Source organism: Girardinichthys multiradiatus, chromosome 2 (genome assembly GCF_021462225.1).
Source record: "Girardinichthys multiradiatus isolate DD_20200921_A chromosome 2, DD_fGirMul_XY1, whole genome shotgun sequence".
Lineage (NCBI taxonomy): Eukaryota > Metazoa > Chordata > Actinopteri > Cyprinodontiformes > Goodeidae > Girardinichthys > Girardinichthys multiradiatus.
In genome coordinates this window covers 10,777,051-11,033,851 of record NC_061795.1, presented here as the reverse complement: position 1 = coordinate 11,033,851, position 256,801 = coordinate 10,777,051, and the positions used below count along the sequence as shown (strand labels likewise).

Sequence of the window (256,801 nt, the reverse complement as noted above, 5' to 3'; positions counted from 1 at the left end):
CTCCTGGTTCTGATTGAGTTTGGACCTGGTTCTGATAGTGGATGACTAACTGGTCCTGATACAGAATTCCTCCTGGTTCTGATGGAGGGGTCCTAACTGGTTCTGATGGAGTTTGTGTCCGGTTCTGATGGAGATTTGTTCCTGGTTCTGATAGAAGTTTTGCTCCTGGTTCTGATTGAGTTTGGACTTGGTTCTGATGGAGGGTCCCTAACTGGTTCTGATGGAGTTTGGGTCCAGTTCTTGTGGAGATTTATTCCAGGTTCTGAAGGAGTTTGGACCTGGTTCTGATAGAAGGTTCCTCCTGGTTCTGATTGAGTTTGGACATGGTTGTGATTATGGGTGACTAACTGGTCCTGATACAGAATTCCTCCTGGTTCTGATAGAGTTTGGGTCTGGTTCTGATGGAGGGTTCCTAACTGGTTCTGATGGAGTTTGGATCCGGTTCTGATGGAGATTTGTTCCTGGTTCTGCTGGAGTTTGGGTCTGGTTCTGATGGAGGGTTCCTAACTGGTTCCGATGGAGTTTGGGTCCAGTTCTGGTGGAGATTTATTCCAGGTTCTGATGCTTCTTGGAACTGGTTCTGATAGAGGTTTCTTTCTGGTTCTGAATGAGTTTGGACCTGGTTCTGATATTGGGTGCCTAACTGGTCCTGATGGAGAATTCCTCCTGGTTCTGATGGAGTTTGGGTCTGGTTTTGATGGAGATTTGTTCCTGGTTCTGATGGAGTTTGGGTCTTGTTCTGATGGATGCTTGTACATGGTTCAGGTATAGAATTGTTCAAGGTTCTTATGGAGTTTTTTGCCAGGTTCTGGTGGAGTTGGGACCTGGTTCTGATGGAGGGTCCCTAACTGGTTCTGATGGAGTTTGGGTCCAGTTCTTGTGGAGATTTATTCCAGGTTCTGAAAGGGTTTGGACCTGGTTCTGATAGAAGGTTCCTCCTGGTTCTGATGGAGTTTGGGTCTGGTTCTGATGGAGGGTTCCTAACTGGTTCTGATGGAGTTTGTGTCCGGTTCTGATGGAGGGTTCCTAACTGGTTCTGATGGAGATTGGATCTGGTTCTGATGGAGATTTGTTCCTGGTTCCGCTGGAGTTTGGGTCTGGTTCTGATTGAGTGTGGGTCTGGTTCTGAGGAATGTTGGACCATGGTTCTGATAGAAGGGACCTCCTGATTCTGAAGGAGGTTTGTACATGGTTCTGTTGAAGATTTGTACCTGGTTCTGATAGAGTTTCCATCTGATTCTGATGGATTTTGGACAAGGTTCTGATGGAGTTTGGGTCTGGTTCTGATGGAGATTTGTTCCAGGTTCTGATGCGCCAACAGCCTATATACAAAAGTCTATGAAATTGCCTTTTAAATTTAATCACTGTTGTCTAGCTGTTAGAACAGCAGTACATGCTGTTTAAGTACTCAACACAAAATGGCCGCCAGTAGTTGCCTCCTATGAAGATGATCAAAGGATTAGGGGGTCGGGTCAGGTTTAGGCCATAGAAACGAATGAAAATGAATGGAAGTCAATGAAAAGTTCTCACAAAGATAGTAATCCATGAATGTGTGTGTGGGTGTGTGTGAGCGTGTGTGTGTGTCCGTGTGTGAGACACGGAGAGAATAGAGGCAGAAACATAGACAGAATCATAAACAGACATAGACAGTAGGAGATACACAGAGCTATAAATAGAACAATGAGGAATGAATCAGCCAATCAGCAACTTGACACCTGCAGCATTTCTAATGCAGCACCTCACTATCGTCTCCCCCTGGCCTGGGCTTTTAACATGGAGGCGCATGCTCCCGAACTACCGCCCATAACTCGGAAACCGTAAGGGCTATCGACGTCATTCTTGGACCTTTTTTCTCAGAACGGATAGGGGAACGAAAATATTAACACGTTTTTGCTGAAAATATAATATTAAAGGCACAACACCAGGTGAAAAAAAAGGGAAAAATGGAGAAAAACAGAAAAATGCCTGAACATGCTCTCGAACAACGTCTAATAACTCGGAAACTATAAGGGCTATCGATTTGATTCATGCACCGTATGAATCAGCAGGCCTTGCTGAACAATCATGGAGCTTCTTAAGTTTCTACAAAAATCTGTCTGAGAGTTGTGACCCTGTGAAAAAGTGGATCATTTTGACCATTTGTAACCCGAGTGAAGGTGAATTTTTCACTCTCAAACAAACCTACTTCACGCGAAAACGATAAATGGTATCCAAATAATTTTTGGACCGTAGGTATCAGCAGGGATCGGTGAACAATCCTGGAGATTTTCTTGTGTCTACATAAATCCGTGTAGGAGATATGACAGTGTAGAAATATGGATAATTTTGAAATTTTTCCATTTTAAGCGATTTTGGGAAGGACAGATTTGGTACTCCTAAACAAACCTTTTTTATGACAAAACGATAAAAGTTATCAAACAAATTCCTTCACTGTGAGTGCCAGCAAGGTCTGAAGATAAATCTGCACAAGGCTCATATCTCTACCTCGAACGGTTTACGAGAGGCGGCGATTCGAAAACATGTGACTTTAAGGATTTTTGCTCTGATTTTTTCTGAAATCCCTATAGATTTCCTATAGAGGGTGTGTTGACTTTGTGTTGCTTCGGGGCGTGTTGCCGGAAAACTATGTGTCCCACATCAATGAGGGTGACATTTTCTTAATCGCGAAAGAGATTCCTACGTTTTGATGTATAATTTGTATAGGTAGATTGAAAATTGAGCGAGTAAAGAGAGTTTGTTCGTTCTTTTTCAAGTTATTAAAAAACCTAGAGCATACACTCTAGCGACACGAACATTCCATCATAGGATTACATTATAAAACTGAAAATCTGAAAAAATTGTAATAAAGTTTGAATTAAAATTGTAGAAAAACTGTAAAAGATATCAAAAAGTTGAATTAAACAGTAATAGCAGAAGGTTGTGTACGCATTTTAAAAGTTGAATGGTGTTTCTAGCTGAAAGTATGCAGAAGTAGTTAAATGGCAAAAACAGTGAAGTTTTAGCAGAATTTAGCGGAATTTTTGTCATTTTCCATTCATTTCAATGGGGCCAAAATCGGCAGAAAAAGCGGAATATTTTAAAAAGTATAAAAGGTATAAATACCAAGAGATATAGCTGGAATGTCCTTAATGAGCAGAATATTTTAAAACTTGAATGGTAAAAATAGCACAAAGAATGCAGAAGAAGTAGCGAATCAAAAAAGCGGAGAGCAACTAGAAGAATAACTAGAAAAATTTGCATTTCCTGCGAAAATGCAGTGTGAATGCTGTAAGCTGAATTTTTTAGCTGAAAGCTGGCAGAAACAAGCTGAAATTGACTGCAGAAAATCTGCTGAAATCTGATAAATTAGTAGAAATAGAAACAGCAAAGAAAAACTGTCATCAGATCTGTTTAAGCAGGAAGACTATTAGCTATAAAACAGTTTAACAATTTAAAGTTACCTCAAAACTACTTGTTGAAAGAGTTGTTGAAATGCAAGAACTGACAAAAACTTTAAAAAAGCAGGAAAGAGCTGCCCATAGATGAGCTGAAAAAGCATAGACTGAAGGAAAAATATAGCATAAGAAGTTGAAGTCAGAGCTAAAATACATAAAAGAATAGGAGAAATATCAGAACAAATGAACTAACAACCAATACGCTGAAGAAACACAAAAACAAACAGGAAATTGCCTAAAAAATGCAAAAGTGTTCTTTAGCTAAGAGAGGAGAAAAATTCCTATCTCACAAAATTAGCATATTTCATCCGACCAATAAAAGAAAAGTGTTTTTAATACAAAAAACGTCAACCTTCAAATAATCATGTACAGTTATGCACTCAATACTTGGTCGGGAATCCTTTGGCAGAAATGAGTGCTTCAATGCGGCGTGGCATGGAGGCAATCAGCCTGTGGCACTGCTGAGGTCTTATGGAGGCCCAGGATGCTTCGATAGCGGCCTTTAGCTCATCCAGAGTGTTGGGTCTTGAGTCTCTCAACGTTCTCTTCACAATATCCCACAGATTCTCTATGGGGTTCAGGTCAGGAGAGTTGGCAGGCCAATTGAGCACAGTGATACCATGGTCAGTAAACCATTTACCAGTGGTTTTGGCACTGTGAGCAGGTGCCAGGTCGTGCTGAAAAATGAAATCTTCATCTCCATAAAGCTTTTCAGCAGATGGAAGCATGAAGTGCTCCAAAATCTCCTGATAGCTAGCTGCATTGAACCTGACCTTAATAAAACACAGTGGACCAACACCAGCAGCTGACACGGCACCCCAGACCATCACTGACTGTGGGTACTTGACACTGGACTTCTGGCATTTTGGCATTTCCTTCTCCCCAGTCTTCCTCCAGACTCTGGCACCTTGATTTCCGAATGACATGCAGAATTTGCTTTCATCCGAAAAAAGTACTTTGGACCACTGAGCAACAGTCCAGTGCTGCTTCTCTGTAGCCCAGGTCAGGCGCTTCTGCCGCTGTTTCTGGTTAAAAAGTGGCTTGACCTGGGGAATGCGGCACCTGTAGCCCATTTCCTGCACACACCTGTGCACGGTGGCTCTGGATGTTTCTACTCCAGACTCAGTCCACTGCTTCCGCAGGTCCCCCAAGGTCTGGAATCGGCCCTTCTCCACAATCTTCCTCAGGGTCCGGTCACCTCTTCTCGTTGTGCAGCGTTTTCTGCCACACTTTTTCCTTCCCACAGACTTCCCACTGAGGTGCCTTGATACAGCACTCTGGGAACAGCCTATTCGTTCAGAAATTTCTTTCTGTGTCTTACCCTCTTGCTTGAGGGTGTCAATAGTGGCCTTCTGGACCGCAGTCAGGTCGGCAGTCTTACCCATGATTGGGGTTTTGAGTGATGAACCAGGCTGGGAGTTTTAAAGGCCTCAGGAATCTTTTGCAGGTGTTTAGAGTTAACTCGTTGATTCAGATGATTAGGTTCATAGCTCGTTTAGAGACCCTTTTGATGATATGCTAATTTTGTGAGATAGGAATTTTGGGTTTTCATGAGCTGTATGCCAAAATCATCCGTATTAAGACAATAAAAGACCTGAAATATTTCAGTTAGTGTGCAATGAATCTAAAATATATGAATGTTAAATTTTAATCATGACATTAAGGAAAATAATGAACTTTTTCACAATATGCTAATATTTTGAGAAGGACCTGTATTTTGAGAAGGACCTGTATGTACAGTGTACATTTTAGGACATCCTCAGGCTTTAGAAATAGAGGCATCATTAAAATAGAGGCACAAGTGTTTGAGACTTTTTAGTCTGCTGCTTTTTTTTGAGTCATTTCTTTTTTGGATGACTTTCTTTCTGAGTCTTATTTTCTGATGCCTTTATTTGAGACTTGAGGATGTCCTAAAATGTACACCATACTTGTGGCAACAAAAGTCATGATTATTGTTTGCCAAAATACCAGACACCCTTTAGCTTTCAATGTATATGTTCTCTATTAATTGTTCAACAACTGTGTTCATGATTATTAACACAGAGATACCTTGACAACTCATGATGAGGTAAATTCTAATTTGATATCTGCTCTACAGCATGTGTGATTTCTTTCAAATTCTCCAAACGTCTTCAAGTCTGACTAGGGCTCAGTATGCAGAAAACAGGGTTGTGGTAACTGTAATATGTTCTCAGGACACCAGAGTTGAGACTTTGCTGTGGCTGAGAAATGAAAATGACATCAAGCAGTGTGTTCTTGGCTGTGGTAGCAGAAGTGATCAGCTGTGCATACCCCCTGGACTGAAACAGTTCCAAAATCGGTTTTCTTCCTTGAAGTAGCTGGTTCTCATTAAAATCTCCACACACAATTGTTGGGTGACAGTCCATTATTTCAAGTGAATCTAAAAGATTTACCAGGTTTTGTATGAATGGTCTCAAACTGTAGTCAGGAGGTCTGTACACAACCCCGATCAGCACAGGAAATGGTGCCAGAACCTTTAAAACCAAATATTCAAGATCAGTAACATTATGCAGATACTGTTTTTCCTGAGCCTGAAAATTATTCTTTAAATACACTGCTACTCCACCACCAGTTCTGCTGGCTACCTGAGGAAAATTTGTGTAGGACACATGTCTGTTGCGTTTCAACATTGTGTAGCCATCCAAATGGAGAGTATCTGCAACAAAAGATCCTTGCAGTCGAGTTTCAGTGAAACACAATACATCTGCTAGACACAGTTCATGATGACTCTGATATGAGATGGCAAACCTTCTGTATTGTGATGGATCAGTGTAAGAGTGTCAGCTCTGCAGGCTGTATCTCTGACCTGAAGAAGAGGCATCATTTCTTCAACACTGGCTTGTCTCATGGTTTGGAGTGCTGCAGTAACCTCAGGATTGGCATAAATCTTCTTTTCGTCCAAGTCCAGTAAATACAGTCCACTGAGAGAGGTCACCCTGCTGAGAGCAACATAAGCCATGCCAGGTTCAAAAATGTTCTTCAGGGAAACTACACATGTGTGTGTTGTAAGACCCTGGGTTTTATGAATTGTGCAGGCAAATGCTAACTTTACAGGAAACTGTCTGCGTACAACACCTTTAAATTTCAGATTTTCCTCTGTTCTCTCAACATAAACCAGATCATCAGATGCTGCACTACCACTGCGATTTTTTCTCACAGACTCCTGGTTGTCCATTCTAAGCCCAAGTTTAATTATGTGTCCATCAGTTTCAGATCTTACCACTTTCATCAGGTTACCAAAAGCACCATTAACCAAACCGTTATGTGTGTCCAGGTTTCTGTTTAGCATGACTCTAGTTCCTTCAGCAACTTTCAGGGAATCAGGTAAATCATTTCGCCCACCTGTATATGGTTTGGCCCTTCGTACCATTTTACCTGTTCGAGGATCCTTCTGGAAATCATCTGCATCAATGTTGATAATGTCTAAATGAAGCTTCTCCTGCGTAGCTGTGTTATGGGCTTCCACATTCTTGTTGGTTGCAAATATGTGTAATATCTCGATTGGACACTCTTCTGGTACGGTCACAGCCTGTGCTAATAAATCTCTGCCACCCTGAGAAAGCTCCTCTGACTTTTCTTTTATACGAAGTCTGTTCAACATCTCTGCAAAGGCAACATCATCTTTCTGACGCATGATCTCAGTAAGAGTGATCATCTGAAAATGTTCCTGCCAAAGGTCAATGTGTTCTGGATCATACACACAGAGAGGTTTAGACTGTCTCACTGGAGGCGGCTGGTAAAAATCTCCAACAGCTAAAACAGACATTCCACCAAAAGGTCTCTGAGTGCCTTTGATTTGCTTCAGTCTTGCATCCACATAAGCAAAAAGGGGCTTTGAAACCATGGAAATCTCATCAATAACAATAATTTCTGCATTGATAAACTCAGATCTGACTTCATCCAGTTGATTACCAAGTCCCTGAATCGGTGGTTTCAGACTCCTGGGTAGTTTGAGCAACGAATGCAACGTGTAGCCATTGATAGAAAAAGCTGCTGTTCCAGTAAATGAGGTCAATAAGACAGTTGGATTTGATATGTCAGCCTCCTCTGCATGAGTAGGCAATCTGGTCAGGATCTTTGTTGCTTCAGAGTGAATACATTTGATCAGATGTGACTTTCCAGTTCCTGCACCACCATTGATGTAGAAGAAAAATGGATCTGGGTTCAAACCACAAACACGCTGAATACACCAGTCTCTAACAGCATAGAACCCACAGGCCTGCTTCTGGTTCAGATTCTGATACATTGTGCGTAACACAGATGGATCAATTACAGGTTGTTCTCTGATGGCTCTGACTTCTGTTCTGGCATCAGACTGACGACTGTAGTCAGGGACACTTTCCTGTTCATTTTCCTCATCAGAATGTCTCTCAGGTAGATTCTCATCACACTTTAACCTCACAACTTCAGAGTCAGCAAGATTGCACCATTCATCTATCACATTGTCTCTGTTTTGTTCAAATTCTTCAACTGCATTCTGAATGTCATCTGAGTTTTTTTCATACTTATTTTTGTTAATGTTCACAATGCTCTTCACTAACTGACTGTGACCTGAACATGGAAGTTGTATCCAACCAGCATTGTAGAAGGACTGATAAGTTTGGAACCTTGGTGGTTTCAGTTCCTGCTCTGATCTGTGTGGAAGGTAAAGTCTCAACAATCGTCCACAGTATTGCTCGGGATCCTTTTCCTCAGAACAGTGGTAATATCTGATTATAGCGGGTTTATTGTTCTTTCGCCTTTGTACAAATTCAAGCTGATTTAGGAGAGGAAGAACATCTTTTTTATGACTTGGACCACTCACAAAGCGGCACAAAGCAGCAAAATCAGCCAGGGACATTTCCTCATACTCTGGTGTCTCAGGTCTGCATTTGTATTTATCACTCAGACTTGTCATCCAAATATTCCAGCTGTCATCTGTTGCAGTTTCAAGATCCCTCATAGGTCGACTGATTTTTAAAGGATTTTGATCGGTTGGTACAAATACAACACTGCGGGAACATTGTTTCATTTTTAGACTACAGACTCGAGTTACACATTCCTGGGCACTGATTTCTCTCTTTTTTGAGTAAGCCTGCATCACAGCTCTCATTTCATCACATTTGTTGACTGTGTTCTTGTCAGAGTTATCAATAACTGTCTTCAGGTAGTCAGAAAGGCCACTTTCCTTCTTTGTGATGTATTTCGTGAGATATTGAATACATGAATAGGCATTCAGTATGAAGGACACATCTATGTTAGCATCCCAGGCTTTAAGCAGGTGTGGGTTATAATTATTGATCCAACAGTCTTTTGGGCCACGTTTGAGAATGATGGTAGTTTTTTTGTTTATGGCTTTGAGGCATCGTTCATATTCATACATTGTCAAGTTGCATCGTGACAGGATCTGCTCTATAGTAAGGGAAGCAGTTTCAGGCTCATTTAGCAGGTTCATCAATGGTCTGAGTTTGCTTTTTGCAGCTTCAGTGTCTGAAGTCTCATCATGTCTGACAATCATTGTTTTTGTGGCCGGCGGTTTAGGAAAACCAAATCTACAACCAGAGGTCACACTCTTAAAGCATGTCTTTGTGTGTTTTTTACTGTGTTTTTGGAGTTCAGTGACTTTCTTGTACAGTTCAGGTTGTTTTTCTGGGTCAGGCAGCTGGGCTGTGATGTATCTGTCTACAAAGTTACAGACAGTTTGATCATCGTCGACGTCCCCCTCTATCTTTTTGTCAGTCCAAACCAACATGTGTACAGGTCCTTCTCAAAATATTAGCATATTGTGATAAAGTTAATTATTTTCCATAATGTCATGATGAAAATTTAACATTCATATATTTTAGATTCATTGCACACTAACTGAAATATTTCAGGTCTTTTATTGTCTTAATACGGATGATTTTGGCATACAGCTCATGAAAACTCAAAATTCCTATCTCACAAAATTAGCATATTTCATCCGACCAATAAAAGAAAAGTGTTTTTAATACAAAAAACGTCAACCTTCAAATAATCATGTACAGTTATGCACTCAATACTTGGTCGGGAATCCTTTGGCAGAAATGACTGCTTCAATGCGGCGTGGCATGGAGGCAATCAGCCTGTGGCACTGCTGAGGTCTTATGGAGGCCCAGGATGCTTCGATAGCGGCCTTTAGCTCATCCAGAGTGTTGGGTCTTGAGTCTCTCAACGTTCTCTTCACAATATCCCACAGATTCTCTATGGGGTTCAGGTCAGGAGAGTTGGCAGGCCAATTGAGCACAGTGATACCATGGTCAGTAAACCATTTACCAGTGGTTTTGGCACTGTGAGCAGGTGCCAGTTTGTGCTGAAAAATGAAATCTTTATCTCCATAAAGCTTTTCAGCAGATGGAAACATGAAGTGCTCCAAAATCTCCTGATAGCTAGCTGCATTGACCCTGCCCTTGATAAAACACAGTGGACCATCACCACCAGCTGACACGGCACCCCAGACCATCACTGACTGTGGGTACTTGACACTGGACTTCTGGCATTTTGGCATTTCCTTCTCCCCAGTCTTCCTCCGGACTCTGGCACCTTGATTTCCGAATGACATGCAGAATTTGCTTTCATCCGAAAAAAGTACTTTGGACCACTGAGCAACAGTCCAGTGCTGCTTCTCTGTAGCCCAGGTCAGGCGCTTCTGCCGCTGTTTCTGGTTAAAAAGTGGCTTGACCTGGGGAATGCGGCACCTGTAGCCCATTTCCTGCACACGCCTGTGCATGGTGGCTCTGGATGTTTCTACTCCAGACTCAGTCCACTGCTTCCGCAGGTCCCCCAAGGTCTGGAATCGGCCCTTCTCCACAATCTTCCTCAGGGTCCGGTCACCTCTTCTCGTTGAGCAGCGTTTTCTGCCACACTTTTTCCTTCCCACAGACTTCCCACTGAGGTGCCTTGATACAGCACTCTGGGAACAGCCTATTCGTTCAGAAATGTCTTTCTGTGTCTTACCCTCTTGCTTGAGGGTGTCAATAGTGGCCTTCTGGACAGCAGTCAGGTCGGCAGTCTTACCCATGATTGGGGTTTTGAGTGATGAACCAGGCTGGGAGTTTTAAAGGCCTCAGGAATCTTTTGCAGGTGTTTAGAGTTAACTCGTTGATTCAGATGATTAGGTTCATAGCTTGTTTAGAGACCCTTTTAATGATATGCTAATTTTGTGAGATAGGAATTTTGGGTTTTCATGAGCTGTATGCCAAAATCATCCATATTAAGACAATAAAAGACCTGAAATATTTCAGTTAGTGTGCAATGAATCTAAAATATATGAATGTTAAATTTTCATCATGACATTATGGAAAATAATTAACTTTATCACAATATGCTAATATTTTGAGAAGGACCTGTATAATGTCCTTCTAGCTTGCTATTGATTACAACAAAGCCATTTATTTATTCCTTTTCTTTCTGCAACACAACAAAAACAATAACATAAAGAAAGGCTCACAACCCACAATGTTTTTAACATGGACATGTATCAATACCTTGCAGCTTTTCTGCATTGTTATGCTTATTGCCAATGGACAATTTGAGGAATTGTAAAGACAAAATACCTATCAATTACAGGTCGCATGACTAACTCAAGGATAAGAAAAACTTGGATAGTCAGCTGGTACAAAACAAATGTTAGATTTACACAATAAGTGTATGTAGAGGAAAGGTGGACTGTAATTAATCGGTCTCGTGTGTCAGTAGTACATATACTTGTGAAACAAGTGGTCTACACTAGTTTAACATAATTTTCCAAGTATTCGGTTTCTCCCGTTGTTTCTACTGGTTCTCTCCGGTAGACGTTTTCTCCTCACAATGGTGGCACAGCTCACTAAGATCACCTAGAGATATATCACAATAAATTATATTATTACAAACTACATCAAAGTGTTAGTCCTTGCATTACTTTAAACTAGAAAGCAAAAAATTTTACAAAAATACCGGTCTCCATCATCAGCGTGAGTGCAATCTTTTTTCTGAATTGAGACACAGCTGACCTGTCATTTCTAAACTGCAGGGGTGCCTCTGCAAGTAGTTTTTCTGCACAGCAGCAGGCGTGGTATGGCGCCAGCAGCTGGAGGTGGTATGACGTCAGCACCTGGAGGGGGCACAATATCTGCAGCTGGAGGTGGCATGGCGCCAGCAGCTGGAGATGTTACAGCATCAGCAGCTGGAGGGGACACAACATCTGCAGCTAGAGTTGGAACAGCGTCAGCAGCTGGAAGGGGCATAACATCTGCAGCTAGAGGTGGAACAGCGTCAGCAGCTGGAGGGGGCACAATATCTGCAGCTGGAGGTGGCATGGCGCCAGCAGCTGGAGATGTTACAGCATCAGCAGCTGGAGGGGGCACAACATCTGCAGCTAGAGTTGGAACAGCGTCAGCAGCTGGAAGGGGCATAACATCTGCAGCTAGAGGTGGAACAGCGTCAGCAGCTGGAGGGGGCACAATATCTGCAGCTGGAGGTGGTATGGTGAAGCAGCTGGAGGTGGTAGGGCGCCAGCAGCTGGAGGGGGCACAACATCTGCAGCTAGAGTTGGAACAGCGTCAGCAGCTGGAAGGGGCATAACATCTGCAGCTAGAGGTGGAACAGCGTCAGCAGCTGGAGGGGGCACAATATCTGCAGCTGGAGGTGGTATGGTGAAGCAGCTGGAGGTGGTAGGGCGCCAGCAGCTGGAGATGGTACAGCATCTGCAGCTGGAGGTGGTATGGTGAAGCAGCTGGAGGTGGTATGGTGAAGCAGCTGGAGGTGGTACGGCATCTGCAGCTGGAGATGGTATGGTGAAGCAGCTGGAGATGGTACGGCGCCGGCAGCTGGAGGTGGTACGGCACCAGAAGGCACGGGAAGCTCTTGATAGCTTGTGAGGTATCTGTTCTTTTTCTTGCACATGGAGCTTCAGATGGTACCAGTGTACTTTTTGATCAACGAGATCCACACTTTTGTCCTGTATTTTTACAACTGTAAAAGGACCTAAGTAATAAGGGTCCAGCTTTCCTCCTTTTTGTTGTTCACTCCTGATGTTTCTGCGCCACACCGTGTCTCCAACAGGCGTAATTTGTTCTTTCTTGATAGCCTTTGTTGAAGTTTTTGATGTGATTTCTCAACATTTTCTTGAACAAGATCCATGACAATGACTTTGTGTCAAAACACACTTCTTCCTTTGAGAAGAAATTTTCAAAAGAACTATCTACCTAGCAATAGTCAACAATAACAAAATAAAAATAGGATAATTTTTATGATCCTAAGATTTTTAATGTTCAGAAATACTTAGTCAAAACGTAAAACTGAAGATGAGTCTGTGTTTGTTTAGTCACCCCATAATGCTATGGGATATCACAGGGATAGTTTGCTTCTCTGCCAAACTTAGGATAAGGCTTTCTTTGGGCATCGGACTCTTTGGAATTCCTCATTTTTTCTTTTCCAAACTTTCCTTAAACTTAAGACAGGTATTTAGAAAATCCAAATTATGCACAATTTACCATGAGCTGACTTTTCAAAGAAAGACATTGATTGATCATTTTGATAAAGGTACATCTTTAATCAGCTACAGATAATGGTTCAGGGTGTGCCGCGGAGGGGCTGCAGCGCGTGTGGTAGGGGGTTATGTCCCTTTTTGGATGTTGAATTCCCTGCATTTGGATTTCCCGGGCAGTGTCTTTGAAGCTGTGCTGGTTGGTGGTTCTCCATGGCCTGACGGTGCAATGGCGGTGATGTTCTGTGTTTGTGGGAGCATGGTGAGTTAATCCTGTCTTGGTGTGGGGTTGGGAGTCTGGTGTGGGCTTGTTATATATATATATACAGGTCTTTCTCAAAATATTAGCATATTGTGATAAAGTTCATTATTTTCCATAATGTCATGATGAAAATTTAACATTCATATATTTTAGATTCATTGCACACTAACTGAAATATTTCAGGTCTTTTATTGTCTTAATATGGATGATTTTGGCATACAGCTCATGAAAACCCAAAATTCCTGTCTCACAAAATTAGCATATTTCATCCGACCAATAAAAGAAAAGTGTTTTTAATACAAAAAACGTCAACCTTCAAATAATCATGTACAGTTATGCACTCAATACTTGGTCGGGAATCCTTTGGCAGAAATGACTGCTTCAATGCGGCGTGGCATGGAGGCAATCAGCTTGTGGCACTGCTGAGGTCTTATGGAGGCCCAGGATGCTTCGATAGCGGCCTTTAGCTCATCCAGAGTGTTGGGTCTTGAGTCTCTCAACGTTCTCTTCACAATATCCCACAGATTCTCTATGGGGTTCAGGTCAGGAGAGTTGGCAGGCCAATTGAGCACAGTGATACCATGGTCAGTAAACCATTTACCAGTGGTTTGGCACTGTGAGCAGGTGCAAGGTCGTACTGAAAAATGAAATCTTCATCTCCATAAAGCTTTTCAGCAGATGGAAGCATGAAGTGCTCCAAAATCTCCTGATAGCTAGCTGCATTGACCCTGCCCTTGATAAAACACAGTGGACCTATTTTGATCTTTGTTTATAATTTCATTTAGGTCTGCTTACTGTTCTTCCTTTAGTCCCTTTCCTCATGCTTTGGTTTCATTAGGTTCACCTGCTCCCTCTGCCTCCCTGTCTCACCTGTTCTTAGTTCCTTTGATTACCTGCCTTTGTTCTCCCTCTGTATATTAGTTGGTTTTGTTTCATTGCCCTTTGCTGGTTCCTCTCGTCGCTCACACTTGCTGCCCTCGTTCATGCCATGTTCCTGCAGTGTCGCAGCTTCATACGTTTTTGGATTCTGGTTATGTGTTGTACCTGCAGTGATTTTGTTACGTTTCTGATCCTTCAAATAAAATAAAGATTAATTTAAGATGCTAATTCCAAGCTCTTGTCTGCGCTTCGGTCCACCCCAAAACCCCACTGTGACAACCACATGCTGTTTAGCACTAGAGCGAAAGCATTCTAGGATTGTTGAGGGTGTAAGTTTATATTTGTGATATTGATATTTATTCACAGCATCTGATGTTTTATTCTTTTAAACTATTTATTTTTTCTAAATAAAATGGCATCCTAAACAGAATCAATCAAATCGATCAAGAAGGTGCAAGGACAGAGACAAAAATACTGGGAAAATTAGGAGGAAGAAGGGCAGGGTGACGAGCTGTGAAGTAGAGAAAAGGAGAAGGCAGACCTCAGCTAGGGAGAAGTAGAATATTCTCAAATCTACCCTCCTAAGGCCATATTCATATGTAGACAATTATTCCACATAACACTGAGAATGCCAAGATTGTATCATACTGGGCTAATATTTAAACTTGATAATGAAATCGAGTTCAAAAGTTGTAAGAAACAAAAACCAATATTTCTAAACTGGTAATGTGTTTTTATTGCTTAGAGACTAGTCCCAGTAGGGAGTTCTGCGTTCTTTCTGCTTTTGCTGGTGCTGCTCGCTCGGCCCCTTTAAAGCTGGACTGGATCATCCCTCTGGAGGTACGGACAGCAGCAGAGCAGATAGCGCCTCACGCAGCGCCGCGTTCGGTTCTCAAACGGAACACTGCACGTCTGATCTCAGCAATCCCAGCTGCGTCATATTCCAGCTTTTTCTTGAGGCGACTGCATGAGAAGCTGAAGAATTCCGAGACAAACAACAGAGCGGTGCAGGGAGTCAGGACGGATGAGAGACAGTGCACGGGCTCTGCTGACAGGCGGACTCATTGGTGCTGCAGCATATCTGAGCCTGGGCTGCGCACATTTCCAACACTCACGCACATCCGAACCTTTTTCTGCTGCAGGAGGGGTTGCTTACCTCGATACCTTACCATGGAACCTACGGAGGACTGAGCTGCAAACATCTTCTTTTGTCAAATAAAAGTAGCAGTGGAGGAAAACAACCTAGAGGGCGTTTTAAAGGAAAGAGTGAAAGCAGCAAAATGTCTGTTCCTGTAAGTATATAAGCCCCGAGGCACGCCAAATACATGCGAGCATTCCACCTTCAGTTTTCCACATCAGCATTGCACAGAGGCAGATGTTTAAGGCTGGAGCCAGCTGACAGCTCCATCCCAGTCCAGCATACAATCAGGTTCACTGTATTACAGCGGCCGCTCCGAGCAGTGCTAATATTAAAAGAGAAAACTCCAAAGAAAATGTTTGTTGGCTGTAAAGCAGAGGCACTGTTTGTAGTGCATCCCACTGCCAGGCTAACAAGGCTAACAGTCAGGCTCAGCAGCTAGCTGCTGCACAGCTCTGTTGGTTATTAAAGGCCATTTTCACCGAGTCTGCTGGAAGCTGTGCAGGATATTTCTGGTGTTCCAGTGTGTTCCCTGTCTCTGGAGCCTCCCTCAGATCTGCTGATGTCGCTCGAGCCTGTAGTGTTACTCCTAATCACATTCTGCAAGATCTGCTTCACAATTGGAGTTGGAACAGTTGGCTTTGTGTGTGTCTGTGTGTGCGTGTGTGTGCTTGTCTGTCAGGTTGAATTTCACGCCTTGTTCCATGGAAAAGTGTTTTCTTTTAATGCATGAGGAATGCTCACTCTATGCACTGCTTTGTTCAATTCAAATTCAAAAATACTTTATTAATCTCAAAGGCAAATTAAATGTTGTAGCTCATACAGGATTCTTCAAAGAGCTGTTGTAGATGCTGATGGTCTCTGAGTATAAATTATTTTAAAATGGTTGTGGGACAATATAGGCTTTAAAAAACAATTCTTATTCAGTTTAGATTTTGGCCTCAAACAAACCTGCAGCTTAATTAGACAGTCCAAACCTCTCTGTCAGTTCTGGCTGAAGTTTTTAAGCAGTTTTCTACTGTAGGTAAGATACTGCCTGCTTATAACCTATGAACAGTACCACCGTTTTAAAAAGATGCACGGTTGTTTTAGGTTTGAACTCTTTTAAAAAAAAATGTTTCTAATGTGGCTCTGGGCCACAGCCAAAACAAGTGTTTCGTGTATTTCGAAGGGCATCATGGAACCTCTAGACCAGAAGCAGCCTGTTAGTGTCTTTTTGTAAGCTGTAGTGGAAATCAGACACTCAGAGTCTGAAACTGCTGTTGAGTTTTTAAACAAGAACAAAAAAAGAGTAAAATAGACATCTTTTATACAATTTTAAATCAGAATGTGGTTACAGTATTGCATTACTAGTATATAAAGTAACTTTTTCCTTAAAGAAAACAAAACTGGATATTTTGTGCATATAATCATAAAATCTAAGGTTCCAGCAGTGAAAGGTCATTGGATGTGTGCTTTCCAAACTATGTTCCTACAAGCCCCACCATCCTTTTCTACCCACAAAATAGCACTCATGCATGTGCAGTCATAAATATGTTTTCATATACTGTATGAACACACAGACACATGTAATTTTTAATTTCTTCATCAGAAAAATAATTCTGATACTATATTTTTCTAAAACAATAACCAGAACCTTACCTTCATTTCTCTGTCCAGGGATCAGATGTTAGGAGGTAGCTCCTGTTACGTGTTCTTAGTGTAACAACAACTGAATACTCTGGCGTTCAAGTATTGCACACTGACAGAATAACCTGAAATTGGTCACTCATCAGATATTTTAAATGTATTATTTTGCCTGTGTTGAAACATTTCTGGGATCCAGACCAATTTATGATTTTGTTTCATCTGGTTATTTTGAGTTTTTAATACCCTGTCATCATCAGCAGACATGTTCTATGATTTGTGCAAGTAAGTTGTAAAACGTGCCTGGGCTGAGTGTGTGGTACATTACATTAGAACCTCCTCTTTGTTGACTGTGCAGATATTTTTGTGTCCTTGTGAGATTATGTTGTGAAATTTAAAATTCTGTAAGGAAAGACTTCACCAGTGTTTTGAGAGTGCCAGGGGAGGGCAAAAGTGGCATCAGCCATTAGCCAATGTTTACATAGGTTATATGGAGACCTGGTCTAGTTGGATCAGTTCATGGCAAACACACGCATCTGAACACATGACATTATAACCAGTCTCAGGGAAAAAATTGACATGTGACCTATGGCTTTTGGGATGAAAAGTCCTGATTACTGTTACATTGTTCTGATCTACAGCTTACTGTTCCACGTGCTGACAGGAGTATTTTGCGTCTGACAGCAGAGGGAAACTTTTTCAGTTCCAAATGGAGCAAAACAATCTTCCTCCAACATTTCACTTCTTTGGATAGCCATGTTTGTATGCAGCTGTTGCATTTAAGCAATGAAACTGACAGTAACCACACCCCTATACCTACAACCTCCTGTTCATCACAACTCAGCCTGGTGGCCATTTACAAAAAGCACATACACATTATATACAGTACTTACAAAATTATAAGATCAATTAGGCATGCCTTGACTGGAACCTTAATGTGATACTTGGGGTCAGATCAGGGTCCCGATCAAGGCATTGGTCTTTTCTGACACGCACCTGCCCCCCTTTGTACTGTTTTCAGTTCAGCTGAAAACCACATTCCAATCAGAGATTTAGTTTTTACTTCAGCCAATTAGGGGGCGATAATGAACAGGTTTATCCACGGTCCACTAGAAAAGGAGAAGAAAAAAACCCAAAAAATAAAGGCATTTGATCACTAGAATATCAGTGCAGTTTTGTATCCTTGTGGATCATTTCTCTCTTCTTCAGAGAGAAGTGATCCACACTGAAATAGCAGATTTATCATCCCTATATTTCTTTAAAACAAACTTTATTGTTGGTTTTCTTCTACGTTTCATGATTTCACCCATTGTTTTTGTATTCACTCTGTTTGGCACCATCCTCTGACCTGGACTATTGTCCTTGCCTGTATGTACAGCCAATGCGGTCACAAAAATCGTGGCTGCACACCGAGGTCCACAGAGAGGCCTAGCAGACCCTCATGGGCAAGTACAGATGAAATTTACATTTCACAGGCTAGGAGATAGGAAATTCTTTAGCCTAATTTATAAGCATGTTTTATCCTGCGGTTTACCGTGAAAGAGAGACTTATTGACTCCTGCATCCTCCTGTCTGTCTGTGTCATGCACCCTGATATGTGCTTTGCTCTAAAAGCCAGCTGTGTAGAGGAGAGCTTTGTATAGTGCCGAATTAGCGAGTCAAATCGAAACAGTGAGGAAAACGCTAACACTAGCATACTAGTTTAGCAAAATGCTACAGATTAAAATATCATGAGCCAAAAACATTTTTATTGAGGATTGTAGTTGACTGTGTGTAGTCAGAAAAATCTGCAGTAAGATACAGTTTTGTGCGCCTTTAAGCAATTGTCCGGACTTTTATTAGTAATCTTAACTGACTAAAGCTGACTTAGAAAAGCATACTAAGACTGACCTCCAAAAACTCTGTTTGGGGCAAAATATATCTATGTATATATATGTTTTGATTTACATAAAGCAGGTGTGTTATCAAGGACTGCATTCCACTTTGATGAACTTCTGGGTTTGGACACAATTTACCTAAGAACCAACAAAGACACATGCAGAAGTGGAATGCAGCCCTAATAAACCTGATAAACATCCACAGCAGGGATAAATATCAGGGCTGCTCAGTTATGAAAATGTTATGAATATTTTCCTCACTATTGAAATTATGATTATTTAAATGATTACCCCTTAAGTTTGGAAAAACAGTATTTCTAGCACTTGGAGAACAGTGAATTTTCATTAACATGGAGTTTCCCTTATACTATCGGCCTAAACTTTGTCTTAAAATAACTAACAAAGCATTTATATAAAAGTAAAATGATATACAGTACAGACCAAAGGTTTGGACACACCTCATTCAAAGAGTTGTCTTTATTTTCATGACTATGAATATTGTAGCTTCACACTGAAGGCATCAAAACTATGAATTAACACATGTGGAATTATATACTGAACAAAAAAGTGTGAAACAACTGAAAATATGTCTTGTATTCTAGGTTCTTCAAAGTAGCCACTTTTTTGCTTTGATTACTGCTACGTACACTCCTGGCATTCTGTTGATGAGCTTCAAGAGGTCGTCACCTGAAATGGTTTTCACTTCACAGGTGTGCCCTGTCAGGTTTAATAAGTGGGATTTCAAGCCTTATAAATGGGGTTGGGACCATCAGTTGTGTTGTGCAGGAGGTGGATACAGTACACAGCTGATAGTCCTACTGAATAGACTGTTAGAATTTGTATTATGGCTGGAAAAAAGCAGCTAAGTAAAGAAAAACGAGTGGCCATCATTACTTTAAGAAATGAAGGTCAGTCAGTCCGAACAATTGGGAAAACTTTGAAAGTGTCCCCAAGTGCAGTCGCAAAAACCATCAAGCACTACAAAGAAACTGGCTCACATGAGGACCGCCCCAGGAAAGGAACACCAAGAGTCACCTCTGCTGCGGACGATAAGTTCATCCGAGTCACCAGCCTCAGAAATCGCAGGTTAACAGCAGCTCAGATTAGAGAACAGGTCAATGCCACACAGAGTTCTAGCAGCAGACACGTCTCTAGAACAACTCTTAAGAAGAGACTGTGTGAATCAGGCCTTCATGGTAAAATAGCTGCTAGGAAACCACTACTGAGGACAGGCAACAAGCAGAAGAGACTTGTTTGGGCTAAAGAACACAAGGAATGGACATTAGATCAGTGGAAATCTGTGCTTTGGTCTGATGAGTCCAAGTTTGAGATCTTTGGTTCCAACCACCGTGTCTTTGTGCGGCGCACAAGAGGTGGATGGACTTTACATGCCTGGGTCCCACCGTGAAGCATGGAGGAGGATGTGTGATGGTGTGGGGGTGCTTTGCTGGTGACACTGTTGGGGATTCATTCAAAATTGAAGGCATACTGAACCAGCATGGCTACCACAGCATCTTGCAGCAGCATGGTATTCTATCCGGTTTGTGTTTAGTTGGACCATCATTTATTTTTCAACAGGACAATGACCCAAAACCCACCTCCAGGCTGTGTAAGGGCTATTTGACCAAGAAGGAGGGTGATGGGGTGCTGCGTCAGATGACCTGGCCTCCCCAGTCAAGGAACTCCTTCAAGACTGTTGGAAAACCATTTCAGGTGAATACCTTCTTGAAGCTCATCAACAGAATGCCAAGAGTGTGCGGAGCAGTAATCAGAGCAAAAGGTGGCAACTTTGAAGAACTTAGAATATAAGACATATTTTCAGTTGTTTCACACTTTTTTGTTCAGTATATAATTCCACATGTGTTAATTCATAGTTTTGATGCCTTCAGTGTGAAGCTACAATATTCATAGCCATGAAAATAAAGAAAACTCTTTGAATGAGGTGTGTCCAAACGTTTGGTCTGTACTGCATATTTAAAAACCCTCAGTAAAAAAAGCAATTTAGTGCTCTTTACAATCTCTTGAAATAAATTTCAAAACATGTAAAAATCAAATAAAATGCAAATTACCTAAATAAATGATACATTTTAATGATGATTAATATATTTCACTGAACAAACTTGCTCTCATCACTAAGCTGCTGAAAGATCCTGTGCTCTTTCTTTCTGCTCTCGGTGGAGGAGGACGCTTTTTCTCTGTCTCCCACCCCCTCCCATATCTGCCCTGCTTCAGCTCTGTGTCTTGTCTTTGGAGCCTCTTCTTGCATATCTTCCAAATTCTTAGTTATGGATTTGGTCAGCTGGTCTCTCAATGCAATTGATCAAATTTTCTCAAGGAGAAGACAGGGTGAAGGAGAGCCCAACTTGTCCGGACTGGACGTTTTTCTCTGGATACACAATGGACTCCTGGCAGAAGTGGAGGATTGTGTGTTTGTCGATAATGTCAGTCGAGGATGTGGAAGATGTGTATATAATTGGATGTTTGATATCAGGATTTCTGCTTTTTGGAGTCAGCGGTTACATGGCATATTGAGAAATTCGGAGAGTGTCAGCAGCTGTTCTGGCAATTGTAAGGCTGCCTGGCATGTATGATGGGATCTTCAGGGCGATCAGCACTCAGACTGAGATGTTACGTGAGCTGAATCACAGACTGGATGTGATCCTTACACAGGATCGCAGGCAGGTTGCGGTTCCTGGACTCAGGGGTGAAATGGGATAAATCTTGGAGAAAGCTGTTCGCTCGGATCAGAGTCGCTCTCAGCAACGAGCTGAATCACTCTTAAGCTAGGAGTTGGGAGCTCTCTGAGACGACTCTGAGAATCTTTATGAATACAGGCCCAGATGTTTTTAATAAGCCCCAAGGGGTTTCGTGAAGTTTGTGCTTGAAATAACATGCCCAAATCTAATTGAGTTTTTCTCAGCAATTAAACTCTTGAAATAATCTTGGTATTAAATTAAAGCTAACACTTAGGAGATGCCATCAGAAGTGCAAATATCACAGTAGCTACTATTGTTCCAGAGATAATGAGGATGGAACACAGAAAAAAACGATTTTTTCCCCCACCAAAAGATTTTCTGCATTATACAGTATATGAACCTTTTAGAAATATCATGAATAAGGCTACAAACTTTCGAAAACCCTAAATCCACTTGTGGGCATTACCTGTGCAAAGATTCATGCAGCTGAGGTAAAGTAAAGCAAAGTTACAGAGCTTTTAGTAAAGACATAACTAGGCGTTTTACCCATTGGCACAGTATGGCGCAGCTAGTTGGCAAATGCTGGCACCATTTACAAAAAATTGTGTTTTTACTTGCAAAACTCAATAAACCTTTTTCTATATGTCTAAAATGGTTTAACATTTTCTTTTTTTAAATTACCGTTATTTTGTTTAGATTTTTAGTAAAACACTGAGAAACTGCTCTTTCGTTCCAACAGCATATTCACTGACTAACAGCTTTACGCAGAGCGGTAACTCGAGTTTGGTTGGTCCGAATTGCACAAATCACCCTTCCTTTTAATCCATAGAGCCAACAGAATCAAGTAAATACTAAACACGTTCACGCAGTCCCACCAATCACCAACTGAAGAGAGACGAAGACCTGTGACGCAGACTAAGTGAATCAGTTCCTTGTATCCGAACCTGAAAGCAGAATGTCAACAGGAAATTGCTTGCAAAGTACACTAGGAGATGACACGTAGTTGATGAGTAAATACCACAAAATAACATTATAGACTTGGGGAAGAAAATTATGACAGTAAGAAAGTTTTTCGATAATGTTTTTCAATTGCTAGAGATTATTCCGGTCTTTTTTTTTTGTTGCTGGTTGAGTAAATCCTGGACAGATTGTGACAAAACATATTTTTGAAATCTGTAAGCTCTCTGTTGTCTGCAAACATGCTGTTTGTTTGTGTAGAAGCTGTGGGGGGAGCAGCTCAGACTGAGATTTGTGATGATAACATTTTGTGGAATCTGTTTACTTTCTGATTTAACTGCTTGTAGTTGTAACTGTTTGGTGTTCATAGAAATGGTTTATGTCAGCTTTTAGCTGAGAGTCTGACGTGTTAGAGGATACCATACATGTCTATGTTTAACTAAAGGAACATAGAGCAATGAATGTTGGATAAAAAGGTAAAATCCCTCCCCTGGTATTGGGGGATAGGGCTTAAGAGGTTGGTAGATGGATTGTGAGAAAAGAAACAGTTAAGCCCAGGTGTTTTTGTTGCAGGTCTCTGAGTCTCTTTCCTGAAGACTACAGCTCAATAGGTCCATGTCCAGGGTGTGATCACTTTTGTCAACTTCATTTACTCAACAGCTTACATCAAAGTTCAAAGAAAAAAATCACACCACATATTAGTGCACTTGGCATGAATGGTTTCATGCTCCGACTGTGTTGTACAATAAAAATGGCTTCTCACATTAAAAACAGCAATCTGATCTCCATGGAAGTAAATCAACAGGCAGCTGAGGGGTCATAATCTATTTGCTTGTGTATGATACCAAGCAAATAGTATGTGGGCTTATGTATGAGTTTAAGGGTCTAAGATGTAGTGAAATGTCTTTGGCTATGTTCCCTCTTCAGGTCTTAATGCTCAAATCCAATTTTTTCAGCAATCTGATTTTTTTGTGTGGTCATTCCCATTACTTTGTAAATTTTGCCTATATCTGACTTTAGTATGAAATGTTTGTGGCTCCAAACTGACCCGCATGCGCATAAGAACAAGAAGGGCATCGTCAAGCGCAGCACAACAGTAAACAAGGAGAAATAGGTGTTATGGTTTAAGAGCACAACAGAAGCCATTTATTGTGTCAGCGGGTGCTGTGCGGGAAACACTTGAATAAAAGGAGAGTGAAACTCTTTATTGTTCCGTTTTAGGGAGATCTGACTGCGAGTTCAACACAACAAACTCTTTGGATGCAGAGACACAGCCAGCAATGGTGGGGCAGGGATGTTAACAACTTTACAGAGACTGAGTTTATTCAGAACTTATTCATGTTGAGGACAACTTTTAATCATATATGTCAGCGCCTCTCCTCTCAGCTACACAGGCAGCGGACTAGATTTCAGGGGCAGATCATCACATGCTTGGTAACCTCAGTAGAATTTTAACGTCCTCTGTTTGAACACTTCATACAAATTTTACAATACAAACTACGTCCCACATCCAGACGGTTCCTATGAGCCTTTCAATTAGGCTTGAATAAAGTTTTATTTCATTTTATTAACGGGCTCAAACGTCTCGCTGTCTCTCCACTGTGCAGTACGATTCTAGCCTCCTGTCTGTTTTGCTAACTGCTAACGTTTCCTGTTGGGCTGCACAAAATTGTGAAGAATGCGACGGAAAGTAACGTCAAAGTCACATTTAATCCGCCTTGGTTGTTCCCACTGAAGTCCCATTCCAAAATATCAGATACAAGTTGGATTCAGGACCACATATGAATGTGGCTCAAATGTGACTTGAAAAAATCACATTTGAGCCATTTCTGAGCGTTCCCACTTGCTTTAAACTGCCTGACATGATCACTTGATCCCCAAAAACTTAGATTTGGGCCACATTTGCCTGCAGTGGAAATAGCGGTGTCTGTATGGTGCTGGATATTCTGATAGTACTTGTTTTTACTTCTGGTGTGTGTTATGACCCACTGACAGGTGGACCTAACAAAAATTTGTAATCTAACATTAGGATCAGAGCTGCTCAGTTTGAGGCTAAATAATCTCTGTCTAGGTTAAAGTACTCTGTGGAACTGATGCTGAGCTCCAAGTCACCCTGTTGCCCCCTAAGCCCTACCCCTACCGTTGCAACATTCATTCCTTTTTTGTCATCCAAACTGGAATTTTGCATGTTGGCACAGATGGTAGCACTTTTACCCTGCAGCAATAAGGTTCTGAGTTCAAATCCCTGCCTGATGTTTTTCTGCAGCTTTTCTGCTTGTTCTCCCTTTGCATCCAGTTTGCAAGCATGCATGTAAGGTTAGGGTAATTAGTCTCTCTAAATTTCTCCTAGGAGTGTGTGTGTGTGTGTGTTTTTGTGTGTGTGTGTGTGTGTGTGCATTTTCATGACAATAAAGTGATACAGGGCAGTAAGAGGGACTATGAAGCATATGTGGGGGAAGAACAATATGGAGGAGTTAATGGATGTTGGGAATACAGAGAAACTGAAGGAATAACAGCAGGTGAAAAAGGGTATCTGGAAATAAATGGTAAATGTCCTGTATGTACTTGGCGCTTTATCAAGTCCAAGGACCCCAAAGCACTTTACACTACAATCAGTCATCCCCCATTCATTCACTGATAGTGGTAGTCTACATTATAGCTACAGCTGCCCTGGGGCAGACTGACAGAAGTGAGGCTGCCATACAATCGTCGCCACCGAGTATACTATACTTAGTATCACAGATGCTTTTAAGTTTTTCATTAACCATTCAGCCTGTTTAAAGGGAGCCAACATACCACTGGGTAGTTTGGGATTATTAAATAGATTATTTATTTAAATTATTAAATAAATATAAATAATTGGGAGCTGTCTGAGGACCTCAGAAAGAATATTATAGGTCTCCATGTTAAAGATAAAAGCAACAAGAACATCTCCCAGCTGTGGAAACAAGAGGAAATGGAACTACAGGATGATCAGACAGACAATGAGGATGGTAAAACAGCCAAGGAAACCATCCAAAGCCTTTCAAGCTGAACACCAAAGTCAATGTACACCACTGTCTGATCTTACCATTTGTTGTATTCTGAGCCATGACTGGTTCAATAGAAGGACCCTCTGGAGAGATTTGCAAACAAGAAGCCAGACTGGACTTCACCAAAATGTATGTTGAAACATCCCAAAGTACTGAGAGAAAATCCTGTGACCTGATGAGACAAAACTGAAGGTTCCATACATGTTCAACAGGATAACTTAAAACATTCATAAATGGCCAAGAAAAAACATAATGAAAGGCTATCCATGAGCCCAGTTCTTTATCTTACTAGTCCTCTGTGGTACAACCTTTACACCTTGGACAGTTTTGAGCAATTTGCTATGGAAGAGGGGCCCAAACGGTAAAGTTCAGATATTGCTTGTCTGCAGTGATCAATGCAGGAAATACTGAACTTACCACTTTTGTTTTCCATGTTACTTTTGTTGATAACTAACTTGATGAAATATTGAACTTAGTCAGTAATTAAGGCAAAGTCTGATTTGTGTCAGTTTGAAGTTAATTCAGACATGGTTCTGTTTTTCATTGTGGAAGGGTACCAACACATTTGTCTAAGTAGACATAATGATCTGATGACTATTCCAACATGTATTTAAAAATACAATCTAGTTTTATGCTGTATTTTATGGAGATCTGAAGCAACACTTATTTAACTTTTATTATTCCTCAACAAATGTGCACAAAGAAATGTTTCATATTGTCTAACCTTCATCACTTCTTTTTATTTATTTACACTAATTATCTGTATTTACCTTATGTGAAAGTAAGCAGCACTGTTTAATTTGAGATACACTCTAGTTACATAGTTTCTTCATATTGACCTGACAATTGTTAGTTAAAATCTAGGGTTATGTGATTTTAGGGAAAAAAGCTCTCTTTCTTTTCCATCATCACACTGCCCTTAAAACTCTACAGATCCTTTTGATCTTAGTAGCTAAGGTCACTTAAGCAGGTCTTTGCAATTGTTATTTTGCTCTGAGTGATGATAGCAACTCAATACATTGTGCAGTTCTAATGCAATTTTTTATATTAAACTTGTAATGATTCAAAGCATGTCAATACCCCACTGAAGGGTAATAGTTGTCTAGTAACAGAAAGTTATATTATAATACATGATTTGTTTTTATCATTTAAGATTATTGCTGATGTAAAGAGCAATTACTAAACATACGGGGGTTTTTAACAGGTGTGCTATTTATCCATGTTGCAGATGACAAATAGGAACACTTACAGTACAGACCAAAAGTTTGGACACACCTTCTCATTCAAAGATTTTCATGACTATGAATATTGTAGCCTCACACTGAAGGCATCAAAACTATGAATTAACACGTGGAATTATATACTAAACCAAAAGGTAAAAAACAACAGAAAATATGTCTTATATTCTAGTTTCTTCAAAGTAGCCACCTTTTGCTTTGATTACTGCTCCACACACTCTTGGCATTCTGTTGATGAGCTTCAAGAGGTAGTCACCTGAAATGGTTTTCACTTCACAGGTGTGCCCTGTCAGGTTTAATAAGTGGGATTTCAAGCCTTATAAATGGGGTTGGGACCATCAGTTGTGTTGTGCAGGAGATGGATACAGTACACAGCTGATAGTCCTACTGAATAGACTGTTAGTATTTGTATTATGGCAGGAAAAAAGCAGCTAAGTAAAGAAAAATGAGTGGCCATCATTACTTTAAGAAATGAAGGTCAGTCAGTCCGAACAATTGGGAAAACTTTGAAAGTGTCCCCAAGTGCAGTCGCAAAAACCATCAAGCGCTACAAAGAAACTGGCTCACATGAGGACCGCCCCAGGAAAGAAAGACCAAGAGTCACCTCTGCTGCGGACAGTAAGTTCATCCGAGTCACCAGCCTCAGAAATCGCAGGTTAACAGCAGCTCAGATTAGAGAACAGGTCAATGCCACACAGAGTTTTAGCAGCAGACACATCTCTAGAACAACTCTTAAGCAGAGACTGTGTGAATCAGAATCAGAATCAGAAAAGCTTTATTGCCAAGTACGTTTTTGGACATACAAGGAATTTGTTTTGGCGTAGTCGGTGCAATACAATACAAATTAAACAGTATAAACATATCTACAATATAATATAAATATATGTGAACAGTTTTAAGTGAGTGAGAGTAAGTATAGAGCAGTATAAAATGTAAGAGCAATACAACAGTGCAAGTGATCATTGTGCAAGTATGGCAGTGCAAGTAAAGCAGGAGTCCATGCTGAGCGTTAATGTAACGCATAGAGTTACAGGTTACAGGTTCTAGGTGGTAAAATAGTTGCTAGGAAACCACTGCTGAGGACAGGCAACAAGCAGAAGAGACTTGTTTGGGCTAAAGAACACAAGGAATGGACATTAGACCAGTGGAAATCTGTGCTTTGGTCTGATGAGTCCAAGTTTGAGATCTTTGGTTCCAACCACCGTGTCTGTGCGGCATAGAAGAGGTGAACGGATGGACTCTACTCGCCTGGTTCCCACCGTGAAGCATGGAGGAGGAGGTGTGATGGTGTGGGGGTGCTTTGCTGGTGACACTGTTGGGGATTTATTCAAAATTGAAGGCATACTGAACCAGCATGGCTACCACAGCATCTTGCAGTGGCATGGTATTCCATCCGGTTTGTGTTTAGTTGGACCATCATTTATTTTTCAACAGGACAATGAACCAAAACCCACCTCTAGGCTGTGTAAGGGCTATTTGACCAAGAAGGAGGGTGATGGTGTGCTGCGTCAGATGACCTGGCCTCCCCAGTCAAGGAACTCCTTCAAGACTGTTGGAAAACCATTTCAGGTGACTACCTCTTGAAGCTCATCAACAGAATGCCAAGAGTGTGTGGAGCAGTAATCAAAGCAAAAGGTGGCTACTTTGAAGAACCTAGAATATAAGACATTTAGACTTATAGTGTTCCTGTTTCTCTTTATTAGGCCCGAGTTATCAAAAGCTTTTTGATACATGAAAGCGTGTGGGCGTGGCCACGCCTCAAAATATGACTTCTCACCAAAAAATACTAAATTGACATAGCTCCTAAAAGGAAACTCACAGACACATGAAACCTTCTGAGATTGATCTGCCTCTAGGCCTGAACAATATTCACTGGTCAGATGCTGACATCATCGAAGCCCCGCCCCCTGAGAACAGGAAGTGTCAGGTTTTCCTTTACAGAATCAATGTTTGATGTTCTTCACCTAATCAACGTGAAACTATCCCAAGCAACAGATAACATCATGGTCTTCGACAGTCACCAGTACTGGCTGCTTTAGCTGGAGGGTGTGGCTATGATGGCGTGGCGTATTGTGATGTCATGCCACGGCCATACGTTTCGCTATAAATTACACATGCATGGTCCAATTCACTCCTAAATAAATATGGTTGATGTTTGTCTGTCCCCAAACAGCTCTACTGGATTACATTGAAATTTTGATCAATAGCACCCCCTAGGACACTTCAACGGCTATATGTCCCTCATACATCATCAGATCCATTTCAAATGTAGTATACATGATCATGACTTAATGATGGACATGTTGACACAGTCAATAGATGACATCACTTTAGCCCCGCCCACTAACAAATAAATGAGTGTAGCTTCCATATGGAAGGTCTGATTTACTCCAAATTTTGAATGCTTTTTGCCAGACCGAAACTCTGCATGACCAAAGATCATATGACATGTTGCTCACAGTACCACCTACTGGCGACATGTTGAAGTGAAGCGCTGTCATCGTCTGTAGGAGGCGATGCCAGGCTCCCGCGGTCGCTGCACACGCCGAGTTGCGCTGAGGTGCGAGGGCCTTCAAGGCTGCTTGCAGCTTTAATTATTATTATTCAAGCAATAAATGAATCGCTTTTTTCGCGGATTTAACATATTCAAAAAGTCAGCAAATTTGGCGGAGCCATCAGTCGTGGTGAAAATTTATGTATTTTAAAGGTTTCGCAAAAGTCACAATAAAAATGGCTCAACAGCGCCCCCCTGAAAATTTCAAAAAAGCCTCTGCATTGACCTTACTTTATCGTACAGTTATGAAAATTGGTACACTTGTAGAACTCCACAAGACTTAACTAAAACTCTCTTGCACCCGCATCCTACAACAAAGAGGAAGTCGGCCAACTTGGATTGAAGTTTCGATTTTGACCCCATTTTTGCCGTTTATGGCCTCCGTATTTGATCGAACTCCTCCTAGAGATTTTGATTGATCGCCTCAAAATGTGGTCAGTTTGCTCAGAAGGGATGGGGGATCTAAAGTTATCGAAATTGTGCATTTTTGAGCATGCTGAGGGGGCGGAGCCAGGCCTCAAAGTGTGACGACTTACCAAAAAAATTTAAATTCTTATAGGTCTTACAAGGAAAGTTGCAGACACACAAAACATTCTGGTATTGATCCACATCTGGCCCTGAACAATATTCAATGGTCACATCCTGCCATCATTTAAGCCCCGCCCCCTGAGAACAGGAAGTGTCATGTTTTACTGTGAAAGGTCCACATTTCACCCCCGTCACCTAATCAACACGAAACTGTCCCCAGTGACAGATAACAAGATGGTCTAAGTTGGTTTGGAACACAAAGACTTTAGGTGGGAGCGTGTGTCCGTGGCAGCGTGGCGAGGAGAGACGTCACGCCATGGCCTTACATTTGCCTCTGATTTCCACATTTCTTAGCTGATCGCCACCACACTCAATATGATTGATGCTGGTCCCTAAGGATTTCCAGTGAAAGAAATGGTGGGCGTGGCCTAATTGCTCCACAGCGCCCTCTAGGACCACTAAAACAACCAGCCCCAAGGCATACTATGTCCAAGGTTTATGAAATTCAGTACACCTATGTAACTTCTCAGGACCTGCAACAAAGTCTCTTGGACCCATTGTCCAAACCACACAGAAAGTCGGCCATTTTGGATTAGAGACGCCATTTTCTTTCGTTTACACACGTCGAATCTGAGCGAACACCTCATACAGCTTTGGACTTACAGACTTCGAAATCAATGAGTATAGTCTTAAGGCACTGGGGAACAAAAGTTATCAAAAGCTTGTTGCTACATGAAAGTATGTGGGTGTGGCTAAGCCTCAAAATCTGACTTCTCACCATGAAACACGAAACTCTTATACTTTCTACAAAGAAAGTCACAGACACATGAAACCTTCTGGGATTTATCCATATGATAACTGGAACAATATTCAATGATCAACTGCTGACATCATTGAAGCCACGCCCCCTCAGAAGACAAAGTGTCATGTTTCACTTAGTGTGGCCCATATTTGATCTCCTTCAACTAATCAACATGAGACCTTCTCCAATGACAGATAACACGATGGTCTAACTTGGTCTCCAGTACTGACAGGTTTGGCTGTAGGGTGTGGGCTTGGCGGCGTGGCGAAGTCTGATGTGACGCCATGGCGATACGTTTGCCTCTAATTTACACATGCATTGGCAGATTTACTCCAAACTGAATATGGTTGATATTTGTCAGCCCCTAAACAGCTCTATTACATTACATATGAATTTGCCTCAACGGCGCCCCCTACGACACATCAAGGGCTCTAGATCCCTCATGCCCGATCGGATCCACTTCAAACTTACTGTACATCATCATGGATCAGATCTGGACATGTTGACACAGTGAACACATTACATCACTTTAGCCCCACCCACTAATATGCAAATGAGTGTAGCTTCCATATGGAAGGTCAGATTCACTCCAAACTGAATAAGCTTCATCTTTGTCAGCCCCTAAAAAACTCTATTAGATTACATTGGACTTTGGATCAACAGCGCCCCTAGGACATTTTAAGTAGAGGGAGATAGAGCATCTCCCTCATACATCATCGCATCCACTTTAAATGTAGTATACATCATCATGGATCAATGAAGAACATGTTGCCACAATCAATTGACGATATTACTTTAGCCCCGCCCACTAACTAACAAGTGAGTGCAGTTTTCATCGGGAAGGTTGTATTTCGGCCAAATTTGGAACATTTCTTGCCAGAACAGAACTTAACATGACCAAAGAATGTATGAAAGGTGGCTTGCAGCGTCACCTACTGGGAACGTGCGGAATGGAGTGGCAGGCTCCTCAGTGGCGTGGAGGAAGAGGTGCAAGGCTCCCGCGGTCACCACACAGGCCAAGCGGTGCTTGGCTGCGAGGGCCGCCCAATGCTGCTTGCAGCTTTAATTGGGGCCTGCCATAGCAATGCATAGGAGAGCAGTGCATTGCATTGCAATGCAATGCACTGCCTCCATGCAATGCATGGCAGGCACCTATTACTATGCACCTCTAAACTGGACTCTTTATATCTTTATTTTTCTTCCGTCAAAATTAATGCGGCCCGAACCGCTGCGTGCACCCCCACAATATATACATCAAAACGACCGGCTCGGTCCCGTGAGGTGTGCTATTACTTTTATTGGCGTTTCGAGTTACCATGGCGACGTAATTAACGAAAAACCACCCCCCAAAATCCCCATAGGAATGAATGGAGTCAGGGGCGAAGAAATCCTCAAAATTCACTGTTTTTGAGGCTGCACTGTATAGCCATACTTTCACCTAGAAAAACAGTTTGACTTTCAGTTTGTAGGAAAATCCGCCGGCTCTTCAGAAATGAAAACGGTTTGTTGATAACTGCTACAGTTTCTCTAAAATTAGACTCCAAGCGACACAAAGTTTGCGAGAAAATCACACTCTTAACAGTGGAGATGGCAGTTACTAGAGTGTAAAAAGAGGGGATTTTTTCAGGAAAAATGAGTTTCAACTGGCACTCACGGCCACAAATTTCGCTCTACAGTCACAATTTTCAGTTTTTGGTCAGATTGTAGTGCCGGGCCTCTGCTTTCACACAATAATTTCAAAATTGTTCTAAGTCTCATAGATTTCTGTCAAAACACTCTCGATCGCCAAGAGTCAGTAGATTTCTGTAGGCCTTCTCCCATGTATTTTCAATGAGAGCTTGACCTGTAATCCATGAGTGACACCATTTATTTCCATAATCATATTTTATACTGTGAATGACATAGAGCTATGAAAATCTCCACGATTGGGGACGAGGGATAGCTCGTTCGGGAGCATGCGCCTCCATGTTATAAAGCCTAGACCAGGGGAGACACAGAGTGAGGTGCTGCGTGAGTGAGAAACAGCAGGTGTCAAGTTACACTGACGCTCTTTGCTGATTGGCTGATTCATTCCTCACTGTTCTATTTATAGCTCTGTGTATCTCCTACTGTATATGTCTGGATGTGATTCTGTCTTTCTTTCTGCCTCTCTGTGTCTCACACTGGGACACACACACACACACACACACACACCCACACACAGACACACACACTCACACACACCCACACACAGACACACACCCACACACACATGCATGGATTACTATCTTTCTGAGGACTTTGCATTGACTTTCATTGATTTTCAGACATTTCTATGGCTTAAACCTCACCCGACCCCTAACCCTTTGACCATCTTCATAGGAGGCAACTACATGGCGGCCATGTTGTGTGGGGAACTTAAACAGCATGTACTGCTGTTCCAACATCCAGACAACAGTGATTGACCCTAAAGGTCAATTTCTTTCATCAACCCTCCATGCTTATTAATGATTATTTAAAGCTTATAATAACATACACAATGGTTTTACAATAGCAAGCAGGTTCTATATAACCAATAGAAATAACTCAGACCTGAAAGTACAGCCATGCTTTATTTTCAAAATAAGACAAAACCTGCTCTACAAAATAAAAGCCTTTAAACAATAGATGATTGCAGGAGTGGGCTTCACACTACTGTTGGAGCTCCCCCAGTGATGGGAATGGGACTATGCTGGTCCTTTGAAACAGGCTTACTGAAACTTCCAAAATAAAGGCCCACACCTTCCATACTTAATAATGATTTTTTAAGCTTATAATAGCATTCATAATGATTTTTAAATAGCAAGCAGGATCTATATAACCAATAGAAATAACCCAGACCTGAAGTGACAACCATGCTGGACTTTCAAAATAAGACAAAACATGCTCTACAAAATAAAAGCCTTTAAACAATAGATGATTGCAGGAGTGGGCTTCACACTACTCTTGGAGCTCACCCAGTATTGGAAATAGGACCATGTTGGCCTTTTAAAATAAAGCTTACTGAAACTTTCAAAATAAAAGCCTCAACCCCCCATAGTTAATATGGATTTTGTGAGCTGACAAGAGCATAGAAAATGATTTTTAAATAGCAAGCGGGTTCTATTTAACCAATGCAACTAACCCAGACCTGAAAGTACAGCCATGCTGGACTTTCAAAATAAGACAAAACATGCTCTACAAAATAAAAGCCTTTGCATTTTAAACAATAGATCATTTCAGGACTGAGCTTCACACTAATGTTGGAGCTCACCCAGTGTTGCCCATTTAAAATAAGGCTTACTGAAAATTTCAAAATAAAAGCCTCAGTCTTCCAGAGTTACTAGTAATTTTTTAAGGTGATTACTGCATACATAATGATTTTTAAATAGCTAAACCCAACGGCCAGAAAAACCTTGTGGTCCCAGAAGCACGCACCAAGAGGCAGGCCCCGTCTAAATTTCTTCCGAAATTTTCTAGTTAGTGTGAATTATTCTTTATTATTATTATTATTATTATTATTATTATTATTATTCTGGTTGCTTCCGTACACTTTTTGATTCGCTACTACTTCTGCATACTTTGTGCTATTTCTGCCGTTCAACTTTTACAATATTCTGCTCATTCTGCTCTTTCCGGCTATGTCTTTTGGTATTTATATCTTTTATACTTTTTTAAATATTCAGCTTTTTATGAATTTTTTGCTCCCATAGGAATGAATGGAAAATGGCAAAAATTCTGCTAAAACTTCACTGTTTTTGCCATTTAACTACTTCCGCATACTTTCAGCTAGAAACACCATTCAACTTTTAAAATGCTTTCACAACCTTCTGCTATTACTGTTTAATTCAACTTTGTGATATCTTTTACAGTTTTTCTACAATTTGGTTTCAAACTTTTTAAACATTTTTTCAGATTTTCAGTTTTATAATGTAATCCTATGACGGAATATTCGTGTCGCTAGAGTGTATGCTCTAGGTTTTTTAATAACTTGAAAAAGAACGAACAAACTCTCTTCACTCGCTCAATTTTCAATCTACCTATACAAATTATACATCAAAACGTAGGAATCTCTTTCGCGATTAAGAAAATGTCACCCTCATTGATGTGGGACACATAGTTTTCCGGCAACACGCCCCGAAGCAACACAAAGTCAACACACCCTCTATAGGAAATCTATAGGGATTTCAGAAAAAATCAGAGCAAAAATCCTTAAAGTCACATGTTTTCGAATCGCCGCCTCTCGTAAACCGTTCGAGTTAGAGATATGACCCTTGTGCAGATTTATCTTCAGACCTTGCTGGCACTCACAGTGAAGGAATTTTTTTGATAAGTTTTATCGTTTTGTCATAAAAAAGGTTTGTTTAGGAGTACCAAATCTATCCTTCCCAAAATCGCTTAAAATTGAAAAATTTCAAAATTATCCATATTTCTACACTGTCATATCTCCTACATGGATTCATGTAGACACATGAAAATCTCCAGGATTGTTCACCGATCCCTGCTGATACCTACGGTCCAAAGATTATTTGGATACCTTTTATCGTTTCCTCGTGACGTAATTTTGTTTGAGAGAGAAAAATGCACCTTCACCCAGTTTACAAATGGTCAAAATTATACACTTTTTCACAGGGTCACATCTCCCAGACAGATTTTTGTAGAAACTTGAGAAGCTCCATGATTGTTCAGCAAGGCCTGCTGATTCATACGGTGTATGAATCAAATCGATAGCCCTTATAGTTTCCGAGTTATTAGACGTTGTTTGAGATCATGTTCAGGCATTGTTCTGTTTTTCTCCATTTTCCCCTTTCTTTTCACCTAGTGTTTTGCCTTTAATATTATATTTTCAGCAAAAACGTGTTAATATTCTCGATCTCCTGTCCGTTCTGATAAAAACGGACCAAGAATGACATCGATCGCCCCTACGGTTTCAGAGTTATGGCCAGTTGTTCGGGAGCATGCGCCTCCATGTTATAATGCCTAGACCAGGGGAGACAGAGAGTGAGGTGCTGCGTGAGTGAGAAACAGCAGGTGTCAAGTTACACTGACGCTCTTTGCTGATTGGCGGATTCATTCCTCACTGTTCTATTTATAGCTCTGTGTATCTCCTACTGTCTATGTCTGTATATGATTCTGTCTTTGTTTCTGCCTCCATTCACTCTGTGTCTGATACTCGGACACACACACACACGCTCACACACACCCACACACACATTCATGGATTACCATCTTTGTGAGGACTTTTCATTGACTTCCATTCATTTTCATTCGTTTCTATGGCCTAAACCTGACCCGACCCCCTAACCCTTTGATCATCTTCATAGGAGGCAACTACTGGCGGCCATTTTGTGTTGAGTACTTAAACAGCATGTACTGCTGTTCTAACAGCTGGACAACAGTGATTAAATTTAAAAGGCAATTTCATAGACTTTGGCATATAGGCTGTTAGCGCATCAGAACCTGGAACAAATCTCCATCAGAACCAGACCCAAACTCCATCAGAACCTTATCCAAAATCCATCAGAATCAGATGGAAACTCTATCAGAACAGGGTACAAATCTTCATCAGAACCATGTACAAACCTCCATCTGAAATAGGTCCAAATTCTATAAGAGCCAAGGAGAAACATTCATCAGAACCAGGTCCAAACTCCAGCAGAACCAGGAACAGATCTCCATCAGAACCGGACACAAACTCCATCAGAGCTAGTTAGGAACCCTCCATCAGAACCATACCCAAACTCCATCAGAACCAGGAGGAATTCTGTATCAGGACCAGTTAGTCACCCACTATCAGAACCAAGTCCAAACTCAATCAGAACCAGGAGGAACCTTTTATCAGAACCAGGTCCAAACTCCTTCAGAACCTGGCAAAAAGCTCCATCACTACAAGGAAAGAAAAACTCCATCAGAACCAGTTAGGAACCTTCCATCAGAACCGGAAACAAACTCCATCAGAACCAGGAGGAATTCTGTATCAGGACCAGTTAGTCACCCACTATCAGAACCAGGTCCAAATTCAATCAGAACCAGGAGGAACTTTCTATCAGAACCAGGTCCAAACTCCTTCAGAACCTGGAATAAATCTCCACAAGAACTGGACCCAAACTCCATCAGAAGCAGTTAGGAACCTTCCATCAGAACCGGAAACAAACTCCATCAGAACCAGGAGGAATTCTGTATCAGGACCAGTTAGTCACCCACTATCAGAACCAAGTCCAAACTCAATCAGAACCAGGAGGAACCTTTTATCAGAACCAGGTCCAAACTCCTTCAGAACCTGGCAAAAAGCTCCATCACTACAAGGAAAGAAAAACTCCATCAGAACCAGTTAGGAACCTTCCATCAGAACCGGAAACAAACTCCATCAGAACCAGGAGGAATTCTGTATCAGGACCAGTTAGTCACCCACTATCAGAACCAGGTCCAAATTCAATCAGAACCAGGAGGAACTTTCTATCAGAACCAGGTCCAAACTCCTTCAGAACCTGGAATAAATCTCCACAAGAACTGGACCCAAACTCCATCAGAAGCAGTTAAGAACCCTCCATCAGAACCATACCCAAACTCCATCAGAACCAGGAGGAATTCTGTATCAGGACCAGTTAGTCACCCACTATCAGAACCAAGTCCAAACTCAATCAGAACCAGGAGGAACCTTTTATCAGAACCAGGTCCAAACTCCTTCAGAACCTGGCAAAAAGCTCCATCACTACAAGGAAAGAAAAACTCCATCAGAACCAGTTAGGAACCTTCCATCAGAACCGGAAACAAACTCCATCAGAACCAGGAGGAATTCTGTATCAGGACCAGTTAGTCACCCACTATCAGAACCAGGTCCAAATTCAATCAGAACCAGGAGGAACTTTCTATCAGAACCAGGTCCAAACTCCTTCAGAACCTGGAATAAATCTCCACAAGAACTGGACCCAAACTCCATCAGAAGCAGTTAAGAACCCTCCATCAGAACCAGACCCAAACTCCATCAGAACCAGGACGAATTCTGTATCAGGACCAGTTAGTCATCCAATATCAGAACCAAGTCCAAACTCAATCAGAACCAGGAGGAACCTTCTATCAGAACCAGGTCCAAACTCCTTCAGAACCTGGCAAAAAGCTCCATCATTACAAGGAAAGAAAAACTCCATCAGAACCAGGTACAAACATGTATCAGAACCAGGTACAAACCTGTATCAGAACCGGACACAAACTCCATCAGAACCAGTTAGGAACCCTCCATCAGAACCAGACCCAAACTCCATCAGAACCAGGAGGAATTCTGTATCAGGACCAGTTAGTCACCCAATATCAGAACCAGTTCCAAACCCGTTCAGAACCTGGCAAAAAGCTCCATCAGTACAAGGAACAAAAAACTCCATCAGAACCAGATCCAATGTCCATCAGAACCAGTTAGGAACCCTCCATCAGAACCGGACACAAACTCCATCAGAACCAGTTAGGAACCCTCCATCAGAACCGGACACAAACTCCATCAGAACCAGGAGGAATTCTGTATCAGGACCAGTTAGTCACCCACTATCAGAACCAGGTCCAAACTCAATCAGAACCAGGAGGAACCTTCTATCAGAACCAGGTCCAAACTCCTTCAAAACTCCATCAGAACCAGGAGGAATTCTGTATCAGGACCAGTTAGTCATCCACTATCAGAACCAGGTCCAAACTCAATCAGAACCAGGAGGAACCTTCTATCAGAACCAGGTCCAAACTCCTTCAGAACCTGGCAAAAAGCTCCATCAGTACAAGGAAAGAAAAACTCCATCAGAACCAGATCCAAACTCCATCAAAACCAGGAGCAAATCTCCATCAGGACCAGTTAGTCACCCACTATCAAAACCAGGTCCAAACTCATGCAGAACCAGAAAGAAACCTCTATCAGAACCAGTTCCAAGAAGCATCAGAACCTCGAATAAATCTCCACAAGAACTGGACCCAAACTCCATCAGAACCAGTTAGGGACCCTCCACCAGAACCAAGTCCAAACTCAAATCAGAACTAGGAGGAAACTTCTATCAGAACCAGATCCAAACTCCAGCAGAACCAGGAACAAATCTCCAACAGAACCGGACACAAACTCCATCAGAACCAGTTAAGACCCCTCCATCAGAACCAGGAGGAATTCTGTATCAGGACCAGTTAGTCACCCACTATCAGAACCAGGTCCAAACTCAATCAGAACCAGGAGGAACCTTCTATCAGAACCAGGTCCAAACTCCTTCAGAACCTGGCAAAAAGCTCCATCAGAACCAGACCCAAACTCCAGCAGAACCAGGAACAAATCTCCATCAGAACCGGACACAAAATCCATCAGAACCAGTTAGGAACCCTCCATCAGAACCAGGAGGAATTCTGTATCAGGACCAGTTAGTCACCCACTATCAGAACCAGCTCCAAACTCAATCAGAACCAGGTGGAACCTTCTATCAGAACCAGGTCCAAACTCCTTCAGAACCTGGCAAAAAGCTCCATCAGTACAAGGAAAGAAAAACTCCATCAGAACCAGATCCAAACTCCATCAAAACCAGGAGCAAATCTCCATCAGGACCAGTTAGTCACCCACTATCAAAACCAGGTCCAAACTCATGCAGAACCAGAAAGAAACCTCTATCAGAACCAGTTCCAAGAAGCATCAGAACCTCGAATAAATTTCCTCAAGAACTGGACCCAAACTCCATCAGAACCAGTTAGGGACCCTCCACCAGAACCAAGTGCAAACTCAAATCAGAACTAGGAGGAAACTTCTATCAGAACCAGATCCAAACTCCAGCAGAACCAGGAACAAATCTCCAACAGAACCGGACACAAACTCCATCAGAACCAGTTAAGACCCCTCCATCAGAACCAGGAGGAATTCTGTATCAGGACCAGTTAGTCACCCACTATCAGAACCAGGTCCAAACTCAATCAGAACCAGGAGGAACCTTCTATCAGAACCAGGTCCAAACTCCTTCAGAACCTGGCAAAAAGCTCCATCAGAACCAGACCCAAACTCCAGCAGAACCAGGAACAAATCTCCATCAGAAACGGACACAAACTCCATCAGAACCAGTTAGGAACCCTCCATCAGAACCAGACCCAAACTCCATCAGAACCAGGAGGAATTCTGTATCAGGACCAGTTAGTCACCCACTATCAGAACCAGGTCCAAACTCAATCAGAACCAGGTCCAACATTCCTCAGAACCAGACCCAAACTCAATCAGAACCAGGAGGAATTCTTCATCAGAACCAGTTAGGAACCCTCCATCAGAACCAGACCCAAACTCCAGCAGAACCAGGAACAAATCTCCATCAGAACCAGACCCAAACTCCATCAGAACCAGGAGGAATTCTGTATCAGGACCAGTTAGTCATCCACTATCAGAACCAGGTCCAAACTCAATCAGAACCAGGAGGAACCTTCTATCAGAACCAGGTCCAAACTCCTTCAGTACCTGGCAAAAAGCTCCATCGGTACAAGGAAAGAAAAACTCCATCAGAACCAGATCCAAACTCCATCAAAACCAGGAGCAATTCTCCATCAGGACCAGTTAGTCACCCACTATCAGAACCAGGTCCAAACTCATTCAGAACCAGAAGGAAACTTCTATCAGAACCAGTTCCAAGAAGCATCAGAACCTCGAATAAATCTCCACAAGAACTGGACCCAAACTCCATCAGAACCAGTTAGGGACCCTCCACCAGAACCAAGTCCAAACTCAAATCAGAACCAGGAGAAAACTTCTATCAGAACCAGATCCAAACTCCTTCAGAACCTGGCAAAAAGCTCCATCAGTACAAGGAAAGAAAAACTCCAGCAGAACCAGGAACAAATCTCCATCAAAACCAGACCCAAACTCCATCAGAACCAGGAGAAATTCTCCATCAGGACCAGACCCACACTCCCATCAGAACCAGGAGGAACCTTCTATCAGAACCAGGTCCAAACTCCTTTCGAACCTGGCAAAAAGCTCCATCAGTACAAGGAAAGAAAAACTCCATCAGAACCAGATCCAAACTCCATCAAAACCAGGAGCAATTCTCCATCAGGACCAGTTAGTCACCCACTATCAGAACCAGGTCCAAACTCATTCAGAGCCAGAAGGAAACTTCTATCAGAACCAGTTCCAAGAAGCATCAGAACCTCGAATAAATCTCCACAAGAACTGGACCCAAACTCCATCAGAACCAGTTAGGGACCCTCCACCAGAACCAAGTCCAAACTCAAATCAGAACCAGGAGAAAACTTCTATCAGAACCAGATCCAAACTCCTTCAGAACCTGGCAAAAAGCTCCATCAGTACAAGGAAAGAAAAACTCCAGCAGAACCAGGAACAAATCTCCATCAAAACCAGACCCAAACTCCATCAGAACCAGGAGAAATTCTCCATCAGGACCAGACCCACACTCCCATCAGAACCAGGAGGAACCTTCTATCAGAACCAGGTCCAAACTCCTTCAGAACCTGGCAAAAAGCTCCATCAGTACAAGGAAAGAAAAACTCCATCAGAACCAGATCCAAACTCCATCAAAACCAGGAGCAATTCTCCATCAGGACCAGTTAGTCACCCACTATCAGAAGCAGGTCCAAACTCATTCAGAACCAGAAGGAAACTTCTATCAGAACCAGTTCCAAGAAGCATCAGAACCTCGAATAAATCTCCACAAGAACTGGACCCAAACTCCATCAGAACCAGTTAGGGACCCTCCACCAGAACCAAGTCCAAACTCCATCAGAACCAGGAGAAATTCTCCATCAGGACCAGACCCAAACTCCCATCAGAACCAGGAGGAATTCTGTATCAGGACCTGTTAGTCACCCACTATCAGAACCAGGTCCAAACTCAATCAGAACCAGGAGGAACCTTCTATCAGAACCAGGTCCAAACTCCTTCAGAACCTGGCAAAAAGCTCCATCAGTACAAGGAAAGAAAAACTCCATCAGAACCAGATCCAAACTCCATCAAAACCAGGAGGAATTCTCCATCAGGACCAGTTAGTCACCCACTATCAGAACCAGAAAGAAACCTCTATCAGAACCAGTTCCAAGAATCATCAGAACCTGGAATAAATCTCCACAAGAACTGGACCCAAACTCCATCAGAACCAGTTAGGGACCCTCCACCAGAACCAAGTCCAAACTCAATCAGAACCAGGAGGAAACTTCTATCAGAACCAGATCCAAACTCCAGCAGAACAAATCTCCATCAGAACCGGACACAAACTCCATCAGAACCAGTTAGGAACCCTCCATCAGAACCAGACCCAAACTCCATCAGAACCAGGAGGAATTCTGTATCAGGACCAGTTAGTCACCCACTATCAGAACCAGGACCAAATTCCAGCAGAACCAGGAACAAATCTCCATCAGAACCGGACACAAACTCCATCAGAACCAGGAGGAATCTTCTATCAGAACCAGATCCAAACTCCAGCAGAACCAGGAACAAATCTCCATCAAAACCAGGAGGAATTCTCCATCAGGACCAGATAGTCACCCATTATGAGAACCAGGTCCAAACTCAGTCAGAACCAGAAAGAAACCTCTATCAGAACCAGTTCCAAGAAGCATCAGAACCTGGAATAAATCTCCAACAGAACTGGACACAAACTCCATCAGAACCAGTTAGGAACCCTCCATCAGAACCAGACCCAAACTCCATCAGAACCAGGAGGAATTCTGTATCAGGACCAGTTAGTCACCCACTATCAGAACCAGGTCCAAACTCAATCAGAACCAGGAGGAACCTTCTATCAGAACCAGGTCCAAACTCCTTCAGAACCTGGCAAAAAGCTCCATCAGTACAAGGAAAGAAAAACTCCATCAGAACCAGATCCAAACTCCATCAAAACCAGGAGCAATTCTCCATCAGGACCAGTTAGTCACCCACTATCAGAACCAGGTCCAAACTCAATCAGAACCAGAAAGAAACCTCTATCAGAACCAGTTCCAAGAAGCATCAGAACCTGGAATAAATCTCCACAAGAACTGGACCCAAACTCCATCAGAACCAGTTAGGGACCCTCCACCAGAACCAAGTCCAAACTCAATCAGAACCAGGAGGAAACTTCTATCAGAACCAGATCCAAACTCCTTCAGAACCTGGCAAAAAGCTCCATCAGTACAAGGAAAGAAAAACTCCATCAGAACCAGATCCAAACTCCATCAAAACCAGGAGCAATTCTCCATCAGGACCAGTTAGTCACCCACTATCAGAACCAGGCCCAAACTCATTCAGAACCAGAAGGAAACTTCTATCAGAACCAGTTCCAAGAAGCATCAGAACCTCGAATAAATCTCCACAAGAACTGGACCCAAACTCCATCAGAACCAGTTAGGGACCCTCCACCAGAACCAAGTCCAAACTCAAATCAGAACCAGAAGGAATTCTCCATCAGGACCAGTTAGTCATCCACTATCAGAACCAGGTCCAAACTCAATCGGAACCAGGAGGAACCTTCTATCAGAACCAGGTCCAAACTCCTTCAGAACCTGGCAAAAACCTCCATCAGTACAAGGAAAGAAAAACTCCATCAGAACCAGATCCAAACTCCATCAAAACCAGGAGCAATTCTCCATCAGGACCAGTTAGTCACCCACTATCAGAAGCAGGTCCAAACTCATTCAGAACCAGAAGGAAACTTCTATCAGAACCAGTTCCAAGAAGCATCAGAACCTCGAATAAATCTCCACAAGAACTGGACCCAAACTCCATCAGAACCAGTTAGGGACCCTCCACCAGAACCAAGTCCAAACTCCATCAGAACCAGGAGAAATTCTCCATCAGGACCAGACCCAAACTCCCATCAGAACCAGGAGGAATTCTGTATCAGGACCTGTTAGTCACCCACTATCAGAACCAGGTCCAAACTCAATCAGAACCAGGAGGAACCTTCTATCAGAACCAGGTCCAAACTCCTTCAGAACCTGGCAAAAAGCTCCATCAGTACAAGGAAAGAAAAACTCCATCAGAACCAGATCCAAACTCCATCAAAACCAGGAGGAATTCTCCATCAGGACCAGTTAGTCACCCACTATCAGAACCAGAAAGAAACCTCTATCAGAACCAGTTCCAAGAATCATCAGAACCTGGAATAAATCTCCACAAGAACTGGACCCAACCTCCATCAGAACCAGTTAGGGACCCTCCACCAGAACCAAGTCCAAACTCAATCAGAACCAGGAGGAAACTTCTATCAGAACCAGATCCAAACTCCAGCAGAACAAATCTCCATCAGAACCGGACACAAACTCCATCAGAACCAGTTAGGAACCCTCCATCAGAACCAGACCCAAACTCCATCAGAACCAGGAGGAATTCTGTATCAGGACCAGTTAGTCACCCACTATCAGAACCAGGACCAAATTCCAGCAGAACCAGGAACAAATCTCCATCAGAACCGGACACAAACTCAATCAGAACCAGGAGGAATCTTCTATCAGAACCAGATCCAAACTCCAGCAGAACCAGGAACAAATCTCCATCAAAACCAGGAGGAATTCTCCATCAGGACCAGATAGTCACCCATTATGAGAACCAGGTCCAAACTCAGTCAGAACCAGAAAGAAACCTCTATCAGAACCAGTTCCAAGAAGCATCAGAACCTGGAATAAATCTCCACAAGAACTGGACCCAAACTCCATCAGAACCAGTTAGGAACCCTCCATCAGAACCAGACCCAAACTCCATCAGAACCAGGAGGAATTCTGTATCAGGACCAGTTAGTCACCCACTATCAGAACCAGGTCCAAACTCAATCAGAACCAGGAGGAACCTTCTATCAGAACCAGGTCCAAACTCCTTCAGTACCTGGCAAAAAGCTCCATCAGTACAAGGAAAGGAAAACTCCATCAGAACCAGATCCAAACTCCATCAAAACCAGGAGCAATTCTCCATCAGGACCAGTTAGTCACCCACTATCAGAACCAGGTCCAAACTCAATCAGAACCAGAAAGAAACCTCTATCAGAACCAGTTCCAAGAAGCATCAGAACCTGGAATAAATCTCCACAAGAACTGGACCCAAACTCCATCAGAACCAGTTAGGGACCCTCCACCAGAACCAAGTCCAAACTCAATCAGAACCAGGAGGAAACTTCTATCAGAACCAGGTCCAAACTCCTTCAGAACCTGGCAAAAAGCTCCATCAGTACAAGGAAAGGAAAACTCCATCAGAACCAGATCCAAACTCCATCAAAACCAGGAGCAATTCTCCATCAGGACCAGTTAGTCACCCACTATCAGAACCAGGCCCAAACTCATTCAGAACCAGAAGGAAACTTCTATCAGAACCAGTTCCAAGAAGCATCAGAACCTCGAATAAATCTCCACAAGAACTGGACCCAAACTCCATCAGAACCAGTTAGGGACCCTCCACCAGAACCAAGTCCAAACTCAAATCAGAACCAGAAGGAATTCTCCATCAGGACCAGTTAGTCATCCACTATCAGAACCAGGTCCAAACTCAATCGGAACCAGGAGGAACCTTCTATCAGAACCAGGTCCAACATTCCTCAGAACCAGACCCAAATTCAATCAGAACCAGGAGGAATTCTTCATCAGAACCAGTTAGGAACCCTCCATCAGAACCAGACCCAAACTCCAGCAGAACCAGGAACAAATCTCCATCAGAACCGGACACAAACTCCATCAGAACCAGTTAGGACCCCTCCATCAGAACCAGACCCAAACTCCATCAGAACCAGGAGGAATTCTGTATCAGGACCAGTTAGTCATCCACTATCAGAACCAGGTCCAAACTCAATCAGAACCAGGAGGAACCTTCTATCAGAACCAGTTCCAAGAAGCATCAGAACCTCGAATAAATCTCCACAAGAACTGGACCCAAACTCCATCAGAACCAGTTAGGGACCCTCCACCAGAACCAAGTCCAAACTCAAATCAGAACCAGGAGAAAACTTCTATCAGAACCAGATCCAAACTCCTTCAGAACCTGGCAAAAAGCTCCATCAGTACAAGGAAAGAAAAACTCCAGCAGAACCAGGAACAAATCTCCATCAAAACCAGACCCAAACTCCATCAGAACCAGGAGAAATTCTCCATCAGGACCAGACCCACACTCCCATCAGAACCAGGAGGAACCTTCTATCAGAACCAGGTCCAAACTCCTTCAGAACCTGGCAAAAAGCTCCATCAGTACAAGGAAAGAAAAACTCCATCAGAACCAGATCCAAACTCCATCAAAACCAGGAGCAATTCTCCATCAGGACCAGTTAGTCACCCACTATCAGAAGCAGGTCCAAACTCATTCAGAACCAGAAGGAAACTTCTATCAGAACCAGTTCCAAGAAGCATCAGAACCTCGAATAAATCTCCACAAGAACTGGACCCAAACTCCATCAGAACCAGTTAGGGACCCTCCACCAGAACCAAGTCCAAACTCCATCAGAACCAGGAGAAATTCTCCATCAGGACCAGACCCAAACTCCCATCAGAACCAGGAGGAATTCTGTATCAGGACCTGTTAGTCACCCACTATCAGAACCAGGTCCAAACTCATTCAGAACCAGAAGGAAACTTCTATCAGAACCAGTTCCAAGAAGCATCAGAACCTGGCAAAAAGCTCCATCAGTACAAGGAAAGAAAAACTCCAGCAGAACCAGGAACAAATCTCCATCAAAACCAGACCCAAACTCCATCAGAACCAGGAGAAATTCTCCATCAGGACCAGACCCAAACTCCCATCAGAACCAGGAGGAACCTTCTATCAGAACCAGGTCCAAACTCCTTCAGAACCTGGCAAAAAGCTCCATCAGTACAAGGAAAGAAAAACTCCATCAGAACCAGATCCAAACTCCATCAAAACCAGGAGCAATTCTCCATCAGGACCAGTTAGTCACCCACTATCAGAACCAGGTCCAAACTCATTCAGAACCAGAAGGAAACTTCTATCAGAACCAGTTCCAAGAAGCATCAGAACCTGGAATAAATCTCCACAAGAACTGGACCCAAACTCCATCAGAACCAGTTAGGGACCCTCCACCAGAACCAAGTCCAAACTCAAATCAGAACCAGGAGAAAACTTCTATCAGAACCAGATCCAAACTCCTTCAGAACCTGGCAAAAAGCTCCATCAGTACAAGACCCAAACTCCAGCAGAACCAGGAACAAATCTCCATCAAAACCAGACCCAAACTCCATCAGAACCAGGAGGAATTCTCCATCAGGACCAGACCCAAACTCCCATCAGAACCAGGAGGAACCTTCTATCAGAACCAGGTCCAAACTCCTTCAGAACCTGGCAAAAAGCTCCATCAGTACAAGGAAAGAAAAACTCCATCAGAACCAGATCCAAACTCCATCAAAACCAGGAGCAATTCTCCATCAGGACCAGTTAGTCACCCACTATCAGAACCAGGTCCAAACTCATTCAGAACCAGAAGGAAACTTCTATCAGAACCAGTTCCAAGAAGCATCAGAACCTCGAATAAATCTCCACAAGAACTGGACCCAAACTCCATCAGAACCAGTTAGGGACCCTCCACCAGAACCAAGTCCAAACTCAAATCAGAACCAGGAGAAAACTTCTATCAGAACCAGATCCAAACTCCTTCAGAACCTGGCAAAAAGCTCCATCAGTAGAAGGAAAGAAAAACTCCAGCAGAACCAGGAACAAATCTCCATCAAAACCAGACCCAAACTCCATCAGAACCAGGAGAAATTCTCCATCAGGACCAGACCCAAACTCCCATCAGAACCAGGAGGAACCTTCTATCAGAACCAGGTCCAAACTCCTTCAGAACCTGGCAAAAAGCTCCATCAGTACAAGGAAAGAAAAACTCCATCAGAACCAGATCCAAACTCCATCAAAACCAGGAGCAATTCTCCATCAGGACCAGTTAGTCACCCACTATCAGAACCAGGTTCAAACTCATTCAGAACCAGAAGGAAACTTCTATCAGAACCAGTTCCAAGAAGCATCAGAACCTCGAATAAATCTCCACAAGAACTGGACCCAAACTCCATCAGAACCAGTTAGGGACCCTCCACCAGAACCAAGTCCAAACTCAAATCAGAACCAGGAGAAAACTTCTATCAGAACCAGACCCAAACTCCATCAGAACCAGGAGAAATTCTCCATCAGGACCAGACCCAAACTCCCATCAGAACCAGGAGGAATTCTGTATCAGGACCAGTTAGTCACCCACTATCAGAACCAGGTCCAAACTCAATCAGAACCAGGAGGAACCTTCTATCAGAACCAGGTCCAAACTCCTTCAGAACCTGGCAAAAAGCTCCATCAGTACAAGGAAAGAAAAACTCCATCAGAACCAGATCCAAACTCCATCAAAACCAGGAGGAATTCTCCATCAGGACCAGTTAGTCACCCACTATCAGAACCAGAAAAAAACCTCTATCAGAACCAGTTCCAAGAATCATCAGAACCTGGAATAAATCTCCACAAGAACTGGACCCAAACTCCATCAGAACCAGTTAGGGACCCTCCACCAGAACCAAGTCCAAACTCAATCAGAACCAGGAGGAAACTTCTATCAGAACCAGATCCAAACTCCAGCAGAACAAGGAACAAATCTCCATCAGAACCGGACACAAACTCCATCAGAACCAGGAGGAATTCTCCATCAGGACCAGACCCAAACTCCCATCAGAACCAGGAGGAACCTTCTATCAGAACCAGGTCCAAACTCCTTCAGAACCTGGCAAAAAGCTCCATCAGTACAAGGAAAGAAAAACTCCATCAGAACCAGATCCAAACTCCATCAAAACCAGGAGGAATTCTCCATCAGGACCAGTTAGTCACCCACTATCAGAACCAGGTCCAAACTCATTCAGAACCAGAAGGAAACTTCTATCAGAACCAGTTCCAAGAAGCATCAGAACCTCGAATAAATCTCCACAAGAACTGGACCCAAACTCCATCAGAACCAGTTAGGGACCCTCCACCAGAACCAAGTCCAAACTCAAATCAGAACCAGGAGAAAACTTCTATCAGAACCAGACCCAAACTCCATCAGAACCAGGAGAAATTCTCCATCAGGACCAGACCCAAACTCCCATCAGAACCAGGAGGAATTCTGTATCAGGACCAGTTAGTCACCCACTATCAGAACCAGGTCCAAACTCAATCAGAACCAGGAGGAACCTTCTATCAGAACCAGGTCCAAACTCCTTCAGAACCTGGCAAAAAGCTCCATCAGTACAAGGAAAGAAAAACTCCATCAGAACCAGATCCAAACTCCATCAAAACCAGGAGGAATTCTCCATCAGGACCAGTTAGTCACCCACTATCAGAACCAGAAAAAAACCTCTATCAGAACCAGTTCCAAGAATCATCAGAACCTGGAATAAATCTCCACAAGAACTGGACCCAAACTCCATCAGAACCAGTTAGGGACCCTCCACCAGAACCAAGTCCAAACTCAATCAGAACCAGGAGGAAACTTCTATCAGAACCAGATCCAAACTCCAGCAGAACAAGGAACAAATCTCCATCAGAACCGGACACAAACTCCATCAGAACCAGTTAGGAACCCTCCATCAGAACCAGACCCAAACTCCATCAGAACCAGGAGGAATTCTGTATCAGGACCAGTTAGTCACCCACTATCAGAACCAGGACCAAACTCAATCAGAACCAGGAACAAATCTCCATCAGAACCGGACACAAACTCAATCAGAACCAGGAGGAATCTTCTATCAGAACCAGATCCAAACTCCAGCAGAACCAGGAACAAATCTCCATCAGAATCGGACACAAACTCCATCAGAACCAGTTAGGAACCCTCCATCAGAACCAGACCCAAACTCCATCAGAACCAGGAGGAATTCTGTATCAGGGCCAGTTAGTCACCCACTATCAGAACCAGCTCCAAACTCAATCAGAACCAGGTGGAACCTTCTATCAGAACCAGGTCCAAACTCCTTCAGAACCTGGCAAATAGCTCCATCAGTACAAGGAAAGAAAAACTCCATCAGAACCAGACCCAAACTCCATCAGAACCAGGAGGTATTCTCCATCAGGACCAGTTAGGCACCCAATATCAGAACCGGGTCCAAACTCAATCAGAACCAGAATGAAACCTCTATCAGAACCAGTTCAGAAATCAGGAGGTCCCTTCTATCAAGAACCATGGTCCAACATTCCTCAGAACCAGACCCAAACTCAATCAGAACCAGGAGGAATTCTTCATCAGAACCAGTTAGGAACATTCCAGCAGAACCAGGTCCAAACTCAAATCAGAACCAGGAGGAACCTTCTATCAAAACCAGACCCAAACTCCATCAAAACCAGGAGGAATTCTCCATCAGGACCAGTTAGTCACCCACTATCAGAACCAGGTCCAAACTCAGTCAGAACCAGAAAGAAACCTCTATCAGAACCAGTTCCAAGAAGCATCAGAACCTGGAATAAATCTCCACAAGAACTGGACCCAAACTCCATCAGAACCAGTTAGGGACCCTCCACCAGAACCAAGTCCAAACTCAATCAGAACCAGGAGGAAACTTCTATCAGAACCAGATCCAAACTCCTTCAGAACCTGGCAAAAAGCTCCATCAGTACAAGGAAAGAAAAACTCCATCAGAACCAGGAACAAATCTCCACCAAAACCAGACCCAAACTCCATCAGGACCAGTTAGTCACCCACTATCAGAACCAGGTCCAAACTCAGTCAGAACCAGAAAGAAACCTCTATCAGAACCAGGTCCAAACTCATTCAGAACCTGGCAAAAAGGAGCTTTTTGCCAGGTTCTGAATGAGTTTATTTTTTCAATAATAGGAAAAAACCTCCATCAGAACCAGGTACAAACCTGTATCCGGACCAGGTCCAAACTCTATCAGAGCTACGGAGAAACATCCATCAGAACCCAGATACAGACTTCCACCAGACCCAGATACATATTTCCATCAGAACCAGATCCAAACTCCATCAGAACCAGAAAGAAACCTCTTTAAGAACCAGGTTCAAACTCCATCAGAACCTGGCAAAAAGCTCCATCAGAACCAGAATAAAAAATCTGTTTAAGAAACTTCTAAATATTTTTATCAGAATCAGGTATAAACCTGTATCAGATCTAGGTCCAAACTCTATCAGAACCAGGATGAAACTTTAATCAATACTAGGTCCCAACTCCACTAGAACCTGGCAAAAATCTCCATAAGAACCTTGAACAAATCTAAACCAGAACCATGTATAAGCATCCATTAGAAACAGGTCCTAACTCTATCAGAACCAGGTACAAATCTTCATCAGATCTAGGAAGAACCCCTCTATCGTAATCAGGAACAAAACCCCAATCAGAAACTCTGTGAGAACCAGAATGAAACCACTACTGATAAGACCATCTTCATTGGTCCCAGGGGAGCATAAAAACAGCGATCATTTGATGTCAGCTACTGAAACAGCTTCTACTGCTGTTCCAACACCTGAACAAGAGTGAATAATTTTAAAGGGGAATTTCATAGACTTTTGAATATAGGCTGTAGTAAGCATTAGCATTTTAGCTCATTTCAGCTTATACATTGACCCAAACTCCAGCAGAACCAGGAACAAATCTCTTTCAGAACCGGACACAATCTCCATCAGAACCAGTTAGGACCCCTCCATCAGAACCAGATCCAAACTCCATCAAAACCAGGAGGAATTCTCCATCAGGACCAGTTAGTCATCCACTATCAGAACCAGGTCCAAACTCAATCAGAACCAGGAGGAACCTTCTATCAGAACCAGGTCCAACATTCCTCAGAACCAGACCCAAACTCAATCAGAACCAGGAGGAATTCTTCATCAGAACCAGTTAGGAACCCTCCATCAGAACCAGACCCAAACTCCAGCAGAACCTGGAATAAATCTCCACCAGAACTGGACCCAAACTCCATCAGAACCAGTTAGTCATCCACTATCAGAACCAGGTCCAAACTCAATCAGAACCAGGAGGAACCTTCTATCAGAACCAGGTCCAAACTCCTTCAGAACCTGGCAAAAAGCTCCATCAGTACAAGGAAAGAAAAACTCCATCAGAACCAGATCCAAACTCCATCAAAACCAGGAGCAATTCTCCATCAGGACCAGTTAGTCACCCACTATCAGAACCAGGTCCAAACTCATTCAGTACCAGAAGGAAACTTCTATCAGAACCAGTTCCAAGAAGCATCAGAACCTCGAATAAATCTCCACAAGAACTGGACCCAAACTCCATCAGAACCAGTTAGGGACCCTCCACCAGAACCAAGTCCAAACTCAAATCAGAACCAGGAGAAAACTTCTATCAGAACCAGATCCAAACTCCTTCAGAACCTGGCAAAAAGCTCCATCAGTACAAGGAAAGAAAAACTCCAGCAGAACCGGGAACAAATCTCCATCAAAACCAGACCCAAACTCCATCAGAACCAGGAGAAATTCTCCATCAGGACCAGACCCAAACTCCCATCAGAACCAGGAGGAATTCTGTATCAGGACCTGTTAGTCACCCACTATCAGAACCAGGTCCAAACTCAATCAGAACCAGGAGGAACCTTCTATCAGAACCAGGTCCAAACTCCTTCAGAACCTGGCAAAAAGCTCCATCAGTACATTGAAATGAATGAAAAATCATAAAAATTCTGCGGAATTCAGCTAAAACTTTGTGCTCTTTCACAACTTACTACTTCTGCATACTTTCAGCTAGAAACACCATTCAACTTTTAAAATGTTCACAAGACATTGAGCTATCTTCAAGTGATTCAGCTTTTTGATATCTATTACAGTTCTTCTACAATTGCGATTCAAATTTTAGGCAAGATTTTTGACGTTTTTCATTTTATAATGTAATCCTATGGCGGAATTCGTCAGTTGGTAGAGTGTACGCTCTAGGTTTTTGAATAACCTGAGAAAGAACAAACAAACTCTTCTCACTCGCTCAATTTTCACTCTACTGGCACAAATTAGGTATCAAAATGTTCTTTTGCGATTCAGAAAATGTCACCGTCATTAATGTGGGACTAACAGATTTCATGCAACACGCCCGGGAGCAACGCAAAGTCAACACAACCTGAATGGAAACCAATAGGAATTTCAGAAAAAATCAGAGCAAAAAATCCTTAAACTCACTTGTTTTCGAATCGCTGCCGGTCCTAAAACGTTCAAGTTAGAGACATGAGCTTTGCACCAATTAATCTTCAGACCTTGCTGGAATTATTTTGATACATTTTATCATTTTGTCATAAAAAAGGTTTGTTTAGGAGTACCAAAACTGTCCTTCCCAAAATCGCATGAAATTTCAAAATTATCCACTTACTACACTGTCACATCTCCTACACTGATTTATGTAGACACATGAAAATATCCAGGATTGTTCACCCGTCCCTGGTGATACCTACGGTCTAAAAATTATTTGGATACCTTTTATTGTTTTCTCTCGAAGCAGGTTTGTTTGAGAGAGAAAAATTCACCTTCACTCTGGTTCAAAATGGTCAAAATTATCCACTTTTTCACAGGGTCACACCTCCCAGCCAGATTTTTGTAGAAAATTGAGAAGCTCCATAATTGTTCACCAGCGTCTGCTGATTAATACAGTGCAAGAATCAAATTGATAGCCCTTATTGTTTCCGAGGTATTAGAAGGTGTTCGAGAGCATGTTCAGGCATTTTTGTGTTTTTCTCCATGTTTCCCTTTTTTTCACCTTTATTTTTATATTTTCAACAAAAATGTGTTAATATTCTTGTTCCCCTGTCCGTTCTCAGAAAACCGGTCCAAGAATGACATTGATAGCCCTTACGGTTGATAGCCAGGACATGGAGAATGGTGGCCAAAGCCAGTCTGTCTCTATCTCCCTCTGTCCTTCTGGCTCCTCTACATGTATCCTTCTTTCTCCCCCTTTCCAACTGTCTTTCTTTCTCTCTGTCTGTCTTTCTCTCTTCTTTTTCTTTGTGCCTCTCATCTTTCCCTGTCTCTGTGACCTAAAAAGTGATGTCTGTGTGATGTGTCGCGTTTACCTCTTTCTCCCCCTAAAACATGTGATGCTCTCCTCGTGAAATTGTCAGGTTCACATGCTTTTTGATCAATTTTGCTTTTTTTTTATATAGAGGGTTTAATTAATTAAGTTAATTTCAAAAAGACATCTTGAGCACTGAATGAGATGTTTAAGCAACTCGGAAATTCCATTACTCTTCACAAAAGTAACACATTTTCAGGGTGGGGCTTACTATATTCAGCAAGATCTGTAAAATACGATGCCTCAAAGTGAAACACAGTCATTTTAGGCAGAAATTGCATTTCATTGGGCAGGAAATAGGCCATAATTACTATTTGGCAGAAAAAAAGAAAATGTTTTAGCCATTTTATCAGTGTGGGACAAACTACATTCAGTGACATTTATTAAATGTGCAATACAATGGCAGCCCACTGCTCCCTAACGGGGTGGGTTAAATGCAGAGGACAAATTTTGTTAGAAAGTACCATTGCAATGGCAAAATAAAGATTATTCAAGATTGCTGAAGGTATGTCTTGTTTGATTTTTGAAATCTTTCTGGTTAATAATGAACATGCTCCATTGGATAACCTATTTCTTAGTAATGATAAAATTCTGTGTAAATCTGTAAAAAAAAAAACCTTATGATGGTTACCATTATTCTCTATGTTTTTTTGCTCACAAAATAAATAAAAAATAAATAACAAAACTGTTTGTGGTGTTGTGGCATAAAGAACCAGAAAAACTGAAACTTCATTTAATGTTTATTTAATCATATACCAGGTTGTATCACTACATGTCATCAACATTTAAATTAAAGACAAAAGCTCTTTAGAAATGATTAAAATCAATAATATTTGTATCATTAGCAGTAGTAATACTTAGATATAGAAACACAACATAGAGGATACTACATTACGCTAACATTTTAGTTTTTAAACATTTAAAACATCAATAAGAACTGAGAAGAACAAGGTTTTTATCTTAAAACAGGGATTACATGAACAATAACAATACTTAGACTGACAAGATAATGTGAAAATTAGATAACACAGATTAGTTTTCTGCTGGTGGTTGCACACCTTCAATTTTTACCACTTTACCTCCATTTCTAATCAGCTGAACATGAACCCTCTGTTTAGAAAGAAGATCATCAAAAGGCTCCCACAGGCTCTTTTCGATCTCAACAAGCTCATCTGTTGAAAGAAGAAGCTCCAAAATGCCATCATTTATGGTTTCAGTAACTCCCAGGACCTCAACCATGATATTGTCGCTGGAGTGCACAACCTGCAGACAGAAACAGGGCACTTAGTAGGCATAACATAAGCATTTCACTCCTAAAACTATAAGCCCAAGTCATTTTGTAAGAGTTAAAAATTTAAATTGTTCCGTTTTTGTGTGTAACCCCAGTGGCAAACCCTCACCCAAAATGATTTACCTCTATCTGTGTGTAAGAAGTGGTTTGCAGCTGTTCCCCATACGGTGATCCAGTCAACTTAAGGTGAGTTGCTTGGATTCGTGCTCCAACCTCCAGGTTTTCAACTGCGGCTTCTCGCCACAGACATAGGGTCACCTGTGCCCCGTCCTGCATATTTGGACATATTGTTGCTGTGACTACTTTGACAAAAACTTTACAACAGTAACCATTATTAAAACAAATTAAAAAATAACGACAGTCCGAACAATTTTGTGTTTAATACAGAAATGTGACTTATTTATAATTTTCTAAAAGTCTGCTCACCTGCTGTATTTTGAGGTGCCGCAAGGGGACCTCTTCTCGGCCACTCTTCACATTCTTTACTACAGAGAACTGAAGAGTAACAAGATAGATTGGATACAGTGAGTGTTGGATTTGTTGTAATTATATGTTGTGAATTATTTTCTTTTACAAGTACAATTAACTTACTTGGATAATTTGACCTTCCACGGTCAGGAGGCCAACAGCATCTCTCACCTCTGAAACAGGTGACAATTTGGAGGGTGGATAGAGAAGTTCTGTGGTCTCCTTTATGAAGGCTGCATCCACAGAAACAGGTGAGCTTCTATAAAGAGTGGTCTCCCTGGTTACAATAATAACAAAGGGGGTCGACTCACCCCGGAGGCTGTAACCCTTCATAACATAGCTCTGTCCAGCAGACACTTTTGAAGCAGTTTCCTCAAAAATTGTAATTTTGGCAACACTAAGCCCATCACTAATAGCTACAGTTATATTATTTTTTATGGTTTTTGCCTTTGCTGAGTTGTCGTCGAATTCCCAACTTAACACTTTTGGTCTTTGAGCCACTAAGAGGACCTTAATGTGCAGTGGGGGTGGACGAGCATATGGTACTGAGCCATTCTGTAATAAAAAAACTAAAACTTTTACTGTTCTAATGCATTCATAGTAGATGAATCACCCAAGCAGCAATGGCACAAAAGACAGGCACCTACCTCTTTCAGCTTTTTCCAACCGCCGAATGACAGAATCCGTTGGATGGCCTGTTCTTGTGCATCTAAAGGCCGCGTGCAAGGGATCACTTTAACGGTTAATGCACGCGCCGTAACTGTTGGTATGACTATACAGAGGCTTCAGTCCTCAACGCGGGTTTGCGTCCCGGCCCCGACGACTTCCCCGCATGTCTTTTATAACACCATGTTTATTATCTATACTCATATAACTGGGTTATACACAATAATGTGGGTTGCATTGATGATTAGGTTCCACAATTATCACTGGTTTTATTGCGTGATCCGCGCATGCTTCATGGAGCATCTCATGGCATTGCGGTGAGCGATTCCATAGGACTGGAGCGAATTATGTCTTCTTCTGTCTTCTTATGATCGGGGTACATTTTTCAGCAAATTACAACAATTATTTATGATTAAATGATTATCCATTCCTAAAATACTATATTACTGTCTGCTGCTGTCGGTGTAAACTTGTAAAAATCTCGTGATATGTACAAGTATTCTCCATATTTTTGGCTCACAAAAAATAAAAATCCAGATCAATGTGTTTTCTGCACATTGATAATACATATACCGTATTCAATATAAGAATCAACTACGTTCGCCTTTTGTGAATGTGTCCTCTGTGTGTGGATATGCATGGAAATTATGGTTATTGTTTCATATCTGATGAGCTTTGTAATATTATTTTCAAATAAATAATAATTGTAATCCTCGCTTAATAGTCATTACGGGTATGGATGCACATACACACACAAGCACACAGAAATAAAAATACAGACAGAAATTGTATAGTTTTTTTTTTTTTTCGTGATAAGTGCTGTAATTTCTGAGTTCCCTAAAACATCTCATTCACTGCTTAAGAAGGCCAACGTCCATTCTCCCGCCCCCATTCTCTGCATCCTTTGAGGTGAGTTAGACATATCTCCGTCTGCCTTGTTTTGAAAATTTTGAACTCCTTATCTACTTTATTTTGTTACACATATATTAAGGCTTTGACACGTTTTAATTGGAAAACTATTAGATAATTTCAGAAATATTTTAAACGCTCGTTTGAGCTAGCAGACTATGTTAGGTAGAATGTGCTTATAACTGACATGTAAATTCGAGAGATTCCATTATGCTGAATGTACTGGCATTTTAGCATTGGATGATTTGGTAACATCATTATTAGCGTTGTTAACTGTTAATGTTTCATGATTCTATTGGGAAATTATCTGTAAAAAATAGTTAGTAAAATAATCCAGTCTCCATTCTAGCTTTATCCAACCATTGGAGACTGTTGAGTAAGCTAATAACAGATAGCTAAATGAAAATATTTGATGTTCCTGAAGCTGCATCAATATTTTAGCATTAAATGATACGCTAGGACTATTGTTAGCTTTGTTAACTTTCAAAAAACCTTCATGGTTCAGTTAAAAAAAGGCTATTGGCATAAAATAGCGTGTTAAATAATTCTACATTATTTTAAGAATTTTAAGAATGCTGAGCTGGCTTATAACTGACAGCTAACTTATTAGCTTATTCAATGTTTCAAACTACTCTTGTTTTAACCAACAACTTAAGAGTGCTCAGTTAAAACTGATGGTAGCTACCATCAGTTTTAGTGAAACGTTTTTCAGTGTGGTAGGGCTGATCAACTTGGAAATAACCAAGGCAATTAATTACCTAGCTTTAATATATCTTACCACGAAGGTTTCGCTAAACCTGGGCTGAAGCCCTAGATGTTTTTTGAATAGCCCCGGATCTGATGCAGGAAGACATTTAAAATGCATTTTTTACAAAAGCCCACATTTAGCCCAAACATTATTAAAGTTTCACGTGTTTATTTAAGAAATCAATGAGATTTTCTATCCTTTCTTCTGTACTTCATACAATGAGTCCTCTGCACAAGATGTAACATGTAAGTCTAAAAAAAGTTGATGTGCACACATGTGGCACTGCAACAGCACAATTAAAATCATATGCGGCTATTGATTTGTGTATAGTTTTATAGTCATGTAGTTAATGTTTTCCTCTAGACAGGGTGTGGCTGTTTCTTCTGTTGTTACAATAACAGTAGAGCTGAACTGCTTCCTCCACATAATCAGGTTGGACAGTCTTTATCCAGCCCAATTTATTAAGCTGGTCTAAAAACAGGGGAATTATAATGTGTTAGAACAGATGGAAACCAAAGAGCAAATTAATTAACCACAACAACACAAAAACTGGTGTAGAAATAAAAAAAAAATGGTTAAAATATACTGAACCACTTTCTGATCTCCATCCAGTGAGCCAGACATTGTTGCAATCTTTTAAAGTGAGGCTTTCTTTGGTCTTTTGCTGCTTTTTAAATCATTTTATATCCAGTTCTAGAACTAGCCTATATTTCTGGTCCAATTGGAACCGTCTGTCCAGTAAATTGTCTTGATAGTTGTTTTGAACACCATACAACAAATTGGATAAACTGATTTGCAGCTGTAAACTCAGAATATTGGGGAGTGTGCTCTAAAAATGAACAAAGCAAAAAGTGTAGAACAAAAGAAGAGTCAGATCCAGAAATCTGGGTAAAGGTTGAACAAAAACGTGAAGGAGGATCCATCACGGGATCAAGGATCATTTTACTGGTCTAATCTGCAGATGTACTGTGTACCTAAGGAATTAATAGATCAGAGTTAGGTGACCGAACAAGCAAAAGAAAAGCAAGGGAGCAAATTAATGTTTTAGGAAACATTACATAATGTAGACATCTTAAATATAAATATAAATACAAATTAAATAAGGGGCTAACCAACACCCCTGTGTCAGTGGGAACAAAATTAAGACTGCACTGCAAAAAACTGGTTCACCTGATTCAACTATTTATTTATGTGTTTGCTTAAAATTGACATTGATAAAAAATTAGCTACTTTCTTCCAAATTCCCAAAAAATTTATTTTCATTTAAATATTTATTCACAGAAAATAATGGTTAAAATGACAAAAAAGAAAGCTAAAACACCTTTATATTTATTTAACACAATACTAATGCTTATAACTTAGGAGGAGTTCAGAAATAAATATTTGGTGGAATTGGTGGAATTATATTAATCAGAATATTATTCACAGCTTTCATGTTGCATGGTATGCTTTCCACCAGTATTTTACTATGCTGTTCAATTCAGTTAATAATCAGTACCTCATTAAGTAAAAATAATGTGTGTTAAACACTGAAAGACAGGACCAAGTGGATCATCTGTAGAAGGAGAGCTAAACATAACGCCAGGCCAGCTGTACCTCCAATGAAAATGTAAAAATCTTTACTGAAACGTAATAAAAAATACTATAACATCTGTAAGGAGGACATAGCCTTGCTGTTTTCTATTTAAACCATTAGGTCTTCTATTATTTTGTGTTCAAATAATCTAATATAAGCTATCATTCATTTCTATAAACTAAAAACACTAATTTGATCTAAAAAGGTTAGTTTCTTTTATCCTTAAGTCTGTATTTACAGCTTTGTAATCTATTCTACATAGCCGAGTTAATACAAAACATAGACCAGTTGAAGATTAACAACGTTTTTTAAGTCTGGGTAAATAAATTAATTTAACCATTAGTCAAGTTTTCATATTTGAATTTTAAATACATTTAACATTTTGATTGGTGAATATCTTTTGACTGCCCTCATAATTCATTAGTTTAAAAGACAGTTTCTGAAAATGTTATCTTTTTGAGCCAAGTAGTTATTTACTGTTTGTCTGAGTGGTGTGAATAAATATAACACAAGTAGAGGTACCATTAGAGGTTTTGGAGCACAATAACAATGCCGAAGAAACGTCAGAGATCCCACTCCCATAAACTTAAGTGGCAGAATTACAGAAATCCTGAACAGGTAGTTTCCAAGAGCAGTGAGCAAGTAACTGCATCTGTCGTTGAGATTCCAGACGTCCGGCCCAGAAATTGTCTCACAGACAAGTTATCTTATGCAGATGTGGTAAAGCAGGTACATCCCAATGTGTGTGTAGGAGAGTCTTCAAGTAAACAGCAGGTATATTCTCAGAAGAAACCACAGGTAATCAGTGCTGATCACCTGCAGAGAGGAAATCAAGAAGAAGCTGCTGGACCATCTCAAGGACATAGTAAAACTGCTGAAACACCCCCATCTATTACAAGTGTCTGTGCTTCATATAGTCAGGAATCAGCTAAGTATGGACCATATAGAAATAGTCAATGTGTGGCAAAGAGTTTAGTATTTCTTTCATATCTTCATGAGAATGAATGTGTTACTAGATCAGACCTTAACCTCGTGTTAGATAAAGGTCATGCAATGTACTCAGAGGTCAGGATAAGGTATCCAAACAGCATACATCTGGCTTTGGATGAGTTACCAACAACAAGCAGTGGACGAAAATGTATGTATTACGTGGACATGTCTCAGGCAATGACCTTCCCAGCCTTAAAGACGGACTACACTGTTTGACCTCAGAGGTGCGTTATGCATTGCTGGTTATGGCAGGAACTTGTATTGCAGTTTTTAAATGTAGTACAGGCTATGGATTTTTTTACCCTCACCCAAGAAATGCTTCCGGACTCCCATTGACTCCAGGCATTCGACATGCTGGTACTGCAGTAATGTTGAAATTCAGGCAACTCAGTGACATGATCAGCAGGATAAAACGTTTGTACAGAATGTTTAACATTCACTCATCCTGCCCTTATGAGCTACAGCCTATTGAGTTTTACAGGGAAAACACAGCTAACATGAGAAATGCCACAATAGACACAGGCTGCATAAATATGGTTGTTAATACTGTTAGAGAATTTAAGTACACCCTTTCATCAAACGTTTTGACAGGTGGGTGGGACTTCCGGTGAGGGTGGGATTTCCGGTTGGCGCCATGTGGGCGCCATGTGGGTGCCATGTGGGCAGGAGGTCACGTGGTCAAGCAGGTGGTGTGTCCAAGGGGGCGTAACCGTGGATGCTGATTGCTTGTCGTCATTAGGGGCAATACCTTAAATGAGTCAATTAAAACACAGGGGTGTGTTTAAGGGTGTTACGGGGAAGGCCTTAAATGAGCCAATTAAAACACACAGGGGTGTGTTTTAGGGTGTTATTAATAATCTGTATGTTTTTTCAGGCGTTAATACATCTAAAAACACAAAAAAAAGACAAGCATCCTTTTATATTTTAAAGGTATAATCAACTTAATGTTGACCTATCACATGAAATCCTAATAAAATGAACTGTGTAACCTGACAGAAATTGTACAGGTCCTTCTCAAAATATTAGCATATTGTGATAAAGTTCATTATTTTCCATAATGTCATGATGAAAATTTAACATTCATATATTTTATATTCATTGCACACTAACTGAAATATTTCAGGTCTTTTATTGTCTTAATACGGATGATTTTGGCACACAGCTCATGAAAACCCAAAATTCCTATCTCACAAAATTAGCATATCATTAAAAGGGTCTCTAAACGAACTATGAACCTAATCAACTGAATCAACGAATTAACTCTAAACACCTGCAAAAGATTCCTGAGGCCTTTAAAACTCCCAGCCTGGTTCATCACTCAAAACCCCAATCATGGGTAAGACTGCCGACCTGACTGCTGTCCAGAAGGCCACTATTGACACCCTCAAGCAAGAGGGTAAGACACAGAAAGACATTTCTGAACGAATAGGCTGTTCCCAGAGTGCTGTATCAAGGCACCTCAGTGGGAAGTCTGTGGGAAGGAAAAAGTGTGGCAGAAAACGCTGCACAACGAGAAGAGGTGACCGGACCCTGAGGAAGATTGTGGAGAAGGTCCGATTCCAGACCTTGGGGGACCTGCGGAAGCAGTGGACTGAGTCTGGAGTAGATACATCCAGATCCACCGTGCACAGGCGTGTGCAGGAAATGGGCTACAGGTGCCGCATTCCCCAGGTCAAGCCACTTTTGAACCAGAAACAGCGGCAGAAGCGCCTGACCTGGGCTACAGAGAAGCAGCACTGGACTGTTGCTCAGTGGTCCAAAGTACTTTTTTCGGATGAAAGCAAATTCTGCATGTCATTCGGAAATCAAGGTGCCAGAGTCTGGAGGAAGACTGGGGAGAAGGAAATGCCAAAATGCCAGAAGTCCAGTGTCAAGTACCCACAGTCAGTGATGGTCTGGGGTGCCGTGTCAGCTGCTGGTGTTGGTCCACTGTGTTTTATCAAGGGCAGGGTCAATGCAGCTAGCTATCAGGAGATTTTGGAGCACTTCATGCTTCCATGTGCTGAAAAGCTTTATGGAGATGAAGATTTAATTTTTCAGCACGACCTGGCACCTGCTCACAGTGCCAAAACCACTGGTAAATGGTTTACTGACCATGGTATCACTGTGCTCAATTGGCCTGCCAACTCTCCTGACCTGAACCCCATAGAGAATCTGTGGGATAATGTGAAGAGAACGTTGAGAGACTCAAGACCCAACACTCTGGATGAGCTAAAGGCCGCTATTGAAGCATCCTGGGCCTCCATAAGACCTCAGCAGTGCCACAGGCTGATTGCCTCCATGCCACGCTGCATTGAAGCAGTCATTTCTGCAAAAGGATTCCCGACCAAGTATTGAGTGCATAACTGTACATGATTATTTGAAGGTTGACGTTTTTTGTATTAAAAACACTTTTCTTTTATTGGTCGGATGAAATATGCTAATTTTGTGAGATAGGAATTTTGGGTTTTCATGAGCTGTATGCCAAAATCATCCGTATTAAGACAATAAAAGACCTGAAATATTTCAGTTAGTGTTCAATGAATCTAAAATATATGAATGTTAAATTTTCATCATGACATTATGGAAAATAATGAACTTTATCACAATATGCTAATATTTTGAGAAGGACCTGTATATTCGAAATCTTTACAGGCAAAGTGAGACTTTTAGACAGAAACAAAGGCTTTATATTCAAACTCTTTACAGGCAAAGTGAAACATTTAGACAGAGGCAAAGGATGAACATTAGAAATCGTTACAGACAAAGTGAAACATTTAGACAGAGGCAGAGGACCTACATTGTTCAGCGATATGCAAATGAGGAATCATTCAGGATCAAACAGAGAGACAGGATGAGAGAACGAATGAGACAAAGATATGAAAACAGTACTTTGTTTAGACAGATACATAATATTAGATGTGCAATGAACATAAAAAGAAAATATAGAAATATGACAACACCAGTTCAGAGTATTCAATGTGAGACTGACAACAGTTTAATTAATCAGGCTATATCTGTTTTCAGATCAAACAACGGCTGGACCAACGTGTGTGTGCACTGTTTGTCATAAAGCCTCTTTTCCAAACCAAGTAAAACTGTGCAAAAGATCAGCTTACTCAAAGCATCCAAGTATAACCCAGCAATGTCTAACAGGGAAATATGTTCACATCTGTGATGAAACATGTATTGATCAGTGCCGCTTTCCTGATGAGAGAAAGAGAGAGTACATTTGTCACACATGTCATTCGTATGTTAAAAATGCATCTATGCCAAGGTTTGCTTCTGCCAACAGTTTAGAACTCCAGGACATTCCAGCTGAACTGTGTGATCTGAACAATTTGGAGAGACATCTAATTGCCAAATGCATACCATTTGCTAAGATCATTCTGCTTCCAAAGGGCAGACAAAGACTCATACGTGGTAATGTGGTTTGTGTTCCATCTGAGGTCCAACAAACAGTTGAATGTTTACCCAGACTGAGAAGTGAGTCCCAGGTCATGAGAGTCAAACTGAAAAGACGGTTGTGCTACAAAGGTCGTCAGCTGTTCCAGACTGTCACCTGGTCTAAACTGGTCCAAGCATTGCAAAAACTAAAACAGATACATCCACAGTACACGGATATTAATTACCTATTACCTGATGAGGACAGTGGTGATGATTATGATGACACAGATTTAATGGAAATTGACAAGTGTGAAAAAGATGCCCTATGTGAAACAGGTTCTGAGAGTGAACATATTGATAACTCATACTGTAATGAACAAACAGAGGAAGCAGAAAATCATTTGCAGAATGGAGGTTTTGCATTAGAAAGTTGTCTGCAGCCTGTAGACATTGCAGAAGAGATTCTCTGTTTCAGTGATAACACATATTGTGTAGCTCCTGCAGAAAGGAACAATCCCGTAAGTTTTTTCAGAACTCCTCATTTGGAAGCCATGGCATTTCCTGTACAGTTTCCTACAGGTCAAAACACACTGGATGAAAAGAGACGTTTTAAACTCACACCAAGCGCTTACTTCAATTCGAGGCTTTTCAACATTGATGGAAGATTTGCCAAAGATACAAATTACCTGTTTTTCTCATAGTTTGTTACTGAAATACACTTGGCTAATTCCAGCATGACAATACAGTTAAGGAAAGGTAAAACTATGACCAAAGATGGACGGAAAATAACAGCAGGAATGTTACAAAGTAAGACAGAAGTGGAGAAGCTGGTAAGAAATAAAGATGCAATCCGATTCATGCAGCCACTCAGAGGAACTCCAGCCTACTGGGAGAAAACAACAAGGGACTTGTTTAGTATGCTTCGTCAGATTGGAACACCTCAGTTCTTTGTTACGTTCTCTGCTGCTGAGATGCGATGATCAGAAGTGATTCAAGCTATAAAGAGGCAGCAAGGTGAAGAGGTTGATTTTGAAGCGCTTGACTGGTCAGAGAAGTGTGACATTTTAAGATCAAATCCAGTAACCACCATGCGAATGTTTGATAAAAGAGTTGAAGCATTGCTCAGAGACCTGCTATTTTCTCCTGCAATGCCCCTTGGTGAAATTATTGATTACTTTTACAGAGTTGAGTTCCAGCACAGAGGTAGTCCACACATACACATGTTGGTTTGGAATTGCGAAAAAATAAAAGTGGATGTTCACAATGATCAAACTGTTTGTAACTTTGTAGACAGATACATCACAGCCCAGCTGCCTCACCCAGAAAAACAATCTGAACTGTACAAAAAAGTCACTGAACTCCAAAAACACAGCAAAAACCACTCAAAAACATGCTTTAAAAGTGTGACCTCTGGTTGTAGATTTGGATTTCCTAAACCTCCGGCCACAAAAACAATGATTGTCAGACATGATGAGACTTCAGACACTGAAGCTGCAAAAAATAAACTCAGACCACTAATGAACCTGCTAAATGACCCTGAAGCTGCTTCCCTCACTATAAAGCAGATCCTGACACGATGCAACTTGACAATGTATGAATATGAACGATGTCTTGAAGCCATAAACAAAAAAACTACCATCATTCTCAAACGTGACCCAAAAGACTGTTGGATCAATAATTATAACCCAGAGTTGCTTGAAGCCTGGGATGCCAACATAGATGTTTCCTTCATACTGGATGCCTATTCATGTATTCAATATCTTACAAAATACATCACTAAGAAGGAAAGTGGGCTTTCTGACTACCTGAAGACAGTTATCGATAACTCTGACAAGAATACAGTCAATGAATGTGATGAAATGAGAGCTGTGATGCAGGCTTACTCAAAAAAGAGAGAAGTCAGTGCCCAGGAATGTGTAACTCGAGTCTGTGGTCTAAAAATGAAACAATGTTCCCACAGTGTTGTATTTGTACCAACTGATCAAAATCCATTAAAAATGAGTCGGCCTCTCTGCTATCTCGAAACCACAACAGACGATAGCTGTAATATATGGATGGCAGTCTAAGTGATAAATACAAATGCAGGCCTGAGACACCAGAATATGAGGAAATGTCCCTGGCTGATTTTGCCTCTTTGTGCCGGTTTGTGAGTGGTCCAAGTAAAAAAAAGACGTTCTTCCTCTCCTAAATCAGCTTGGATTTGTACAAAGGCGAAAGACTGATAAAGCAGCTATAATCAGATATTACCACTGTTCTGAGGAAAAGGATCTTGAGCAACACTATGGACGATTGCTAAGACTTTACCTTCCCCATAGATCTGAGCAGGAACTGAAACCAGAAAGGTTCCAAACCTATCAGTCTTTTTACAACTCTGGTTGGATATGTCTTCCATGTTCAAGCCACAATGAGTCAGTGAAGAGCTTTATTAAGCGAATGAAGGAGAAGTATGAAAAAAAATCTGATGAGATTAACAGTGCAGTGGAAGAATTTGAACAAAACAGGGACATGATTGACGAATGGTGCAATCTCACTGAGTCTGAGGTTGTGAGGGTACAGTGTGATGAAAATCTACCTGAGAGACATTCTGATGACGAAAACGAACAGGAAAATGTAGGACTACAGTCGTCAGTCTGATGCCAGAACAGAAGTCAGAGCCATCAGAGAACAACCTGCAATTGATCCATCTGTGTTACGGACAATGTATCAGAATCTGAACCAGAAGCAGGGATGTGCGTTCTATGCTGTTAGAGACTGGTGTATTCAGCGTGCTTATGGTTTGAACCCAGATCCATTCTTCTTCTACATCAATGGTGGTGCAGGAACTGGAAAGTCACATCTGATCAAATGTATTTACTCTGAAGCATCAAAGATCCCGAGCAGACTGTCTACTCGTGCAGAGGAGGCTGACATATCAAATCCAACTGTGTTATTGACATCATTTACTGGAACAGCAGCTTTTTCTATCAATGGCTACACGTTGCATTTGTTGCTCAAACTACCCAGGAGTCTGAAACCACCAATTCAGGGACTTGGTAATCAATTGGATGAAGTCAGATCTGAGCTAATTAATGCAGAAATTATTGTTATTGATGAGATTTCAATGGTTTCAAAGCCCCTTTTTGCTTATGTGGATGCCAGGCTGAAGCAGATCAAAGGCAGCCAGAAACCGTTTGGAGGGATGTCAGTTTTAGCTGTTGGAGATTTTTACCAGCTGCCTCCAGTGTGACAGTCAAAACCTCTCTGTGTGTACAATCCAGAACACATTGATCTATGGCAGGAACATTTTCAGATGATCACTCTTACTGAGATCATGCGTCAGAAAGATGATGTTGCCTTTGCAGAGATGTTGAACAGACTTCGTATAAAAGAAAAGTCAGAGGAGCTTTCTCAGGGTGACAGAGATTTATTAGCACAGGCTGTGACCATACCAGAAGAGTGTCCAATCGAGATATTACACATATTTGCAACCAACAAGAATGTGGAAGCCCATAACACAGCTACGCTGGAGAAACTTAATTCAGACATTATCAGCATTGATGCAGATGATTTCCTGAAGGATCCTCGAACAGGTAAAATGGCACGAAGGGACAAACCATATACAGGTGGCCGAAATGATTTACCTGATTCCCTGAAAGTTGCTGAAGGAGCTCGGGTCATGCTGACCAGAAACCTTGACACACATAATGGTTTGGTCAATGGTGCTTTTGGTAACCTGATGAAAGTGGTAAGATCTGGAACTGATGGACACATAATTAAACTTGTGCTTAGAATGGACAACCAGCAGTCTGTGAGAAAAAATCGCAGTGGTAGTGCAGCCTCTGATGATCTGGTTTATGTTGAGAGAGCAGAGGAAAATCTGAAATTTAAAGGTGTGGTACGCAGACAATTTCCTGTAAAGCTAGCATTTGACTGCACAATTCACAAAACCCAGGGTCTCACAACACAGACATGTGTAGTCTCACTGAAGAACATTTTTGAACCTGGTATGGCTTATGTTGCTCTCAGCAGGGTGACCTCTCTCAGTGGACTGTATTTACTGGACTTGGATGAAAAAAAGATTTATGCCAATCCTGAGGTTACTGCAGCACTCCAGACCATGAGACAAGCCAGTGTTGAAGAAATGATGCTGCTTCTCCAGGTCAGAGATCCAGCCTGCAGAGCTGACACTCTTACACTGATCCATCACAATACAGAAGGTTTGCCATCTCATATCAGTGACATAAAGAGTCATCATGAACTGTGCCTAGCAGATGTATTGTGTCTGACTGAAACTCGCCTGCAAGGATCTTTTGTTGCAGATACTCTCCATTTGGATGGCTACACCATGTTCAAACGCAACAGACATGTGTCCTACACAAACTTTCCTCAGATAGCCAGCAGAACTGGTGGTGGAGTAGCAGTGTATTTAAATATTTTTTTTCAGGCTCAGGAAAAACAGTACTTGCATAATGTTACTGATCTTGAATATTTGGTTTTAAAGGTCCAGGCACCATTTCCTATGCTGATCGGGGTTGTGTACAGACCTCCAGACTACAGTTTGAGATCGTTTATGCAAAACCTGGTAAGTCTTTTAGATTCACTTGAAATAATGGACTGTCATCCAATAATTGTGTATGGAGATTTTAATGAGAACCAGCTACTTGGAGGAAGAAAATCCATTTTGGAGCTGTTTCAGTCCAGGGGGTATGCACAGTTGATCACTTCTGCTACCACAGGCAAGAACACAATGCTTGATCTCATATTTATTTCTAAGCCACAGCAAAGTCTCAACTCTGGTGTCCTGAGAACATATTAAAGTTACCACAACCCTGTTTTCTGCAACCTGGGCCCTAGCCAGACTTGAAGACGTTTGGTGAGTTTGAAAGTAATCACACATGCAATGTCTGTAGAGCAGATATAAAATTAGAATTTACCTCATCATGAGTTGTCATGGTATCTCTGTGTTAATAATCATAAATACATTTGTTGAACAATTAATAGAGAACATTGCTTTACATTGAAAGCTAAATGGTGTCTGGTAGTTTTGTAAAAAATAACATATGCATTACTTTTAATGTCACAGGGCAGCTCCCCAATGAATAAAGTTACATTTTCTTTTGATACACAATCCATAATCAGTGCAGGATTATATCATGACTCATATGTGTATTTAGTTACAATAAGATTTTCTAGATCATGCTAGTTTTTTAGAAGCAAAAGGTGTTTTAGGTATACATTATTCTAGATTACATGTTTTGGAGGTAATATATTTTTCTGGCAATACATTTTTGTAGATTATATCACATATATCCTGATCTGCATGTACATTTAGGGTTTCTATTTCCACATTCTGACTTGGGCTTTATCTGGGTGGGTTTGGGTTCGGGATGGTAAAGGCAAAGTCAGAATCGTTTGAGCAGCTGTGAAAACCTGCTTTGTCGTTGGAAACAAAACACATTAGAAAGTATGGGCTTTAAATGTAACCCATACTTTCTGATGTCAATTTAGACATACCAGCTGACACCCCTTACCAGAATGGCTTGATTGTAAGAAGAGCTTATAATTTTATTTTGTGCAGATATATTTTATCTCGTCAGGCTGTTTGTTTATCCTGTCTTTGTGACCACACACTCAAACTTCACCAATGTCAGCGGAACTAACGATATCTCAGCACCATGTTCATGAACTGTTGATCCAAACTAGACTCATCAGCGGTGAACCACACAGATATCACATGCTACCCAGACTGCTGTTCTATGACCTACAACACCAGTGTGTCTTTAAAGAGACATACATCACATTCCCTCATGGATAATCCAGACACACTCTACTCAGCTGAAATCATCAATGATTATGCAGACACTTCTGCACTGGCTGCCAGGGAGTCCAGGAATTCTCAAAGTGGTAGCAGGTCATTACTTTGTTTAATTAATTAAATGATAATATGTTAATTCTTTTAATGTATTCAGTTTATATTTTATAGTTGAAAATAGGTTTGGTCCCTTTAACCTGCAGGCATTGTTAAAGTTTTAATTTAGCTTTGTTTGTTTTTTACACTGTCTCTGTGCAGGTATTGCTGTCTTGAGTCATTGACCTTTTCACAGGTGAGACCTTCAAAACCTTAACACTTTTTGTAACACTGACCAACTCCTGGGTGTGAGACTGCTTGGAGCCTGGTTTTGTTACCAGAAGCCCTTTTTAAGGTATTTGATTATAATGGAGTAATATTAGCCTTTTTTTGTACTTTTATAAGCTTTATCATTAATTTAAATTAGTTTCCTCTGTATTTTCAGAGAACGTTTCTTCTGTCAAGCTGCATGTCATTTTGTATGACAACACAGAAGTGGCTTTGGTGTTGCCATTTGACCAGACTGGCTGGAACCAATTTGTATCAAGTCTATACAACCAGGCATGTTGCTGTAAGAAAGTGAACTGCATCAGAACCATAATCTTTTTCAGTCAAACTTTACCTTCTCTGTGTGGATTCAGGTTTTCGATGGAAGGCTTAAAGGTAACACTATTTACTGTTGTACACCTCTTTAATACATTAAAAACACATAAATGAGAAATGTTTCTGTCTGTCTCTTTCAGGCTTACCCTTAAATTTTCTCTTTGGCAGCAAAAACTGAACTGGTGCAAGGAGGCATAGGTCATAGGTCAAATGGAAATAGGCTGATGGTTATCTCACCTTATGTCATATGTGGAAACTGTGGTTAAGACTTTTGATATTACAACACTAAGGTCACCATTTATCCTTGTCTTTAAAAATGATGTATTTTGTTTGTCAATAGTGTTGATTTTTTTCTTCTTACCATTGAAGGGTGTTTGTGAACATAGGAAAATATTCAATTACCATAAGAAATGTGGAATTACAGAAGTGGACAGATTTAGATATAAATACTCTCTAATTATAGAAGGCAGGAATCATACAAACAAACTGTAATAAAACTTACATTTTTGTTTAGATAATGTTTTGGATTGTGCCAGAATTGGTAACCCAAATTGGTGACTGTGTTTCTGTTGGCAAAAACTTGTTTTTAACATTCTAGGAAAATATGGATATTTAATAAATAGTTACAATAACATAGACATTGAAAAACACACAAAGAAATGTTTAAGAGCTTTACCAATGAAACCTACAATGTGTTTGTGTGAATTCTGCCTTAGTTTGGGGTGTCAGCTGGTGTACATGTTTAAAAGAGGCTTCTCACAAAGGTGCAAAGACCAGGCTGAAATATAAGAAAATCAATTCTGGCTACTTATTTAAGGCACTATGCAAAAAAAATAACATAAACTTTATAGTTCAAAATATATAATTAAGTCAATCTAATTATATAATGAAATCCAAAGTTAAATATATAAAGTCCAATTCAATCTCAGTTATTACAAAATGCCATCATTGTTCAAATTTGTAAAAAGGTTTTCCAAATAAGGAAACCCAGGTGATTGCATTGAGCCACTGACCTTTGCAGCATCACTAGTAAAAAATATAACCTGACTCTGGCGTTAAAGTGTGAAAACAAACTTAAGTATTTAGTGATTATTAATAAATGATTATTTAAAAGATTATTTACAGAACTAATGAAGAGTTCATACGGGTCACATTTAGTGATATGTTTTCCTTCATTTAACATAATGACACAAATTTGAGTTGTATCTGAATAAAGGCAGAGCCAAATTGATCTATGGTGGTGACTTCATGTTTGATATTTACTTTATGAAGGATTATAGCTGTGAATTTTAGTCTAGGTTAGAGCTTCACGTGAAAAGCCTTTGGACATATGTTGTTTTTTATGCTATATTTTATTATGCTGTTCTCATACATTGGTTGTGTGTGTGGTTTGTTGTTACTCAATGTATTCCTGTTGATCCTGTTGATCACACTATGGCTATCGACTTTTCAACCTTGTCAGTGTCCATTGCTGAAACATGTCATGCCCTTAATCTTCGCCCATTAAGGCGGACTTCTTTCAAACAGTATTTTGAGGCATTTTGGTTTGTCACAAATTTCCAAAACCAGGCTTGTGTAAATAAAACATCTTTAACTCTCCAAAAGTGTTTTATGCTGATTAATTTTTCCTCATGGCAGTTATTTCTCAACTTATTACGAATTTTGTTACATTTATATCCTTGTTTTGAACAAGTAGTTTTGAGGTAACTACAGCTTTTTAAGCTGTTTTTAGATGTTACTCTTCCTATTTAAGCAGATTAACTGAAACTTTTGGTTTTCTAATAGTCCTGCTAATTTCTTGCCTTTCAGCAAATTTTCCGCAGTTTAGCTTCTTTCTCTCAGTCGAACTTAGAAACATGTTTTTCAGCTTGTTTCTGAAAAACTCAGTTTAGTTTCTTTCTCTCAGCTTTCAGCTAAAACAATTCAGCTTACAGCATTCACACTGCCTTTTCACAGGAAATGCTAATTTTTCTAGTTATTATTGTGTGAGTGCTGAAGGCATTCACAGTATAGAGATCCTGTTTCTCTTTATTATTATTATCTATATCTAACACTTTTTTTGGCACCTATCTCCTCCTTCATACTTTGTGCTATTTCAGCCATTCAACTTTTAAAATGTTCAGCTCATTTAGGACATTACGGCTATGACTTTTGGTATTAATACGTTTTATACTTTTTAAAATATTCAGCTTTTTGTGCCGATTTTTGGCCCATTGAAATGAATGAAAAATCATAAAAAGTCCGCAAAATTCAGCTAAAACTTTGTTCTTTTTCACAGCTTACTACTTCTGCATACTTTCAGCTAGAAACACCATTCAACTTTTAAAATGTTCACAAGACATTAAGCTATCTTCAAATGATTCAGCTTTTTGATATCTATTACGGTTCTTCTACAATTGCGATTCAGATTTTAGGCAAGATTTTTGACGTTTTTCATTTTATAATGTAATCCTATGGCGGAATTCATCAGTTGGTAGAGTGTATGATCTAGGTTTTTGAATAACCTGAGAAAGAACAAACAAACTCTCCTCACACGCTCAATTTTCACTCTACTGGCACAAATTAGGTATCAAAATGTAGAATGCTCTTTTGCGATTCAGAAAATGTCACCCTCATTAATGTGGGATTAAGAGATTTCATGCAAGACGCCCGGGAGCAATGCAAAGTCAACACACCCTGAATGGAAACCAATAGGAATTTCAGAAAAAATCAGAGCAAAAAATCCTTAAACTCACATGTATTTGAATCGCCGCCACTCCTAAACCGTTCAAGTTAGAGACATGAGCTTTGCACCAATTAATCTTCAGACCTTGCTGGCACAAGCAGTGAAGGAATTACTTTGATACATTTTATCATTTTGTCATAAAAAAGGTTTGTTTAGGAGTACCAAAACTGTCCTTCCCAAAATCGCATGAAATTTCAAAATTATCCACTTTTCTACACTATCACATCTCCTACACTGATTTATGTAGACACATGAAAATATACCGGATTGTTCACCCCTCCCTGCTGATACCTACGGTCCAAAAATTATTTGGATACATTTTATCGCTTTCTCGTGAAGTAGGTTTGTTTGAGAGAGAAAAATTCACCTTCACTCTGGTTAAAAATGGCCAAAATTATCCCCTTTTTCACAGGGTCACACTTCCCAGACAGATTTTTGTAGAAAATTGAGAAGCTCCATGATTGTTCACCAGCGTCTGCTGATTAATAAGGTGCATGAATCAAATTGATAGCCCTTAAAGCTTCCAAGGTATTAGACGTTGTTCGAGAGCATGTTCAGGCATTTTTGTGTTTTTCTCCATTTTTCCCTTTTTTTTCACCTAGTGTTGTGCCTTTAATATTATATTTTCAGCAAAAACGTGTTCATATTCTCGTTCCCTTGTCCGTTCTGAGAAAGATGGTCCAAGAATGACGTCGATAGCCCTTACGGTTTCCGAGTTATGGGCCGTAGTTCGGGAGCATGCGCCTCCATGTTAAAAGCCCAGGCCAGGGGGAGACAATAGTGAGGTGCTGCATTAGAAATGCTGCAGGTGTCAAGTTACACTGACGCTCTTTGCTGATTGGCTGATTCATTCCTCAATGTTCTATTTATAGCTCTGTGTATCTCCTACTGTCTATGTCTGTATATGATTCTGTCTATGTTTCTGCCTCTATTCTCTCCGTGTCTCACACTCGGACACACACACACGCTCACACACACCCACACACACATTCATGGATTACTATCTTTGTGAGGACTTTTCATTGACTTCCATTCATTTTCATTCGTTTCTATGGCCTAAACCTGACCCGACCTCCCAACCCTTTGACCATCTTCATAGGAGGCAACTACTGGCGGCCATTTTGTGTTTAGTACTTAAACAGCAGGTACTGCTGTTCTAATAGCTAGACAACAGTGATTAAATTTTAAAGGCAATTTCATAGACTTTTGTATATAGGCTGTTAGCGCATCAGGACCTGGAACAAATCTCCATCAGAACCAGACCCAACTCCATCAGAACCTTGTCCAAAATCCATCAGAATCAGATGGAAACTCTATCAGAACCAGGTACAAATCTTCAACAGAACCATGTACAAACCTCCATCTGAAATAGGTCCAAATTCTATAAGAGCCAAGGAGAAACATTCATCACAACCAGGTCCAAACTCCATCTGAACCAGGTCAAAGTCTACCAGAACCAGGTCAAACCTATCAGAACCAGGAAGAAAACTTCACCAGAGCCAGGTCCAAATCTCCTTCAGAATCAGGAGGTGCCTTCTATCAGAACCATGGTCCAACATTCCTCAGAACCAGACCCAAACTCAATCAGAACCAGGAGGAATTCTTCATCAGAACCAGTTAGGAACCCTCCATCAGAACCAGACCCAAACTCCAGCAGAACCAGGAACAAATCTCCATCAGAACCGGACACAAACTCCATCAGAACCAGTTAGGACCCCTCCATCAGAACCAGATCCAAACTCCATCAAAACCAGGAGGAATTCTCCATCAGGACCAGTTAGTCATCCACTATCAGAACCAGGTCCAAACTCAATCAGAACCAGGAGGAACCTTCTATCAGAACCAGGTCCAAACTCCTTCAGAACCTGGCAAAAAGCTCCATCAGTACAAGGAAAGAAAAACTCCATCAGAACCAGATCCAAACTCCATCAAAACCAGGAGGAATTCTCCATCAGGACCAGTTAGTCACCCACTATCAGAACCAGAAAGAAACCTCTATCAGAACCAGTTCCAAGAAGCATCAGAACCTGGAATAAATCTCCACAAGAACTGGACCCAAACTCCATCAGAACCAGTTAGGGACCCTCCACCAGAACCAAGTCCAAACTCAATCAGAACCAGGAGGAAACTTCTATCAGAACCAGATCCAAACTCCAGCAGAACCAGGAACAAATCTCCATCAGAACCGGACACAAACTCCATCAGAACCAGTTAGGAACCCTCCATCAGAACCAGACCCAAACTCCATCAGAACCAGGAGGAATTCCTTATCAGGAACAGTTAGTCACCCACTATCAGAACCAGGTCCAAACTCTATCAGAACCTGGAGGAACCTTCTATCAGAACCAGGTCCAAACTCCCTCAGAACCTGGCAAAACGCTCCATCAGTACAAGGAAAGAAAAACTCCATCAGAACCAGATCCAAACTCCATCAAAACCAGGAGGAATTCTCCATCAGGACCAGTTAGTCACCCACTATCAGAACCAGGTCCAAACTCAGTCAGAACCAGAAAGAAACCTCTATCAGAACCAGTTCCAAGAAGCATCAGAACCTGGAATAAATCTCCACCAGAACTGGACCCAAACTCCATCAGAACCAGTTAGGGAACCTCCACCAGAGCCAAGTCCAAAGTCAATCAGAACCAGGAGGAAACTTCTATCAGAACCATATCCAAACTCCTTCAGAACCTGGCAAAAAGCTCCATCAGTACAAGGAAAGAAAAACTCCATCAGAACCAGGTACAAACATGTATCACAACCAGGTACAAACCTGTATCAGAACCAGGTCCAGACTCTATCAGAGCCAAGGAGAAACATCCATTATAACCCTAACCCTAACCCCCTAAAATTATCCACTTTTCTACACTGTCTACATGAATCAGTGTAGGCACTGATTCATGTAGACACATGAAAATATCCAGGATTGTTCAGCCGTCCCTGCTGATACATACGGTCCAAAAATTATTTGGATACATTTTATCGTTTTCTCGTGAAGTAGGTTTGTTTGAGAGAGAAAAATTCACCTTCACTGTAGTTAAAAATGGTCAAAATTATCCACTTTTTCACAGGGTCACACCTCCCAGACAGATTTTTGTAGAAAATTGAGAAGCTCCATGATTGTTCACCAGGGTCTGCTGATTAATACGGTGCATGAATCAAATTGATAGCTCTTATAGTTTCCGAGGTATTAGACATTGTTCGAGAGCATGTTCAGGAATTTTTGTGTTTTTCTCCATTTTTCCCTTTTTTTCACCAAGTGTTGTGCCTTTATTATTATATTTTTCAACAAAAATGTGTTAATATTCTTGTCCCCCTGTCCGTTCTGAGAAAAACGGTCCAAGAATGATGTTGATAACCCCTACGGTTTCCGAGTTATGGGCAGTAGTTCGGGAGCATGTGCCACCATGTTATAAAGCCAGGCCATGATGAGAAACAAAGTGTGGTGCTGTGTGAGTGAGAAACAGCAGCTGTTGGGCCCTCATTAATTACCATAGCAACAGAACACAGCTGCCAGTGAACTTAAGTAACCTCTGACAGAGAGTGGCTCTGAGGCTAAGCTCAGGCCAGAAGCTTCCATGACTGATCACAATAAGTCAGTCATAGCTGACAACCACAATAGATTTTCAAAATAAGACCTACACATAGTTTACAAAATAAAAGCCTTTTTTTACACTGAACATCAACCTTCCATATTTAAAGGATTTTTTAAAGCTGATAATAGCATACACAATGATTTCAGCCGAGCAAGCAAGTTGTATATGACTAATGGAAATAACCCAGACTTGAAAGTACAACCCTGCTAGATTTTCAAAATGAGACAAAAATGCTCTACAAAATAAAAGACTTTACATTTTAAAATATAGACAATTGCAGCTTTAGGCTTCAGACCAATGTTGGAGCTCATCCAGTGTAGGAAATAGGACCAGATCGGCCCTTTGAAATAAGGATTACTGAAATTTTCAAAATAAAAGCCTCAATCTTTAATAGTTACTAGTGATTATTAAAGCTGATAATAGCATTCATAATGATTTTAGAATAGCAAGCAGGTTCTATGTAACTAATTAAAGTAACCCAGACCTGAAAGGACAACCATGCTGGATTTTCAAAATAAGACAAAACATGCTCTACAAAATAAAAGCCTTTACATTTTAAACTATATATTATTGCACGACTGGGCATTACACTACTGTTGGAGTTCACCCAGTGTTGGAAATGGGACTATGCTAGTCCTTTGAAATAAGTCTTACTGAAACTTTCAAAATGAAAGCCTCAGCATTCCATAGTTTGTATTTTTTAAGCTGATGATAGCATACACAACGATTTTAGAATAGCAAGCAGGTTCTTTATATCTAGTGGAAGTACGCCAGACCTGAAAGGACAACTATGCTGGAGTTTCAAAACAACACCTAGACATACCCTACAAAATAAACGTCTTCATATTTCACACAGCGATAATTGCAGCATTGGTCTTAACACTATTGGTGGGACTCTATGATGGAAATGGATCTACTTTATCCTTTCAAAATAAACTCACTGATATTTCCAAAATAAAAGTCTCAACATTCCTTAGTTGGGGCCCGCCATAGCAATGAAAACGTGATGCACACTGTTCTGTTGCTTTGGTTCTGTACCTCAGCCCCACAACCTTTGGCTCTGGCCCGAGAAGCATGCACCAAGAGGGAGCCCCCGTCTAAATTTCTTCTGAAATTTTCTAATTTATTACTATTATTATTGTGTGAATGCTGAAGAGTGAATAATTTTAAACGGCAATTTCATAGACTTTTGAATATACGCTGTAGTAAGCATTAACATTTTAACTTCCCTTTCTCCTCTCTTCGCTCTTAGCTGAAGAACAGTTTTGCGTTTTTTAGGCAATTTCTTGTTTGTTTTTGTGTTTCTTCAGCGAATTTGTTAGTTAATTTTTTCTGAAATTTCTGCTATTTTTTATGTATTTTAGCACTGACTTAAACTTCTTAGGCTATATTTGCTTCTTCAGTCTATGCTTTTTGAGCTCATCTATGGGCAGCTCTTTGCTGCTTTTTAAAAGTTTTTTTCAGTTCTTGGATTTGAACATCTGTTTCAACAAGTAGTTTTGAGGTAACTTCAGCTTGTTACGCTGTTTTATAGCTAATAGTCTTCCTGCTTAAACAGATCAGATGACAGTTTTTCTGTGTATTTTCTGCTATTTATACTAATTTATCAGATTTCAGCAGATTTTCTGCAGTCAATTTCAGCTTGTTTCTTCCAGCTTTCTGCTGAAAAATTCAGCTTACAGCATTCACACTGCATTGTCGCAGGAAATGCAAATGTTTCTAGTTTCAGTTGTTTCACACTTTTTTATTCAGTATATAATTCCACATGTGTTAATTCATAGTTTTGATGCCTTCAGTGTGAAGCAACAATATTCATAGTCATGAAAATAAAGACAACTCTTTGAATGAGAAGGTGTGTCCAAACATTTGGTCTGTACTGTATATACAGAAAAATATAGTCTTTTAAAGCCAATCATATATTCAAATTCAATACAAATTGTCCTACTGATAAGCCACAACATAATGATCAGTGACTGCGGCAGCAGTTTGGCTGTTTGGCTTGAAAAATCTACAATCCAGGATTCAGATAGATATGCATTTGACACATTTATTCAGCTTGGGTGACATGTTAACTCATTCCCTGTAATAGCAGCCACCCTTCCTGTAAATCTCCCAGCAGGAAAATTTACAGAAATGGCTGCGAAATGGCTGATAGAACGTGACAATAAGGCATTCACTGTGCCCAATTTGAACAGATTAAAATCACAATTTAGTTTGTTACATATTCTGTTTCCATTAACATTTTATATGCTGAATTACTGTGTCCAAACTGCCCTGGAAATCTTGATATTCCATTTAAATTCAGTTCCAAGCTCCGCTATTGTTTCTTTCTTTTTCTTTTCTTTTTTTAACATTTACTTTGTAGTTTCCATAAAATGGTCTGCCCCCATGCTATTTTTGTCACAACTGTTCTATTTTTAACTAAAACTAACTCTCTCACAAGATGTTTTCACAGCTGAAACAAACTTTGATTTGTAAAATTAAAACCCTCTTTCTAAATGCAAAACAGGCTCACATTTCCCCAGGATCCTGTTGTGACTGAAGGGCTCAGGGGTTCTAGTCGAGTTCACTAATGATGCTCAGGTTTATTTAGCTGTCCACAGTTATGTCACATCAAACCTGACAGTAAAAATGCTGGAAGACAATAGAAGAAGAGAATAATGTGAGAAGCACTTAAAATGAATTGAAATATGGATTTGAATTAGTGTAGTTTTTGCAGTAGCTGGTACATATTATCATGGAAAAGATTACTTCCTTATCAAGCTGCTGGAATCAGTTTGGAGACCCCATGGGAAGCAGTCAGTGTGCACTGATTCCAGCAAACACAGGAAACACAGCAATCCTTTGGCCAGACAGAGTTGGACACAGGCTGCACTCTGTGTGTGTGTGTGTGTGTGTGTGTGTGTGTGTGTGTGAGAGAGAGAGTGGGTGTGTCTTTAAAATGCATTCTTGTCATCAATAGAGCAGGGTGGGTGTGAAATCAGGTCAGTCCCCCTCCAGGCCTTGTGTAAGGGAAGAAAAAGCACCTTTTCAAACTTTTTTATCAGTCTAGTTTCTATGTCCTCAGTTGTTTGTTCCAGCATGTTCTTTTTGTCAGAATTCAATTCAATTCAGTTTATGTATAAAGTTCCAATTCACAACACGTCACAGAGGCAACTGTGGCTTAGTGGGAAGAATAGTGGTCTTGCACTACGAAAGTTGTGGGTTACCCCTGGGCAAGGCACCTAACCTCCAGGTGTCTACCGATTTGCGTATCAGCCTATAAATTTGTGTGTGTTAGGGAGTGCATGCGGGTGAATGTGGCTCTAGTGTAAAGTGCTTTGAGTAGACTGGAAAGGCGCTATATAAGTTCAGTCCCTTTACCATGTCATCTCTAAGCACTTTACACAGTCAGTTAAATTGAATCATACAGATTCCAAGTCAACTACATACACTCCAACTGATCCTTATAATTCAACCAATGTAGTCAAGTTCAGCTTATTATTCTAACTGGCTAAAAGGTTTTCTATCTCAAGAAACCCAGCAGATTGCATAGACTCAGTGACTTGCAACATTCACTCCTCCTGGATGAGCATATAGCTACAGTGGACATTTGCTTGTGTTGAAGACTCTAGAGCAATCATTCATACTGAGCATGCATGTAGTGACAGTGGAAAGGAAAACTCCCTTTTTTCTTTTTTTTTAACCGTGTCCTGTCCAACAGAGTAGTGCGCAGAATTGTTGTCTGAGTGCCAAGAAAAAAAACCAACAGATCTACTTTCACAAGTGGAGCATTACATCTAATGCTTTACAGCTCTGCTTGATATTTATAAAATAGACTTTATTAGAAACTGCTTTCGGATTATTTGAATTGTTACAGACATGGAGACAGAAATTAAAAGGAAAAAAATAAGAATTACAAATCGAGAGAGGTGATGCAAAAAGGAAAAAGGGAGAGAAGCAGAAAAGAATGGAGGATAGAAAGAAGGATGAAGAGAATACATGAGAACACCCTGCTTGCTTCTACACCTGCAGAAACAATCATATTAACAGCGTTTTTATCAAAAAGTGCATGGTACTTATGAATGCAAGATGTATTTAGTATTAAATGCAGCTCAATATAGAACAATTGTGTATCTGTGAACTCCTGAATCTATAAACACCTGTGGGTCTGAGTGTGAGCACGCTTGTGTATACAAGATTTCTCCATAAAAATATGCAATAGCAAGTGTGAGGAGCCACAGACCTGCCCCTCGGACCTGGGATAGATAGGGAGGAGATCTGAGCCACAGACATCCAAAGGACCCCCGAGGAGAACCATTGCCCCCCCCAGAGGAGTCCAAGAGGAACCACCCGGGAGCCACAGTGCAGAAGCCCCAGGGAGCTGCAGCGACGAGCCCACAGGCCCCACCTGAGCAGATCCAGCCTTGGACCCAGAGACCCGAGACCCCGGGACATATAACTCCCCAAGCAGAGGCCCGACAGAGTCCAGGGGTCCAGGACCCGGCAAGCGGCCAGCACAATTTGATACAATTTTTTCGACGGGATGACAGGGTAAAGGAGAACCCTCTTGTCCATATGGGACGTTCTTCTCTGGATACACAATGCATTCTCTGCAGCAGTGGAAGATTGTGTGCCTGACTACGATGTCGGTCGAGGACGTTGAAGATGTGTACATATTTGGACTTTTGATAACAGGATTTCTGCTTTTTGGAGTAGGTGGTTACCTAGCTTATCGAGTGATTATCAAAACGTGGGTGGCTGTCCAAAGCGTTCCAAAGCTGCCTGCCTGTTGATGTTAGATGGAGTCTGTAGAGCGATCAACACTCAGACTGAAATGTTAAGAGAGCAGAATCGCAAGGATATAATCCTGGAGAAGTTGTATGCTCGAGATCTGCGGAAAGTACCAGAAATTTGGTTATTTGGATTTGTAATTGAGACATACCAGTAAAACCTTTAAGGCAGTTGGAAATTCACAACTGCCTGAACCACAACATTTATTGTTTTTCTAAATCTGGGCCCCCAATGTCACCTTGGCAAGTTCTGCTAACTGGCAATCGACAAAATATCTCCCGGATGTTATATGAACACGACGCTCTTCCCCAGCACTCCCCTACCAGCTGTTTGCTGATAGGACTATCAGCACAACAATGGAGCTTCTATCAGTGTTGACAGTCTTATTCTTGCAAACACACTCAGACTTACATTCGCACCCTCAAGATTCCGCCATACCCCTGCTAAATCTTTACTTATGTGTGTGTTGCTTACCCCTGCTGAGGTTTTTTTGTACTATTTCAGACTGAAATATAATTTTTTTTCCCTCCTATCTTACTTTACCTAAATGTGTGATTTCATTACTTTTCATAGATTTTCAGATTTCTCAGAAGGATTAAGAGCAAAAGCCAAATATTTTTAGTATTTGAAAATTTGACTAAAGCTGTTTTTACACCAATGACCGGAGATTTTTAGATTTCTTAGAAGGATTCATAGATTTTTAGATTTCTTAGAAGGATTGTATTACAACAATTTCATACCAGTGAAAGCAAAACATTAGTAGTATTTAAAAAGTTTGGACCTACCAGTGACCTAGCTTCTCTACTTAGGCTTCAGTGAGTGCCCATGACTGTTACTATTTGAATGATGGGACCACAGCTGCCTCATACCAGCAACCTCAAGGATTAATATTATAATTTTTCTTCTAGCACAGGATGAATTCTTTACCACAGTGGACTCAATTATCTAATTACCTCTATTAGAAAGATTGGATTAGAACCAGCTGTCACCAGTAAACTCCCAAGGATTATTAATGTCCTTTGATTTGTTTTTCTGTGTTTGATTTTCTGTATCATTGTAATGTTTTTCCTCATGTACAGCGCTTTGAGTGCCTTGTTGCTGAAAAGCGCTATATAAATAAACTTGACTTGAAATGACTTGACAAGTACACCGGCAGGCAGAGACACCAACCACCGGCAGGTAGTGTGGCGGGGAGGAAATAGGGCCCACATTTGATGGGGGGCCTAAACTGATCCAGGAGAGGGAGCAGCCCAAGACCCAACTTGACACAAAAAACAGGCACACACAATCACTCATGCATACACATAAAAACACTAGAGCTGAAACAACTAATTGATTTAATCAATTAAAATCGATTATTAAAATAGTTGTCAACTAATTTAGTCGATTAGTTGCTTGTAATCACGTTTTGCCGTATGCAGTATTTTTTAACACAATCTGTTACATTTGTGGCCAATGTGTGCCAGTAATGAGCCACTGAACGCTGCGATCTACTGTTAGAGCAGTAGAAGAAGAAATCAGCTAATAGTTGGCCTTGTTTTGCATGACATTCCACGTGCATGAATCTATACAAACGCATTTGCACTGAGCAAGATGGCGGAGCACGAAAAGTTATGGAAGAAAAAGGAGACAAACAAGAAAACAGAAGAAAAAACAACACGAACAAAGACATCGAAAGTATGGGAGCACTTCACCCTAGATGCAGTAAAAAGATGAGTGACCTGCAAGATATGCAAAAACGGTCTGGCATGGCACGGAAGCATGACTTCTCTACATGAACATCTGAGACGAAAGCATGTCGGGGTTGAAGCAAGAGAGCCAGCGTGGGGAAAAAAAACCATATACCTAATAAAAAACTAAACACGCTAAATACTGTTAATTAATTTAATTGATGTTAACTTAGTGTTGAAGATGTGGGTGCTGCTTTGTTAATGACAGTAACAGTAAATATAAAAACTGATTAATCGCAAAAATAATCGACAGATTAGTCGATTATTAAAATCATCGTTAGTTGCAGCCCTAAAAAACACTCAGACCCACGCAGCCAACGTAAAGACAAACATCAGTGGAAATCGTACACTCACATACATACTCTATACTCCCAGGTCCAGGTGCCGATACCCCACAAGGGGCATCCTTCCCATCACCCTAGTCTTTAGCTCTCTTCACAGATTCTATATCAGATTTAAATTTGGACTCTGACTGGGCACTCCAAAACGGTAATATTACTTTCAAGATTACATTAAACCTTATAGAGATTTGAATATTTTGGGGCCTAACTATATATGTCACTAGTGGCCAAAAAAGTCAGATATGGACCATTTTTGTGCGCAGTGTTAACTCTGTTTCCATAATGTTTGCACCAATTCATTCGCCAAAAATCGAAATTAGAAAATATTTCCCTTTGTCAACCAGAACAGTGATCCATAATACAAAAATTAGAACCACCATGCAATTTAGAGAAAGACCAGTATCGTGAAATTATGATGATATAATTATGAATATTTGTTAAATAATATGATTACAAATCATAATTTATAATTCCCAACCCAAATCATTCACAACAAATAGATTATGTCGGGGTCTTGGAGTATCTGTTTCTTTTCTGTTTCTTGCCTGCTATTTACCTTGTTCAGTCCATAGGTGGCGTGGGAGCTCATGGGCGCACAGGTGACAGGTGTGGCTCATCCTGATGATTGCTGCTGGGAGCATTTAAGCAAGAGGCCAACTGTGGTAACAGACTCTCGCCAGACTCTAGCTTGGTGCTTAAGTGTTTATGTTTTCTTAGAGCTTTGACTAACCTTCTTCTGTCCTCCTTCTCAGGTTGCTTTCAAGCCCTTGCTCAGTTTCCAGTTTGTTTCCTGACTTCTAAGATTCAAGCCTCCAGTTTCCTTCTCTAGACAAACTTCAAGCTGGCAGCTTCCTGGCTCTGCAATCAGCCGGCCACAATTCAAAGCGAACCTTGTTCACCCTCCAACAAATCCCTGTGCAAGCCCCACCACCCAGTGCACCACGCCACCTTCTTCACACCACGGACTAAGCTCAACTGGACATCCCGGAAACCTTCAAGCATCCATAGACTAACCTACCTCGGTTATTACCCTCTTCAGTTTCCTCTGGTCTCGTGCTCCCAGACTCCACATCTCTCTTTCCCCCTGGCGGTTCAATCAACTCCTCCAGTAAGCGTTTCATATTACTCTTACTATAATAATCAACCCATCACTCAGTACTTACCTGTTCTCCCCTCCTCTGTGCAGTTGATCTACCAGTCCTGGTTCTCTCGCCACTACTCATTCCTCTGAAAATAAATCTCTTAAAAATCTGTAAAACTCTCCTGAGTGTTTTTCTGCATGTGGGTCAGATCCGTTTCTAAAATCATCACATATTAGAGGTACACTGTGGGATTATTATCATTGGGCTACTAGCGCTTAATAATTACAAATGTAATTTTAATTATTAACAATTATTAACCAAAATCACGCTAAATTAACTGTTTTATCAAACTATTAACAAAATAAGGGGATACAAGCTTTAACCTTAATTCAGTTCAATTTATTTATATAGCTCCAATTTACAACACATCGTATCAAGGTACTCTACAAAGTCAGTTAAATAGAATTATACAGATTTCAGGTAACATACATATGTTCCAATTAATCCTAACTATTAAACAGTGCAGTCAGATTCAGTTTATTATTCAAATTGGTTAAGATTTTCAATCTAAGGAAACCCAGCAGAATGCATTGAGTCGTTGACTTGCAGCATTCACTCCTCCTGGATGAGCATGTAAAGACAGAGGACAATCCCTTGCAATGACTTTGCAATCCCTCATACTGAGCATGCATGTAGTGACAGTGAAGAGGAAAATGGTATGAGGGGCCATCTGCCATGACCAACTGGGGATTTGAGAGAACAGAGCAGAAACACAAAAAGAACATAGCAGCACTGCTTCAGGTGTACTTTGTATGGGAAAGAGAAGTGAAAAGAGTTAACGGTTATAGCTCCTTTAGAGGCTTCATCTAGGAGAGAAAGAAAGCTGACCAGATAAACTCTGAGCCAATTTGCAAGTCTAGAGTATGAAAGAAAGCACATACAGTTAGTCACTGTAGAAGCTCAGCCAGTAGTTGTTTCTTGGAGAGACAGGGTTAAACACTTAAAGACAGGGCCAAGTGTATCACCTCAGTTGACACAATATTACTGTTAACTTGCCCTGCAAGTTCACTGGTCCTCTGGGGAAATTGCTCCCGCTACGCCTTCGTTGCGAGGTAACGCGAAAGGCGAAGCTGCTGGGAGGTGTAGTTACAGTCAACAACAGCAGTGTTATGCATCAGAATCAGTCAAAGATATTAACTTCACTATCAAGAATATGACAGAAGAGTAATTCAGGCCAACATACAATTTTTCTTGATGATTCTGCAGAGCAGTTTGGCTGTGTGTTGACTTACTCTGAATTAGAGTTCTGCTGTATACCAAAATGTACCTTTGGCTGGATTATGTGAATGAGATTTTTTCCTTTATTTAAAACTTCCGTTTAGGCAAATATGGAGATTAAGTGTGAAACAGAGAGTCAGCCCAGGTAAAATGAGACACAGCTTGTTAAAAATTATTGTTTTTGTTTCTTTTTTGAAAAAGAATGGCATTCCTTCAGTATGCCGTCGCATTTCACGACATGGGGGACTGTTGTGCTGCACTATATTGGGACTGAATACTAATTAGCCTACTTTTGGTGGCCTATTAAAAAGCTACAAAACCTCTGAAGGTTACTGAGAGAATGATGTGTTCTCGTCTCTCCAGATTGAGTTAGATATACTTATTCACTGATGTTTGCAATACTAGGTAGAAATGCTTGGTAGGCTGGGGCATGTTACAAATAATAAGATAATAGAGAAGTTTAGAATCAGAAGCAAAGCCGACCATTGAAAGACTATTGAAAAGGAAGTTTTACATAGATTAAATTAGGGGGAAGCAGACAATTTCCAGAAACAAATACAAATTTAGTTGCTCAATGAGGCAGAATCTTCCAAAAAATAAAGATATGAGTAAATATCTGATTAGTATCCTCTGACTGTATAAACTATAATACCTGTTCTGAGTGTGGGGGTGTGCAAGGGGACCAGCTGATCACAATTAAACCAACCCCTGTGGGTGAAAATTATTTCAGTCTAAAGTATCTAATAATGATACATCACATACACATACATCTGCCAGTTAAATATGCCAAACATATTTATGTTTTAGTTAGTGTTTTCTTTAGTAAATAACATTTAATAAATCAGGATGTATTATTGAACAGATGGTCGGATCAGTATTGGAAATCATTTGGATGGAAGCTGATTGTATTGGATACGAATTGGACTCATTTGACTTGTAGGCTGCCTTGAGAAGACTTTTGATAACAACTAGCGCTATACTAATAAGACAAACTGAATAGGGCATAAAGGATAAAATCAAAATCATGTGAGGATGTAAGACTATTTTTCAGACTACAAACTTACAAATAAGGCTGTAACAGTGCAGGGAAGTACATAAAGAGAGAGTGCAGTAGAGGGTGTATGGAGATACAGGGTAGGTGCTGGGATGGGAGAAGCTCTCTGAAGAGATAGGTCTTCAACAGTTTCTTAAAGGCAAACAGGAACAACCTGATCTGTTAGTGTTCAGTAGGTCAATCTACCATCATGGAATAACACATTAAAATAGTCTGGGTCATCCTGCTAGCCAACATTCCCTTGACAACAGGCATCACAGCAAAGCATTTATGAAAACATTCAGTAAGTAAATAGGAGCTGTTCCATTATGCAATTTGTAGGCTAACATCAATGACTTGTAGTGATGTAAACTCCAGCTGCTTTTAGAGAACCGGTTGTTTTGGCTCTGCTCACGTAAGAGTTGGCAATTTCAACTCCCAAACAGTTCTTAGGATTTTTGTTACTTGAATTAATTTATAGCCCATAATAATGTAAACATACAGGCATAATGAGTTCCAATTCAAAATGTAGCAAGACCAAAAGGCTAGAAGACAATGAGTCTGATTTTCAGTGTGAATCCAATGTTTCATTATCCATGCAATCACCAGTTAGCAATTATTTTAACACTGAACACCATCTCAATGCAGCAACATTGAATAGACTTCATTAATTGTTCTGCCTGGTGTGCAGGCACTGGCCACACCCATTGCCAAATAGTCAGCCAATGTGTATAATAGCTGACCCTCCACCCCTCTGCTAGTGCAGGCAGAGACGAAGACACACATATTGATCAATCACGTGCAGTTTGAAAAAGAGAAACAGGAAAAAACGCCTCCCAATCAGGAACCTGCTCCTTCTGTCCACTTCAAAGATCCGGCTCTAAGAGCCATTTCGTTCGACAACTGACACATCACTAGTGACTTGAATTTGATGTGGGCAGCTAAGGGTAGCCAGTGGGGCCCAATGAACACAAGGGTGACCTGTGCTCTTTTATGCTGATTGAAAACCAGTTGTGCCACTGCATTCTATCTGCAGAGGTTTCAGGAAATAGACTGGAGACTAGATAGGAGGATTTTGCAGTACTCAATGGGCGAGATGACCATAGACTGCACCAGGAGCTGGGTGGCATGTTTTGTTAGGCGTGGTCAGATATTTCCTATCTTTACAATGTGAAGCGGCACAATCGAGTGATGGAGGTAGTGGGATTTTGCCCATTCCTCAAGCCAAAGCTGCTCCAGCTCCTTCATATTGGATGTTTTTTTGCTTGTGAACATCAATCTTTAAATCTAACTACAGATTCTCAATCGGATTGTGATATGGATCATACTAGATACTAGACCATCCTGGGGATGGTGTGCTTGGGGTGATAGCATATGTTTGGTTTGCACCAGACATATCATTTTCCTTGGTGAAAAGTTCAGTTTTAGTCTGAACCTTCCTCTATAAATTTGGGGAGTTACCGATTTGTCCAACCTTAAAACATGCCTTCTTATTTTTAACTCAAAGTAATGGTTTTTTTCTCGTCCATCTTCCATAAAGCCCAGCTTTATAAAGTGTTCCTATGGACAGATACTCCAGTCTCTGCTATAAAACACTGCAAACAGTGCTACCTTTTGTCTCTGTACTGCCTCTCTAATTAATGCCGTCGTTGCCTTGTCTGTAAGGTTTGGTGGGCGGCCATCTCTTGGCAGATTTTTGTGGTACCATGTATCTCTTGCTTAGTGGTGCTGTAGCCTCTAGGGCCTTTTAGAACAGGGGTGCTTCTACTGACAGATCATGCGACATTTAGATGGCACACAGGTGGACCTTATTTCACTAACTATGTGACTTTTGAAGGTAATTGGTTACACCAGAACTTTTTAGGGGCTTCAGAGCAAAGTGGGTGATGCATGGGCACATACCAGTTTTCTTTTTTATTTGTATATAACTTTCCCTTCACCAACTTTGGCTATTTTGTATAGATCCATCACATAAAATAAGTTTAAAAAACATTTAAATTGCAGATGTGAATGAAACAAAATAGGTAAAAAGCCAAAGGGTGTGAATAATATGGGACTCAAAAGCAAAAACTTTCCTGCCACAATAATTATTTTGTTCATATGCATAAAAATGCAGTCCCCCAATTTGGACAATCTATACATACACAAAAGCAAGCATTCAATATATATTCATTATTTCACAAGGTGACAAAGGTCACTTTACAACTACAAACTCAGATTTACCTTTCACATATTTATGAATGAAACTGAGCCCATAACTAGTCTGACAGCAACACACTGTCAGTGAAGATCTGCCTATGTACCTGGTTAATCACAATCAGCCTTATTTGCCAAGTTTGTGCACTCAAACAAGAAATTTGACTCTTAGTTGAGACATTTTGAATACATATATATAAAAAGGAAAACAACAGTTAACCATCACTTCCTGTTATTTAAGACATAGTAATATTACTAGTAATTATTGTGTGAATGCTGAAGGCACACTATTGAGATCGTGTTTCTCTTTATTCTTTATTATTCCGTCTTCTTCTTCTTATTATTCTGGTTGCTTCCGTACACTTTTTGATTTGCTTCTCCTTCTGCATACTTTGTGCTATTTTAACCATTCAAATTTCACAATATTCAGCCCTTTCAGGACATTCCAACTATGACTTTAGGTATTTATACCTTTTATACTTTTTAAAATATTCAGCTTTTTATGAATTTGTTGCTCCCATTGGAATGAATGGAAAATAGCAAAGATTCTGCTAAAACTTCACTATTTTTGCCATTTAACTACTTCCGCACGCTTTCAGCTAGAAACCCCATTCAACTTTTAAAATGCTTTCACAACCCTCTGCTATTATTTTTTCATTCAACTTTTTGATATCTTTTACAGTTTTTCTACAATGTTGGTTCAAACTTTATTACATTTGTTTCAGATTTTCAGTTTTATGACGGAATATTTGTGTCGCTAGAGTGTGCACCTAGTAAGAGAACTGTACTTGGTGTACAAAAGGGCAAAAAGGCATTACCTTCACAATTTAGAAACTGTACCTCAATGGTTCACAGCCCTGGTCCTCAGGGACCCCTTCCCTGCAAGTTTTAGATGTGTGTCTGCTCCAGCACACCTGATTCAAATTCTGACATGACCTCCTATACAGGCATCAAGAATGGAGGGTCAAACTGGACAAAATTAATACAATAAAATCATCATAAAATAAATAAATGTTGTGAATGTCCCATAAGTGAAGTAAATGTAACATGAAAGAAATGTAACATTAAATGTGCCATTAAATTAAAGGTACCATTTATTTATTTAATACATCATTAGAAACAATAAATGTACCATTATATCATGAAATGGACTATTATGCAATTAAATGTGCCACTGAATAATTAAGTATAATTTTAAAGACGACATGACGTAATTAGTGGTACACTTAATATTTAATGATGTATTAAATAAATTGTACATTTAATGGTACATTCAATTTTTTTCTATTTCACAACATATTTATTTAATATCTTCCCTTAATGAAGCCTTTCTACGGAGTCTGCGAGGGGACATGGGGAATTTGTTTTCTTTTGCGTCCCCACGCAATAGTCTTTGCGTTATCTCGCAATACTTTGTGGGATAGTTTCCAAACCAGATAACTGCAAAAATGAAACAAACACTACACCCGTTTTGAGATTTATTGAGTTTTAATTTGAAATTGGCCTTAAATGAAATGATCTTCAATCAGACTAAAAGACAGTTTTTATCCACAAGCTGTCAAACTACTGAACTCTGGACAATAATACTGCACGAAACCACATCTGTGACACTTTGTTTGCTTATTGCTGCTGCATGATGTGTACTTTTTTTTTGGACGCCATTAGTGTTTTTGTTTTTATCGTGATTTGAATGGTTCTTCTTATCCTAAGCATTTAATCGCATTGTTTACTGCGTGTAAACCTGTATATGACAAATAAACCATATCAATGACATATCAGTGCTGTTTGTTTTGTCATCTGTGCTGCTGTTCCAAAATGCCGAACGCAAAAGTATTGCGTGGGGACGCAAAAAAACAAAAAAAAACAAAATCCCCCATGTCCCCTCTCGGGCTCCGTACCTTTCCCCTCTACTGTGGCAAAGGCTCTTAAATCTTTAGTGCACATGCAGCAGTTTTGTTGGTCAGATGAGACTTGACACATGATGGTACTTTTGGTTTGATGAATGAAGAAATGCAGGGCTGATTTAATCCAGAATTTGCCTAACAAGTGTCCCTTAATCACTGGTGAACTTGATTACGACTAAACACGTTTTACAAGCAGCAGACTGCGTGATAACACCGCTACATTCAACTCTCCTGAAGTTCGGTAATATTTGCGACTTTCTTGTCAGCTCCATGAGTTTAATAGATAAGTCCTTACTTCTGACTTTACGTTGCAAATCCAATTTTACCACGTACAGTTCTCCACCTGCGTTGGCTCCCTCCATCCTGAACGCAGGTGGAAAACATCGAGCAGAAGCACTGTTGGCTTGTAGGTCGTGTAGTTCGTTTGACTCGCATTATAGTATAGGCTTCTTGGAAAAAAACTACACAATGGCGACGTCGATCCAAGTTTTTTTTTCTTAAAGTTTATAACAAAGTCTCAGTTTTACATTTCCAAGGACAATTGATCCTAGTTTATTCTCCCTCCTATTGGTTAGCTCCCGCTCCCGTCTGCTCCCGTTCATTTTTTATCCTGTACCGTCCCAATCACGTGATCTTTACTGATGCTGTCTCCCGTCCCGCGGGATTCCCGTGGGAAGGGTTAGGTTTAGGGTTAGGGGGTTAATTACTATAGCAACAGAACACACCTGCCAGTGAACTTTAGTAACCTCTGACAGAGAGTGGCTCTGAGGCTGAGCTCAGGCCAGAAGCTTCCATGAGTGATCACAAGAAGTCAGTCATAGCTGACAACCACACTAGATTTTCAAAATAAGACCTACACATACTCTACAAAATAAAAGCCTTTTTTTCACACTGAACATCAACCTTCTATATTTACAAATTATTTTTTAAAGCTGATAATAGCATACACAATGATTTCAGACGAGCAAGCGAGTTCTATATGACTAATGGAAATAAGACTTGAAAGGACAACCCTGCTAGATTTTCAAAATAAGACAAAACACGCTCTACAAAATAAAAGCCTTCACATTTTAAACTATAGATAATTGGAGGACTGGGCTTCACACTACTGTTGGAGCTCACCCATTGTTGGAAATAGGACCATGTTGGCCTTTTAAAATAAAGCTTACTGAAACATTCAAAATTAAAGCCTCAGTCTTCCAGAGTTACTAGTCATTTTTTAAGCTGATAATAGCATACATAATGATTTTACAATAGCAACCAGTTTCTTTATATCTAGTGGAAGCACGCCAGACCTGAAAGGACAACTACAGGTCCTTCTCAAAATATTAGCATATTGTGATAAAGTTCATTATTTTCCATAATGTAATAATGAAAATTTAACATTCATATATTTTAGATTCATTGCACACTAACTGAAATATTTCAGGTCTTTTATTGTCTTAATACGGATGATTTTGGCATACAGCTCATGAAAACCCAAAATTCCTATCTCACAAAATTAGCATATCATTAAAAGGGTCTCTAAACGAGCTATGAACCTAATCATCTGAATCAACGAGTTAACTCTAAACACCTGCAAAAGATTCCTGAGACCTTTAAAACTCCTAGCCTGGTTCATCACTCAAAACCCCAATCATGGGTAAGACTGCCGACCTGACTGCTGTCCAGAAGGCCACTATTGACACCCTCAAGCAAGAGGGTAAGACACAGAAAGAAATTTCTGAACGAATAGGCTGTTCCCAGAGTGCTGTATCAAGGCACCTCAGTGGGAAGTCTGTGGGAAGGAAAAAGTGTGGCAGAAAACACTGCACAACGAGAAGAGGTGACCGGACCCTGAGGAAGATTCCAGACCTTGGGGGACCTACGGAAGCAGTGGACTGAGTCTGGAGTAGAAAACATCCAGAGCCACCGTGCACAGGCGTGTGCAGGAAATGGGCTACAGGTGCTGCATTCCCCAGGTCAAGCCCCTTTTGAACCAGAAACAGCGGCAGAAGCGCCTGACCTGGGCTACAGAGAAGCAGCACTGGACTGTTGCTCAGTGGTCCAAAGTACTTTTTTCGGATGAAAGCAAATTCTGCATGTCATTCGGAAATCTAGGTGCCAGAGTCTGGAGGAAGACTGGGGAGAAGGAAATGCCAAAATGCCAGAAGTCCAGTGTCAAGTACCCACAGTCAGTGATGGTCTGGGGTGCCGTGTCAGCTGCTGGTGTTGGTCCACTGTGTTTTATCAAGGGCAGGGTCAATGCAGCTAGCTATCAGGAGATTTTGGAGCACTTCATGCTTCCATCTGCTGAAAAGCTTTATGGAGATGAAGATTTCATTTTTCAGCACGACCTGGCACCTGCTCACAGTGCCAAAACCACTGGTAAATGGTTTACTGACCATGGTATCACTGTGCTCAATTGGCCTGCCAACTCTCCTGACCTGAACCCCATAGAGAATCTGTGGGATATTGTGCAGAGAACGTTGAGAGACTCAAGACCCAACACTCTGGATGAGCTAAAGGCCGCTATCGAAGCATCCTGGGCCTCCATAAGACCTCAGCAGTGCCACAGGCTGATTGCCTCCATGCCACGCCGCATTGAAGCAGTCATTTCTGCCAAAGGATTCCCGACCAAGCATTGAGTGCATAACTGTACATGATTATTTGAAGGTTGACGTTTTTTGTATTAAAAACACTTTTCTTTTTTTGGTCGGATGAAATATGCTAATTTTGTGAGATAGGAATTTTGGGTTTTCATGAGCTGTATGCCAAAATCATCCGTATTAAGACAATAAAAGACCTTAAATATTTCAGTTAGTGTGCTACCAACAGTGGTGCAGTTGGTAGCACTGTTGCCTTGCAGCATGAAGGTCCTGGGTTCGATTCCCAGCCTGGGGTCTTTCTGCATGGAGTTTGCATGTTCTCCTCGTGCATGCGTGGGTTCTCACCGGGTACTCTGGCTTCCTCCCACAGTCCAAAGACATGCCTGTTAGGTTAATTGGTAACTCTAAATTTCCCTTAGGTGTATGAATGAGTGTGTGCGTGGTTGTTTGTGTGTTGCCCTGTGATGGACTGGCAACCTGTCCAGGGTGTACCCTGCCTCTTGCCCATAGACTGCTGGAGATAGGCACCAGCTCCCCCGTGACCCACTATGGAATAAGCAGTAGAAAATGACTGACTGACTGAGTGTGCAATGAATCTAAAATATATGAATGTTAAATTTTCATCATGACATTATGGAAAATAATAAAATTTATCACAATATGCTAATATTTTGAGAAGGACCTGTATACTGGACTTTCAAAACAACACCTAGACATACCCTACAAAATAAACGTCTTCATATTTCACACAGCGATAATTGCAATATTGATCTTAACACTATTGTTGGGACTCTGTGATGGAAATGGATCTACTTTATCCTTTCAAAATAAACTCACTGATATTTACAAAATAAAAGTCTCAACATTCCTTAGTTGGGGCCTGCCATAGCAATGAAGGGAGAACAGTGAGTGGCCTGACTCCCATGCCATTGCCTTGTGGCACCTATTACTACACATCTCTGAACTGGACTCTTTATTTATTGTTGACTGCCAAAGCAATGAAAGGACGCATGATTACTGGTGAAACAAGAACAGGTCTAGATAGACATCTTAACCTTCTACCCTCAATCATGATGCACAGCATTCTGTTGCTTTGGTTCTGTACCTCAGCCCCACAACCTTTTGCTCGGGTCCGAGAAGGACGCACCAAGAGGCAGGCCCCGTCTAAATTTCTTCAGACATTTTCTAGTTTATTATTATTATTATTATTGTGTGAATGCTGAAGAGTGAATAATTTTAAACGGCAATTTCATAGACTTTTGAATATATGCTGTAGTAAGCATTAGCATTTTAGCTAATTTTAGCTTATACATTGCTTTTTGCATGGCAGATGGGTTAAATTAATATCAGCCTTTATGCTAGTTAGCAATATGCTAATGTTAGCATTTTAGCTTCTCTTTCTCCTCTCTTAGCTGAAGAACACTTTTGTGTTTTTTAGGCAATTTCTTGTTTGCTTTTGTGTTTTGTGTTTTTGTGTTTCTTTCTTTGTTTTTAGTTTATTTTTCCTGAAATTTCTGCAATTGTTATGTATGTTAGCATTGACTTCAACTTCTTAGGCTATATTTTTGCTTCAGTCTATGCTTTTTCAGCTCATCTATGGCAGTCCTTTCCTGCTTTTTTAAAGTTTTTGTCAGTTCTTGCATTTCAACAACTCTTTCAACAAGTAGTTTTGAGGTAACTTTACGTTGTTAAGCTGTTTTATAGCTAATAGTCTTCCTGCTCAAACAGATCAGATGACAGTTTTTCTTTGCTGTTTCTGCTATTTCTACTAATTTATCAGATTTCAGCAGATTTTCTGCAGTCAATTTCAGCTTGTTTCTGCCAGCTTTCAGGTACAAAATTCAGCTTACAGCATTCACCCTGCATTTTCGCAGGAAATGCAAATTTTTCTAGTTTGCACTTGGCTTAGATGCAGGATTTCTGAAACTCTGAAAAGACACTGTCTAGTTAATAATGCATGAGGAGCATAGTTTTTAGTTTTTCATATTTGGTAATCATAGAAAAGGACCTTCTCTTCTAAATAGCTAAATATATGGATGGATGGAGTCTTGCTTGTCTTTTAGTTGGCAAACCTTGTACAGTCTACCACCAGCAGTTTGACATGAAATGGTAGACTTAAGTTATGGCATTTGCAAAATACAGTACATGGCAACTGGATGAAACCTTTACCAAAGAACTTCAATGTGCTGATCGCCTGCTGTTTGCTGAAGTTATTCTTATCATATATACAAGGCAGGGGGAGAAAACACACAATGCTTGTCTTCAACAGTTGGCAAATATGGAAAGCATACATTAAAAAGTGGTATTTAAAAATAATTTCACTGTGGGTGACACACAGATTTTCATTTGTTAATTGAAGCACGTACCCTTTAAGTAGAGACGTAATGTAAGATACAGCTGTTTTTTTTACGATAAAATATGCATAAAACGCCACCACATGTTATTCATGCCACCATGCGTTCTGATTCGCTATGCGTTTGCACATAAAAACCGGCGCATCTACGGCAAGCCAAAAGGGTGAAAAATCATCCATATATTAAAGCGTTGTTCTAATCTGTAAATAACGGGACGTTTTTTTACGTGCAAACGCATTGCAAATCAGAATACGTGGTATCTTAAATAACGCACGCTCGCACACAAAAAGCGCAGTAAATAACGTGTGGTGTCGTTTTATGCATATTTTATCATCAATAGGCTGTCTTATTATTGTTCAGCCATTAGATTTTAAGGCATTTTACCCAATCAGTTCATTGCAAGGGCAGACACAACCAAGAGATTCCTGATCTTTGGGGAAAGACAGAAAGTACATCCACCTGTAGTTCTGCTCCTGCCTAAATCACACCCAGTTCAACAATAAAGTCTGATATAACATAAAACTCACTCTACTTGTTCCCTTGGGGCAAAACATAAGAGTAATCTATAACAGGCAATTAGTTATTAATTTAAAAAACAATAAAATGTGATTATACATACAAAACCTACAGAAAACTGGCTCTATTTCGTACACTGCTGTATTTTATTTATCGTTTTATTTCTTTTTGACATGTAAGAAGCTTTGGCCTGTGATTTGGTAGTTTCATGTTTAAAATGACAAGAGGTATAATAAAAAGATACGGTGTTTACCAATTTGTATTTCCTTTAATATGCCAGCAGATGTCAGTAAAAGATCAAAATTCTACATTTAAGACTAGAATTTAAATTTCATTCCACATATTAGACGTCAATTTTTAAACATCTATTCACCACTTATTTTTGGTTAGGATCATCAGTAACCAGTTTTAACATTTCAAGTAAACCCTCACAACGACTATTAAATTGAGGCACGTGACGTCGCGCAGTACATCGGAGCTGGGGTCCCACCCTGGAGCCAGGCCTGGGGTCGGGACTCGTCGGAGAGCGCCTGGTGGCTGGGTTGCTCCTCACGGGACCCAGCTGGGCCAAGCCTGAACAAGAGATGCGAGGACATCCCCCAGTGGGCCCACCACCTGCAGGGGGAACCGTGAGGGACCAGTGCAAAGAGGATTGGCTGGCGGACGGAGGTGGAAATCTTGGCGGCCAGATCCCCGGATGGTTCGGCTGGCTTTAGGGATGTGGAATGTCACCTCGCTGGGGGGAAAAGAGCCTGAGCTTGTGCGAGAGGTCGAGAGATATTGACTAGAAATAGTCGGGCTCGCCTCCACGCACAGCGTGGGCTCTGGAACCCATCTCCTTGAGAGGGGGTGGACCTTCGTCCACTCTGGAGTGGCCCATGGGGAGAGGCGGCGGGCTGGGGTGGGTTTGCTTGCCCGCAGCTCAGCTGTCTCGTGTCGGGGTTTACCCCGGTGGATGAGAAGGTCGCATCCCTGCGCCTTTGGGTTGGGGACCGATCTTTGACTGTCGTTCCAGCCTACGGGCCGAGCAGTAGTGCGGAGTACCCAGCCTTCTTGGCGTCCCTGTCAGGGGTGCTGGATAGTGCCCCTCCCGGGAACTCCGTTATTCTGCTGGGGGAATTCAATGCCCACGTGGGAAACGACAGTGACACCTGGAGAAGCGTGATCGGGAGGAATGGCCTCACTTGGGTGAAGAGAGGGGCTGAGCTGTCCACTGTTCACCACCTGGTGGTGAGTTGGATCTGCTGGAGGAGGAGAAAGCCGTACAGTCTTAACAGGCCCAAGCGCATAGTGAGGGTTTGCTGGGAACGTCTGGCGGAGCCCTTGGCCAGGGATATATTCAACTCCCACCTCCGGGAGAGCTTTGACCAGATTCCGGGGGATGTTGGAGACATAGAGTCCGAGTGGACCTTGTTCTACACATCTATTGTCGATGCTGGTGCCCGTAGCTGCGGCTGTAAGGTCTGCGGTGCCTGTCACGGCAGCAATCCCCGAACGCGGTGGTGGACACTGGCAGTAAGGGACGTTGTCAAGCTGAAGAAGGAGTCCTATCGGCTGTGGTTGGCTTGTGGGACTCCTGAGGCCGCTGACGGGTACCGTGAGGCCAAGCGTGGCTGAGGCAAAAACTGCTGACCTCAACTGGGCACATTGTCGGGTAGTGGAAGGAGTACTTCGAGGATCTCCTATATCCTGCCATCACGCATTCCCTGGTGGAAACAGAGGCTGGGGACTCTGGGTTGGACTCTTTTGTCACCCAGGCTGAAATCACCAAGGTGGTTAAAAAGCTCCGCGGTGGCAGGGCTTCGGGGGTGGATGGGATCCGCCATGAGTACCTCAAATCTCTGAATGTTGTGGGGCTGTCATGGTTGACACGCCTCTTCAACATTGCGTGGCGGTCGGGGACAGTGCCTCTGGGTGACCAGAGGGTGTGTTCCAACTATAGGGGGATCACACTCCTCAGTCTCCCTGGTAAGGCCTATGCCAGGGTATTGGAGAGGAGAGTCCGGCCGATAGTCGTACCTCGGCTTCAGGAGGAGCAGTGTGGTTTTCGTCCCTGCCGTGGAACACTGGACCAGCTCTATACCAGCTCTATACCCTCTTCAGGGTACTCGAGGGTTCATGGGAGTTTGCCCAACCGGTCTACTTGTGTTTTGTGGACCTGGAGAAAGCATTCAACTGTGTCCCTGGTGATGCCCTGTGGGGGCTGCTCCAGGAGTACGGAGTCGGGGGCCCTTTATTAGGGGCCATCCCGTCTCTGTACAAGCGGAGCAGGCGTTTGGCTCGCATTGCCGGCACTAAGTCGGACCTGTTCCCGGTGCGTGTTGGACTCTGACAGGGCTGCCCTTTGTCTCCGGTCCTGTTCATAACTTTTATGGACAGGATTTCTAGGCGCAGCCAAGGGCCAGAGGGGGTCTGGTTTGGGGACCAGAGGATTTTGTCTCTTGTTTTTGCAGATGACGTGGTCCTGCTGGCCCCCTCTAGCCAAGACCTACAGCATGTGCTGAGGCGGTTCGCAGCAGAGTTTGAAGCAGCTGGGATGAGGATCAGCTCCTCCAAGTCCGAGGCCATGGTTCTTGACCGGAAAAGGGTGGCTTGTCCTCTTTAGGTTGGAGGGGAGTTTCTGCCTCAAGTGGAGGACTTTAAGTATCTTGGGGTTCTTGTTCACGAGTGAGGGAAGAATGGAGCGGGAGATCGACAGATGGATCGGTGCGGCTGTCGCAGTAATGGGGCGCTGTGCCGGTCCGTTGTGCTGAAGAGAGAGCTTAGCCAAAAAGCGAAGCTCTCGATTTACCGGTCGGTCTACGTTCCTACTCTCACCTATGGGCATGAACTTTGGTCATGACCGAAAGAACGAGATCCTAGATACAAGCGGCTGAAATGAGCTTCCCCCGTAGAGTGGCCGGGCACTCCCTTAGAGATAGGGTGAGGAGCTCGGCCATCAGGGAGGGGCTCGGAGTAGAGCCGCTGCTCCTCCACATTGAGAGGAGCCAGTTGAGGGGGCTCGGGCATCCATACCCGATGCCTCCTGGACGCCTTTCTCGGGAGGTGTTCCAGGCATGTCCCACTGGGAGGAGGCCCAGGGGACGGCCCAGGACACGCTGGAGGGACTATGTCTTTCGGCTTGCCTGGGAACGCCTTGGGCTCCCCCCGGAGGAACTAGAGGAGGTGTCTAGGGAGAGGGACGTCTGGGTGTCTCTGCTGAGTCCGCTGCCCCCCCGACCCGGTCCCGGATAAGCGGAAGACTACGAGTAAACCCAGGATGAAAGTATGCCATTTCTGATGACTACATATGTGATGCTCTTGTGCTTCCTGCACAGTATCTTATCCTTAATTTTACTTTGCTGTATATTTGTTTTTACTGTCTTTGTGTGAAGCTACATGCCTCAGTGCTACGGTTTTTATTCTAACATCCCACAAATGCTGATGTCTAGACAACAGTTAAAAACTAATCTTATAGTTTATGTTGTATTATAGATGTACATGCTGAGTAAATACATGTTTGGAATAACACTACAGCTAAATTTACACAATTTGGATTGGCTCTGGCCGCAGGTGTTTTGTTAGGCCCCATTCACACTGCAGGCAAATGTGGCCCAAATCTGATTTTTTGGGGGTCAAGTGACCAGGTCAGACTTTTCCTAACAAGTGTGAACTCTCATGTCTGGCCAATATCTGGCCCATATCTGACTTTTCAAGTCACATTTTAGCCACATGCATATGTGGCCCTGAATCCACATCCGAATCTGATCTATTGGAATGTGAGTCCAGAAGGAAAGACCTAGGCGGATTAGGCTACGTTCACACTGCAGGTCTTAATGCTCAATTCCAATTTTTTGGTGAAATCAGATTTTTTTTTGAAGTGGTCGTTCACATTTCCAAATATATGTGACTTGTAGTGATCTCCTGTGTGAACGCATTCGTACAACTCAAAAGTCCGGCATGTGCAGTAGACGACGCAATGACGTCACATGTGTGTTTAGTGTTTGCAGAAGTAAATATGGATGGAAATGTTGGCCTCTATTTAGCGATTTTTAAGTGGTTTTCCAACCAGAGCTAGCATATTAACAACACAGTATTTTTAAGAAAATCAAAAAGAAAGAGAGCCAGGTTTTTGGCCATGGCATTTTGTGAGGCAGTGGCAGCATTGTCGGTACAGAGAAACGTGTGGGTGCGGAGTCGAAGCCAGCAGTGGTGGGAAAGTGATGTGAGAGGCTTTAATGATACGGACTTCTTTCATAATTTTCGAATGCCAATGGCAACCTTTATGTGCATATGTGCATATTTTTCTTCCTGCTTACACGTAGCAAGACACAGAATAGTGACGTTTGTCGAGTATCAATGATGTACAGGTCGGATGAATGCGACTTGGCCATATAGACACAGGTCGCATTTGAAAAGATCAGATACGTTTCGGATTTCGGACCACATATCCACGTGGCCTAGGTCGCATTTGAAAGAATCGGATCTGTGTCGTTCAGACTGTCATGAAAAGTTTGGATATAGATTGCATACGGGCAAAAAATTGGATTTGGGTCACTTCAAGCTGCAGTGTGAATGTAGCCTTAGATGTGATTTTGATGTCACTTTCTGTAGCATTCTTCACAATTTTGTGCCGCCCAGCAGGAAACGGTAGCAGTTAGCAAAAAAGACGGGGGGCTAGAATAGTACTGCACAGTGGAGTGACAACGAGACATTAGAGCTCGTTAATGAATAGAGATAAAACTTTATTCAAGCCTAATTGAAAGGCTAATAGGAACCGTCTGAATGTGGAATGTAGTTTGTATTGTAAAATTCGTATACAACCATTCAAACTGAGCACTTTAAAATGTTATCGAGGTTACGTTTAGCATTAACACTATTGAGATCCTGTTTCTCTTTGTTCTTTATCAGTGAGAATGCATCTGTTTTTCTTGATTATTTTTGTATTTATTAATTATTATTGGATTTCTGTTTTTCTTTATTATTATCACTGAATGCATTCTCACATATTGTTTTTCTATTATCAGTGAGAATGAATTCATGCATTATGTTAATACCTTTTAATGTTTTGTCATAATATAGGTTTGTGCCTTTAATAACATAGATTCAACAAAGAAACATTGATATTATTTTCCCCCTGTCTGTTCTGATAAAAACAGTCCAAGAATGACGTCAATAGCCCTTACGGTTTCCGAGTTATGGGGAGTAGTTCGGGAGCATGCACAACCATGTTAAAAAGCCAGACCTGGATGAGACGATAGTGACGTGCTGCGTTAGACATTCAACAGGTGTCAGGTTACGTTGACAGTCGTTGCTGATTTACTGATTTATTTCTCACTGCTTAATTTATATCTCCCTGTATCTCCCACTCTATATGTCTGTTATTCTCTCCATGTTTCTGCCTCTCTTCTGTCACTGTCTCCTACTCAGACACAGACGCATGCGCGCACACACACGCACACACCATCCATAGATTACATTCATTATTCAGAACCAGGTAGAAGCTCTATCAGACCCTTGTCCAAATGTCCTTTAGAAAGAGGAGGACCCTTCTTTCAGAACCAGGTCCAAACTCCATCAGAACCAAGAAGAAACCTCTATCAGAACCAGGTCCAACATCCATCAGAACCTAGAAAAAATGTCCATCAGAACCGGACTCAAACACCATCAGAACCAGTTAGGGACCCTCTATCAAAACTACGTCCAAATCGCCTTTAGAACCAGGAGGACCCTTATATCAGAACCAGGTCCAAACTCCATGAGAGCCAGGAAGAAACCTCTATCAGAACCAGGTCCAACATCCCTCAGAACCTGGAACAAAGCTCCATCAGAACCAGACACAAACTTCATCTCAATAAAGGGGAAATCTCCTTCAGAACCAGTTAGGAACCCTCCATCAGAACCAGGTCCAAACTCAATCAGAACCAAGAAGAAAACTCTATCAGAACCAATAGGAAATCCCCTTTAAAACCTGGTACAAACATCCATCAAAACCAGTTAGGAATCCTCCATCAGAACCAGACACAAACTCCATCAGAACCAAGAACAAATGTCCATCAGAACCCTGTACAAATCTTCATCATAACCATATACAAACATCCATCAGAACCACGTCCAAACTCTATCAGAACCAGGAATAAATCTCTATCAGAACCTGGTACAAATCTTCATCAGAACCATGTACAAACCTCCATCTGAACCAGGTCCAAAGTCTATCAGATCCAGGTAAAAACTATCAGAACCAGGAAGAAAACTGCACCAGAATTTGGTCCAAACTCCATCAGAACCAGGAAACCTCTAACAGAACCAGGACCAAACATTCATCAGAATCTGGAACAAATCTCGATCAGAACCAGACCCAAACTCCATCAGAACCAAGAGGAAATCCCCATCAGAACCTGGTACAAATCTCCATCAGAACCAGTTAGGAACCCTCCATCAGTGCCAGGTCCAAACTCTATCAGAACCAGAAAGAAAGCACTACTCTGTGACTTATGATGTTAGGACGATCTTCATAGGTCCCGGGGGAGCAACAAAACAGCAGCCACTTGATGTCAGGTGCTTAAACAGCTTCTACTGCTGTTCAAACACCTTAACAAGAAGGAATAATTTTCCAACACCTAGTCAACAGTGATTAATCTTAAAGTGCAATTTCATACACTTTTGCATATAGGCTGTTGTAAGCATCATAGATGGTGTTGGGATTATGATTATTGATTGAATAATCTTGATCAATAATTATAATTACAAATCATAATCTGACAAAATCAATTTAACCAAAAATCCTCATTTACGAATCGAGACCAGAGATGTTTCTGGTGTTGTAATTGTGGCTCAACGTCTCTGACAATTACAACCGTTAAATACTCCGTAATAATTAATAACTATTGCTGGAGATGTCACTGTTTAATCGACCGTTTCTGCCGAAACGGGTGGAACTTGAACCTTATTTTGACTGACACATCACTTTTGCACACAATGAAACACCAAACACTCTCCCTTTATCTATGTGAATATTTATTAATTTTCACCTACTCAACATGCAAAATTCTACACACACAGGGGTAACACATCTAAATAAGCAAAATCAACAAACGGTAGTGGGTATGTATTGAGTCAACCAGCAGTTTATGGCACTACAGACGAAAGGAGAGGATATGAAAGGGGGTGTGGTGGCGACTGGTGAGGGGGGTTGGAGCGCAGCTTAGAGTGTCTTTTATGATCTTCTCATCATAAAACTTCCCCCTAACTCCTGAACACAAAAGATTGATAACTTTTGGCGGCAAGCTAGCACAGTGAGATTGAAGACAAAGGTAAAATGGAGAATTTTACCATGAGGTCGTCTTAACAGTCCAGTCTTGCAACGCACCCGCGTTCAGATAGTAAACACAAACAGCTCGAGGACACGGCGGATCCCGATATTACATAACACATCAAAGTTTCAACAAGCAAGGTTAACTCACGTCTTCGATCGACAAAGTGAAATCTCTGGCCTTCTTAGTCCAAAAACTTCAGTTATGAATGGTTCGTTGTCCAACGAGAGAGAATGAATGAAACTCTGCACAGAGCTCTTCTCTTAAAGTGACGCGCTTCAATCGCCAGACCGGTTTCTAGCAGAAGGCAAGTTTTCAAACATGAGCGCCTCCTATATAGCACCCTGTGACGTCAGACTGGGGACGCCCAGTCATATCAGTCGCAATGCTCGATGGGATATGTAGGAGCGGGCTGTCCTGGGTACAAAATGGCCGATGCCATTGGAGGGGCACAGTGACATCCAACAACGTGCAGATAATCCAATACTCAGCAAACAAGTGGTCCAACAATGGACTATACTAATTTTGGCCAACATAATGATAGCCCATATGCTAATGCTAGCATTTCAGCTAACATTAGCATTTCGGCTATCATTCACTTATAAGGCTAAATTAGCCTACTGAAAGGTGTAAGTTAATTATAGCCAATGTGCTAGTGTTGACCAACTTGCTAATGTTAGCATAACGGTTAGGCTAATTTTCTCTTTTTTGGCTAAATTATTGAATGGAGTGAGTTAATTATAGCTAACATGCTAGTGTTAGCCAAATTGTTTATGTTAGCATTTAAGCTAACATTAGCGTTTAGGCAAATTTTCACTCATTGGCCTAAATGAACATATTGAATATAGGAAGTTAATCATAACCAACACGCTAACATTAGCATTTAGGCTATTTTTCACTTCTAAGGCTAAATTGACATATTGAATGGAATAATTCAGTGTTACCCAACACGCTAGTATTAGCCAACATGTTGATGTTAGCATTTAAACTAACGTTAGCATTTCGGCTAAAATTCACTTATAAGGCTAAATTAACATATTGAGTAGAATAATTAAATGTTAGCCAACATGCCAATGCTTGCATTTAAGCTAACATTAGCATTTTGGCTAAAATTCACCTATAAGCCTAAATTACCACATTGAACGGAGTGAGTTACTTTTAGCCAACATTCTAGTGTTAGCCTGAATACTGCTGTTAGCATTTTAGCCAGCATTGGCTTTTTAGCAAATTTTAGCCTATACGTTGCTGTTATAATACTCTGTCTTAACTAGTTTTGAGGTAACTTTAGCTTGTAAAGCTGTTTTTAGCTCATGGTCTTTCTGCTTGAACAGTTCAGATGACCATTTTTCTTTGCTAATGTTTATGCTATTTATTTTATTATTATTAATTTATCAGATTTCAGTCAATTTTCTGTTGTCAACCTAAACTTCTTTTTGCAACTCTTTTTTTATCTGCTAATTCATGGACATTTAGCCAACATTGTGCTGTCAATGTTAGGTTCTTTCTGCCAGGTTTCAGTAGAGGAGTTAAGCATTTATGTTTTCTGCTAATTTATTACATTTCAAACTTCAGCTTGTTTCTGCAAGCTTTCAGCTAGAGAATTCATCTTTTAGCATTCACACTGCATTTTTGTAGGAAATGCAAGTTGCCCTCGACATGATAAAGTTCTGAATAAACTCTCTGTAAAGTTGTTAACATCCCTGCCCCATCAGATCTCCCTAAAAGGGAGAGTTTCACTCTCCTTTTATTCACATGTTTCGCACACAGCACCCCCTGATAATAAATGGCTTCTGTTGTGTACTTAAACCATAACACTTATTGTTTTCTGTTGTGGTGTGCTTTGCGACACTCGTATTGTTCTTATGCGCATGCGGGTTAGTTTGGAGATGGAACATTTTAAAAGTAATGTGAACGAAAACACAAAAAGATTAGATTACTGAAAAAATATGATTTGAGCATTAAGACCTGCAATATGAATGTGGCCTTAGACTGACTCTTGCAGAGTCCTATATTACCACCAAAGCATAAGGCAAAGCTTGGTATAGATAAATAAAATACAGCAGTGTACTTAATAGAGCCAGTTTTCTGTAGGTTTTGTATGTATAATCACGTTCTATTATCTTTTTAATTAATAATTAATTGCCTGTTATAAATGACTCTTATTTTCGGCCCCAAGGGAACAAGTAGAGTGAGTTTTATGTTATATCAAACTTTATTGTTGAACTGGGTGTGATTTAGACAGGAGCAGAATGACAGGTGCATGTACTTTCTGTCTTTCCCCAAAGACCAGGGATCTCCTGGTGGTGTCTGCCCTTGCAGTGAACTGATGGGGTTAAACGTCTAAAAATCTAGTGGCTGAGCAATAATAGGACAGCCTCTTGATGGTAAAATATGCATAAAACGTCACCACGCATCATTTATGCGCGTCACTTACGCCACCGCGTATTCTGATTTGCATTGCGTTTGCACGTAAAAAATGGTTCATCCCGTTATTTACAGATCAGAACAACATGTGAATATACGGATATTTTTTTACCCTTTTGGCTTGCCATACGTATCCCGTTATTTACATATGGCTTATGGTAAGCCAACAGTGCCACATAACGGCATTTTACTGGTCTGGTTAAAACTTCACGCAAAACAAGGTCTTTCTGGTCATTGAACACTGCTTTTTATTCCCAACAGCGTTCAATGCCCTGACAAATTGCAGTATTTTTCGCCGGTTTGTGACATTTCTTACGCCGTCTAAAGCAACGTTTTCTAAAATTAAGCTGGGCCCTCCCCACTCTCTTTTTATCCAATTAATTTAAACTCCAGCCACTCAGTAAGAGAACTAAAACTGCAGACTCCAGTAGTTCTTATCAGATGAACTGTGCTGAAAAGAGATCTGATGTTTTTTCTGATGGATTTCATGTATTCTGCAGCACTCAGTGTCAATGTTTGCTTCTGTGATCATCTGAATATTAATTTTAATGTCTTTAAAGTCAAAAGCAGAGTTTTAGGTTCTTTCACCAGATGCTAGTCCACAGAAATGCTATCAGTGGACATTTGGTGGTTGCAATGTTATTAAATTCAGGAAAATAAATCTTGTATGCTGTGTTTGCTGTAATTGTTCTATGAACTCCTGTGCTGCTAACTACCTGGTTAGACGCACAACCCTTCAGTCTCAAAAACTGCAGTCTGTTTGTCAGGTAGTCTTTGATCCAGGAGATTGTTAAAGCCTCCATCTGAGTTTGCTGGAGTCTCTGACAAAGCAAATCAGGCTGAATTGTGTTAAATGCACTGGAGAAATCAAAGAACATGATGCTTACAGTGCTGCTGGCTTTGTCCAGATGACAGTGGTTTTGTTGAAGCAGGTCTATAAACATTGTGCATGTATTCAGGTATAAAACAACGTGTGGTATGCATGCGTACTGAAGTGACAGGGTTGTACCAAATATTTTCTGTATAATTTGAGTACTGTTACACCCCTAGGCTCTAGTGTAAAGCACTTTGACTGGTCAACAACTTTACTTTCAACAATCTAACTGTGTTTTGTCGCTCCTATTTCAGAAATCTGCAACATACCTTGGAACAGGTTTACTCTTTAGACTCAACAAGAAAGCTTTAAATCCAGGTTTAGTGTATATTTTTTGCATAGTTTTGCAAACTTTGAGTGAAGAGAAGAAAAGCAGTTAAACCCTACCTAGTGCAAAATATTGATAGCCACTGATCCAGTGCAAGTGTATTCAGTTTCAGCATTTAACATTGTACACTGCTCAAAAAAATAAAGGAAACACTCAAAGAACACATCCTAGATCTGAATGAATGAAATGTTCTCATTGAATACTTTGTTCTGTACAAAGTTGAATGTGCTGAGAACTAAATCGCACAAAAATCATCAATGGAAATCAAATTTATTAACCAATGGATTTGGAGTCACACACAAAATTAAAGTGGAAAAACACACAACTCTGATGTAATGTCTTTAAAACTGATGTAATGTCCTTAAAACAAGTCAAAATGAGGCTCAATATTGTGTGTGGCCTCCACGTGCCTATATGACTTTCCTACAATGCCTGGGCTTGCTCCTGATGAGACAACGGATGGTCTCCTGAGAGATCTCCTCCCAGACCTTGACTAAAGCATCCACCAACTCCTGGACAGTCTGTGGTGCAATGTGACGTTGGTGGATGGAGCGAGACATGATGTCCCAGATGTGCTCAATCGGATTCAGGTCTGGGGAATGGGCGGGCCAGTCCATAGCTTCAATGTCTTCATCTTGCAGGAACTGCTGACACACTCCAGCCACATGAGGTCTAGCATTGTCCTGCACTAGGAGGAACCCAGGGCCAACCGCACCAGCATATGGTCTCACAAGGGGTCTGAGGATCTCATCTCGGTACCTAATAGCAGTCAGGCTACCTCTGGTGAGCACATGGAAATGCCACCCCACACCATTACTAACCCCCTGCCAAACCGGTCATGCTGAAGGATGTTGCAGGCAGCAGATCACTCTCCACGGTGTCTCCAGACTCTGTCACGTCTGTCACATGTGCTCAGTGTGAACCTGCTTTCATCTGTAAAGAGCACAGGGTGCCGATGGCGAATTTGCCAATCCTGGTGTTCTCTGGCAAATGCCAAGCGTCCTGCACAGTGTTGGGCTGTGAGCACAACCCCCATTTGTGGACGTCGGGCCCTCATACCATCCTCATGGAGCCGGTTTCTAACCGTTTGTGCAGAAACATGCACATTTGTGGGCTGCCGGAGGTCATTTTGCAGGGCTCTGGCAGTGCTCCTCCTGTTCCTCCTTGCACAAAGGCGGAGGTAGTGGCCCTGCTGCTGGGTTGTTGCCTTCCTACAGCCTCCTCCACGTCTCCTGGTGTACGGGCCTGTCTCCTGGTAACGCCTCCAGGCTCTGGACACTACGCTGACAGACACAGCAAACCTTGCCACAGCTCGCATTGATGTGCCACCCTGGATGAGCTGCACTACCTGAGCCACTTATGTGGGTTGTAGAATCTGTCTCATGCTACCACAAGTGTGAAAGCACCACCAACATTCAAAAGTGACCAAAACATCAGCCAGAAAGCATAGGTACTGAGAAGTGGTCTGCAGAACCACTCCTTTATTGAGTGTGTCTTGCTAATCGCCAAAGATTTCCCCCTGTGGTCTATTCCATTTGCACAACAGCATGTGAAATTGATTGTCAATCAGTGTTGCTTCCTAAGTGGACAGTTTGATTTCACAGAAGTTTGATGCACTTGGAGTTATATTGTGTTGTTTAAGTGTTCCCTTTATTTTTTTGAGCAGTGTATACTACTTTCATTGTAAAACCTAAACACATAACATCATTATTGTTGAGTGAGTTTGGTAAAGCACAGTTTCAATTTTACGGATATAAAATTGTAATGGACTAAGCTTGGAATTTTTGCTTTCTTTTTAATAATCAAATAAAGGATAATAATCAAATAAATGAAAATATTATAAAACTTTAAAGCATTTTCTGGCCCATACTGACTTTTACCATGTTTTCTGAGCTCATGGATGTATTGTATGTTCTGTGGACCTTCCCTTTTGTCCAGGTGCTCTGCAGAAGGTTTGACTGCCTGGAGGGTCCTAACAGATGAAGGTAGGTCTTAAGGCATGGAGTGACGATTTAACTCCTGTCTAATCTGGGGCTTCAGACTGGGGGTGGATCAAAGAACCTACTGTTGGGAGGGCTCCTCAAAAGCCCGAATTAAAAATATTTTTACATTTCTAATGATGTCATAATGAATTTCACCCTGGCTAAATGAAGTAGTTAAAATGCTACAGGAATAAAGATGGATGCTCTCTGCAATAATTAATGAATAATTAATTACTTTGATAAATTCATCGACATCAAAGTTACTAACACCAATTATTTGACACTTGTGGTTAAACCAGTTCAGTTTTGTATAGATATTTGACAATGAATGATAAGTGAGTCTAAGCATGTAGGTTTAGCCCAGCAAATTTTTTATTGCATAACAAACATATATATTTAACCTTTAAACTACCACTGTAATTTTATAATATATCACAATTAGCAAAGTTTAACATCTTGACAGTTAGAATGAACGTCACACTTTTCTCCCCTCAGAGCCACACAGAAGAGAAGAGAAGAGCTTAAACGGAGTCCTCAGTAATTTTTCAAACATAAAGACCCATTAGAGGACATTTGCTTAAAAATAAGAAACTCGTTTGTTCCAGCATATTTCCAATAATAGCTAATGATCTGCTTTGTCTGCAGATAGAAATAAAGATGAGTGAAGTCTGGTCATTTGATATTTAATATGTTGGCAGTCAGGCATTTTCTCAAAATAGAGGTTTAATAGGATCACATTTATTATCTTTGTCTGTACCATGGAAATGGTATGTGTGGCAGATATTGATCAAGTGAGCATTGGGCTACACTAAATTGGACTATACACGAGGCCCAGATGTAGAGGCCTTCTCCATCTCTGTGGTTTGTTTGGCTGAGGAAAAGGAAGCCCAGCAGGAAAATATATCTCATCATTTATTTTTATAATAATAATCATCTTTACTGGTACATGTACATTACAATGAAATTTGTCCTCTGCATTTAACCCATCCCTTATAGGGATGGGTTGGGCGGCCTTTGTGCAGCACCCGGGGAGCATTCTGGGGCTAAGGGTCTTGCTCAGGGACCCTGAGTGGTAATCTGTGGGATACGAACCTGGCCCCTCTGGAACGCAAACCTCATGTTCTAACCACTAGGCCACCACTCCCCCATGTAAAATAAAATCTAATGCTAAATTGTCAGCTAAAAAAAAGAAGTGGGGAGTTTTGCAATCCAGTATGCTTCTTGTAGTTTTTAGGGTATAAAGATATGTTTTATGGCAACAATATCCTTCAGGGTACACCCTATTCAGGTTACCACTCCATCATAGGGCAACACAGAGACACACAGGACAGACAACAATGCACACACAGATTTATATGTAAGGGCAAGCAAGAGAGACCCATTAACCTTCCAGTCATTGTTTTTGGAATGTGCAAGGAATTCATAGTACTGAGTGAGAACATGTGCATGCACGGTCCTTGCAGAAAGACCTTAGACTGGGTTTGAAATCAAAACTAGAAACCTTGAATAAATATTTATGGTGTTCCCTGTATAAACTATATGTACCACAAAATATATTTTATTACATTTCTTGCATAATAATGGAAAATTGAAAACTGTTTTCTAAAATGGTAAACTCCTATTAGACTGTTGTAACGTCAGTTCACAGCTGTTTGAAGTGGAAAACACAAACAGAAACAGATGTTAGAAGCTGCATATCATATGCTAACTTCTGTTTCTAACAACAACAGAACCAGTCTGGTATTGTTACATGTTGCAAAGGTTAACAATCACTCTCAGACATTCTGCAGATTCATTAAAACATTTTCTAGCCTACGTATGTTAGATTAGCTGATTGTGGCTCATCTGGAGTTAGGTTCAGTTTTCTTCCTCGGAAGATTTTATTTACAGCAGTGGGAGAACCATCAGGATGAGGAACAGCAGGTTGCAGGGTTGTTGTTTATATTTTCTGAATTATTATTATCAATCCAAAGCATGTGGAAGAAAAAAAAAGCTGCCAATCAGAGCTGCATACTGGTGCTATTCTTTATTTCATTCTATATTTTTTATTTATTTATTGTTTAGTTTTTGTTGTTTGAGTTGTCACAGCAGTGCCCCCTTCAGCAGTACGGGTCAGGGTTACGGTTAGGGTGACCCGACCTTGACAATAATATCAATGTAAAATATAATTACTTTGAAGCGACTGACAACAGTTGAGAGTAAAGCCACTTTTAGGGCAAGTTAAAAGGCAAATTCCAGCATGAAAATGTAGCGGTAGTAATGGGTCTATTGCAGAACTAAAACAGCAGAACGCATTTGATTCATATTTTTTGATTAGGAAGAGAGATTGCTGCCGAATCTCAGTGCAATCCGCTGGGCATCTGTAGAATATATGTTATTACAGAATAAAAAGTGTGAGTTTACAGCTTTTAATAAACCAGAAAAAATATCTGATTTGCCAACTCTTTATCACCGATCAGAGTGGATCAAGCACTGACCGACTGATTGGTCTATAACTGAAAAAAATAGTCAAATACTAAAACACTGGATTTCTGTAACCCTGTTTAGGGTTTTGCTGATGGTGTCTTTGCTTTGCAATTCTTTTAGCTGTTCTTTTTAAATGTTTAGTATACTTAATTTGCCACCTACAGTACAGACCAAAAGTTTGGAAACACCTTCTCATTCAAAGAGTTGTCTTTATTTTTATGACTATGAATATTGTAGCTTCACACTGAAGGCATAAAAACTATAAATTAACACATGTGGAATTATATACTGAACAAAAAAGTGTGAAACAACTGAAAATATGTCTTATATTCTAGGTTCTTCAAAGTAGCCACCTTTTGCTTTGATCACTGCTCCGCACACTCTTGGCATTCTGTTGATGAGCTTCAAGAGGTAGTCACCTGAAATGGTTTTCACTTCACAGGTGTGCCCTGTCAGGTTTAATAAGTGGGATTTCAAGCCTTATAAATGGCTTATAAATGGAGGAGGAGGTGTGATGGTGTGGGGGTGCTTTGCTGGTGACACTGTTGGGGATTTATTCAAAATTGAAGGCATACTGAACCAGCATGGCTACTACAGCATCTTGCAGCGGCATGCTATTCCATCCGGTTTGCGTTTAGTTGGACCATCATTTATTTTTTAACAGGACAATGACCCCAAACACACCTCCAGGCTGTGTAAGGGCAATTTGACCAAGAAGGAGAGTGATGGGGTGCTGCGCCAGATGACCGGGCCTTCACAGTCACCGGATATGAACCCAATCGAGATGGTTTGGGGTGAGCTGGACTGCAGAGTGAAGGCAAAAGGGCCAACAAGTGCTAAGCATCTCTGGGAAGTCCTTCAAGAGTGTTGGAAAACAATTTCAGGTGACTACCTCTTGAAGCTCATCAACAGAATGCCAAGAGTGTGCAGAGCAGTAATCAAAGCAAAAGGTGGCTACTTTGAAGAACCTAGAATATAAGATATATTTTCAGTTGTTTCACACTTTTTTGTTCAGTATATAATTCCACTTGTGTTAATTCATAGTTTTGATGCCTTCAGTGTGAAGCTACAATATTCATAATTATGAAAATAAAGAAAACTCTTTGAATGAGAAGGTGTGTCCAAACCTTTGCTCTGTATTGTACAGGTCCTTCTCAAAATATTAGCATATTGTGATAAAGTTCATTATTTTCCATAATGTCATGATGAAAATGTAACATTCATATATTTTAGATTCATTGCACACTAACTGAAATATTTCAGGTCTTTTATTGTCTTAATACGGATGATTTTGGCATACAGCTCATGAAAACCCAAAATTCCTATCTCACAAAATTAGCATATCATTAAAAGGGTCTCTAAACGAGCTATGAACCTAATCATCTGAATCAACGAGTTAACTCTAAACACCTGCAAAAGATTCCTGAGGCCTTTAAAACTCCCAGCCTGGTTCATCACTCAAAACCCCAATCATGGGTAAGACTGCCGACCTGACTGCTGTCCAGAAGGCCACTATTGACACCCTCAAGCAAGAGGGTAAGACACAGAAAGAAATTTCTGAACGAATAGGCTGTTCCCAGAGTGCTGTATCAAGGCACCTCAGTGGGAAGTCTGTGGGAAGGAAAAGGTGTGTCAGAAAAGGCTGCACAACGAGAAGAGGTGACCGGACCCTGAGAAAGATTGTGGAGAAGGGCCGATTCCAGACCTTGGGGGACCTGCGGAAGCAGTGGACTGAGTCTGGAGTAGAAACATCCAGAACCACCGTGCACAGGCGTGTGCAGGAAATGGACTACAGGTGCCGCATTCCCCAGGTCAAGCCACTTTTGAACCAGAAACAGCGGCAGAAGCGCCTGACCTGGGCTACAGAGAAGCAGCACTGGACTGTTGCTCAGTGGTCCAAAGTACTTTTTTCGGATGAAAGCAAATTCTGCATGTCATTCGGAAATCTAGGTGCCAGAGTCTGGAGGAAGACTGGGGAGAAGGAAATGACAAAATGCCAGAAGTCCAGTGTCAAGTACCCACAGTCAGTGATGGTCTGGGTGCCGTGTCAGCTGCTGGTGTTGGTCCACTGTGTTTTATCAAGGGCAGGGTCAATGCAGCTAGCTATCAGGAGATTTTGGAGCACTTCATGCTTCCATCTGCTGAAAAGCTTTATGGAGATGAAGATTTCATTTTTCAGCACGACCTGGCACCTGCTCACAGTGCCAAAACCACTGGTAAATGGTTTACTGACCATGGTATCACTGTGCTCAATTGGCCTGCCAACTCTCCTGACCTGAACCCCATAGAGAATCTGTGGGATATTGTGAAGAGAACATTGAGATACTCAAGACCCAACACTCTGGATGAGCTAAAGGCCGCTATCGAAGCATCCTGGGCCTCCATAAGACCTCAGCAGTGCCACAGGCTGATTGCCTCCATGCCACGCTGCATTGAAGCAGTCATTTCTGCAAAAGGATTCCCGACCAAGTATTGAGTGCATAACTGTACATGATTATTTGAAGGTTGACGTTTTTTGTATTAAAAACACTTTTCTTTTATTGGTCGGATGAAATATGCTAATTTTGTGAGATAGGAATTTTGGGTTTTCATGAGCTGTATGCCAAAATCATCCATATTAAGACAATAAAAGACCTGAAATATTTCAGTTAGTGTGCAACGAATCTAAAATATATGAATGTTAAATTTTCATCATGACATTATGGAAAATAATGAACTTTATCACAATATGCTAATATTTTGAGAAGGACCTGTACATGTTCTGGGTTAGTTACACTTCAATCAGTACAATTTATGACACACAAATGTATTAATCAGTTGAATTATGTTTATTTATTTAGGGCCAATTCACAACAGTGCACTTAAAAAAGCATTACATTCATAAGATTGGTAGACTAACGATGTTGGATTGCCAGGCTTAATCTCCCCACAGATGCTAAACAGTGAAAACATATTTAAATAACAGAAAAAATCCTGTATGCTGTCAGTTTCATAAAGCTGAAAAAAGTTTGAATATTTTGGATACAGTTTATTTGCATTTTTTCAGCAAATCTCTGATTCCTCACAGTGGCGTGATTATAATGGCCCATACAGCTCTGAATAATTGCTACTGTGCGTTGGATCGAATGTATTCTCACCTTGTAAGTTTCAGTATGAAAGAGATTGCAGCTGATAAAGACTGTTGACCTCTCACATGGAAGCTGGACCTTGACCCCAGAAGCCTTCACATAAAGATCCTCTTTCACTATATTCATGATGCAAAAAAATCTATTTAATCAACCTTGTAGGCTGTTCCTATTCAGAAAAAATATATAGATATGAAACAAAATTATGCCAGCTTGTAAGCAGCAAAATGTTTTAGCTTAAAGAAACATACATCAAAAATGTAATAAAGAAATGTTTAACTTTAGTGGAGGTGGAAAAAAAATTACACTCACTAGCCACTGTATTAGGTATGCCTCTTAAATTCCTTGTTAACACAAATAACAAATCAACATGACCGCTACTCAGTGCATTTAGATGGTAAATGTCCTGTACTTGTATAACACATTGTCAAGTCCCCAGATACCCCAAAAGGCTTCACACTACATTCAGTCATCCCATTCATATACTGACAGTGGTGAGCTACATTGTAAGCACAGCTGCCGTGGGGCACACTGACAGAAGTGAAGCTGCCATAAACAGGCACCACCGAGGCCTCTAACCACCATCAGGCAGGTGAAGTGTCTTGCCCAAGGACGCAACGACTGAGACAAACAGTTGAACTGGTTACAAGACAAACCCCTGCCACAATCGCCACGGTCGCCTCATTTAGCATCTAGACATGGTGTAGTGATTTGCTGAAGTTCAAAGTAAGCATCAGAATGTTGAAGAGAGAAACACACTGTGTGGACAATAATTGCATAAACATTTTTTGACTCTCATTTTTATGCAGATTTTCTAACCATAAACTATGTAAATGTGACCGTGTATTGGACTTAAGCATTTCAGGTGAAGTGTTTGTGTAATTAGAGAGAGTGTGGCTTAAGGAAATCAAAACCCTATATCAAGGTGTACATAATTATTAGGTACATTTTATACCTTAAGCAAAATGGGGCAAAAAAGAGAAAAATTGTAAAAAAACAAAAAAAACAAAAACACTCTTGAAACTACTAAGATAGTGCAGCATTATCACAGAACCTTCAAACATTGTGCTGCAACTTAACAGGGTTGCAAGAAACACCTTGACAAGCTGTCTAACACCCCAGACGCAGAAAAAAATTTAAAAGATGAAAGTTAATTGCCCATGATTTGAATGGAATCAAACATGAAGCTACCAGGAACTCATTCTCCTCTAGTGCTGTCATATTCTAGAACTGCAACGTATCTAGAAGCGGTGACCTTGACCATGATGTTCAAAGACATGGTCAAGGTCACAGCATGACACATATTTCAGTGGAAAATTAATATACCTTCATAGTGGAAGAATTCCAATAGGTCATCTTGTTTAGTATCTGTTTACTATGTGTGTCCTAGTTTAGCTTGTTGTTCATGAGATGTCCAGTTCAGACTTGATCTACTCTTGCAGCTCAGCATGCCACATTTAGAGACTCCTGTAATGCAGGGCCTTTCTGATATGAAGGTAGTGTTTAACTAAGAGAAGATACTTCTCTTCTCTCCGAGGCATCACATCATGCTGACCTCTTTTAGAAATCTGATGCACAAGGTCTGTTTTGTCTCCCTGTCTCTGTAATGTGAACTACTTTCTCATTTTGTGAGGGGTTATAAAAAGCTTGTTTTTCGCTGTTTGCGGCAGGACAGCCAGACTGAGACAGCGGTGTGGTTGTATCCTCTGTCCGTTCTCAATTCTTGCAAGATTTTAATAAAAGTGTCACTTTGATTCTCACCCTCTCCTTGTAAAGTGAGTTTTTTAAGGTGCATTTTGTTTTTTTTCCATTAACAAGCTGAATTTTCAGTCCATGTTGGACCTGTGTGTTGACCTAAACAACTTAAATTAGTGAAACATGTTTTTTTCAAAACCATAACATAGAATACCAATGATGTTTTAAAGATATTTTGAGTTCCCATGGTTCCTGAATACAACATCTGGAAAAGTTTTGTCCAGCCCCTATGTTAACCTGTCATGATTCCACACCCCTGTCATCTGAAGCCCCCAGTCAAACTAAGGCCAGAAGTTTGAAACTGAAAATAAATCTGAAAGTGTAAAACAAATCCTAAATCTGAAAAATAGTTTTGAACTTCCACTAATTTTTCCTATTTAAATTGTTTTTAAACAATCTTCATGGCACCAATTTAGCTCCATCGTATTTGCACCCTTGCAGATTTTTTTCTGTTTTTGCTTTTTGGTGATACTCAAATGTTACAGCTCATTAAACAAACCTTAGGATTCAGTTAATACAAAAAACAGCTTTCAGATAATAATCTGGGAACAAAGCAATCCAAACCTATCTGGCCCTACATGAAAATAGATTGGCCTCTTTTGTTAAATCATAATTAAACTACAATTAAACACATTTTTGGTTTAGTTGTACGCCTAGTTATAATTCCTACCAGACCTGTAGAATGAGCAAATCATTTAACTAGTACCTTTTTGATATCACGAAGTAGTCCTAAGCATCTCAAAGAAGCAGCACATCATTTACCAATCAAAAGAAATTCAAGAATAGATGAGGAGTCATAAACTTCTATCAGTCAGGAAAGGGTCAAGGTAATTTCTAAAACCCCATCATATTTCTGTCCAAAAAACATCTTGATGATACCCAATTAAAAATCAAAAGAGACTAGTGAAATGTTTTTGACGGTGTCACATCTGGTGTAAAACTATAGCAACATTTCTGAAAAAGAACATCATACCAACAGTTAAATAGTGGTGGTATAGGGTAATGTTTTGGGGCTACTTTGCTCTACCAAGAAATCCTGAAGCAGAATGTCTAGCTATCAGTTCCGGACCCTGAGCACTTTATGCAGCCAAAAGCACCCCACCAAATCAACATCTGAACAGCCCAAACAAAAATAAAATAAAATGTAAATCAAGGTTTTATGGGGGTATAGTCAATGTCGGGTTTTAGTTCCAGTGGAGATGCCGTGGCACAACCTTACACATGCTGTTCATTCCTAAAGACTGTGTACAGTCTTGATGTATTAAAAAGTTTTGCAAAGAAGAGTGTTTAGGGGCAATTTGACATATTGCACTGGCGTTTCCTGACCCATTTGCAAAACCACACTCAGAGAACACACAAGGTTTAAAATATTTATTTACACAGAGGGACGGAAGCGGGGATCTGGTCCTCTGTGAAGGATAGATGAAGTTAATGGAGTTCTCAGAGAAGTTTGGTCAGAAAGGTAATAAGGGGGTCGTCTAAAATGAAAGAGCAGGGGATCCATGAACGATCCTTAGGGCCGTAACACACCCAGTCCACTAAATACTGATAACCCCTGCCCCGACGGCAGACGTCCAAAATTTTGCTCACCGAGTAGGCAAGGTGGGGGTCAATGTCCCAGGCGGAAGGAGGGGGTTTGGAAGGAGGGCAGCTAGGGCTAGAGAAGACATGTTTCAGCAGAGAAATATGCAACACAGGGTGACTCTTCAGACTGGGAGGGATGTCGAGGCGAACGGAGGTGGGGCTCAGCACAGAGGTAATGGTGGGACCTCGGGGGAGAGCTTCCTGGAGGAGCCCTTCAAGTTAATGTGTTAAGAGTGGACAGCCAAACCTTTTGGCAAGGGGAGTAAGGAGGCGCGGGGATTAATCTCCTATTAGCCAGCTGCTGGTTACGTGCAATGATGCGGTTTAAGGCCGAAACGCTCATCTTCCAAATTCAACTGCACTTGATGTGTTCATGGACAGGTGGAAGAGAGACAAGCTGTTCATCCCCAGGGAAAAGCAATGGCTGGTAGTCCAATGATATTTCAAAGGGGGAGAGACCAGTAGCAGAGGAAACATGGCAGTTATGCGCACATTCCACCCAGGGGAACCAGTAGCCTCAAGCACCTGGTTCATGCGTTCCACCTGGCCATTAGTCTGAGGATGGAACCCAGAGCTAAGGGCAACTTTAGCACCCAGAGCCAAACAAAACCCCTTCCAAACCCTCGAAATGAACTGTGCCCCCTAATCTGATAAGATTTCTTGGGGTATGCCATGCAAGCGGAAGACATGCTTGATTAATAAATGAGCTGTTTCTAGGGAAATGGGGAGCTTTCACAGGGGAACGAGGTGGCAAGCCTTGGAGAAGCGGTCAACAGTGGTGAGGATGACCGTAAAACCCTTTGAGGGTGGTAGACCAGTGACGAAGTCCAAGGATATGTTGGCCTAGGGGCGTTTCTGGACGGGTAAGGGTCGTAACAAGCCTGCAGGGGGTTGGTTCTGGGTCTTATTACGGGCACATACATGACATGCTTGGACATATGTTTTTACATCCTCAAAAAGAGAGGACCACCAAAAGGATCGCCTAATGAGGGCAACAGTGTGACTAACACCAGGATAACAAGAGAATCTAGTTGTATCTACCCAGTGAATGAGGCGAGCTGTACTGGGAACATACATCTTATTAGTGGGACCGGTGCCGGGATCAGGTTCGGTTTCTTGGGCCTTAAGGACTTGTTCTCCAATATCCCAAGAAAGTGCCCCTACGATGCTGGAAGGAGGGATGAGAGTGTCAACAGGTATTTCTTCATCAACAGAAAACTACCTAAAAAGGGCATCGGGTTTGGTATTTTTAGAACCTGATCTATATGAAATGATGAAGTTGAATCGGGCAACAAAACAGAGACCAACGGGACTGTCTCCGATTTAGGCACTTGGCCTAGTGGAGGTAATACAGGTTCTTGTGGTCAGTCCAAATTACAATGGAGTGTGTAGCTCCCTCCAACCAATGATGCCACTCTTCAAATGCCAGTTTACTGGCCAAAAGCTCTCTGTTCCCAATGCTATAATTTCTCTTGGCCGGTGTAAGACGAAGAGAAAAGAAAGCACATGGATGAGGTTTATTATCAGTGTCAGAGTTCTGAGAGAGGACAGCCCCAACCCCTACATCAGAGGCATCAACCTCCAGAACAAACTGTTTAGACAGATGTGGTCAGGAGAGAATGGGAGCATCAGCAAATTTCTGCTTGATTTCTAAGAATGCTCTTTTGGCCTCTGGCGTCCAACTGAACTGTTTCTTGATGGAGGTCAAGCTTGTGAGGGGAGCAATGGTCTGACTGTAGTTCCTGATGAAGCGGCAGTAGAAGTTGGCAAAATCCAGCAAGTGCTGTTACTGCTTTCTGGTGGAGGGAACGGGTCAATCTAGCACAGCCCATACCTTCTCTGGGTCCGACTTCACTTGCCCAGTCTCTAGGATGTATCCCAAGAAGGCGACTGAGGATACATGAAACTCGCACTTTTCGGCTTTTACAAAGAGGCGGTTCTCAATGAATATTTGAAGAACCAGCCTCACATGTTGCTTGTGTTCATCTAGGGATCTTGGGAATATTAGTATGTCGTCCAAGTACAAAAGACTAACTGGGTCAGAGGTCCTGTAGAACATCATTGATAAGGGACTGAAAAACTGCAGGAACATTAGTCAGCCCAAAAGGCATTACCAAGTATTCAAAATGTCCTATTGATGTCTTAAAAGCGGTTTTCCACTCATCATCTTCTCGGATTCTGACTAGGTGATAAGCAATGCAAAGATCAGGCTTCCGGAAGATGGTAGAACCCTGGACTGGTTCAAATGCGGAAGTCAGAAGTAGATGGAAATTGATATTTATTTTAATGGTGATCTTGTTAAGACTCCCGTAGTCAATGCAGGGTCTGAGTTCCATATTTCTTAGCCACAAAAAAGGAGCCTGCATCAAGTGGAAAAGTGGATGGTTTAATAATGCCTGCTGCTAGCGACTCATTGATGTATTTCTCCATGCACACCTTCTCGGGATTTGATATGTTAAAGAGTATGCTAGAGGGAAGTGTATCTCTAGGGAACAGATTTATTGCGCATTCGTATGGTTGGTGTGGAGGTAATCAAAGGGCTTTAGGTTTGCTGAAAACCCCTTTTAGATCATGATAAACAGGGGGAACATTCAAAAGATTGGGGGCTGTTACCTTTTTCATCCATCTCAGGAGACACTGGGGATATATGGGCATCCAGAAGACAGGAGGACAGACAGTGGATGCTCCAGGACTCGATCCGACCTAGGTTCCAGTTAGACTGGGGATTATGGAGGCAAGGCCATGGGTAGCCCAAAACCATGGAAGACTGTGGGGAAGGAAAGACATAAAATATTAGCCTTTCACGGTGATTGCCAGAAACAACCAGATCAGTGGGTTCGGTCTTGTAGGTGATGAGGGAGAGAGATTTACCATCAAGGGCAGAGACACGTATAGGTGTGGGTAGTGTTATGGTGGGAATGCTTAGTTGTTGAACCAAGTTTCCATCTATAGGGTTCTGTTCGCAACCAGTGTCCACCAATGCTTGGGGTTGTAATGATTCTCGATTAGCTATGATGGACACAGGGAGAGACAGACGGGAAATGTTCTTACTTATGTTGCCCGCTAATACTCCCATCATTATTGGCGGGCTCCCTCTTTTGGACGAGATGGACAATTGGCCACATAGCCTCCAGCTAACCACCTTATGGGCAGACACGGTTCTCCATATGATGTTGCCTTTCCTCGGGTGTTAGGCCGGCACGTCTGATCTGCATCAGTTCCTCAGGGGTCGGAACAATGAGAGGTTTAGTAGACATAGGTGCAGCAGATATTACAGATACTGGAGGAATTGGGCTTTGCTGCCTCCTTTCCCTGACTCTTTCATGGAGCCGGCCATTTGTCTTTATTGTCAGAGATCAATTCTTCAAGGTTCTCAGGTTCATCTCTGCAGGCCAACTTGTCCTTTAGTTGTTCGTTTAAAGCTTGGGTAAATGCTCCCTTGGGCCTGATTATTCCAGCTTGAAGAGGCCGCTAAAGTGCGAAAATCGATGGCAAATTCAGCAGCTGATCTGTGTCCCTGTTTTTGACTCCATAATTTTCTGGTGATTTCTGATCCTGACTGTGAGTAGCCAAAGGTTTGTTTGAACTCTGAAACGAAATTGTGAAAAGTCTGATTTAGGAGAGTCTGAGAATTTAACCTGGCTTTCAGCCCACCTGAGCGCCTTTCCCTGGAAGAGTCCCACCGTTGTCTGGAAATAAATGGGGGGATCTGCAAAAGTGAACAGTGTAACAAAAAACCTCCACATCTGCCAATTTCACCTGAATAATGGTTGGGACACACATGAAATACATTCACAAAATTTCTTAAAATACAAGCAGTTGGTAGCACTGTTGCCTTGCAGCAAGAAGGTCCTGGGTTCGATTCCCGGCCTGGGGTCTTTCTGCATGGAGTTTGCATGTTCTCCCCGTGCATGCGTGGGTTCTCACCGGGTACTCCGGCTTCCTCCCACAGTCCAAAGACATGCCTGTTAGGTTAATTGGTCACTCTAAAATTGACCTTAGGTGTGTGAATGAGTGTGTGCATGGTTGTTTGTGTGTTGCCCTGCGATGGACTGGCGACCTGTCCAGGGTGTACCCCGCCTCTCGCCCATAGACTGCTGGAGATAGGCACCAGCTCCCCCGCGACCCACTATGGAATAAGCGGTAGAAAATGACTGACTGACTGACTGAAAATAATTCAACACAATGTCATATTTCAATCAACAAACTCTTCACTATACTAGAACAGTTCAACAAAAACTACCAGGCAAAATGAAAGAATAAGGAAGACCAATTAACTATATACAATATAAACAAGTGAATCAAAGATGGTTTAAAACGATGACCAATAGTGTGATGCAACATTACCATTCAATGTTATTTATGTTTGAGAACCAAGGATTATCTTGAGGAATCTGGAAATGACCTTAATTTAGTCTTAAAACTAACTTAGACAATAACTTCAAGCCACCAATCACACTGCAAGATCAGATAAAACATAATAATATTTCAAAGAAGCCCTACTTGAACTGCCACCCCTCCTTGAACGTTGTGGAGGGGTTTGAGTGCTCGAGTGATCCTAGAGGCTATGTTGTGTGGGGCTTAAATGCCACTGGTAGGGTCTCCAATGGCAAACAGGCTCTTGGTGACGGGTCAGACAAAGATCAGTTCAAGACGCCTTCATGAGGACCATACTATTGAGGCACGTGACATTGCCCGGTACGACGGAGCCAGGGTCCCACCCTGTAGCCAGGCCTGGGGTCAGCACTCATCAGCGAGCGCCTGGTGGACGGGTTGCTCCTTCCCACGCCAAGCCCGAATGAGAGACATGAGGCCATCCGCTAATGAGCCGACCACCTGCAGGGGGAACCGTGAGGGTCCGGTGCAAAGAGGATTGGGCAGCAGACATAGGTGTAGACCTCGACGGCCTGATCCCCGGATGCTTAAGCTGGCTCTAGGAACATGGAATGTCACCTTGCTGGGGGGCAAGGAGCCTAAGCTTGTGCGGGATGTCGAGAGATATAGACTAGAAATAGTTGGGCTCACCTCAACGCATAGCCTAAGCTCTGGAACCCAGCTCCTCGAGAGAGGTTGGAATCTCTTCTACTCTGGAGTGGCCCGCAGGGAGAGGCAGCGAGCTGGGGTGGGTTTGCTAGTTGCCCCCCAGTTCAGCCATCTCGTGTTGGGGTTTACCACAGAGAATGAGAGGGTCGCATCCCTTCGCCTTTGGGTCGGGGACAGGTCTCTGACTGTCGTTTTGGCCTACAAGCCGAGAGCTAGTGTGTAGTACCAGGCCTTCTTGGCGTTCCTGTCGGGGGTGCTGCATAGTGCCCCTCCCGGGGACTCCGTTATTCTGCTGGCGAACTTAAACCCCCACGTGGGAAACGACAGTGACAGTTGGAGAGGCATGATTTGGAGGAATGGCCTGCCCTATCTGAATCCGAGTGGCGTTTCCATTATTGGGCTTCTGTGCTGGTCACGGATTGTCCATAATGAACACCATGTTCAAGCATAATGGTGTTCATCAGTGCACTTGGCACCAGGACACCCTAGGCAGCAGGTCAATGATCGACTTTGCTGTTGTGTCTTAAGACCTTCAGCCGCATGTTATGGACACTCAGGTGAAGAGAGGGGCTGAACTGTCCGCTGATCATCACCTGGTGGTGAGTTGCATCTGCTGGAAGAGGAGAAAGCCGGACAGACTTGGTAGGCCCAAGCGCATAGTGAGGGTCTGCTGTGAACGTCTGATGGAGCCCTCAGCCAGGGATGTATTCAACTCCCACATTCCAGGAGAGCTTTGACCAGATTCTGGGGTAGGGGTAGAGTCTGAGTGGACCATGTTCTCTGCATCCATCGCCGATGCTGCCCGTAGCTGTGGCCGTAAGGTTTGCCGTGCCTGTTGCTACAGCAATCCCCGAACCCTGTGGTGGACAGCCCACCAATAAGGAGTCCTATCGGCTGAGATTGGCCTGTCGGACTCCTGAGGCGACAGACGGGTACCATGAGGCCAAGTGTGCCTCATCCTGGGCAGTAGCAGAGCCAAGACTCAGGCCCGGGAGGAGTTCAGCGAGGACATGGAGAAGGACCACCGGTTGGCCTCGAAGCGATTCTGACAAACCATCCGGCACCTCAGGAGGGGGAAGCAGTGCTTCGCCAACACTGTTCACAGAGGGGGTGTTGAGCTACTGTCGGTCTACGTTCCTACCCTGACCTATGGCCATGAACTTTGGGTCACGAGCGAAAGAATGATACCCGGATAGAAGTGCCTGAAATGAGCTTCCTCTGTAGGGTGGCTGGGCACTCCCTTAGAGATAGGGTGAGAAGCTCGGCCATCCGGGAGGGGCTCGGAGTAGAGCTGGGACCCAGTCCCAGATGAAGCGGAAGACAATGAGTACGACGAGTATGATATTTCGAAGAATGATTTGCTGAACAAAACCAATCTTCTAGATAATCTTTTAATGTTGTTTAATTAGATGTCTTTATTTAGTGAAGTAACAATTGAGGAAAAATTATTTTAAAGAAGAACCAACAACCTCTCTGTATAAATCCTTAACTAGCCCTCTCCCGAGTCACGTTTGTATCTGGCATGCCTAGCCTTAGCTGTTAGCGGTTTCAGCTAACAAATCAAAGCCTATTGTCAGGTTTTGCCATTTTGGGTTCTGGTTTGTGTTTTTGTTCTGTGGGGTTTGTTAGTTTATTTTTCTTATTTATTCCTGAATTCTTGTGTTGTTATGTGTGCTTTATTTCAGCATTCATTAGTTGTTTGGGTTTGTTTACCTTTTCAGTTAGGGTTTTCTTTATGTCTTCAGCTTACTTTGTTAGTTCTTATTTTTCAGATTCTTATATCTTATGTTGTTATAGTTTTCTTAGATCTGTTTTCCTGAGTTTTGTTATTTAGTCCCTTTCCGCCATGGTTTAGTTTTGTAATCAGTTCCACCTGTTCCTCAACCTCCCTGCATACCCGGTCCACACCTGTCTCTAATCCCTGCTGATTGCCTTGCCTGTCATTCCTTTGTTCAACATTGACTTCAGTGTAAAAGCTCAGGGTTTCTCATTACTGGTTGCTGGTTCCTCCCGTTAACTACCCTGCTGTTCCTCTGCCGACTCCCTGCACTACCTTGTTGGATACATGTAAGTTTTTGGAAACTAATCATGCTGCTGCACAGTGTCTATCTGCGTTTTGGTCCAAACCAACCACATACACTTATAGCTTCTTTAAACTCCAACATGTACCTTTAAAATACCATTTATGAAAAGATTAAAATGCATGAGCATTGAAACCGTGGCATGGCAGATCTCTGTTTAAAAACCACCCACTAAATAAAGTTTATCTTAACTTTAAAACACAACACAGAACATATAATTAGCCTCAATGCTGGAATGCCTGTTCACATTAACGGAACAGCCTGCTAGCAGTTGAGTAGCTGAGTTTTCTCAACACGAACAAAAACCAAACCTCATGAAATGAACATTATTCAGATTATTTCATCCTAAACTAATTTCTCTCTGCAAAAACACCACCTTTTATGTGAAATTTTTTAAAGAAAGGGTTCTAAATGCTCGTCGAACCGCCAAAGAGCGGTCAAAGAGCGGTTCAAGACACCTTCATGAGGACTACCAAATCGAGGCACATGACGTCGCCCGGTACAGCGGAGCAGGGGTCCCACCCTGGAGCCAGGTCTGGGGTTGGGACTCGCTGGAGAGCGCCTGGTGGCCGAGTTGCTCCTCGCGGGACCTGGCCGGGCCAAGCCTGAACGAGAGACATGAGGCCATCCCCCAGTGGGCCCACCACCTGCATTGGGAACCGTGAGGGACAGGTGCAAAGGGGATTGGGCGGCGGACGAAGGTGGAGACCTCGGCGGTCCGATCCCCGGATGATTAGGCTGGCTCTAGGGACGTGGAATGTCACCTCGCTGGGGGGAAGGAGCCTGAGCTTGTGCGAGAGGTCGAGAGATATCGACTAGAAATACAGGTCCTTCTCAAAATATTAGCATATTGTGATAAAGTTCATTATTTTCCATAATGTAATGATGAAAATTTAACATTCATATATGTTAGATTCATTGCACACTAACTGAAATATTTCAGGTCTTTTATTGTCTTAATACGGATGATTTTGGCATACAGCTCATGAAAACCCAAAATTCCTATCTCACAAAATTAGCATATTTCATCCGACCAATAAAAGAAAAGTGTTTTTAATACAAAAAACGTCAACCTTCAAATAATCATGTACAGTTATGCACTCAATACTTGGTCGGGAATCCTTTTGCAGAAATGACTGCTTCAATGCAGCGTGGCATGGAGGCAATCAGCCTGTGGCACTGCTGAGGTCTTATGGAGGCCCAGGATGCTTCAATAGCGACCTTTAGCTCATCCAGAGTGTTGGGTCTTGAGTCTCTCAACATTCTCTTCACATTATCCCACAGATTCTCTATGGGGTTCAGGTCAGGAGAGTTGGCAGGCCAATTGAGCACAGTGATACCATGGTCAGTAAACCATTTACCAGTGGTTTTGGCACTGTGAGCAGGTGCCAGGTCGTGCTGAAAAATGAAATCTTCATCTCCATAAAGCTTTTCAGCAGATGGAAGCATGAAGTGCTCCAAAATCTCCTGATAGCTAGCTGCATTGACCCTGCCCTTGATAAAACACAGTGGACCAACACCAGCAGCTGACACGGCACCCCAGACCATCACTGACAGTGGGTACTTGACACTGGACTTCTGGCATTTTGGCATTTCCTTCTCCCCAGTCTTCCTCCAGACTCTGGCACCTTGATTTCCGAATGACATGCAGAATTTGCTTTCATCCGAAAAAAGTACTTTGGACCACTGAGCAACAGTCCAGTGCTGCTTTTCTGTAGCCCAGGTCTGGGGAATGCGGCACCTGTAGCCCATTTCCTGCACACGCCTGTGCACGGTGGCTCTGGATGTTTCTACTCCAGACTCAGTTCACTGCTTCCGCAGGTCCCCCAAGGTCTGGAATCGGCCCTTCTCCACAATCTTCCTCAGGGTCCGGTCACCTCTTCTCGTTGTGCAGCGTTTTCTGCCACACTTTTTCCTTCCCACAGACTTCCCACTGAGGTGCCTTGATACAGCACTCTGGGAACAGCCTATTCGTTCAGAAATGTCTTTCTGTGTCTTACCCTCTTGCTTGAGGGTGTCAATAGTGGCCTTCTGGACAGCAGTCAGGTCGGCAGTCTTACCCATGATTGGGGTTTTGAGTGATGAACCAGGCTGGGAGTTTTAAAGGCCTCAGGAATCTTTTGCAGGTGTTTAGAGTTAATTCGTTGATTCAGATGATTAGGTTCATAGTTCGTTTAGAGACCCTTTTAATGATATGCTAATTTTGTGAGATAGGAATTTTGGGTTTTCATGAGCTGTGTGCCAAAATCATCCGTATTAAGACAATAAAAGACCTGAAATATTTCAGTTAGTGTGCAATGAATATAAAATATATGAATGTTAAATTTTCATCATGACATTATGGAAAATAATGAACTTTATCACAATATGTGAATATTTTGAGAAGGACCTGTAGTCGGGCTCGCCTCCATGCACAGCGTGGGCTCTGGAACCCATCTCCTCGAGAGGGGCTGGACTCTCTTCTACTCTGGAGTAGCCCACAGGGAAAGGCAGGTTGCTGGGGTGGATTTGCTTTTTGCCCCCCAGCTCAGCGGTCTCGTGTTGGGGTTTACCCCAGTGAATGAGAGGGTCGCATCCCTGCACCTTCGGGTTGGGGACAGGTCTCTGACTGTCGTTTTGGCCTATGGGCTGAGCGGTAGTGCAGAGTACCCGGCCTTCTTGGCGTCCCTGTCGGGGGTGCTGGATAGTGCCCCTCCCGGGGACTCCATTATTCTGATAGGGTACTTCAATGCCCACATGGGAAATGACAGTGACACCTGTAGAGGCGTGATCGGGAGGAATGGCCTCCCCGATTTTAATCCGAGTGGTGTTTTGTTACTGGACTTAAGTGCTAGTTACGGATTATCCATAATGAACACCATGTTCAAACATAAAGGTGTCCATCAGTGCACTTGGCACCTGGACACCCTAGCCAGGAGGTCAATGATCAACTTTGTTGTCATATCATCAGACCTTTGGCCGCGTGTTTTGGACACTCGGGTGAAGAGAGGGGCTGAGCCGACCATTGATCACTACCTGGTGGTGAGTTGGATCTGCTGGAAGAGGAGAAAGCCGGACAGACTTGGTAGGCCCAAGCGCGTAGTGAGGGTCTGCTGCGAACGTCTGGCGGAGCCATCGGCCAGGGATGTATTCAACTCCCATCATCCCGGAGAGCTTTGACCAGATTCCGGGGGATGTTGGAGACATAGAGTTCGAGTGGACCATATTCTCTGCATCTATTGTCAATGCTGCTGCCCGTAGCTGTGACCGTAAGGTCTGCAGTGCCTGTCTCGGCGGCAATCCCCGAAGCTGGTGGTGGACACTGGCATTAAGTGATGCTGTCAAGCTGAAGAAGGAGTCCTATCGGCTGTGGTTGGCTTGTGGGACTCCTGAGTCGGCTGACGGGTACCGTGAGGCCAAGCGCACCGTGACAGAGGCAAAAACTCTGGGAGGAGTTCGGTGGGGCCATGAAGAAGTACTACCGGTTGGCCTTGAAGCAATTCTGGCAAATCGTCCGGTGTCTCAAGAGGGGGAAGCAGTGCATCACTGACACTGTTTACAGTGGGGGTGGGAGGCTGCTGACCTCAACTGGGCACATTATGGGGCAGTGGAAGGAGTACTTTGAGGATCTTCTCAATTGTGCTATCACGCATTCCCTGGTGGAAACAGAGGCTGGGGACTCGGGGTTGGACTCTTTCATCACCCAGGCTGAAATCACCAAGGTGGTTAAAAAGCTCAGCGGTGGCAGGGCTTCGGGGTGGATGAGATCCGCCCTGAGTACCTCAAGTCTCTGTATGTTGTGGGGCTGTCGTGGTTGACACGCCTCTTCAACATTGCGTGGCGGTCGGGGACAGTGCCTCTGGACTGGCAGACTGGGGTGGTGGTCGCCCTTCATAAGAAGGGTGACCGGAGGGTGTGTTCCAACTATAGGGGGATCACACTCCTCAGCCACCCTGATAAGGCCTACTCCAGGATATTGGAGTGGAGAGTCCGGCCGATTGTCGAACCTCGGCTTCAGCAGGAGCAGTGTGGTTTTCGTCCCGGCCGTGGAACACTGGACCAGCTCTATACCCTCTACAGGGTACTCGAGGGTTCATGGGAGTTTGCCCACATGTGTTTTGTGGACCTGGAGAAAGCATTTGACTGTGTCCCTCATGATGCCCTGTGGAGGGTGCTCCAGGAAGATGGAATCAGGGGCCATTTATTAGGGGCCATCCGGTCTCTGTACAAGCGGAGCAGGAGTTTGGTCCGCACATCCGGGCACTAAGTCGGACCTGTTCCCGGTGCATGTTGGACTCCAGCAGGGCTGCCCTTTGTCACTGGTCCTGTTCATAACTTTTATGGACAGGATATCTAGGTGCAGCCAAGGGAGTATTTCGTCTCTTCTTTTTTCAGATGACGTGGTCCTGCTGGCCCCCTCTAGCCAAGGCCTACAGCATGAGCTGGGGCGGTTTGCAAACGAGTGTGAAGCGGCTGGGATGAAGATCAGCTCCTCCAAGTCCGAGGCCATGGTTCTCGACCAAAAAAGGGTGGCTTGTCCTCTTCAGGTTGGAGGGGAGTTCCTGTCTTAAGTGGAGGAGTTTAAGTATCTCGGGGTCTTGTTCACGAGTGAGGGAAGAATGGAGCGGGAGATCGACAGACGGATCGGTGCGGCTGCCGCAGTAATGGGGGCACTGTATCGGTCTGTTTTGGTAAAGAGAGAGCTGAGCTGAAAAGCAAAGCTCTCGATTTACCGGTCGGTCTACGCTCTTATCCTCACCTATGGCCATGAACTTTGGGTCATGACCGAAAGAACGAGATCCCAAATACAAGCGGCTGATATGAGCTTCCTCCGTAGGGTGGCCGGGCACACCCTTAGAGATAGGGTGAGGAGCTCGGCCATCCGGGAGGGGCTCGGAGAAGAGCCGCTGCTCCTCCACATCGAGAGGAGCCGGTTGAGGCATCTATACAGGATGCCTAATGGACGCCTTGGAGGTGTTCCAGGCACGTCCCAACGGGAGGAGGCCCAGGGGACGGCCCAGGACATGCTGGAGGGACTATGTCTCTCAGCTGGCCTGGGAACGCCTTGGGCTCCCCCCGGAGGAACTGGGAGGAGGTGTCTGCGGAGAGGGGAGGGACGTCTGGGTGTCTCTGCTGAGGCTGCTGCCCCCGCGACCCGCTCCTGGATAAAACGGAAGACGACGAGTACGGGTACGAATTGAAATTGAATTCAATTGTGTGAGTCCTAATCAACAACAAACACTGGTCTGTTGGATTAAAATGATTTTATTTAGTTAATTTTATTAGCATTGCACCAATTTAAAAATGATGTGATCTTGACGTGTTTCTCTGTACAGAAGAAGTAGGTACAGTATGTTTATTATGCAATATGTCGATTCCATTCATCATTTATACTGCTTATTTCATAGTGGGTCACGGTGCTTATCTCCAGCAGTCTACGGGCGAGAGGCAGGGCACACCCTGGAAAGGTGGCCAATCCATCACAGGGCAACACAGAGATATACAGGACAAACAACCACGCACACACTCATTCACACCCAAGGGTAATTTAGAGAGACCAATTAACCTAACAGTCGTGGTTTTGGACTGTGGGAGGAAGTACTCGGTGAGAACCCATGCATGCACGGGAAGAACATGCAAACTACATGCAGAAAAACCCCCAGCCAAGAGTCAAACCCAGGACCTTCTTGCTGCAAGGTAGCAATGCTACCAACTACGCCACTGTGCAGCCCGTCGAATCCAACATTGTCCTAATTCATTTCAATGAAATTCATTCCAGTATCATCCAATCATTTGGCAAGATCCATGATTCATTTACAAATGTTGTTAATTATGCTAACTGATAAAAGTGAATCTGTCTAACTGACTTTTTGTTGATTACAGAGTGTAATATGGTGTAGTGAGTTTTCTCTGTAGTTTCTAATTCTTTTGATTCTATTTTTTGATCTAGTGGTTCCCACTTTGTTCACAGCATAACACTTTCAGTCTGTATTTGCAATGCTGTTCCAAAATGTTGGATCTTCACACAAATTAAAGCAGAAAATGATTTGTTTGACAAAATATAAAGGCCTTTAATATTTAATCAATCATCATTTAATAATTAATCACATCCTTAGTGTTGAAACTTTACTTGGTATATTCACACAGTCTCACCAGAGACTCATCATTTTGTCACTTTTTCAGATTTTGTTATACTTAAGACTTTCTTTTTCAGTATTTCAGTTTTCAGTTTCAGTTTTCTGTTAAATCATATACACTAAATAGCCCATAATGACAAAGTAAAAATGTATTATAAGGCATTTTTGTAAATTTTAAAAAATGTAAACATTTAAACATCATTGGTACAAAAGTATTCACACTCTTTATTTATATATAGTGGGGAGAACAAGTATTTGATACACTGCTGATTTTGCAAGTTTTCCCTCTTGCAAAGTATATAGAAGTCTTCGAGCGCACAGCTCGCTTTTAGCTAACATTAGCAGGTTAGCTGACCATCTTTAGAAGTTCCACAGAAAATACTGTGACGTAATAGGGAACGAAACGTAACAGAAAATGGAAAAATCTGAATAGACTGACCAAATATGACCCATAAAACATCTAAATATATCGTTGCAGGATCTGGAGTGGCTAAATAAAAATTTTCTAGACTTTCAGAAATTCACAATACACAAAAAATGTGTTTAAGAGATAAAAAAGTGGATTTTGCATATGTCCCCCTTAAGAAGACGTCCTGTTCTCCATTCATTACCTGTAATAACTGCACCTGTTTGAACTCGTTATCTGTATAAAAGACACCTGTCCACACACTTAATCAAACAAATTCCAACCTCTACACAATGGCTAAGACCAGAGAGCTGTGTAAGGTCATCAGGGATAAAATAGTAGACCTGTACAAGGCTGGGATGGGCTACAGGAAAATAGCCAAGCAGCTTGGTGAGAAGGCAACAACTGTTGACGCAAATATAAGAAAATGGAAGACGTTTAAGATGACGGTCAATCTCCCTCGGTATGGGGCTCCATGCAAGATCTCACCTCGTGGGGCATCACTGATCATGAGGAAGGTGAGGGACCATCCCGGAACTACAGGTCAGGACCTAATCAATGACCTTAAGAGAGCTGGAACCCCACTCTGAAAGAAGACCATTAGTAATACACCATGCCGCCATGGATTAAAATTGTGCAGCGCACGCAAGGTCCCCCTGTTGAAGCCAGCGCATATCCAGGCCTGTCTGAAGTTTGCCAATGACAATCTGGATGATCCATAGGAGGAATGGGAGAAGGTCATGTGGTCTGATGAGACAAAAATAGAGCTTTTTGGTCTAAACTCCACTCTGTGTTTGGAGGAAGAAGGATGAGTACAACCCCAAGAACAACATCCCAACCGTGAAGCATGGAGGTGGAAACATCATTCTTTGGGGATGCTTTTCTGCAAAGGGGACAGGATGACTGCACATATTGAGGGGAGGAGATAGGGCCATGTCTCTGGATATCTCAGCCAACAATTTCATTCCCTCAGTAATGGCATTGAAGATGGGTCGTGGCTGGGTCCTCCAGCATGACAATGACCCGAAGCACACAGCCAGGGTAACTAAGGAGTGGCTCAATAAGAAGCATCTCAGGGTCCTGGAGTGGCCTAGCCAGTCTCCAAACCTGAACTTAATCGAAATTCTTTGGAGGGAACTGAAAGTCCGTATTGCCCAGCGACAGCCCCAAAACCTGAAGGATCTGGAGAAGATCTGTTTGGAGTAGTGGTCCAAAACCTTGTCAAGAACCACATGTTTTGTTTTTCTAATTCAATTCAATTCAGTTTATTTATATAGCGCCAATTCACAACACATGTTGTCTCAAGGCACTTCACAAAAGTCAGGGACATACATTCCAATTAATCCTAACCATTGAACAGTGCAGTCAGATTCAGTTTTTTATTCAAACTGGATAAAAGGTTTTTCTATCTAAGGAAACCCAGCAGATTGCATCGAGTCAGAGATTTGTAGCAGTCACTCTTCCAGAATGATCATTTAGCGACAGTGGACAGTCACTGGCGTTGACTTTGCAGCAATCCCTCATACTGAGTATGCATGTTGCGACAGTGGAGAGGAAAAACTCCCTTTTAACAGGAAGAAACCTCGAGCAGAACCAGGCTCAGTGTGAGCGGCCATCTGACACGACCGACTGGGGGTTTGAGAGAACAGAGCAGAGAAACAAAAAGAACACAGAAGCACTGATCTAGGAGTACTTTCTATGGGAAGGAAAAGTAGATGTTAGTGGATGTAGCTCCTTTAGTCGTTTCATCTAGAAAGAAAGAACAGATAAACTCTGAGCCAGTTTTCAAGGTTAGAGTCTGAAAGAGAGCGCATATAATTAGTTACAGTAAAAGCTCAGTCAATTGCTATATCTAGGAGAGAGAAAGGGTTAAACACTGAAAGACAGGGCCATGTGGATCATCTGTAGAAGGTGAGCATTAAGTTGTTGCCCTCAGAAACTTGGACAATGCCCCTCTCCAGAAAGGTGTCATAGGTAGACACAGAGTCAGGCCAGGCAGTGTGGCTTCTAGGAAGAGAAAAGAGAGAGAACATTAAGTTAAAAACTGAAATAACAGCAAATAATAGAAAATTGGAGAGTAGTGTGAGAATGTAGCAAAGAGGGTGAAAGTGGTCATTATGTCCTCAGTAGCCTAAGCCTATAGCAGCATAACAACAGAGATAGTTTCAGTTTGAGTTTATTTATTTATATAGCGCTTATTTACAACAATGTCGTCTCAAGGCACCCGTAACTGAGGCCAGACCAAACCACCAAGTGCAACAGCCCGGCCACCCCAAAACGGGCCATGTGTAGGGGCACTAAGTAAAAAAATAAACTGATAAATTTTGTCCATCTAGAGTACACTGATAGCCATTGTTATACTAAAAACCACAAGGATTGGGATACCTCTCTCTGTGAGACTGATTATACCATTGGAAAAGAGAAGGGGTCATACAGGTAGCAGAAATGGAGGGTGTGTTTGCACCTCAACCATAACTGAGCCGGTTTAGGCTAAACCTGACTCCCCCTTACTCCATCCAACAGGGAGGGAGGAAGGCGGAGATAAAAAATAAGGAAGATAGCTCAGGATAACCCAAGCCACTCTAACTATAAGCTTTATCAAAACGGAAAGTTTTAAGCCTAGCCTTAAAAGTAGACAGGGTGTCTGCCTCACGGACCAAAACCGGGAGCTGGTTCCACAGGAGAGTAGCTCGAAAACTAAAGGATCTGCCTCCCATTCTACTTCTAGAGACTCTAGGAACCATCAGTAAACCTGCAGTCTGAGAACAAAGAATCAAATACTTATGTTATGCAATAGAATGCAAATGAATTACTTAAAAAAATCACACAATGTGATTTTCTGGATTTTTGTTTTAGATTCTATCACTCACAGTTGAAGAATACCTATGATAAAAATGAAAAACTTCTACTTGCTTTGCAAGTGGGAAATCCTGCAAAGTCTATAGTGTTGTCATACTTGTTCTCCCCACTGTATCCACTGATCATTCTTTAGATGTTACTGAAACTTTATGTTTATGGAAACCATCTTTATCAAATTTAGTTGATTACACATAATTTTGAATGTAACACTTGTACAGGGGTTGGACAATGAAACTGAAACACCTGGATTTAGACCACAATAATTTATTAGTATGGTGTAGGGCCTCCTTTTGCGGCCAATACAGCGTCAATTCGTCTTGGGAATGACATATACAAGTCCTGCACAGTGGTCAGAGGGATTTTAAGCCATTCTTCTTGCAGGATAGTGGCCAGGTCACTACGTGATACTGTTGGAGGAAAACGTTTCCTGACTCGCTCCTCCAAAACACCCCAAAGTGGCTCAATAATATTTAGATCTGGTGACTGTGCAGGCCATGGGAGATGTTCAACTTCACTTTCATGTTCATCAAACCAATCTTTCACCAGTCTTGCTGTGTGTATTGGTGCATTGTCATCTTGATACATGGCACCGCCTTCAGGATACAATGTTTGAACCATTGGATGCACATGGTCCTCAAGAATGGTTCGGTAGTCCTTGGCAGTGACGCGCCCATTTAGCACAAGTATTGGGCCAAGGGAATGTCATGATATGGCAGCCCAAACCATCACTGATCCACCCCCATGCTTCACTCTGGGCATGCAACAGTCTGGGTAGTACGCTTCTTTGGGGCTTCTCCACACCGTAACTCGCCCGGATGTGGGGAAAACAGTAAAGGTGGACTCATCAGAGAACAATACATATTTCACATTGTCCACAGCCCAAGATTTGCGCTCCTTTCACCATTGAAACCGACGTTTGGCATTGGCATGAGTGACCAAAGATTTGGCTATAGCAGCCCAGCCGTGTATATTGACCCTGTGGAGCTCCCGACGGACAGTTTTGGTGGAAACAGGAGAGTTAATTCTGCCGTGATTTGGGCAGCCGTGGTTTTATGTTTTTTGGATACAATCCGGGTTAGCACCCGAACATCCCTTTCAGACAGCTTTCTCTTGCGTCCACAGTTAATCCTGTTGGATGTGGTTCGTCCTTCTTGGTGGTATTCTGACTTTACCCTGGATACTGTGCCTCTTGATACATCACAAAGACTTCCTGTCTTGGTCACAGATGCACAGGTGCATTTCAATATTTTGAGCAAAACTGTGCTCTTACCCTGCTAATAGAACCTTCACACTGTGCTTTTACTGGTGCAATGTGCAATCAATGAAGACTGGCTACCAGGCTGGTTCAATTTAGCCATGAAACCTCCCACACTAAAATGACAGGTGTTTCGGTTTCATTATCCAACCCCTGTACATATAAGGTCTCACAGTTGACACTGCCTGTCTGTCTGACAGAACAGAAACTGAACAATGAAGTCAAATGAGCTTTCTGTAGATGCCATTGGCTCACTGGCTGGATTGAGTAAAAGCAAACATCTGGGGAAGGATGAGAAAGGGGTATGGCAGCATTGAACGTCCCAAGCAGCACTTTTGGTCTCCATTTTTTGGAAATGGAGGAGTCAGTAAAGATGGGCCTTAGTTAGAGGTCACTATGAACAGAATGGTCATTGATATAGGGCTCCAGTGTTTCCTTGTAGAGATGGTTGTAGTTGCTATTAAGCAACTACAAACCCCTCCCAGAAAAATCAGACCATTTGTCTTTTGTTTTGTTTTTACAAATGTATGTTTTAGACTGACTAGAATGAACATTTAAGGTTTCACAGCCTACATGTAGAAGCCTTTGACATCAGAAAAATTTCACAATAGAGTCTCAGATGGGCCCAGATATTTATTTCTTTTTTTCAGAGGATCCAGGATCTCAAGAACACTTTCCAGTGCAGTGAAAACTACAAAATAAGCATAAATGGATGTACATTCAGTTTTGATAAACAATGTTCTAAACATAACTGAGTGCATTAACTGTAATGGTAATTTCTAAGATTAATGACCAGTTTACTATGGTGGTGATCGTAGAGTGTTAGGGTTGTTTTATGGCCACATGCTGTCTTGTAAACCTAACTAATAGGCTCAAAGGCCTTTATCTGTAGACTAAACTATATTTGGTGAGAAATTAAATAAAGCTTTATCATTACTTCAGTCCTGTTTTTCAGTCACTTATAATGTGGAGATCCAGTTATAAAAAGGCAACTAAATATAATAAAAATCACCAACTCAAGGTAGAAACTTTGCTTCGTTAGCCATGTCTTCTATTATGAAAAAAGAGCTAAAAGAAAATGTCTACCACAACAAACCTAATTAATAAATTATTCTTATAGAACAGCATTAACAACTCACCAGTCTTATGGACGCACACTGATACTACATAAACTGCTCCCTAACTTGACTTCTAATGATTCTCACTGTTAACTTAAACACCATTTGTTTACATCTGTTCTTAACATTACTCACAAACTGGCCGCTCCTCTAGTGGGGAGATTGAAAACTGCATCACAGTCTTGCCTTCAGAACGTAGCTTTACATTATCATAACATGCAAAACAAAGGCAAATAAACCAGATAATGTTGGTCATGGTTGCATTCCAAGTCATATAGCCAAACACATTTATATAGAATAACATGTAAAGTTCCTCACAAGTAAAATTAAGAACAATAAATCTATAACTTCACATGCCTCGCTTCGCGTGCCAAGGGTGCTAAACTTCTGCAAACATGTAAATAGTGGGTCTCTCACTGGTGGAATGCTGCTAGCTGGAGTCAGCATGAGAGCTAAAATACCACATGGATGCAAGGTGTATATGTATGTAGATATGTCCTGTACAGTGGTCAGAGGGATTTTAAGCCATTCTTCTAGCAGGATAGTGGCCAGGTCACTACGTGATACTGGTGGAGGAAAACGTTTCCTGACTCGCTCCTCCAAAACACCCCAAAGTAATATTTAGGTCTGGTGACTGCAGGCCATGGGAGATGTTCAACTTCACTTTCATGTTCATCAAACCAATCTTTCACCAGTCTTGCTGTGTGTATTGGTGCATTGTCATCCTAATACATGGCACCGCCTTCAGGATACAATGTTTGAACCATTGGATGCACATGGTCCTCAAGAATGGTTCGGTAGTCCTTGGTAGGGACGCACGCGCCCATCTAGCACAAGTATTGGGCCAAGGGGCTTTTTCTTTCTGCTCTCGCTTTTTTTTTCTGCTCTCGGTGGAGGAGGACGCTTTTTCTCTGTCTCCCGCACCCCTCCCGTATCTGCCCTGCTTCAGCTCTGTGTCTTGTCTTCTTTTTTGGAGCCTCTTTTTGCATATATTCCAAATTCTGAGTTATGGATTTGGTCAGCTGGTCTCTCAATGCAATTGATCAAATTTTCTCGGGGAGAAGACAGGGTGAAGGAGAGCCCAACTTGTCCGGATGGGACATTTTTCTCTGGATACACCATGGACTCCTGGCAGAAGTGGAGGATTGTGTGTTTGTCGATAATGTCAGTCGAGGCTGTGGAAAATATGTATATAATTGGATGTTTGATATCAGGATTTCTGCTTTTTGGAGTCAGCGGTTACCTGGCATATCGAGAAATTCGGAGAATGTCAGCAGCTGTTCTGGCAATTGTGAGGCTGCCTGGCATGTGTGATGGGATCTTCAGGGCGATCAGCACTCAGACTGAGATGTTACGTGAGCTGAATCGCAGACTGGATGTGATCCTTACACAGGATTGCAGGCAGGTTGCGGTTCCTGGACTCAGGGGTGAAATGGGATAAATCTTGGAGAAAGTTGTTCGCTCGGATCTGGCAGAAAGACCAGGAATTTGACTGTTTGGATTCGCCTTTGAGAAGCACCAGCGAGACTCTCAAGGCTGATGGAAAATTAAGAGTCAACCTAACCCAAATAATTATTGTTTTTCTGAATCTGGCTCCCCTGCACGGCCTTGATGGCTGGCTATTGTCAACTTCTCCTGGAAGTTATGTAAACATGACGCTCTGCTCCCTCTGCACCCTCTCTTCCTTGAGGACATCTGTGGACCTGCTCAGAACTTTGTGGCCGGTTGATGAACATTCCAACGTACCATCAAGGACAATGACCTCAGTGACAGTGCTTCATGGACTTACTTGCACACACTCACTTGCACACACACACATGCTCAAGATAAACATATGCACTCCCTCACACCACCTTCACCATTCCTGGCATGATGTTGTTTTGTAAACTTGTTGTTTCTTTGTGCTGAGGTTTTTTGCAATCTCAAACTGTATCCTGCTAAGGATAAAGTGTGAAATATGATTTTTTTCCCCTCTACTTACCTAATGTGGTCTCTTTTCTCATCTAGCAAAGGCAGCGCCTGTGAGTGGGCAGCAAAGCCTCGGTGACCCGTCTCCCCCTTGTCTTGTGTCATGATCTATGTTTGGATGGGTTGTACTGGAATTCCAATTTCCCCGGCCGTGTATATTGACCCTGTGGAGCTCCCGACCGACAGTTCTAGTGGAAACAGGAGAGTTGAGGTGCACATTTTAATTCTGCTGTGATTTGGGCAGCCGTGGTTTTATGTTTTTTGGATACAATCCGTGTTAGCACTCGAACCTCCTTTTCAGACAGCTTCGTCTTGCGTCCACAGTTAATCCTGTTGGATGTGGTTCGTCCTTCTTGGTGGTATGTTGACATTACCCTGGATACCGTACCTCTTGATACATCACAAAGACTTGCTGTCTTGGTCACAGATGCGCCAGCAAGACGCGCACCAACAATTTGTCCTCTTTTGAACTCTGGTATGTCACCCATAATGTTGTGTGCATTTCAATATTTTGAGCAAAACTGTGCTCTTACCCTGCTAATTGAACCTTCACACTTTGCTCTTACTGGTGCAATGTGCAATCAATGAAGACTGGCTACCAGGCTGGTCCAATTTAGCCATGAAACCTCCCACACTAAAATGACAGGTGTTTCAGTTTCATTGTCCAACCCCTGTATACAATGCCTGGCCAAAAAAAAAGTCGCCACCAAAAAAAAAAAGGATACACACACTCATATTTCATTGGACTGCTTTTAGCTTTGATTATGGCACATATTCGCCATGGCATTGTTTTGATAAGCTTCTGCAATGTCACAAGATTTATTTCCAGCCAATGTTACATACATTTTTCACCAAGATCTTGCATTGATGATGGTACAGTCTGACTGCTGTGCAAAGCCTTCTCCAGCTAATCCCAAAGATTCTCAATAGGGTTAAGGTCTGGACTCTGTGGTGGCCAATCCATGTGTAAGAATGATGTCTCATGCTTCCTGAACCACTCTTTCACAATTTGAGCCTGATGAATCCTGGCATTGTCATCTTGGAATATACACTCAGGGAAGAAAAAATCCACTGATGGGATAATCTGGTCATTCAGTATATTCAGGTAGTCAGCTGACCTCATTCTATGACCACATACACATACCACATGTTGCTGAACCCAGAACTGACCACCTGCAGCAACCCCAGATCATAGCACTGTCCCCACAGGCTTGTACAGTAGGCACTAGGCATGATAGGCACTTCACCTGCCTCTCTTCTTACCCTGATGTGCCCATCACTCTGGAACAGGGTTAATCTGGACTCATCAGACCATATGACATTCTTCCATTGCTCCAAAGTCCAATCTTCATGCTCCCTAGCAAATTAAAGCCTTTTTTTCCAGTGAGCCTCACTGATTAGTGGTTTTCTTAAGGCTACACAGCTGTACAGTCCCAATCCCTTGAGTTCCCTTCGCAAATGCTCTTACTTTCACTATTAAATATAGCACGGAGTTCTACTGTTGTTTTTCTTCAATTTGATTTCACCAATCACGATCATTCAGGATTTTGTTTCGGCCACATTTCTTCCTCGAAGACAATGGGTCCTCACTATCTTTCCAGTTTTTAATAATGCGTTGGACAGTTCTTAACCCAATTTTGGTATCTTCTGCAATCTCCTTGGATGTTTTCTCTGCTTGATGCATGTCAATGATTTGACCCTTCTGCAACAGACATGGCCAATCTTATTCCAGGGGGAGCCTTGGTCTCAACTTTTAAGCTGTTTTAGGCTGATTTTTTTACATTTAATATAGGTTTGCACAAATACCTGAACACTTGTTTTCATTTGGCATTATAATCTATTTTGTGTTGATCATTGTTTTAAAGAGAACCATTTTTAGATTGATATGAGAATAAGTCCCTAACATAACAAAATGAGAAAAAAAGTCAAGTGGTGCGAATACTTTCGGGTGGAACTGTTTGCAAATGAATAAAAACCATAGAGAAACATCTTGGGGTGCTGCATGTAAAGTATGCAGATCAGACTCTCTCTGTCTAGGTCAGGATCTCAGAGCAGTGCTGCCTTGCACCACTGAAATCTTCCAGAAGATAGTACATTGTTTGGGGTTTTGATGATAGTGACTGGGAATGTTGGTATCTCTTTTAGGTTTTCAGCTGCACTGTTTTCTGTTTGCTGTGCAGTTGTGCTCTTACATCAAGTTCATTTTTATCATACTAATCACAACAGGCGGTTGTGATGCGGGAATGAGGGCAAGATAGAACAGTTTTCCTCAAATGACATGAGTGTGGAAGCAAAACAAAGTCAGATTCTTTAATATGTAGCCTCGGGCTGCAGTAGGAGGCGGTGGTGAAATTATGTTACGTTTGCACGGCAGACCATTACAGTGCACTGACAGCCTCGTACAGCCAGGGGGAGAAAGAGAAGGGGCAGTGGGGATAGTGGGAGGGCAAAACCATTTACATGATAAGAGCTCAGATGACCAGGATGGACAGGGAATACCAGGATCTGAGAGGAAGTGACGTGTCAGGTTACACTCCTCCCTATTTTCCTCTCGAAGAGGGTATGAGCGATCAGAGGAGAAGGAAGGAACAGCAGGGTGCTGGGCCACGCAGCACTCTCATTCTTGTTGTGTGAGATCAGGAAGCAGCAGGATGTATCGGGATCTGCTTGACTGCTGAGAAGAAGTCAGAAGACAGAATAAGACTGAAGGAGAGGCAGAAAGGAAAAAGAAGGAGAAGGAATGCGGGAGGAGGAGTAGAACTTGAGGGATTTTTGGGAAAATTGAGGCTCTGTTTTTCCTTCAGGATCTAAGTGCCTCCAGGGACTGAAAGTCCTGCCTTGGAATTACTCCATCTATATCACTGCTCCAGGGACAAAATGAACTATCTGGTGAGTGTGTGTGTGTGCGCGTGTGTGTGTATGTGTGTGTAAAAATCTCTGCTTCTGCTATTTTTTTTAACTTGGTGTTTGTCTGCTTCTTATTGGTTTAGCCTTGAGGATTTGAGCAGGACCTGTTATACCTCAGCTTAGTCTGGACTGAGGCGGGGGTGGAGAGAGCAGAGGGGGAAAAAAGACAGGGAGGAGGGAGAAACTGGAGTTAACTTTTTTCTTGGTGGATTCCTACCTTTTGTTGGCTCTCAGCAGGTTGTGTTTGCATGTGTGTGTATGTGTGTGTGTGTGTGTGTCAAGGCATAGAAAGTTGATACATACTAAAACACTACTTCTTTCTAAAAGTTAAAGACAGAAGTACTGCAGCCTAATTAATGGTGTTGTTAAACTGAGGTAAAATGGAAACTATGCAAAAGAGAGACCATGAAAAGAAGGAGGTCAGAGGGAAAACTGATTGGGTTTATGATTTTGGAGAATGAGATACCAAAGACAAAATGGGATAGATAAAGGGGGAACATTCATTCTATCTTTCTGCTGACTGCTGTCTCTGCCAAAGGGCATGAGGAGGCCTTTGGTCAAAGAAAGACAGAGAGAACTGGTTGACTGGGAGTAGCAAACATTCCCTGACATTCTCTGCTATTGTTTGCGAGACTTGTGTTGTGTGGTTTCACATCCTGCCACCATGTTTTTGTGTTTAAGGTAATTACACAGTCAGGAATGTAGCAGACAGAGAAATACTGCAGAGCAGATTGCAGTGAGTGGAACAAGTAATTACACGCCTGTAATTAGTGTGTAATTAATATGGGATAGCATACCAGTGAGTTGGCACACAGCTGCTTCTCTGTCAGAGCTTTAACACGGGCTGTGAACAGTGACCATAGGTCATAAAGCAGACTAGATAAACTGTCTAATATCACTGGTGAAAATATTACACTTGTGGTGTTAAAAATGGTCATATCAAATTGATATATGTCTGAGTAACTTGCTGTTGTCACTTTATCAGATCAATATATTTAAGGTTCCCACTTTCACTCTTAGTTGTCGAAGCCACTCAGATGGTATGTCTTTTGAGTATTAACAAAGGGCTTGGCCATAATATACCTATTGGGGTCTATCTTTATGCACTTAAATATAACTCTGAAAAGTAGGAAGAATTTTAAGGAATTATCCATGTGTGAGGACACAAATCCTATTCCTGTCACTGACTGACTGGCTGAGTCATGGAGGCCAGGATTACAGCAGGAATTCCCCTCTCCCACAGGACACACAACTATATATATTAACAATTCCACTGAATACAGTCGATTATTATCTGAGCTGTTGAATTAGTTATTCAGTACAGTTACATCTTAGAAAAATTCTGACTCTCATTTAAGCTCCTGTTTTAATATCCTAATCCTGACTTGAACTAACAGCCCATCCTGGGACCGAGGCTTGCATGTATGACTGCCAGTCAGCAAATAAGAAGTCAGTGTTCCCTTTTACTCAGAAATGTTATAAAACATGAAAAATAGGTATTGATTTATTTCATTTATTATTATTATTATTTAAAATAAAATTTATGTTGCTTATTTTTATGTTGGGGCAAAAAAAAGAGTGCACCAAGAACAGGAGACTCACCTGGAGTGAAAGTTTAGGCTGAAATTGACACTCGATGCTTAAACATGTAGTTGTACTAAATGTCCAATATTTTCAACATTTTGGTCTATCATACATTATATGTTACTAGCTACAATATTTTTATGTACATAACCCTTATGCTGGGAGAGGTTTTTTTGTTAAACAATAGAGGCCATCCTTTTCCTCAGCACTATTGTTTTGGCACAGCTCTCTTAGTAATCTGTCCTTTTCTTACTGATTTCTGCCCAAACGTCATCACCTCAATTTTGGTTTGTGCTCTTCATTGGCTAAGCAATGACACTACCTGTTGATAATACTTTAGTGCTTGTATGAGTTTGAACACTTGTCACACCGTAATCTTCCCCTAGGGTATATAGTTAGTATGTTCTGGCATATTTCTCTTGCTTTTTCAAGTAGCTGTTAGCTAAAAGAAAGCAGGGTGGGAATCATGTGGAATTTCATAATCCAATTCAATAACAATTCAGATGTCTGTCATGTGATTATTAATCAATCATGAGTGCAACATGGTAACCCCCCCCAACCCCAAAAGTCCTTTAACTTTAAGACCCATGCACATTCTTCTTACTTAATCAGTAACTATCTGTCATTCTACTTTTTTTTTATAGCTCTTTCATATTTGCGCCCATGTGACTCTCACTTACTACTCCTTTGCCACACAACACCATAATTGCCACTAGGGTTGGGCATCCAGTCTTACGAATCAATTGGAACTGGGAATAACATTACGATTGTCCTGGTATTGTAAAACATTTGATTTTGATTTCGATCCCAGGTTTGCTGCTTGTAAGAAGAAGCTGCAGAACACCAACAAAGATGAATCCATAGGAGGTGTGTGCACAACCATGGACAGTGTGTGGCTGCAGCTGAATGTGTGGCTTACGTTTAATAAAAGAAATGACCAGTCAGCTCAGTGCAACACTTGCGATAAGATCAGAGCTAGGCTAATTAATAGTCTACCCTGAGGTAATTTGGTTAGCTAGTTCATTTAAACCATGTAAACGTTTTTGACCCTACCTCTAAAAAGAATCGGAATTGAGAATAACTAGAAACCAGAATCGATACAAGGAATCAGAACCGGAATTGTTCAAATTCAAACATTATTGTGACATGAGATTCTGTGTCAATGTCCACACTTCACATTATATTGACATGTTGAGATGAATATGTTCTCATATTTACCACTATTTGGTCAATTTTAAAATTATGAGCTCTTAAATAAAAAAATTAAAATTGTGTTTTTTCACCCATTGAAATTATTACCACAACTAAAAATGGGTGAACGTAGCTATTTGACAATGAAACAAAGGAAGCTGTCTTTGAGTTTTGGTTTTTGCTTTAGATCAGGCTGTGTATAGACGTAACATTGATTCATGTCTGAATGATTGTCAGCAATGAAATCAGGTCTTTTGTTCAGTGGATTGTATTTTGGATGCTGTGTTTGCTTGCTTGCAGGTTCTCTGTTTGAATTCAATTTTTCAATTCAATTCAATTTTATTTATATAGCGCCAATTCACAACACATGTCATCTCAAGGCACGTCACAAAGTCAATTCAATCGAATCATACAGATTTCAAGTCAGGTACACACATTCCAATTAATCCTAACTATCAAACAGTGCAGTCACAATTCAATCGAATCATACAGATTTCAAGTCAGGTACATACATTCCAATTAATCCTAACTATCAAACAGTGCAGTCACTTTCAGTTATTTATTCAAATTGGTTAGAAGTTTTTCTATCTAAGGAAACCCAGCAGATTGTATCGAGTCAGTGACTTGTAGCATTCACTCCTCCTGGATGAGCATGTACAAAGGAATCAATTTTATATAACACCACACTGTCATCTGTAAAGAAGAGCCATACACATCCACAGTGTAAGCAGTGGTGATATGTTGTTAGTGTTACACGGTATTTCTGAAATAGGGGCGTAGTTCCTAAAGCTCCTCTTAAGGGAAGGGTGTATTTGTTTTTATGCTATCCTGCAGTTTCTGAGCTATGGGTTACTCAACCCTTAACCCTTCCTGCCAAAGTCCCAGAGCAGGAGCATGTGCACCTTGAGTATGAACAGTATATGTCTGTGTGATTTTGTGTCTAGATTTACTCTCCAGTTAGCTGACAAACAACATGATATGAATCACTGCATGTTTGTCCTGCTACTCAGTGCTGAATCAGTGCAGTCTAAGCTTCAGCTTTTTTAGAGGATTTACGGGGATGGTTAAAGTGTCACAGTTCACCACTGTATAAACTCATGCTTCTGTAGCTGTTAAAGCATCCTAAAGCAGATGTCTTTCGTTTGTTTTTCTTAATGGCATTTCTGTGAGGATGGACCTTGTTAGTGGTCATATATTAAGGCTCTCCATGAAGATCCAAACCATAGTTGCTTTGAACTTGTGTGGTTTTGAAGATTGTACCCCACTATAAAGATGAGAGCTTATGTCCCAATCACAAAGAACGCAGAGGTAAAGCTGGGCTCTGTCTCACACTCAGAAAGCATGTGTGGACAGACTTTTGCTCTGATGTGTAAAAACAGGTTGAGAAAGCTCTTAAACATATGCTGCTCTGTGACTCCACTGTCAAATGCTGCACATTATAATTTCCAAGTGTGTTGCTATTTTATGAAATTGGCAATTAAGAGATTCTGGGAATTTGATAAGCTGAAGCAAAAATCGGATAGTTCCAGAGTATTAGAATAATAAATTGAATCTGACTGCACTGGCACTATATAAATAAAACTAAAATGAATTGAATTTAATTACTCGTACTCGTTGTCTTCCACTTAATCTGGGGCAAGGTTGCGGGGGTAGCAGACTCAGTTGAGACACCCAGGCCAGCTGAGAGACACAGTCCCTCCAGCGTGTCCTGGTCCGTACCCTGGGCCTCCTCCCAGTGGGACGTGCCTGGAACACCTCTCGAGGAAGGCCTCCAGGAGGCATCCTGTATAGATGCCCGAGCCCCCTCAACTGGCTCCTCTCGATGTGGAGGAGCAGCAGCTCTACTCCAAGCCCCTCCCGGATGGCCAAGCTTCTCACCCTATCACACCGAACGCAAATTCTGCGATAGGAGTGGCCGATTGACATACAGGTCCTTCTCAAAATATTAGCATATTGTGATAAAGTTCATTATTATCCATAATGTCATGATGAAAATTTAACATTCATATATTTTATATTCATTGCACACTAACTGAAATATTTCAGGTCTTTTATTGTCTTAATACGGATGATTTTGACATACAGCTCATGAAAACCCAAAATTCCTATCTCACAAAATTAGCATATCATTAAATGGGTCTCTAAACGAGCTATGAATCTAATCATCTGAATCAACGAGTTAACTCTAAACACCTGCAAAAGATTCCTGAGGCCTTTAAAACTCCCAGCCTGGTTCATCACTCAAAACCCCAATCATGGGTAAGACTGCTGACCTGACTGCTGTCCAGAAGGCCACTATTGACACCCTCAAGCAAGAGGGTAAGATACAGAAAGACATTTCTGAACGAATAGGCTGTTCCCAGAGTGCTGTATCAAGGCACCTCAGCGGGAAGTCTGTGGGAAGGAAAAAGTGTGGCAGAAAACGCTGCACAACGAGAAGAGGTGACCGGACCCTGAGGAAGATTGTGGAGAAGGGCCGATTCCAGACCTTGGGGGACCTGCGAAAGCAGTGGACTGAGTCTGGAGTAGATACATCCAGAGCCACCATGCACAGGCGTGTGCAGAAAATGGGCTACAGGTGCCGCATTCCCCAGGTCAAGCCACTTTTGAACCAGAAACAGCGGCAGAAGCGCCTGACCTGGGCTACAGAGAAGCAGCACTGGACTGTTGCTCAGTGGTCCAAAGTACTTTTTTCGGATGAAAGCAAATTCTGCATGTCATTCGGAAATCAAGGTGCCAGAGTCTGGAGGAAGACCGGGGAGAAGGAAATGCCAAAATGCCAGAAGTCCAGTGTCAAGTACCCACAGTCAGTGATGGTCTGGAGTGCCGTGTCAGCTGCTGGTGTTGGTCCACTGTGTTTTATCAAGGGCAGGGTCAATGCAGCTAGCTATCAGGAGATTTTGGAGCACTTCATGCTTCCATCTGCTGAAAAGCTTTATGGAGATGAAGATTTCGTTTTTCAGCACGACCTGGCACCTGCTCACAGTGCCAAAACCACTGGTAAATGGTTTACTGACCATGGTATCACTGTGCTCAATTGGCCTGCCAACTCTCCTGACCTGAACCCCATAGAGAATCTATGGGATATTGTGAAGAGAACGTTGAGAGACTCAAGACCCAACACTCTGGATGAGCTAAAGGCCGCTATCGAAGCATCCTGGGCCTCCATAAGACCTCAGCAGTGCCACAGGCTGATTGCCTCCATGCCACGCCGCATTGAAGCAGTCATTTCTGCAAAAGGATTCCCGACCAAGTATTGAGTGCATAACTGTACATGATTATTTGAAGGTTGACGTTTTTTGTATTAAAAACATTTTCTTTTATTGGTCGGATGAAATATGCTAATTTTGTGAGATAGGAATTTTGGGTTTTCATGAGCTGTATGCCAAAAGGCGCGCCGAGCGAAGCGGAAGTGGAGCGAGAGCGATGGACGAGTTGAAAAATCTGAACTTTTTCCTAAATTCGCATCACGTCAACCAATCAGGGACTGGATGTGGCTGTGACGTAGGGTGAGAGACCGCAGTGGAGAAGAAGCGGTTGTCAGCGAAGATGGAGGACCAGATCATAGTGGCGGTGTGTGGCAATCCAGAGTTGTATGACTCAACTAATTTATTTTACCGAGACAAGTACAGAAAGGACCTGGCCTGGTTATGTTTAGGCACAAATATCTTATATTTTGGAGATGTGGACATAAAAAATTGGCTGTTTTTTTATTGAACTGAGATTTATTTACTAACTGAAAACAGATGGACAGGCGTTAGGTCCGTGAAATCCATGTCCACCATGTTCAGTTGAAACCAGCAAGCAGCAGATGGAAGCTCCTCATATTTGTTGACGTGGCGAATTCGTGGCGGAGTTCACGCAGAATGTCAAGAAAGCAAAAGCACACAAATGACGCAAAATATTCGCAGAATCCGCGTTCGGTGTGAACGCATTCCACCAGGGAATGCGTGACGGCAGGATTGAGGAGATTCAATTCAATCCAATTCAGTTTTATTTATATAGTGCCAATTCACAACACATGTCGTCACAAGGCACGTCACACAGTCAGTTCAATCGAATCATACAGATTTCAAGTTAGGTACATTCATTCCAATTAATACTAACTATTGAACAGTGCAGTCAGATTCAGTTTTTTATTCAAATTGGATAAAAAGTTTTTCTATCAAAGGAAACCCAGCAGATTGCATCGAGTCAGTGATTGTAGCAGTCACTCCTCCTGTATGAGCATGTAGCGACAGTGAACAGTCACTGGCATTGATTTTGCAGCAATGTCTCATACTGAACATGCGTGTAGCGACAGGGGGGAGAAAAAACTCCCTTTTAACAGGAAGAAACCTCCAGCAGAACCAGGCTCAGTAGTTTCTATGGGAGGGAAAAGTAAATGTTAAAGGATGTAGCTCCTTTAGTGGTTTCATCTAGGAAGAAAAAAACAGATAAACTCTGAGCCAGTTTTCAAGTTTAGATTATGAGAGAGAGCACATACAGTTAGTCATAGTAAAAGCTCAGTCAGTAGGTATGTCTAGGAGAAAAATAGGGTTAAACACTGAAAGACGGGGCCAATTGTATCATCAGTAGAAAGTGAGCATTAAGTTGTTGGCAGCAGAAGCTTGGATGATGCCCCCCTCCAGGAAGCCGTCACAGGTAGATACAGAGTCAGGCCAGGTGTAGCTTCTAGAAGAGAACAGAGAGAGAGCATAAAGTTAAAAGCTGAAATAATAGCAAATGATGCAAAATTGGAGAGTAGTATGAGAGTGTAGCAGAGAGAGTGAAAGTGGTCATTATGTCCTCCAGCAGCCTAAGCCTATAGCAGCATAACTACAGAGATAGCTCAGGATAACCTAAGCCACTCTAACAATGAGTTTTAAGCCTAGCCTTAAAAGTAGACAGGTTGTCTGCCTCACGGACTAAAACTGGGAGCTGGTTCCACTGAAGAGGAGTCTGATAACTAAAGGATATGCCTCCCATTCTACTTCTAGAGACTCTAGGAACCACCAGTAAACCTGCAGTCTGAGAATGAAGTGCTCTGTTTGGAACATATGGAACAATCAGATCTCTGATGTATGATGGAGCTTGATTGTTAAGAGCTTTATATATGGGAAGGAGAATTTTAAATTATATTCTGGATTTAACAAGGAGATAGTGAAGGGAAGCTAACATAGGAGAAATATGATCAGAACTCTTGGAGCAGCATTTTAGATCAGTTGAAGGCTTTTAACTGCATTTTGTGGACATCCTGATAGTAAGGATCCTCGAAGTACTCCTTCCACTGCCCGATAATGTCACCGGTCAACGTCAGCAGCTCCCCACCCCCACTGTAAACAGTGTTGGCGAAACACTGCTTGCCCCTCCTGTTGTGACAGACTGTTTGCCAGAATTGCTTCGAGGCCAACTGGTAGTCCTTCTCCATGGCCTTGCTGAACTCCTCCCAGGCCCGTGTTTTGCCTCTGCCACGGCCCAGGCCGTAGCACGCTTGGCCACACGCTCAGCCCCTCTTCACTTGAGTGTTCAAAACATGCGACCGAAGGTCTTAAGACACAACAGCAAAGTCAACCATTGACATTTGCACCGGTTCCTCATGGTTCCCCCTGCAGGTGGTGGGCCCACTGGGGGATGGACCCGCATCTCTCATTCGGGCTTGGCCCGGCCGGGTCCCGGGAGGAGCAACCCGGCCACCAGGCCACCCCCAAAGAGTTCTGACCCCAGGCCTGGCTCCAGGGTGGGACCCCGGCTCCACTGTGCCAGGCGATGTCACGTGCCTCGATTGTGTGGTCCTCATGAAGGTGTCTTGAACCGCTTTTTGCCTGACCCGTCACCCAGACCCTGTTTGCCATGGGAGACCCTACCAGGGGCATATAAACTCCAGACAACATAGCCTCCAGGATCATTCGAACACTCAAACCCCTCCACCACGTTAAGGTGGCAGTTCAACAAGGGGTGAATTGAATTATTAAAACTAAATATACAAAGCATTGTATCCCACTGATATGAACATTTTCAGGTCGAGTTGCTTTAGTCAGCTGAAATAATTAGTTTACATTTGACCAGCTTCCACAACTCCAAGGGTGTATATACAGTTTCAACAAGCTCATGGTGAATTCCATCTTTCTACAACAGGTAAGGGAACTATTACCAACAGTACAACTTTATAGAAGCTCTCTTCAAAAAATCCAAACTAGACTTTTAATTCAATTCAATTCAGTTTATTTATATAGCGCCAATTCACAACACATGTCGTCTCAAGGCACTTCACAAAAGTCAGGTACATACATTCCAATTAATCGTAACCATTGAACAGATAAACTCTGACTAACTAACTATAAGCTTTATCAAAAAGGAACGTTTTAAGCCTAGCCTTAAAAGTAGACAGTTTGTTCATCTAGAGCCCACTGATGGCCATTGTTATACTAAAAACCACAACGATTGGGATACCTCTCTCTGTCAGACAGGTTGTCTGCCTCATGGCAGACACCCTTTCTGTAATTAATAAAGATAAATGCAGCAATTATTACTGTTGTTAGATAATATTAGACATTTTTAAGTAGTAATTAAAAATTTAAAGATAGTGTCCTCTAAAACCCCGTTGTCAGATGGCTATTTTAGGAAATATCTTAATTTATTACCAACATATATAGTGGTGTAAGAAATAAACAAAAAACAAATGCCGAAATTTAAATTTAATAAACCAAAATAACGGGGAAGTATCTACACACTGTGTAAAAAAGTAAGTATTTTCAGCTGTTTGTAAAATCATTTTGGAAGTTTCTGAATAATTGGCCATGTTGATGTTCTTCAATATCATGCTAGCTGCTGGCTTTAAGAGTTCGCCTAAGAATTATCGTTAAAAAGAGTAATGTGGGGCTCTTCTGGTAAGAAAGTCATGAGTATTTTTTTCTTTTCAATTTCATCATTGGAAGATTTTGACCTTTTGATTTTAATCTTTTGTTAGTTGTGGAAACATTCAAGTTTCTACCATTCTGTGTTTTGTAAAGTAACTGAGAGATTACAAATAGCTGATAATTGTGTTACTTAGCCTGGTTAAGTTCCATGGTAGTAATAAAAACAGTGATGGTAGATGCTCCTCCACTATCTAAACCAGGGTCAACAACCTTTTCAATCAAAAGAGCCATTTTTGTCCTCATTTCCAAAAAAAAAATGTTTAGAGCCACAAAAGCTACTTGACCGTTCAAAATTGCAATCTAAAATTAGTTTTATGTTTAAAGAACCATAATTGTATTTCTATGTTCAGGTGTTAGAACTAAAAGGACACTTCAATGAGAACTGGATAAAATGAATACATTTTATTGAATTAACATTCTATGTTTATGGAAGAAGATGGAAAAAAACATGTAGTTTGTTACCTAATAAGAGAAAAATGTAATGGAGTTGTGATGAAAATTCAAACTGAAAGACTCACCTCCACCACCCGGCGGACTCCACTGTGTGTCTCTCCTCCATCCAGTCAGTGTTAGATCCGCATGTGTCTTCAATCAATCACCCTCAGAGGATTCGCTTTTAAGGACCTCCAGTCATGGATTCCCCCGCTCTTCAGCTGAGATTCGACCCTCCTCCGCCCCACCTCCACCATCTCCCTTCCATACTCCTCCCGGCTCCCTCACCTTCTTAGGCCTTCACTCCACCACCAGTATCGGATCCAAAGAGGGGAAGACTCATCTAATTCTAAGTCTAAGACGTTCATTCAAGCCCATGTCATTCTCAGCATTCATGTCTTCGGGGACCGAGCGCCAAAGATATAAACTTTTATCAATAACTTCTCTAATAACCATCTTTGTGTCTTTTCAGGTTGAATTGCCATTTAGTGGCGGAATCACTGTTTAGATTTGACATGCATCTCATAGAAAATATCTACTATATCTTAATAGATGTAGAAGTGTCATGCTACCGGGTCCTATGATGACTTTTATGGTGCTTGATTTGCCTCAAGTGTCCTGCCAGCAGTTTAATTATCAGTATTGGAGTTATTAAGGAAATATGTAGGGCATATTAGCACAACAGGACCACCTAGCTATGTTGTCTGCCGGCCACTCCCACATGAGCATACACAATCTTTTTTCTGTTGTTAGTCATAGCCTAAGGTGGGAATTTTTCAGATAGAATAATCACTCATCAAAACAAATCTGGATCTGACTGAAGGGGACAAAAATCAGTGTATGTATGTAGAATCAATATCGTAAGGTTTATAAAGTACCTGTTTAAACAGTTTTGTGTTTATTTTGCTCAGACTTTAAATTTAAAGTTTATGACATCATATGTTTATCACAGAAGTATCAGTGTTACTGAAATGAAACCTAACAGTTTCACATGTTCCTACTTTTACATTTGCTGGTGTGTAGTTTTGTTCATGCGTAACACTTTTACTATGTGCGTTTGACTGGAGAGACACTAAGTGCCCAGGTTAAATTCCTTGTGTGTCAGATTTCTTGCTTGGGCAATAAAGCTGAGTAAAGTAACAGAGCTCTTCTAGCAGTGTGTGCCTGTAAAGACAATTTAAAAGTTTGTGTCCTAAAGCAATACCAATCCAGCTTCAGCTAGATGCTACTGTTGAGTAAAACATTCTTTCTGCCAGAGAACAAATCAGCGGTGCACACACAAATATTTCTCAAGAACTGACGTGCCAAGACAGGAAAGAATGATGGGGGGAGGAAAGAATGGAGCATAGCAGAGAGCTACACATCAGACTTGTCCCCTGTCAGAGACTGTCAGCTCGTGCTCCAAAGATTTCTATCTGCAGAGGATAAGTATGCTGCTAATGTAAGCAGAATGTATGTAAGCGGGTTTGGCTGATGTGATTAACTGGCAGTGGTTGGAAGCTGGACAGAGAGATCTGATCCTTTCTCTTTTATGTTCCCTGAAAAATGAGAACATAAAACAAATTGTTAAATAAAAAACCATCATATTGATAATTTCCAGACTGAATGGTTTGGGGACTTTACTATATAATATAACACTCTACTGGTACATACTGGTATGTGTTTCAGAGGAACAAGGTAGACGTGTAGAAAAGAAGGACAACCCTTCTGTCTCTGAGATCAGATAAATAAATGATATTCATGACTGGCTAAAGAAATGATCAAAACCCTTGAGATTTCCCTATTGGCCATTCTAGCACCCCTGGTGAAGACTTATAAAATGTATTGAATAAATGTCCAATTGATGTAGTCCACTCTGACAGAACGTTTTAGAAAACATCCAGGCTTTTATTTTTTAGATAATTTATTCAATTAGGTATAAAAGTTAATACTTCAGTAATAAAATCATTAATAGTTTTTTTTTTTATTATATTGATGGTTCCTCACATGGAGCCCCTTTGTACGGCTTCAGTTTGCCATTAGCACAGCATTTAGTCTTCTTCTAAAAAATTTCACAAGGTTGACTTAAACAAAGAGCAGTATTTCAATTCATTTCAGTTTAGTTTATTTATATAGCGCCAATTCACAACACTTCTTCAGGTTGGAGGGGAGTTCCTGCCTCAAGTGGAGGAGTTTAAGTATCTCAGGGTCTTGTTCCCGAGTGAGGGAAGAATGGAGCGGGAGATCGACAGACGGATCGGTGCGGCTGCCGCAGTAATGGGGGCGCTGTGCCAGTCCGTTGTGGTGAAGAGAGAGCTGAGCCGAAAAGCGAAGCTCTCGATTTACTGGTCGGTCTACGTTCCTACCCTCACCTATGGCCATGAACTTTGGGTCATGACCGAAAGAACGAGATCCCAGATACAAGTGGCTGAAATGAGCTTCCTCCATAGGGTGGCCGGGCACTCCCTTAGAGATAGAGGAGCTCGGCCATCCGGGAGGGGCTCGGAGTAGAGCCGCTGCTCCTCCACATCAAACAGTGCAGTAAATTTGATCATACTTCTTTGAACAATATACACTGTTCAAAACAATAAAGGGAACACTTAAACAACACAGTATAACTCCAAGTGCATCAAATGTCTGTGAAATCAAACTGTCCACTTAGGAAGCAACACTGATTGACAATCAATTTCACAAGCTGTTGTGCAAATGGAATAGACAACAGGGGGAAATCTTTGTCGATTAGCAAGACACACTCAATAAAGGAGTGGTTCTGCAGGTGGGGACCACAGACCACTTCTCAGTACCTATGCTTTCTGGCTGATGTTTTGGTCACTTTTGAATGTTAGTGGTGCTTTCACACTCGTGGTAGCATGAGTGGCTCAGGTAGTGCAGCTCATCCAGGATGGCACATCAATGCAAGCTGTGGCAAGAAGGTTTTCTGTGTCTGTCAGCGTAGTGTCCAGAGCCTGGAGGCGCTACCAGGGGACAGGCCAGTACATCAGGAGACGTGGAGGAGGCCGTAGGAGGGCAACAACCCAGCAGCAGGACCGCTACCTCTGCCTTTGTGCAAGGAGGAACAGGAGGAGCACTGTCAGAGCCCTGCAAAATGACCTCCAGCAGGCCACAAATGTGCACGTTAGAAACCGACTCCATGAGGATGGTATGAGGGCCCGACGTCCACAAATGGGGGTTGTGCTCACACCATGCAGGACGCTTGGCATTTGCCAGAGAACACGAGGATTGGCAAAATCACCACTGGCACCCTGTGCTCTTCACAGATAAAAGCAGGTTCACACTGAGCACATGTGACAGACGTGACAGTCTGGAGACACCGTGGAGAGCGATCTGCTGCCTGCAACATCCTTCGGCATGACCACTCCATGTGCTCGCCAGAGGTAGCCTGACTGCCATTAGGTACCGAGATGAGATCCTCAGACCCCTTGTGAGACCATATGTTGTGCGGTTGGCCCTGGGTTCCTCCTTATGCAGGACAATGCTAGACCTCATGTGGCTGGAGTATGTCAGCAGTTCCTGCAAGATGAAGACATTGAAGCTGTGGACTGGCCTGCCCGTTCCCCAGACCTGAATCCGATTGAGCACATCTGGGACATCATGTTTCACTCCATCCACCAATGTCACGTTGCACCACAGACTGTCCAGGACTTGGCAGATGCTTTAGTCCAAGTCTGGTGGAGATCCCTCAGGAGACCATCCGCAGTCTCATCAGGAGCATGCCTAGGCGTTGTAGGGAGGTCATATAGAAACGTGGAGCCCACACACAATACTGAGTCTCATTTTGACTTGTTTTAAGGACATTACATAAAAGTTGGATCAGCCTGTAGTGTGTTTTTCCACTTTAATTTTGTGTGTGACTCCAAATCCAGGCCTCCATTGGTTAATAAATTTGATTTCCATTGATGATTTTTGTGTGACTTTGTTGTCAGCACATTCAATTTTGTACAGAACAAAGTATTCAATGAAAATATTTCATTCATTCAGATCTAGGATGTGTTATTTGAGTGTTTCCTTTATTTTTTTGAGCAGTGTTAATTCTCTTAAGGACTTCATACAATCCACTTCCTGGTGGATAAATGGCCATGGAGGAAGGTCAATTTTGTGTCTGGTGTATCATTTATGCGTTGATTTGGCAATATGTGTTGGATCATACTGAGAGACCCGATGAGAAACTGTTTCTGATTAACTGGTCGAAGCCACCAGAGACATATTTAAAATCTCTTGGTATTGTAAAGACTGCACTAGAACAAGGTTCTCAGGACCTTTGGAAGACACACAGGCCCACAGCATCACAGATCCTTCAGTGTACTTATCAGTGTATATCAGGAGGTGCTATCCTCCTATGTATTTTTTGTTTTACAACCAGATCCACCTGGATCTGGTTGTAAAACAATGACAAAAAGCCCACTCTCAGGCACTATGCACATGACAAAATTTATTTGGTAAAAACTGAAAGGTTTTGTTGCATTTCTACTGTTCCTTTTATACTACAATGGTGCTCATTTTCTTTGACAATGGCATGATTTTAAAATAAGTTCCAGAGTGGAAGGTTTTAAACGTATCTCGGTCTTCGTTGTGGTGTACACAGGAAAAACTGAATCTTGCTGTATGGGGAAGCCCTGGCTCATGCGCAGTAAGTAGAAAATCAGAAGAAAACAATGCACATGTGCACAGCATAACAGACACCAACTAGAAAAATTGCTGTTTCAGTGAAACAGCACGTAAGAATGCATTCTGCAGAATGAACGAAGCAAAAGATGCTAAACAAAATGTGAAAAAGTAATAAGCGATAATTAGCTGAAGAACACATGAAATAGAAGCAGGCAGAAAGAGGCAGAAAGGTGAACAAGAAGCAGAAAATATAAATGCTGAATGAACAAAGCAGAAGATGCTGAAAAAACATGACATGGTAAAAATGATCAACACACCGTTAAAGAACACAAGAAAGAGAACAAGCCAGAAAGAGAAAAGCAGAAAAGAGAGAAGAGAAAGAAACAGAAAGGATAGCAAGAGAAATAGGAAAAAGGGTGGAAAGAAGCAAAAAGAATAGAAATCTGATGGAGATTTGTACCAGGTTCTGATTGAGAGTTCTTCCTGGTGCTGATGAAGTTCTGGTCTGGTTCTGAAGGAGATGTGTTCCATTTTGTGATTAATTTTGGACCCGGTTCGGATAGAGGTTTCTTCCTCGTTCTGATTGAGTTTGGACCTGGTGCTGAAGGGGACTCCTCCTGAAGGGGAGATTTGTTCCAGGTTTTGATGGATGTTGAACCTGGTTCTGATGGAGGGTCCCAATCTGGTTTTGATGGAGTTTGGATCCAGTTCTGATGGGGATTTGTTCCAGGTTCTGAGGAATATTGGACTTGGCTCTGATAAGAGGTTTCTTCCTGGTTCTGACAGAGTTTGGAGCTGGTTCTGGTGTAAGACTCCTAACTGGTTCTGATGGAGATTTCCTTTTGGTTCTGATGGAGTTCGGTTCTGGTTCTGATAGAGATTTGTTCCAGGTTCTGATGTGCTAACAGCCAATATGCAAAAGTCTATGAAATTGCCTTTTAAATTTAATTGCTGTTGTCAAGGTGTTATAACAGCAATACATGCTGATTAAGTACCCCACACAAAATAGCCGCCATGTAGTTGCCTCCTATGAAGATACTCAAAAGGTTAGTGATCGGATCAGGTTTAGGCCATAGAAATGAATGAAAATGGATGGAAGTCAATGTAAAGTCCTCAAAAAGATAGTTATCCTTGGATGTGTGTGTGTGTGTGTGTCCGAGTGTGAGACACAGAGAGAATAGATGCAGAAACAAAGACAAAATCATATACAGACATATACAGTAGGAGATACACAGAGCTATAAATAGAACAGTGAGGAATGAATCAGCCAATCAGCAAAGAGCGTCAGTGTAACTTGACACCTGCAGCATTTCTAATGCAGCACCTCACTATCGTCTCCCCCTTCCCTGGGCTTTTAATATGGAGGCGCATGCTCCCAAACTACCGCCCATAAGTCGGACACCGTAAGGGCTATCGACGTCATTCTTGGACCGTTTTTCTCAGAACGGACAGGGGAACGAGAATATTAACACTTTTCTGCTGAAAATATAATTTTAAAGGGACAACACTAGGTGAAAAGAAAGGGAAAAATGGAGAAAAACACAAAAATGCCTGAACATGCTCTTGAACAACGTCTAATAACGCGGAAACTATAGGGGCTATCGATTTTATTCATGCATCGAATGAATCAGCAGGCCTTGCTGAACGATCATAGAGCTTCTCAAGTTTCCACAAAAATCTGTCTGGGAGTTGTGACCCTGTGAAAAAGTGGATCATTTTGACGATTTTTAAGCTGAGTGAAGGTGAATTTTTCACTCTCAAACAAACCTACCTCACGAGAAAACGATAAAAGGTATACAAATATTTTTTAAACCGTATGTATCAGCAAGGATCGGTGAACAATCCTGGAGAGTTTCGTGTGTCTACATAAATCTGTGTAGGAAATGTGACTGTGTAGAAAAGTGGATAATTTTGAAATTTTTCAATTTTAAGACATTTTTGGGAAGGACAGATTTGGTACTCCTAAACAAACCTATTTTATGACAAAACAATAAAAGATATCAAACAAATTCCTTCACTGTGAGCGCCAGCAAGGTCTGAAGATGAATTGGTGCAAAGCTCATGTCTCTAACTTGAACGGTTTACAAAAGACGGCTATTCGAAAATTTGTGAGTTTAATGATTTTTTGCTCTGATTTTTTTCTGAAATTCCTATAGGTTTTCCATTGAGGGTGTGTTGACTTTGAGTTGCTCCTGGGCGTGTTGCGTGAAATCCGTTAGTCCCACATCAATGAGGGTGACATTTTCTGAATCGCGAAAGAGCATCCTACGTTTTGATACATAATTTATGCCAGTAGAGTGAAAATTGAGCGACTGAGAAGAGTTTGTTTGTTCTTTCTCAGGTTATTCAAAAACCTAGAGCGTACACTCTACCAACTGACGAATTCCGCCATAGGATTACATTATAAAATCAATGTATCATATTATATAATGTAATCCTATGGCGGATTACATTATAAAATCAAAAACGTCAAAAATCTTACCTAAAATTTGAATCGCGATTGTAGAAGAACTGTAAAAGAAATCAAAAACATGAATCATTTGAAGATAGCGTAATGTCTTGTGAACATTTTAAAAGTTGAATGGTGTTTCTAGCTGAACGTATGCAGAAGTAGTAAGCTGTGAAACAGCGAAAAGTTTTAGCTGAATTTTGCTGAATTTCCATTCATTTCAATGGGACAAAAATTGGCATAAAAAGCTGAATATTTCAAAAATTATAATAGCTGAAGTTACCAAAAGTCATAGCATAATTCTCCAGAACGAGCCGAATGTTTTGATACCAAAATTGTTGAAATCGGTTAAAAAATGTAGGACTAGTTACGCGCAGAAAAACGTATGGAAAATATAATATTAAAAATAAAAATAAAGAAAAACAGAAAAACAACTGACTAGTTTAAAACCCAAAGAACAAGAAGATATCAACAATAACAATGGCAGATTGCAGAGTACTGTTTGTGCTGCTGACTCTTTTGAATGTAACGACGGTTCTCCAACAAAGTGCTAATTTTCTACCCCGTTCTTTATGCAGCAAGAGTTTCAAGGACTATACCACCTACTAGTGGTGTGGCTGGGGAATTATGCCATTTTAAGCATTTCTGCTAGTGTGGTGTACACAGAGATCACAGTTAAAAATTGGTCATGTAGATGTGTTAACAGAAATGGAAAAATAATCCAGTTTTTAAAGGATTGTTGTTGTGTTAACCATGGTTCCAGTTAAAGTTCCAGTAAAGATTAAGTCCACATGTTTACATTTGTAATGGAAAGACATAAAAGTTTGTTTTTTTCTGGTATAATTCCCAAACAACCAGTTGGCAACTAGATAGTGTCTAATGGTTGTTATTGGAGACTTGTTGACCCCAGGATGCTGCGGTGCACTTTAGTTATTTCACAGTAGTCTTTGCAGGTGTGTTTTTCTCCCCTGCAATCCTACCTATTTTGTGTTGGAATATAAATGTGGCTCCTTGTCCAGCTTTATTTGTCACAGTTTCATATGTTTTAGGGTTTTGAATAATTGCTCTGAAGCCATGTTCTTGTAGCAATTTCCTGACATTTGAAAATTCAACTTATATCTGCCTTACTTAAATGAAATGTTCTCCCATCATTTTTGTGTATCTGTAATATGGTATAATATAGGCATTTGAACATTTGCTAAAAACATTTTCTGTCTTGTCCTAACCCCTAACCCATCCCTAAACCTACCTGTGACAACAATAGAACATCTGCCTTTGAGGGCAGCCATTGTAAAGCGCATGTAAGGTAAAACCAGCTGGCAAGATGTGATCCTTTACTGAAAATCAAGTGGGTGGAGTTCCGCTGCAGTTGCAAGTCAGGGGCGGGACTCAGGTAACATTGCTAGCTGCCAGTGTAATTGTAACGTCACAGTTATAAAGCTTTTGAAACTGTGCATTTTCTAGAAAAAAATTAAACATTAATTTATAGCTAAGAAAATGGTTGAAGGGTTGTTTTTTTTTATTGCATTTGGACGGTTTGTAGAAGCATTAGAGACCAAAATGGAAGTATAAAAACAATCAAAAAGTAAATTTTGCATTTTGTTCACTCTAGATCTTTGTCCTGCTAGTTGTGTGGAGCTGTGGCTTGGACTTAATACCAGCCAGCTTGCTGTGAGTGATCAACCTTCCATGCTAATCAAATATCTATGTACAGTTGTAGAGTATCTTTCATTAGGACATATGACAATGTTTGTTGGTCATTCTGATTAATTAACAGCATTACTAAATTCAATATTCTGACACTTTAAAGTAGACAGCATGGGTGTTGGCTTGGGGATTAAGTCAGAGTTTTAATCAAGTAAAAGAAAGTGAATGCTTGCCGGAGCCCTTCCACTTAATGAAGATTCATAACAGAACTATGGACTATGAATAACAAAGGAGAATATTAAGGAGGATCAGTGCTAAACTGTGATTGTTGCAGTAATAAAGAAAGAGAATAAACAGAAAGAACAGGAACTGAACATCTCCCTTGGCAAGTCAATGTTCGTCCCCAGGGGTCAAATAGGAGGCAAGAGACAAAGGATATTAGGCCACACACACACAACCTCCATCCCACACAAACATACACCCACCCGTATACACACGTACACACCTGCTCAGATGAGCAACCTGTCTGCACTGAACTCGCTCCACCAGCTGTCACATTACTCACTGCTCAGTGAACACCTCTTTGTTTTATTCATGTTTTAACAGGAAATGTGAATGGAATCTTAAAAAACATATTTCTGCCCTGGTTGTTAAAATATTACAAAAAATACAAGTCATTGCCCTGTAAAAACACCCTTTCTGAAATAACTGTGTAATCAGTTTCTGTATTCCAAGCAGCTAATCAAGCACACTGTTAATAAGGAAAAAACATGTACCCCGGGTTTTTCTTTTGTTTTTGCTTTATTTTTCCGATCAATAAAACCATAAATGTCGTTCATTGGCAATGAGATCCCGCTGCATTTTAAGCAAGAAAAAATTAGCATTCCCTGTGAATATGCAGTGTGAATGCTGTAAGCTGAATTTTTAAGCCGAAAGCTGGCAGAAACAAGCTGAAATTGACTACAGAAAATCTGCGGAATTGTAATGAATTAGAAAAAAAAGAAATGCTAAACTCCTGTTGAAAGCTAGCAGAAAGTGGCTAAGGCTCACTTCAATTCAGTTTATTTATATAGCGCCAATTCACAACACGTCGTCTCAAAGCACTTCACAAAGTCAGGTACATACATTCCAATTAATCCTAACCATTGAACAGTGCAGTCAGATTCAGTTAGTTATTCAAATTGGATAAAAGATTTTTCTGTCTAAGGAAACCCAGCAGATGGCATCGAGTAAGAGACTTGTAGCAATCACTTCTCCTAAAAGAGCATATAGCGACAGTGGATAGTCAATGGCGTTGACTTTGCAGCAATCCCTCATACTGAGCATGCATGTAGCGACAGTGGAGAGGAAAAACTCTCTTTTAACAGGAAGAAACCTCCAGCAGAACCAGGCTCAGTGTGAGCAGCCATCTGTCACGACCGACTGGGGGTTATAAGGTTGTGATAGGTATTATTTAGTCAACTCAGAGGTAAGGAAACGACACAGTCAGTTATACTTGCGGCAAGGGTAGGTCACACTCTACAGTGCAAAACTACAAAGTGTTGGCACCCCTCTCTCTTTATTTATACATGCTTGGTCACACACAGTTCAACAAACATTCAGGGTGTGTGTGTGTGTGTGTGTGTGTGTGTGTGTGTGTGTGGGGTCAGAAAGGTTAGGGTTCATTTGTCTTGAGGAAGTGGGAAGTGGGCACCTGGTGTATAGCCCCCAGATGCTGCTAGTAAAATAATAAAAGAATAAAAGCATAACTCATTCTTGTGACCATCTCCCTTCCTGTAACATGTAAGGAGGGAAAAGCACTTAGTTGAGTGATAAACAATACAAAAAGTCATAAAAACCCTAACAGGTTGACAGCAGAATATCAGCTGAAATCTGATAAATTAATAGAAATAGCAGAAACATTAGCAAAGAAAAACTGTCATCTGATCTGTTTAAGCAGGACAACTATTAGCTATAAAAGTGTCATTGTTTTAACAGCCGATTTGACCCGACATGCAGCGAACACTCAAGAGACTTAATACAAGTTCTTAAAAGCTTATTTTCCTTCCATTGGAATCAGATGGCAGTCGGCACCCGGGCTGCGTCACACAATGATGGGGAGGGATGGATTGGCCTAGGGTGGAAGCTGTGTGGGGAGTCTGGGAGGATTCCAAAGGGTTGCATGGAGCTTTACCCGAGAGGGTGGGCGTGCCGCTGCTTTGAGCGAGCCGGAGATGCCGATAAAGAGCGAGCTGGAGACGGAACACGTTGGAGGGCGGACCGGTCTCGCTTTTCGTGGTTCGAGGAGGTGTCTGAGTGGAGGCTGCCAGCTGGAGCTTGACCTGAGGATTTTTCTTGAACATGAAACTTGATGTGATCTTGATTCGTTTTTTACCACGATTGGCAAAACACACAAGCGAAGAAATATTGGCAGCCTCCACCTCTTATTTCTCCTCAGCTGATGACAACCTGTCGCACCTGTGTCCTCTCATCTCAAGGCCTCAAGCGGCATCTAGTGGTAGAACACAGTTACTAGTAGGCACCATACAAACAACACAATCTCCCAGAACCCCGACAGAAACAGCTTAACAGTCTAAAGTTACCTCAAAACTATTTGTTGAAACAGTTGTTGAAATGCAAGGACTGACCAAAACTTCTGATGGATGCTTGTACATGGTTCTGGAGTAGATTTGTTAGAGGTTCTTATGGAGATTTTTGCCAGGTTCTGGTGGAGTTGGGACGTGGTTTTGATGAATGTTTCTTCTTGGTTCTGATGAAGATTTGTACAAGGTTCTGATGGATGTTTCTTCCTGGTTCTGATGGAGTTTGGATCTGGTTCTGATTAAAATGTTTAGAAGGTTCTTAAACCGATTTTTGTTCTGGCTCTGATGAAGCTTTTTGCCAGGTTCTGATGGAGTTTGGACCTGGTTTTGATAGAGGTTTCTTCCTGGTTCTAATGGAGTTTGGATCTGGTTCTGATGGAGATCTGTATCTGGTTTTGGTGAAAGTGTGTACCTGGTTCTGATGGACCATTCTTCCTGCTTTTGATGGAGTTTGGACCAGGCTCTGATAGAGTTTCTACTTGGTTCTGAATAATGAATACAATCTATGGATGTGTGTGTGGGTGTCTGTGTGTGTCTGTGTGTGGGCTTTGGTGTGTGTGTGTCTGAGTGGGAGACAGAGTCACATACAGACTTAGACAGTAGGAGATACAAGATATATAAATAGAACAGTGAGGAGGGAATCAATTAGCAAAGAATGTCAGTGTAACTTGACACCTGCAGCATTTATAATGCAGCACCTCACTATCGTCTCCCCGTGGCCTGGCATTTTAACAAGGGGGCGCATGCTCCCGAACTACCGCTCATAACCCGGAAACCGTAAGGGTTCTCGACATCATTCTTGGACCTTTTTTCTCAGAACGTACAGGGGAACGAGAATATGAACACTTTTATTTTGAAAATATAATATTAAAGGCACAACACTAGGTGAAAAAAACCCTGAAGACTCAAAACCAAAAAGGGCTATCGATTTGATTCATGCACCGTATGAATCAGCAGGCCTTGCTGAACAATCATGGAGCTTCTCAAGTTTCTACTAAAATCTGTCTGGGAGGTGTGACCCATGAAAAAGTGGATAATTTTGACCATTTTTAACCTGAGTGAATGTGAATTTGTCACTCTCAAACAAACCTACTTCACGAGGAAACGATAAAAGGTATCCAAAACATTTTTGGACCATAGGTATCATCGGTGAACAATCCTTGAGATTTTTTGTGTGTCTACTAAAATCTGTGTAGGAGATGTGACAGTGTAGAAAAGTCAATGATTTTGAAATTTCAAGCAATTTTGGGAAGGACAGATTTGGTACTCCTAAACAAACCTTTTTTTATGACAAAACGATAAAAGGTATCAAAAGAATTCCTTCACTGTGAGCGTCAGCAAGGTCTGAAGATAAATCTGCACAAGGCTCATGTCTCTACCTCGAACGGTTTACAAGAGGAGGCGATTTGAAAACATGTTAGTTTAAGGATATTTTGCTCCGATTTCTTCTGAAATTTCTATAGGTTTCCCATTCAGGGTGTGTTGACTTTGCGTTGCTTTGGGGTGTGTTGCCGGAAAACTGTTAGTCCCATGTTAATGAGGGTGACATTTTCTTAATTGCCAAAGAGAATCCTTGATTTTTGATGCATAATATGTATAGGTAGAGATAAAATTGAATGAGTGAGGAGAGTTTGTTTGTTCTTTCTCAGGTTTTTCAAAAACTTAGTGTACACTCTAGCAACAGAATAATTCCGTCATTGGATTACATTATAAAACTGAAAATCTGAAAAAACTGTAATAAAGTTTGAATCAAAATTGTAGAAAAACTTTAAAAGATATCAAAAATTATGAATGATGTTTCTAGCTGAAAGTATGCGGACGTAGTTAAATGGCAAAAACAGTGAAGTTTAAGCGAAATGTTTGTGGAATTTTTGACATTTTCCATTCATTTCAATGGGGCAAAAATCAGTAGAAAAAGCGGAATATTTTAAAAAGTATAAAAGGTATAAATACCAAACGTCATAGCCGGAATGTCCTGAAAGGGTAGAACTTCGTGAAATTTGAACGGCTGAAATAGCACAAAGTATGCAGAAGTAGTTAGCAATCAAAAAAACAGAGCAACTAGAAGAAGCCTTCAGCATTCACACAATGACAGAGTACAGAGAGAGATTATGCTTATTACACTTCAAAGAGAACTTAAACTAATTGTTTCTTTTTATTTCTTTTATTATTTTTTTATGACTTTTGCCCCTTTTCCAGTGGCCCGATTTGTCCCAGCCAGATTGACTCCACTTAGCTTGCTTTGCGAGCGTTTCCATTACTGTTTTTTCATTACCGGTACCTACTTTTTTGGTCCCTGCTCCTGAGCAGGTCTGATTGGGGCTGGGTAGGAACTACATGTGATGTGAACACACTGCTGTTCACTGATTGGCCATGGAACCACAATAAATGAAAAGTTAACTCAAGAGCGACTGCAATAATATTAAGAACCACAATGGCCAGAGTGGGTCATACCAAAAAATAATTTTGCTATTGACAAATTCTAAATCATTCCTGGAGGCTAAAAGAAAAGAAAAGAAAAAGAACCCCATGTCAGCTTTTTGAGTCACATGCAGTGGGCGCTGTATTTAATAACTGCTTAAACCAGTTGAACACACATAAAATCAACTGTTCAGACACACAAACATTTTCCCTAAAACACACAAAACAATACCACCATGAAACATCATGTTTGGTTCGGAAATGTATTGTCATTGCTTAAGTGAAACAGTGTATGCAGGAGGAGGAAGCAGAGAGCAGCTGCCCGTAGTCAGGATGCCTGCATCGAATGAAATGGGCGGAAGACCCCGCTGAATCCGTGGAGCACCAATATCCAAGCTAAAACTAACTTCACCTCGGTCAGAAGTCTGCGGTTTTGTGCTTTAGAGTCCTTCTCCTCGTTATTGTCATGGCTGAGACAAAAACGTCCTCATAAAGCCCACAATAGTAACTTCTTCAGGCAAACTTTGGAGCTTCACCATCCAGACAGCAGCGTCTCTCCTCTCCACTACTCCTGGCACACACCCCTCACATCAGAACCCCTGAGCCTTATTTTAGAAGTTCTGGCTGGGCTGTGGTCCAGATAATTATCCCAATGGGTCATTTTATACATGAAAAAAAAGATATATAAGACACTTTTGCATATAGAATAATACGAACATCATTTGTATTTTGTTAATGTTTTTATTTTCTATTTTTTTATCATTTCATGCAGATGACTTTAATGTGGCAATGTCACACTGTAATGTTAAAAGCAGCACAGCGCACTACACTGACGGCCATAGCCGCCATAAGTCCAGCCTGTCAGCAGTTCAGTGGAAACATAACAGGTACCATTCTGAGTAGAGCGAAATCGAGTGTAGCGGAGCCACGCTGTCTAAAACGAGCCAGTGCAAAAAGGGCATATGAGGCAGTAAAATTCAATTGGTATCCTCCGCTTATAGGGGATATTAGCACTAAATGATTATACTGTAAAAGGCCTGTGTAGAAAAGGCCCCAAAGTCACCAGTTATAGTACTCAGTTGTTGCTAAAGTGCTTTTAATTAACTGGTAATCAGAGTAGGTCCTAATCTTTCAGGGTGAGCCCGCTCAGGGGACTGGTTGCATTGTTACTGATGTCACTGTTTAACTTTGTGTAAGGAAATCTAATGTCAGGCTATAGTTGTGGGAGACCCAAATACTAGTTAGAGCAACGTGTGGGTGAATGACAAGAAACCACACACAAACATACAAATATCCCCTCCTCATATGTTTCCCCAAAATAAAGAGAAGAGGAAATATTGGATCAGCCTCCAGCCCCTTTTCTAACCCATACTCTGATTGGCCTAAAGAAGAAGTGCTCTGGCTGGCACCCAGATGTGAACTTGTTGATTAAACCTAAACTAGCACCTTACAGTCCCTCCAGTACAGCCTGTGTGAAATGTTGATTTGCATTAAACACTATGTACACAACAGTATTTTGCAGGTGAATGTGTGTTAATGGAATTAAAATAATACAGAAAAAATTTTATGTGTAATGGTAAATTTATTTGTATCAAAAACTTTTGGAATGTTTAACAGTGACACATGCAGAATGTTTATGTGCAGAACAAAAGTGTTTAATTCTTAGTTTCTGTTGCACAATTCTTTTTAATTTTTTTTAACATGTCCTGCTCAGCAGAGTAGCACTTTGAACTATTGCACAATTTTAAAACAAACAAATCTAAAGTCTGCTATCTGAGAACATTAAAGTTACTCATTCAGCTACAGTGATGATGGAGAAAAAAAGTAAACCATCCCAAAGGTTTATGTCAACATTTCTCCTCAGCTAACATATGTAGCTCAATCTGAACTGAACTTAATTACTCACTTGAAACGACATTTGGCGTGGCTAGAACAGATGAGGACAGATGAGCTCAGCCACATACAGAGGAAATCCCTGTCATATTTTACGTACTTTATATTGAATGCTGTGATCTGTGAGCCTCATCAATTTAGTTCCGGAGACCTATAGCTGCATGTTTTTAAAGCACACAAACCCCACAATGTGAGATGCTTGTGTGATGTCAAAGCACTAAGTGAGATATGGGTTCATGGTTGCACAACTGTGATCTGAAAGGGGCTCTGGACAAGCTGTTGTCCACGTCTTGTTGAAAAACAGCCTCGACACTCAGCCAAATAAGAGCTATATCCGTTGTGTGTTTTGCTTTGTTCTTATGTTACATGGACTCTGTCTTTTTGTAGTTCCAAACCAAACCTATCCCAGTAGTGGTGTTATTAGATGCTCTTGTGTCCAAACAACTTTGCTGTTTGAATGGATGCTGACTTTAGAAGAACAAAGAACAAGAAAAGGAAGTTCTGAATCAAAATTCTAAACATGGATGGAATGTGTAACTCAGCAAGTCCAAATGAGTTCACGTAAACGCATTAGAGGAAAGGGTATAAGAGCACACTTAAGGCCATTCTGAGTCCTCTGAGGTTGGTGCATGATTCATCTCTATTGCCCTTCCTCTTTCTTGGTAAGAGGACTTCATTGTTTTGTATTTGTTTCTTTAGACAGAACTGATTCCTGCCTTTAAATTGATTATGCACTGTTGCGGTGTTTTTAAAACTAGTTTATTTCTAGTTTCTTTCTTTAGGTTTTAAAAGATAATCTTTGCACTTGATGAAGTGAGTGATAATAAACTTAACATTCTAGATTTCCCATTTATGAGCAATATTAATACATGAACTGCAATAAAGTGCTGAAAATGGTTTAGATACAAAAGTAAAGCCAATTTCTAGACCTTTCTCAGAAAGGCAGAACATGAGTGTGCACTTGGCATAGAGCCAGTGCAGCCTGTACCGGTCAGTACCGGTCTGTGATAACTGGGGTGGGACTCTACGCTTAGTAGGAGGGGAGATGGATGAGGTCAGACGCAAATGACAAATATTGATTTAGTTTCAAAGTGCTCCACAAAGGCTGAAGGTGTTTCTGTTTGCATTCTGGCTTTCAAAGTTGTGTGAGCTTCTTATGCACTGATGTGTCAGTCAGCCATTCAACCTTTCTGTGGATTAAACCATACCATGGCCTAATATTATTGATGTATGTAAAAATATGTAACATCAGTGGGACTGTGTTTGCTTTCGCGGGTTAGCATATAGTTTGTGAACACTGTAAATCTCACAAGATGTGATCTCTCTTCTGTAAGCAAGAAATGAAACCTAAGACCTCTTCAGAATATTACATACACTTATCTTTAGGAGCATTTAGCATTAAAGCCAAGTAGTGTTTGATAATGTGTTCAAATGTACATGTTAAGTAGATATTAAAAGCAGTTGCTTTTAATATATGTTGGAAACATTCTAATAGAGACCAACAACTATTTAATACCTTCCGAGCACCTTGCTTAAAAAGTATGAGTTTGTGTCGCTTTTACTTTGCTTAATTCAAGGCTAACCCTGAGTGTCAGCATCATTTGAAAGTTAGATTAGTTTATGAATAAAAAGTCCTGAGGCTTTTTGATACTACCTGTGATATCAGTTAGTGAATGTAGCTCAGTGCACAATAGTTGGTGTTTACACACGAATTCCCACAACTTGCTTACTAATTGTTCAGTTAGGCTCAGAACTTTTCACATTCGCTTTGCATTTTTTTATTATCCTATACTTGCTATGTACTTATGTTTGTATCATGTACATGTGTTGATTTATGTATATATAGTTTTATGTTAATATCCATCCATCCATCCATGTTTCTATCCATTCTATCCATTTGCTTAATCCTGTTTAATGTTACAGGGCTGCTTGAGCCTATGTCATCTGGACAGGTCACCAGTACATCACAGCGCAACACAGAGATACATGAAATAAACAGCCATTTACGCATACACGGACACACCAATGCCTTTGAGCAGTATTGAGCGGACAATTAACATTACGATTCTTTCCCACTACATTTTTTCTCTAAAAATGATTTCTCCCCACTATCTTTCAATTTTTATTAATGCGTTGGACAGTAAATCCAATTTTTGTGGTTTCAGTAATCTTCTAAGATGTTTTCTTTGCTTGATGCCAATGATTTGACTCTTCTGAAACAGATTCATGACTTTTCCACAACCACAAGATGTGTCTTCTGATGTGGATGCTACTCACTGCATCAGTTAGGGTTATCCATACAGCAGTTATCCAGTCGGACGCACATTTTTGATTTGTTCAATCTTGGCAGGGACTTGTTTTTTTTTTGATCAGGCAGTTTACATGTTTTTGTTAGCCTTGTGATGGACTAGGCTGAAGTATGTTGTTGAATTCAAAGTAGTAATGTCTGACCCAAGATCCAATGTATTGCCAATTGATTTGTGTAATCTTTAGAACAAATTCATTAGTTATTATGAATTACTTTATAATCACATTGTTTGTTTCTGATTTTTGGCAGAACGTTTTGGCCAAAGCATTGTATGACAATGTGGCGGAGTCTCCAGATGAACTTTCCTTTCGCAAGGGTGACATCATGACAGTGTTGGAGCGGGACACGCAAGGGTTGGACGGATGGTGGCTCTGCTCTCTTCATGGCCGCCAAGGCATTGTCCCTGGGAATCGTCTCAAGATCCTAGTCGGCATGTATGACAGTAAGCAGCAACAGCAGGTCTCACCTACCACGCCAGATCCAGCTGTTTCCTGTCCAACCTCCCAGGTGCAGCGACCCCTCCCCACTCAAAGCACCTATACCCAACCAACACCTGCCATCTCTACACCATCTGTGCCAGTGTACGCAAATAAGCCCCTTCCCTCAGTTCAGTATACATCAATGCACCCAGCGTACTCAATCCCAAATCCTGCACAGCCAAACACGGACTCTGTTTACATGATGCCCCCTTCCCATGGTCCCAAGATGAGCTCCAAAAGTCTATATCAGGTTCCATCTGGTCCAAGCGGATCCTCTGCACAAGCCCAACCAGGACCCCCTAAAAAGACCTCAGCTCTAGGCCATCGATCATTTGATGGCCCACAAGATATCTATCAGGTGCCCCCATCTGTAGGTCTAGGGCTAAGTCAGGCAACCGTAAACTCCGGGGTTAAAGCAACTGGCCAAGATGTATACCAGGTACCCCCATCCTGGGAGAGCAGCACCAAGCCACTTGGCAAGGTAAGAAAAGAAGAAGCAAATGCATTAAAAATGAAAGAAATTGTGCTTTACAAAAAATCAGTACAATATGCTTTTAAATCTAAATCTTATTACAAAGTCAAACAATGGAACAGAATAAAAATGAAACACACTACAACAGAATTATGAACAATAGTTATTTCTAACAGCCTCCTGCAAATGTTTCCATATAACTACCTTCTGAAACTTTATGAAGTGACATTCAGAAGTTGGATTCAATTCTCTAAAGGACTTCATGTAAAGTGTGGATCCTACTACAACATTTTTCCACCTTTGTTTGAGAATCTCCTCCCAGTTCAGAATTGAGCCACATGTGGCATCTTAGCTGTCCCACATTAGGTCAGTGGGTAATGAGAGATCAGCAGTATGCTAAAGTGAAAGTACACCCTCTGTCCATTAAAAATGTGTAAAATCCTAAAATTTAAAGGGGGTGTACTTTTTTTTTACTATGACTGTAGATGCTCATTAGACATGCTAATCCATATTTGTTGCCTTTAATTTGAAAAAAAGCTACAGTGGTTTTTAAGTTAAGTTAGCTAAGAAATATCAGCACGCCAACACTAAACCAAGATAGGTTGACAGAATCTAAACTTGCAACAATGAAGAATGGTGCTTAGTGCTTTGGAGAAAGCGTTGTTGTTAATACTACTTTATTGTTACTTCAGTTAGCATTATTACACTAAACATGAGTGAGCATGCCCATAAGAAGCTTTGTTAGCCAAACTGTTAAAAGCATCCAGGTCTTTTGCACGTTTCTCTTCCAATTGTTTCGGTGAATGTCCTACAGGTCCTTCTCAAAAAATTAGCATATTGTGATAAAGTTCATTATTTTCCATAATGTCATGATGAAAATTTAACATTCATATATTTTAGATTCATTGCACACTAACTGAAATATTTCAGGTCTTTTATTGTCTTAATACGGATGATTTTGGCATACAGCTCATGAAAACCCAAAATTCCTATCTCGCAAAATTAGCATATCATTAAAAGGGTCTCTAAACGAGCTATGAACCTAATCATCTGAATCAACGAGTTAACTCTAAACACCTGCAAAAGATTCCTGAGGCCTTTAAAACTCCCAGCCTGGTTCATCACTCAAAACCCCAATCATGGGTAAGACTGGCGACCTGACTGCTGTCCAGAAGGCCACTATTGACACCCTCAAGCAAGAGGGTAAGACACAGAAAGAAATTTCTGAACGAATAGGCTGTTCCCAAAGTGCTGTATCAAGGCACCTCAGTGGGAAGTCTGTGGGAAGGAAAAGGTGTGGCAGAAAACGCTGCACAACGAGAAGAGGTGACCGGACCCTGAGGAAGATTTTGGAGAAGGGCCGATTCCAGACCTTGGGGGACCTGCGGAAGCAGTGGACTGAGTCTGGAGTAGAAACATCCAGAGCCACCGTGCACAGGCGTGTGCAGGAAATGGGCTACAGGTGCCGCATTCCCCAGACCTGGGCTACAGAGAAGCAGCACTGGACTGTTGCTCAGTGGTCCAAAGTACTTTTTTCGGATGAAAGCAAATTCTGCATGTCATTCGGAAATCAAGGTGCCAGAGTCTGGAGGAAGACTGGGGAGAAGGAAATGCCAAAATGCCAGAAGTCCAGTGTCAAGTACCCACAGTCAGTGATGGTCTGTGGTGCCGTGTCAGCTGCTGGTGTTGGTCCACTGTGTTTTATTAAGGGCAGGTTCAATGCAGCTAGCTATCAGGAGATTTTGGAGCACTTCATGCTTCCATCTGCTGAAAAGCTTTATGGAGATGAAGATTTCATTTTTCAGCACGACCTGGCACCTGCTCACAGTGCCAAAACCACTGGTAAATGGTTTACTGACCATGGTATCACTGTGCTCAATTGGCCTGCCAACTCTCCTGACCTGAACCCCATAGAGAATCTGTGGGATATTGGGAAGAGAACATTGAGAGACTCAAGACCCAACACTCTGGATGAGCTAAAGGCCGCTATCGAAGCATCCTGGGCCTCCATAAGACCTCTGCAGTGCCACAGGCTGATTGCCTCCATGCCACGCCGCATTGAAGCAGTCATTTCTGCCAAAGGATTCCCGACCAAGTATTGAGTGCATAACTGTGCATAATTATTTGAAGGTTGACGTTTTTTGTATTAAAAACACTTTTCTTTTATTGGTCGGATGAAATATGCTAATTTTGTGAGATAGGAATTTTGGGTTTTCATGAGCTGTATGCCAAAATCATCCGTATTAAGACAATAAAGGACCTGAAATATTTCAGTTAGTGTGCAATTAATCTAAAATATATGAATATTAAATGTTCATCATTACATTATAGAAAATAATTAACTTTATCACAATATGCTAATGTTTTGAGAAGGACCTGTATATCCACCTTAAACAAGTTTCTGTTGACAACTTGAGTGATTCAGATAACATTAGAAGTTTCCCCTTTGAAACATCTACTTATAGCATCAAACAGAAACTAGATAATGAGTCTATTCTAAAATTATTTGGCAGAATTGTGTGCTGCTGGTATTCCTGCCTTCTACAACAGACAACCCTCCTTATGTGGCACTTTGTCTGACCTGTAGTTCACATCATCTGCAAAATTTCCTACACAAACACATTACACAAACATTACTGTTCTCATGCCATGCCAGTAGGAAGAAAGAATATTAATATCACCAACCCATCAAATTAAAAAGGACTGTCCTTTCATTGTTCAGTACAGATTTGAAGTTTAACAGAGTAACAGTCAGGACAGATATAAAAATTATTAAAGTCATTCAATGTTTTAATTTTTAGCTTCAGTAGTCGGCTACAACTCCATTAGTTCTCAGAATCTCTGTTTGCCAAGTGATGCAAAAACAATGTTCACCTGGGAAAACAGTTGTAAAAATATATTTTGTATGTGGAGCATAAACACAAACGCATCAGAAAATATTAATTTTGCAAAATCTGCAAATGAATGTGGAGTAAATGTTTTCTCACTTGACTGAAACTCTCTTCACTGAAAATAGAAGACAAAATAGAACAGGAAAATATCTTGGAACTATAACAAGCACAGTATCAACTAATGGTAAGATTTGTTAATTATTTAACTTCTGTGTTTCAGTTGGATGACTGTGTTTTACTTTGGGAGCAGGTGATTAGCTGTACATGTGTGTACTTTGAGTGTACAAGTAGGTGTGTGTGTGTAGCTGAGGCTGTTGCTGCCTTGCTGCCTCCTAAAATGGAATCTCATTTACGTTCTGCTGTCTGTCTCAAAGTGCTTCATTATTAATTGATGTGCAGACGCCAATAAGAACTTTGTTGTTTTTTCCGGTCTGCCCAAAAAGAACTTAAAAACGAACAGTTTTTGTAGAAGTAAAACATTTTCTACATCATGGTCAGCCATTAACAGTAGATAAACGTGGGATGAATTATCTGAGACACTCACTTCTTGAAAGATTGTCGGCTGTCCTAAATGTTTGCCACTTGGAAATAATCTTTCTCGATGTAGAATAATGAATCACATTGTTTGGATATGGCCATATAACCTTTCCCAGAGTTGTGGGGTACAGCAAGGTCATTGGTGATTCCACTTCGGCATTGTGTTTGCATATTTCTGCAAGCTCCTGACCAGCAACTAAGAGGATCTCACTCTTGATGATCAGTCAATCAATGACATTCGTAGGGCAGCCCCTGCCTGCTGCCTTCTTCCTGAAAAACAATTGATTCTCACTCACTATGATTCTGCTGCTGCTATGAATCAGAAAAAGGCAGACCCAAGATTCAGCCAGACACAGTACTGAAAGTTTAAAAGGTTTATTCAGCCACAGGAAAACGTCACACAGGTAACACTCCTCATAGCTTCCAGGAATCACTGAGGCAGAAAGAGGGATTAGTGACTTGTAGTCTCCAGATTTTGCAGGGATCAGAAAAGCCACTAACCTGCTTTTGTCTTGAGTGGAACTTGAAACCCAGAGGGGAAACCTCAGTGGGCGGCAGGCGGTGATCTCCACAGCACAGGTAAGAAGTGACTCCGGGCTGAATAATCCAAGGGCTAGGCTGGCTCAATAATCCAAGGACAGAAACAGGGTCAATGATCGGAACAAGAGGCATCAGGCAAGGGGCAGGCAGATGCATAAACCAGATGCAGGAAACAAGGTCGACAACCAAAATCCAAACAGTCTGACAGGGAGCAGGCAGAGGCATAAATCCAAAAGGCAAGGCAAGGTCAAGAACAATGATCAGACAGGAAGGAACGCTGGTTATCTACTCACACAATGGCTTTCAAACATCTGGCACTGTCTGCTTGTCAGAGTCAGTATATATCAGGAAAGACACAGGTGCTTGGCATTCCACAGATTGCACTACACTGCAGCAGCCACCAGGTGCATCTAATCTGCTGATTGCAGCCAGGGAGACAGGGTAGAGCAGACATGCCAGAATCATCAAGGGTGGCCTTAGTTCTGCCTCTGATTGCATATCAGACTAAGGTCAAACAAAGTGTGTTCCATTAAAATTAAATAGATACAAACACCTGTTTTAACACTGTCAGTGTTGACAGTGTCAATTGTTCAAATCAACCGTTTCATGAATGTTTCTGTGGTAAAAATGTGTTGATTTTTTTAGCTTTTTCTTGAATTCATTTCTGTTTATTTAAAAAGAACTGCTTTACAACGACAGCTCTATTTTAAAATAAAAGCTAATATCATTAACAAAATATGAATATAATAAAATAACTTGGTTAGTCAATCCTCATCATCTGGGTCTTTTTCTGGGTAGGACTGACTATATTTGGGCAATAGGGTAAAGCTGTGAAGTGAAAAATTTAATATTTTTGGACTAAAATTAGTTTCTATACTATAAGACTTGATATCTGTTTAATTATAGAACTTACCACTGGAACACTCCAATCAGAGGGAGACATAATTGGACAAGATCAAAGGGGAAATATTTACCTATGTAGAATTTTGTGTTAAAGGTTGACAGTTTCTTTTGGAGCCAGAGGTATATTGGACTTAAGCATTAGTCCCTTCTTCTCTTTCTGTCTCTTTGGAACGATCAACACAACTACACACAAATGGGTTGAAATGAAACAGTGATCAAACTAGCTGTGTTTGCTTGAGTAAGGCAACAGCGACTGAGGAGCTGCAGCTGCAGCTCCTAATGATGGCTTTACTATGGCCTTCCATCCAAACATTACTTTACAAGAAGAATGCAGACAAATAAAAGGCACACAACAATTTGATCAGGCTGTTTTCTCCCTATCACCTGCACAGACCAAAACAGATGGTAGTCAACATTATTTCCTTATCTGTGTGAAATTGGTGGCAGGACAAAAGGTGGCAATATACAACATTAAATAGTTCTGCAACATGTGCCCACAGCAACTACTTCTAGAGTGATTAGGCCTTATACAGGTCCTTCTCAAAATATTAGCATATTGTGATAAAGTTCATTATTTTCCATAATGTCATGAGGAAAATTTAACATTCATATATTTTAGATTCATCGCACACTAACTGAAATATTTCAGGTCTTTTATTGTCTTAATACGGATGATTTTGGCATACAGCTCATGAAAACCCAAAATTCCTATCTCACAAAATTAGCATATCATTAAAAGGGTCTCTAAACGAGCTATGAACCTAATCATCTGAATCAACGAGTTAACTCTAAACACCTGCAAAAGATTCCTGAGGCCTTTAAAACTTCCAGCCTGGTTCATCACTCAAAACCCCAATGATGACTGCCGACCTGACTGCTGTCCAGAAGGCCACTATTGACATCCTCAAGCAAGAGGGTAAGACACAGAAAGAAATTTCTGAACGAATAGGCTGTTCCCAGAGTGCTGTATCAAGGCACCTCAATGGGAAGTCTGTGGGAAGGAAAAAGTGTGGCAGAAAACGCTGCACAACGAGAAGAGGTGACCGGACCCTGAGGAAGATTGTGGAGAAGGGCCGATTCCAGACCTTGGGGGACCCGCGAAAGCAGTGGACTGAGTCTGGAGTAGAAACATCCAGAGCCACCATGCACAGGCGTGTGCAGGAAATGGGCTGCAGGTGCCGCATTCCCCAGGTCAAGCCACTTTTGAACCAGAAACAGCGGCAGAAGCGCCTGACCTGGGCTACAGAGAAGCAGCACTGGACTGTTGCTCAGTGGTCCAAAGTACTTTTTTCGGATGAAAGCAAATTCTGCATGTCATTCGGAAATCAAGGTGCCAGAGTCTGGAGGAAGACTGGGGAGAAGGAAATGCCAAAATGCCAGAAGTCCAGTGTCAAGTACCCACAGTCAGTGATGGTCTGGGGTGCCGTGTCAGCTGCTGGTGTTGGTCCACTGTGTTTTATCAAGGGCAGGGTCAATGCAGCTAGCTATCAGGAGATTTTGGAGCACTTCATGCTTCCATCTGCTGAAAAGCTTTATGGAGATGAAGATTTCATTTTTCAGCACGACCTGGCACCTGCTCACAGTGCCAAAACCACTGGTAAATGGTTTACTGACCATGGTATCACTGTGCTCAATTGGCCTGCCAACTCTCCTGACCTGAACCCCATAGAGAATCTGTGGGATAATGTGAAGAGAACGTTGAGAGACTCAAGACCCAACACTCTGGATGAGCTAAAGGCCGCTATTGAAGCATCCTGGACCTCCATAAGACCTCAACAGTGCCACAGGCTGATTGCCTGATTATTTGAAGGTTGACGTTTTTTGTATTAAAAACACTTTTCTTTTATTGGTCGGATGAAATATGCTAATTTTGTGAGATAGGAATTTTGGGTTTTCATGAGCTGTATGCCAAAATCATCCGTATTAAGACAATAAAAGACCTGAAATATTTCAGTTAGTGTGCAATGAATGTAAAATATATGAATGTTACATTTTCATCATGACATTATGGAAAATAATGAACTTTATCACAATATGCTAATATTTTGAGAAGGACCTGTAATGGCAAGATGGTCCTGTTTACAACACACTCTGAGTTTGATCACTGAAATGTTATTGGAACATTTTGCTGTGTAATGTTGTGCAACAATAACTTCAATTAAGCTATTAGCAAATATTAATAATTATAATTAATAATTATTAACAACAATTATTAATATTTACTGTGTAATGTTGTGCAACAATAACTTCAATTAAGCTATTAGCAAATATTAATAATTATAATTAATAATTATTAACAAAGTGATTTAATAAAGTTAGAAATAAAATTTTACATACAATACAACAAATGTCACAGCTTATTGTGAATATTTACAGTGCCTTGCGAAAGTATTCGGCCCCCTTGAACTGTTCAACCTTTTGCCACATTTCAGGCTTCAAACATAAAGATATAAAATTCTAATTTTTTGTGAAGAATCAACAACAAGTGGGACACAATCGTGAAGTGGAATTAAATTTATTGGATGTGTCAAACTTGTATAACAAATAAAAAACTGAAAAGTGGGTCGTGCAATATTATTCGGCCCCTTTACTTTCAGTGGAGCAAACTCACTCCAGAAGTTCAGTGAGGATCTCTGAATGATCCAATGTTGTCCAAAATGACTGATGATGATAAACAGAATCCACCTGTGTGTAATCAAGAAGGTGCTCTGGTCAGATGAAACCAAAATCGAACTGTTTGGCCACAATGCAAAACGATATGTTTGGCGTAAAAGCAACACAGCTCATCACCCTGAACACACCATCCCCACTGTCAAACATGGTGGTGGCAGCATCATGGTTTGGGCCTGCTTTTCATCAGCAGGGACAGGGAAGATGGTCAAAATTGATGGGAAGATGGATGGGGCCAAATACAGTACCATTCTAGAAGAAAATCTGTCGGAGTCTGCAAAAGACCTGAGACTGGGACGGAGATTTATCTTCCAACAAGACAATGATCAAAAACATGAAGCCAAATCTACAATGGAATGGTTCACAGATGAATGTATCCAGGTGTTGGAATGGCCAAGTCAAAGTCCAGACCTGAATCCAATCGAGAATCTGTGGAAAGAGCTGAAGACTGCTGTTCACGAACGCTCTCCATCCAACCTCCCTTAGCTCAAACTGTTTTGCAAGGAAGAATGGGCAAGAATTTCAGTCTCTTGATGTGCAAAACTGATAGAGACATACCCCAAGCGACATGCAGCTGTAATTGCAGCAAAAGCTCGCGCTACAAAGTATTAACCCAAGGGGGCCGAATAATATTGCACACCCCTCTTTTCAGTTTTTTATTTGTTATACAAGTTTGACACATCCAATAAATTTAATTTTACTTCACGAGTGTGTCCCACTTGTTGTTGATTCTTCACAAAAAATTTGAATTTTATATCTTTATGTTTGAAGCCTGAAATGTGGCAAGATGTTGAAAAGTCCAAGGGGGCCGAATATTTTCGCAAGGCACTGTATGTATATATATATTAGAACCAAGGTTTGTCTTGAGGATTTTGGGATGAGGTTTTCCCCTTGCATGTAAAAAAAACAAAAAAGGTAATATTGATATGTGACAAGATAAAAAATATTGTATAATAATAAAAAATGTAATTGTTTGACATGGAAATAATGCCTCAAGCTGAAAATGTGATATTTTAACCATCCCAAAATGTACCCATAGCACCTACAATCACCCTGTCCTTACAGCTCCATTTGGACTCTGCAGTAACATTTAAACCATTTGTTAAAATTTATTTCAATCCTAGCATGTTTGTGTCCATTTGAAAACATGTCCCCACCTTTCAGCCCATACTAATCTGCAGTGACCTCTTCACTGCTGCTGGTTGGTGTGTGGAATTTAGCACAAGCCTCGGATAACTGGCATGGTTACTGGCAAGGAATATTATGATTTTAAATGATTTTGTTTGCCTATAAAGGGTATTCATTTGGAAGCTACTTTACCCTGCAACAACTATCATAGAAACTCATTCATCCAAAAGAAAATGTTTCCTACAGTGGCTTTTGACCCTTTTCCACTAGTCCCTACTCAGCACGACTCGGCACGGCTCTACCGTCCATTTATAACTATTATATATGTTAAAATCTCTCCTCCCTGCGGACTCTGTTTTGAATTTTTTTAAGCAGTCAATAGCAAGGTAGAGATCACAGTGAGAGTGCAATGGATCATGAGTTTAGCATTTCCAATAATTCACAAAACCCACCAACTGTCTATCTTCTGTCTATTTTTACCCCCTCTTGTGATAGGTTAAACGGTACAGGTTAGAAAAAGGTTCATGGAATTTATAGACTCACATTTTACAGTAATTATTTTTGTAATAATTCCATTTGAAATGTTGCTAATGCACCACAGAAGGTATAAAAACTATGTACATGATATACAATTCATTAAGAATTAGAAACCATTGCTAATATGGTACAAGAGTTATTCTTTGTGTACTAATTACAGTTCAGTAAATGTTTGATGATTCTCAGATCAATTGCTTTTGTTAGAACTGGTTGTGCACCTGCGCAAAGAAGTGTGGGAGGTCTTTTGAATAAAGCGTAATGGAGTAAAGATGACGGTGCGTCTCTGTCCTTCATTTTAGCTCAAAAGTTACCACTTACCTCTCCCAACTCATCGGAGCAGAGGCCGCAACACTCTCTTCTTTGAACATGACATTTGTTCTGTAAAAATCATAAATTCTGTTTGAAAGTTAAGCTCTGCTGTCGATGGAAGCAATGGATACATTTTTGTTCCTGTGTAGGGGTATACTGGTTGATTCTTCTTTTAGTTTGTAAACCAGAGCCCACACCCTGGTTTCATGCCATCCATGCTTTTATCTTTTGCACAAGGCAGAGAAAGAAAGCCAGTAAAGATATGAGAGCCTGAACAGATCTGCTAATGGGGGGTATTGCTCAGAGTGAAGGTCATGTGCTGAGCGAAGACTTTCTGCTTGACGTAATCAAGAACATGGAACAAAAGGAAACATCCCAGCTTGTGCCTTGCACAGCTTGTTGTATTGTGCAAGCATATCTTCATGTGGAAGAATTCTCCATCACTGAATCTCTCTGTCTGTGTATGCATTTATTGTTTATAAGTCAGAGTGGCCGCTGCTTTTATGAGAGCACTGATTCATTCAGAGAACACAACACAGGCTTTCTCTTTGCTGGACATTTAGGTCAGCAAATTTGAAAGTATACATCAATCCTCAGGCTAAAGTTCTGGTCTGTGATGTACGAAGTGGAGCCTTACTAAAAATGCTGAGAGAGCTCTGTGTATTCAGTGTGTTAGAGAGTGGAAATTCAAGCTCATTCATTTCAAGGCTGAACCAAAACTCATGAATAAGTGGTGTTAATAATAAGGCTGAAATCCTGTATGCATGTGTACAAAACTAATACAGATGCAACTCAGTAAATTAGAATATTAATGAAAAGTTTAGTCATTTCAGTTATTCAATTAAAAAACTGAAACCAGTTTTAAATTCATTACAGAAACGGTGATGCATTTCAAGCATACATAGTCATATCCAATAAAAGTTATTATTGAAAGGTTTATTTAATTCATTAACTCTATTTACTAAATAAAACATTATATATTATTTACACACAAATTTATGTTTTTAAGCTTTACCAATCTGATCCAAAAACTTTGATTTTGTTTAATGGCCTGGATATGCTAACAAGTGTGTAGAATGGGGAGGAAACTCTGCTAGGAGACAAATACAAGTTTAGAGCTCAGAATAACACATAAAAACCAGTTAACCACCAAGAATTAAGATATAAGACAATCATCTTCCCACTGGCTGCAGACACACACACACACACATACACACACACAGTCCTTGTCACGTCTGTCTACTACAGAGAAAACACTCACATTTGCAAACAAATGCTGAAAGACCAATCAATAGCTACAACTCTTTTGAATATTAATCCTTAGTTTTCCTCATCCAAATTGCAAAGCACTCAAACCACTTCTGTTTGTTGTTTTGTACTGTCCACCAGGCACTTACTCTCAATTTTTAGATCAGTTTTCAGACCTTTTATCTCATTTAGTGTTAAATACAGATAAAGTTATTATAGTGGGGGATTTTAACAATCATGTTGACGCTGAAAGTGATAGTCTAAATATAGCGTTTAATGCTATCTTAGACTCAATTGGCTTTGCTCAAAACATTAACAAACCTACCCACCTTTGTCTTCATTCTCTGGACCTTGTGCTGACATATGGCATTGAGTGTAAAGACATAACAATATTCTCTCATAACCCTGTCCTGTCTGACCATTTCTTAATAACCTTTGAGTTTAATTTAACCGAGTACTCCACACCTGAAAGAAATTTTCATTATAGTAGATCATTATCAGGCGATGCTGTAACAACCTTTAAAGAATGTGTTTCACTTTTAATTTCCTCATTATCACTCAAAAGCACAATGGAGGGAAATAATTCTGTTTCTGCCCCTTCACAAATTGATTCTTTTGTTCATAGTGTTTCTTCATCATTACGTGATGCATTAGACAATGCAGCCCCCTTGAAAAAGAAGGTAATCATTCATAGGAGGCTAGCTCCTTGTTTTAATTCAGAGCTGCGTACTTTAAAGCACAATGTTAGAAAATTGGAGAGAAAATGGCGCTCTACACACCTAGAGGATTCCTACTTAATCTGGAAAAATAGCCTACTGTTGTATAAAAAGACACTTCACCAAGCTAGAACAGCTTATTTCTCATCATTAATAGAAGAGAACAAGAATAATCCTAGGTTTCTCTTTAGTACAGTTGCTAAACTTACACAGAGTCATAGCTCTGTTGAGCCATCCATTCCCTTAGCTCTCAGCAGCCATGACTTTATGGGATTCTTCTTAAATAAAATTGATTCTATTAAAAAGAAAATCTTTGACATACTCCCGAAGATGATTACTTCATCCTCAGCAAGTGAGACAACATTGGAAATAACTGCAGAACCTGATTTGTGTTTGGACTGTTTTGATCCTGTGAAGCTTCCTGAGTTATCAGAAATATTAGCTTCATCTAAACCTTCAACTTGTATGTTAGACCCAATCCCAACCAAATTATTTAAGGAAGTGTTCCCTCTGATTACCAGCCCCATTTTAGATATGATCAATCTATCTTTGGTAAATGGATATGTACCACAGGCTTTTAAGTTAGCTGTAATTAAACCTTTACTTAAGAAACCTTCGCTTGATCGAGATGACATGAAAATGATAGACCTATATCCAATCTTCCATTCTTATCTAAAATTCTTGAGAAAATAGTTGCTAATCAAATGTGTGAGCATTTACACAGTAATGACCTGTTTGAAGAGTTTCAGTCAGGTTTCAGAGCTCATCATAGCACTGAAACAGCTCTGCTGAAAGTCACTAATGATATTCTTATGGTCTCAGATAATGGACTTGTGTCTGTTCTGGTTCTGTTAGATCTCAGTGCTGCATTTGATACAGTCGACCATAATATTCTCTTAAAAAGGCTGCAATATGCTGTAGGGATCAGGGGAACAGCGCTAGGCTGGTTTAAATCTTATCTGTCTGACAGATTCCAGTTTGTTCATGTAAATGATAAATCATCTTTAAACTCCGGGGTTAATTGTGGAGTACCACAGGGTTCAGTACTTGGGCCAATTCTCTTTACTATATATATATGCTTCCAATAGGTCAAATTATCAGGCAGCATGGGATAAGTTTTCACTGTTACGCTGATGATACTCAGCTTTACTTATCCATAAATCCTGATGAGCCCAACCAGTTAGATAGACTACAAGCATGTCTTCAAGATATAAAAACTTTGATGACTTTAAATTTTTTGCTTCTAAATTCAGACAAGACAGAAGTTGTCATCTTTGGACTGGAGTCTTTAAAAATCAAACTGCTTAGTCAATCACTTAACCTGGATGGCATTAAATTGACCTCCGGTAATAAAGTTAAAAACCTTGGAGTTATTTTTGACCAGGACATGTCATTTAAATCATATATTAAACAGGTTTCTAGGATTTCCTTCTTTCACCTCTGTAACATTGCCAAAATTAGAAGTATCCTATCCAGGAGTGATGCTGAAAAACTAGTCCATGCATTTGTTACTTCAAGGCTGGACTATTGTAATTCTTTACTATAAGGATGTCCACAAAATGCAGTTAAAAGCCTTCAGCTGATTCAGAATGCTGCAGCAAGAGTTCTGATGAAAATTAAAAAGAGAGATCATATTTCTCTTATTTTAGCTTCCCTTCATTGGCTCCCCGTTAAATTTAGAATAGAATTTAAAATTCTCCTCCTCACATATAAAGCCCTTAATGATCTAGCTCCATCATACATCAGAGATCTAATGGTTCCATATGTTCCTAACAGGGCACTTCATTCTCAGATTGCAGGTTTACTGGTGGTTCCTAGAGTCTCTAGAAGTAGAATGGGAGGCAGATCCTTTAGTTATCAGGCTCCTCTCCTGTGGAACCAGCTCCCAGCTTTAGTCCGTGAGGCAGATACCCTGTCTACTTTTAAGGCTAGGCTTAAAACTTTCCTTTTTGATAAAGCTTATAGTTAGAGTGGCTTAGTTTATCAGGGAGGGAGCCTTCCTCCCTCCCTGTTGGTTGGAGTAAGGGGGAGTCAGGTTTAGCCTACACCGGCTCAGTTATGGTTTAGGTGCAAACACACTCTCCATTTCTGCTACCCGTATTACCCCTTCTCTTTTCCAATGGTTTTAATCATTCTGACAGAGAGAGGTATCCCAATCCTTGTGGTTTTTAGTATAACAATGACCATCAGTGGGACCCTTTGTGGGGTTCCTTAAGACGACATTGTTGTAAATAAGCGCCGTTTAACTAAATAATCTGAACTGAAACTATCTGTGTAGTTATGCTAGTTAACGACCACTTTCACCTTCTTCGCTACATTCTCACACTACTCTCCAATTTTGCATTATTTGCTGTTATTTCAGCTTTTAACCTTGTTCTCTCTATTCTCTTCCTAGAAGCTACACCTGGCCTGGCTCTGTGTCTACCTGTGACACCTTTCTGGAGAGGGGAATCGTCCAAGCTTCTGCTGGCAACAACTTAATGCTCACCCACTACCGATGATCCACATAGCCCTGTCTTTTAGTGTTTAACCCTTTCTCTCTCGTAGACATGGCGATTGACTGAACATAAGTGTAACAAACTCTATGTGCTCTCTTTCAGACTCTAACCTTGAAAACTGGCTCAGAGTTTATGTGTTCTTTCTTTCTAGGTGAAACGACTAAAGGAGCTACATCCATTAACATTTACTTTTCCTTCCCATAGAAAGTACTCCTGGATCAGTGCTTCTGTGTTCTTTTTGTGTCTCTGCTGTGTTCTCTCAAACCCCCAGTCGGTCGTGGCAGATGGTCGCCCACACTGAGCCTGGTTCTGCTGGAGGTTTCTTCCTGTTAAAAGGGAGTTTTTCCTCTCCGCTGTCGCTACATGCATGCTCAGTATGAGGGATTGCTGCAAAGTCAATGCCAGTGACTGTCCACTGTCTCTACATGCTCATCCGGGAGGAGGGAATGCTGCAAGTCACTGACTGGATGCAATCTGCTGGGTTTCCTTAGATAGAAAAACTTTTTATCCAATTTGAATAAAAAGCTAACTCCGACTGCAATGTTCAATGGTTAGGATTAATTGGAATGTATGTACCTGACTGTTGTGAAGTGCCTTGAGACAACATGTGTTGTGAATTGGCGCTATAGAAATAAAACTGAATTGAATTGTGTGTGTGTGTGTGTGTGTGTGTGGTTGTGTGTGAGAGAGAAAGGGAGAGAGTAAGAGAGACATCTGGGTTGAAGCCAACTACAATCAATTGTGTTGAAAGTCGTTTGACAGTGACAGTATGACTGTTAGTGCGTGGCACATGAAGAATAATAAAACTAAAACACACAGTAAGGAACAAATTCTCTGCTGTTTAAATTAGGATGGGGACTTTAAAGCATTCATTTTCATAAATTTACTACAGAAATATATTCTGTCTTCAAAAAAACATGTACAGTCTGAAGTAGTGATTAAATGAGTAAATAACAAGTGGTGCAAGTGCAAGTGAATACAGCACAGAATGATCTGTGAGCTACATACTACTTCTTCTCCCTTTTGGGTTTGGAGGGCCACTGATGAGAGCAAAGGGCAGCACTTTGCGCAGGACATCAAGGTGGGACAGATTAGCGGGTAGGGTGTTTAATCAGAACACTGTTTAATGACGGTTAATAAAAAATTTGGTCACTGTGTCAGATACTGGTATTTGATAAAAACGTGATTATTCATAATTAATTACAAAGCATCTAAATAATTAGATACATTTTCATAGTCGCATACCACTTCTAGTTTAGATGTTTACTCTTATTAAAACTCAGTTTTTATGTTTCACTTTACAGCTGTTAGGACTGGTAAAAGTAGACTGAGGCAGGGGGAAAGCCCTGGCAGATATGACTTATGGTATACAGGTCCTTCTCAAAAAATTAGCATATTGTGATAAAGTTAATTATTTTCCATATTGTCATGATGAAAATTTAACATTCATATATTTTAGATTCATTGCACACTAACTGAAATATTTCAGGTCTTTTATTGTCTTAATACGGATTATTTTGGCATACAGCTCATGGAAACCCAAAATTCCTATCTCACAAAATTAGCATATCATTAAAAGGGTCTCTAAACGAGCTATGAACCTAATTATCTGAATCAACGAGTTAACTCTAAACACCTGCAAAAGATTCCTGAGGCCTTTAAAACTCCCAGCCTGGTTCATCACTCAAATCCCCAATCATGGTTAAGACTGCCGACCTGACTGCTGTCCAGAAGGCCACTATTGACACCCTCAAGCAAGAGGGTAAGACACAGAAAGACATTTCTGAACGAATAGGCTGTTCCCAGAGTGCTGTATCAAGGCACCTCAGTGGGAAGTCTGTAGGAAGGAAAAAGTGTGGCAGAAAACACTGCACAACGAGAAGAGGTGACCGGACCCTGAGGAAGATTGTGGAGAAGGGCCGATTCCAGACCTTGGGGGACCTGCGGAAGCAGTGGACTGAGTCTGGAGTAGAAACATCCAGAGCCACCGTGCACAGGCATATGCAGGAAATGGGCTACAGGTGCCGCATTCCCCAGACCCGGGCTACAGAGAAGCAGCGCTGGACTGAGTGCATAACTGTACATGATTATTTGAAGGTTGACGTTTTTTGTATTAAAAACACTTTTCTTTTATTGGTCGGATGAAATATGCTAATTTTGTGAGATAGGAATTTTGGGTTTTCATGAGCTGTATGCCAAAATCATCCGTATTAAGACAATAAAAGACCTGAAATATTTCAGTTAGTGTGCAATGAATCTAAAATATATAAATATTAAATTTTCATCATTACATTATAGAAAATAATGAACTTTATCACAATATGCTAATTTTTTGAGAAGGACCTGTACAAGTGTCAGGATCTGCCAGTTTTGGCTTTGCTTTGGTTTTGTGGTGAAGTGGTTTTCCTTATGTTATGATTCTTAGTTTGATTATAGTTTTTAGTCATTTATTCCTTCTGCCTTCTTCTTCGTATTTATTAGTCCTTCCACTCACTCGTTTAGTTATGTCCTTCTGTCTTTCTGTGTTTTACTTTGCTTCACTCGTGCCCTTTAGTTGTTCCTCCCCTTGTCCTTAGATCCCCTTCAGTTATTGTTTCACTCAAGGTTTTGTTTCCCTTTAGATTAGTTGATCTCTGCTGCCTTACTTCTATATAGTTCTTTCTCGCTTAGTTCTTCATGTTTATTTTCTCCCTTCCCAGTTTATTATTTTAGTATAGTCCTCTTTGTTTAGTTTCCCTTCTGTCAGATCATTAGTTGCAGTCAGCCACTTAGTGTATTGTGTTTGTTTACTGGTTAGTCAGTTCCTTCTCTTGTCCCTCTGTTTTATATTATGTTCATTTATGCCTAGGCTCTGGTAGCTTTCCCCATCAGGGCTGTGATATTTAGTTTTGGTTAGTTAGTTCTTTTCCCCAGGTTTGTTACTTTGTATAGTTCTCTTTGCTTTGTCCCCCATGTCGATTTCCCTCTTCTTGTAATTAGTCACATTCCCTCCTCAGTCTCCCAGCTGTCCAATTCCTCACCTGTTACCACTTCCATCTGATTACCTGCCTTCCTCCATCATTGGTTCACACTCCACCTCCCTCTGTTTATTAGCTGGTTTGTTTTCTATACTCCTCGCTGGTTCCTCATGTTATTGTTAGGCTGAGTGCAGCGTAGTACCCCAAAATGCAGACGAGCAGGCAGCATGATGTTAAGTGCAAAAGATTTAATCTTTAGAAAAAAAAAAAAACTCACTCAAAACAGGACGCAGGAACAAAACATTAAACAGGCAGGCGAGACAGCATGGCATGATCTGAACACAGGGAGGCATGATCCGAAAAACAAGACATGAACAGAGATGGTGACATGATCTGAAATGTTTCCGCAATGTGTAACTGAACAGGTGTGTATTTGTGGAGCGTGAACCAGGTGGAGCAAGGAGACAGATTAGCTTGGAGCAGGTGGACCGAATAAAATTAATTAACAGACAGGAGAGAACAAAACGTGACTGGAGCAAAACAGAGACTCTTGAAGACAAACTAACAGAAACTAGAAAAACATGAAACTAAAGCATAACCAGATCCAAACACCAAACTTGACAAAACATGAACTAGAAGACAAAAACTAATGCATGACCAGGAAAATAATAAACTGTGAGAAAAATATAAGAAAAAAACAGAAACCAAACAACCCCAAATCATAGCAGTTATGTTATGTCGCTTCCCTAGTTGTCTTCCCGAGTTCCTCCTTGTAGTTTTGTATGTTTGCCTCCTGAACTTACGCTTGAGATTACCTGCCTGAACTTTGAACCCTGCCTACCTGCCTGTAAGTCAGTTACCTTCATATTAAAAAACTTAATCTACTCACCATACGGTCTCCGCGCCATGTTCTGCATTTTGGTCCACCCATCAAACCCCCAATCCTGACAACAAGTTTGTTAAATTGAATATTTTGTCCACACATTTCTAATATTCAATATCTGAGAATGTCCTAAGATGTTAATGGAAGCTCAGAACAGATCCCGATAGGTGTCAGGCAAATAAAAATAAAGCATCTAGTTATGAAGACAGACAGATTTGCAGTTTCTTTCCTCTTTCTTTTAACCCATTCATACAGATATGAGCAACATTAATGTTCTTGGGCTCACTGATGTTGGATAGGAAAGGATGTTGGTTCCAGATTTAAGTATGCCAAGATACAAACCAGCTAATACATTTGGCTGGTATTTCCTGTTTTTAAAATAGGGTTCATGGGAGTTTGCCTAACCAGTCCAAATGTGTTTTGTGGACCTGTATGGGGGAAATTTACTGCCAAAATTCAAGAGCACATAGTTTCAATTTGAGAGAAATAAAGCTGCTGTGTCAGCCAGCTCACTTCAGCTTACTAATACATAGATGTTTAATATGTAAAGAACCTGTCAGCAGCCTGATCCCTTGTTAAAGACCTAGGCAGATGAAAAAAAAACCCAGCCAAATAAAATTAAAATAACCAACCTGAAAATTTGCTGCTCTGGTCTTTAAATGTCATTATTGGTATGGAGCAGAGAAAAATCCATTTAGATCTGTCTCTACTTCTATGCTAAATAACCTCTAAACAATCAGAGGCCACCACATTAAGGTGGCCTCCTTGAACCGCCACCATAACGTGGTGGAGGGGTTTGAGTGCTCAAATGATCCTAGAGGCTAAGTTGTCTGGGGCTTAAATGCCCCTGGTAGGGTCTCCCATGGTAAACGGGCTCTAGGTGATGGGTCAGACAAAGAGCGGTCCAAGAGTCTTTCATGAGGACTAATATATCGAGGCACGTGACGTCGCCCAGTACGGCAGAGCAGGGGTCCCACCCTGGAGCCAGGCCTGGGGTCGGGACTCGCCGGAGAGCGCCTGGTGGCCGAGTTGCTCCTCGCGGGACCCGGCCGGACCAAGCCTGAACGAGAGACGCGAGGCCATCCCCCAGTGGGCCCACCACCTGCATTGGGAACCGTGAGGGACCAGTGCAAAGAGGATTGGGTGGCGGACGAAGGTGGAGACCTCAGCGGCCTGATCCCCGGATGCTTAGGCTCGCTCTAGGGACGTGGAATGTCACCTCGCTGGGGGGGAAGGAGCCTGAGCTTTTGCGAGAGGTCAAGAGATATCGACTAGAAATAGTCGGGCTCGCGTCCACGCACAGCGTGGGCTCTGGAACCCATCTCCTTCAGAGGAGTTGGACTCTCTTCTACTCTGGAGTGGCCCACGGGGAGAGGCAGCGGGCTGGTGTGGGTTTGCTTGGTGCCCCCCAGCTCAGCCGTCTCGTGTTGGGGTGTACCCCAGTGGATGAGAGGCTCGCATCCCTGCACCTTCGGGTTGGGGATAGGTCTCTATCTGTTGTTTCGGCCTACAGGCCAAGCAGTAGTGCAGAGTGCTCGGCCTTCTTGGTGTCCATGTCGGGGGTGCTGGACAGTGACCTTCGGCCACATGTTTTGGACACTTGGGTGAAGAGAGGGGCTGAGCTGTCCTCTGATCACCACCTGGTGGTGAGTTGGATCCGCTGGAGGAGGAGAAAGCTGGACAGACTTGGCAGGCCCAAGCACATAGTGAGGGTCTGCAGGGAACGCCTGGCGGAGCCCTCGGCCAGGGATATATTCAACTCCCACCTCCGGGAGAGCTTTGACCAGATTCCGGGGGATGTTGGAGACATAGAGTCCGGGTGGACCATGTTCTCCGCATCTATTGTCGATGCTGGTGCCCGTAGCTGTGGCCGTAAGGTCTGCGGTCCCTGTCGCGGCAGCAATCCCAGAACCCGGTGGTGGAGACCGGCAGTAAGGGATGCTGTCAAGCTGAAGAAGGAGTCCTATCGGCTGTGGTTGGCTTGTGGGACTCCTGAGTCGGCTGACGGGTACTGTGAGGCCAAGCGTGCTGCAGCCCGGGATGTGGCAGAGGTAAAAACCCGGGCCCGGGAGGAGTTCGGTGAGGCCATGGAGAGGGACTACCGGTTGGCCTTGAAGCGATTCTGGCAAACCGTCCGGTGACTCAGGAGGGGGAAGCAGTGCTTCGCCAACACCGTTCATAGTTGGGGTGGGAGGCCACTCCTATCGCAGAATTTGCGTTCGGTGTGAACGCACCATTTGAGATAGGGTGAGAAGCTTCGCCATCCGGGAGGGGCTCGGAGTAGAGCCGCTGATCCTCCACATCGAGGAGCCAGTTGAGGTGGCTCGGGCATCTATACTGGATGCCTTCCTTGGGAGGTGTTCCAGACACGTCCCACTGGGAGGAGGCCTAGGGGACGGCCCAGGGTACACTGGAGGGACTCTGTCTCTCGGCTGGCCTGGGAACGCCTTGGGCTCCCCCCGGAGGAGCTGGAGGAGGTGTTTGGGAAGAGGGACGTCTGGGTGTCTCAACTGAGTCTGCTGCCCCCACGACCCGGTCCCAGATAAGCGGAAGACGACGAGTACGAGTACAATCAGACTGATTTAAAACCACTAATGCCAACTTTACACAATAAGAGAAAAATACAGAAAATTACAACTTAATTTTAAACACAGGTTAGAGTCTAAGCTGTAGGAGAACTTAAGTATCCCCAAACCCACACCGGAATGAAAAATCTCCACAGTTATACAATTATGCCTTTATGACTTTAAAAAGAGACATAAATGTCTGACTACAGGACTAGTACACTACAGGACTGGCCCTATGCCACAGTTCTCTTTAAGTGTCCAATTGAATTAGTTTCTTGTTCCTTCCCCAGCTCCTTATTAAAGACGGAGCTCAACACTCACTGTGCATAGACACAAATGCTTTCACAGATCCGTTTATGCACTTTCCTTAGAGTTGACAAAACATTTTTAGGACCTGTAGTTTCATCTGCCATATAATTGAAAACATATTTAAAGGAGGAAATGAAAATCTGCAGGTAACACCTTTCGCACATCTGTCTCAGTTCAGTAATTAATAATAATATGTAATAAGCTATTTTGGATAAATAAAAATTCCATCAGAGGTTATGGTAGACAGATGTTTAATGTCAACAATATATCAATATATCAACAATATGCACTACTTAAAACTGAAGCAGTGACGTCAAATAATGATACTAAATAGTCACTTTAGTCCTTTTACGTATTGATCATCACTCATGCACAATATTTCTACCTGCCAGTGTACAGAGGTTTCTGGATTCTCATCGTCAACTCAAAGTAAAATCATGTAAATATATATTTCTCTTTAAAAATCTGTTGTCCACAGCAAATAAATTTGTGTTTTCTGAATTTAATGAATTTAACTGCCTGCTTTAAAAAGATGAAGATGTTGTGAGTTTCCAACTGGTCCTGCCTTGGGATTTTCCAGGCGGATCGGTTGACTCTCCACTCAAACCATGTAACTCACAGTTGAAACAGGCACACTATAGGTCAGTCTGGTTCCCACGACAACAATGACTGGACCTCTTCGCTGTTGTTATTGGCTGTGTTTTTTTTTCTGTGTCCGCCCTGTGTTGTGATGAGACGTAACAACCTTTAGTCTCTGTTCATTCAGTGTGAAGGCAACAAATTCCCATTCTTAGTCAAAGATGTGCAAGCTTTTTTTCTCTTATGAACGATCACTCTGACGTGGCTGTTAACTGTGACCTTTGCACGTTGCTATAGTGTTAGAAATGCATGCTCCTTAGAGGTCGTGAATAAGTGTTGAGTTTGATCTTCTCAGTCAAATTTTCTCTTCTTCTGTTGCTCAGGCTGTTGCTGGTGTTACAATAAAAAATGATATGGTTAATTATTTTTCTTATTTTGAGTCTAAGTTGTGTGTTCTGTTCCTGTGCTGCTGTGTGCAGGTGGTTGTTCCCACTCGAGTTGGACAGGTTTATGTGTACGACCCAGTGAAAGCCGACAAAGGCGAGTATGACGTCCCACCCAGACATCAGCCTCCGGCCCAGCAAGACATTTATGATGTACCACCCACCCGCCAGCAGTACAGCACCCAGGTCAGTGTTTGTGTGCGATTGCAGGGAAAACAGTTTGCTCCAATGGGCCAACATTAGCTAACAAATGAGCTGACAAATTTTCACTGTTGTAGAAACCCATCAGTACCTTCATCAGAGATCCACCAGTCAAAGTTCTGCAGCCAATTTCAAAACTGCAGTTTTTGTAAAGCCTTAACTTGCCTAAAACAGTTTTGGGTGATTCCAAAAAATAATCATAATTATTGAGATCTATACATAATATAAGGTTATAGAACAACAATCACAATGTTTTTTCTAGACCATGCTGCCATGTGGAATTATTAGTTATTTATTATAGAACCAGAGGCAACATTACACCGTGTGTGTAAAAGGATAAAGGATAAAACAGAGCTTAGCTGTGATGCATTCAGCCTTCCTGTTATCTGCTGAAAGTCTGAATCTTCATTGCAGCCTGAATGAAAAGGAGACATGCCAAAGCAAATATTATTTCCTTACAAATAGCTCCTAACACATGGTTGCTCCTTCTGACCTGTAGTTTCTTATACCATACAATTGAAAACGTATTTACAGGAGGAAAATAAAATCTGCAGGTAACACCTTTCACAACTCTGTCTTTTTAGAAACAGTTCAGTGATGAATAATAATAATTAATAAACTATTTTGGATAAATAAAAATTCCATCAGCTCTGAGTTTATGGTAGACAAAGGTTAAATGTCAACAATATATCTTAGGAATATGCACAACTCAAAACTGAAGCAGTGACATCAAATACACATGGGTGCTCCCTCTGACTTCACTTTTAGACCTTAAAAGTGATTACTGAAAAAAGCTAACAATCAGTTTTCTTCACTAAGAAACTGCACCACATAGTGCTTACAACTGATTCACTGATTGGAAGAAGAACACATTTTTGAGCCAGTGACTCCAGCCAGTGACCAGTTAGGGACAATCATGCTGAAAATCTCCCAATTTCAGTCACCACCTAGTTTCTCAGTACTAGAGGTGCACTGATTGCAGTTTTCTGGCCAATCACAGATTACGATCTCTAAAAAGCTTGACCTGCCGATTCCGATTTTGGCCAATAGCGATTTTTTTTTAAACTGACACTGTCAGTACAGCTCTACTTTTTGTCAGCTATGACATTAGTCACTTACTCAGGTGTCAAACAATAAGTTTTCATTTAACTGGTCACTGCAAAAACACCAATGATACCATTGTGTTGAAACATGGTCAGGTTGACCTTTTTGCTCTGCTGCTGCTTTTCCTCATTTAACTATCTCTTGCCTCTGCCCCCATCCATTTCCCCTTTATCTTCCTTGTTTTTTGTCCTGGGATATCTGGACTCATATTACTGGTTTATAATCTTAGTGACCATCCTCTTTTGACTTATCAGAATGTAGATTTTCTTTTATGGTGTGTGTGTGTGTGTGTGTGTGTGTGTGTGTGTGTGTGTGTGTGTGTGTGTGTGTGTGTTCCTGTCTTGGCATCACAGTGAGAACCATTTTCCCAATTTCACCATCAAATTGAGGACCGTTTGTACCAAAGTGAGGACATTTTGCTGGTCCTCACAACCTATTTTGCTAACGGTTAGGTTTAGGACTAAGGTGTGAATTGACTTTAGGTTAAGGTTAGGGTTAGGCATGCACTGGTAATGGTTAGGTTTAGGGTTATTGTCAGGGTTAGGTCATAGAAAGGGTTGAAAATGACAGAAAATCAATGGAAGTCCATGGGAGTCAACACATGGTCCTCACTACATATAGCAAAACAAGAGTGTGTGTGTGTGTGTGCACACATGCATGTTGTGCTTTCAAATTTTCAAAGAAACAAATATTTCTCAATGAAAAACATTTGGATGGATATGTTTATGAGCTCAAAGTCCAAGCCAGTAGAGAAAGTCTTCCTGACAGTCTGTATTCAGGGCTTAAAATCATAGATTTTATGGGCCTTTCACAAAGAAAGCAGTGGGTGTTCTAACTTGATGCATCCAGTTAGATGGAATTCCTGAGACACATAGAAAAAGAAGAGCTTTTAATTCTACCAGCGGGGATGTTTTCTATGCACTTTCCAGCCAACTCCAATAAATAAACTCTACCAGCAGGAGGTTGCTCAGAGTTATTGTAGCTTAATCAGGGGTCATAATCTGTCATAATTCACAGTTCAACCTTCCCAAATGGGAATCATTTGAGCACAAAATACATTTATTAAATTCCTAAAAAAAAAAACATAAATGTGATTTGTGCCCTTCTACTATGATCCAAGCTCAACACCAGCAGTTTGAGAAGCATATAGGTCTTCAAGAAGAAAGGCATCTGGTTTTATGTATAAGTCGCTGCGACAATTGTATTTACACTAAATAATTTCCATCTGCTGACTTGCCCATCAAACTGTTTAATGAGAGCTCACATGGAGAACAGTCCAAAATGAGCTTAATAGTCATTGAAGTAACGAGAGACAGAAACATGCAGCATCAGCTATAATCGCCATGGTGATATATACGTGAAATTTGTGAATGTGTGGTTTTGTGTAGTTCCAGTTACATGTATGCTGGAACATACAATGAGATACAATACTTACCATATTTTTCCATGTTTGTCTTCTTCTCTGTTTCTAGGTGTATGACACTCCCCCTATGGTGGTAAAAGGGCCATCTAGTGGTCAAGACATATATGACACCCTAGCAATCACAGAGAAGAACCCCCAGCAAACTGTAAGGCTGTGGAATTTGTGTTGTAAAATACAGCTATTACTCACCAAAAGCTGCATGTATTACTACACTTACTTATCATTGGTTAATTGTTTATCTGGAAAAAAAAAAAACAAATACAGAGAATGCAGAGAACCAAAAAATTGGAAAATATTGCATTTCTAATCTTGAATATTTTTATCTAACAATCATTTCAATTTCAACCTTTATGATGAGCAGGTTTGTTTCTTTATATAATGTATGAACACCTGTCTTTCAATGTTCCTTGTCAGGACTTAGATTATTAAATAATTTCATTGTAGACAAAATTACCAGAGCGGTCCACATGCCCTTTGACCTTCTTTTTAAACAAAACATAAGCTTTAGAACAAAAATGTGAATATATGTTTGTTCTTTCAATAATCTTTTCTATTTCAACCTTTCTTCTGTTTTGTCAGGTGTATGACTTCCCTCCATCAGTGAGTAAAGATGTTCCTGATGGTCAGTTAATCAGAGAGGAGACCTATGACGTGCCACCCCACTTGGCCAAACTGAGGCACCAAGTTCCCATTGCTCATGACCAGTACCAGCACAACGTCAGCGATGATGATGAGCTGCCGATTCCAGAAGACGTTTATGATGTTCCACCACCTATCCTGACAGAGAAGCATCATCAGGGTGAGAGAGGTGCAGTCAGGCAGGCCACGCAGGAGATCTATGACATCCCAGCCGCCTTGCGTTGTGGAGGCCTCCCCAGCCAGGATGTGTATGACTTCCCACGGGAACGAGAGGACAGAGGGGGTGAGAGGGGAGACCAGTATGTCTATGATGTCCCACCACAGGTAGTGCTACTTCACAATTTTGTTTGCAATAAACGATAATATTGTGGTTTGGAAAACATTTTCAACTAATATAATGATAATGAAATAATAATGCAAGTAGTTATACCCTCTCAAAGATCAGTAAACTTCAATTTCTAAAGAACATTTAACACTGGAACTGGAAGACATTTTAAATATACAAATAAATAAACAACCAAAATAATTAATAGAATGGATTATGAAGTCTTTGTAAACAAAATTGTCCTTCAAAGAATATTAATCATTAGGCTTAGACAGGGAAAACACAAAAACTGCCAGTGTTAAAAACAAAAAATGCGAACTAACAACAAAAGCATTTATTTGAATAACAGCAGATGCCTCAACAAGCCATGTTTGAATCTGTAGCTACTTTAGTCTGTCAGATTAAACGATTAAACACTCCAGTCATCGTGGACTGCTGGGTAGACGAAGACGACCCGGTTGTAGTTTTTTTTTTTTTTTTCCCAGGTGAGAAAACTGCATTGGATGATTGTGTTTTAGGTGCAGATGCATGTTTGCTGTATTACTGCTTTTAGTTGCTGCTGTTTTACAGCAAATGCGACATACCACGTTAAGTGTGGTTCACCATGGTAAATTGGTTTGAATCCAAAAGTGCTGTAACACTACAGCTGTCGCATCCTCCCTACGCTATGGAAACGAGAAGGGGAGGGGTCACCCAATCTCTTTAAGAGTAGGAGAGGGAGACAGAAGGAAAACAAACAAACATCCAAACAGAAATTATCAAGCTCATTTTAACTTATCATGCGATTAATTAATCCATGCATTTTCTGGTAAAACTAATATTTCATCTTCATGCACACATTGTAAAGAAGTATCTAGATTGATTAAAGAGACGTTGATGAACCTTTGCTCTTGCTGTTAGCTGAGTTTCTGGCATCTTACTTTATCTTAGCTTAGCTCAATGAGAAACTGTAGCTTTTGTGGAGAGGTGATGATTATTTAGTAGCTTACATGCCTTGCCAGGTTACAACCATATACTTCAGTGTATTTTATTGAGGTTTGGTGTCATAGACCAACACAAAATAATGTGTGTGCATTTGTATTCAGACCCCCTTTCTGTGATACATCTAAATAAAATGCTTCATTCCTTAGCAATCTCAGATTGGAAAAGAGGAAAAGATTTTGAACATCCCAGTGAACTAACAGCTAGTCACAAAGGGGACCAGACCATCCTAAAATAGTTCTTATCTCTAAAATGTCATGTCTTTTAAAGTCATATCTGCACTGTACAGCATAGACCCTGTAATTTACAGTTAACATCTGTAACACAGACTTTTTATGTGAAACAGACAAAGCAAAACAAAGCATGTTATGCTTAATCTGGTCAGAATAACTTAAACAGAAATGTGTAATACTCATGCCATAGACGACAGCAGGTCCTTTACAGACAGGAAAACCAAGTATCCTTTCATTTACAGGGAAGGGATAAATAAATGTCCTTCCCCCCATTAAAGTCTGGCTTATAATTTTATTTATTTTAAGTCTACTTTTCTGAATTTTAAATAAAGCCTATTTCTGCAGATTGTGGTTCGTATTTCAGTCTCGGTCAGCTGACTAATACCAAACAGGTTCAAAGCAAAAATAATTAACAGCAACCTCTTGCTGGTGAAAGTTAATACAATTTCAATACTGTAGGTTCTCAAAATGTGACTCAAGAACCACCTTTTTTCTAAAAATCACAATAACACATGCTAGTTATTTGCTAGGTAAATACACATGTTTTCTGTGATCTAAAGTCATATTTAAGACAAGCAAAAAAAAAAATGCCAATGAAGCTCATGTATCTCTGTTTCATCAGAAACTTAAAAGAAAATGTATTGTAGACATTTTAAAGCACTCCCAGTACAGGCAGACATGGATGACACTAAACCAGGAGAAAGTGCTGGTATCTGGATGTCCTAAAGAGGGTTTTATAGTGGTATGTGATGACCATCTCTAAGTTTAATATAGCATTTTGAGTTTGAAGGTTTGTGTTGTTGAGTATTCTCTTGTTTCCCACTCAGAATTCTGAGACAAACAAGTTCTGTTTAATTCTGAGTCCTACTGCTTTACAGCTGACCAATACCAAATAAATGCTTTAAAATATCTTTCAATTTGGCGGTATTTTGAGTATATAGTGACGTGGTATTTGGCGAAACCTCTGCTGTACAGTGTGAGTGAATTGTTGTTGATTATTTTAAAGAAATCAGGCTGTCAACCCTTTGCACATTGCTCCTTTCTTTTGTTGACAAAAGTCTTAGTGCCAAGAGATGAAAACTGCAAAATGTGGCAAAGGAAGAACTAAATTAAAAAACAATATGCTTTTCAGCGTTAATAATGTAAACTTCTAACCATCAATACAGATACAGGGGTTGGACAATGAAACTGAAACACCTGGTTTTAGACCACAATAATTTATCAGTATGGTGTAGGGCCTCCTTATGCGGCCAATACAGCGTCAGTTTGTCTTGGGAATGACATATACAAGTCCTGCACAGTGGTCAGAGGGAGCCATTCGTCTTGCATTATAGTGGCCAGGTCACTACATAATACTGGTGGAGGAAAACGTTTCCTGACTCACTCCTCCAAAACACCCCAAAGTGGCTCAATAATATTTAGATCGCAGGCCATGGGAGATGTTCAACTTCACTTTCATGTTCATCAAACCAATCTTTCACCAGTCTTGCTGTGTGTATTGGTGCATTGTCATCCTGATACACAGCACCACCTTCAGGATACAATGTTTGAACCATTGGATGCACATGGTCCTCAAGAATGGTTCTGTAGTCCTTGGCAGTGACGCGCCCAACTAGCACAAGTATTGGGCCAAGGGAATGCCATGATATGGCAGCCCAAACCATCACTGATCCACCCCCATGCTTCACTCTGGGCATGCAACAGTCTGGGTGATACGCTTCTTTGGGGCTCCTCCACACCGTAACTCTCCCGGATGTGGGGAAAACAGTAAAGGTGGACTCATCAGAGAACAATACATGTTTCACATTGTCCACAGCCCAAGATTTGCGCTCCTTGCACCATTGAAACCGACATTTTGCATTGGCATGAGTGACCAAAGGTTTGGCTATAGCAGCCCGGCCGTGTATGTTGACCCTGTGGAGCTCTCGACAGACAGTTCTGGTGGAAACAGGAGAGTTGAGGTGCACATTTAATTCTGCCGTGATTTGGGCAGCCGTGGTTTTATGTTTTTTGGATACAATCCAGGTTTGCACCCAAACATCCCTTTCAGACAGCTTCCTCTTGCGTCCACAGTTAATCCTGTTGGATGTGGTTCGTCCTTCTTGGTGGTATGCTGACATTACCCTGGATACCGTGGCTCTTGATACATCACAAAAACTTGCCGTCTTGGTCACAGATGCGCCAGCAAGACGTGCACCAACAATTTGTCCTCTTTTGAACTCTGGTATGTCACCCATAATGTTGTGTGCATTTCAATATTTTGAGCAAAACTGTGCTCTTACCCTGCTAATTGAACCTTCACACTCTGCTCTTACTGGTGCAATGTGCAATCAATGAAGACTGGCTACCAGGATGGTCCAATTTAGCCATGAAACCTCCCACACTAAAATGACAGGTGTTTCACTTTCATTGTCATTCCTTGTACTTCCTAAGCCAAAATATTCTTCCTTTTTTTAACCTTAAGCTGTATCAGGTGTCCTCTAATGTAGATAAGACACCAACTATCCAAATAGAACCATACTCTAAAAACTTCAGTCAATCCTTTCCCAGCTCATTTTAGTGTGCTTAACAGCTTAATTAGTTTCTTGGTCAACTGTTCATCAGAATTCTTCAAAGAAATGCAATTCATTTGTTGTTAAAATATGTTAATGAGTTATTATCCTTTTAGATATATAATATGTGATTCTTACATCCCTTGTTCCACAATGCAGAACATTATTTCAGTGCCCTGTTTTCTAGGTTGTTCGTGATGCCCAGTCCAATGCTGAGGAGCTGACCATGTCTTTTAAGCGGCTGTCTGCTTCAAGCACAGGAAGCACACGCAGCAACCACTCTTCTTCTTCGTTAGACATGGTTCCTGTCCGGGACACCTCCTCAGTTCCTTCCTCTAGCTCCATCCAAGGAAAACCGCTCATGTTGGACCTTGATCAGGCCATGGAGCGACTGTCTCGCCTACAGCAGGCTGTTGAGTCCAGTGTTTACCTCATGATGTCGTTCATCACAGGCAACTGGAGGAGCCCTGCTCACCTGGAGGAAAACCTTACAGCCCTTCATCAGGCTGCTGACCGGGTGCGAGCCACTGTCCGAGACTTCCTAGAATTTGCTCGGGGCGCTGTTGCAAATGCTTCCCAGGCAACAGATCGCTCACTGCAGACCAAGCTGGGCCGGCAAGTGGGAAAGATGGAGGACGTCTTCCAGAATTTGATTCGGCACAGTCAAAGCTTAGACAGCCTCTCATGGTCACCCACAGCATTGTCAACTCCACCTCCAGGAGGGGATGACTTAGATCGACTGATAATGACAGCCAGAGGCATCCCTGATGACGCCAAGCAGCTTGCCTCGTTTCTCCATGGTAATGCCTCACTGCTCTTTAAAAGGACAACTCGGCAGCAGCAGCTGCCCCTTCCTCCAATCCCAGGGGAGATGAGCGGTCACATGACAGGATCAAGTAGTGGAACCTACCAGGCAGGGGAGAAAGTGCATATTCAGTCACGGCCCCTCCCTTCTCCACCAAAATTTACAGCTGCAGATGAGGAGGATGGCGTGGACAGGCCATATGAGGTCACAGAAGAAGGCTGGATGGAGGACTATGATTACGTCCATTTACAGGTACATCTACAGACACACATAAGTCTGACCTTATTATCTATTAAGTCTCTTATGCAAGACACTTTCCAGCAGGGCCTGACACAAACTTCTTCGCAGATCAGTGTAATGTGTTAAATGATGTATGTATGGCAAGCCCTTAAAATCAAATTACGGCAGTTGGTTGGCACACAAAATGAGAAAAAAAATGGCGTAAAATTTCACCATCTGGCGTCAAAAATGCCAAGAGTCGTAATTTACACCAGCTTTTTTGATCGATGCCAGGTTGTGTAAAAATACATTACCTAGCATGCATTATATCAAAAGGGATTTTTCTGTTTTTGGGTGGATTTGGGTTTTTAGACGGGAGGTGCAAATGCAGCAGAAAATTTCTGTTTTGCTAAATGTTTGTCAGTGTGGACAGGACCTTACTTTTAAAACATTGATGTTCTCCACATGTTCCTTGTTCTGTAATCGTAGGTAATGTTTTGTCTTATTAGTGTAAATGAAATTTTGTTATATTTTTGGCAGTATTTTGACTTATTCTAAATTAGAAATGTTTATCAGTTGGTTAATCATTGAACCAATGAAGTTCTAGGCCATTTCAGGCTTTAAAATGCTTCTAAGCAACGTCTATTAAATTCAGTTCAGTTTTTTTATTTTAAATATAGCTTTGGGTCAGTATGACATTCACTCAGTACGCAAACCTTAAGTACAGTTTCATAGGATCACGGTTTTAACACTAAAACTTAAAACAGAATTGTACCACATGATCTAATTGCTATTATTTAAAATGGAAAAGCTACAGTTTTTACATTGCAGCTCCTAAAATATTTTTTGATGATTACAGTTAATGTTGACTATGACATTTTTTAAATGGTATTTTGATATATTTACACACATACAGAGACCGAGAGGAAACAATGGGTGTGTTGACAATCACATGAAACCACTCAGTCAGTGGTTTAAAAAAATATATATGTTTTTTGGCTACAGATATTAAGAAAAATAAAAAATTAAATTCCCGTTAATTACATCAAGTAGAGATCCAATTCAAGTCAGTGTTAGCTAAAATAATATTCCTTTATAGATTTATTTTCAGATTTCCACAGTGGTGGAAGACTAGCACAGAATATGGAATATAAAAAAACTGCACGATCTAGTAGTGGTTATTCCGTAAACATGCTTATTGCACTGAATATCGTGTGTTGTTTTAAATGTTATGTCTTACTTTGCTTTGTTGTTCTGCTCTTTATAGAACACAGAGCAGCTGTGCTTCATACAGCCGGGAGAAACTTAATTCCTCCAAAACCTTGTCTGGCTTTTCATATAAAAAAAAAACCATATGAGTGGCATGACAGAAATTTGACAGAAATTTTGAAACCATGACTTTTAAAACTGTGGTGTACCAGTAACTGGCCCATGCCAATTTAGAACGAATGTCACCTTAATAGACAAGACAGGTTCAGTTTAAATAGACGCCTATAATTAAATCAATGCAGTCATTAACAGATTGAAATTCAATTGCACCAGCTAGAGTCAACGCATGGGGGAAACAACATTATCCAAAGATGACCACACTGAAATAAGGCTACGTTAAGTCAACAACTTAAAGTTTAATCTACCATACGTTTCGTACAGCTGGTAGACCCATACATTTAGCTTAGATTAGCAAGATCAGATCTATACACCTCCGAGGGGGAGGTGTATAGATGACCTGATGAAACTTCTCTATAGGCCCTGATCAATATTGCATGTTAGTTGTGGTTCTATAGTATGAGGTGTAATCATCTGTTGTCTTCTTTTATAAATATAAATTCAACTCCATCTCAAATGATCCCAAATGTCCACAAGATAGCTTGTAAGCATAGCCTCACCTCAGTGTATGTCTCACTGATGTAACCTGCTGGAAATATTGACACTGCCAGTTTATACATGTGTGACAACTCTGACTGGAGTTTAGAAGACATGCTTAATATTAGACTTTTTTGTTTCCAAATAAAACTCTCTATCCCTCTTGATGTCCAGAAGGCATCTTACAGTCGGTGCACAGCTTTAAAAGCTCAACTTCTCTATGACTTTTAAGTGAGGCTGTTTTGTTTTCTTTTTGCCAGCCATCTTCTAGGATTTTATATTTACCACTATCCTCACGCAGTTTTGCTCATAAAAATCTGGATTTTAATTCTGCATGATAAAAATAAAACTCAAATCACAGCTAAAAAGAGGGTAAAAAATTACTGTAGACATTCAGAACATGGATAAAATAATTTTTGGTTTGTTTTTCTCAAAGTTGTCTCATAAATAAGATATTCTTGCCAAACTAAATGATGTAAAAAAAACCAAAAAAAACTGTCCTCTGTTTTGTTAGGACGTCTTTCATGAAAATATGATGTGTGGCAAATTTTGTTGTGAATATGAACCCTGCTGTCCTCTGTCAGCCCTTTATGTGGTAGACTTCTGCCATTCTGTCCCAACTTTTAGCTCTAAAAATGTTATTAAGCTCTTCTTGTCTCCTGTAGTGGGAAGCAGATGCAGTAATGTAACTACTTTGTTTTGATCTGCAAGGGAAAGGAAGAGTTTGAGAAGAACCAAAAACAGCTCCTGGAGAAAGGAAACATTATCAGACTCAACAAGACACAACTGGAACAGCAACAGGTATGTGGATGGGTTCTACTGTCTTTGATCCACTGTTTGTTTAACTGATAAATCCCAGAAGGCAGCATAAACAAGTTACTATAAGCCTGGAAAAAAATCAGCTGTTAATCGCACTTCCCACAAAGGCCTTGCAAAGGTCTTCATACCCTTACACTATTTTAACATTTTGACAAATTACAGCCACAAACCTAAACTTATTTCATTGGGATTTTGTGTGATAGACCGACACAAACTGTTGTTCCAAATACGAATCTGAAAAGTGTGGTGTGCATTTATTTTCAGTTCCTCTGAGTCAATACTTTGTGGAACCACCTTTTAGTTTCTACTAGATTATCACATCTAGAGACTCAAATGTTTGTCATTTTTTCTTTCCTAGGTAGCTCAAACTTAGTCATATTGGATAGGGAGTGCCTGTGAACATCAATTTTTAAGTCTTGCCACAGATTTTGAGTTGGATTTAGATCCAGACATGAATAGACTTTGATCTAATACATTTCATTTTAGCTCAGACTGTATGTTTAGGGTCATTGTCCTAAGAGAGGTGAACATTATAGCTGTCCATGTGACAGACCCAACTTAGTTGTGGATCTCTACAGCTCTTCCAGACTACCCATGGGCCTCTTGGCTGTTTCTCTTACAATGCTTCTTGCTTGGTCTGTCAGTGTAGGTGGATGCCCATGTCGTGGTAGGTCTGTAATTGATCCATCCTCTCTCTAATGTTCTCTTACAAACCTCTAATGTCTTCATAGGTTTGTAATGTTCTCTTACAAACCTCTGACGTCTTCATAGAACAGCTGCATTTATACTCCTATACAGCTACACACAGCTGGGCCCCATTTACTGATTGGGGTCTTCTAAAGGCCATTGGCTGCACTATATTTTATTTAGGAGTATCAGAGTAAAGGGAACTGAGTTGAAATGCAGGCCCCAGGAAGAAATAATTGAGTACCATGTATATTTGTCTTTTATCATTATGGACTACTTTATGTTGCTCTATCATATAAAACTTGAATAAATATTGTGATAATGATGATTGTCAAATGGCAAAGGGGTGTGAATACTTTTGCCTATTTTTCCTGTACATTAAATTGACCAATTTCCAGTCAAATTATCTTCTGCTTTTGTTTCTTTTTTACCAATAATGGAAAAACAGAAAAGCATATCGGACCCACAGCCCACTGTTCAGTTTTGTTTTGTTTAATCTTTTAGATTCAGTTTAAGAAAAATGCATTACATCTTAATATCTGAAGAGAAAGAACTTGATAAAGTCTTTGCAAAGCTCAGTGACTGACTTGATTCCAAATTGTTTTTGTGTTGATGGCTGATTGTTTAATCATTTGTAATCCTTAGTAAAACCTAGCCTCAAATTTTGCTCCTCTTCCTTTTTAAGATTAAACAATTTGAACGGCTAGAGCAGGAAGTCAGCCAGCCAATAAACAACGACATGACAGGCTGGATTCCTTCTTCGAACCATCCTCTGGCCAACCAGCTATTGAAGAATGGCCCTGGAAAGCCCTCCTCCTCCAAGCTGTGTCACGGTGACCGCCAGTTCCTCCTTTTTTACCAGGAGCAGTGTGAGCAGAACATCACCACAGTTACCAATGCCATCGATGCCTTCTTCAGTGCCATCAACTCCAACCAGCCGCCAAAGATCTTTGTGGCACACAGCAAATTTGTCATCCTCAGTGCGCACAAGCTAGTTTTCATCGGGGACACGTTGTCACGGCAGGCAAAGTCTCCGGAGGTGAGGGCCCAAGTGGCCCAGAGCAGCAACACCCTGTGTGAAAAACTCAAAGACATTGTAATCAGTACAAAAACAGCAGCGCTGCAGTATCCCTGTCCAGGAGCAGCCAGAGAGATGACGGAGAGGGTGAAGGAGCTGGCCGGGTGCACGCAGCAGTTTAGGATGGTCCTTGGACAGCTACTGGTGATGTAGGAAGTCAAACCCAAAATGCACTGGTTCACTCGCTGGGAGGAGTAAGTCTTCTGAATGACATGCAGTGGAACTGGTGAAAACTCCTGTAATGCGAGGTTAGACACCAAACAGGACATTTTTTGTTTTAACTCCTGAGACGCAGCATTAAGGCCTGCAGGAATTATCTCTCTTCTCCATCCGCTTTGTGTTCACTACGATCATTCCTCGCTTAGACTTCTCAAACTAGACAGCAGTAAAGTAACATTATATGTTAGGTGGGCTGTAAAATAATGAGTGTAAATATTTAACTTCCCTGTTTAGTGAGATGAAGAGAAAGAACAAGGCATCTAAAAATAAAATGTTTCCATTTTAAAGAAGGAAATATGAAATCATATTTGTAGTTTAAGACATTATCAATTATTGTTATTAATTATTGCATTTACTGTTCTAATCATGGCTCTGATTCTTGATCTTTGTGTCATTCTAGGTATTGATGTATAAATTCCAGATGTTATGTATAGCTCTATGTTGTAGTGAGTGCCTCTATCCCTGACAGACATCTTTTAGAATCATCTGGTGATCTGAGGTTGCCCCAGTGGCTCAAACTATGATAGCTGTCCCACCTGCTCCCCAAAACGTCCCCAAAAGTGTAAAGCTGCAGGTGCAGTTAGAATATCATCAGTGCCATCTCCCATGATTTTCTTTTTTTTGTTTGACAAACTGTATCTATGTTGTTTTGTAAAAGGCATGTATTCCACTAATGTGTAAAACGTTAAATACACCAATGCAATCAATCTGCTCGTTGTGTTTCTTCTGGTTGCCATACAATGAAACAATTAATTGTAGCTGAGTCTCCAGAGCTTTCCAGTCCAGTGTTCCGGGTGCCTCCGTAAGAGGCAGAAGAATGAAAATGGATTCTGTACAATCAGCTGTGGGAAAGTTACAAACGTTTGGGAGTCTAACATTTTAATATTGTTTCTGACACAAATATACATACTTCACAGATTGTGGACACACCTGAAGGAGACATTTTTTAACAACAACTGATCAAAAGATGTGTTCAAAATATTAGTCCAACAGCACTACTAATATCATTCACTGTCTTTGGGAGAAATTATATTTCTACATGGAAAATAATTTAGTAGTAGATGTAGTAGAGTAATATAAACCCAACAGGGAGCATGGCATGTGTGTTCAAAATAATAGTGTGGAGTACAGACAGTGTACTCCACACTATTATATGTATTCATAGTGTGAAATAAACAGGGGTTATTTAGGATGAAGCTATAAAATGTTGGATACGCTGATTATACAACACGTTCTCACTCCCAACTCGTCACATTTGGATGATTGGTCAGGCTCCCTCTGCGTCACATATTGACGCATCGGGTAGCCCCTTCTCGTCATTATTTGACGTGCAGGGTGCTCTCATTGACTGTTATAGAGCTCCCTGAACGTCGGTAACTGACGATATGGGAACAAGAACGAGGAGTCCGTTATAATTTTTCGAAAGGCATAAAAAAGTGCTAAAATCCGTGCACATTTTACTTAAGCTGTAAAATATGCTGTCCTCCGGTTTGCCGAATTAAGTCGGGATTTTACCTTCAGCTTTTTTTTCTTTTTTTTTGTTTTGTTTATTTTAACAGAAACATGTACATAATTTTATATGGTATAATTAAACCACAGTCAAAGATGTCATCGTAACATCATGGTTATGGATAAGGCCTTATTTTTATTTTAACATAATACAAAATTAAAACAAAGAATACAGTAGGTTACACACTCATGTACAGTAGGTGGCGCTGTGTGCCGCTGAGGTGGTTTGCAATCCACCAATATTAATAAGAAGTTAATGTTTAAGAAGAAGAAGAAGGATGGATGCCACCCGCCAAAAAATCCAAGAAGAAGAAGAAGCTGACGTCATCGCATGCGTCAGCTGCACCCGGGTGAGTGCAAACCTGAATCTGTCAATTTTCTGGACTACAAAACACAAAAAACTTCTAAAGTGTTACTTTACAAAGTTACTGTTGATAGTTTTACGAGTTAGTGGTGGCAACGCTGTGGAACAGTGAATAGCTGAAGACATTTAGATATGTTTTTAACCTATTTTGGCGCATAAAATGAGCGGTAAGCTAGCTAAAATAGCCGCTAAGAGCTGATCAAATTTAACTGTAGCTGTACTTATTACATTTAATTAGCCATAGTAGAGTCACGGTGAAGTTTCTATTCATGCTTGCTGTTGCCACTTCGATGCTTAAAGTCCACCCAGGTTTCGTTTGTAAGCCCACTCTGGAAACACTGATTATAGCATGCTCGTTCAATTGCATTTAAATCAAAGCTTTGACAGCTTCCCAGCTGAGTGACTGGATGTGCTCCCATCACTGTGATTTTATTGTATAGGTTGTATGTACCGTACAAGGTTTAAAGGCAAATCAAACTTGCATCAGCACAGCCAAAGTCCTCTCCACCTGTCTTGGTTGTCTATTACTGTGGCAAACAGATGAAGAGTTTCTGAAATCTAAACATTTTTTTTCTCAACAGGTTCTTTTGCAGTTATCCGACATTTGCACCAGTCAACCAAGTTCATTGACAATTTTTAAAACAAAGGCACTTTTAAGAGCCACGTCTGTCATTCGTCTTTCCTTTGTGACTCTTGTGTCTCCTGTCCTTCTCTCAGTGTCTTGGCCTATTTTCTTTTGTGGATTGTTCTGTTTCTTTGTTTTGTCTGTCCATCGCCATGAGTGACTCAAATATTAATGATCCTTTAATGATCCTGGATAAGGAGACAAATGAACAGGAAATAAATGACCAACTTCAACACCTCGATGACCTGATTGCTAATTTCAAGCAAGGTAAAGATACCTGAACCCACAATCAGGTGGAGAAAAAGGGACAAAGATGGAAACGAACTCTATGCAAGACCACGATCAACCAGAAATCAATCAACTAAGAGTCAGTACTTTTTTTTTAAAAACGTGATATCTGACAGATACAGATTATTTTTAAATAAATGTATTTATTCATTTTTTGATATTTTGACAAAGTATATTTTTTCCTATTTAATCAATTGATTGTGTTAAGTTTTACATCCACTTTGTGATATTGTTGTTTAACTGTTTTTCGTAACCAACCAGCATTTATTACTTTATAGCTTTCCCAAATGCAAAATGATCTTTAATTGTATTATAAAAGTATTTTGAATAGAAATAACTCTGAAACATGGTACAGGTTTGTAATGTAAGACAAATTAGTAGTTTTACTATTTTTACTGTAGACTGTAGGTGAAACAGAATGGATGCATTTCCATCTGATGATGGACATGTTGTAGAGACATACCTACTAAAAAAAGCTACAATCAAACATGTTGTTACTCCATACATCTAAAAGTCTAAATTACTTGAGTTTATAGTTCCTATTATGAATTTGAATCTTAATATAGGGGAGTGTGATAGGACAATTACAGGTATTGAATGGGAATTGGACATCTATGCTGTAAATGTAGGTTTAAATAATGTTTTAGATATAAACGTTATTTTCATTTATTTTCTATTTACAGCTGGCCACAGTCAGAAGACTAGCTGTCCCTCTAATAACATTCAGTGTGAGGTGGCCTATGTGAGATCTCTGCTGGCTGGTTCTGGCACTTCATTGTTCTCAGCTGCAACTCATCCAGCTAATGAGCTCATGGCTTTTTAAGACAGCTGCTGACACAGTCTGTTGCTGGGGGTCTTGAGAGAGACGGTGGTTGTCGGTGGTGAGACTACGTCGAAAAAGAACGGTTTTGGTGCGGCGCGGGGAAAACAAAAATAGAAATATATCGGATTCGGAAAAGGTGGATTTGGGCATAAACTGGTATGTGAATGGTTCGGTTGGAAATGGAGACAGGAAATGAGGAAGACATGGATTTTGAAGGGTGGACGCCAGCTGGGAGAGGAAGAGGGAAAGGACGTGGAAGAAATTAAATAGATGAAGGAAAGGGAATTGGTGATATCCAAGGTAGCAAGCGAGAATTGGAAGGAAGCAGTTCAGAAGAAGAAAGGATAGTTAGGAGAAAAGTTATGAGGGAGGAATTTAAAATAATATTGAAACATGAAAAATTATGAAAGAGGAAGAACAGGATAACATCAGCCCCATTGTGGTGTCAAGAGAGATAAAAAAGAAAATTGGAGATGTTGAAATGGTAAAGACTTTGAGAGATGGAAACTTATTGGTAGTTTGTAAAAATGAAGAACAAAAGAACAAGGCTTTAAAGGTGGATAATATCTGCAAGAAAACGGTGTTGGAGAAAAAAATCATGGGAGAAAATAAAAAAATTAGAGGAGTGATTTATGGGATCCCTCTAGATGAAGATCTTGATAAAATTAAGAGAAGTATTATTGGTGCAAAAGTGAATAACTTGAAGAGATTGTCAAAAACAATAAATGGAGAAAAAGTAGGAAGTATGTCAATCTTCATTGAATTTGACGAAAAAGAGTTGCCACAAAACATCAAAATAGGTTATCTTAGCTTTCAGGTTAGACCTTATATCCCTCCACCACTTCGTTGTTTCAAATGTCAAAGGTATGGACACATAGCAGCAGTTTGTAAAGGGTAGCAGAGATGTCCAAAATGTGGTGAAGATCACAAGCTTGAAGAATGTAAAGAAGAAGTACAAGAAAAATGTTGTAACTGTGGAGGGCAACATAGAGTTACGTATGGAGGATGTGAAGTAAGGAAGAAGGCAAAAGAAATCACACAGATTAAAATGACTAAAAACATAAGCTATGCAGAAGCAGTTAAAAATGTGAAGGAACAGAAAACAAGAAAGATTGAACAAATAGCAAATCAAATTCCACAGCAAAGCAAAGTACAGTCAGAAGAAAATGTTACAATATCAGTAGAAAAACTAATATTATTCGTAGCATATGTTATCAACTGTACTGACCAAGCCAAGCATAAAACTGAGAAGATTAAAATAATAGTGAGATGAGCTGAAAAGTTTTTGGGGTTTAAGGAGGGATCGTGGGAGAACATAAATAAAAAGTTGGAGATAGATGGGAGACAAGGAACATCTGGTGAAAGTACATGTTAATATTACAATGGAATGCAAGAAGTTTAATTGCTAACGGACAAGAACTTAAAGGTTATATTGATAGTCTTGAAGAACAACCAGAAATTATTTGTGTTCAGGAAACATGGTTAAAAACAACATTGGATTTTATGATAAAAGGATATGATAGTGTAAGAAGAGATCGACAGGAGAGAAGTGGAGGAGGATGTGGAATATTTATTAAGCAAGGGATACAATATCAGGTATTAGGGAAAGGGAAAGAACTTGAATATATAGTAATTGAGATATGGGAACAAGAAGGTAAATTTAAAATAATAAATTTTTATAATCCATGTAAAACATTGTCAATTGAAATAATGGAGGAGTTAAATGAATATTTGGAAGGGAAAGTAATTTGGTGTGGAGATTTTAATGCAAATAGTACATTGTGGGGTAATTGTAATGATAAAAATGGACAAGTTATAGAAGAATTAATGGAAATAAAAAATCTAGTATGTATTAATGATGGGAGGGGAACAAGAATCAATGTAAGAACAGGGATGGAATCAGTTATTGATTAAACAATGGTTTCAAATGGTTTAGCTGGTAGTTGTGAGTGGGGCAATGATAAAAAATCAACAATAGGTAGTGATCATTATCCCATTACAATAAGAGTAGGATTAACTTTAAATAATAGGAATATAAATGTCAATAAAAAACTAAATTTTAATAAGGCAGACTGGACTAAATTTAGATACTTGAGTCAAATAAACTTAGAGAAAGTAGATATGAGAATGGATATAAATGATGTAAATTTAAAAATTTGTAAGGTAATCATGGAAGCAGCAGATAATTCTATAAAGAAAGTAGGGTGTAAAAGTAATAAGAAAATGGTACCATGGTGGACAAATGAATGTAAAGAAGCAATAAAGTTAAGAAATAAAGCATTTAAGGTACTAAAAGGAAATCCAATTTATAAGAATTTTATTGATTATAAAAGAAAGCAAGCAATAGTAAGGAGAACTATTAAGAAGGTAAAAAGAGAATATTGGAGAAATTTCTGTAGCACAATAGGGAAAGAAACAAAAATAGAAACAATTTCGAAAATAATTAAAAGAATGAATGGCATAAAGAGAGAGTTTGAATATCCTATATTAAAAATAAATAATATAAATATAGTAAAAGATGAAGATAAAGTTGAAATATTGGCAAGAATATTTAGTAAAATTAACAGTTCAAATAATATTAGTGAAGAGGGAAGAAAAGGAAGAGAAAATACAAAACTTATATATAAAGGTGTATTACAGAGTGTTGAAGAAACAAATAATCTGTTAAATGTTGAATTTACAAAAGCTGAATTAAATTATGCACTTAGGAAGACAAAAAATACAGCACCAGGTAAAGATCAAATTTGGTACAGAATGATAAGGCAACTTGGTGGAAAATCGAAAGATATAATATTACAATTATATAATAAAATATGGGAGGAGGGAAAATTACCACTGAGCTGGAAGGAATCAATTATAGTACCAATAGCTAAACCAGGAAAAGATAAATCAAATCCAGGAAATTATAGACCAATAGCCTTAACATCAAATCTATGTAAAATAATGGAAAAAATGATTAATAGTAGACTAGTATATTATTTAAATAATAAAGGATATATGTCAAAGTATCAAAGTGGTTTCAGAAAAGGGACGTGTACTAATGATCCAATGCTATGCTTAGAGCATAAAATTAGAAGAGCACAGGTAAATAAAGAAAGTGTAGTGGCAGTATTTTTTGATATAAAAAAAGCATATGATATGATGTGGGTGGAAGGATTATTAATTAAATTACAAATACTGGGCATTAAAGGGAAAATATTTAAATGGATCAAAGACTTTTTAACAAATAGGAAAATACAAGTTAGAATTGGGGAAGTGATTTCAGGAAAATATATAGTAGAAAATGGAACTCCACAGGGGAGTATTATAAGTCCGTTATTGTTTTCAATTATGATAAATGATGTATTTAAAGATATTGAAAAAGTAATGGGATGTTCACTTTTTGCAGATGATGGAGCTGTTTGGAAAAGAGGAAAAAATGTAGATTTCATTGTAAAGAAATTACAAGAGGTTATTATTGAAATAGAGAAATGGGCGTTACAATGGGGATTTAAATTTTCAGTTGAAAAAACCAAAGTAATGATATTTAATCAGAAAAAAATAAACAAGGAAATAAAATTTAAATTATATAACCAAGAATTAGAGCAAGTAAAGTATATAAATTTTTTGGATTATGGTTTGATGAAAAACTAAAATGGAATATACATATTCAAAAAGTTGTTGATAAATGTAAGAAAATTTTAAATATTATGAGATGCTTGGCTGGCAGTGACTGGGGAGCAGATAGGAAATCACTAAAACAGATTTACACAGGAATGATAAGATCTAACATAGACTTTGGTTGTATAGTTTACGGTTCAGCAGCTAAAACACATCTGGTTAAATTAGATATTATCCAACATCAGGCATTAAGATTATGTACTGGAGCATTTAAAACTACACCAACAGCAGCAATAGAAATAGAAATGGGAGAAATGCCATTAGAGTTAAGAAGAATAAAACTAGAAATAAATTATTGGTTAAATTTACAAGGTAATAACTTGGATCATCCAATTTGGGAAATTTTAAATCCATGTTGGGAAAAAGAAAAGAAAGAAATGAAGAGTTTTGGATGGACAATTGAAAATAAAGTAAAATAATTTAAAATGATTGATTTAGAAATTAGTCAAACATCACCAATATCAATTATACCACCATGGATTCTACCAGAAGCAACAGTAGATATGTCAATAATGGAAAAGAAGCAAGATAAATCTTCCATAGTAGATAGTTATTCAGTACAGATACAATTAAATAATTATTATAGATATATTCAAATATATACAGATGCATCAAAAATAAATGGAAAAGTAGGAATAGCTTTTGTAGTACCAGAATTCAATCTAAAAATAGGAAAACGAATTACAGACGGCTTATCAGTATACACAGGAGAAATGTTGGCAATTTATTAGCTTTACAATGGGTAGAAGATATAAAACCATTAAAAACAGTCATTTGCTCAGATTCAAGCTCTGCATTATTAAGTTTAAAATATAATCAATCAGATAGTAGGATGGACATTTTATTAGAAATATTTCATACATTATACAGAATACAAAAAATGGGCTTGATAGTTATATTTGTGTGGGTTCCAGCACATATTGGAGTAGAAGGAAACGAGAGGGCAGATAAAATAGCAAAGAGGATAATTCAAAATCCTGTTAGTTTTATAGTTAAAACAAGTAAATCTGAGGGAAAGAGTATTGTTCAAGGAAAGCTGATGGAAAAATGGCAAAAAAGGTGGGATGAAGGAAAAACAGGAAGATGGTTTTATAAAATTCAGAAGATAGTAGGAGAAAGAAGAAATGGAAGACGAAATAGAAAGGAGGAAAGAGTGATAACAAGGTTGAGATTTGGGCATACAGGACTTAATTATACACTTTTTAAAATTCAAAAGCATGATACTGGTAAATGTGATTACTGTGGAAAATATGAAACAATAGAACATGTTATATCAGAATGTCATAAATATGAAAGAGAAAGAAGATATATGAGAAGAGAGTTTGAAGGTATTAAGGAAAAGGTTAATTTATTAGATATTTTGAGGAAGAATTTAGGGAGTAAACATATACAAATAGTGATTCGTTTTTTAAAGAAAACAAAATTATTTCATAGAATTTGATTATAGTAGATAAAATTGTGAAAGTATGGAGGATATAGAAGGGTAGAATACAATGTAATGTGTAAGTATGTCTATTTGTATATATACATATAGGCAAGATATATTTATTTATTTAATTTGTAGAATTAAATATATATATATAGATAGACCGACACGAACCACACTCCATACCAGTAAGTGGCGGTAATGCTACTAAACGTTTGTTGCCAACCGCCAATAAAACCAACAAGAAGAAGAAGAAGTCTGTTGCTGGAGACCTCGGCTGGAGGAGGGTGCGGTTGGAGGTCGACGCGGTGCACGAGCGGAGCGCGAAACTTCGGTCTGAAAACGCTGGTCTACTTAGAACCCCACAGTGGTAGAAATTATTTACTTTTGGAAGTGGCAGTAAAAGGCATAAACTGGTATGTGAATGGTTCAGAATGGATACACAGGAGGACAATATGGACTTTGATGAATGGACGCCAGTAAGTAGAGGGAGAGGACGCAGAAGAGGTAAAGCAGAAGAAGGAAGGGAAATTGTTAGACAGCCAAAGGAGTAAAAGAGAGCTGGAAGAAAACAGTTCTGAAGAAGAGAGAGTAGTTAGGAGGAAAATCGGAAGGGAAGAATGTAAAATAATATTAAAGATAAAAAATGAAAAAGAGAACCTGAGTCCTATTTCACTATCTAGAGAAATAAAAAAAAGATAGGAGATGTTGAAATGGTGAAGATCTTGAGAGATGGAAATATACTGGTGTTGTGTAAAACCGAAGAACAAAGAAGAAAGGCTTTACAAATTGAAAACGTTTGCAAGAAAACGGTGACAGAGAGGAAGATTATAGGAGAAGATAAAATCATTCGGGGGGTAATTTATGGCATTCCTCTGGAGGAAGATATAGACAAGTTAAAAAAAAAGCATTGTTGGTGCAAAGATAAAAAATCTCAAAAGACTGACAAAAAATGTAAATGGAGAAAGAGTAGGAAGCCTGTCAATTTTAATAGATTTTGAAGAAAAGATGTTGCCACAAAATGTTAAAATAGGATATCTGAGTTTTTCTGTGAGGCCTTTCATTCCTCCACCACTAAGATGTTTTAAATGTCAGAGATATGGTCATATAGCAGCTGTCTGCAAAGGAAAACAAAGATGTCCAAAGTGTGGAGAAGATCACAGAATTGAAGATTGTGGGGAAGAAGTGCAGGAAAAATGTTGCAATTGTGGAGGGCAACATACAGTTACATTCGGGGGATGTGAGGTAAGGAAGAAAGCAAAAGAAATCCAACAAATTAAAAAGACTAAAAACATAAGCTATGCTGAAGCAGTCAAAAATGTACAGAAAGAAAGATCAAGGGATGAAGGTCAAATTAGGATTCCAGATTATCAACAAAGAAAAGTAGAATCAGAGGAAAATGTGACAATGTCTGTGGAAAAACTGATATTATTCATAGCTTATGTCATTAACTGCACTGAACAGGCTAAACACAAAACAGAAAAGATTAAAATAATAGTCAGAGGAGCAGAAAAGTTCTTAGGGTTTAAAGAAGGATCTTGGGAAAACATTAATAAAAAGTTGGAAACAGTTGGGAGGCAAGGAGGAACCCCAGCTGATAGAAATATATGATAATATTACAGTGGAATGCAAGAAGTTTAATCGCTAATGGACAGGAATTTAAAGGGTATATAGATAGAATTGATGAAAAACCAGAAATGATATGTATACAGGAGACGTGGTTAAAACCAAACCTAGATTTTGTGTTTAAAGGGTACAATAGTATCAGAAGGGATAGACAAGAAGGAAGTGGAGGATTATGTGGAATATTTATAAAAGAAGGGATACAATATCAGATATTAGGAAAAGGTAAAAATTTAGAATACATAGTAGTTGAAATTTACAATAAAAAAGAAAAATGTAAGATAATAAATTTTTATAATCCATGTAAAATATTATTTTTTGAGTTGATGGATGAATTAATGGGATACTTAGAAGGAAAAGTAGTCTGGTGTGGAGATTTTAATGCTAACAGCACATTATGGGGAAAATGTAATGATAAAAATGGACAAGTTATTGAAGAAATAATGGAAATAAAAAATTTGGTATGTATAAATGATGGAAGAGGAACAAGAATTTATGTAAAAACAGGTACAGAGTCTGTGATTGATTTAACAATAGTATCAAATTGTTTAGCCAATAACTGTGAGTGGGACATTGACAAAGATACAACAGTAGGCAGTGATAGTGATCATTACCCCATTAAAATCATAACAGGAATATTAATAAATAACAGGAATACAGGATTATATAAAAGATGGAACTTTAATAAGGCTAATTGGGAAAAAGTTAAATATTTAAGTCAAAACAAATTGGAAGAAATAGATGAGTCAATTGATATAAATAGTTTAAATATAAATATCTGTAAAAAAATCTTACAGGCTGCAGAAGAATCAATAAAAAAAGGAGGAAGAAAGAACGATAAAACAATTGTGCTATGGTGGACAAAAGATTGTAGTGAAGTAATAAAATTAAGAAATAAAGCATTTAAAATGTTAAAAAGTAACCCAATTTATCAGAATCTAATTGAGTACAAAAGAAAGCAGGCAAAGGTAAGAAAGATCATTAAACATGCAAAAAGAGAATATTGGAGAAACTTTTGTAATACCGTAGGGAGAGAAACAAACTGATCAAATTTGGAAAACGATTAAAAGAATGAAGGGTATTAGAAAAGAATATGGATATCCTATATTAAAAATAGATAATACAACTATAACGGAAGATAAAGAAAAAGCAGAAATATTAGCTAAAACATTTAGTAAAATTCATAGTTCAAATAATATTAGTGAAGAGGGAAAGAAAGGTAGGGAAATCACAAAGATGAAATATAAAGAATTAATGCAAAATAATGTAGATACAAATAAATTAATAAATGAACCATTTACACAAGGAGAATTGAACTTTGTAACCAGGAAAACAAAAAATACATCACCTGGAAAAGATCAAATATACTATACGATGATAGAACATCTTAATGACAAAGCAAAAGACAAAATATTAGAATTATACAATAAAGTCTGGGAGGAAGGAGAGCTGCCACAGAGCTGGAAGGAAGCAATAATTTTTCCAATAGCTAAACCAGGCAAAGAACACAAAACCAGAAAATTATAGACCAATTGCATTAACATCAAATATTTGTAAAATAATGGAAAAAATGATTAATAATAGATTAACATATTATTTAAATATTAATGGATATATATCTAGAAATCAAAATGGGTTTAGAAAAGGGAGAAGCACAAATGACTCTGCATTAAGTTTAGAATATGAAATTAGGAGAGCACAAATAAACAAAGAAAATGTAGTAGCTGTATTTTTCGACATAGAAAAAGCTTATGACATGATGTGGGTTGAAGAATTATTAATTAAATTAAATAAAATGGGTATTACTGGAAAAATGTTTAACTGGATTAAAGATTTTTTATCAAATAGAACAATACAAGTAAGAATTGGTCAAGAATTGTCAGGTAAATATATAAAAGATAATGGTACTCCTCAAGGAAGTAATATAAGTCCGTTATTGTTTTCTATAATGATAAATGATGTATTTAAAAATATTGGTAAGGAAGTCGGTTGCTCACTATTTGCAGATGATGGAGCTATATGGAAAAGGGGTCGTAATATCAAACTTATTGAAAAGAAAATACAGGATGAGATTAGTAGAATAGAACAATGGGCAAATCAATGGGGATTTAAATTCTCAGTAGAAAAAAAAAAGTAATGGTGTTTACACAGAAAAGGAAAAGAGAAAATATAAAATTATACAATCAAGTTTTAGAACAAGTAAAAAATATAAAAATTTTAGGTATATGGTTTGATGAAAAACTTATATGGAAAGTACATAGAGAAAGAATCATAGATAAATGCAAAAAAATATTAAACATGAGATGTATGGCTGGTATTGATTGGGGAGCAGATTGAACATCATTAAAATAATTTATACAGGATTAATTAGATCAAATATTGATTATGGAAGTATAATTTATGGATCAGCAGCAAACACTCATCTTATAAAATTAGACAATATACAGGTCCTTCTCAAAATATTAGCATATTGTGATAAAGTTCATTATTTTCTATAATGTCATGATGAAAATTTAACATTCATATATTTTAGTTTCATTGCACACTAACTGAAATATTTCAGGTCTTTTATTGTCTTAATACGGATGATTTTGGCATACAGCTCATGAAAACCCAAAATTCCTATCTCACAAAATTAGCATATTTCATCCGACCAATAAAAGAAAAGTGTTTTTAATACAAAAAACGTCAACCTTCAAATAATCATGTATACTCAATACTTGGTCGGGAATCCTTTTGCAGAAATGACTGCTTCAATGCGGCGTGGCATGGAGGCAATCAGCCTGTGGCACTGCTGAGGTCTTATGGAGGCCCATGATGCTTCGATAGCGGCCTTTAGATCATCCAGAGTATTGGGTCTTGAGTCTCTCAACGTTCTCTTCACAATATCCCACAGATTCTCTATGGTGTTCAGGTCTGGAGAGTTGGCAGGCCAATTGAGCACAGTGATACTATGGTCGGTAAACCATTTACCAGTGGTTTTGGCACTGTGAGCAGGTGCCAAGTCGTGCTGAAAAATGAAATCTTCATCTCCATAAAGCTTTTCAGCAGATGGAAGCATGAAGTGCTCCAAAATCTCCTGATAGCTAGCTGCATTGACCCTGCCCTTGATAAAACACAGTGGACCAACACCAGCAGCTGACACGGCAGCACAGACCATCACTGACTGTGGGTACTTGACACTGGACTTCTGGCATTTTGGCATTTCCTTCTCCCCAGTTTTCCTCCAGACTCTGGCACCTTGATTTCCGAATGACATGCAGAATTTGCTTTCATCTGAAAAAAGTACTTTGGACCACTGAGCAACAGTCCAATGCTGCTTCTCTGTAGCCCAGGTCAGGCGCTTCTGCCGCTGTTTCTGGTTCAAAAGTGGCTCGACCTGGGGAATGCGGCACCTGTAGCCCATTTCCTGCACACGCCTGTGCACAGGGGCTCTGGATGTTTCTACTCCAGACTCAGTCCACTGCTTCCGCAGGTCCCCCAAGGTCTGGAATCGGCCCTTCTCCACAATCTTCCTCAGGGTCCGGTCACCTCTTCTCGTTGTGCAGCGTTTTCTGCCACACTTTTTCCTTCCCACAGACTTCCCACTGAGGTGCCTTAATACAGCACTCTGGGAACAGCCTATTCGTTCTGAAATTTATTTCTGTGTCTTACCCTCTTGCTTGAGGGTGTCAATAGTGGCCTTCTGGACAGCAGTCAGGTCGGCAGTCTTACCCATGATTGGGGTTTTGAGTGATGAACCAGGCTGGGAGTCTTAAAGGCCTCAGGAATCTTTTGCAGGTGTTTAGAGTTAACTCGTTGATTCAGATGATTAGGTTCATAGCTCGTTTAGAGACCCTTTTAATGATATGCTAATTTTGTGAGATAGGAATTTTGGGTTTTCATGAGCTGTATGTCAAAATCATCCGTATTAAGACAATAAAAGACCTGAAATATTTCAGTTAGTGTGCAATGAATCTAAAATATATGAATGTTAAATTTTCATCATGACATTATGGAAAATAATTAACTTTATCACAATATGCTAATATTTTGAGAAGGACCTGTACAACATCAAGCTTTAAGAATTTGTACAGGAGCAATCAGAACCAGTCCAATAGCAGCACTTCAGGTAGAGATGGGAGAAATGCCATTAGATCTAAGAAGGAAACAGTTAGCAATAAATTACTGGATAAACTTACAAAGCAATAATCCAGATCATCCCACACGTGATATTTTAAAACCATGCTGGGAAAAAGAAAAAAAAACAAGTTAAGAGTTTTGGTTGGATTATCAGTAACATAGCAGAAGAATTTCAAATATATGAAAAAGAAATAAGTTCAATGTTGCCTTTGCCAGTAGTGCCACCGTGGCTATTACCAGAAGCAGTGGTGGATATGGCATTGATGAAAAAGAAAAAGGATACGAAATGTAGTTTAGATTCAAGTATAATACAAGAATATATAAACAATTACTATCATTATGTCCAGATTTACACAGACGCATCAAAAACAGATGAAAAAATAGGAGTAGGATTTGTAATACCAGAATTTAAAATAAAAGTAGGAAAAAGAATTACAGATGGATTATCAGTATATTCAGGAGAATTATTAGCAATATTGTTAGCAGTGCAGTGGGTGGAGGATATAAAACCATTAAAAACAATAATTTGTTCAGACTCAAGTTCAGCATTATTAAGTTTAAAACATAATCATTCAGAGGGTAGACCAGACATTTTGTTGGAAATAAAACATACTTTATTTAGAATACAAAGAATGGGATTAATATTAGTGTTTTTATGGGTACCAGCACATGTAGGAGTTGGAGGGAATGAGAAGGCGGACAGGATAGCAAAGAAGGCAACACAAAAGAACATTAGCTTTATAATAAATATTAGTAGGTCAGAGGCAAGAAATATAATTAAACAGAGAATCAGGAAAGAGTGGCAAAAAAGGTGGGATGAAGAAAAGAAAGGAAGATGGTTTTACAGAATTAACAAGATAGTAGGAGAAGTAAGAACTGGAAGAAGGAGCAGAAAAGAGGAAAGATTAATTACTAGATTAAGAATAGGACATACAGGACTTAATTCTACATTGTTCAAGATAAAGAAACATAATACAGGAAAATGGGATCATTGTGGAGAGGAGGAAACAATAGAACATGTAATATTGAAGTGTCAGAAATATGAACAAGAAAGAAAAATTTTAAGGAGAGAATTTGTAGGTATTAAAGAAAATTTTATTTTGAGAGATACTTTGCAAAGAAGTTTAGGTAGCAAGCATATTCAAATTATAATTACATTTTTCAAAAGCACTAAATTAATAAATAGAATTAGACTGTTGTAATAGTAAATAAGATTTAAAACCATGAAGAACCACACTCCATACCAGTCGGTGGCGGTAATGCACATCATAACGTTATTTGCCAACTGCCAAAAAATAACACAGAAGAAGAAGAAGTCTGTTGCTGGAACATAGTCTCTGTTATGTGGACTTCTGTCAGCCTGCCTGATCGCTTGTTGTCCTGCCTTCCTGTCGATCTGCCCATCTGTCTGCCTGCCTGTCGCCATATGGAACTCTTCTTCAGGAAATCTGCACTGTAAATATTTCCACCGCCAGAACACTCTCTCTCTGCTCAGATCCTTGGGGCTTCCTCATCCTCTGGCTTCTAACAACTCTAATCAAGGTCTACCTAAGTTGGAACAATAAAACCTAATTTCAATCTAATTCTGTGCATCGAATCTGTGTCATCTTCTGATTTGGTTATATTTCGACAACCTGAGTAAATTAATGATAGTATGTTCCAGCCAGCAGACATGTCGAAAAACAAATCAGATGAAGATGAACAGACCTCCTGGAGGGAACGCCTCCAATCCACTGAGACCATGCTTCAACAGTTGCTACAACAACAAAGGACGACAGATGCCCATCTCACGGAACGTGGTGGTATGGTACATGCCTTAAGTGAAATATTAACCAAACTCTCACCCGCTCCTTCCAATCCTCCAGCTCGTTCTGAGAATCCTCAGCCACCCACAACCCACTCGTCCAGGATCCGAGAACCTGATTTCCGTCCGTCTGAACTTTTTGATGGCAACCCTAATAATTTTGGTGGGTTTTCTCTCCAATGTGAGTTGGCTTTTAGTCTGTTTCCGACTGCTGCTTCCAAGATCACTTTTATTGTTACCTCCCTAAAAGGATCTGCTTTACGCTGGGTGCACGCTTTTCTCACAACTAACCCTGTTGAGTCTCTGAGTTACGCTGTTTTTTTCAGTCACTTCAAGGAAGTCTTTGATCAACCACTCCAACAAGAGACAGCTGCTAAGAAGTTACTTACCCTCAAACAGGGAAAGAGGGCATTGGCGGAGTTCGCCATCGACTTCCGGGTGGCAGCACAGGAGGTGGGTTGGGATGAAGCGGCACTCAAGGGTATTTTTGTGAATTCCCTTACAGATCAGATAAAGGACCAGTTGGTTTTAAGAGATCAACCCGTGAGACTGGATGATTTAATCAAACTGTCAATCCGTATTGACAACCGCCTAAGAGAGAGACAAGCAGAGAGGAATCATAAGTCAGAGTGGCAGCACTTTATGGCACCTCGGACCGCTTACCTTGATACACCACCCACTTCCTCTTCGGAGGGATCTGTGGAACCTGAGCCTATGCAGGTTGGTCACACCCGTCTCTCTCCTGAAGAGCGACAACGTCGTTTTGGGGCTGGTCTTTGTTTGTATTGTGGACAAGGTGGACATTATGTTGCAAGATGCCCTAAGAAGGGAAAAGAGGGGGCTCGTCAATAGGTCAGGGGACTTTGATGAGCATGTCCCATTTTTCCCCTATATCTCGTCTGTGTTTTCCAGTCACTATTATTATTGGCCAAGAAAAGTGTCCAGTGGATGCTTTTATTGATTCTGGTGCGGAACAGAATCTTATTTCCATAGATAACATAGATAAAATGTTAAGGAAGGATCCCTTCACGTGTCAAGCGTGTACCCCAGATATGCTTGCAGTTTCAGTGGATGGAAACCGCAAACATTACCGTTTTAAGAATGCAGCAAGGTATGGCCAAATATGTACAATATACCAATTCTTTGCATAAGAATTCTTTGCAGGTTTTTTTATTGCTCTTCTTTTCAGATCCGAAGAACAGGCTATTTTTGAGGACATCTTTATAGCCAGGGATGAAGACGTGGGAAGATTTGTGGGCTATGTACACAAAACAACCAGACATGTAAGATTGCATATTATAAATGTATAACTACAGTAACCTTTAGCCTGTAATGAGGATATTTCTGACCACTGTCACTGGAAATTCTATGCATTTTAGGTTTCTGGAAGAGGTGTTTGTGGTGGTGAGTGGTCAGCAGCTAGAGAGACTTCCCACAGATCCAGCAGTAAACTGGATGAGGAGGGATTGGAGCTTGCGGTGTGTAGACATGGAGTGCTCCTTAGTGCTCTAAATATGTACAGGGGTGAAATATTTGCCTATCCTTTGTACCTGCAAAAAAAGCTGGCCAATAGACATATCACTTTTTTTTGTATGGATGTGACCTGCAAGTATTGGCCATATCTTGAAAGAGTGACAAAAAGTTGCCCAGAGCTCCAACACCTTCTGCAAATGAAGCCATTTCTCTCGGTTTTCCATGCCAAAGCCCATGACTTCAAATGTGAGATATGGAAATCTGACTAGGTATAGAACCACCTTGTTGGAACTTGCATAGCTGCATGAACATCTTTGACTCAGTTATTTTTATTTTCTGTGTGTGCATGCTTATATTTAGGTCAAGTGGAGTGGAGCATTTCAGGGATGGAGCTGGTTTGACCTTATGGGAGGAAGTGGAGCAGTGTAATGCATTTCTCTCAAGGATTGCAGTTACCACAAAACATATGTCCAAACCTGGTGAAAAAGCCAAATACTGATTTCCTTAAATTATGCGTTTTAAATGATGATGAGGGAAAATGCTAATATTGTGGGCTTCTTTCTGTTTGGAGGACGGACAGACATGCTGACTCTTATGGCCATGCGTTGGAATCAGCTAAAATTGGACAACTTGGCCACCTCACTGACCCGTCGTTATCAGAAGGTAATAAACTATTGATGTGATTTAATTACCTGCACCTGCTGTGCTCTAAATTTTTATTTATTTGACATTGGAAATATAGGCCACAAAAGCTCTTCAAACTCAGCTTCAGAACCTGGAGTCCCTAAGAATAGAGTTTTCAGTGTGTGACAGTCAATTGGGTGACTGGGTCAGTGATGTAAAGGAGTGGGCAGAAGGTGAGCAGATTACGGTAGGAAATATAGAGGAAATTGCACAAATAGTTAAAGCTGCAGGATGTAACTTTTATTAAAGATCTGCTTTTTACATAAGTATTAAAATGATCGTTATGTCATGACAGTATAAGACAGATAATCTGTGAAAAACATTTAGCTCCTCTTCCTTCTCCCAGTGCTCCCAGTATGAACTGCAGAAATATACTACTCAGTCAGAAACAACCAATCAGAGCCAGGAGGAGGGTCTTAGTGCAGCTAGCAAGCATGGCCACTGATGACGGGGGATAAAGTTTTCCTGGAACAGTAAGTTGTTTCTCCACCATTAGCACATCTAGCAGCGCGTACACGAGGGGGACTGACAGCACTAAGACCTTCCTCTTGGCTCTGATTGGTTGTTTTAGGTCGGCGGACTGGTGCATTTCTTTAGACAGCGATAGTAGCTCAAGGAGGAGGTGGAAGAGATCAATCTTTTCACAGATTATCCATCTCATAACAAAATGTCACGGCATGGTGACAGTTTTAACAAATATGGAAAAAACACTTTTGTAAAAGTTACATTCTGCAGCTTTAACTGCATTATTCTTCTTTATCCTTAGCAGCAACAACTAGCATAACAGATGAAGATTCCGTAGTGGGCCGAATTGAAGTTCTGGTTGCAAGCATCAAAACACGATCCCAGCGTCTTTATAAAGACACTGATGGAAACAAAGCTCGTGCCAAGATTCGCCACAAGATCAGAGAGGAAAAAGGAATTTTGACACTGGCTGTGGAAAAGTACAACAGATTGGTTCCAAACACAGAAATTCTGTGCTTGGAAGAAATTCTGTCTGGTGACCCAGTTTGGCCATGGCAGCAACCACACAGTGGTATGTCCACATACACTAACATGTTTTCTACTGTTATCATGTTTGACAGATGATGTGACTTAATTCTACAACTGCTAACCTACACTTTATTAGGTACACCTTGCTAGTACCGGGTTGGACCCCCTTTTGCCTACAGAACTGCCTTAATCCTTCGTGGCATAGATTCAACAAGGTACTGGAAACATTCCTCAGAGAGTTTGGTCCATATTGACATGATAGCATCACACAGATGCTGCAGATTTGTCGGCTGCACATCCTTGATGTGAATCTCCCGTTCCACCATATCCCAAAGGTGCTCTATTGGATTGAGATCTGGTGACTGTTGAGGCCATTTGAGTACAGTACACGATCAAAGTCACTTAAATCACCTTTCTTCCCCATTCTGATGCTCTGTTTGAACTGCAGCAGATTATCTTGACCATGTCTACCAACCTAAATGCATTGAGTTGCTGCCATGTGATTGACTCATTAGAAATTTGCGTTAATGAGCAGTTGGACCTAATAAAGTGGCCGGGGAGTGTATAATTCCACTTTTCTTCCTGGATTGATCTGTGTCTGTCATAAATGCATTTCAGACTCTGTCTGTCTTACAATAAAGAGAAGGGCATTTGATGGCATCATGGCAGTAAGGAGACTTGAAGAAGAAAAGAGGATTCTTGTAAGAGAGATGGATCATCACTGGAAATCTCTTTTAGCCTATGAGGATACTCTCAAAAAGCTCTCCTACCTGTCTTCGAGTGGCTCATTTAAAAGTATGTTTTTAAGTAATGCATAAACAGGCCAACAATGACAGTTATTAATATTTATATTTTTACTTTCCATGTTTATGTATGTGTAATTTTAAAGGTTCGTCGTGTCCCCTAACTGATGAGGGTTTAAAAGGTCTGCAGAACATCATTCTCAGAGAGCGGGAACAGATGATGATGAGTTCTACAGCGACTCAGAATGCTCAGATGATGGTCTGTAATCAACATCTGTGAAATACCTGTTTTCTTTTTTGAAACTTTTACTCATATTACACATAGTACTCTGAAAAAAGACCTACAGTGTTGACCTGCAATTTTTAGATTACTTTTAATGACGTTGGATTTTCATCAAACCATTAATACTTTGAGTGCGGTAATAACACTGTTATTAAGCTAAAAAAACTGTTACAACACTACAGTAAACAGTTCCATTGATTATGTATTTGCTAGCATAACCAACACATGCTTTTGATGTTTCATTTTTATTTTATTTTCATAGTAATGTGTATTATTAATGTGTAACTATGTTTTTTTGTCATTTTAGTATACTGGTGTAATGTGTCTTCCATTTTGTCACTTGAAATCTAATCAATTTGTCAGTCACTGTCTGTTATAAAGAAATCAGAACAATAAATTAGTAAAATATCTGTCAATCTGATCTCTTCATGGAGTACTCGTCCCTGCACTGACACTACATAGCTATAAAATGTTTGACAAACTTAAACTCAAAACGCACACAAACAATGGTAATTGTCAGTAGCAAGAAATAAGTTGTTCAGCTTTTATGTACTCTAAGAGACAGTTTGTACATTATTTAGGTATAATTTCATACATAGAAAAAATGAAAATTAAGTTGGTTACATTTCTGGATATGATATTACAGAGCGGAAAATGTTTATCTCCAGAACAAGCTATCCACCATAAAACATCATTGAAGGACCTCTTTATGTTTTTATTTTGTTTTTGGTCAGTCTTAAATATTATTGATCGATGGACACAGAATACAATAAATCTCACTGATTAACCTTGAAGATCCTATTGGTTATCAGTATGAATGTTAAAGGTAAAGATGAGACAGTGGTAATCTGTGGGATACGAACCTGGCCCCTTGTGTCCCCTCTGGAACACAAACCTCCTGTTCTAACCCCCATAGGGGGAGCCTATGGGGGAATAAGCCTCATCTGCATCCTCTGTCCTAAATCTCCTTTTTGATCTTCCTATCGTCCTCCAACCTCTGCATCCTTCCACAGCCATAATCATCACCTCTACTCTGAACATGTCCAAACCATCTCAGCCTGGCCTCTCTGACTTCATCTCTGAAACATCTAACATGAGCTGTTGCTCTGATTCCTGATCCTATTCATCCCTGTCAGTCCCAAAGAAATGCTCAATATCTTGAGATCTGCAACCTCCAGTTCTGCCTCTGTTTTTCATACAAGTTGCCCACAGAATTTTACAAGTACTATTTATTTACACAGGTTGTATGGGTTTTAAAAAGGTCTCTTGTTGAAATAAATCAACTACAATATTTTTCAGTATTTCTGTAAAAAGGAAACTATTAGTTGTTTCATGAATGCACTGCATATGTTGTCCCTGAGTTGATTTGGCAAATTAAAATTTAACATATGTGATGGTTTTGACATATTTTATCAAATATTTTATCATGTTTGTTACAGATCTCTCTGTAACAACTGAGGTTATATCATTCATTGCATGTGTGCAGGCCAAGGAAATAATCATATCCGGATCGGGTTTGTGGAGATAATGTAATTTCTTTAAAACTGTTCTCAAACAATAGTTAGAACAGTCCTTGATTTTGTTCCTAAAGAATTAACAAGGTGTGCAATTACTTTTTTAAAACACAGGGTCGATATAGTTTGGATATCTTTACTGTCCTTAAATAGGAACCGTTACATTTATTGTGATGAAGGTAGTTTTTTTTTATATCAATATAAAATGTTAGGTGCTATGTTCTGATAGCGCTTGGTGCGGTCCATTCTTCTTTCTGTCGGTCTGCCGAACGATGGCTTTATTCCATACATGTAGTTCATATAGAACTACATGTATGCAGCACAGTGTGTGATACTATACAGAAATATTCTGCGTAGCTTATAAAATTTTGAAGATCGACTCTTTTATAGCTTTCTCTTCAAGTTGCTTAAACCTAAACAGCTTTATGAAAACTGGTGCTGATCACTCATGACTATCTAGGAAAACATTGACAAACTGCAAGAGTAGGTGCCGGGAATAGGAAGCTACAACAGGAATATCCGTTACTTTCACAATGAAAGAGGCCCTGGAGAATTTTACTTGTTTGGTACTAACGTCTGATCTGCAGTAACCCTGGACGGTAAACCTCTGAACATCTTTAATTTGAGACATGTACTCTTTCACGTTCATACAAAGAAGAGAAAATATACCTTGCCTAATTGAAGTTAAAGCTTTTAAGTTTAGGATATCAGAATTATGCCTCACAATGAAAATGTCTGTAGTTTCACTTGAGGATGGCAAAAGTCTCCAGAAAATTGTACGGTAAAAGTAGCTTTAACTTATATATTTGTGTGTTGTTGAAACAAAAACAAAAAACACATTTACTGAAAAAATGAGCACATATTTCTGTTGTAAATTACAGGCCTCAAAAAAACACAGAACTTTGCTGCTGCAGTGACTACACCAGCATCATCCAGTTTGAATTACTCACATTTTATTTTATTTTTTTACAGACCATGAAATAAATTGTGTAAATAAAAATCCCAACACAACATTACATAACAGCATTAGAAACATAAAAATGAACAGCTGACATTAAAACTCTGGACAGAACATAACTACAGTTTACAAGATACAAGGAAAACAAAAAAACAAGTTCACAGAAGGACTTCCTCGCAGGCTGAAGGAGGTGGAACTTTGGGCACAGCTAAGTGTTTGGAGGTTGCAGGTTCCCACGTGTCCTCCCAGTTTTTACCACTAGAAGAGATCAACAATTTTAAAAATCAGCTTGTGGATTTCTTGTGCTGTACTGTTGACAAATTTTTATTTCTATGATTTATATGATTAACAGTAAAAGGCAATAAGAGATAAAAAAAATATATGTTTCTGAGTTTTTTGTCTCCCTTTTTAGAGATGTATTGTTCTCACACAACATTGTTTGTCAAAATAATTATTTTTTATTTCATAGTTCTATGTATGACAGGAAGACACATGCACTTTGTCACTGCCTAAACTAATTTCCTATAATTCCGGCTCTCAAGCCCAAAGTAAGGTCCCGCTGGCAAAAAATCCCAATACTACTCCATCTAATAGCATTCCTACTTAAAATATTTCCTCAGTGTTCCTATATTATACTCACCATTACAAAAGTATCCAATGCCAAAGTCACCACAGTCATTTTTATTATTACAAAAAAGACAGAAACACTCTCCCTTACTACTTTATTTGTTAAGAAAAGTGTCAGTAATGTGAAAAACCAAAGCATACAAAAACCGTCTTCATTTACTGCCTGTGGAAGCTATTAAATAGAAATAGTACATTTCCACTAAAAGTAAAAATAACCATTTCTTACCAAGCACCACAAGGCAACCAATGAATTTGTACTTCTTTGCCCTTGACATAAGAAATGAAAGAAAAGAGAAATGTAAGTTTTTTAAAGCAATTATCAGACAGTATATCAAATAAGTGCTTCTAAAATTCTTAATTGTGGAAGCAGTTTTAACAATTTACTAAAGGACAACAAATGGAAAATCTTGCGGTATAGGTTTTCCTTTTACACAAACCAGTCAGTCTACCATGTTTTAAAATAAATACTGCAATACTCTGGACACAATAGCATTGCACCGTGTATTTTAAATATGTCACATAAGAATCAGTCATTTGAAATGTTCATATGAATTAGCATGTGTGCTAAATGCTGCCCTTTGTGTAGTTCAGTAGACACTACACGGGTCTGTAAATTTAATCTGTTGTACTATGTACACACAAAAAATCTTTTGAGCAAAGTTGCAAAGAGACCAGGCAAGAGAGACATTTCCATTTCACTAGAAGAAGCTACAGGCCAACACCCTCAAAAAAAACTGGCAAATCAAAATGAATTGGTGCTGCACCAAACTTTAACCAAATTTTAAGGTGAGCAACTAAAAAGACTCTCAAAGACAGTTGCAGATATTAGTGGTTGTCTTATGACCTTGAAGTATATACAGTGGCTTACAAAAGGATTCATTCCCCTTGAACTTTTCCACATATTGTCACATTACAACCACAAATGTAAATATACAGTATTTTATTGGGATTTTATGTGAAAGACCAACACAAAGTTGTATACATTTGTGAAGTAGAAAAAAATTTAGACATGATTCAAAACATTTTTTACAAATAAAAAAACTGCAAAGTGTGTTGTGCAAAAGTATTTAGCCCCCTTGAGTTTATACTTTGTGGAAGCAACTTTTGCTGTAATTCCAGCTGCAAGTCTTGTACAGTCTGTCCCTAGCAGCTCTGCACATCTAGTGACTGGAATTTTGGCCCATTCTTCTTTGCGAAACAGGAGAGCGTTTGTGAACAGCAGTTTTCAGATCTTGCCACAGATTCTCAATTGGATTTATGTCTGAACTTTGACTGGTCCATTCTAACACATGCAAATGTTTTGTTTAAAACCTTTCCATTGTAGCCATGGCTTTATGTTTAGGGTCATTGTCCTGCTCCAAAGTGAACCTCCCACCCAGTCTCAAGTCTTTTGCAGACTCCAACAGGTTTTCTTCCAAGATTGCCTGGTATTTCGCTCCATCCATCTTCCCATCAACTCTGACCACCTTCCCTGTCCCTGCTGAAGAGAAGCACCCCCAGAGCATGGTGCTGCCACCACCATGTTTGACAGTGGGGATGGTGTGTTCAGAGTGATGTGCAGTGTTAGTTCTCTGCCACACATAGCGTTTTGCATTTTGGCTAAAAAGTTCAATTTTGGTCTCATCTGACCAAAGCACCTTCTTCCACATGTTTGATGTGTCCCCAACGTGGCTTCTGGCAAACTGGACTTCTTATGGTTTTGTTTTAACAACAGCTTTTTTCTTGCCACTCTTCCATAAAGACCACATTTGTGCAAAGCACGACTAATAGTTGACCTGTGGACAGATTCCTCCATCTGAGCTGTGGATCTCTGCAGCTCCTCCAGAGTCACCATGGGTCTCTTGGCTGCATCTCTGATCAGTGCTCTCCTTGTTCGGCCTGTAAGTTTAGGTGGACAGCCTTGTCTTGGTAGGTTTCCAGCAGTGCCATACTCTTTCTATTTCCAGATGATGGATTGAACAGAGCTCCGTGAGATGTTCAAAGCTTGGGAAATTTTTTATAGCCTAAGTCTGCTTTAAACTTCTCCACAACTTTATCTCTGACCTGTCTGGTGTGTTCTTGGACTTCATGATGCTGTTTGCTCCCCAGTATTCTCTTAACCAACCTCTGAGGGGTCACAGAGCAGCTGGATATGGACTGAGATTAGATTACACACAGGTGGACTCTATTTAGTCATTAGCAATCATCCGGCAACTTCTGAAGGCAACTGGTTGCACTCAGAGTAAAGGGGGCTAAATACTTTTGCACACCACACTTACAGGTTTTTTATTTGTAAAAGCTTTAAGTCTTACCGCATTTGTTCTGCGCCCAGTGATTGCTTCAAACTGGAACACCCGCTGCCTACTACATTTTCGGCAACCTAAAAAAAAAAAAAAAAAGCAAAACCAAGATTATACTATATACACTAAATACAAAATTAAGCCAAGGAGTTTACCCTCAAAAAGTGAAAATTTGTGTAGTGACTTTCATACTTTACAATTATTCAAAAGATATTCTCAAATAACTTAAATTTTCCTCAATGTGGATTTACAAAGTTTTCTCATATTAGGTCAGGGAATGACAGTAATTGTAACTATTTTAGAATGGCCACAAAAATACAATAAAATACATACTTAAATACTGTGTAATGGTCCAAATGTTCACAGTTAAAGCTAAGACAATCATTAATTTCAGAAGTTGAGGTCAATAAAAAGAAAGTTAATTGCAAGACTGAGGAAAACAGAACTTACCCTTTCTCTTCTTATTTTCATGAAGCAATTGGAGATGTGGTTGGTCTGTTGGGGAGAAAGGTGGTGGAGAGAATGTAGTGGCTGTTGGAGAGGGGCTTCTCTGTCTTTTCTGTTTCTGTGAAGACTGGGAACATAGAACTGGAGGAGAAACAGGAACCAGATCGAGCACAAACACAGGCTCTTCCAGCTTGTCTGACATGATCTCTTTGGCGAACATCTTTGGCTGCTCCTCAGTAAGGTTCTCTTCCTGATTGCAGATCTGGGTCTCAGTCTGTTCATCAGGCCACTTGCTCCTTGGGTGGAACAAAGTGCTGTCCTGTGGAGGTGTGGGGTTGCACTGGTACAGAGGTGTCTGGAAAACACAATTTTACCCAAAACACAAATAACATTGGCAAGAATTCACATTTTGCACCGTTGGATATTAAGATGATTTTATGTACAGCTTCAAAATGGAAAAAAAAGAAATGGGATTGAGACCAAAAAAAAGATTGAGTAAGCAATTTATTGCAAATAACCATTACACTAAAATATGCTGTTCATCTGCTGATGAAAAGTTTAAGACCACATCATTTAAAAGCCCACATTTTTTTCAAAAATGTGGATTCAGTGTCATTTTCTGTCAGGTATTCACGCTGTCATGACCTCCTGATGGCAAAGGCAAAAAAGCTTTCTGTCTGAATGCAGTCAGATCGCTGAGATGCATAAGCAAGGCCTCAAGGTTTTAAGAACAAAAAACGTCTTCAGAGACCTTGTCTCCTAAAAAAGTACAAAATGGTTTGGAGTTTTCATGAAAGCAACAAACATGGGACACTGAAAGGTGGAAGAAAGTTTTATTCTCTGATGAGAAAAAAAATTATCTAGATGGTCCTGATGGCTTCCAATGTTACTGGCATGACAAGGAGATCCAATCTAAGATGTATTCTACTCGGCATACAGGAGGGGGCGCCATCATGATTTGGGGCGCTTTTTCCTTCAAATGAACAATGGAGCTTCATGTTGTGCAGAGGCGTCAAACTGTAGCAGCAATGTGGAGATGTTGCAGGGGGGCGTCCCTCATGAACGGAGGCCATCGTCTGTGTGGTGATCACTGGGTGTTTCAACAAGACAATGCTGCAGTTCACAACGCCTGCCTGACAAAGGACTTTTCCCAGGGAAATAACATCATTCTTTTGGTTCATCCTGTGTGTTCCCCTGATCTAAATCCAGAGAACATTTAGAGTTGGATGGCAAGGGAAGTTTACAAAAATGGACACCAGTTCCAGACAGTGGATGACCTCCGTGAAGCCACCTTCACCACTTGAAGAAACAAATATAACCTCCTGGAAACACCAGCATCAAGCATCTGAAAAGAATTTTAGAGGTGATTAACAAGCATAGAGCAGCTACTTATTACTAAGTCTTTTTTTGAAACTTTTATTTCTATTTTAGGGAGTTCTTTTGAGATATGTCCTAAACCTTTGTGTAGCTGATGAACAGCCTATTTTAGTTTAGTGAAAAATACTTTGATTTTTTTTGTCCCACCGCCCTTTCTTTTTGCCATTTTTCAACTGGTCTTAAAATTTTGATCAGGATATATATATGAAATAAATCTAAATATTAACAACCTTTAGAGAGGAGAAATTCATAGGCTCTCTGCATCTTCTCCGGGAAATTTCTTGTCGTAGCAGTGGGTTCCAAATGGGTGATGACATCTGCTACCCACTTGTTTGAAGCTTTCTCTTTTTTTCCAAAGAATAAAATAGGCTTATAGCCTATTGCTTCAAGTTTCCGCACCTGAGATTAATAATCCATGACATAAATTACTTAAACCCACCATGTTATTAGAGCAGAATATTTGTAAAATATTGTTTTATCTTGTCAAAAGCATGTATGCTATTTGGTGTTAACATGTGAACATCTTCATACAATCACATGGGTCAAGTCAAAGGAGGAAGGTAAATGTAACAACAGGATATTATGTGCAAAGAACAGATTACATTGTGATCATTTAAAATAAGGGATTAAATGAAAAAATAGGTTTTCAGTCAAGAACTTATACTTACTGCAATACGTGCAGAATCAATTATTCGGCCAACATTTCTGTTTTTTACAACAGCTTGTCCCCACTCCCTATCCAATGATTGTACTTTTTCATTTAGGTTTTTTTTTGTGGAAAGGCTTTCAAAGCAAACACAGCAGGTCTTTCTGTTTGCCTGATTGGGAGTCTGGCAAGATGCGCAGGGCTTGAATGTGGGGCGTCATGTTTAAGGACTTCTGGTAAAGTGCAAAGAAATGATACAAAGACAGCTGATGGACAGACAAAACAAACAAACAGAACAATCCACAAAAGACAAAAGAAAATAGGCCAAGACACTGAGAGAAGGACAGGAGACACAAAAGAGGCACAAAGGAAAGACGAATGACAGACGTGGCTCTTAAAAGTGCCTTTGTTTTAAAAATTGTCAAGGAGCTTGGTTGACTGGTGCAAATGTCGGATAACTGCAAAAGAACCTGTTGAGAAAAAAAATGTTTAGATTTCAGAAACTCTTCATCTGTTTGCCACAGTAATAGACAACCAAGACAGGGGGAAAGGACTTTGGCTGTGCTGATGCAAGTTTGATTTGCCTTTAAACCTTGTACGGTACATACAACCTATACAATAAAATCACAGTGATGGGAGCACATCCAGTCACTCAGCTGGGAAGCTGTCAAAGCTTTGATTTAAATGCAATTGAATGAGCATGCTATAATCAGTGTTTCCAGAGTGGGCTTACAAAAGAAACCTGGGTGGACTTTAAGCATCGAAGTGGCAACAGCAAGCATGAATAGAAACTTCACCGTGACTCTACTATGGTTAATTAAATGTAATAAGTAGAGCTACAGTTGAATTTGATCAGCTCTCAGCGACTATTTTAGCTAGCTTACCGCTCATTTTATGCGGCAAAATAGGTTAAAAACATATCTAAATGTCTTCAGCTATTCACTGTTCCACAGCGTTGCCACCACTAACTCATAAAACTATCAACAGCAACTTTGTAAAGTAACACTTTAGAAGTTTTTTGTGTTTTGTAGTCCAGAAAATTGACAGATTCAGGTTTGCACTCACCCGGGTGCAGCTGACGCATGCGATGACATCAGCTTCTTCTTCTTGGATTTTTTGGCAGGTGGCATCCATCCTTCTTCTTCTTCTTAAACATTAACTTCTTATTAATATTGGTGGATTGCAAACAACCTCAGCAGCACACAGCACCACCTACTGTACATGAGTGTGTAACCTACTGTATTCTTTGTTTTAATTTTGTCAGTCAGTCAGTCTGTCATTTTCTACCACTTATTCCATAGTGGGTCATGGGGGAGCTGGTGCCTATCTCCAGCAGTCTATGGGCGAGAGGCAGGGTACACCCTGGACAGGTCACCAGTCCATCGCAGGGCAACACACAAACAACCATGCACACACTCATTCACACACCTAAGGGCAATTTAGAGAGACCAATTAACCTAACAGGCATGTCTTTGGACTGTGGGAGGAAGCCGGAGTACCCGGTGAGAACCCACGCATGCACGGGGCGAACAGGCAAACTCCATGCAGAAAGACCCCTGGCCGGGAATCGAACCCAGGACCTTTTTGCTGCAAGGCAACAGTGCTACCAACTGCGCCACCATGCGTTTAATTGTGTATTATGTTAAAATAAAAATAAGGCCTTATCCATAACCATGATGTTACGATGACATCTTTGACTGTGGTTTAATTATAGCATATGAAATTATGTACATGTTTCTGTTAAAATAAACAAAACAAAAAAAAAGAAAAAAAAGCTGAAGGTAAAATCCCGACTTAATTCGGCAAACCGGAGGACAGCATATTTTACAGCTTAAGTAAAATGTGCACGGATTTTAGCACTTTTTTATGCCTTTCGAAAAATTATAACGGACTCCTCGTTCTTGTTCCCATATCGTCAGTTACCGACGTTCAGGGAGCTCTATAACAGTCAATGAGAGCACCCTGCACGTCAAATAATGACGAGAAGGGGCTACCCGATGCGTCAATACGTGACGCAGAGGGAGCCTGACCAATCGTCCAAATGTGACAAGTTGGGAGTGAGAACGTGTTGGATTATACAGTATTATTACTGAAAATTAATATAATGACTCTTTCCACATATTCTTCGAAGAACACCATATTTCACTGAAAGAGTTGATTAGAGAGGGGAACATGTATGAGAGCAGAAAATGAGGCTGCTCACCTAAATTTATCTCAAATGATTTTAAATGGAAAACAATTACAAAGGTGTGAAAGAAATATACTGTTTAAAAGGATTTTAAAAAATAACAAATTTAAGAGCCAATATCCGCTCCATCGATGGAAATCACTGGGGTAACGAGGGTCCGGGCCCCCCCAATCTGGGAATAACAGAGTTGTCCCCTCCCAATAAATCATTAGAGGAACTTTTATTTTTAAACAATATAAAAATAGCTATGCGAAAATCCACCATTCATCTAGGCCAAACAATGCATTTGTACCTTGCCCCCCCATTGTACCAACAGCTAACACCAACAAACAGACACAGCAGTGGCATCTGAGGAGCAGAGACCTGACCTGTAAGTAGCTCATTAAAACAGAACACATGTCACACATTTTATTTACTTCCACTTCTTAAAAGAATAGATCAGAATCAGACCAGAATCATTAGTTTGGCTGAATTCATAGACTGCCATGTAATGCCATTGAAATCAAAACTAACTCAACTAGCTACAGGTTTGAGCTTTTTTGTTAATGGTAACAAATATTTCTATAATATTTAACCCTCTAAGTGATTAGTTTTCAAAAACTTATTTGAAATATGAAACGGGAGGGAGGAGCCGAGCATTGCAAGCGGCTTAGTGTTTGATAGAGCTGAGACTGACAGGAGAGACATGAGGGAGCAGAGCAAGTGACAGCAGAAAGAAAGAAGGAAACAAAGAAAGACCTTTAACACACACATTTATTTATGTCACAGTTTAAGAAAATAAATAAAATAAAAAAATAATAATTTTTCAAATACTAAAACCTTTCGTTGTCCGATGAGCTAACCCCTCCCTCCTACTCCCCCTTTCTGAGAGGATTGCTCTATCCAGCTCTCCATCCAACGGGTCCAGACATCCCTAAACCTGGAAGGTCTTACTAAGCAGGTTTACTGGAAAATCTGTTTAAGCTGGTGTCGGGAAATGACTCGCCTAACCTCTAACAGTCTATCTTTTCCAGAAGTCTTGCCCTTCTTCAACTGGTGGTCTGGACGACCGAATAGCCCACAGCAGTCATCCACTCCTCGACAGTCACTTCTGTTAACGGCTACTCATTCCCTATTTTACAACTTGGAATTGGTAAATGGGTTAGGTTGATTTTAGTGGATCGGCACGAGCCCCAAGGGCATTGTTTTAACAAGTTTGGCTTAAGGCAACCTATTAAAACCTCCTAAAATCATTTGGAACCAGGCAACAAGACTTTTTACCACCAACAAAAAACCAAAAATTAAGGTGACTCAAATAATCGACTGTCCACAATAAATCTAGAATTTTATATGCTTTCTTTAATTAGTAATGCTTTTTGCAGGGGTCAGTAACAGCTTAAAAATCAGCAAAACTTAATAATTTGAATAATATAAATAAATCAATCAATTAACCTCAGTCAGTCATTCAGTCAGTCATTTTCTACCGCTTATTCCATAGTGGGTCACGGGGGAGCTGGTGCCTATCTCCAGCAGTCTATGGGCGGGAGGCGGGGTACACCCTGGACATGTCGCCAGTCCATCACAGGGCAATCAATTAACCTATCTTTCCCTAATGCTGAAACTGGTCAGGCCGAAGAGGCTTTGGAGACGGAGGCTCACCATGGATCCGAATGGAATGATTTCTTCAGTAGGCAACTAGTGATTGTCTTCTTGGGTGAAAGGCAAATCTTCAGTTTTCTTCCTCAAAGTGGACAGGCGCTGATGCTCGGGGTTTCGATGGTCAAGTGGAAAAAAATTAAAAATTTAACAAACAGAAACTTTGTTGGCATATGTTTCAAACGTCGGTAGCTTCCAGAGGCTGAATAGTTGAAAGAAACCTTTAAGGTGTAATTGAGGATGGTTCAGGACTTCCAGAAGCCTGAAACTTAGATCAATCCGTTGCTCACTGACCAAGTTCACTTCAGTTATCTTGGTAAAAATGCAACAGATGAAATTCAGATTCTCAATTTAGAGTTGCAGCTCTTCTCAGGGCACATGGGTTGATCCTCTTCATTCAAATTCAAATTCAATTCAAAAATACTTTATTAATCCCAAAGGGAAATTAAATGTTGCTGTAGCTCATTATGAAGGTTTCTTCAAAGAGCCGTTGTAGATGCTGATGGCTGTGGGCAGGAAGGATCTCCTGTAGTGCTCCATCTTACAGCAGATCTGAAGAAGCCTCTGACTGAAGACACTCTGTTGTTGTAGGACAGTCTCATGAAGAGGATGTTCAGGGTTCTCCATAATGTTCTTAATTTGATGAAGAATCCGTCTTTCCACAATAATGCAGAATTGTCAGTGGGGCTGCGTCTCCGGTCTTCTGATTCATCTGTAGCTCCTTTCTCCGTCCGATCTTGTTCGCTGGTCTTCTGCAAGGAAACAACCCCGTTTCTTTCTTTGGCATAGTTTTTATAGTGCAGATAGCCTCACTGCTCATCCCCTGTTGCCAGGCAAGCTTTCCCATCATTGAGTTACGTGGTCACCGTGACTTTTCGGTGCTGTCTCCCAGCCTCCGTAGATAGAGTCGTAAACTTTCGTCTGTTTTTCGGCCTTCACGACTCCCGCTTCTATTCTGGTGCTATGACTTTTGCCTGTTTTTCGAACTTCAGACTGATGAAAAGCAGCATGCACCTGGCTTCTCGTTTCTCGCTCCCATGCTTATGACTTGAGCTTGCTCGTTGACCTTCCATCCATGCCCAGTTCCTGTGAAGCTGGCTCTCCTCTGCCCCTCCCGTTCTGATGTTATGACTCTGCCTCTGTCTCCCAGGCCATGGTACCCTCCTTATCTGCTCAGCCTCAAGTTTTCTAACACAGTATTTCTCTGCTTCTTGCTCTCACACTAGTTACAGCTAAAAAAAACTAGCACTGCATTTTTTTAATTCATACATCACAATTGATTAACATTACCCCTCTTCATTACATTTAATAATTGTAGAAAAATAGAAAATCATCATACATTTTTCTTTGATTATACTTGTAGTTTTCTACTTCTGAAAAAGATAAGACAGTTAAGACTTCTGAAAAAGATAAGACAGTCACAGTTAATGTGTGACTCCATACAGGCCTCTTCAGTCTTCAGTTCCAGAGTGCGAAGATATACTTATTTTACTGTTTCATGACGTCTTATCCATGTAATATGATCATTATTTATTTGATACTCTAAAGATTAGGCTCTCATTTCATCATATGTGATTGTTGTTAAACACAATCATAGTGATACACTACTGCAAAAGAAAGAAGAATTAAAACATACACCAATGGGCCCCCCAGACTTCATAGCTTTAAAATTTGAACATTTACTGCTGTATATTTCATTGATCTAATTATGAGGGTTTAATTAATTTCTGCATGGATACATGGAAGGATCTCAACTCATTTTGACAAACCACATGCACTCGTAGGATAAAACAGCATAATAACATGATTCTAAAAATGCAAAATTAGTGTGTCATCCCCTCCCACTGGACATAAAACATTTCTAATACCCCACATGTCTGTAAACATTTTAAAATTACAAGTAGCGCCCTATAAAGCATGTTCTATTTTTAGTCTTGATGCAATCAATCCCCTAAAACTAAGAACTGCATTGTTCTAACCCTGTCCAAACATTTTATTTTGACTTGTTTTCCAAACTGCTAAATTTGCCATTCCAAAAAAGAAATTAACTAAGACAAGAGTCTTACTTTTTAAAGCTGTGTATTTAAGACCAAAACCAAAAACAGCTTTGGGAAAAAACCTTGCCCAGTGTCAGGTTCAACCAACCTAACAATACTTATAACAACACAAAAAGAAAAGAGAGAGATAAAGTATTAGTTATTTACTCGTACGAGGAGAACGATCGGAGATATGTTCAGTTACAAGTCCCCAACCATTCTGAACAGCATCTGTCCGCCTCCTCTTTTTATTGTCTTTCGGGGGTCCCTAGTTTACAAAAACATTGTTCTCTAAAGGATGGGGGAAAACAACAACTGCATCGTAAACAGGTCATAAACAGCTTTATCGTTTAACAACATCTTTCCCACAGTCTCCTCCAACTTTGCAGGGTCAACTCTGGCCTCTTGTTCAGTGCAATCAGCCCCTCTTTATGACCTCCTCAACTGGACTGCTTCTTTTCTCGCAAGCTCAGCTCCACATTGTGACCTTAACCTGCAGACAAAATTACTCATACATCCTTTACTCACACATACATTATGAAAAGTTATATAATCAAATAGTCAAGTTAATAAATAGGAGAAACTATAAGATAAATCTTTATTCAATTATTCCAACACCCAGGACTTCCACTCAGTCCTGCAAAATTCTAAACAATCTTTTTAACCTTGAACAAAACAAAAGCAAATGTTCCAGTGGGTCTTGATTATTATTATTACTTTTTTTTTTTGCAGCACTAGAGGCCTTTATTTTTCATTTTTCAATATTAGGTAGACAGGTAAGAGGGGCAAAGAGAGGGAGAGACATTCGGCAAAGGTCGCCGGGTTCAGGACTCGAAACAGGACAGCTGCACCGAGGACCATAGCCTTTGCACATGGTTGCGTGCTCAACCCCTACATCACCAATGCCGTGCCGCAGTGTCTCTTGATTTTTAACAAAAAGGACATCTCCCCCTAGCAGTTGGGTCAAAGTGAGCTCTGTACCTGTTTGTAGCTGTTGATCCATGTATAATCCTCCATTGGAGGTCACCAACCTGATCCTCTATCTGCCTTTAGGGATGAGATCCGAACCACAAACCTGTGTCTATCTCGACTCCTTGGCGTCAGCCAGAGAGCTGTTCAGCACCTTGACAGAGTTATAATGCAGCTGCTTTTTCTCACATGAATTGAAAACACCTAAAACCGGCGTTTTCAGAGAAAGAACGCATCCACTCTCTTTATTCAAACCGTCAAAACCTGGAGCAACAGAAAGTACTGAAAATACGTACTCATATTCATCATTCCACTGGTCAGCTAGAGTACGGTTTTCAGAATACTCTCAGTGGCACATGTAGGGACTGCCAGATATCTTCTAGAATCTTCTTAAATCTTAAATCTTCTTTTCTCTCGGTGGTAGACACACGCGTTTTCTCTCCCTCCCTCCCTGCTGATACTTGCTTCTGCTTTTTGTCTGTATTTTTCTCAGAGCCTCGCTTTGCATATCCTCCAAACTTTTAAATTATGGGTTTGGTCAGCTGGACTCTCAACGTAATTGATAAATTTTTATTTGTTTTTCAACGGAAAGACAGGGTAAAGGAGACCCTCTTGTCCAGACGGGACGTTTTCTTCTCTGGATACACAATGGATTCTTGGCAGCAGTGGAAGATTGTGTGCCTGACTACGATGTCGGTCGAGGACATTGAAAATGTGTACACATTTAGACTTTTGATGACAGGAGCTGGTGGTTACCTGGCTTATTGAGTGATTCGCAAAAGGTGGGTGGCTGTTCAAAGCATTCCAAAGCTGCCTGCGATGTTAGATGGAGTCTGTCTGGTTCCGCTGGGACTCTCCCCTACTGTTCTCTGGGGGGTTTGCGGTAGTCCCGGCGGTGGTTCTCCTGGAGTTCCTGTGCTCTGGGGGCCCTTTGGATGTCTCTGGTTCAGATGTCTTCCATATCTGTCCTGGGTCCAGGGGGCAGGTCTGTGGCTCCTCACACTCACTTTTGCATATTTTTATGGAGAAGCCTTGTATACACAAGCGTGCTCACACTCAGACCCACAGGTGTTTAGATTCAGGTGTTAACAGATACACAAATTTATGTTCTATATTGAGCCACATTTACCACTAAATAAATCTTTTTTTTTTTCTTTTTTTTTTTACCGTGTCCTGTCCGGCAGAGTATCGCTCAGAATTGTTGTCTGAGTTCCAAGAAATTGCCCAATAGATTTGCTTTCACAAGCAGAGCATCACAGCTAATGCTTTAAAGCTCTGCTTGATATTTATAAAAGGAACTTTATTATAAACTTCTTTGGGAATATTTCAATTGTTACGGACACGGAGACTGAAATTTAAAGAAAAAAAGAAGCTCAAAAAAGAGAGAGATGGGGGAAAAAGGGGAGAAAAGGAGGAAAGAGTGGAGGAGAGAAAGAAGATTACATCCTGCTTGCTTATACACCTGCAACTGTTGTTTTATTTATTTTTTTTAACAAAATAGTACACGGTAATTCTGAATGTAAAATGTACTTAGTGAGAGGTGCAGCCCAATTTAGAACATCTGTGTATTTGTCAACACCTGAAGCTTAACACCTGTGAGTATGGGTGTGGACGCGCTTTTGTATACAAGGTTTCTCCACAAAAATATGCAATAGCGAGTGTGAGGACCCACAGGCCTGCCCCAAGGTCCCTGGACAGACACCGAGGAGATCCGAGCCACAGACATCTAAAGGCCCCCCAAAGCACAGGAACCCCAAGAGAACCGCCGCTGGGACTACCACAACCCCCCCAGAGAAGAGCAGTGGAGAGTCCCAGGGGAACCACCCAGTAGCGACAGTGCAGAAGCCGCAGGGAGCCGCAGCGATGAGCCCACAGGCCCCGCCGTCAGCTGTCCACGCCCGAGCAGATCCAACCATGGACCCGGAGGCCCAAGACCCCGGGACACACCACCCCCCAGAGCAGAGGCCCGACAGAGCCCAGGGGGCCAGGCCCCGGGAAGCAGCCACTGAGAATGAGTCAGCACACACCAAAGCACCCGACCCCAGATACCGAGAACCACAAGTACACCAGCGGGCAAAGACTCCAACCACAGGCAGGCGGTGTGGCGGGAGGAAGCTGGTCCAGGAGAGGGAGCAGTACAAGACCCAACCTGTCGCAAAAAAAAAAGCAGGCACACAGTCACAATCCCCCACTCCCACCCTCATTCATACACATAAAATAACTCACAACCAACGTAAGGAACCAGGTGACCTCGGCCCAGCTCCCGCCCCCCCGCCTCGAACCCCGTCCCCAACAACCCCAATCCACCTCCGGAGAGGGGGCTATGTACAAAAGAGGGGTCCACATGGCCCAAAGCAACCCGCCAACCGGAGCCGCCCCAGGACGGAGCAGTCCCGACCCCCCAACGAGCTCCGATCCCAACCCCATGAGTCTCCCACCCCCAGTGAACCCCAACAAGAACCTCCCCACAGGGCCACCCCCATCAAGGATACCAATATCGAACACATCCCCCCGAACCCAAATGCCATGAATCCCCATTCCCACAGGAGCACACCCCCACAGGTGAACTCCGTGGCCGAGAAGCCGATGAAGCCACACCCACACAGCGCAAGCTCCACACACAGCCCCGCTCTAAGAACCCCCTCCGCACCCCGCACCCCACTCCCCCACCAGACAGCACACCGCAAGGCAAGGGCCCCACGCAACGCCACCCCCGCCCACTGGCACTAAATACATCTTGCATTGATAGGTACCGTGCACTTTTTGGTAAAAAAAGCTCGTAATATGAACGTTTCTGCAGGTGTAGAAGCAAGCAGGATGTTATCTTGTATTCCCTTCATCCTTCTTTCTCTCCTCCATTCTATTCTCCTTCTCTCCCCTTTTCCTTTTTGCCCCACCTTTCTCTCTTTCGTGCTTTTTTTTTTCCTTTTCACTTCTGTCTCCGAGTCTGTAACAACTGAAATCATCCCAAAGCAGTTTCTAATTAAGTTTCATTTTATAAATATTAAGCAGAGCTTTAAAGCGTTATGCGATGTTAGATGGAGTCTGTAGAGCAATCAACACTCAGACTGGAATGTTAAGAGAGCAGAATCGCAAGCTGGACACAATTCTTGAACAGAATCACAGCCTGGCAGCGGTTGGACTCAGAGGTTAAAGGATATAATCTTGGAGAAGTTGTACGCTCGAGATCTGTGGAAAGTACCAGAAATTTGGGCATTTGGATTTGCAATTGAGACATATCAGTAAAACTCTTAAGGCAGTTGGAAATTCACAACTGCCTGAACCACAACATTTGTTGTTTTTCTAAATCTGGCGCCCCAATGTGGCCTTGGTAACTTCTGCTAACTGGCTCCTGGATGTTATATAAACACGACGCTCTTCCCCTGCACTCCCCTACCAGCTGTGTGCCAATAGGCCGATTGATAAACCTTCCACCTCTCTTCTCAAGGACAATGGCGCTTCTATCAGTGTTGACAGTCTAAGTCTTGCAAACACACTCAGACGTATATATATTCGCACCCTCAAGATTCCACCGTACCTTTGCTAAATCTTTACTTATGTGTGTGTTGCTTACCCCTGCTGAGGTTTTTTGTAGTATTTCAGACTATTCTTAGCAGAGTAGAGTCCGAAATATGATTTTTTTCCCTCCTATCTTACTTTACCTAAATGTGTGATTTAATTACTTTTCATAGATTTTCAGATTTCTCAGAAGAATTACCAGCAAAAGCCAATTATTATTAGTATTTCATTACTTTTTCATTGATTTTTAGTTTTATCAAAAGGATTACCAGTGAAAACCAAATATTATTAGTAATTTGGACTTTAGCTGCTCTTACACCAATGACCCAGCTTTCTTAATTGGACTACAATGGACTGTTATTACTTAGTTCAACTTCAGTACCAGTAAAAGCAATATATTATTAGCACCTGAAAATGTGGATTAAAGCTGTTTTGTAACCGTGACTCAGCTTCCCTTGTTACAATTCAATGGAATGATGAGACTATCAATATTATCATCTTCTTTTAGCATAAGATGCTTTATTATTAAGAGTGGCTTGGAACCAATTTCTACCAGTAAACTTGGAAGGATTATTAATTATTATTACTCCCAAGGATTATAAGTGTTATTTGATTTGTTTTACTGTGTGTATTTTCTGTGTTTATTTTCTTTGTGATTGTATTGTAATTGTTCTTCCTCATGTACAGCGCTTTGAATGTCTTGTTACTGAAAAGCGCTATATAAATAAACTTACCTTACCTTAAAAATTCTGATGGACTTAATTTCAGTGATATTACATATCCTTTCCATCGATAGTCTTATGAGGTGACCTAGCTTCACAATCCCAGCTTGAATGAACTTGGTCCTTATTGTAGATTATGTCAAACAGTCCTGCCCAACAAAATCATAATGAAACAATAGTTCCTTAAAAAGCCACAGACCATGTCTAGGGTCAGGATGACGGAGAACCTTTAAGGTTTTCAAACACTGTGCAAAAAAAGGGTGTCAATCCTGTTAAATTGAGCTCTGCTGTTTTAGTTAGAAAAAGATGCTTATTCAGTGCAAGATGCCTGGCTTTCTGAAGAAGTAGCCAAGACAAAGAAAATCAGTAGTGACCACATCCATAATGTAGTTTCTGAGCAGTTTGCAGTCTAAATGCAGCAGTCTTGGCCATAAAGTCAATAAGTTGTTGTCCCCCCTCTGACACAGGGAGTGATTGTATAGATGCTTTTAGCCAGTGCTGGCCAGACCAGAAGTAATTCATGATGAGACCCTGAATATCTTCAATAAGCCCAGCAGAGAATTTAAGTACACCCTTTCATCAAACTTTTTAACAGGTGGGCGGGACTTCCGGTGAGGGCGGGACTTCCAGTGGGGGCCATGTGGGCGCCATGTGGTTGCCATGTGGGCAGGAGGTCACGTGGTCAAGCAGGTGGTGTGTCCAAGGGGGCGTAACCGTGGATGCTGATTGGTTGTCGTCATTAGGGGCGATACCTTAAATGAGTCAATTAAAACACAGGGGTGTGTTTGTTATACATAGAACAAGACAAATATGGTATTATCGGAAACTGTTTGGCATCAGCACCAATTAAAAATAGAGGGGGTGTGGTTGTAAGCATCGTTAAACCTTGAATAACCCAATGAAAACAATAGGGCGTGCTTTAGTGTTTACTTTAAATACAGAGATAAAACTCTGCACTTTACATGCAGCATTCGTTGGAAAAAAGAACACCCGTTAAACAATGGCTAGAGTTAAGAGAGTTTATCGTCAAGCGGAGGAGAAACGCAACGCGTGCCAAGATGATGATGATGAACAAGCAACTGCATCATATACTTCCTCAACGGTGATACCTATCGATGATGAACAAGCAACTGCATCATATACTTCCTCAACGGAGATACCTATCGGAATTCCCGTCATGACATACTCTACCGATGATGAGGATCCAACATCAACTTCAACAACCATGGTTGAAAATCAGACCTCGGTTCGGCCAAGAGGTATGTCAGTTCTGTGCGAAACCCCAGTGACCGTCTACCAGTATTCATCCCGTGAATTGAATGCTCCTAAGAAATCAACATACTACATCTGCAGGGTACAAAGACCCCCGTTCGACACTGCAGGAAGAATGGTCTTTGGAGCCATATGGCCTGGTTGGCAGCTGGGGTTATATTTTCATGTATGAAATAGGAGAGCTTTGCCTGTATCAATTGGATCAAGATGAGGTATTTAATGGATCATTGGCTCTGTGTACACTCACCCACAGCGACTGGGCTGTGTTAAAGCTTGCAATCCCGCACCTTAATGATAGCCCTGAAACAGTCTCAAGGCAGGAGAGGGAGGAAGAAGAAGAAGAAAATGAACTGTCTCCTCGACCTGTAAAACGGGCGAGAATGTTTCATATACCATCCGATGTTGAAATAGCTGAGAGAGAACCTCTCTTTAGCGCAGTGTGGGGGTCAAAAACCACAGCAAATGGCCGCTGGTCTTTTCGGGCAAGCAGACGCAAGAACAACCGGACGAGTCCCTCAGATCTGTTTGTGTTGGAGGCTTTCAATCAGGACTGCGGCGTATTCAAGACAATGCTGGCTCTGCCGTTTGAAGCTTGGGCAGAGAAGATGAGTGAAATTGGACATCGTCTTTCCGACCATTTCCAAAAGTCACAAAGTTGGATCGATGTCATGTCAGTGAAAAAAACGCTGACGTTTCCTGTTTTACGTTTAGAACGAACCCTCTTCTGAGGACACGCCCCTTCCTATGATATATATACGGGGGGATAACTGCAAGCTCACAGACACTGAGAATCGTATCATGAGAATGAGTGGACCGACACCATACAGGATCTCTACAACCACCGAGCAGAGATCCACTTCTCTCCTGAGCACGATGAAAGCTTCAACATTGGACCATATCATCCGCCTTCCCCTGACCTCTTCTCACCATCCACCTCAACATCCTCATTCTCAGAGAACCACTTCAGTCCTGCATCACCTACAGGATACAACATGAAATATCTACCGCTTTCTCCAGACCTCTGCTCACCATCACCGCTATTCATGGCTGAGTCTGTAGACACGAATGTCCTGCCACAAGACATGAAGGTGGTCGTGGAGGAGGAGGTAGCCACCTACTCACCTACTCACCCTCTACCGAAGCCCCTACACAAACCCTGGAACCAATGGAGGACCCTCAGCCTTCAGCAGAGGATGAGAGTAACCAGGAGGACGAAATTGACGGTTGGTTCTCAACCACCCTCATCAATACGGTGAAAACAGCGATACTTCCTTTATTCAACATAACCTCTTTGAACTATCTCAGAGAAACCTGCTATGGATGTATAACGAACCACCCGAGCCAGCGTCAACACCATTGCCTGGAGGTATTGGGGGAGGATTATTACCAAGTCTAACTTTCAACGCATCGTACGACGACTTGTAACCCCCAAACTCGTTCCTGCTATTCAGAATCTTCTGGTACTTTGACGCATACAAGCGGATGACTTCAGAGTGAAGACGATTGCCAAGACGGTTTTATATGAACTGAAATTGGTACAAGGCATCCACAGCGCACGTTTATGATCGCATGGTCGAAGAGAAACACCTCAAACAACTTAACTCTGTTTCAGAGTGCTATGGACTGACAAACTGATCTCACATGTTTGATGACTTGTTGTATCATTTTTTTTTTTTTTTTTAGTATTCCAGTACTTTAATTAATCTGCATTATATGATTTTTCTTCTTTTTTCTTTTTACTATTAAATACAATTAAAGTAGGAACATTGTAACCTTTCCCAAAATTGTTGTTTAAAAGCTAGTAGTGTTTGAATTCATCTGCATTAATCTGCATTTTATCTGATTTTTTTTTCTGGCAGCCGCTGGGTCCAACTATCATACATGAGAAAGGTGCTCTAAATCTAGGATCAAAATCAATCTCCTGTAAATCCATGTGACTTTTTATTTTATTTCTTCTTCAACTCTAATAACCGAAAGGCAGAGTTGTCCCGTCAGAAAAAAGACATCTCTTATCAAACACCAGTCGAAACTTTTTAAGAAATGTTGCGTTTGTCAAACGGAATCTCTTTTTATCCCTCCTGATCGTATGTTGAGGGATTTCAATGACACCCTCACTTGACCCCTGTAAGTAGCCCTCGACCAGTCCTTTGATGCTGTCAAAATTGACCCTCTCGCTGCATTTATGTGTCTGAGTGATGCCTTTAGCACGTATCACTACTTTTTTACGGTTTTTAGTTTGGTATGCATAACTCTTGGGTCCTGTCGATGCAAACTCCGAAATGCTGTCACCATCTAACTCGTCAGTAAGATCACCCAGATAATTCCCCAATTCCAGAGGAGTTTCACCACTTTTTGTCACATAAATCAAACTGTCCGTGTCAATATAAATCAATCTGTCCTGTAACTTCTCCATGCTGCTGAGAAGTTTTAAACGTGCATAAGCGGTGGTGAATGCTGCTATAAACACATTATTTGTCTTACTTGGTGGATATATGACACGTTTACTGAAATTCCACTGCACTACACACATTTCAGGGTTGAAAAAATGAAAATAGTTAACCCTGTATTTACTCGAGAACATGAAGCTGAAAAAGTCTTCAGGGTTAGTGATGACTGTGGTCTGAGACAGATCACTTCTTTGTGCAAATTTCCCCCAAAAACTGTTTAAACACAATTTTGCAACCTGCCTTTTGGCAGGATTCATCTCGATTTTCTCAGGGTCTAATTGGATGCCCTGATGCTGTTTGTAGTCGCTTATATACTTTGACTTACTCTCCTGATCCACTGCTTCAGACGGATAGCCTGAAGCCTCCTGCTTACCCTTTAAAAAGCAATGAATGTAACCTTTAAAAATTTTATCACTTCTCTTTTCAAAATGCCACACCTCTGTGATTTTAGCAAGATGATAACTACACTCCAACGCTTTACAGAGTTCTACACTCGCCCAAACTCCCGTCAGAGCTCTGTCCTGATCATTATGCATGCAGGGACCTGACTGGTTATTTAATTCAGTGCATGAGCGGCAGAGTATGAACACAAGTTTACCTTGGGATGTTCTGTAAGGTAAAACAGGGAACAACAGGTTACGTGGTGGGTAGACCACAGCTTTGATTATACCGAAGTAGCTGCTGGGGTCATCAAAATCTTTGTAAATGATGGTGGGGTGTCCGAGGTGAAAACCGCAGTTGGCGTTTACATAAGGGTACAGAGATGTGTAATCCACATAGTGTACAGTTTAATCCGGTTCCGCTGTGTACCTCAACTTCATAGGACAGGTGCGTCCACCACACAGAGCGTCCCGGGGGGATAGCGGTTCGGGTGCATTAACTTTCTCAAGAAAGCTGATCACCCCTGGGTCTGATTTTTTCATTTCAATCCACTCATGCTCCCATATGACTTCGAGACGAAGGCCGTACACAGTTTGTAACACCTTGCTTCTCTCAACAGTGGCTGCGTAAAACTGTTCAAATGCGACCCCTCTCAACGGACACTTGTCATGAGGCATGTAACACTTTTTACAGCCGTGGAAAAAACAGCCGTAAAATTCAAACGCAACTTTGACACCGTTAATCTCTGCATACCCATCCACTGAATATGGCCCGATTTTCTTTTCACCCCTATTTAATGCATGCTCGATAAATATGGCTCTGCTGTCTGCAATCCAGCCGAGCCATTGAATGGACGCGCTGGAGAACGTTTTACTGCTACGTCTGTAGTCCAGAGGTGATGGAATGGCTAAGGTTTGAGGAGGAAGGAAATTGGTTACAAAAACCTTAATGCAGGCTGATGCTATTGTGATACTTTTAAACGGATCCACACTTGTCTCCTTAAAGAACTCGTCTCTGAATTTTAAGCATCCTTGAAAAAGAATTTCAACGTCATTTTTACAATAACGAACAGCTTCTTTCTTAAAGTCAAAGACCTCTTTGCTCGCTTCGCTGTACCAGCTGCTAAACACCTGTTGTTCTTGAAGACTCATGCGTTCTACAGCGTAGCAGGATGGAGGAGGAAAAGGCCCCACATACTGGAGATGTTGTTCAGAGGAAAATAGGTGGGGAAAAAAACCCTTGCTTTGATCGGTAAAGCCTAACGCTTTCGGCATGGCACTAAGCTTCATGCACATGAAGGACAGGCTATCAATGTATTTTAACCTGTAATCAGGGTCGGTTAAACAGAGAAGTTTACTTCCTACCATGACGAGATGAGGTTTAATGCCTAACTGCAGCATTGCTGTGAGAATCAGGTAACCCTCATACCCCCGCGCATTGTGCACTATTAAGGTGAAGCCTCTGTACTTCGGCCTCCTGAAATGCAGGAGAAATTTTTGGGTGCAATTCAGTCCATAAGCCTACCATTCATCACCTTTCAACGTTTTAGCACAGACCAGAAAGGGGGTATGCACGCCGCTCTCATTGACGAGGCATTCGAAATCATAAAAAATCAGTTTATCATCAAGCTGATTAATTGCACTGCAAGGCTGAATGTAACACTTATGATCATCGCATGTAATGTCTATGCTGGGGGGTACATTTTCACCGCAAATACCGCATTTTACATTACACACGTGTGGTTTATTCGGTTTACTGATTGGAATAACGTATATCCATTTGCATACTTTACACAGTTTTACCAACTCACAGTCACTCATAGGCCTTTCAGCACTATTTCTGATGCGCGGTTCCCTGTGTCTGCTGAAACACGAGGAATTACGACAGATTCTTTGACAGCCTGCACAGCTTACAGGATTGCTAATCTCTTGCATACATTTATATGTTCGACACACTGGACAATAACCTTCACAATGGTGTGTATTTGCATTATCATAGCTGGTGTAACAGTAATTACAAATATATCTGCACCCCATAAAACCTTTGAGATTTTTTATCCCATAGTAATGACCTTGAAATAACAGCAAAAACAGAGGGTTTGAACGATCAGGGAAACTGGTCTCAAATTTACACAGAGCAGTAGAGCCCGTGGTTCTGTGAAACACTACAATTTTTCTCTTCAGAATAGTTTCAAATTTACCGATATCACTAAAAGTAACTGCTGTTTGCTCGTCGAGGCCTGCCTGATGCTGCCATCTCCTCCCCAGTTCTACAGCACGGTGATCCATGAGCTCAGGATCAGAGACGTGTGTGAGGCTGATTGCAAAACATAACTGATTACCGGTATTATTTATAATATACAAATGACGCATTTTCTTATTAAACAGTTCACAGTCTAACGTTCCTGCAGCTTTACGCTTAGAACCTCCTGCTGGGTCATTAACAACCTGAAGAACAAATTCCATGTTATTATCTACAAGTATATTTGCATTCGATTGTACTAAATCGTCGAGGAAGTTTTCGAAAGCAGGCAGGATCATATTTCCATCATCTGTAACAGTAAATGTGATGTGACGATTGAGATTTTCACCCACTAATTCCAGCTGCACAACGTCGTTACGTCTGGTTAACGATCTCGCAGCGTCGGCTAATTCAATGATAATACGCATGATGTCTGTATAGAATGCGGCTAAATCTGGAACGTTACTTGGACAGGGCGGCGGTATGGTAAAAGGTCTCCTTATTTCATGGTTATTAAAATGTTCACGTTCAACCACGGCTGGAGGGTTTCGTCCTATTTGATCAGAACTAACTGCTACGTCCGTATTGAAATGACCCCCGTGCTGATCTGCGGCGTGTGACGTAGAAGGATTCTGATGAGTGTCAGGTGGATCATTTTGCTCAATACTGAGTGGACAAAATGCTCTATTTAAATCATCAAGAGCCTGATTGATTACGTTTAAAACGTCACCGTGCTGATGTTCATTTATTACATTTTCACTGTTAGCAGGAGATGCATTTAAAACGATGTTATCTGCTACTTCTGCATTAACAGGAATTTCGTTAAGTTCATTAACTAAATTTCTTATTTCATCCAGGGCAAGTCTGATTATTTGATCAGAACTAACTGCTACGTCCGTATTGAAATGACCCCCGTGCCGATCTGCGGCGTGTGACGTAGAAGGATTCTGAGGAGTGTCAGGTGGATCATTTTGCTCAATACTGAGTGGACAAAATGCTCTATTTAAATCGTCAAGAGCCTGATTGATTACGTTTAAAACGTCACCGTGCTGATGTTCATTTATTACATTTTCACTGTTAGCAGGAGATGCATTTAAAACGATGTTATCTGCTACTTCTGCATTAACGGGAATTTCGTTAAGTTCATTAACTAAATTTCTTATTTCATCCAGGGCAAGTCTGATTCGGTTATCCATTTCTATGAACATAAGAAACAAAAATAAAATAAAACTAACCTACAGAAAAAAACAAAAAAAAAAAACAAAACACAGTGATCAGTTCAGTTTAAAATCACCTTGATGTCACCAAAATGCTTCTTTAACAGAATCTGACATGCTGCCAGAAGCATTAACGATGAGTCCTTATTACGAAGATTCCGTGAGGCTGTAGAGACTGTCTTCCTGCGCTGTCCGTTTCTGTAGCCAATCTGTCCTACCATCAACGGTACCTCTGTGAGGAGAATGAACAAAAAATAAATAAATAAATAAAAATATGTATATATATATATATATATATATATATATATATATATATATATATATTGAAATAATCACATTAAAGCTGGAAAAAAAACAAAGGAATTCAAATTAATTCAGTATGTATGTATGAATTAAAACGTACCGTTCATTAATCCACTCACTAGCGTTGCTCTGCTTTGTAGCGCAGAGAGTCGCTGTCTTTTGGCCAGGGTTAAATATTCTGTAAAAACAGAAGACAATAAAAGTTATCTTATGCTGCGCAGCACAGCGTTCATAAATAAAACGAAAAATAGTTTTTAAAATACACAAGTTTTTTTTTAAATCTTACTCCGATTCTTTGCGGTAAAACCTCCAGATTTCACTTCTTGTTGAACTGAAACGGTGCCTCTCTGCTGAAAGCTGTCTTGATCTTTGAAAAGCGACCTTCTGGTGGGCGGATTCAATGTGGCATCTTTGGATGTATCTGTAAACAGGTTTATATGACATTTTATTGAACTATGCTTAAAATACATATATATTGTTTTTATTTAATTTTTATTTATTTTTTCTACTCTGCTGCTGCTGCTGCTCGACAGCTGTGTCTTCCACAGAGCTCTCAGTCGAATCTGTAAACAGTTTTTATCTGAGGTTTAAAATACATTCACTCTCAAAGACAAATAGCTGGTTCCTAGGACTTACTTACTTTCTGGTGGTGCCGGTAACTTATCCGGTGTGTCTTCAGGGGAAATTATGATAATTGACGGAGGAGTATTCAAAGAATCAGTTTTAATTTCTGTGTTAGAAGAAAGTTCAGTTGTGGTTGGGGTTTTTTCTTGTTTGGAAATAATTCGCCTTCTCAATTTTGACTGTCGATTCCAGCCACTGAACCCTCCAACTTGATCATTCGGGTTTACCTCTCTCATCAAATCTATAAATTGAAACATTGTCAAGGGTTAACTATAATATATATATATATATATATTTTATTGCATTTAACATTTACTTACCATAATCTGATTGTGTCAAGATGAAATCATCAAGGTCATCAGCGGTGGGTTCTATGACAAAGAAACAAATATATATATATATATATAAACAATATATATAAACAAAATTAGAGAACATTCACATGCATTTAATGATTTCTTAAAAATGAATACTTACTTACTTACTTACGTTTAAAGATGTCATTGTGCTTTTGTGAATTATCAGAAGTAGAAGCCACAATTTCCGGGTTTCCTGAAATATTTACCGAAATTTTTTCTTGCCAGTACTGGTATTTTCAATGTAACAAGTGTTATGGTTCAAAGACATTCGGTATTTGAAGACCCTGACACTGAGGTTAGCCAATGAAACAGAGCCCCCGAACAACATTTACACACAGTATTTATACCAGAACATGACATTGTTGTCTCAACTGCAAAGACTATGTTTTTAAGACCAAAACCTTTCTTGAGTTCAAAGGTGATATGGTTATCTAAGGAACAGACCTAACTGCCCCTTCCTGACATCGCCCCTAACCTTTTACTCTAAGATGAAAAAGTAAATGTTTTAGAAAAGCTACAGGTAACTAAAATTATCATTCCTTTTTTCTAAAATGGAGTCTCTCATGATTAAAAAACAAACACATCATTGCTAGTCAATTTGTAACTTGGAAACAGTATACTGATGTTCTTTTTTTTTTCTGTTAATCTCATATTCGTCTTACCTCTTTCAGCTGCTTTTCCAGTATGTTGACGCAGAAGCTGAAGGTTTTTCTCGTTCCATCGATGTAGTGAAGCACAATCTTTTAATTTACTTTTTAGGTCTTTTCTATTTTGAACTGATTTAGACTGGCTCATATATTCAACAAATAGGTCCTGCAGTAAAGCAAAATGAACTTACAATTCTGTCAGGTTACACAGTTCATTTATTAGGATTTCATGTGATAGGTCAACATTAAGTTGATTATACCTTTAAAATATAAAAGGATGCATGTTCTTTTTTGTTTTTTAGATGTATTAACGCCTGTAAAAACATACAGATTATTAATAACACCCTTAAACACACCCCTGTGTGTTTTAATTGGCTCATTTAAGGCCTTCCCCGTAACACCCTTAAACACACCCCTGTGTTTTAATTGACTCATTTAAGGTATCGCCCCTAATGACGACAACCAATCAGCATCCACGGTTACGCCCCCTTGGACACACCACCTGCTTGACCACGTGACCTCCTGCCCACATGGCAACCACATGGCGCCCACATGGCCCCCACCGGAAGTCCCGCCCTCACCGGAAGTCCCGCCCACCTGTCAAAAAGTTTGATGAAAGGGTGTACATAAATTCTCTCCCAGCCGGTGGAACCATCACAACAAGCCACAGAGATGAGGCAACTAGATGGTTTGCAATCAGAGTTTTCCCCCTCTAGGACAGCTGAGGTAGCAGCTATCTCCATTTAGACAACTTAGACTCAAATTTTCCCGTAATTCCTCCCAGTTCTCATACTCGTACTCGTCGTCTTCCACTTATCCGAGACCGGGTTGCGGGGGCAGCAGACTCAGCAGAGATGCCCAGACGTCCCTCTCCCAAGACACCTCCTCCAGCTCTTCCGGGTGGAGCCCAAGGTGTTCCCAGGCCAGCCGAGAGACATAGTCCCTCCAGCGTGTCCGGGCCATACCCTGGGCCTCCCCGCGGTGGGACGTGCCTGGAACACCTCCCGAGGAAAGGCGTCCAGGAGGCATCCGGTATAGATGCCCGAGCCACCTCCACTGGCTCCTCTCGATGTGGAGGAGCAGCGGCTCTACTCCGAGCCCCTCCCTTCAGCCGCCTGTATCCGGGATCTCGTTCTTTCGGTCATGACCCAAAGTTCGTGGCCATAGGTGAGGGTAGGAACGTAGACCGACCGGTAAATTGAAAGCTTTCCTTTTCGGCTCAGCTCTCTCTTCACCACAACGAACCGGCACAGTGCCCCCATTACTGCAGCAGTTGCACCGATCCGTCTGTCGATCTCCCGCTCCATTTTTCCCCCACTCGTGAACAAGACCCCGAGATACTTAAACTCCTCCACTTGAGGCAGGAACTCCACTCCAACCTGAAGAGGACAAGCCACCCTTTTCTGGTCAAGTACTATGGCCTCGGACTTGGAGGAGCTGATCTTCATCCCAGCCGCTTCACACTCGGCTGCGAACCGCCCCAGTGCATGCTGTAGGTCTTTGCTAGAGGGGGCCAGCAGGACCACATCATCTGCAAAAAGAAGAGACGAAATCCACTGGTCCCCAAACCAGACCCCCTCCGGCCCTTGGCTGCATCTAGAAATCCTGTCCATAAAAGTTATGAACAGGACCGGTGACAAAGGGGAGCTCTGCCGGAGTCCAACATTCACCGGGAACAGGTCCGACTTAGTGCCGGCAATGCGGACCAAACTCCTGCTCCTCTCGTACAGTTACCGGATGTCCCCTAATAAAGGGCCCCCGATTCCATACTTCTGGAGCACAACCCACAGAGCATCACGAGGGACACAGTCGAATGCTTTCTCCAGGTCCACAAAACACATGTGAACCGGTTGGGCAAACTCCCATGAACTCTCGATCACCCTGTAGAGGGTATAGAGCTGGTCCAGTGTTCCACGGCCGGGACGAAAACCACACTGCTCCTCCTGAAGCCGAGGTTCGACTATCGGCCGGACTCTCCTCTCCAATACCCTAGCGTAGGCCTTACCAGGGAGGCTGAGGAGTGTTATCCCCCTGTAGTTGGAACACACCCTCCGGTCCCCCTTCTTAAGAAGGGGGGACCACCACCCCAGTCTGCCAGTCCAGAGGCACTGTCCCCGACAGCCACGCAATGTTGAAGAGGCGTGTCAACCATGACAGCCCAACAACATCCAGAGATTTGAGGTACTCAAGGCGGATCTCATCCACCCCCGAAGCCTTGCCACCACGGAGCTTTTTAACCACCTCGGTGACTTCAGCCCGGGTGATGAAAGAGTCCAACCCCGAGTCCCCAGCCTGTGTTTCCACCAGGGAATGCGTGATGGCAGAATTGAGGAGATCCTCGAAGTACTCCTTCCACCACCCGATAATGTCCTCAGTCGAGGTCAGCAGCCTCCCACCCCCACTATAAAGAGTGTTGGCAAAGCACTGCTTCCCCCTCCTGAGGCGCCGGACGGTTTGCCAGAATCGCTTCGAGGCCAACCGGTACTCCTTCCCCATGGCCTCACTGAACTCCTCCCAGGCCCGAGTTTTTGCCTCTGCCACAGCCCGGGCCACA

General features: G+C 40.9%; 2 protein-coding genes across 18 annotated transcripts; both read left to right on the top strand.

Annotated features, from left to right (window-relative positions):
* The first annotated feature begins 14,765 nt into the window (after positions 1–14,765).
* Positions 14,766–206,126, top strand: bcar1 (BCAR1 scaffold protein, Cas family member). 10 transcript variants are annotated; one of them, XM_047380846.1, is made up of 11 exons: positions 14,768–15,351; positions 67,949–68,029; positions 69,518–69,650; positions 69,741–69,958; positions 169,855–170,565; positions 192,308–192,457; positions 195,049–195,144; positions 195,579–195,962; positions 199,917–200,786; positions 203,328–203,417; positions 204,808–206,126. In XM_047380846.1, the coding sequence occupies exons 4-11, from the start codon at positions 69,944–69,946 to the stop codon at positions 205,351–205,353; spliced, it is 2,862 nt and encodes a 953-aa protein (XP_047236802.1). In that variant the 5' UTR covers positions 14,768–15,351; positions 67,949–68,029; positions 69,518–69,650; positions 69,741–69,943; the 3' UTR covers positions 205,354–206,126. The 10 variants fall into 10 exon arrangements, with proteins under 10 accessions (XP_047236776.1, XP_047236802.1, XP_047236816.1 ...); XM_047380851.1 differs by lacking the exon at positions 14,768–15,351 and adding an exon at positions 68,222–68,320 and having other exon boundaries at positions 67,973–68,029; XM_047380860.1 differs by lacking the exon at positions 67,949–68,029.
* A 16,400-nt stretch (positions 206,127–222,526) lies between these two features.
* Positions 222,527–226,255, top strand: LOC124878915. Of its 8 annotated transcripts, none has more exons than XM_047383113.1 (9): positions 222,527–222,774; positions 222,853–222,946; positions 223,043–223,141; positions 223,497–223,615; positions 223,708–223,799; positions 223,879–223,993; positions 224,590–224,856; positions 225,432–225,608; positions 225,679–226,255. In XM_047383113.1, the coding sequence occupies exons 2-9, from the start codon at positions 222,897–222,899 to the stop codon at positions 225,834–225,836; spliced, it is 1,077 nt and encodes a 358-aa protein (XP_047239069.1). In that variant the 5' UTR covers positions 222,527–222,774; positions 222,853–222,896; the 3' UTR covers positions 225,837–226,255. The 8 variants fall into 8 exon arrangements, 7 of the variants coding, with proteins under 7 accessions (XP_047239069.1, XP_047239075.1, XP_047239059.1 ...); XM_047383119.1 differs by having other exon boundaries at positions 224,587–224,856; positions 225,703–226,255; XM_047383103.1 differs by having other exon boundaries at positions 224,587–224,856.
* The last annotated feature ends 30,546 nt before the right edge of the window (positions 226,256–256,801 follow it).

Excerpts from the sequence above, each read along its gene's own strand:
- bcar1 (XM_047380820.1), top strand. Across the intron at positions 68,030-169,854 it reads GATCGTTTATGCAAAACCTG|AACGTTTTGGCCAAAGCATT; the intron begins GTAAGTCTTTTA and ends GATTTTTGGCAG. Across the intron at positions 170,566-192,307 it reads GCACCAAGCCACTTGGCAAG|GTGGTTGTTCCCACTCGAGT; the intron begins GTAAGAAAAGAA and ends TGCTGTGTGCAG.
- LOC124878915 (XM_047383103.1), top strand. The coding sequence starts at position 222,897 with ATGAAGACGTGGGAAGATTTGTGGGCTATGTACACAAAACAACCAGAC. Across the intron at positions 223,616-223,707 it reads AAAACATATGTCCAAACCTG|GACGGACAGACATGCTGACT; the intron begins GTGAAAAAGCCA and ends TTCTGTTTGGAG. Across the intron at positions 223,800-223,878 it reads TGACCCGTCGTTATCAGAAG|GCCACAAAAGCTCTTCAAAC; the intron begins GTAATAAACTAT and ends TTGGAAATATAG.